This window comes from Trichosurus vulpecula, chromosome 3 (assembly GCF_011100635.1).
Source record: "Trichosurus vulpecula isolate mTriVul1 chromosome 3, mTriVul1.pri, whole genome shotgun sequence".
NCBI lineage: Eukaryota > Metazoa > Chordata > Mammalia > Diprotodontia > Phalangeridae > Trichosurus > Trichosurus vulpecula.
Genome location: NC_050575.1, coordinates 131537904 through 131826261, shown reverse-complemented (window position 1 = coordinate 131826261; position 288358 = coordinate 131537904). Strand labels below are relative to the sequence as shown.

The following is a 288358-nucleotide window of genomic DNA, read 5'->3' as shown; positions in this document are numbered from 1 at the left end:
ATTTTTGAAAAGTAGGCAATAAAGGCAGTTTAAATGGAAAGTTACCTGGTGGCCCTCTTCCTGTGGTTGGGGAAGGAGGAGAGATAGAGCTGTGGGTATGCTAGAGCCTATTCATATTAGCTCAAGAAAGGGATACTTCTCAATGGAATCCTTCTCCCCAGGGACACTGATAGGCATTCTCCTTATACTTCTCTCATCTGATACAGGACCAGCAATCAAAGTCTGGAGGGCACTTGAGGTCACAGATTGGGGAGGTGTGTACGGCAAACCACCAGCACAGCTGTGAGGAGTGGGGTCAGTCGGACACTGAACAACTGTCAAGAAGTCATGGCACCCAAAACAGTCCAGTGCTCAGTCTACCTCTGACACATCAGTGATCTGTGCTGGGAATCTGTGTTGGAACTGGTCCCTACAGGATCATGAGAGCCCACTGTTAAATTTTCAGTGTGAGCATTTACATGTTGGAAATCAGCAAACACTACAAATTAAAGCTTGATTTACTACTTTGGTCATTGTCTACACTTAAGAAAGTGATGAAGAAAAATGCTAACAGTACGGATTTAAAATTGTGTTGTGTGTACAGTCTCTGCCTGCCCCTGCCCCGAGAGTCAGTTGTTAAACAGTTACAGTATACCATTGGATGCAACCTCCCCATTAGATTAATTCTGGTGTCTTTGTCCTCCTTAACTGGTGATGCCTTCCTGACCCTGCATACACACACACACACACACACAAACAGGGGTCTTTTGTGACAGTTGCCCTGGGTGTGGATTGTGGTTCTTGCCCCCAGTTCAAAAATTCTTAGTTATGGCTCTCGCACTCAATATGTTCAAGGCAGGCCCTGTGCTGGGCAATGGGGAAACAGGAATAAAATAAGACCCAAACTCAGACATCGCAAGGAACTTACATTATCGAAGGGGGCATGACATATAGATAAATAACTGTGAGATGAAACAGAATGTGGCAAGTGCAAAGGGGAGACCCGGACAAAAAACAAAAACAAAAAGAAATTTGAAGAGAGAAAGAGATCTTTCATGTTGGGGTAAGGATGAATGAGTTTGTGGGGTAGGCTGTGTGCCAAGAAAGACTACCTGAAGGAGGTTACATACAATCTGAGGCTTAAAGAAAGAGAGGGACTTGGAAAAAGGGTAATGATGGAAGACAGGTCTGGAGATCAGAGAAGGCTTCCTGGGGGAGGAAGCACCTGAAGTAGGCTTTGAAGGAAGAGGAAGAGTTCCATTTTGAAAAAGTGATTGATTTGTGCCTGGTTCTCAGTACTGGAGTTTCAAAGAGGGGTCACACTGATAGTGTGGGGAAATCATTGGTCTGGATCAAAAAACTCTGTTCAAGGTCTGCTTTTGTGACCATAGGCAAGTCACTTCCTCTTTCTGCGTCTGCCTCCTCTGCCAAAGGAAGCTTATTGGATAAGATCTCCCCTTCCAGCCTTTACAAGCTATAATAAAAATGACCCCAAGGCCCTGCCCAATACAATCATATTTACAATAAAAATGTCATTTTACTATAAACGTTTTAAACAAATGTTTCATATTTCCTTGTCATCTCTCTATTTGTCCTTTTCCATCTACATCCATATAAAGTTGTGTTGTCATGTTTTCTATCATATTGGCCAGTGCATGTGCTCTTCTAGTTTTGTCTTTCTTCCTTTTGCATTATTTTGTTTAAAAAAACAGTCATTGAATTTAGCAATTAAGACATCATTGGTAACCTTGGTGAGAGAAATTTCATTCAGCTTATTGGGTGGGAAACAAGACTGCAAAGGGTTGAGAAATAAGATGAGCAGGTGGAGGCAATGAGTTTTTAAATGCCTGGTAGCTGGAATTTCTCAGTAAGTATAAAAGTACTTATTTAGTTGATATTAATATTAAGATTCGCAAAACATTTCACAGATCTGACTTCATTCGATGCCCATGACTTCTGAGTATGGTACTATATTGCCCCCATTTTAGAGATAAGGGTGTGCAATGAAATGGGAAATAGAATAGAACAAGCATTTATTAAGTGCCTGCTATGTGCCAGGTACCATACTAAACTTTTTTACAAATATTATTTCATTTGAGCCTCATAACAATCCTATGAGGTAGGTGCCATTATGGTAACTGAGGCTCAGAGAGAATAAATGACTTGGCCATGGTCACATGGCCAGTTAAGCTAAGGTAGATTCAAATCTAGTCATTTCTTGACTTCAAGTTGAGCTCTCTTTCCAAAACACTGTCTCTTCTAAGAGACAGAGTGATGATGTTGATGGTGAAGACAATGATGATGGTGATGGTGATGGTGATGGTAGTCATGGTAAAGACAATGATGATGATGATGGTGGTAATGGGGATGGTGATGATAGCGATGATGTGGTTATGATGGTGGTGGCGGTGGAGGTAGTGATGACAGTGATGATGATTATTCTGATGTCTTACTGTGGCGTGGAAGGGGACTCTGCATTCCCAAAGGTTATGTCACCAGAGCCCAAACTTTAGTAAGGACTACTAAGCTGGAAACTGGCAAAGGAAATGGCAAACCACTCCAATGTCTTTGCTAAGAAAACCCCATGGATAATATTGGCATGCTATGGTCCACAGGTCATGGACACGACTGAACAGCTGGAAGGGTTTGGAGCAGAGACCCTTTCAGGAGGTCCACAAGGTCAAAATCCACTAGTAAGCAGCACAGCACAAAGGTAATGGGGGTGATTATTAAGATATTTGCCTATTAAAATATTCCTCCTGGGGCAGCTGGGTGGGGCAGTGAGTAGAGCACTGGCCTTGGAGTCAGGAGGACCTGAGTTCAAATGCGGCCTCAGACACTTGACACATGTGCTAGCTGTGTGGGCTTGGGCAAGTCACTTAACCCCAATTGCCCTGCCAAAAAGCAAAAAAAAAAAAAAACCCACATTCCTCCCATTTCTAACTACATATCTGTGTAAAGAGACATTTTCTTCATGTATTTCAACCAAAACAACATATCTCAACAGACCGAATGCAGAAGCAGGTATGAAAATCTAGTTGTCTTCTACTAAGCCAGACTTTAAAGAGATTCACAATTAAACACTGTCATTCTTTTCACTAATTTTTTTTTATTTTGGAAATATAGTTATTTTTCATTAAAATATATTATTTATGCCAACACATAATCAGTTTGTTGTTGGTTTTAATTAATTAGTAAATATATTTTAAGCTATTTTAATTTATAATATGGTGAATATCAATAGATAGAACTAATATAAAAAACTCTTTGGAATCCTCAAAAACTTTTGAGTGTAAAGGAAACCTGAGACCAAAACGTTTGAGTACTGCTGGCTTAAGATAAGACCTCTGCACCTATTATCTGAGGAGCAGCCTAGGTAAAGTCAGAGAGGCTCATCTTCTGACCTCCAGGGACTCTTTGGCTGTAGCAACTTTTGGGGAAGCATCTATAAGGCCCCAAAGCTCAGGAGAAGTCATGAAGAGTTGGACTGACTAACCGCAACAAAACAAGTAGAGTTGTTCCAACGTGGCATGGGCTGCTTTGGGAGGGATTGATGCCCCTCCTTTGGAGATCTTCAAGAAAAGGCAAGTTGACCACTTGTCAGGGATGTTGTGGAAAGGATTCCCACTCAGGTAGAGACTGCCCTACGTTCTGTGATTCTATGATTCTGGGAGACACGTCTCCCAGGGAGAAAATAGCTCTGACTTCCCAGTCCTGGGTCCCCACCATGTCAGAGTTCGAGTCACTCAGAACCATGAGGACAGGGCCAAGGAAAAAAAAACTTTTTGTCCTAGTTGCAGGCTAAGACCCAGAAATCTTGCCCTCTCCCCTAGCCTCTTTCTCCTATACTCGTCCCCCTCCACCCTAGCAACTGTGTGTTCCAGGCAGAGGGAGAGGATGAGTGTGTGGGATGAGGATTTAAGGTCCTGAAAATTATTCAAAGACGTAGAATAAAAATTCAAGAACATTTGACTTAGCTCCTTCCTGTGACCTGAGGTTTGATCTGTTGTCATGGAAACCAGCTTGCTTGAAATAGTGACAGCACAAAGAAGACAGGATTATTTATTTATTTATTTATTTTTGCACTTACAGATTTCTCTATATTTGGATTAGAATCTGTTCGCAGGTTTTTTCATAAAACCCATTTACATTTTGGGGAAGCGTGATGTTAATGTAGCACATAGAGACCCTGTAGCTTCCCCTGATTCTCCCTTCCCTCTCCACGGCCACTTATATCTTCCTCTTTGGGACCACTCTGTCCCCATATTATAGGAAACACTGAAGAACAATTGAAAGAATACTGACTTGGAGTCTGAAGACCTATGATGGAACATTTTGCAAGCTATGAGATCTTGACCTATTCTAGAGGCTTCCTATTGTCTCTAGTGTAAAATATAAGCTCTTCAGTTCAGCTTTTTAAAATTTTTTAAAATTTTCTTTTTTTCTCAGTTACATATAAATAAAATTTTTTTACATTTTTTAAAACTTTGAGTTCCATGTTCTCTCCCTCCTTACCTCCCCTCTCCCCTCCTTGAGAAGGCAAAGCAATTTGATGTAGATCAGACATGTGCAATCATGAAAAACATTTCCATATTAGCCATGTTGCAAAAGAAAACTCAGATTTAAAAAAAAACAAACCTAGAATAATAAAGAAAGATTTAAAAAGTATGCTTCAATCAGCATTCAAATTTCCTCAATTCTTTCTCAGGAGGTGACTAGCCTCAGTTTAGCTTTCAAAGCCCTATACAACCCTGGCCCAACCTCTCTTTTCTGCCACTCTATACATTCCTCCTCCTCTTCCTCTGCCATCCAGCCAAACTGGCCTCCTCTCTTCCTCACTCCAGCTCCCATCTCTGGGCCTTTGTACTGTTTCATTCCTCATGCCTGGAATGTACTTCCTCCTTTCCTCAACCACACAGAATCCCTCACTTCCTTTAAGGTTTCGTACAAGCGCAGTCTTCTACGTGAAGCCTTTCCCAATCCCCCAAATGCTAGGGCCATCCCTTCCAAACTATCTTGTATTTTGACTGCTTTCTATTTATTAACTTTCTATTTATACTAAATATGTGCATATGATATGTATGTAATATAAATATTATATGCACTTGTTGTCTCCCTAACATATGCTTACTTAACATAAGCCTACTTACCTCAGTTGTCTCCCTAGAATATAAGCTTACTTAAAGTAGGGATTGTCCCATTATTTGTACTTCTGTCTCCAGTGCCTCGAACAGCGTCTGGCACATAGTAGACATTAAATAAATACTTATTGATTGAATGATTAGATTACATATTTAGAGCTGGAAGGGTGCCTTAGAAATTACTTAGTCTAGCCTCACTGTTAAAGACATAAGATCATAGATTTAGGACTGGAAGGATTCTTTTTTTTTGTGAGGCAATGGGGTTAAGTGACTTGCCTAGGGTCACACAACTAGTAAATGCCAAGTGTCTGAGACCGGATTTTAACTCAGGGCCTCCTGACTCCAGGGCCAGTGCTCTATCTACTGCTGCACCTAGCTGCCCCTTGAGAGGATTCTTGTCATCTAGTCCAATGTCTGACTTTATAGATGAAGAAACTGAGTCTCAGAGGTAAAAAATAAAAACAAATCAAAAAAGCTGTTGCCATTTTAAAGGGAAGGACATTGGGTCCCAGGCAGTCTGAGTGATTTGGCCAAGGTCAGATAGGTAGTGAGTATCTAAGCCTGGATTCAGACCTTGGCCTGGACTCCAAACCCTGTTCTCTTTCTTTACAGTGTGAGGGACTTTTCCAAGGTGACATGACTGGTAAGGGTGAGGGAATCTGAGGCCTCTAGCTCAAGTTCTGAGCTCTTCCTCCTACATCAAACTGCCTCTCTGAGCCTCCATTTCTTCATCTGTAAAACAGGCATAATGATTGATAATTCCACCCTGTACCTCACATGGTTGTTGTAAGGGACGTGTTTCATAGACACTAAAGCACAAGGGTAATGGGGGTGAGCGATTACTGCTACCGTTGCTTTGGTCATACAAGCACAAGCCAAAACTCTTGCCAGCCCTGGTTTTTGGCTCCATGTCCCCCAGAGGTCAAGGCTATTGTTTGGGTTAAGTTGAGGCAAACTCCATCAAGTCCTTCTACCTTGGGGACCAGCAACCGTATCTCAGCCCTTGGCTCCCTCTTCACAGAGCATGGACAGTTTAACAAAATCCTGCCGAGTAATCTTGCTTATCCAGAAAGATTCCTTGGAGCCCCAACTTGGAACAGTTGTCCTTTTTCTGGGGAACCTAGTATGTTTATCATATTAGCAGATGGGGCAAAGCTGTCAGGGATAATTAACACATCGGATAATGAAACTGGGATGCAAAAAGATCTGGTCAGGATAGGATGATAAACCAAATTTAATAAGCTGAAATTTAATTAGGATAAATATAAAGTCCTACCCTTGGGTTCAAAATATCACTGTACCATTATAGGATGGCTGTGGTGTGGTTGGACAAAAGAAATCTGTGTGATTCGAGAGTGGTAGTAGTTAAGGGACTCAAGTTAATATGATTCAACAGTGCAACATGGCTGTCAAAAAAAGCTAATTATATCTTATACTTAATTATTAGGGGAATAGTGTGCAGCATGATGTGGGCAGCTATGGGGTATAGTGGATAGAGTGCAGGGACTGGAGTCAGGAAGAACTGAATTCAAATATGACCTCAGACACTTAGTAGCTGTGTGACCCTGGGCAAGTCACTTAACCTTAACCTTGGGTAAGTCACTTAACCCTGTTTGCCTCAGTTTCATCATCTATAAAATGAGTTAGAGAAGGAAATGGCAAACCACTCCAGTGCTTCTGCCGAACGGGTTCAGGAAGAGTTCTGAACAGCTAAACAATAGCAAAAGTACAAAATGAGGGAAATTAACCATTGTGTGGTTCTCTGCTTTGATCAGACCGTATCTGGATCATTGTTTTTATTTCCAGGCACCAAGTTTTAATAAAGACATTGGCAAGCTGGGATCCAAAGGAGGAAAAGTAGATGATGAGGAGACTGACGCCGTAAAAGGATTGGTTGAAGGCATTGCTCTTCATCTTCACTATGGTCCAGTCAAACTGCCTTCTGTTTCTTATGCACAGCTCTCTATCCCCTGTCTCTGTAGCTCTGCAGCATTTCTCACATCTGTTATTAAGCTCTCCTCATCTCCACCAACTAGTATCTGTAGGTTTTTTTAAAGACTCAGCTCAAATGCTACCTTCAACATGAATCTTTTCCGGATCAAACTATTAGTGCCACCCTCTCCAAATTACCTTGCTATCTATTTTGTATATTCCTGTATTTGTATGCATTGTCTGTCCTAGATTGTTAGCAACTAAAGGGCACGTACTGTTTCGCTTTTTGTCTTTGTATCTGAAGCACCTAGCGCAGGGCTTGGCACACGGGGGTACTTAATAAACTTGCTTGTTGATTGCCAGCTTGGTGTTTATCTTGAAGAAAAGACTTGAGAGGGGCCACGATTGTTTCAAGTTTAGAGCTATTCCATTCTTCCTTTCCTGGCTGCCCTAATCTTGTCTCTCTCTATTCCATGTTATCAAAGGCTCATGAGGCAGAGCCCCCAATAGCTGCATCTCTTTCAGTTACAGCAGAACCAGATCTGAAGAAGCTCTGTCTCACTAGTCCCACACTCCCCATACAGTCCCCCCAGGCACACACAGCTCTGTCACTTACAAAAATGGTGAAAAAGATGAAAGAGAGATAAAGGAAAGCTTTGACTCCAACTTGAAAAAGGCCAGAGGAAAATGAACAGTCAGTAATGTATTTTTCAGCCACATGGTGTAGACCAGGGCGGTCCAAAATACAGCCTGCTGGCCGCATGTGGCCCACAGTGCGATTTTATGCAGCCGGCAGTGAGATTTTATGCAGCCTGCCTATGGGTTTTAATTTTCACGAGTGAAAAAATAAAATAACAATTTGCATGGAATGGGTATTAGATTTTTAAATTCCATCACTAATAAATAATCTCATTGATGTTAATTTTCTTCGGTGTTTTTAAGCAGTATTGTGGACGGAACACATTGCATGGAACTTTCAGTCCATCTGTGGGATGCGTTCCGCCTGTACGATGCAGACTAGTCAGTATGCACCTATCTGTATACTGTTGTGTTGTCGCTTTGTTGTTTTGTGTTTGCTTTCATGCTTCGCGCCTTCACCTGTTGTATTGATGACGCGTGTTCCCCAACTTTCTATTAGTGTACTGTATTTTTTATTCTGGGTGCGGCCCTCAAATAATTATTTTATTTTAATGTGGCCCTAAGATAACCTAAGGTTGGACAGCCCTGGTGTAGACTATGCAAAATGGTGAACCTTTCCTTCTTTCACTTGGTGAAAGAGACCCAGATATGATCTTCATAGTGGATATAGATGGCTGCCAGGATGCTGCCTCACAGTGTGGAGTGAGATGCATGACAAAATTTCAGTTCTATAAAAATGGAAAAAAGGTGGGTGAATTTTCTAGAGCCAATAAGGAAAAGCATGAATCCACCATTAATGACTTGCAGTTATTCTGGGTCCTCTGAACAGTGTGAACAACTGTCGGCTGTCAAAAGGAGAGCTTCTGGGTTTTTCTATTTCCCCCCAAAGATCAAGTGAAATAAGAGTATGTATCCAAATAACATTTGACTGTAAATGGCAATAAAATGTAAATTCTATCCTTTTGGGGGAAAAAATAGTTTAGAGCTCTCCAAAAGTTGAATGGATTGCCTCATGAGATGGTGTATGCCTGCCTCTCTGAGGCTGGAGCGCCACTTGTCAAGGGTGCTGTCAAAGGGAATTCCCATTTGGTTAATTTGCTGGGCTCAATCCCTAAAGACCTTTCTAGTGTTAAGATTTTCTGGCCTACCGATTTGGGGTACAGGGTTGTAGTGGGGGAAACTGGAGAGATTAGTTCATATTATATGATGTGGGATCCTATTTTTTTCTTGCTTTGAGGTCTAGAATATAGAAAACATTAACATCATCCCTCTAACCAACTCTCACCCCTAGGAGAGGGGCTAAAGCCACGTCACAGTGATCTGGGTTTAAAGGTCAATGGAGGAAAAAGTGTGGACCAAGAAAGTGTTCCCATTATCTACTGGGACAATGTTATAGTTGTCCCACCAATGACCTTGAGTAAGAGAGGCCCAGGAAAAAGAATCTGCTGGAAGCTCCTTCACTGTCCCCCTACTGAGCAAGAATGGCAGGTAAATCAATTTGAACAGGAACAGAAAGATCCATTCTTAATGTAGCACTGGAGATGGGGCTTAAAGTTATAATAGGGAGGGAGTCATGGTGAACTAAAGCCACCCACCCTTGATAAAGGAATTGTAATGACTGTGCCAAGAACTAGCTGTAGGTCCATGGCCAAGTTGTCCCATCTCTCCGGGCCTCAGTTTCCTCATAAGAATATTGGATTTAGATGATCCCTAAGGTTCTTCTATCCAGCTCTAAAATCCTATGATACTAAGAGAGTTTCCAACTGTGAGCTGGGGAGGGGGAGGAAGGAGGAGAAAGATGACTTGGTGGATAAAGGCAGGATCAGCCATCATAAGCATTCTGTAGCATTCTACCAAGCCAGGCTGGAGATGAGCAAGAGGTGAGAGAGACCCCAAGGCCAGAGCTCCAGATCACTGAAAAAAAGGCCAGAGAAGAAGACTGCAAACCAATGCTGCTTAAAGCCTGGGGTGAGTGAGGGGGTAGGCATCTTCAGAAGGTCAGAGAAGAAAGGTTCTTTCTCCTCCAAGAAGCCATGGCATAGGCACAAGGGCGATTCTAGGTTCCATGGTGAGAAAATGAAGGATAAGTCTGGAGGAGGGGTGAGGAAAAGGGCATAAAAAGGAGGGTTCCTGCCAAGTCCTGGGGTTCTCACACCCAGGGCTAAGGTTTGGGGGTAATGGATTCTAGGGGGCTGAGAAAGCTGCAGATTTCTGCCGACCAAATCCATGGACTTGAAACTAAGGATGAATCTATCCTCTGGGGCCAGGTATGATTCACTCACTCTATGGACAAGACCTTATAGAAGTAGGGCCTCAGACATGTTAGAGGAAGAGGAACTTGAAAACTGAGATGAATAAGTAAGAAGGTAGTAAAGGAATACCTGAGAAATAGCAAAGTGTAGTGGACAGAGGGTCAGTCCTAGAGTCAGGAGGACCAGGGTTCAAATCCTGACTCTCACACATATATTACTTGTGTGATTCTACAAGTTACTTAAGCTGTTAACTTTTTTTTTAACATTTAGATAACTATATTTTAATGTAATTAATTTTGTCCTCATATGTGTTTTATTTTATGCAATTAAAACCAATATTCTGAGAATGAGTCCATAGGTTTCACCAGACTGCTAAACGGGTCCCTGACCCCTAAAAGATTAAGAAATTCTGGTCTGTACTATAAATTACAAAATAGTTGCAGATCTTCTTTCCTGGGGAGGAGGTTTTACTTTCTGGGAGCTCCTTACACGGAGGAGCAGCACAGAAATAGACAGTCAGAGAAATAAGGAGACAGAGCGACAGAGGCACAGAGAGAAAGACACAGAGAAAGAAAGAGACAGACACAGAGACAGAGAAGAAGAACGACTGAGTCGCAGAGGGAGATAGAGAAAGAGAGACAAGCACAAACACAGATACAGTGACAGAGACAGAGAACACCCAAATGTCATCACAGAGTCTGAGTCATCAGTCCCAGGTAAACAGTGTACTAAACTGATTTGATGTAATTTCTGATTCACCAATAGCAATTTTTTTCAATCTTAGAGAATTATAGAAGTAACATGGAATTATATTTATATATAATTAAATATTTTATTTATTATTTGTATATAATTACATACATGATTATAAAGGTAACATATTGGGAGAAGGACAAATAACCCAGTTTTCAAAAAAGATGAAACCTTCAAAACATGGGCCAGAAATACTGACTTTACTGGCAAAAATTCTAAGGCCTATTATTAAGAGGATTATTTGTAAGCACTTGGAATTCAGTATGGTTTCAGCAAGAGCTGGTCATTTCAAATAAATCTCTTTACCTATTTTTACAATATTACTAGACTGGGACATCAGGGGTATGCCAGAAACATAATTAACTTAGATTTTTTTTAAAAAATCTCTCCCGCTTTCCTTGTAGAGGAGATAGAGACATGTGAGCTAGACAATAATGCAGTTAGGCAGATGGGAGACTGGTTGAATGGCCAAACCCAAAGAACAGTCACTAATGAGTCCATGTCAGCTTCCAGGGAGCTCTCTAGTAGAAGGCCCCTTGAAGCTCTCCTGGGCCCTATGCTTTCAACATTTTAATCAATGACTCCGATGAGGACAGAGATGGTTTGTTCATAAAATTTGCAGATGACCTGAAGCTGGGAAGGATTGGGTATTATTCAACACACTGGATGACATGGTCAGGATTAAAAAGGATTTCAAGAGGCTGGATCAATGGGTTGAATCTGATCAGGTTAAACTTAATAGAAATAAATATAAAGCCTACACCCAGGTTAAAAAAGCTGCGCAAATACAAGTTGGGGTAAATTGCTTGCTTTTTGCCTTGCCTTACTGGAAAGGGCATGATAATTGACTAGTCCTGTAGCTCCACTCACAATCCCCATGCCTCTCCAGAACAATACTCACTTCCCTGGCTGCCATTTCCCTCTAAGTATTGTTTCCTCCAATCAGAATATAATCACCTTGAGTGAAACAAACTAACTAACTAAAAACCTATCTTTATTTGGTATGTGTATCCCTAGCACCCAGTACAATGTCTGATGTATAGTATGACTTAAATGCTTTTTTCATTTATTCATTCATGCATTCTTTCATTCATTGGCGATTTTTTGACTACTGGTAAGGCCTAGTTCCCTATATGATTTATCAATACTGGCTAGAGCACCACAAGCCTGCCACCTAGATGTATGGATACCTACTCTCTCTGGGCTGGCTTGCTCACTTAAACCTGTCATCATACTGTGTACAATTTAGATTTGAAGATCTTTCCCACCCATTAATAGGCCATGTGACCTGTTTATGTCACAGGAAGCCTAAGTCACATGTGGTGGGAGGAGCTTGCTGAAAGGAAAAGGAAAGTGTGTCATGGGAAATGCTCAGAGAGAGCAGTCAGAGCTGAGGTAGAGAGCAGATGTGCTACCTGTGCTGTGAGTGATTATTGGTGGCAAGGCCCCAGCAGGGGGTAGGAAGGTTGTGGGATGATGAGGCTCCATGCTGCGATATTATGTTTTAAGTTCTTTGCTGTTATGATAAAGTAGGCTTACTGGTTTGGGGAGTTGCTTGCTGCTTAGATGGGTTGGACTTATTGGTTGTGGGATTTGGTCCTCTGGTGTCTGAATAAATGTCTTACTTATTCCTTCTATCTGAAGAGTCTCTCATATTTTGCAATACAGAATTGCATAGGCATATTCCCAATTATCGTTGATATTGTGTTTATTGCCTTGCTAATACATACTGTCAGGTCTAGGGTCTCAGAGAGAACTAATATCACACAATTAAACTGAAACTTTCCTAGGGGCAACTTTGTTGTGGGGAAATGTACTCCCATACTCACCACTTCAAGGCGAGAGCCCAGCTACTCACAATAATGATACTCTCAGACCCTAAACATAACCATTTACTTAGCAACAAGGCAAAAGAAATGATAATAGCATCACAAGTCCTTATATATTAATGCAAATGCAGAAATAATAAATATGTCACAACCTATACATAAAGCTTAGTCATTCTCCCACCAGTACACTCAGTATCTGTGGGAGAGAATGGACACACTGAGACACCTGACAAGGCAGCTTATGAGTGAGGAAAAACTCACATGCCTGGAGTAACTTAAAACTCAGGAACTATAAACCTCAGCAACCTCTTTCTGTTTCAGGCACTGTCCATAAAAGTAACTTTATTAACATGGCTTCCATGTTGAACAGATGCTTCCCTTTTGAGAGGAGCTGATCATCCCCATTGGTCACAATGTCTCAGCTCAATTGGTTGATGTGCTGAGTGACTTATCTGATTCTCTGCTTCAAAGTGGTTCCTCCATTCCACTGGACTTCAACAACAGCTACTGTATTAATCATTGTCTATTCAAACTTAAATGATGAAGTTCTGAAATCTTTCCTTTCATTTCTCTCTCTTCTTTTATCTTTCTGGGTTCAGATTCTTGGTCCTCTCTTCAAATTATCTGAGCTTAATTTAAGTTTAGTAACCAAATCCTCATTTTCTGTTTATAATCAGGGTAAATTACATTCATCATATACCATACAACAGTTGTTTTGGTATCTGTATTGCTTCAGTCCACTACAGTTATTCATAATTGAAAAGAGCAACTCAAAAATTTGAATCAGAGTACTCACTTCAATATTTCTCTTAGAACTCTGAGAAATTCTGTCACTCAGACAAGTGATCTGTGAAAGCAGATTTAATTCGGTGATAACTTTTTCCTCATGAAAGAACAGTACTTTAAAACTACATGAATTTACACTTATCAGTGCATGCATGAGTGAAGTAATTGTCTATTAAACCCTTATGGCTTTGAAAGAGAGTCACCTCATCATCCATACAAAAAAACCAAAGTGGATGAAAAACACATATTGCATAGATTCCACCATGTATTTGGAGTAACAACCTCTTGCGTTGCAGAGGGTCAATGAGCCAAGTAAAAATGAATAGGAGGATAGGAGTAGGCTGGATTGAATTGGGGAGACTCTATAGTGTTTCCAATGATTACAAACTGTTTGATTCCATAACAGCCAATTCCCTCTTCCCCCTTCCCCCCACCCTGCCCCACCCTGGCCAAGATGCTCCCAATGATATTATTTGGTTACAAATCCTATTTAGGAGTGTGCCTTATATTCCCTATGAGGCTTTAGATTGGTGGTATCTACAAATGAAAGGTCCTGGAATATGGCTAAACCAGGAGAAGAGAGAATGACATTGACCTAGAAATTTAACTTATCCCTGTGCCTTTGCTTTGCCTAATCATCTACGTGGGAGATTGGAAGAACGTTAGAGGTTTAGAATCCTAAACTCCATAGGTATTTGGTAGTTATTGGGTAAATAATCATTCCTAATAGAAGACCATGGTTTCACATACATCTTGTTTGTCTTTATATATTGGAAAGTTTGTGTGTGTTGGTGATTAAATTGATTAAATTTATATAAATGGTGATTAAAATTAAAAAAATATTCTTTAAAATGAAAAAGAAGGCACTAAACTGTGAATAAGAAGACTCTGCTTTACATTTGGATTAATGGTTCCAAGGGCAGTGTGATCTTTTCTAAGTTTCAATGCACTCATCTGTAAAATGGGGCTGACTATTTCATTGATAAGGTGTGGTTGCCCTAAACCCCTAAACCAGAAAGTTTAGTCAAAAGAAAATCCTTGAGGGCTTTAGCAAGCATGGAGGACCTCAAACTGAGGCCCACCTTAGTTCAGACCCTTGTTACCCCTTGCCTAAATTATTACAATGGCCTCTTAATTGGCGCACCTGCCTGAAATCTCTTCTCCTTTCTGATTCATCCTCCATATAGCTGCCACACCCATTTTCCCTGATTGCAGATCTAACCATGTCACTCCTCTACTCAGTAAACTCTAATGGCTCCTTATTGCCTTTATGATGCAACAAAAACTGTTTAGCTTTTAATGCCCTTCCCAACCTGGACCAAATTTATCTTACCATTTATTATCTATTACTCTTCTCACTTCACCCCATGAGCCATCCAAACTGACTTTCTCTCTGTTCCTCAGACTTGACTCATTATCACTCATTTCTGTGGCTTTGCATAGAATGCCCCATACCTAGATTATTCTCCTTCTCACCGTCAACTCATAGAATGTCTCTTTCTTCAAAATGCAGTTCAATAAGGGCAGCTAGGTGGCACAATGACTAGAGCACCTGGCCTGGAGTCAGGAGGACCTGAGTTCAAATCCAGCCTCAGCCACATATTAGCTGTGTAACCATGGGCAAGTCACTTAACCTCAATTGCCTGACAACAAACAAAATGCAGTTCAAGCAACATCTTCTACGCAAGCCTCTCCTGATGCCTTCAAATGCTAGTGTCCTTCCTCCCAAACCACCTTGTTTTTATTTTGCATGTGCTTATGGGTCTACATGTCACCTCCCCCAAAAGAATATAAACTCCTTGTGAATAATCATTATTTCTTTCTTTGTACATTTGTACTTTTATCCCCAAGGTGTATGGGGTGTTCAGGGAGGACTAGCACTTTTAGATGATGATGATGGTGATGATGATGATGGCGGTGGTGATGATGATGATGATAGCTAGCATTCCAATAGCACCTTAAGGCTTGCAAAGCCTTTTCAGAGCTGCTCAACTACCTTTGATATCCATCTTTTACCCAACTCTCACCTGTGGCTCCAAGAAGCTGTAATATGTGGCCACACCCGGATAAACCATCTTAGAAGATGGGCTAAAGAGAGTTGAGGGTAACCAATAGGCCTCAAACCCTTCAGTGAGATGGGAAGATGTCTACCCCAAGCGTGTGAAAATTTCCCCCAGCAAAATGGACAAATGAAAATAGTTTGTTCCAATGGCCATGAAGGCAGATGAAGCAGACTCTGTGGAGCACTTAGAGCTTGGTCGAGCATTGAAGATGCCACGGTTATCCACTGCACCCTGGGCCACTGCCAGTCTTCTTGACTTTTGTCTTGCCATTGGATTTTGATGACTCTAGAAGAGAGAGCAAGGGTGATGACTCTGCCTCCCTCACCTAAATCCAATTCATGAGGAAGTCAAGACATTACCTGTGATGTCATTGGTCCTTTTCAGAAATGAAGGATGGGGATAGCAGGGTGGTGCAGTGAATAGAGCACTGGCCCTGGAGTCAGGAGGTCCTGAGTTCAAATCTGGCTTCAGACACTTCACACTAGCTCTGTGACCTTGGGCAAATCACTTAACCCCAATTGCCTTACCTTCTCCCCTCCAAAAAAAAAAAGGAAGGATGAACAACAACTTTTATCTCCAAAGCTTAGCACAGTGATTGGCACATTATAGTGCTGAATAAATGCTTGTCAACTGATTGTTAATTTAAAATAATAAAAAAAAATTCCTGGACATACAGCAGTATATTGCGATCCTCTTTACCTCCCTTCCCATGTTTTAAAAAATACCTAGAAAGGTTTATTTTTACCATATCAAGGTAATACTCATTGACTGGATGGGTACTCCCGGAAGGCAGGAGTATTCTAGATGAGAAAATCAGGGCAAGCAAAGATGTGCCGGTGAGCAATTGGCTGAGGTCGAATTTATGGAAAACTGACAGCAGTCACATCCCACCTCTGATGCTTACTACTTGTGTAACCTTGGACAAGTCATTTAATTTCTCAGGGTATCCATTTACTTATCTGTAAATCAAAGAAGCTGGGCTAAATGGCACCTGAGGACCTCTAAAACTATAAACCTAAAAATGCATAAGGTGATTTCCCTCCTCTGGGGCAGATACGGAAAGGATCCATGTTTCAGATGATTGAAATATGCTCAAGCAAGAATCCTAGAATATCAGAGTTGGAAGGAACCTTAGAGGCCTATCCCAGCCCATACCCAAGGTAGACTATCCTCTACTACATTCTTTGAAAGACACCATCCATCCAACCGTCCATCCATCCATCCATCCATCCAACCATCCATCCATCCATCTATCCATCTTCCCATCTATCCATCTTCCCACTCAAATATACCTCTTATGCCAAGGAACCTTCTAAGAGGGAACATTCTATTGGTAATCAGCTCTCATGGTTAGGAAGATAGGGTTTGAAATGGGTGATCTCTGAGGTCTCTTCTAGCCCTTGGATGCTATGATATTGTGATTTATCATCTGATGAATGATGTGCTTAATAGTGAGAAGTATCAAGACACAGTGGAATGGGCATTGGAAAGACATGATAATGATGATGGTGGTGGTGGTGGTGATGACAATGGTGATGATGATGATAGCTAGCATTTAAATAGCACTTTAAGGTTTGCAAAGCATTTTACAAATGATACCTGGGAGCCCTGGGAGATAGGTGTCATCACCATTTTATAGATGAGAAAACTGAGAGAGATTAAGTGACTTACCCAGGGTCACACAGCTACTAAGTGTCTGAAGCTAGATTTGAACTCAGGTCTTTCAACTCAGATGATGAAACATGTGTCCACCTTTTGGCAGACAGATGACAGACTAGATGTACAGAATAAGACATTCATATTGATCTGTTTTGCTTGATACTTTTTTGTTATGGGGGAAAGAAAGCTTCTTGTTGGCATGAGGGGGAATGGAGGTAGGGAATGTTACTGGGAAATAACAAAGGTGACAAAAAAAGAAACAAAAGGACATCAATAAAATATTTTAAAATAATACATGGAAGGAAAAAAGATCAGAAAAGCACAAACTTAGGGCAATCTTATTACTACCATGTCAAATTTAACATGGGGTGAGAGAGACTTTACCGTAACTTCATGGGCAAAAGGACTTCCTGGTGAAAAACTTTCTCTCCTGATGTAGACTGGTACCTTTCTCTACAAACTGGAGTCTTGGAGAGTTTCCTGGGAGGAGTGAGAAGGTAAGTGACCTTCCTAGGGTCACAAAGTCAATATGTCTCAGAGACAAGTCTTGAAACCCCATCTTTCTGGGTTAGAAAGGCTGCTTTCTATCCTCCATGCCATACTGCCTCTCTAATTATTTAATATACATTAAAAAACAAATTGTACATCATAAATATCCAAGGTTTCATATACAACTTGTTCATCTTTATATATTGGAAGATTTATGTTTGTTGGTGATTAAATATATAATAAAATTTTTCTTAAAAATTAAAAAGAAATGGCATTGAACTGGGAATAAGAAGACTCCATTTCACATTTGGATTAATGGCTCCAACATTTACTGGCTGTGGGATAATTTTCTGAAGTTCATTGTACTCATTTGAAAAATGGGGAGAACTGTTTCAGAAGGCTGTTGTGAGCAAATCACTTTATAAACTGTGAAGCACTATAAAAGCGTGAGCTGTGAATGGCCAGATGAGATTAGGGTCATAGATCTAGAGCTCAAAGTGACATCAGAGTTCATCTAACCTACCCCTTCATTGCACAGATGATGAAACTGCATCTAAAGAAGCTAAAAAGACTTGGCCAAAACCATGTAATTAGTAAATGGCAGAGCAGGGGTCCAAACCTGAATGCTTTGATTCACGTGCTTGCATTCTACCCTCTGTATTCGAATATTCCCTAACAGAAAGTCTTGGAAGATGGGGTCACTGGCCTCCTTTTTTAAGAAAGTCAGGACCTGGGTCTAGGAAGAGGTCAAGTAGGGGTTCTCAGAGCACCAAAGATCCATGACCAGGAAAGAAAGACCAGCTTTCTTATATTTAGACTCAGACATAGAGCTGGAAGGGACCCTAGGAGACCAACAAGTTTAACACTCTCCATTGGCATATTAAGAAGCTGAGACTCAGAGATGTCAAGGGGCTTGCCTGAAGTCACATACCTAGTGAGTGTCAATCTGCACTGGCCTCTGGTTTTCAGACTCCCCAGTGTACCTCAAATGATAAAGGTCTGTGTTTTAAGATACGTATATTTGAGGAGACCAACACTCCTTAGGATTAAATGCTTCAGATGATCCATTCCCCGCAAACATTTACATTTTATTTCTCCATTTTGTTGTTGTTTTCCATTCCTAACCCAAGCCATATTCCCAAGTCATGGGTTCTTAATCTTGGGTGCATGAACTTGTTTTTAATGTATTTAGATAAACTATGTCAATATACTTGGCTTCCTTTATAATCTTACCTACTTTGATTTATTTATGTACTTAAAACATTTTTCTGAGAAAGAGTGCTACATACATGCTAAAAGTTAAGAACAACTGTTCTAAATAATCTATCTGGACTAAGTCAGCAATCTGACTTATTGGTACATATTTGCCATCTGGTGGTCACAATAGGGAGCTGCAGGTTTATACTGCACCAAAATTGTATTGACACAAACTCCTAGAGGTTACATTTGAAAGAAAGCATAGAGATGATCTAGTCCAGGCCCCTCATTGTACAGAGATGGAAACTGACGTTAGCAGAAGTGGCATGCCCGAGGTGACGTGCACTAGTTAGTGGCAAATTCAGGCCATGCCAGCAGGTTTAGGACCTTTTCCCCAACCCAACAAGGCCTTCCTGCTTTGCCCTGAGGTTAATTTGATTCCATTCTGCTATATTCAACAAACGCTGACCAAACACCTAAAGTGTGCAGGGCCATGTGGGGGCGATCGAAATACAAAGAGAGCCACAACACAGAGTCTGGCTTCAGGGAGCTTACAGTCTGATGAAGATGAGAGAATAGCTTAGATGCAAAGAATAACTAAGATACAAGCCAGAATCTAATGTGTCCAACAAATCAAATAGAAAAGTCTAACAAATTTGGGAAGGGAGACATAACTTCTGGACAAAGGGATCAGGTAAGGCTGGGTTTTTGAAGAAGGTGGTACGTGAGTTAGGCCCTAAAGGGAGTCAAGATTTCAGTAGGAGGTGAGGGAGAGGGAATGTCTTCTAAACACAGAAGATAGAACTAGCCAGTGAGAAACAGTGAAGGAATAGCCCAGTTTGGCTAGAAAGCAGAGTGTAGAAAGGGAGGTAGAATGAAATAAAGCTGCCAAGGTTGGTTGGATTCATATTATGGATGGACTGGATAGGGGAGAGAATGAAATCTGGAAGACCAATTAGGAAGACTATTACAAAAGTCCAGATAAGAGGTCTAGGGCCTCAACTGTAAGGCGGTTGCTGCGGGAGGTGATGTAAGAGATATCGTGGAAATAACTTTAACAGGACTTAGCAACAATCTTGGCTATTGGGGATAAGGGAAAGAGAAAAGAGTCAAAAATAACTGAGGTTTTAAGCCTGGGCCACTGGGAGGGAAGATGATAATGTCTTCCACATACAGGGATGTTTTAACAAAAGGAAAACTATTAACATAATTGATTACATCAATAAAAAAAGTTTAAAAAATAATATAGTTATATCAATAGATGCAGAAAAGCTTTTGATAAAGTTCAATACTCATTTCTATTAACAACACTTGAAAGTATTGGTATAAATGGATTTTTCCTTAAATTTATAAAAAGAATTTATCTAAAACCATCAGCAAGCATTACTTATGATGGGGATAAACTAGAAGCATTCCCAGCAAGATCAGGTGTGAAACAAAGATGCTCCCTGTCACCAATATTATTCAATATTATATTGGAAATCCTAGCAATAAAAGAAGAAAAATGAATTGAAGGAATAAGAATAGGGAATGAGGTGACTAAGTTATCTATTTTTGCAGATGATATGATAATATTCTTAGAAAATCCCAAAGATTCAACTAAAAAGTTAGTTAAACCAATCAATGATTTTAGCAAGGTAGTAGGATATAAAATAAATCTGCACAAAGCATCAGATCACAGCTCTTGGGCAAGAAAACCTCAGAGGCCATCTAGTTCTACCCCTCATTTTAAAGATTAAGAAGCCAAAGGAGGTTGGTGAGACTTGCTGAAGGTTATACATGTAGTGTCAGACGTAGAGAAGGTTAGAAGAAGAGCCGTATTTGGGGCAGGAAGGGTATGACTTCAGCTTTGGACTTTTGACTTTGAGGTGAGGTGTCAGGAAGACATCCAAGTGAGGAGGTTCTGCTGGCAGCTAAAGATGTAAGACTGAATCTCTGGAGAGGGATTGAGCTTGGAGGTATAAAATCATACCAGCACAACCTGGCCCATGTAGACACAGTCTCTTCCAGTGGCTAAAGTTATTTCTGATGACTAAGATACAAGGAGCAGCATGGCCCTTGGAATCAGGAAGACCTGGATTCAAGACAGACACATCTGCTGACGATATGACCCTGGTAAGTCACTTAACCTCCCAGAGCCTTTGAGAGTCAGCTCTCTAAAACTGTGAGTTTCAGACACTTACAGATATGCATGTGTTAGAGGGAGTTCTCTGATGAGCAGTTCCCTATGCTCATGAATTCCCAAGTGTGGCTCAGAAAAGAGGCAAGGGCTGCAGTTGTACTGGGAAGAACAGTAATTGACTCTGCTGCTTACATCCTCTGTGGTCCTGGGCAAAATAACTTGACCCCTCAGGGCATCTGTTTCATCAATTGTAAGGTAAAGGACTGAACTGAATGATCTCTCAGTTCTTTTCCAGCTGTAAATTCTACCATCAGAGGTGTGAAGAGATTCTACAGGATTGGGGAGTCACCTCCAAGACTGGCTGAGTTCTAATAACAGGAAAAAAAGAAGCAGTGGGGAGAAGAGCAAACCTAAGAGCTCAGAAACAGGAGAGAGGGAGGAGAATCCTTGAAGTGGGTAGTTGTCATGATCACCATTTGTCAGGGCTGAGGATTGGTTGGCGGAGGTAGGGTAGTGGGGAATAGTAGAGGTAGAGGGGGAAGATGGGGATCCCTAGGTGGTGAGAATTGTAGTTCTGGGGTTTAACTGTTGGAGCTTCAGCCTCAGCCCTACCCCTGGGACCAAAGCCCCAGAGCTTTTGGTCTCAATTGGTCTAGACCTACAAGTTATCGAGAGGGGGCGCCCAGATCCTGGGAATGACAAGCAGCCCCAAGGGTAGGCAGGAGAGCTGCTTATCTCTTATTCTGGGAACACTGTCTTTCAGTCGTAGAGCTCAGAGTCTTAAAATGTCAGAGCTAGGAGGGTCAAAATATGTCCACAGATAGGTGCATGCCACACATACTGTAGGCATGTATCAATATACACACAAAAAGACATAAGCACACATGTTCATGCATCCACACAGAGACAGGAAAATATATCTGTACCTGTACATTAAATTACTCATGGACATATTTGCACAAAGACACATATCCCATGGTGTAGTAGAAAATTGCACTGGTTTTGAAGTCAGAGGATTTGGTTTCCAATCCCCCATTTAGTTACCTCCTGCATATGTGACCTTTGGTAAGTCACTTTCCCTCTTGGGATCTCAGTCTCCTCACCTGCAAAATGTGGAGGTTGGTATAGACTATCTCTAAGGTCCCTTATAGCTCTAAATCCTGTTCCCCAAACAATTTACCCCCTGGGAAAACTAGAGGCAGATGTACTGGTTGCTGAGTATGGTTATAAGACAGCCTCATAAATTTGCAGGATAATGTCTCCTTCAGGGAAAAGAAGGGGGATAGAGAGGGGAGAGGAGAGAAAGTGATGGCCACTCGTAACAGCCTCTGGATCCCCTTAGCCTCTTATGGCTCTTCCAAAGTCTGATCAGTGTCACAAACCTCCCATAATTTCACCAAACTAGTAGGTCTCAGAAAGAATGAGTAGTCAACTTCCTGGCAAATGTTCAAGGCAACCAACCAATCAATCGATTAACAAGCATTCGTAAGTTCCAACTATATACCGCAGACTCTTTGCTAGGTGCCAGGGATACAAAGAAAAAGGGAGACAGTCATAAACCTCAAGGAAGATATATTCTACTAGGGAGATATGTATTCACAAACAAATACAAGAGATATGCATATACATATATGTGTGTGTAAAGGCGATCTGAGTCAAGGGATGAGAGGTGAAGAGCTGGAGAATCATGAAAGGACCCTTGAAGAACAGAGACTCGAGGGAAGCTAGGACTTCCAAGAGGCAGAGGTGAGGAGAGAGGTATGAAGGACTCATTGCAGGTATGAAGGATTCAAAGGCACCAAGGACTTTTTTCCAGTGATGGAGGTGGGGAGGTAGGAAGATTTGTATTTCTGTTCTTGATATATCTTTGAAGTAAATGTTCCTTTGTAATAACGTTTGTTGCTGTTGTTGTTGGTTTTAGGCATAGAGGCAAGAGATGGAATATCACATATAGGAAACAGCAAATAGGGCGTGTGAATGGAATGTAGAGTATATGAGGGGCAATGATGTGGAATAGACCTGCAAAGTTTACTGCATGGCCAAGAGTTTTAAATGCTAAACAGTGATGTTTGTATTTTAATCCTAGAGGCAATGGGGAGCCAATGCAGGTTTTTGAGCAGGGGACTGACATGGTCATACTTATGTTTTAGGAATACCAATCAGACAGCTATGTGAAGGATGAATGGGTGGTGAGGCTTGAAGCAAGCAGGACAATTAGGAGGCTATTGAAACAATCTAGTTGAGGAATGATGAGGGCTTGAACTAGGGTTCTGAATGGAGAAAAGAGAATGGATTTAAGAATACAAGAAATGTCCTCGAGAAAAGGGTGCAGTTGACAAGGTTTGGCACTTGATTTCATGTGGTATGATGGTGAATGAGGTTGAATGTATGAAGATGCTTCTGAGATTGAAAATCTTAGTGACTTCGAAGAATGGTCCCCCTCAAAAGATAAAAAGAGTTAGGAGGGTGTGGCTTTAGAGGGAAAGATAGTGAGTTCCAATTAGGACATATTGAGTTTGAGGCAGCTACAGGACATCTAGTTTGAAATGTCCAGCAGGTAGCTGGAGTCCAAAAGGTACTAGAGCTCAGGAAAAAGATAAAGGATAGATGTATAGATCTGAGCATCATCTACATGGACAAAGTGCTGACGAGACCAGCAACAGACAGTGTAGATCAAAGAGGAGCCAGGACATAGCCCACTCTACCCCGACCCTGTGTACAGAGGGTAGACTTTAGATGATGATCTTGCTTTAAAGAATCAGTCCAATAGCTAGGAAGAAACCCCAGGAAAGAGAGTGCATGGAAACTCAAAAAGACAGAATATCCAGAAAGGGCAGGAGAATGGTCATCAGTGTCAAATGCTGCAGAGAGGTCACAGAGGATGAGGACTGACAAAAGGCCATTAGATTAAGCAATAAAAAAAGACTGTGACCTTGGAAGAGAGCAGTTTCAGTAGAGATGTGGGAACAGAATCCAGATTGCAGGTGAGAGGGAGGTAAGAAAGAAGGTTACCAGCATAGGTAGGTTTTGCAAGGATTTGAGGAAAGACATAGGATGATAGCTTGAGGGAATTATTTTAGGGTCAAGTGAACGTTTTTTTTTTTAAGAATGGAGAGATTTGGGCATTTTTTTCTAGGCCCAAGGGAAGAAGAAAAGATTAAGGAGAGGTTGAAAATTAGGTAGATAAAGGGGGAAACTGAAAGGGCAAACTCCTGGAGGAAACAAGAGGGATTGAGATCCAGGGCACAAGTAGTATAGTTGGCATTCTCAAGAGAAGGATTAACTGATTCTCCAAGACTGGAAGGAAAGGATGAGAGAATGGAGGGTGGTGGTGGTGGATGATATCGAGGTGATTTGAAGTGTGGAATTGGAGAAGAGAGCGAGCTCTTGACTGATAGCCCCAATTTATTAAGAAAAGTATGAAGTAAGGTCCTTTGTTGAAAGGCTGGGTGGTGTGATATAGAGCAAATGTGACGTGGTAGAGAGGAGTGTCACGGAACCCAGCTGACCAGAATACTAATCCTATCTCTGGTCTCAACTTTGATTCGGCATTCTAAACTTATATCTCCAACTCTCCTACAGCAGAGGTATCAAACACATGAGCTACAGGCTACATGGCAATCCTGCCCAGGAAAATTAGGAAATATTTCACAAAATAAATAAAAATACAATCAGGCATAGATAATATTACATTTTAAAAAGAAGTCGATATTGTAGTCCACAGGGATCCTTATGTACAGATTAGTGGCCCCTATTTTTATTTGAGTTTGACACCACTAGTCTATAGAACCTCTCTAGCTTCAGACTCAGCTATGTGGACTTTAGAAAGTAATTATTTGTGTGAATTATGGCAAGTGACTTACTCTTCCCTGAGTCATACCTTTCTAATCTGAAAAATTAGGGTATTGGACTAGATGATTTCGGTCTTCCAAGGTTTCTGCTAGCTCTAACATTCTGCAAGCTGAATTCTTTTGCAGCTTGGATATTTTATTTACTAAGGTCTCAGAAAGTTCTATGACTCTGCTAAGACACCAGCCAAACTTTCTACTGCATCTCTGGCTTAAGGACTTGTCTCCAGAAGATCTGGGTAAAAAGGCAAGCAAATATTTCATAGGGGAGGAGGAACTTAATTAGGTTTCTAAGTCCATCAGGCCAGATTTAAGCAAGCACTATTTGACATTAGTTCAAAATGTCTCTCAGCTGCTTCAGCATCATAGATCATAGATTTAGACGTGGAAGACACCTTAAAGATCACCTAGGCTAATCTTATTTTACAGAGGAGGAAACTAAGGACCAGACAAAGGTAGTGACTTGCCCGTTTTTACTTAAGTAGCCAGTATTCAAATCCAGGTCCTAAAATGGATTACAAATACAGCACTCTTTCTACTCCACCATATTATTTTTCTCTATCTCTCCTCCCCGCCCCAGCCCTCTTTCTTTCTGCCTCTCCCTGGTTCTCTGTCACTCTTTTTCTCGCCTGTCTCCGTGTCTGTCTGTCTGTCTCTCCCTCTCCCTCTCCCTCCCTCCCTCCCTCCTTCTCTCTCTCTCTCTCTCTCTCTCTCTCTCTCTCTCTCTCTCTCTCTCTCTCTCTCTCTCTCTCTCTCGTTCTCCATCTCTCTCACTCCCTCTGGTTCTCTTGTCTCTGTCTCTCTGGATTCTCTACTCCCCACTCCTCCACCCTCACCCCTCCGCCCAATTTTGTTCCCTCTCCCTCTTCCCAATCCCCTCTCCTCCCCTTCCCATTCCTCTAGAGCTGGCTGTGGGGGTAGGTGCTCCTTCGGGCCAGGCTAAGGAGAATCTCAAGGTAAGAGAGAGACAAGAAGGGCAGGCTCCCGCCCCCGCCCAGGGCAGCCCTTTGTCCCCAGGGGTGCCGGGACTTGTTTCGTTTTTTTTTCCCTCGATTTTCTACTAACAGTTTCCCGGGTAAGGCGAGGTCAGGGTAGGTCTCGCTTCCTGACCCTGCGGGGAAGCGAAGGAGCCACTGCCGCCTGTTTGATGGGCCGCGGGGTCAGGAGTCGCCGCCGCTGCCGCCACTGCGCTCTGGTACGCCGTGCCCAGGGCCCGGCTCACCGCGGGGTCTGGACGCCTACAACCCAGCCCAGGCTGCTGCCCGAGAGCCAGGAGCCGGCGGGGCTCAGAGTATGAGCAGCCGCCCAAAGCTGCCTAGGTCAAGTCAAGAAAGGGCTAGGAGAGTGTCTGAATCGGAGCTGCAGAGGGCCCGGGAAGGCTCCTATTTACGAGAATAAAGCTGAGCTCGGACAGTGGTCTAGGCTTTGGTTAGACAGGGAGGATAGGGAGATCGTGGGGTGAGACATGCTTGTTCAGTCATTGAGTAGCGTCCAACCCTTCGTGGGCCCGTGCACCATACTGTCCTTGGAGTTTTCTCGGCAAAGATTTTGGAGTGGTTTGCCATTTCTTTCTCTAGTGAGGAATGATTCGGGAGCAATTGGAGCAAGGGTTTAAAAGTTGGAGGGGGATGGAGTGGCCAATCGAAAAGACATACTGGTTAGGACGACAGTCGTTACAGTTCTGTAAGTGATGGGCAGCTGTCTCCCCTGTATAGGCTGCCCTCACCAGCCTAGCTCCCCACAGAGACCCAGCTCCCTCCCCGGACCCAGATCCCCAAGGGCAGGATCCCTTGTGGCTGCACCTTAGAAAGCCCTGCACTCCAGTACCTCGTGCAGGCAGCCGAATACAATACAAACAAGACAGCTCAGGACAAACACCCACCATGTAGACCTCCACTGGGGCTGTTGATCTGGGCCCCTCTTCTTTCTCTGCACTCCCTCTCTTGCCAATCTCTTTTCTTCCAAATGTGTCAACTACCATCTCCATGGAAACAATTGCCAAATTTATATCTCCAATCCTCACCTCACTTTTAAGCTCTAGCCCTGCATCTCCGATTGTCTTTGGGAAGCCTCCAGCCTCAAACTCAGCTATGGGGAATTCAGAAAGTAGTTGTTTTCAGGTTCAGGTGTGCAGAAGGTGAGGGGCAGAGCAAAGGTCACATTCAGCTCATCATTATTATCTTTCCCCCAGAACTAGTCATTTTCCCTACCCTTAGGCACCAGGCGGAATAGGTGTTTCTGAAGAGATAAGAACCCTTCTGAGACAGGCCTTGCAACTGACCCAGAGAAACAGTAAGAAGGGGAAACATGCTACCTAGAGAGACTCTGCTACAGGGAGAGCATCTCATAAAAGCTGAACTGATCTGATATCTTCACTGTCTCCTCAACCAGCAGCATATTATTACTAGTTATTATTAATAATAACTGATGTTTATTGCTTTAAAATATACAAAGCACTTTACATGATCTCATTTCATCCTTACAAGAGACAATGAGTTAAAGCTGAAGAGATGTAAATTTCAATTTGATAGAAGGGACACCTTTCTAAAAATTCGAGCTGTCCAAAAGTGTTCAGTAGGCAGTTCTCCATTACTAAACCCAGGCTGTATGACCACATTTAATTGATGTTAGAGAGATCTTTGTTCACATTGAGATTGGAATAGAGACCTCATCAGAGTTGAAGTTTCTTTCAGCTCTGAAATAGGTGGTACAAATATCATCCCTATTTTTCACATGAGAAAACTGAGGCTCAGAAAGATTAAATGGTTGGCTCCCAAATTACACAGCTTTAAAACTACCAATTAGAAAATAACATGTTTCCTGATTCTTAAACTAGATCTCTTTCCATTACCAGGCTGCGTTCCTAAGAACCCTGTACCTAGCCAAGGGTGACCTCAGAACTACTTTCTTGCTCTAGAAACAGTCAAGGAGTCAGCTGTCAAATCCAAACCTCCCTTCTGCCTAGAATCCCTTCCTGCCCTTTAGTTCTCTCAGCTAAAATACCCAATCTTTACCAGTTATAGGGACCTTGACATGGAGAGGCAGCTAGCTGAAGATGGAATGAACTCAGAGTCAGCAGGACTAGGTAAAAGTCCTTGATTCTTCTGTTTCTTTGCTTTGTGAACATCTCCATGCCTCAGTTTCCTCATCTGTAAAATAGGAATATTGATAACAATCCTTTTTGCAACCCACCTCTCAGGAAAGATCAGGAAGGAAAGATCTTTGTAAAGTTGTTAGAGCCTAGGTTCTGAGCTAGCTAAAAGGCAGAATCCAGGTCAAAGCTCTCACAGATGAGGAAACTGAGACCCATAAAGTCACTTTCCCAAGGTCACTCAGGTAGTATATGTCAGAGGTAGGATGTGAACCCAAGTTTCCTGACTCCAGCGCCAGCGTTAGTCCCACTACCTCTCTTTGCAATTGCTGTAGAAATGAGAACTATTAGTACTGCTGCAAATGAAAGCTAACAGTTCCCCTACTCCCCTGGGCAAGGCTGGGCTGTTCCAGGAAGTTAACTGAGCCTTAGTCAGCAGGAACCAACACCCCCTGCAACTTGGCCTGACACCCAGCTGGGGAAAGGGCTCTAATTCCAATTCAGTTTTCCTTTTCCTTCGACCAGGTGAGGTAGGAGCCTGCTGACCCCTTGGCAGGATTTCCCCCTCAAATGTTTGTCTTTTAACTTAGCCCACTCTGCAGCTGGGGCAGCATGACTGGGCAGAGCCCAGGCCCGGGAGGTCAGGCAATGGTCTTCTGTGGGTCTGGTTGGAGGTGCAGCCTTGGTGGTCTGGCAGAGGTCATTGGTTGGCCAGCTGGAGGAGCCGGTGCTCAGAGCTGAGCTGTTCCCTGAAATGGCTGCTGTAATGAAGCAGGATAAGCAACAAAGTCTTAATGAATCTCCAGGAGTCAATTGCTGGAGGCCTGGGAGGAACAATTACTAGGAAGGAGTCCGGAGCGATAACCATTTAGAAGTTTGAAGACATTTTTGAACCTAATCTTTATGAAAGAATTAGTCAGGGATGAAAAGAGACAGGGGAAATGATTTTGGCAGAAGCTTTGCTCTGCCAAGAGTGTCCCTAGGGTTACCCTCTTGGGGGAAGATGGGCACTTCCACAGCTATGAGATAGAAATGAATGGGGGGATGTCTTTGTGAGTTTTCTTGGTGTCTTGAAGTAAAGGGAAGCATGTTTGTAATATTCTTGATATAATGTTCTTTTTTTCTGCCCTGGGGAAAGGGGTAAGTGTAAGCTTCTTGAGGACAGGGACTATTTACATTTTTTTTCTCCTTGTTTTCCTAGCAGGGTACCCAGAACATAGAAGGGGCTTGTTATTGTTCAGTCATTTCAGTAGTGTCTGACTCTTTGCGAACTCATTTCTTGGCAAAGAAAACTGGAGTGGTTTGCCAATTCCTTCTCCAGCTCATTTTACAGATGAGGAAACTGAGGCAAACAGGGTTAAGTGACTTGCCCAGGGTCACCCAGCCAGTAGGTGTCTAAGCCTGGATTCGAACTCAGGAAGATGAGTCTTCCTGATTCCAGGCCTGGTACTCTATCCACAATGCCACCTAGCTGCCCAAGAAGTTGCTTAATACATGCTTATTGAATGAATGAATAAGTGATGATTCTACTTACTAGTGCTCAAGTGGGATTGTGAGGGCGGAAACCAAAAGTCTGATTGGCAGAGTGGAAGGGCTACTGTATTTGGGATCATAAGACCCTAGTTTGAGTGTAAGATGCTTCATGAATATTAATAATAACAATAAAAATTTCTAATACGTATGTAGTGCTATAAGGTTTGCAAAGCACTGTACATATGTTAATTCATTTGATCCTCACAAACGATTCAGAGAAGTAGATGCTACTATTATCCCCATTTTACAGTTAAGGAGACTGATGCAGACAGGGGTTATGAAATTTGCCCACAGTCAAATAGCCAGAAAGTGTCTGAGGCTAGAATTTAATAATGATAATATCTGATATTTTCTAACAATTTAAGGTTTACAAAGCGCATTACATGAAATATGTTGAGATAGCAGTTACAAATATTCTTGCCATTTTACAAATGAGGAACTAAATCTCAGGTGGATTAAGTGACTTGCTTATGGTCTCAAAGCTATATGACAAGCAAAGGATTTGAATTCAGGTGTTCCTGCCTCCATGGACAGCTAGGTGGCACAGTTGATGGAGTACTGGGTCTGGAGTCAGGAAGACCTGAGTTCAAATTTGATCTGGGACACTTTCTATCCATGTGACTCTGAGCAAGTAATTTAACCCTGTTTGCCTCTGTTTCCTTATCTGTAAAATGAACTGGAGAAGGAAATGGCAAACCACTCCAGTAGCTTTGCTGAGAAAACCCCAAATGGGGTCATAGGGACTCAGACCCAACTCAGAAATGACTGAACTCAGGTCTTCCTGACTCCAACTCCAGCACTCTATCCTTAATTTTGTCACAACTCAAACTCAGCACATTTTAAACTAAACTCCTCATCTTTTCTCCTAAATCTCTTGTCTCAGTTACTCACCCTCCCATTGCTGGGACCATATTTGCTTCTTCCCCGTCACTCACTTCTCATATTCTTTTTTTTCTTTTTAATATTTTATTTCTTCCCACTTATGTGTGAAAACAATTTTAACATTCTTTTATCAAATTTTGAGTTCCAAATTCGCTCCCTCCATCTCCATCCCCCCCTCATTGAAAAGGCAAGAATTTGACATCTCACTTCTCATATTCAGTCAGTTACCAAGTCCTATCCATTCTATCTCAGCAATGTCTTTCACATTCATCCCTCTTTCTTTTTCCCCTGCTATGACCCTAGTACAAGCCCTCCTTACAACTTTCCTATACTGTTGCAAAGCCTCCTTAGAGGTTTTCTTGCACCCTCTACTTTCCTCCCTAGAGTCTAGTCTTCATACTGCTTCCAGAATGATCTGTATTGGCTCAAGGTAAGAACACTTGGGTTCAAATATGACCCTATCTGTGTGACCTTGGATAAATCACAACTTCCCTTGGCATCAGGTTCTTATCTGTAAAATTTGGGGAGTTGGATACGATGGTTTCTGAGTCCCCTTCCATCTTTGATCCTATGATCTCTCTCATGCATGGATCTGGTCGTCATCCTTCTGCTTAAACATTTTAGCGGCTCCCTATTGTTTATTGAATCAAGTTCAAACTCTTCTGCTTGGCATTTAAGGCCTTCCACAATCTGGTAGCACCCTACTTTTCCAACCTTATATAATATTACCCTCCTCTGAGCACGCAACGTTCAAACCAAACTGGACATCTCTTTGTCTTCTGGCATTCACTGCCAGATGCCAGCTCCAGGCTTTTGTGAATCTAGTTTTCTCCTCCCAGAATGTCCTCCCTACCACAACAGAACTGAACTAAATGACTTATAAGTTTCTTGCCAATTCATATTATGAAACTCCTATGAAATGGTGCCTCCTCCAGAAAGCATTCTCTGATTTCTTCAGTCTGCAGTGCCCTGCCTCCTCTGGATTTCAATAACATTTTATTTGCATTTCTCCAGTGCACTTATCATGAAAACAGTTGCATCAGGTATCTATGCAAGACATAGTATAGTGGATAGGAAGCTGGTCTCAGAGTCAGGAAGACCCGGGTTCAAATCTTCTCTCTGACACATACTGATTCTGGGACACTGAGCAACTCTTGTAAGGTAAGCTCATTGCTGTGTGATGGGGAGGCAAGTCTCCTAACCTCTGTCTGCCCAGCTCTTCATCTGTAAAATGGAGATTAACAACAGCGCTTGCTTTCCAGAGATTTTGTGAGGATAAAATGGCATAATATTCATAAAATGCTTTGCAAACCTTTTCAGTGACCCTGATGACTCTCTGAGACTTGAAGGTATTGATCTGCTTTGGGAGAGGAAGTTCAGCATTTGGAGCTCTCTACAGTTGCAAAAATCACAAGTCTGGCATAAACAAGCAAATAAATAAATAAATCGTTTCTGGTGTTTACAAGAAGGAAACTCCTTAAATGCATGATCATTTCAACACTACTTTGTATGTCCCCTGGCATCAAGTGCAGGATTCTATACAGAATAGGTGTTTAATAAGTGTTATAGGAGAATAGGGGGGTTGATTGTGTTCAGTCTCCTTAATTCTGTGACTGATGCTTCTCAGTCATTGGCCATCTGGTAGGGGCTATGATCCTTTGGCTCAGGCCTGAAGGAAAGGGAAGAGTCATCCTTTAAGCATGAAGTCCAATCGATGCTGGCCCCCAGGGAGGCCTGGAGCTGCTGCCTGGAAGAGCCAACTTTGTCCCAGGCACCAACACTCACTGACACATCTCATATCCCATGGCCTGTTGGAAGCCAGGTTGTGGGGATCTCTGTAAGCTGGCAGACTGGATAGGTCCCTGTACCTGGGAGATGATAGAATACAATACTGTACCTGATAACGGTGGAGGGGAACTCAGAACATCAGTGTTGGAGCTGAAAGAAATTCCAAGGAAACTGGAACCCAAAGGCATCGAGGGGGTGTGGGAGTTTCTGGACTGTGGGTTGGGTTTCTGTCCAAAGCAACTTTGACTAGTGGGCATAAACTAGGCATCCCAGAGGATATACCACGGAGTTGGTCTCAACCTTTGTAATAGCTATATCGTTTCACCTTTGAAGCCCCATTTTCTTCAGTGGGAGTGGAGCATCTACCAAATCAGAAAACCCGGAAGAGACTGGGAGGAGAGAGAGTAGGAAAGGACAGGAGGCTGAGGGGATTAAAGAAGGGGGAATGACGTGGGCACTATGGGAGAGGCAGAGACTTGGGAGAAACCGAAGCGTGGGTGGGGTCGGGGCTGTGCCCCAGAAGGGGGTGGGGGTGGGGCGGGACAAGGACCCAAAGGAGGTGGAGGTGGGTGGGAATGGGTATCCCAGCCTCCCTCCTTGCGGCAGTACTGCGCTGTTTGTTAGCAAACACACCCTAATCCAGCCGATTTCCTTGCTGCGGATGGAGGAAAGGCTGGAGCAGCCTACAGAGCCTGGGGAAGGGGTGTGGGCTGAAGCTGAGAAAAAAACCTGGGGTATACGCGAGGTTATGCGTTAGGACTGAAGCTGGAACGAGGGTGAGGGGTGGAGCCGGGGGGCCGACCCGGACCCGTGCCGGTTGATACTAATTCCTCGAGCTGAGATCCAACGGGATTGGCCCTTCCTTCCCCACATTTAGGCCGGTGGCGGGGGGGGACACGGGACGGACGGACGTGGAGGAGCCAGGAGCCCCAGGGAGAGGATCTAACCAAAGCTTGCTGGAAGAGAGGAGATGGGCGCGAAGTGGGCTGGTGCCTTTCCCCTTTTAGCTACCAGCAGCTAACAAAACCGAGCAGGTGGCTGCCGCAACCCGGGCCCTGCCCCACCGCCTAACCGGTCCCTCTATGATGTGTGTACCCTCTCCCCACCTCTGCCCCTACCGGCGTATCTGGAGGGAAAATGTGGGGCTCCGGGGCAGGAGAGTCCAGCCCCCTGCCTCTGAGGCTGAGGGTCGGGAGGCGGTGGCAGAGGAAGGGAGATTGGCTGAAAAGGCCTCTATGCCCTCCATCTCAAGTGAAGATCCTGAGCCACAGAAGATCTGGGCAGACGAAGATGTTTCCGGGCAGTCCCTTGGGAACTGCAGGCAGGTGCCATGCCTTCCCCTTTCCCTACCCGGGGACGGGAGGCTCATGGCCCGGAGGACCTCCATCACACACACGCATGCACACAGGCACACAAACACACGCGCACGCACGAGAGTGGAATCCCTCGGGAGTGTGGCAAGGCTTCCCTTCCCTAGCAGAGCGGCCAGCCTAGTCTGCAGGATACAAGCAAGTCCGAACCGAAGGCAGCCTAGGTCGTCATGGCAATGGTACAGTCAATTGGCTGCTCTCTTCGCTCCCAGGTGGCTTCCCACTAATCCTCACTTAGGGGGTCTGCTTTAAAAAATAAAAACAAAAATTTTTCCTGGAATCTATTAAGCCTGATCTAAAGAAAAGGGCGAAGAACTTGGAGTCAGGAGACCTAGGTGAACGTTCAGATTCCAGTTCTGCTCCTTACTAGCTGTGTAATCACGTATAAATCATTTAATCTCCGAGGTGCAACTGCGTTATCGCTAAAATGGGAATAATCTTTGAATGACCTGTCTCACAGGTTCTTGAGGGAAGGCTTACAGTGATAAGATCTCTTACGGTGATAAGTGATAAACCAGAGCACTGGAGAAATGAACGGGAGAAAAAGAGATTTACCAGGGCCAAGACTTCAACTGGAGTCTGAGCATAGGTCAGGCTTCCTCGTGTCTGGGCCATTACCTGCCCCCTCGCTGGACGCGGAAGCCTGGCCTCCAGCTGGTGAGCAGGCGAGCACACCTGTCTGAAAGGCTTCCTCAAAGATGGTAAAGCTTTCGCACGCCACTGGGATTGGCCGCTGCCATCACTTCCCTCGATCCCCTTCCCAAGTCTGGAGAGGAGCTGGGGAAGAGCAGTGGAACCCTGGACTAGGTCCCCAGCCTCAGAGCTGCCCCTGCAATCTCCATTCACACACTCATGGAGTTCAGTGTAGGACAAGGGCAGCAGGGAGTGACTAAAGACCAGGCACGTGTACTGGTGAGAGGGGCGAGTCTCACTTAATCTGAGGTTTGGCAAAGGACTCCGAGAAGAGTGAGAAAAGGATTAACATTCTCCCTCTCACACAGCTCCAAGGAATCGGGTACCCGCTCCCCTCCCCCACCTCGGGATAGGCACGAGAGAACTTGTCCCTTCAAAGGATTGGGGGATAGAGGGAGGGGGGAGGAGTGTTTAAGCCTCCTCAACTGGGAGTCCAAGCTTGAGCTTCCTGGGCAGGGACGGGGAGCTCTGCTCTGGACACGGAGGAGTGGCCCCCCTCCTTGGTCCACCGGGCTTCATAATAATCCTTAAGAAGCAGCATACTGCTTAAGGTGCTGGAAGATCTTGCTTCAGAAAAAGCTTAGGATCTAAATCTGGAAGAACCCTCAGAGAAGATCTAGTCCTCCACTTTAATTTTACAGATGGGGAAACTGAAACCTAAGGCAGTTAGGTGACTTGCTCAAGGTCACACAGGTAGTAAGCATTGATATTGGACAAGTCGTTTGATCTCAGAGCCTCAATTTCCCCATCTGTAAAATGGAGGAAATAATTCTTACACTCTCTAGCTGACAGGTTTGTGAGGAAAGCGTGTTGTTGCTGACCTTAAATGGCTATAAAAATTAAAGTTATTATCATGCCGGGCATACAAACATTTATCTCATTTCACCCTTCAAGAAACTCCTACTCCTGTGAGTGAGTTAGAGTTAATTTTCCTCAGGAAACTGAGGCCCACAGAGGATGAACTACTTGCCCAAGATCAAACATTGGAGATAGCTTCAGGCCCAGCCAGATATGGCAGAACAACAGCCATTAGAAGGGCTGAGGCCCAACAAGCTTACTCCATGCAGCTCCCAGCTTGAGCCAGGACCGACCTCCAGAGTCAGTAGACGGGGGAAGCTAAGCAATGGCTACTTCCAACCCACTCCTGCCCAGCTCAGTCTCCCTTCTTTGAAGTCTCTAAAGAAGCAGTGCGAGGACTTGCCCAAGAACACCTTCAGGGCCCCTGGACTGGTTCTCCAGGATGTTGTGGAAGCCTTTCCCGCAGGGCTTTCTCGAAGCTTATGTGACTCCTTCAGAAAGAGGCACAGCCGTTCTGAAAAACAGTCACAGACTCATGGTCTTCTGGCTAGAAGAGGATTCAGAAGGAACCAAGAACCACCCCTTACAGTCGACCAGAGGGTCAGCCAGACTTTACTGACACTCCTTTCCCTTTCATCTCGGGCGGCCCCCCCCCCCCCCACCCCCCCCCCAAATCCTGATTTCGATCCCTTCTCTGGTCCCACACATTCCCTCCTCTCCGGAAAGACCCTTCCCTGGTCAGTGACACTCCTCCCCTTTTCTTTTTGTGTCCTCCTCCTTACTCACCCCCCTGCCTCCGCCGCCACATTTTTCAGTGACGGGATCTCAAACTCTTTTCCTGTCAGGAGCGGCGCCCCCGGCCCCTCAGCTGCTCCAGCCCCTCTGGCCCAGGCGAGGCAAGCCGGGAACATGGCTCAGGAATTCGGGGAGTGCTTTGAAGCAGGGCAGGGGGATGGGGGTGGGTAGGGAACTAGGTCCGCAGTCTAAAGCTGACAACAAGACCTCCGGGCCAGAATCCGGGAAAAGAGGCCTTGTCTCCCAAGGTGACGAGTCCCAATTTTCTTCAGTAGTTCCCGTGTCACATCCAGTGGGAGTTAGAAACTCAGATCTATCTAGCCAGGTACTTAGATATTTATACTAGATTCTTGGATCTGTCTACATTGGGCACCTAAATGACTACACTGGGTGACCAGGGTATCTAAACTGGTTCCCAGATCTGTCTACCATGCCCACCCAAACTTGTCCATACTGAACACTAGGCAGCCAGATCTGTCTACATGGAACACTGCGATCTGTTTAGATCAGTAACTTCAAGAGGACCTACCCAGTCCCTGTGACTAGAGTCCAAAACTAGAGGTCCTATTGTGACCTTTCTGGCTCTCAAGAACCATAGAAGGAGCTTTCATCCTTTCCAAAGTCATAGAAGCAGCCTCCACTCCTATCTCACCCCTGGCAGGACCACCAGATGAACATCTATCCCCCAAGGCCACAGAAAGATTCCATAATCTCCTCATGACCACAGGGGTATGAAGAACCAAACGAAGCCAAAGAAGCAGCTTCCAGTCTCCCAAGGGCCACAGAAGGTAGGTAGCCCAGAGCTCTCTAGTCCTACCTCCTAAAGTTTTCTGTCTATCTCTGGCTCCCTTGGAGAGAGCAGTGTGTGGGGACTGGGAGGAGGACAGGGTGCTGCTCCAGCACTTGACTGTGGCTTTGCAGGTTCACATCTGACTTTTCTTTGTGATCCTGGGCCAGTGACAATCTCTTTGAGGCACAGATCCCCATGCTAGATAGGAGTCATTTTGTCCCCTTGCTTCATAGCTGCTCCCACATCTGCATGAGATTGGTTGGAAGGGATTGGGGATACCTTACAGATCCAAAGGCTATATGGACTATAACCCAATTTGCTTTCTCCACTGACACAGATCTCCAGTTCTGTCAGCCTTAATAAACAGCTTCATGTAGTCAAAAAGAAAAAAAATACTCACCTCACGGTATACTTGATCGGACGAGAGTTAGCACCAGTTTGTACAATGGACCAAGGGGCTCCAGACCCAGCTTGCTGTGTTTCAGAAACCAGGAAAGAAGTTCCAGGAATCATAGGAGTTTACACCATAGAATATATGCGAAGATGCTATGTTAAAGTAATTGAACACTATTGTCCCATAAGAAAGGATGAAAATGACAAATTCAGAGAAATCTGGGAAGATTTATGTGAACTGATGAGGGATGAAATTAGCAGATCCAGGAAAGAAAGGCAAAGGAACAAACATTTTTAAACAGTATCTGCCATGTACCAGACACTATGCTAAGTGCTTTTTACATGTTATCTTATTTGTTCATCACAACAATGCCGCAAAGTAGGTACTATCATTATCCCTGTTTTACAGTTGAGAAAATGGAGTCAAACGGAGATTAAGTGACTAACCCAGGGTCACTAGCTAGTAAGTGTTTAAGTCAGAATTTGAACTTGGGTCTTCCTGACTCCAGGTATAGCCTGCACTCTACCCACTGTGCCACTAGTTGCCTCTTGAGAAAACTGTATTAGATAGCCACAATATACAAAGGAAAATAATATTTGCAAAACTACAAATCTCTGATTATTATAGTGACCTATCATGACTTCAGAAGAGTGATGGTGAAGTATGACTCCCACTTCTTGACAAAAATGGCCAGAAGATGCAAGATAAGACATTTATTTTCAATGATGACCAATAGGTTAGACAGGAGAGCTTCCATCTGGGGGTAGTGTGTTAGTGAGTAATGACAGAGATACACACAAAGAAAGAAGAGAAAATCAACAAACCCTTTAAAAGTACACCGAAGAAAACAAGAAGTTCAGAAGGGAGCATATATGGTATTTTGTTACTGCCTCATTACATATAATACACTTTCAAAACAAAAATGTAAGAGTTCATGTTTTCACATAGAAGCCTTTTTTCCATTCTTTGTATACTGAAATTTTCATTTTTTGATTGTCTAGTTCATAATAAAAGTTTTTTTAAAAGTGGATTATTAAAGCTGGTCAGAACCTTAGACTATAGAGTGTTAGACCAGTCCAACCCCCTTAGTTTCCAGATGAGGAAACTGAGGCCCATAAATGTAGAATAATTTGCTCAAGGTCACACAGTTGGGATTCGAATCCGTGTCTTCAAACTCCTAATTCCATGCTTTAAAAAACGCTACATTGAACTGTTTCTGGAATTAACCCGTGGGTGTCTGCAGCCCCAAAATATGGTGCAGTCATTGGAAATGGGACTAGACTTGGGCCCCAGAGCACAGAACTATGACCAATTGATTGTTGTTGGTGGTTGTCAGACAGTATAGGAAGGCTGATTTCAGTTCTATTACAGGGAAGACATTCTAACAATTAGAGGATGATTCCAGAGAAAGAGGGACTTAGACTCCTTTTTATTTGCTTTCCAGAGTTACTGTTCCCCAGTTTGAAATCTCATTGTTTGTCTTCTCCATCCTACCTCCATATCAATAACCCACTTTCTTAGGCAGTCACATCTACCACTTGTGCCTTTGTCCATTTTTACATGTGCATCTCTTACTCTGGATTGTCCAGATGTGGGAGAAGTAGATTTGCAGTATACATAAAGATAAAGGGTAGTCCCTGACCCACATCCCTGTCCCAATACAAGGCTTTAGGTGACCTTCACCCAAGATTTCCTTGATCCTCCTAAGGCAATAGCAGTGACCCAAGGTCCAGGAGAGAGGAGAAAAGCAGCAATGGTGGTGGATGCCAGGAACAGGGATGGAAGTATTGGGAATGGGAGTGTTGCATTGACTGAGGGAAGAGCAGATTTGAAATGGGAGCAGACAGCAAAGGGGAGAAAAAAGTGCTATTCATGGACTTTAGAAATGACAAAATATTGTCATGTCTATGGAAGGGCAGAAATGTTGTTCAGTCTTTTTCAGTCGTGTCTAACTCTTCATGACACTATTTGGCATTTTCTTGGCAAAGATGCTGGAATGGTCTGCCATTTCCTTCTCTAGTTTATTTTACAGGAAACAGAGGCAAACAGGGTTAAGTGACTTGCCCAGGGTCACATAGCTACTAAGTGTCTGAGGTCATATTTGATCTCAGGAAGATGACTCTTCTCGACTGCAGGCCCAACACTCTATGTACTGCACCACTGAGCTGCCCTAAGGGTGTAAATACTCAAATAGTAAAATTGCTCTGTGATCTCATTGATGCATTCCTTTCAGTTATCCCAACCCATCCTCATCCAAAAGTAGCAGAATAGGTAAAAGGGACTTTGCAGAATCTTTGGGTATTAAGAAGCTGTAACTGAACAAATCCAGGAGCAGTTTGAGTGGAAAGCATGGTGAAGAGTGCTTAAGTCTGGACCAACAGAGGGAAAATCATTAGTGATATTATTATGATAGTAGATATAGTCAGAGGCGTCAGAGCTGCATGTTGCTGGCAACATTCTCCAGTACAGCAGAACTCCAAACCAGATTAAAATGTAATTGAGAAACATTTAACAAAATAAATTAGAAATACAACAGAACATAGATAATATCTTTTTTTGAGGGGAGAAGGCAGGGCAATTGGGGTTAAGTGACTTGCCCAAGGTCACACAGCTAGTAAGTGTGTCAAGTGTCTGAGGCCAGATTTGAACTCAGGTCCTCCTGACTCTAGGGCTGGTGCTTTACTCACTGCGCCACCTAGCTGCCCTGATAATGTCAGTATGTGGTTTTATATGTACACCTTCTCTTTATATGTACACCCTCAATGCTTCAATTCTCTCCTAGGTCATCACCCCTGCACTGACCATTCTTGCTCCTTTTCCCTATCTTCACACCTTGGTGAACCAGTTCAGTTCTAAACTGTCCTCCTCTCTGGAGTCCCTGGACTCCTTATCATATTGCTGATTATAGTCTGCCAAGCTTCAGCTTTAGATTAAGGAATCATCATTTAGGAATCGTGGTTGGTCATGTCATTGATCAGAATTCTTAAGGCTCTCAAACTTATTTGTTTTTCACAATGCTGCTATTTTATAAATTATTTTCCTTGTTTTATTCACTTCACTCTGCATCAGTTCATACCAGTCCCTATTTGTTCCTATCTATGTGCTCCTGAACAAAGGTGGAGAAAATAACACAACCATTCTGACTGGGTTCACTACAAATTGATAATACCCCGCCTCAACTGGGCCCTCACTGCTGTTAGGCAATCCTACCATATTTCTCTTATCAATTCACTTTCCCATTCTCCACAGTAACTCTTCCAAACTTTTCATCCCTCTTCCAACATCTCAAGGCGCCCCTCCTCCCACTCCCTCAGCTGAGACCCTTGCCTTATATTTTACAGAAAAAAAATTGAGGCCATTTGTCATGGGCTCCCTCTTCTCTCTTCCTTATCTCCTATCACTCAGATGCTTTCTGCCACTACCCCTGTCTCACATGATGAGGTAGCCTCATTCCTTACCAAAGCTAACCCCTCTACTTGTTCAAGTGATCCCATCCCATTCTACTTCCTCTAACAGATTACCCCACTCTGGCACCCCCACTCTTTTCCTTCTTTTTTTTCTCCCCATCTACTGGCTCATTTCCTACTGTTTACAAACATGCCCATCTCTCCCCCATCCTGAAAAAAAATCACTTGATCCTTGTATACCCTCTAAATATCCTTCTATATCTCTTCTGCCCTTTGTAGCTAAACTCCTTTAAAAAGGCCATCTACAATAGGTGCCTCCACTGTTTCTCCTCTCACTTTCCTCTTAACCCCTTATAATCCAGCTTCTGACATTATTGTTCCATCAAAACTTCTCTCCAAAGCTACTGTTAATCTCTTAGTTGCCAAATCCAATGGCCTTTTCTCAGTCCTCATTTTCATTGACTTCTCTGCATCCTTTGACATGGTTGACCACTTTCCTGATACTCACTTCTCTCTAGGTTTTTGGGACATCACTATTTCTTGGATCTCCTCCTAGCTGACTGCTCCTTCCCTGTCTGCTTTGCTGGATCCTCTTCCAGGTTATATCCTTTATACTACTTCACTTGGTGATCACATCAATTCCCATGGATTTAATTACCACCTCTATGCTGATGATTCTCAAAATTACGTATCCTTTCCTAACCTCTCGCTGATCTCCAAACCTTGTTTCCAACTGCCTTTCAGACATCACAAACTGAATGTCCAGTGGATATTTTGAACGCAACATGCCCCAGACTTAACTCATTATCTTTCCCCTAAACCCTCCCTACCCCCTACCTTCCCTATTACTATAGAAGGCAACACAATCCTTCCCATCCCTCAGGGTTATAGTCTAGGTGCCATCTTTGACCTCTTACTGTCTCTCACCACCACTGCCACTGCCACCATCCCTATATCTGATCTATTGCCAAGACCTGTCAATTTTACCTTTTCAACATCTTTTAAATATGTCTCCTTCTGTTCTCTGAGACTGCTACAACTCTGGTGTAGGCCCTTATCACTTAATGCTTGGACTATTGATGGTGGGCCTGCCTGCCTCAAGTCTCTTCTCCCTCTAATCCATCCTCCATTCAACCACCAAAGTGATTTTCCTGAAGTGTAGGTCCAATCATGTCATTGTTCTACTCAATAAACTCCAGAGGCTCCTTCTTGTCTCCAGGATCAAATACAAAATCCACTATTGGGTGTTCAAAGCCTTTCAAAACCCAGGCCCCTCCTACCGCTCCAACTTCCTTATACCTTACTTCTTACTTATACCTATTCTTCCCCTTGACACTGGCCTCTTTACTATATTCTGTGAACAAAACACTGTCTCTTGCTCTGGGCATTTTCACCAGCTGTTGCCCATGTCTTAAATGATCTCCCTCCTCATCTCCACTTACTGGTTTCCCTGACTTCCTTTAAGTTCCAACTAAGATCTAATCTTCTAGAGGAAGCCTTTTCCAACCTCTTAATTCTGGAGACTTCCCTCTTAACTGGTTCCTATTTGTCTTGTATATAACTTTTATTGACTGGCTGGCACAAAGATTATCTATACGCATGCCTCATTACTAGTTTGCTTTAAGTTTGAGCCCAGTCACCTCAGGGACTTTCTGTGTGTATATTTTGGGAGTGGGATTGTTTCTGCGAAAATGGTCCTTGTTATGCCTGCTTAGAAACTACCCTTCCTAGATGGTTTCAGTGAAACTGAAACCTGGAAAGACTGGTGTGAACTGATGCAGAGTGAAGTGAATAAAACAAGGAAAATAATTTATAAAATAGCAGCATTGTAAAAAACAAATAAGTTTGAAAACCTTAAGAACTCTGACCAATGAAATGAGCTACCATGATTCCTGAGAACCAACAATGAAGCATATTACCCATCTCCTCATAGATATTATGGACCCAGAGTAGAGAATGACTTTTTTTTAAATGGACAACACAGGAATTTCTTTTGCTTGATTACATGTCTTTGTTACAAGATCTTTTTAAAAACATTTTTTTCAGTGTGTGGTGGGGCGGGGTGGGGGAAGGAAAGGAAGGGAGAAAAAAAAATCTATTTTTGTTAATAAAAACAAAATTTAATTTTAAAAAATAAAATACTCTTTCTATGAGCTAATTAAATTTGGTTGATTATTATCAGGAAGCACATTGGTGGGAGTCATGAGTTACAGTATTAGAAAACCCCATAACCCCTCAGTTACCCCTAAAATCTTTTTAAAAAATTTTTATTTTTATTTTTTATTAGCTAATTTATTTATTTTCAGTTTTCAGCATTCACTTCCATAAGTTTTAAATTTTCCCCCCTTCTTCCCCCCTCCTTCCCCAAGTACCCCTAAAATCTTGAAGGAGAATAGTAGGCAATACCCTATGGCCTCCCCAAGCTGTCAGTGAGAGTTTGAGAAGGGAGAAGGAATCCAGATTCGTTGCTACATACGTGTAAATGATAATTTTATCCTTCAAAGGGTGAAGAATTAGACAAGGGAATTTTTATTCTGAATCTGATTCTCCCCAACAAAGACAAACTTGGTAGCATGGAAATGATAGAAACCTGGAGGGGAAGTGACCATTATGTTACGGAATTTGTGAGAGTGAACAGAAATGGGCGTAGACTGATGTGTCCCTAGATTTTAGAAGAGAAAATTTCAAAAGGCTCAGAGAGAAAACTGATAGAATTCATTAGCCTAATATTCTATAGAAGAAGTTGACTGAGGTGAGATGGGAAACACTCCAAGATGGAATTCTGAAGGCACAAGCAAAAATTAGACTGAGGAGGAGGAAGAGGGTAGAGTTGCCTAAAGAAATGGGTATTACTGCACTATGTTTCATGTTGATGAACTTATATTTCAAAAACACAAGTATAAAAGAGGGAAGAAAGGACCATTAACTGAAGATGAATATTGAAGACTATACTGATAATCAGTTCTATGATAATAGTGTCAGGAGCCATAAAGCTCAGGAAGAGTGGAAGCAACCAAAGCAAGAGGACGCTCAGAAGGCTATTGCCTGGGGTAGATGGTGATATACAACTAATGACAAGGAGAAGGCTGCACTAGCCATCTCTCATTTTGTTCCAGTTTTTTCAGCTAATAAAATGGTCTTTGGACTGGGAAAGAGAGCAAGAGCGTAGATATAAATCTGGAAGGGAATTTAGAGGTGAATCTAGGCCACTAGTCATTTTATAGATGAGGAAACTGAGGCCTAGGGCGGTTAACTGATTTATCCAACAGAGGTAGGAAGTACCAGAGGTGGGATTTGAATTCAGGTCCTCTGACTCCAAAGCCAGAAATTTTTCCATTGTACAACTAGGCCTCAAAGATGAACAGAGTTGATATTGAAGATAAATGAGGTAATTCGAAAATGTCCAACTGCTCCCAATGATTCGGGTCACCAGACCCAGAGGACCTACATTCCAGGGTACTGAAAGAATTGGAGGATGTGATTTGCCGGGGTATTGTTAGTGAATTTGGAAAGATCTTGGATGTTGACAGAGATGTTTCAGAACTAGAGCAAACCTCCTGATTTTAAACAAAAAAAGGAAGAAGGTGGAGGTCTATGAACTATAGACCGGTGAGTTTGCTTTTAAAATTCTGGGATATATTATTAAAGGGTTGGTTTAAGAGTTTTTAGAAACAGAAGTAATGTTCTCTAAAAGCTACCATAGCTTTACAAGAGTTGGTCATTGCCTTTTTAACAGAGTAACTAGATTGGTAGATGAGGGGAATGCTGTAGACATAGTACACTGAAATTTCTGAAAAGCATTTGATGGTCTCTCACACCTTCCTTGAGGACAAGTTGACTTAATATTGATGTCTAGATATTACAGTAAGATGGATTTGGAACTGATTAAATGATGACTGGTCCTAGAAATTACTGGTTGTCTAATCACTTCTCAGTTTCCTTTGCTGGTTTATCATCCATCTTCTCTTCTCTAAGGCTATACCCACTTTCCTGTTTTCTTTCTATGATCTTTCTCTTAGTTATCTCATCTCCAGTCCTTTGGGTTCAATTATCATCTGCCTCCCAATCGATTTTTCCAGTCCTTTCCTCTCAAATGTCTGTCTTGAATTTCCAGTTGTTTGATGGACATTTCCATCTGGATAATAGGATCATAATTCTAGAACTGAAAGAGACCTTAGAAGTTATCTACGTTCAGTTCCTTCATCTTAGATGTTGAGAAACTGAGGCCAAGAGAGGTTAAGGGACTTTTCCAAGGTAGCAGAGGTAGTTATCATTAGAGGTGAGAAGTGAACCCAGGTCTTCTTCCTCTAGAGCCAATTCTCATCCCCTTGTTTCATGCTGCTTCCAATGTCCTGCTGCTACCTCAAACTCAGCATGTCTAAACCCAAAATCATCATCTTCCTCCTCAAACTACCCCTCTTCTAAACATCCTTGTTCTGGTGATGGCTGTGTGCACCTTCCAGTACCCCCAGACTCACAAACCTGAGTGATCTTTGATACTTCCTTCTCCTCACTCCCCAAATTTAATCAGTTGACAAGTCCTATCAATTCTGCCTTCCCAATATCTCTCATTTTCTTTCTCCTCAAACCACCAATACCTCAAGCTAGATCCTTTTTCACCTGGACTGTCATAGTGTCCTTCTAACCAATCTCCATGCTTCTACTCTCTCCCCATCTACAACCCACTCTTCAAGAAGCTGCCCAAATAATCTTCCCAACGACACCAGTCACTCCTCTGCTCAAAACCCAGCAGCACCTCCTTATTGCTTCTAGTATAAAATACAATCTCCTTTGGCTTGGCATCCAAGGCCCACCACAATCTAGATGCAGGGATGAGAAATCTGCGGCCCGCAGGCCACATGTGGCCTTCTAGGTCCTTGGGTATGGCCTTTGGACTAAGTCCAAGTTTTACAGAACAAATCCTTTTATTAAGGGGATTTATTCTGTGAAGTTTGGATCCAGCCAAACGGCTGCACTTAAGGGCCTAGAGGGCCACATGTGGCCTGGAGGCCTCAAGTTCCCCACCCTTGATAGTCATCTTGCCTTCTATTACATTAGTCCCTTTCATATACTATGTGTTCTTACCAAACTGGATACCACTGGCTATTACCTTGATCTTGACATACTACCTCCTGCTGCTGTCTTAGTACATCTCTATTCCCCACATGTCTGCAATACATTCCCTTTTCATCTCTGGTGCCACCTCTACCATGAAGACCTCCCTAATCCCCCAGTTAAAATGTTCTCTCTTCCTCTTCAAATTTCCCTTCAGATGCTTTATCTGCATCTTCCATTTGCCCTCTTCATTTCCCTGCCTTTTGCATGTACAGACCACATCCCTTCCAATCAAGCATAAGCTCCTTGACAGCAAGAATTGTACTATTTTTCTCTTATTCTCAAAGTGAAGCAAAAAAAGATCATACATAATAACCACTTAATGTGTGTCTTTCGATTGATTTGAAGTAGCAGTGATGGAAGACTGAAGTGTAGGGAGGAGTTAAGGGATCTACTCGGCAGGATCACCAAGTGTCTGGTGTCTTATTTTAGGAATTCTTTCGTGCATGGGTTGCGCTAGATGGCTAATAAGATCCCTTCCAGCTCTTAAATTCTGTAATTCTATGATCACTGTTTTTCCCCTCCCCATGATGGAAAGTTATTTTCTCTCTTCCAATATTTAAGAGTTATGGCATTTCCACCTCTAATGACAGAGTTTTTCTATCCTGATCCAAATCCTCATAGTGGAGAAGTTGTTGGTCCCTCATGATGGAGAGTTGTTTTGCTTTCTTTCCTCCACCTCCATGATGGAGATTTTTCTTTCTATTCTCTCTCCCCATTCCATAATGGACAGTTGTCCCATCCTTTCTCCCTCCCCCATGGTAACGAGCTGTTTTTTCTTGTTTGTTCTCTCACCACGTCCCCATGATGAAACGTACAGTCCCCCCACCATGGAAGTTGTTGTGACAGTTTCCTACCCCTATGATGGAAGGTTGTTCTGTCTTACCCCATTCCATAGTAGAGTCGTTCTATCCACACCCACCTCCCCCCATCCCCAGTGACAAAGAGTTGTTCCAGTCTCCCATAATGGAATTTTGTTCTGGCCTTCTCCCCCCTCACCACCCCCTCCCAGCATTATGGAAAATTATTCCACCTTTTTCCTCCATAATGGAGACCTGTTATGCCCTCTTCTCAAGATGGAGAGTTCTTCTGTCTTCCACAGCCTCCATGATAGAAAGTTGTTCTGTTCACTTCTCTCATCTGTGATGAGAATTTTGCTGACCTTTCCACATTCCCACTCCCATCACCATTTTGGAGATTTCTTTTGGTTCTTCATGATGGAGGGTTGTAATGTCCTCTCCCCCACCCCCACCCACCACAACAAGATGATAGAGAATTGTTCTCATCCCTTATGAATGAGAGTTGTTCTGGTCCTCCATGATGAAGAGTTGGTCTCTCTTTCCTGACTCAGACCCTCTTCTTTGGTCCCCACCCGAGCTTCTCAAGCAGAAGTACAAGATGCGTGTACAGGTTGGTTTATTTACAAATATACTGAAGTGTTGTCTTTTTTCCATTTTCTTTTTTTTTCTTTTTGTAGGGAGAAGCGAGAGGTTATGAGCTTGAGGGCCAGGAGGCCCGGACACTGTTACCCGGCTGGACTGGGAGGGCCGGGGGTTGGAGTGGGAGAAGGAGGGGGAGATGGAGGGAGAGAGTGGCAAAAGGACGTTGTAAACTCTAATAAATAACTTAACAATGACGAGTTATTAAATAAAAATGTCAGCCTATGCACACCAGAGAGGGGGTTGGGGAGCAAGGCTTAAGGGTAGGGGGTTTGGGCAGTGAGATTCTGTACAAGTTAAACAACAGCGTCACCTCAGCTACAGGGTACACAGGAACACCTGAGACACAGAGACAGAAGGACAGATGGATGTGAAGGAAAGAGAGAGAGTGACAGAGATGGAGACAGACAGAAAAAAGAGAGATAGAAAAAAATAATGAGAGCCAAAGACAAAGGAAGAGATGGGCACAGCCACAGGACAGAGGCCCGAGCAAGGATGATCTCTTGAGAATCAAAGTTTCCAAAGTCCTAAATAACTTTGAGTCCCTTTGCAGTCACCATTTAACCCCATAAAGTATGTGTGCACATGTGTATATGTGTGGTGTCTGTAGATGGGAATGTATGAGAGTTCACGGTGGTGTTTAAGTATGCACATGTGCGTGCCCATGAATATGCCCGAGTATGTGTGAGGGTTCGTGTCCCTCTAGCCTTGGGTGTTTCTGCCCTCTCATCCAGTTATTTTGGTGGCTACTCCTGTCTGGGAGGAATCTCAGGCCCCCACCCCTAGTCAGCTCAGGAAGAAACTAGGTTGCTACCCTTTCTCTGGGCTGGCAGGAGTGGAAGGGGAAGTGGACAGGCTGAGTCTGGGCTGGAGAAGAAGAGGCAGAATTTTGTTGGTGGGAGTGATCAGGGAGGTCTTGAGAAGTACCTTGGTTTGAGGATCAGAGACAGGTAAGGGGATGGGGTGAGCAAGGTTAGAAGCAAGGCAAGAGGGCTCAATCTCTCATTAACTCCTGTTCCACTTCCTCCCTAGGGGATGGTTCTTCTGGGAATGGACACTGACCTCCCTGATCCCCACAGGGCAGGGCTCAGATGACCAGCTACACGGAGGCAGTGAGTCCCCCAAGAATATCCAGTTCAAAAGTGGCATTGAGCTAAAATACAAAGTAGATGCTCTAGGCACCATCAGCCTTCTGGAGTTGTAGGTGACAGATTGTAGTGACACCATCCAAGGCACAGGGCTTCTATACTGTCCTTGCTAAGGCTCTCTCATCTAGTTTCTGGGCTCCTCCTACTGATGGTGAGAGAGGAAGGAGGAAGAAACAAGAAGTAGCTTTTCCCACATATGCTCATGTCTATACTAAGGTTCTTGAGATAGACTGAGACTAGGTCAGTAGACTCCACTCCCCCAGCCTCCCTGCTGTAGCTCAGGATCCACTCCTCAGAAGGCTCAGTGGCTCCCACCACTCCTCAGTGCAAATTCTTGGCTCCAGCCAGGCTGATTTCCCCATTGTCACACACACTGGCCATGTTTACCTCTCTCAGTGCTTCTCAGTCCCCTCTGCACCCCACCTGTCCTGATTCTTCTCTTACTTTCAAGGTCTAACTTAATTCCCACCTCCCCACCCTGTCTTTCCTGAACACTTGTATCCTCCTCTCTACAGTACTTAGTTTTTGCATTGCACAGTTCATCAAAACATCTGTCTTGAAACATTTGCGAATCGTTTCGTAGAGGATGGTCTTGCTTTTCCAACAGGGTCATAGACCTGTACGAGAAAAAACCCTGATGTTCCATCCCCTGAAATGCCTATGGAAATGCTGGGCCTATAGTAGATGATCATTGGGTGCCATAATTATTAGTGGAAAGGGCAATGGAGTTTGAGTCAGGAGACATGGGTCAACTTACTACCAGCTAGGTACTTAACCTTGGGCAAATCCATCCTCTTGTTGTACTCAATCTCTTCCTCTATAAAAGGAGAACTGGAGGACCTGAAGGATCTCTTAGCCTGACAACATTTTGATTCTCTCTTCCATAGGTCTGTCCTCGGGGAGCAGGGCTGAGGCCCAGGCCTGGAGAAAAACAAGACTCTTAGAAGAGTGAAAGATGTACCCCAACCCTGTACTATACGGGTTATGTCTGGTTGAGGTCATTCTTTGGTTGTATGTCTGGGCAGAGGCTGAGGAAAGAGTAGGTCCTTGTTCTAACTGGGACTAGAACTAAGAATATGGTATAGTAGAAACAGCATTAGATTTAGAGAAAAAGGATCTAGGCTTGACTACTTACTACCATGTGACCTTACCCAAGTCACTCCCTCTAAGCCTTGTTTGCTCATTGATAACAGAAGGGAATTGGACTAATTAACCTCTAAGGTCCCTTCCAGTTCTAAATGTTCTGATCCTAGGGAGATGCCTACAACAAGTGGCATTCTGATGTCCCTGCTGAGTTTCTACACACCTAGCTCATATTCAAAATATACATGTCGTTCATTCCATTGGTTGTGGTTCTTCTTTACAGCTTGACTGTTGTCAAATGGGTTTGGTGTGGGGGTATATGTGTCAGATTGCATGCCGTCTTGGGGGAGGAGAGAAAGTTTAGAGCTCAAGGGCTTGTGGAACTGAGTGTTGTGGACTGGTCACAAAATAAATTTAAAAAAGATATGTGAAAGTGACTCCAGGCACCAGGACAGACCTGATCTGGCAAAGCCTTGAGGTGGGGCAAGTAGCTAATGAAGTTGTATTGCTAAATTTGGAGCCAGACTCTCAAGGCTGTGTTGGATTCCTCACTGCTCAGGGTATGCCAAGGCAGCTCTGTCCATGCCAAGGAAAGCATTGTGTCCCAGGTCTTTTGTCCCACGCTCTTGGTATCTTCCTTATCCAAATCACCAACTTCCTTCCTAAGTCTCTCCCTCCTTTTTCTCTCTCTCCTAGATCTGCCAGCCCATCCCTTCTGCCACCATGTTCCAGGCCAGGGAAGTCATTCCTAGAGAAATGGGAAGCTCGTAAGAATGATATTTTGAAGACAAAACCAAAAACAATTCCAGTGAAGGAGAAAAGAAGAAATTGTCTAGAGACCAACGTGGATGCATAGGGAACTCATAAACTACCTTACATTTTTTAAAACCCTGTATAGAAGATAGAAATGTGATACTCTTATGAGTTTTGGAGTTAAGGGACCTGCCATTTACCACCTGGGTGACCTTGGGAAAGTCCCTTTTCCTATCTGGATCTCCGTTTTCTAATTTGTAGAATGGGTGGCTTGGCCTCTAAGGTACCTTTCAGCTATAGGATAGACAGGATCTAGGATCCTGTAACTCTCAGGAACAAGGACAGCTACCAAGTATGAATACAAAAGAGTAACACAGTTGGATAAGAACAGGGTCACAAGCCTTAAAACCCCAAATGAGCTGAAGCTGGTGATGAAAGCAAAGAATAACACAAAAGAGGGGTGAGGGCTTTTTAAAAAGCTTTGTTGGGAACATGAAGAAGATTCAGGATGGGACAGGATCCAAGTATGCTCAGGAAAGAATGGATGATGATAATAGAAGACAAAGAGGGAGCAGAGATTACTGCTGTTTTTTCCCCCACCAATAACAATGACCTAGAAAGAATGTGACAAAAATGGTTAGCAGGGAGTCGGAACTGAAGATAAGCAAGATGGTCGGAGAGTACCTAGCTAAAGGATAAAACTGCAAAAAGAAACACTGTGTAATTATAATGACCAGGCTTAGCAGCTCTAGAAAAAGAAGAGACAAATGTACTTCCTTCCTGTCCTTAGCTGAATTGGGAGACTCTGGAAGGAAAGAAACAAGCATTTATTAAGCACCTACTATGTGCCATGTTTTACAAATATTATTTCATTTGATCCTTACAACAGCCCTGAGGTAGGTGCTGTTATTATACATTATGTATATACATAATATACATTATATATGTATATATATATATTATTTTACAGTAGAGGAACTGGAAGCAGACAGAGGTGAAGTGACTTGGCCAGGGTCACACGACTAGCTAATAAGTTTTTGAGGCTAGATTTGAACTCAGGTTTTCCGAACTCCAGGTTCAGCACTTGTATATACTGTCAGAATAGATCAATAAATTGGTTAGTTCTACAGAACTGCTCCCTGCCCTTCTTTTTTATTCCTCTTGTCAAAGCCTGGCTTATCAAGTAAGGGAGTAGGGAGAGATATATTCAGAAATGAGAGTGATATGAAAACAAAGATACCACTAATTTTTTTTAAAGAGAATATCTAGCTGCTCTCCTTGGGTTCAAGTTACAAGGCCCAGAAGACCTACAGTTGGGGTACTGAAAGAGCTAGAGGAGAGAATTACTGAGTCATTGTGGGTGATTTTTAAAAAATCTTAGAGAATGAGAAAGCGACACAGGCCTGGAGGTGGGCAAATATTCCATTTTTTAAAGGGAAAAGGTTAGGATCTGTTAACTCTAGGGCAGTTACCTTAAATTTAATTGCTAGCAAAATTTTAGAACATATTTCTAAAAGGTGGGTTTATGAGAAAGTAAGCACCACGAGGGCAAGAACTCTGTCATTTTTTCCCGTGGTGTCCTCAAAGTTTAGCACATTATACTGTAGCTGCTTAATAAATGTTTGCTGAATTGAGCTTTCAGAAAAGGAGTCAGCAAGGATTCATCAAGAGCAGGTCATATGTGACATCTCATTTTCTTTTCTTTTTTATAGCTTTAGTAGATGGGTGGATCAGGGGATTGCCATAGATATAGAGTTCCTGGATTTTCCCCAAAACATTTGACAAAAGATTGGATGCTAGTACAGCTTGGATTTTAAACTGGTTGAATGACAAAACCCAAAGAATCCTCACTAATGGATGTCAGCTTGGAGAGGGGTCCCTGGTGGAATGCTCTGGAGCTCTTTCTTTGGCCTGGTATGCTATTTATCATTTCTATTAATGATTTGAATGAATCAATAGATGATCAGACTCGAAGGTGGCAGAGCTGGGAGGGAGAGGTAATGTTGCATCACAGAGTCAGTATCCAAAAAAGACCTCGAAAACCTAGAACACTGAGCCAAATCTAATACAATGAAATTTAATAGAAACGTAAAGTTCCTTTTAGGGGTTAAAAAGAAATCAGCTTTCCAAGTGCAGCACAAGGAGGGGTGGTTGGCTCTGTGTGTGTGTGTGTGTGTGTATGTGTGTGTGTGTGTGTGTGTGTGTGTGTGTGTAAAAAGACTGGTGGGTTTTATTGGACTGCAAGCTCGATATAAGTCAGAGTGACATCGTACACAATGTGGCTAATTCCTCCTGATGCTGCATAAAGAGAAGCCCAGGGTTGGAAAAAGAGGGAGGTCATAACCCTCTCCTGTGGTCAAACTGCACGTGGGTATTGTGTCTGGTTCAGAATGCCACATCTTAGGAGAGTCATTGACAAGCACATTCAGCGGATGGTAAACAGGATGCTGAGGGGACTGGAGACCATGCCATGGAAGGATCCACTGAAGGAACAGGGGATTTTTAGTCTGAAGAAGATTTGGGAAAGGGAAGGGGGAGGAGGAGGGGGACACAATAGCTGTCTTCAAGTACTTGGAGTGCTCTCATTGGAAGAGGAATTAGATTCTCCTGTTTGGCAACAGGACTAGGAGCAAGGGGTGGAAATTACAAAGAGGAAAATTTAAAGAAAAATTTCCTAATAAGGAGGAGGTAGTGAAGTGAGGATTCCCATTCAGAAAGGAGTTGGACTAGATGTCCTTTGAAGTTCCTTCCAGTTCTGAGGTTCTGTGTCCCAGGTTGCTCCCTGTCCCCCAGGTTTCTTCCTGAAGAATGTGTCTCTTTCTTTGTCCTCCAAGCTGGCTCATTCTTCTCTGTCACTGTCTGGTAGTTTGAGGCCTGGAATACTCAAGCCACAAGATTTGCCTCTCCCTTTTCTAGCACTCTCTCCATGCCAGGCTAGAAGAATTCAGTGAAAAAATATGAATACTAGGTCACTGCACCTTCCCTTCACCTCCTCCTCAGCCCCCTGACTCTCTCCCATCCATCTCTAACTCCTCTTCTTAGAGATTGGGCAGACAGGTAGAGGCTGATGGGAAGGAGTCCTGTGTCTATCTCCTCGTAGGCCCTTCTCCTTGGCAAAGATTTTGGATTCCCCTCCCTGCTGTTTCTAAATTGAGTTTCTCGCTGATGGGGAAAGGTGGGCTGTGAGTGTGAGGTCATCACTCATCTCTTTGCAGCTCCCAGGGTCCTTCTCAGCTAGGGGTCAGGAACTTTGTTTCACGTTTGTAAACTGGGGAAGTGGGAGCTGGGCTGAGAAAAAAGAGGAGAAGGGGAAGCAAAGGGAAAAGCTGTGTTCCTTTGGAGTGAGCCCCTCCATCCCCTATCCCCAATGGCCTCAGGTAGCCTAGGTCCACCTCTTCTCCCATGAAACTCCCTCCTGCTTCCTGTCCTTTCACTCTGCGCATACACTGACGAGCTCCTGGGACACCACCACCCTTCCCTTCTCCCTCCTTGCTGTGGATTGAGGAAGGGGATACAATGTGGTACAGCGAGGCTCTAAGCCCCACTGGACCACTCACTCTCTATATGGTCAAGTTGCTTCTCATCTCTGTATCTCAGTTTCCTCCTCTGTAAAATGAAGCAGGCTGGGCTATGACTCTTAGGTCCTTCTCAGCTCTAACATTCTAGACCTAGTGCAGGGTTCTGCCAGTGCCTGAGGGAACCAGTCCTGACACATAATGTCCCAGTAGCCTTCTGGAAACGAGGCAGGCTTTTTCAAAGGTGAGGCTTTGTTGGGGCCCGGGGGGGGGGGCGGTGTGGAGAGGAGAGGGAAGGAGAGGAAAAGCACCTCTGAAATGCCCCTGCCGGGAACCTGCCCCACCTCCCATCTCTGTTTCGACCCTGAAGGGGCAGCTTTACAGGATACAAAGCTAGTGATGTCTCCAAATGGAAAACCTAGAGAGAGAAGCCTGGAGGCCCAGACTCCTCTAGCCCAGTATGCCAGCCTCTGCCCTGGCCAGGCCTGACCCTGGCAGGGGGAGGGAGAGGAGGAAGGAGAGATAAGAAACCAAGCCACTCGACACAGATACGTTCACTTCTCACAGGCTAACTGGCAACTTGTCCACGATTAAGAGTTTTGGGGCATGCAGTGAGGGGTGGGGCCTCTGCCAGGGAAGGGGGTTCTCTTGGGGGCAGGGCCACAGCAGGTGTCGTTCATGAGGGGAGGGGTTTTAAAAAAATATATCGAATTTAAGCTTCCAAAAAAAGACCGGGAAGAGGAGGACGAGGACGACCGGGAGGAGGAAGAGGAAGCCCTCTGGGAGGGGTCTGAGGGCAGAGGAGAGTGTTGGGGGAGAGGCAGAGGGGCAGGCGGCCAGTCTGTCCATGTGCCCTGCCTGGGGGCTCCTTTAGGGTGATAGGTCTCTATCAGCAAGAAAAACCCCTGGACCCAGGCTCCTCTGTGCCCCTGTTCAGGGCAGCCCAGGTGGGAGCCACAGAAGATGGGCTGGAAACCCTGGGAGCCACCTGGGCTGGGCCAGGAGCTGCAGGAGCCACAACGGCTGGGAGGGGCCCGGCAAAGACGGGCCAGGCCATTTGGGAGGGCTGGGCACCATATGGCTGTTGAGTCTGTCTGGGCAGCACGGCTGGCCTGCCCACCTCCTCTACCCTCTGGCCAGCCCTGGGGCTCCATTCTCTCTCAGGATGCGAAGTAGGAACTCTGCATGGAGTAGAGCCTGTCGATGGGGTTCCCTACTCGTGCCTGGAGGGAGCCCACGTCGGAGGAGCCCAGGAAACAGTCGCTCAGACTCGTTAAGGAGGTATCACTGTCAATGTCGTGGAAAATGGAGTCGTTTCCTGAGGAGCAGACACTGGGTCAGAGCCTTGTCCCTTGTCCCTAGGGACCCCTCCCCAGCAAGTATAGAACCACATGGGCCCCTGGCCACTGTATAGGGGTAGAAAAGATAGGATGACCAGGGCCTGCCATCCCATAGGTTCCTGAACATGTAATATCTCTTCTATTGGTCTAGGGACATCAGGAGACCTAGGAGAGGTCTCCATGTGCCTGTACATTCTCCAAGAGAAGTTCTGAGCCCTCCCCCACACCCAGATGATTCTCTTTTCTCTCTCTTGTTTCTCTGTGGCCTCTGGCACACCTGTGGTACTAAGAAATGACCCCCTACTGCCTCCAAATAAGGGTCCCTCCCAAGACTCCTCCAAAGTGCCAGGTTCAAGCCTCCAGCCCCAAGGAAGCCCCCAGAGCCTGATCCAGGGAAAGTCTGTGCCAGGGCACAGAATGGGTGAGGGGGAGGGCCAGTCCTGATTTCTTTTACTGCTATCAGGAGAAGATGAACTAGGTCTGACTTATTTACTGCTGAGTTGGAGTGGCCTGGTTTGGGGTAGGGGTAAAGGTAGGGTGGGCTGGTCACCTGGCACTTCCTAATTTTTGCTCCCAGGTAACATATGAGATATGGTGCTGGCAGTGGGGGAAGGAGCAGGGTGGATTAGGGATTCTTTTCCTGAGAACCCTAGTGGTAGGGCCAGAATCATGGGGAATGAAGGGATGTGGGGCTGGGAGGCGCTAAGGGAGCTCAGAAACATGGGCCCTGGAGCCCTAGTGGTGGGACCAGGAGCCCAGGATATGGAGGACAGGGGACATAGGGCCTGGGACCTTATTAGGAGGGGCTGGGGTACCCTGGGGCCACAGGGCAGTGGGGCTGGTGGCTTACCATAGGGGTTCATGTGGTCACCTGGCATTTGAGGAGGCGTGAGGCCCTGCTGGAAAGGGTCGCTGCTACCGTAGGTACTCTGTTCCATGGCGACAATGGGCTGTTGGGGTGGGGCCAGTGGTGTGTATGATGCCATCATTCCTTCCATTCGATTAGACAGGACCTCTGTAGGGACATGAGAAAGTCCTTCACTGCTCCCCCCTCCCCCAAACATATGCCCAGGGCTGTGCAAGAACCATAGTGACCAGACAGAGACACTGAAACTCATTGTCAGCAAAAAAGCAGGGAAGAATACTTAGGCATTTAAATAGATTGTAAGCTCATTGGAGGCAGGGGTATTTCCCTTTTGTCTTCGTATTCCCACCATCCAGTATAATGCCTGACACGTGTTAAACACTTATTTTTTTTGATTGATTGATGAGATTCTGATCCCAGGACCCCATCTCAAGGGTGCAATCCAGGGAAAGCAGAGACACCACCATTCGTGGTCATTCTCATGAAAGCAGTCCTCTCACTTCTGGAGATACATAACTCCACTTCAGACAAGAGCTTCAGCTCCTTTCCCAGAACTGTTTAACAAGGAAAAGGTTCCCTGTGCCTCAACCCTGGGGACACAGAATCTCAGAGGTGAAAGGCATCTAAGAGGGCATCTATTAGTCAAATCTGTACCTAAACAAAAATGCCCTTTACATCACCTCTGACGAGGATCTATCCAGCCTTCACTTGAAGATTTTTCCAGAGATGGAGAACTCATTGGCTCCCAAGGATTCTTTGGATAATTATAGCTGGTAATTTTTCCTTATTTGGAGCCCAAGTCCATCTGCCCACTGGCCCTAGTCCTTCTCTCTGGGACCAAGCAAGAGTCTAATCTCTTTTATATGAAAGCCCTTCAGCTAACTGAAGATACTTATAATGTTCCTTATAAGTCTTCTCTTCTCTAGGCAAAACATCTCCCACTAACTGATTCTTATGTGGTAGTCTCCAGTCCTGTCAACCTCTTCCGGACATGCTCTAGAGCAGGATTTGTTCTGTAAAACTTGGACTCAGTCAAAAGATCACACCCAAGGACCTAGAAGGCCACATATGGCCTTGAGGATACAGGTTCCCCCACCCCTGCTCTAGATGGTCAATGTCCTCTCTAAAATGCGACACCCAGTGTGGAACACAATACTCCATATATGACCTAGCCGGGGCAGAAGACTTTCCTTTCCCTCCTTCTGGACATTACCAATCCCCCACCCCCATCTCTGTTAAGGCAGCCTGTTAAAGAAGTTTTGTTAGCAGCTGAGTTATACTATTGACTTATTAGTAAGCTTGCAATTCATTAAAATTCCCAGATCTTTTTCAAGAAAAACATTGCCCCGCTATGCCTCCCACCCACCTCATCCCATACTTAGGTAGTTGATTACTTGAACCTAAGTGTAGGATTTTACATTTATCCTGATTAAATTCACCTTATCAGATTTAGCCCATCCTTCAAGCCTTCATAGTGTGGACTACTTTATAGACCTCTGCCCTCCTTCCACCAGAGAACACCAAAACATCCATCCTAGCCTCAAGTCTGGATACCACAGGAAAGGAAAGGACAAAGAGCAGTGGGTTTGAACCCTAAGGGTCTGGGATCAAATTCTAGCTTTGCTACTTACTAGCTTTGGGACCATGGTTAAGTTCTTTCCCTTCTCTGGGCTCCACTTCCTTCAAATATAAAATGGGGGAGTGGTGTTGAATGAGATCATGGATTCTCAATCTTTTTTGTATGATTCCTGTGGATTCTCGATCTTTTTTCTCGCTTCTTTGAGAGTCTGATATGGGCCCTTTTCTCCTAATAATGTTTTTAAATGCATAAGATAAAATGCATAGGATTATTTTAAAACCAGTGATATCCAGAGAAAGAACTACAGTCTGAATGTAGATTGAGGCAAACTATTTGCTCTCTCTTTTTTTTTCTTTTTTGGTTTTGTTTCTTCTTTCTCATGGCTCATTCCATTGGTTATAATTCTTCTTTACAACTTGACTATTGTGAAAATAAGTTTAATGTGAAGGTATATGTAGAACCTATATCGGATTACATGCTGTCTTGGGCGGGGGAGGAGATGGAGGGGGAGAAAATTTGGACCTCAAAAACTTGTGGAATTGAGTGTTGTAAACTAAAAATTAAAAATAAATTTTAAAAATATTTTTGAAAACAAGTTCAGAGACCCTGGGTTAAAAGCCCCTAGATTATATGATTTCTAGAATTCCTTCCCCGACTAAGTCCTTAAATCTTATGTTCACTTCTGAAGTCAGGGCTGGGTCCCAAACACCCTTAACACTCTTTAATAGGCAGCTATTGTGTACCCTATTCAGGAGCCTTACTTATCTTTTTAAGCTTCCTAATATTCTCAGTGCATACCACCTTTCAGGAGAGGTGCTGCTGAGCCTGCTCTAAGCTGGACAGAACTGACCTGTAATTTGTCTTCTTGTTTCTAGGGACTGTGGTTCAGGGAAACAGGGCCCTTGATAAATGTATACATTCTGATCATGTCACCCCTCGGCCTTCATTTTTTCCCAACAGAAGAGGCCTTTGCCTCTTCTGTTTGCCTGGTCCCCTTACCCCTGTAGCACTGAGAGACCACACACACACACACACACCTTGCCCCAGCCGCTGTGAGTTCTGCTGCTCCTGCTGCTGCTGGTGCCTTCTCGCCAGTTTCTTCATCTGCACAAAAGGAAGACAGGCTATATCAATGGAAATGCAGCCCCCACCCACCTCCCCACTGGCCCTGACTGCTGGAGGGGGAGGTAGGGAGAACCAGAGGGGAGAAGTGGGAGGGGAGCTGGGAAGTAAAAATGAAGTAGTCGCTTACTCACCTTGGCTCTCTGGTTCTGGAACCAGACCTGGACCACGCGGACACTGAGCCCTGTTTCAGCGGCGAGTGTCTCTCTGACCTGCTCAGATTGAGAGGAAGCCCCAGTCAGCTCCCTGTATCCCCCACCTCCAAGCTATCTTTTACCTCCCAGAATGGCCCCAAGCTGACTCAGCCTCTCTCATGAGAAATAAACCTTGATATGGAAAGAGCCAGGCAGAGATCTAGAAATATGGCCTTACGAAGGCTTCCAGGACTTTAATCCTCCTATCAAGTGGGATATTCCTAGTTGGAGGGGTGCATTTTCTGCCCTCTTGGGACAAACAAAACAAATCTTATGCATCTTCCCCATAATGATCCTTCAAATATTTGAAGACAATGATCTTGTCTCCTCTTCTTTAGACCTCCAGATCCTTGCTCAGGGGGCATCTAGTCCATACATCAGCATGAATCTTCTCTACAATATTCCTCACAGCCTCAATCTGAAAACCTCCAGGCAGGGAGAAGCCATTCCTATCTCAGGCAGCCTATTCCATTTTTGACTTGCCAAATTAAAGTCACACAACTGTTCTGTCTGAGTCAGGATTCAAACCCAGGTCTTCCGACCTCATGTTCAGGACTGCCCCACCTTGATTAATCAGAAAGAGAGAGCCAACTTCCAGGCCTCTCTGCCCCAGGGACACAGGGACTCTTGGAGGGTCAGCTGAAGAGGGAGGGACAGGGTAAGAGCCTGCATTCTCCCAAGTCAGGATAGGAGGGAGTATGACCAGAAAAGAAGAGGCAGTCTCTGTTACTGGCATAGCAGAGGTACCTGAGAGGACTTACCTTTCGACAGGGCTTGGAGGAAACTTCAAAGGAGGCCTTGAATGCTCTCCTCTGCTGTGTGGTGAGGATGGTCCGGGGCCGCTTCGGCCTCCTAGGATCCTTGCCATCATCACTGCCTTTGCCCTGGCCACCCTGGCCTTTGGCTGGCTTCACGTCACCGTCTTCCTCATCACTTTTTACTGCAGGCAACACATTGGGGACATAGTTAGGGGCCTGTGAAGCCATCTAGGAGTAGGAAAAGATGGATCCAGGAAGAGGCACATTCTAATAAACCACCGTAGTCCTAGATAAAGCTTCAGAGTCAACTCCCTGGTCCCCTCAGACAGTGGCTCCAACTGGTCAATCTGCTTCTCCTATTTGAGTTTATTTCTCCATCTGAGATGGGCAGTGGGGGAAAGTATTAACAATAACTCTAATTCCCATTTCTCCAGTGCCTTACAAAACACTCGCCTCACCACTATAAGAAAGAGAATAGCACATACGTCATTATCTACATTTTACAGATGGGAAACTGAGGCTCTGAGAGAGGAAGGGGGTGTCCATGGTCACACGGCTATGAAGCTTCAGGGGCAGAGCTTGAACTCAGGACCAAGGCTCTTCCCCCTATGCTAGTCTGTTGTGGCCTCCCTTTTCCCCCTAAAGGCCTCCCTACCCCCAATACCAGGGTCAGAGACCAAGATACCCAAGGGGAAGTCACAAGGGCTTCCGTGAAGACTCTGGAGGAATAGATGATTGACAGGGAAGAGGCACACTCATATAGACATAAATACATAAATTCATTTGCACAAATAATGTCATTACATCAAGGACCTGTGATTATGTCAGAAACTCTCCCCTCACAAGATCACCTTTTTATCTATCATCTATAACTTACTGTCCATAACACAATGCATATTCCTATGCCCACGTACATCCATCCATCCATGTACATACGTATAATGTACATGTCTATGCTGTCATCCATTTCTCACCTGGCTGCACTACTCTGAGAGCATGCCCCAGGAAGCTTCGTTATCGGGAAAACCTCATCATCCTGTAACATCTCATCTCCTTGCTACTCCACCTCATCATTATCTTCTGCCTCTGATTGGAGGGCGAAGGTGAAAGCCCAGTTCAGACATCTCCCCATGTCTCACCCAGCTGTACTCTCTGGAGACTTCTCTGATTGACTTCTCCATCATGATCTACCATTGGCTACCATCTCTTCTTGCACTCTGCCACTTTGAGCATTTTTGTGGGTTTTTCCCCTGTTAGACAGTAAGCCCCTTGGGGGCAGGGACTATCTTTGTTTTTCATATTTGTATCACACTGCCTGGCACACATTGTTATTACTCAGCTATTTCAGTCATATCCAACTCTTTGTGACACCATTTGGGTTTTTCTTGGCAAAGATACTGGAGTGGTTTGCCATTTCCTTCTCCAGCTCATTTTACAGATGAAGAAACTGAGGCAAACAGGGTTAAGTGACTTGCCCAGGGTCACTCAGCTAGTACATGTCTGAGACCAGATTTGAACTCAGGTCTTCCTAACTCCAGGCCCTGTGCGCTATCTACCCAGCTGCCCCACCTGGCATATAATGGATGCTTAATAAATGTTTATTGACTGACTATCCCTCACTCACATATACACATGCAGATTTGACTACACATCAACACAGAAACCCTATGTGGGTTATACTCAAACACATAAATTTACAGCTGAGGACATCAGAGCAGGTTTCAACCAATCAATAAACATTTATTAAGCACCTACTATGTGCCAGGCACTGTGCTAAGCATTGTGTTTCATGGAGGAAGTGATGTTTGAGCTGAGCATTGAGGGGAAGATAGGACAGAGAGAGATTTGGCACAGAGTAAGAAATGTGGGCAAAATTAAGGATGCCAGAAAATGAGGGGGACAGCCAACAGTTCAAAGTGGCTACAGCAGAGGGTGTGTGGAGGCAAACAGTAGGAGGGAAGACTAATAAAGTGGGTTAGGGGCAAATTAGGAAGGACCCTGAATGTCAAATTAAGGAGTTGGCATTTTATTCTCTAATGGGAAGAGCACTGAACCAGGACCTGAGTTCTGAGTTCTGTCATCTACTACCTGTGTATCCTTGGGCACATTTCTCCGGACCACAGGTTCCCCATCTGTAAAATGAGGGGGTTGGATGAGATGACCTCTAAGGTTTCACCTAGCTCTAGTTATGTGTGATCCTAATAGGGAATCACCGAATACTTGTGAGCAGAAGAGAACTGGGTTCAGGCCGATACAACAGGAGATGCATCTGTAGGTGCTTTGGAGGGAAGAGACTAGAGGTTGGGCTACCAGTTAGGAATGGATTAAAATAGTTCAGATGAGAAGTGATGAGAGCCTGAACTAGGGTGGTAGCAGTGTGAAGTGAGAGAAGGGTACCCATACTGTGGTGGTAGAATTGTTAAGACTTGACAAGGGCGGGTAATGGAGAAGGGATTATGATGGAAGATCCCAGGCTTTTGGGCTTGTGTTAGTGATGCCCTCAACTGGAATAGGGAAGCTGACATGTTTGTTTTAGTACATGGTGAAAGTAGAGAGCATCTCTGGGGCCATTTCCAGCAGACAGAAATGTGGAAGTGGTTTTGAAGGAAGAAAATGAAGAATATAGCTTGGTATTGAAGGTAGGGTGGGAGTTGAGGGGCAGAGAAATTGAAGTGAATTGAGAAATGTGGGATGTCCTAGGCAAAAACCCACTTTAAAATATATGTCCTTCATCCAGGCCCTCCCACCACGTGCAATGAAGTTAATATTTATTAAACTTGATGGGTACTGGGATACAAAAACAAAACAATCCAATAATTCTTGCCTCAAGGATTAATGCATTTTCTTGGGGTTTGGGGTGAGAGAGAGGACCCTCAGCTACACTATCAATCGCATTCTAGGCACAGCTTGTGCAAAGGCACTGAGATGGGAAATGGAATACTGAGTTAGGAAATATTGAGGCCAGTTTAAATGCAACATAGAATGTGTGAAGGAGAGAAATATGAAATGATCTGGAAAGGGAAGCAGGAGCCAGATTGTGGAAGGCCTTCGATATCAGGTTGAAGAGTTTATATTTTATACTTACAAGTAATAGGGAGCCACTAAAGACTTTTGAGTACATCAGTGACGTGTTCTGACCCATATCTTAGGAAGTTATTTTGTCAGCTGTGTCTCAGTGCATTTGGAGAAGGGAGTGAGGAGGCGGAGAGACCAATTAGGAGGTTGTTATAATATTTCAGTTAAGAGGTAACAAGGGCCTGGGCTAGGGTAGCGTCTGTATAAGTGAGAGGAGATGCTGCCAGAGGCGGGATGAGCAGGACTTGACAAGTGATCGGCAGCTACAGAAACCTGTGCTCATTTGTGGGTGAACACAGAGAGATGAGAGACTCCTCTTACCCACGTGGAGTTCACAGTTCAGAGGAAGGATGTTCACACATAAGCACACATGACATGGACACGGATAGAGTATGTTCTTTCCAAATCATGGTTTAGTTAATAGAACACTAGGCTCAGTGTCAGAAAACATGGGTTTGAGTCTTGGTTCCAACTTCCTGGCTGAATGACTACTGACAAGTCATAAGCCCTCTCTGAAGCTCCACGGCCTCTCCTGTAAAGAGAAGGCCTGTCTACCTCACAGGGCTGTTGTGCTCTGAAAATCTTAGGGAAAGAGAGCCTATTATTGCTCATCTATGCTAATCTATGTATATATATATATATATATATATATATATATATATATAAAACATATATATATACATACATACATATATATTTAAAAGCCTTAAGGAGCATAGAACCTAGACTTTGGAGGGTGGGAAAGGGAAAGAGGGGCTGGATATTAGAATCAGCACATCTATTTCCTGAGTTCCTTCTGGGAGCTAGCAGTAGTAATGGCCCATCCTGACCAGGTTTGGAGCCAGGAATTCATAGGATCGATATAACAACGATCATTTACATTTATGTAGCGCCTTACAATCTATAAAGCGCTTCACAAACATGACTTCACTCCTTCTTCACAACAACGCCGGGAGGTTGGCAGGGCAAATTTATTGTCTCAATTTTACAGAGGAAACCAAAGCTCAAGAACCTTAAGCTCCTTAACTGAAGTAATACAGAGAGGAAAGAGTAGATCTGAGACTTGACCTAGGTCTTCAGCTTCACTGGAGAGGTTGTATGGGCAGCTAGATGGTACAGTGGATAGAAAACCAGGTCTGGAGTTCAAATCTGACCTGTACTACATGTACTAGCTGAGTGACCCTGGACAAGTCACTTAACCCTGCTTGCCTAAGTTTCCTCATCTGTAAAATAAACTGGAGAAGGAAATGGCAAACTACTCCAGTATCTTTGCCAAGAAAACCCCAAATGAGGTCACGAAGAGTCAGATGCTACTGAACAACAATTACAAAAAAAGTCAAATAGTCTGACTCATTTTACAGATGAGAAAACTCAAGTCCAGAGAAATAACCTGCTCAAGTAAGTCACCAGGCTGGGTCTTGAGCCAATATTCTTGCTCTTTTGAGTAGATATGTTAGAGAGAAACATATGCCGAGGCAGCTTCTGCTCCTCTCCTCCCTTTTACGTATAGAATTGACCTCTCTGAGAGTTGGCTCAGGATGTCTCCTATTCCCCACCCTCAATCTGTCCATATATGAAGGTTTGATGTCAGTAGAGAGCAGCCTTCTTTCTGCAACCTGGCACATTCTATCCCTCAACTGATTTAAATCAAAGCTGCAGGTTCAACTGTATCAGGAAGTCTTAAATTAGCCCTCCCTTTGGTCACTCCTTTACATGCTCTGAGCTCCTGGAGAACTAAGACAGCCAGTGTGTCTCACATTGCCCTGTACTTCCCTTGGTTCAGTTCCATCATTTTCCCCCTGTGGTGCTGTGTGTCCCCTCCACAAGCCTCAGACTCTCAAGGTAGAAGGGTTCCACAGGGCCTATTACCCAATGCCCCTTCAGCTCCCCCTCCCCCCAACTAACGCAGGTGCCCTCTATTGTGCCAGTGAAACAAAACTTAAAGATCTTTGTTGATAGGGAACTCACTACCACACAATAAAGTCACTTTTAATGTCAGGCAGCTTTCATTATTAGAATGTTCTTAATGTGAAGTGAAATCTTTCTCTTTATAAAGGAGCTAATTTCATTGACTGTCTCAAAAATACTTAAAATCATGTTTCTCCTACATTCCTCCTTACCTAGGCAAAACATTCTCCATTCTTTCAACCAGTTGAGAGGCTGGAGCAACCACATCCTGACTGCTGCATCATTATGTCAGTGCTCTTCCAAAAATGTGTTGCCCCTCATATGGACACAGCATTCCAATCTGATCTGACCAAGGCAGAAGTCAGTGGAACTAGCCTTAGAGTCAGTTGCCCTGAGAGGCAGTCAACTTTCTGCTGTTCCATGGCCAGTGACAGGTCCCTGAATGGTTGGGCCTCTAACCAAAAGAGAGGGAAGTCCTTTTTCTCCCAAGCCCATCATTAGCTTACCAGTAGGGATGGAATTGGAGAAGGAAATGGCAAACCACTACAGTATCTTTGCCAAGAAAACCTCACACACAGTACTGGTGTGCTATGGTCCATGGGGTCATGAAGAGACAGACTGATCAACTGAATACTGGACCATAGAGCCTGGAGCGCTATATTGAGGGGCATGTTACCCTCCTATGGCACTATGAGGTCATGAGAGTGAGGAATCTGACAACGGGTTTTTGAGGGAGAAGAAGCCTCTGTTATAACATGGAAGGCAGGTCCTAGTGATTTAAAGGGGCCAGCTAGGCCTGTGGTTCCAACCTCAGAGTAGCGCTCCTAGGGATGTGGCCTGTGAACAGACTGATTCATTGGGTTTGAGAGTCACGGAGGACCAGGCTGGGGGACAGGAAGGTCTGAAGACCCCAGGCAGTGGGCTCTGAGGTGTTCAAAGCCACCTCCTCCTGGTAGGCCTGTCCTCCCTCCTACCAACACTGATCCTCTCCCTGCCCCTTGATCCTCCCCACCCCCATCAGCCCATGACTCCTCCCAGAGGTAGGAGGCTGGGGACTCACCAGAGTCTGACTCATCTGGGCTCACAGAGCTGAGTAAGTCCTTCTCTTTCTCGTAGTCACTCTTGCAGAGCAGCTGGCCCTCCTTGAGCACGAATTCGTCACCTTTCCGAAGCTGCCTCTCGCACACGCAGCAGCAGAAGCAGCTGAGATGGTACACGCATTCGAGGGCCCGCATCACAAACTCCGTGGGTGCAATCTTCTCCATGCAGCCGCTGCATTTGGCTGCAAAAAGTCTGTTGGGGGGTAGGGGGGACAGGAAGACTTCAGACACAGGGTGGATCTCTCCACCCTGTTAAGTGGGACAGAGCCCTTGGCTGTAGTGGTTGGGGGTGGTTGCTAAGGGACCAGGGTGAGTATGCTCATATGGCCCCCTCCTTCAAATCCTTCCCTTACAGAGGCCACCCCTCAATATACACTGGAGCCTTGATCTATGCTTCCTATAATAGGAGCCTCATCCTCTCAAATGAGAAAATATTTTAAAAGTACTTAATACAGTGCCTAGCACATAGTAGATATGTAATAAATACTCATTCCCTTCCCCTTCCCTCTGTTCTGCGAAAAAAGGGATTTATATATGCGTAGATAGATAGATAGATAGATAGATAGATAGATAGATGGAAAGATGGTTGGATGGATGGATAGATATACATATAGATAGCTATATATCTGTATATGTGTATATAATACATATGAGGATATGAGGAGTCTCTCCCAAGGGCCTCCCCTGACCTCTGGCCTTCTCACGTATTATTGGAGTTGGAAGGGATCCTAGGGAATATCTAATCCAAACCCCTCATTTAACAGGTGACATAACTGAGGCCCAAAAATGGGAATGGCCTGTTCAAGATTACATCTCTAGGAAGCAGGATGCAGCCAGGATTGGAACTTGAATCTCCTGGCTCTCATTCCATTGTTCCATTCACTAGGTGGTGGGACTCCGGGTGGCCCCCAGGGACTTGCCTCAGGGTCACTGTGAGCTGAGAGACAAGTGAGAAGAATTCCCTGACCCCTAAAACCTCAGAAGTATCAGGAGTGGATAGATTGCCCTACCTTCACTTCATGCAGGAGCTAAGAGGATGGAGGGAAGGGAGGATGGATGGAAGGAATGATATGGAAGAAAACAGCAAGAATATGAGTGGCCCATAACGAAGATGCTTGTGCCTCCTCCTTCCTGGAAAAGAGGCAGGAAGCTACTGGGGCAGGATGGTGCATACACTGGCAGGGGCAGTTATTGCGGAAAGTTTTTTTCTTTGATACAAGGGGGAAGACAGGTGTCAAATTTTAAAGACAAGAAAGAGGAAAGATTTCTGGAAATGACTGCTATAGAAACAAAAGGCATCAACAAAGCTTATTTTTAATAGTTCTTTTCTGCTGTTCCAAGTTTGTTTCATTACAAGAGTGGGACAGGAATTCATGGACCTGGCCAGGAGCCCCTCAACCCAGGGTGTGAAAAATCCACCCCCTCACTCACACATGTCATAACCAGTGGATAGAGCACTGAGCCTGGAAGACTTGAGTTCAAATCTGGCCTCAGGCACTTACAAGCTGTGTGACCTTGGGCAAGTCACTTAACTTCTGTCTGACTCAATTTCTTCTACTATAAAATAGGGATAATGATAGCACCTACCTCCCAGGGTTTTTGTGAAGGCTAAGATAATACTTGTAACGCATTTAGCACAGTACCTGATACATAGTGGGAACTTGAGTCAATCAATAAACATTTATTAAACACCTTCTGTAGGCCAAGCACTGTACTAAATGCTGGGGATATAGAAAGGCAAAAAGCCCTAAAGGAGTTCACTAGCTAATGGAGGAGCCAATATACAAACAAATACATACAAAACAGCTCTATACAGGATAAATAAGAAATAATTAAAAGAGAGAAAGCATTGGCATTAGGCAGGGTTAGGGAAGGCTTCCTGTAGGAGGTGGTCTTTTAGTTGGGACTTAAAGGAAGTCAGGTAGTCCAGTAGACTGAGTGGAGAAGGGACAGTATTTCAGACACGGGGGACAGCCAGAGAAACTTCAGGGAGCTGAGAGATGGACAGTGTTGTTTGTGGAACAGCCAGGAAGCCAGTGTCACCGGATGGAAGAGTACGTGTTGGGGAGTAAGGTATAAGAAGACAGGAAAGATAGGAGGCGGGTAGGATATGAAGGATTTTTAATTCCAAAACAGCATTTTGCATTTGTTCCTGGAGGCAATAGGGAGCCACTGAAGTTATATTGAGTGGGAGGGAGGGGGTGTGACATGATCAAACGTGTTTTTAGGAAAATCACTTTAGTGACTGAATGGAGGAGGGATTGGAGTGAGGAGAGGCTTGAGGCAGACAGACCTACTAATAGGCCATGGCAATAATCCAGGCATGAGGTAATGAGGGCCTTCGCTAGAGTGGGGGGTAACGTCAGAGTAGAGAAGGGGGAATAATTAAGAGATGTTGCAAAGGTGAAATCAGCAACAGCTTGGAGGGGGTGGGAAGGGTAGGTGAAAGATAGGTTGTGAGCCTGAGGGACTGGGAGGATAATGTTGCCCTCTATAGAAAAAGGGAAGGTAGGAAGGGGAGGGGAAGGGTTTAGAGGGAGAGATAAGGAGTTCAATTTTGCACATTTTGAGATCAAAATGTCCACTGGACATCCAGTTCAAGATGTCTGAAAGGATGTTGGAGATGTGAGACTGGAGATCAGCAGAGAGGTTAGGAAAGATTTGAAAACCATCAGCCTATAAATGGTAATTAAATCCATGGTCGCTGATGAGATGACCAAGTGAAGAAATATAAAGGGAGAGAAAAGAGATAGCCCAAAAGAGAATCCTCTGGGACACCTACCATTTGAGGGCATGACCTATAGGAGGATCCTTCAAAGGAGCCTGAGAAGGGGTAGTCAGTTAGGTAAGCAGAGCATCAGGAGAGAGTGATGTTCTGAAAATCTAGAGGAAAGAGATTATCCAGGAGAAGAGGGGGATCAATAGTGTCAGAGGTTGCAGAGAGGTCAAGAAGAAAGAAGATTGAGAAAAGGCCATTAGGCTTGTCAATTAGGAGATAATTGGTAACTTTGGAGAGAGTAATTTCAGTGGAATGATGAGGTCAGAAGCCAGATCAAGAAGTGAGTGAAAGGAGAGAAAGTGGAGGCACCTATTGTGTGTAAATGTGGCCTTTTCAAAGTTTGGCCACAAATGGAAGAGATATAAACCACGGAAGGATCAAGTGAAGGTTTTTTTCAGAATGGGGGAGACATAGGCATGGTTATAGGCAGTAGGGAAGAAGCCAACAGATAGGAAGATAAGAGATAGAAAGAATGAGGATGACAGAGGGGGGCATCTGTTAGAAGAGACAGGATGGAATGGGATCACTTGTGCAGGTAGAGGTATTAGTCTTGGTAAGGAGTAAGGCCATCTCATCATGTGAGATATGGTTGACAGAAGAGATCGTGGCAAAAGAGAGAGAGCTGAGTGATGAGATAAGGAAGAGGGGAGCAGGGGGAGCTCACAACGAATGACCTCGATCTTTTCTGTAAAATATGAGACAAGGTTTTCAGCTAAGAAAGTAGGAGGAGGGGGAATTATGAGAGGCTTGAGGAGGGATGAAAGTGAATTGATAAATGTGATATAGAAGCAGCAGGGAGGACTCAGGTGAGGTTGTGTAACACAAATTTGTGGTGGGCTCGGCTGGAATGGTTGTGTGGGATTTTCTCCTTCTTCATTGAGCAGAATGTGTGTGGGAGCAAAGGCGGCTGATGGTAGGAGTGATCCAAGGCTGAAGCTTGGCAGGGTGTAATCAGAGGTGTGAGAAGGGAGCCAGGAACTCAAGAGAGGAGGACAGTGCAGTGTTGAACTGGTTTACCAAAGGGTCAAGATAGGGAAAACAGGAGAAAGTGGCTAATGGAGAAGAGATGGCCTAGGAGAGAAATGAAGTGTCAAGAGACTGAAGAGTAGGGTGTCAACGAAGAATAGGGTTTGGTGATGGAAGGCAGAGGAAGAGGTGGAAAACCAAATAGGTTGTGGCCAAATAAAGAGATTTCAGAATTCTTGAACCAGGAGGTGGTGTATTTGTGGGTGATGACAAGATCGAGGGTATGATCTTTGTGTGTGGCTGAGTTGGGGTGGAAGAGTAGCTTATGGGAAGTGAATGGGTTGAGAAACTGGATATTGAGGGTGTTTGAGGGAGAGTCGATAAGTAGGTTGAAGTCTGCTAGGAAAGGCAAGAGTTGGGGAGGACTGAAAAATGGCGAGCCAAGTATGGACTTGTTGAGGAGGGAAGTGAAGTGATCAGGATTTTTACTGGGTGATAGAGATGAATAGCATGAACCTCAAAGAAAGAAGGGTCAGTGAGTGATGGCAGTAAGAGCAGAACCTGGAAGAGGCAATGGGGAGCAAAAGGTATTCTACTATCCTGCTTCAACCAATGAGCAGAAGGAAATCAATGAAGGTGCAACCAGTACTGGAGAGGGTGGCCAGGGAGGCTGTATATTCAGAGGGGAGGCAGGTTTCAGTGATTGCTAGAAAATGGTCCAACGAGTGTCTCTGAGCTCCCTGCAGTGGAAGCCATCCTGCCCTAAGGGGTGACATCTGGCATTGACTTTGAAGCTCAGTGATTAACTGCTGCCCCAGAAGACTCATCTCCATCTCCCTTGCCCTGACCCCAGCCCATGCTTCTGGAGAGTGCCCACCTCTCTCCACTGGCTGGCTTAATATCTGTTTGTTTGGACCTCTGCTTCTTCTCATCCTGTGCCTGCCTCCTGCTTCCAAAGGGCCCTCCACTTCCGCTTCTTTGTGGGCAAACAGTTTGTAATTGTTTTATTACAACTAATTTATTACGAGCTGGAAGCACCCAAGCTGTCTCAGAGAAATTTGCTGTTTGAGTTAAGTTCGGTTCAAGGGATTTGCTCAACAGGCTGGCTCTAAGGAGAGCAGACCTGGTCCCAGTGGGTTTGTTTGCTGAAGGTTTGTCTCGGGGCAGGCAGCAAGAGGGCGGGTGCCCTGCTTCAAGCTTGCTGGGTGACAGATACTGCTTGTTTGCCAACTGGCCCTTGGGAGATCCTCAGCCCTCCCCTATCCTGGCCAGCTTTCAGTCATGGGGCAGGTGCCTTAACCACCCCCTTTCCCCAAGGTGGCCTGTTCCCCAGTTACTGTGGGGCTATTTCTAGGGGCTATCAGCACCTCCACGGCACAGGGAGGGAGGAGCAGATGGAGGGACTCAGAGACAAAGCTGGGCCAATGGAGGGAAGGCAGGCAGGCAGCACTCAGTTACTCCAAAGGAGAAGAAGGCTTTACTACCTCTTGGAGCTTGGGAGGGAAAGCCCCTTCACACACACACACACACACACACACACACACACACACACACACACCCCTCCCTGCCCAGGAAACTTGAGTTACTAGTCTCCAGCAAAGCTAGCCTCTCTCTACCAACTGGGGCTTCCAGCTGCCATGGCCAGGTAGAATTTGGGCCAGAAAGCTTGTGTGGAGTCAGTGATGAGACTTAGGGTTGTATATGGTAGCCTATGTTGCTATCTTACTTCGTGAGGATATTTCAATCTATATGTGTGTGTGTGTTTATGCCTGCATACACCTGTGTCCACATATGCTTGTGTACTTATGGCAACGTATATGTGTGTGCACACATTATGTTTCAGGGTGTCACGTGCCATGCACTCATGTGCATGTGTGCCTGCATGTATCTATGTGTATTTATTTATGCATGTGTACATGCATGTCTCTGCGTGTGTATTTGCAAGTGCAAGACACATACAGAGGTGTATCTATATCTGTTCTTATATCTCTGTGTAAATGTGCTTGTGTGATTGTGTGACTGTGGGGGAGTAGGGCTGGGGCCTGCTCACCTGAACTAAGGGTAGCTGAACCTGGGCGCTTGGGACTCAAAGGGGCCTAGGACACCGCAGGGAAGAAAGAGACAGGGTGGTTTCAGAGAGAGCCAATTATGTATATAGGCACCTACCATATCCTCTAGGCTCCTCAGAGGCCTCCCCCTAAGTCTGTTAACCTCAAGGACAGATGCAGGAAAAAGAAAGATTCATAAAATTCAAAGGAGGTGCAATGCTGGAGAAACTCAGCTCAGTGTGTATTGAATTAAGCTCAGAGGCTGGGGAGGATTAAAACATTTAAAGAGGAAAGGGACCGTGGAGATTACCTGGCCCAGCTCCCACATTTTACAGATGAGGAAACGGAGGCCCAGAGAAGGTGAAGTGACTTGTGCCCGTGGTTGCACTGCTAAAAATGTCAGGGTCAGGATTAGAACCCTGGTTTCCTAATTGCACATCCAGGGCTCTCACTTAACTTGTCCTGCTGTGGGCACTTAGCCAGGGATTGAATTCAGAGTATCTAGCCTAGCAGGGAGGTGGGTCCCCACCCTGAAGAGTCTTGAAGCCCCAGGACCAGGGAGGCAGCTCCTGACCCCTGCTGGGCGCTGGCCTTGGCTTTTGAGGGTGAGAAACCAGCCCCGGACTTTAAATCCCCATCTCTGTTCTTGGAGATAACACCATTTCTAAGAATAAAGGCCTGAGAATACAGACAGTATGGGATTTGAAATCAGAAGATCTTGGAATGAATCCTGGTTCTGACGCTACCTCTGTGGCCTTGGGTAAGTCGCTTCTTTTCCTTTGGGTCTCAGTTTCTTCTTCTGTTAAACAAAGGGGACTGAACAGATGATCTCTGAGGTCTCTTCCCACTCTAACAATCTATCCCAAGCTCCCTTCCGGCCCTAAGACTTATGCAACCATAACACAGTGAAAGCTGGCTGATGCTGGAATCTCCCAAGCTGCGGCCAGGCTGTGGGATCCCACCCCTCCACCCCTCCCCCACCTTTCCTGCCCCCCTTCAGCTGACCACTCTGCTCCCCTATCTTTTATCACTGTCACATGCCTGCGTTTTTACAGCCGCTCTTCCTCACCACAGTTTGATGGAAAAATTTATGAAGAATCAAATTATTGCTGCTAGGAGAGAATTAAAACAATTTTTCATTTACCAAGTCCCTGGCACTGCTCGGCGGTGCGCCACCTTTGGGAACGCCATCGCTCTTCCCTCCCCGCTCCCATCCCTCTTTATGGCCCCGCAATTGTGCGGCACAGATTACGGCTGTAATTTTCCCCTAATCTGTTCTGGAGCCCAGAAACTGTCATCAGAGTGAAGCGCTCCAATGGCATTTAGAATGGCAAGGTCGTAATTTGAGCCAGAGCTGTGTGGCTGGGCCCAAGGTGGTAATGGGGCCAGGGGGTGAGGCACTGGTAGCCATGGACCCGGGCACCCTCCCCCAGTAGTCAGGAATGCAAAGGATATGTCTTCCAAGGATACAGTGTACATGTATGCCCACGGAGGTGACAAAGCTGGGCATGAAGGCATCCTAAACCTGGGGAAGCTGTCACCTGGGATGTCTGAAGGGAAGGGGGTCAAGGAATAGGGTCATGAAAGAAATGGAAGGAGATCTAACTGCACTAGACATCGGATACGCACATTTTGAGAGGGTTCCTGCTGCCTAAATCCTAGGATTTAGAGCTGGTAGGGATTTTAGAGATTAGTCTAATACAGGGGTGGGGGAACCTGCGGCCCTCTAGGTCCTCAAGTGCAGTCCTTTGACTGAATTCAAACTTCACAGAACAGATCCCCTTAATAAAAGGATTCTAATCCAATCCCTTCACTTTACAACTGAGGAAACTGAAGCCAAAAAGAAACAGGAAATTGCTTAAGATCACAGAGGTAGCAAAGGGTAGAGCTGGGATTTGAACCCAGGTCTCTTGATTTCCAAATCCAAGGCTCTTTCCACTATAGAAAATAGGAAGTGGGAAGGGAGAGGCCTCTTTAGGGGCTCAGTTCATGCCTCCTTTTCTCCAGCCGAGTCAGTCACAAACCCCGCCAGGAATGAATCTGCCCCCTCCTTATTTTTCCTTTTCCCTATTGCTTCCTTCCCTGGACTTCTTCCTATGCCTTCAGATCAGGGGTTAGCCCAGGGTCCATGGACTCCTAGTAGATGGATTTCAGGCCATCTATAAACTTGGATGGGGAAAAAATTACATCTTTATTTTCACACTGAAATTCAGCATTTCCTTCAATTATTTAAAAACATTATTCTGAGAAGGGGTCCATAGGTTTCATCAAACTGCCAGAGGGGTCCAGACACAATAAAGGTTGAAAACCCCTACTTTAGATAGTTTTCTTTTTTTTCCTATTTCTTCCTGTCCTCTTTCCAGAATCTGCTCAGATCCAAGGAGAGGTCACAGGGACATCTTTTTCTCATTTCCCTTTGGAATCAAACTTACTTCTGTTGCCGTGGCCAGGGGCCTTGGGAGCCCTGGGATCTCGGGGCAGGGGGAGCCTAGAATATGTTGTTGCATCCCCTTTACTCAGTTTCCTCTTCTGTAAAAAGCAAAGGACTTCACTAGATATTTGTTAGGCACTTTCCAGCTCTAATAGCTATATTCTCTATGTGAAAATTCTATATTCTAAAGTCCCTCCCTAACACTCTAGGTTTTAAAGACACTTTATTCTATGCCTATACGCCATCAGATGGGAAAGAAAATAAATCAATTTCTCCCTTTCTCCCCCTCCTAGTTCACTCTTATGGTAATTCCTATGTATCTCTGGGATTCAGGCTTAATTAATTCTCCTTAGACAAGAGTTCATTGGCTAGGTTCATCTGTCCTTGGTCACCAAGAACATCCTAGTGGGGGGAGGTGGAGGTAGGGGGGTAGGGAGGGGCTTATTTGGGACTAGTGTAAAGCACTCTACAACGTTTGCCCATTCAGTGGTGGGGGCTGAGACAATTGTGGCCAACCCATCAGTGCAGCCAATTTAACAACTGATTTGCAAAGGAAGCTCTGTTAGGCGTGTGGTGCTAATGTCCTTGCAGTGGGGGGTCTATTGCTACTTTCTCCAAACTCATCAACACAATCTATTATTAATACTTCTCGAAAGGCTCTGCTGGGTTATTGCTGCGCAGTGGCAGATACTCGGGGTGTCATCTGTTATCTATATTGCAAAAACATGGGGAATAAAACAAAATGGGGAGACTTTATAAACAAAATGTGTCATTGGTTTGGTCTCGGAGCATCTCCCATGTATAACACAGCAGGGGGGAGGGGGAGGGTTCTGGGAAGGGGAGCTAAGAGGAAGGCAATGTCTGAAGTTAGGGGGCTGCCTTTTGTCTGCTGGTACCACTGTGTAGTGGAAAGAACTGGAGATCTGGAATTGAGGACCTGGGCTCGAGTCCTAGCCTTGGTACTTAGTATCTCAGTGACCTTCCCCTCCCTGGGTGTCAATTTTCTCCCTTATAAAAGGAGATAATAATTTTTGTATCACTTGCCTTAGAGGATGGTTGTGAGGAGAATATTTTCTTTACCTTAAAGCAATTCAGAAGTGTGGGCCATGCTCCCCCTCCTAGACTGTAAGCCCTATGAAGGCAGGGGCCTTATCTAATCTAAACTTTGTATATCATTTCTAAGCCCTCAGATCTGCAAGGTAGTCACTTAATAAATGCTTGTTGATTTGACTCAGTGTTTGTTGAACTGAACTGAATTGAGCCAGTAGTCACCTAAAGACAATGCTATCCTCCTCCCAGACTCCGGCCTTCCTTCCCAACCCCCTCATGGTCTTTTGTTAATTGAAAATAAACCATCTCTTCAGCACCTCCTTCTCATTCTCTCTCTGTTTCCTCTCTTGGTCACTGGGCATTATTTGGGAGCCTGTAACTCCTATTTGTTCCTGGGTGCATCTTCCTGTCTCCCATTGTGGGCTGGATTAATCCCCGATTTTCCTTTTCAAGGGGCCTATTCTCCACGGGGTGGGACGGAATGTGCAGGCCTGACTCCCTGCTATAGCAACGGGCCCTCCCCAGGGTGGCCCCACAATCTCCTCCGGCCAGCCGGACGCCGCTCCCAAGTGGAGTCGCCCCCAGTAAATCCTCCTTCAAGAAACAAGGCGGATTATCGGGGTCGCTTGCAGCAGACTGAGCCCTGGCCCTCCTCTCTACAGAGTCTCACTCACTCAGAACCCTGCTGCTGCAAACAATGAAACCCCACTCACCACCGTCCAGGAGCACACAAGAGCCGGATTGTGCAGAGGGCTAATTCCACTTTAATACCTTTCCAAGTGCGGGGGCACTCTGAGATGGCAATTTAACCCCCGAGACCCCGCCAGAGCCCTGCCATGGAATCAGAGAATATTGGCGCTGGGAGGGTCTTTAAAACATGGACCGTTAGAACAGGAGGATGGCTTAAAGATTGTCTAGTCCGATACTCCCATACCCCACGTATTGCAGGTGAAGAAAAAGATTAGGAGAAGGGAGTGATTTACTCATGATCACTCAGCTAGGAAGGGTTGGAGCCAGGATCTGACTCCATGCCTGTTCTCTGTACCACCCAGATTTTTCACGGCTCAGCCCCAAGCAGGAGTCGGGAGTTATATGACCCCAGACTTCCAACCTGGTCTCTCTCCAGAAAGGTACACTGCCTTCTCCCTCATCTTTGCTTGTCTTAAGCAACGTCCCTGCCTGCAGGTTACTCTGGTAAGCCCTTGCTGTGTAAACCACTACGGCTAGAGGGTATAGGACCAGGTCTGTTAGTTAAGAAGCTTAGATACATAGACTCCTGGAATGTTAGAGCTGGAAGGGCTTAGAACATAAAATATTAGCATTGGAAGGGACCCAAAGATCATCTAGTTTAACTTCCTTGTTTTACACATGAGAACATCGAGGCCCCCAAAGAGGAAGTGACTTGTCCAAGGTCACACAAGTAGGTAGTGATGGAGTTGTGGGCTAGAACTCTGGTCTCCTGACTTCCAAGTCTATGTTCTTTCTTCTGTGTCATGCTGCTTTCCTCAGGTACTCAGGCCCTTGTCATTAAGGCCAGATCCCAGTAGATACCTGGGGGGAGGGAAGCCTTGTCCTCATTAAATGAACTTCTGAAACCACGGAGAAAGCAGTTATAAGTTAATCCCCAGGAAGCCAGAGCTTTGGATCTAGGTAATGGATGGGTATCCCCATGTCTTGTCTTGAGTACAGCGGGGGAGGCCTGTGCCTGAGAGCAAAACTGTCCCTTTCTGAGTCCTCAGGACTTGGGCTGGGGCATCAGTAGGCAGGGTTCTACTCCCTGACAATCCTATACACACACAAACACACACACACACACACACACACACCCCTTAATTAAAAACCCCAGCAATCCCTTTACTGGCCAATCAAGACTATCACTGAATACCATGAAATCCTCTCACAGATCTTCCAAGATCCTCTAATTGACTTTGAAATCCCCTTATTGATATTGCCCAGGCCCCTAGATTTCTCACTACCTTCTCAAGATCTCTCCAGAGATTCTTCATTGACCCACCAGGAGAATTTTCCTCACTAACCCTTCAAGGGCCCCTACCTGACCTGCCAAAGGCTCCTGTCACTCATCCCCCAGAGATTCCTTCTCAGGTCCCCTAATGATCTTCCCTGATTCTCCAAGCTCCAAACAATGATACTCATCCCTTGTTGCCCTTGGGACAAAAGTCTCTTTACTTGGTTCTTGTTAAATATTTCATATATGCCAGAGGGAATACACCTACACTAGAGAGACTGCTTGTTTAACCCAGAGACCTTAATTTGTTCATCCCAATGCTTACTGGTTGCCACTCTTGGAAATACACACTGCAGTCATAGTTAAAATATTGCTGCTGCTCAAAACATCTGTGGTTTTGTCTTTGGGGAGAAGACTCCCCTATTCAGCTAAAATAACTCCGTTTCTATTGCAGTGTAAGGTTCACCTCACAGCAACCCTACAAGGTAGATAATACAGACATTTTCATTCCCTTTTTACAGATAAGGAAACTAAGACTCAGAGAGTTGAAGTTACTTTCCCCTGGTTACACAGTTTAGGTTCACAGGATTTAGTAGTGGAAGGGATCTTATTGATCATCCCAATCCAAATGCATTATTTTATAGATGGAGGGAACTAGGGGGTGACTTGCCCAAGGTCCAATAGGCACCAAATAGCAGAGCCAGGATTCACGGCCAGCTCCACCGACTCAAAATCCAGTGCTTTCACCACCAATGAGTTATTCATCAGGACTCAACCCTAAAAGACTTTTGGTTGGCTCCTAACACCAATCCATCCCGGGAGATCAGGGTCATTCCCACAGATAATAAGGGCTTCCGGTTCAGAAGGCCATTCCCTAGAAGAATGTCAAGGAATGCTGCTGAATCATTAAAAGCTTCCCAAGGTGACCATGTTGAAGACTGTGGTGCTCATTGGGATGGTTCTGGTCTATTGTCTGGGAAAAAATAACTTACATTATAACTTAGCAGAAGGGATGGGTGGGGTATGGAGGGGAATCCCTCTACTTGAGAGGCTCAGAGAGGGGAAAGAGAGTCCGCTTCAGGCAGGTAGAAAAGAAGTTTTGCTTGAGGGAAAGAGTTGTATCAAGCTACTTTAGAAAGAGGACGCAGTTCTGAAACTCAAACGTAACACAGAGCCAAAGCACGCAAGCTCTCATGTTCTTTTCAGACCCTGGCAGCAAGGTAGCGCAGGGGAGAGAGTACTCAATCCAAAGTCAGGAAGACTGGAGTTCATATATACCCTTGTTATCATCACCTACCTCCCAGGGCTGTGGTTAGGATCAAGTGAGATATCTGTAAAGTGTTTAGCACAGTAGGTACTTAATAAATGTTTGTTTCTTTTCCTTCCTTAAGCAGAGCAATAAGGCACTATTGACATGGAATGATCATAGAACTAAAGATTCTCCATCTCAAAAGTCAACTGGTTCAACCTGTACCTGAGACAGAATTTTCTTTTGTAATATCCTTGCAAGGTGACTTCACCTAGACAATCTCCAGCGAACTGGAACTCAAGCTATCTTACCAATCAGCTCCTTCCATGACTGAACAGATATAATTGCTAGTGCCTTCTTCTATTGAACTTCAGCCTATCTTCTGGGATCTCTTCCTCATTGCTCCAAACATGTCTCTGGGGCAAGGCCTAATAACCCTTCTTCTACATGATGGCACTTTAGATATTTGAAGACAGCCACCACAACTCTTCCCTCCCAGCCCAAGTGTGCTCTTCTCAGGGTTAAATATTCCCATTTCCTTTAAGTGACTCTTGCATGGCATGGTCTTCAGGCCTCTCCTTTATCTTGTCTGCCCTCTTTGGGACATACTCCAAATTTCAATGTCCTTCCTAAGGTGTGGTGCCCGGAACATGATTTGAAATCAGCCGAGTGAGAGACAATAATCAAAGTAAAGCTGGTATATGCAAAACCAAAGCAAAAAACACATTTCTGGTACTTAATTTTTCTCTACCTTTAGCCTATAATTGCCCTCCTCATTTCTTTTTAGTCATTGGTCACTACGCCTAAAGGATTATAAAACTGTATATACCCTTTGACCTAGCAATACTACTACGAGGTCTTAACAAAGAGATTTGTTAAAAAAAAAAAAAAAGGAAAAGGACCTATGTGTACAAAAATATTTGTAGCAGCTCTTTTTGTGGTGGCAAAGAATTGGAAATTGACATACCCGTCAATTGGGGAATGGCTGAACAAGCCGTCATATATGATTGTGATGGAATACTATTGTGCTATAAAAAACAATGACCAGGATGCTTTCGGAAAAACCTGGGAAGACTTACATGAACTGTTGCAATGTGAAATGAGCAGAACCAGGAGAACCTTGCACACAGTAATAGCAATATTGTACAATGATCAATGGTGAATGATTTAGCTATTCTCAGCAACACAATGATCCAAGACAATTCTGGAGGACTTAAGATGAACAATGCTATCTACATTCTGAGAAATAACTGGAGTTTGAATGCAGATTGAAGCATTTTTTTAACTTTATTATTCTTGTATTTTTTGGTCTGCATTTTCTTTTGCAATATGGTTAATCTGGAAATGTTTTGCATGACTGTACATGTATAATCTATATCTGATTGCTTGCCATCTCAGAGAGGGGGAGAGAAGGAGAGAAGGAAGGAGAGAATATGGAACTCAGCATTTAAAAAAAAGAATGTAAAAATTTTTTGTTTACATGAAATTGAGGGAAAAATAAAATAAAAATTAAATAGTCATTGGTCACTAGCTATGCCTGCAGAAGACAAGTTCTAGCAGGTCCTACCAAGCTATGAAAACCTTTCAAAGATGTTTGGAAAGAAAATGTGAGTCTCCCATTCATTGTAGCTAAGCTCAGGGAGACCCATCGTCAGAGAACTGGCACACAGGGCATTGTCTTTTTTTGGCAACAACGACTCAATCGATCAATGCGTTTATGAAATGCTCACTATATGCTAGATACTATGTTAGGTGCTGGGGACAAAGAGACTAAAGTAAAATAATCCCTGCCCTCAAGGAACTTACATGCCATTGGAGGAAGTCATTAAATCATTTAGTAAGGCATGGAAGGGTTGTCGCTGGGTTGGTAAGGGGAACAGCCATGCCAATGAGCATGCAGGTGTAATCATAGATCTCTAGACCTATAAAAAAGAATACTTAGTTTTTTGTTCAGTATTAAGTCTTTAATTGGCTATGTAACCTCACAAGCAAATACCAAATGCCGCATAACAATAGATAGTAAATATAGGGGAAAAGTAGCATCTGGTGATCACTGGGTTCAAATATCCCAAATGGTGACCAGAGCAGATCAGATACTATACGTTAGATGAAATACTATAAGAGCCCTCTGGGGATCTTCCCCATTCCCATTCCATCCTGCTCACAACAGCTGCCAGTGATCCCAAAGGTCTAGGAGAAAACAGGCTGTGGGGAGCCTCTTGCCCTCCTGCTCCCCATCTTCCATTTCCCAGTTCCCACAAGCTCATTGCTGACCCCACACAGCCTCACCATACCCGTCCCTATCTGAAGTCATCCAGAGCTCTGTTCTACTCTGACCCTCAAGAACATTATTCCCTTACCAACGAACAGTCGCTGGTCTGGGACAAGGATGATCAAGGAGCCAACAACTACAATCTTTCTGAGGAAAAGGTAGGTGGTTGAGCATGCCATGATACTACTACCTAAGGTCCACTGGGCTTTACCATCTGTCTCACCACCATGTCTAGACTCCATCTGGACGTTGCCATCTGATCTGTCCTTATAGTCTAAAGATCCCTGATCTCTGCCATCTGCTGCTGAATTTGTAAAGACCATTGGGTCTTTTCATCTGCCCTACAAGTGAACGCTCCTATGTGTTGTCTTTTTCAATTAAAATCAATCAACAAGCATTTATCAAGGGCCTAGTCTGTGCCAGGCATTGTGTTGGGGGCTGGGTATGCAAATAGAATAAATGAAACCACTGCTGTTCTCAAAGAGCTTACATTCTAATGGGACAGACAAGTATATATATATATATATATATATATATATACACACACACATGTATATATATATATGTGTGTGTGTATATGTATATATATTGTGTATATGTGTATATATATTTACATAGATACATATAGATATATAATATATTAATATAAATATAAGAATATACATATATGAGAATAAACACAAACAAATACATGGCAGTTAAATATGAGGTAGTAAGGGAAAGTACTTATCCTTGGGATAATCAGGAAAGGTTAAGTCTTGAACAAGACAAAGGATTTTAAGAGCCAGAGATGAGGAGGGAATGAATTCCAGGCATGGAAATAGCCAGTACAAAGGCAAGAGATGGGAGAGGAGATGTCACGTGGGAGGAAGGTTAATGTACAACAAAGCCGGAAAGATAGGCCAGGGCCAGGTTGTGCAGGACTTTAAAAGCAAAACAGAATTTTATGTTTTATGTTAGGGGAAACAGGGAATCACTAGAGTTTGTGGAGCAGGAGAGTGGCATGGTCGGATCAGTGTTTAAAGAAAATCATTATGGAAGCTGTGTAGAGGATGTAGCGAAGTAGGGAGAGGCTTGGGGCAGGAAGACTAAAATTCTGTGGCAATAATACACGTGAGTGGTGGTAAGAGCCTGACATTGGGTGGTGGCTGTGTGAGTAGAGAGAAGAGGTGGATGTCAGAGATATTGTAGAAGTAGAAATGGCAAGATTTGGCACCTGATTAAAACGTGGGGTGAGGGACAACTAGGAGCCAAGGATAACGCCAAGGTTATGAACCCGCAGTACTGGAAGGGTGGTGGTGCTATTGCCAGAATGTGAGTTCTTCCAAAGCAGAAATTGTTTTGCTTTTCTATCTGTATTCCCAGAATTTAGCACACTGTTTGGGGCATGTTAAGTGCTTAATAAGGGATTTTTCATGCCATTGAGGACCTAGCAGTCACCTTCAGAACTTTCCCAAACCCTACAACAACGAGGGACCACACAGTCCAGGGGACTCTGCCTTCACATAGCCATGGATTCTCCCCAGGTACAGATTCAGCTCCTCCCTGTGCCTTCTTGGCTCCGTTCCTGTACCTTTCCTTGCTTCCCTTTTCAGGCCTCAAGACTTTCCTGTGCTTCTATCATTCAGAGGGCTGAGCCAGGACTACCTGGATGGCATTGGTCCTAGGTATATTATTTTCCAGGCTCCCGACTAGAGAGCCAACTCTGGGCCCAGCCCTGACCTTCAGCCTACCCTTAACTCATCAAACTGCTTCATATGTTGAGATTGGGAGAGGCCAGGTTAGAAATGAGGTGAGCTGGTCTGGGATTTGGGGAAAGCTGGGGCAGAATGGGGAAACCAGACTGGGAAGAGAAGGAGCTAGACCAGAATGGAGAAAATCGGCTTAGATTTAGGGGATCTGGATTAAAATTGCTAGAGCTGGACTGAAATTAGAGGAATTGGGCTGAACTGATAAGAGTGGGTTATGATGGGGGCAGCTGAGCTAGGGTTGGCAGATCAAAGTTGGGAGTGATAGATCCAGGTGTCAATCGGCAAGGCACAGCCAGGATTGGGGAAGGTTGGACTGAGATGAATAGATTTGGGCTGCAATAGGAGGTGAGGTGGCTAGAGTTGGGGTAGAAATGGGGTAATATTGGGAGAGGCTGGAAGAAAAGAAAGGAAGCAGACTGGGCTGTGACTAGCTGGGATAGATTGGGGGAAGCTAGTTTAAGATTGGAGGAGCTGGGCACAACTGATGCTTCCTTAGCTACTAAGGAAACTCCATTCCAGGGGTGGGGAACCTGCAGCCTGGAGGCCACATGTGGCCCTCTAGGTCCTCAGGTTTGGCCCTTTGAATCTGCTCTATTCCCTGAGGTTGAACTTCAGGGCTTGGATTAACAGGTCCTTCCTTCTAGCCCTGATGTACTAAGTTCTATAGCCTCTACTCCAATTCTGAAATTGTATGTTCTAGAGTGTTCAAATAGCACTGATTCTCCCATAGTAACCCTGTCTCTCTGAATCTCAGTTTGCCCATCAGTGAGGAAGTTGGACTAAACGACCTCCAAAGTCCCTCCCTGCTCTAGAGCTATGTTCCTATGGTCTCCTCTCCTCATCTATAAAATGAGGGCATGGTGTCATCTCAGCCACCACTCCCTAGCTGGCTTCCAAGATTCATCCACATAAGGATATTCTATGTTTTGAGACTTCTAGCAGCTCTGATATTCTAGGAATTTACAAGGCTGAGTGCTTGGTACACCATCAGGTGCTGTGTCACATGAGTTAGGATCCTCTCTGCCTCACCGATGTCCTGTCCTCAAGGTAACAAACATCTTAAACACGACCTCCCAAGGTTCTGATCACCATTCCCACGACTGCTCACAGCTCCCCTAGATCACTCACTCACAATTCTAAAATATTAGAGGAAACATCAGTGTTCACCCCAATTCTAGGCTCTTCATTGAAAAAGAAAAAATAAATACATAAATGATTACTAAATGTGTGATACTGGGCGAGTCATGTCAGCCAGCTCAGCCCCATTTTTCTCCTCTGAAACATGAGGAATTAGACTATGTGGCCTCTGAGGTCCATTCCAGCTCTAGATTTATGATCAGGTAGGAAGAGAGAGGAGGCAGGCAGGGAGGTGGTACAGTGGATAGAAAACTGGACCTGGAGTCAAGAAAACCTGAGTTCAAAACCATCCTCAGACACTAGCTTTGTGACCCTGGGCAAGTCACTTAGCCCTCTTTGTCTCAGTTTCCTCATATGTAAAATGAACTGGAGAAGGAAATGGCAAACCACTCCAATATCTTGGCCAAGAAAACCCCCCAAATGGGGTCAATGAAGAGTCAGACACCACTGAACAGGGAGGGAGGGAGGGAGAGACATAAAAAGTATAAAAGAAAGAGTATAAAAGGGAGGGGGGAAAGAAAAGGGAGACAGAGAGGGAGAGAGAGAGAGGGGGAGAGAGAGAGAGAGAGAGAGAGAGAGAGAGAGAGAGAGAGAGAGAGAGAGAGAGAGAGAGAGAGAGAGAGAGGATTATCATCACCATTTGGCAAAAAAAGGAAAACTGAGTTTCAGGGAAGGGATTTGCCGAAGGTCACACCAATAATTTAGGGGGCCTGAGCTGGGATATGGACCCAGGTTTCCTGACAAAGGTCCAGCACATTTTCTTTTACACTATGTCCCCTTTTTGAAAGAACCAGCCTCTGGCTAGTGAAAATCAGGGGGAAGAAGAAGGGGGTCCATATGCATAGGCCTGGAGAATTAGGATATTTTTTTTCTTACCACTTAACTTTTAGCACTTGGGGGGAAAATTGTACAGTGTAACCCATGGAGGTATAAAAATTCCTATGGTGGTAATCAGAAGGCTTGGTTTTGAATTCCAATTGATCTTTCTCTCCTTAAATATTTCTAGAGCACCGTGCTGGATTTGCTCCCAGAATTCCCTATGTTGCATCATACTTGTCCACGTACCACTCACATTCTACCACTACCACTATCACCAGCCCTGCCCCCCCCCCTAGATCTGTAACCATAAGGTACCAGAGGAATGTGAGCTATAATTATCATTTACTTGAGCTGGGGCCTTATCACTTCTCTATAATAAGCCTCAGTTTCCATATTTGTAAAATAGAAATGGTAACATTTGAGCTTTCTACTTCACAGACTCACGGTGAGGAAAGCACTTTGCAAACCTTTAGTTGTTATGGGAATGGCAGCTGGTGGTGCAGTGATGCAGATCCTTGGGCCTGGAGTCAGGAAGACCTGAGTTCAAATCCAGCCTCGAGACACTCACTAGCTAAGTGACCTTGGTCAAGTCACTTAATCTTCGTCTGCCTCAGACTCCTTATCTATAAAATGGAGGTGAAACTAACACCTACCTCCCAGGGTTGTTATGAAGATACAGAGAGATGGTATTTGTAAAACACCTAGTATAATAAAATGCCATAGGAGATGCCTTTCTACGGTTAATGATCATTATTAGAGTAATCTGAAGGCCAGGCAAAGGACTGTGGGCAATGAAAGAAAAAGAGGACACCTCATCTCCTTAGACAGCCCCAAAATATCCCCAGGCCTATTTGGGAGAGAGCAAGGAAGCCTCCATTAGGGCCGGTGTGGGGTTGTCCTTCTTTTGGGGGTCAGCTCCGCAAACCTCATCAGCTTTCCCAGATCCAGAATGTGGGCCCAGGGCCCCATTGAGTGACAGGACCTGTTGCTCTACACTCATAGACAGGCATGTAGTAAAACGGAAAGTGGACTAGACCTGGTGTCAGAATGCCTAGGTTCAATCCACATCCTGGCTTGAGCTCAAATGGATGTATAACCAGGCACTCCCTCAGGGAGGCGCTCCATAAACTTCAAAGCACTAGAGAAAAAGGAACTATTACTTATATCATTATTATCTGCTGTGTGACCATAGACAATGCACTCCCCCTTCCCTAGGTCTCAGTTTTCCCAACTATAAAGTGAGAATGACGATAATGATCCAAAGGAGGAAAGTGCTTTGTAAACTAAACTGTATCAATATTGCACACTGTCCGGGGTGAGAGGTGGCCAGGCTTAATGGATAGAGAGCCTCATAATCTCAAGTAGGAAATCCTGGGTTCTAGTCCTACCTCGGAAACAAGCTTGTTCTGTGGCCCTGGGCAAGTCACAACCTCTCAGCGTCTTAGGCAACTCTCTAAGACCATAGAAGTAACAGGGCTTCGGTAGAGGGAGTTTCCTTACCTGAGAACTCTCTATACCTATGACATCATAAATCCAACCCCAAATTTCAAAATGGCTGGGCTGGAATTCCAGGGGGAAGCACAGGCTCTTAGGACAGCCTACCTACTGGCATCCATGGGTGCTAGAGGAGCCACAAGTGCTTTGCTTGACAGGCTGGCACCTGAAATACGTTACCTGTCACAGACTAAAACTAAGGTGTGGGGGGGAAACTGAGGGATGCTCCCCCCACTTGCAATTCCTAAGACTCTCTCACACATGGGAGGTGCAAGGCAGTGTGGTATGGTAGAGAACGTATTAGCTTAGAGTTCCAAAGGACTGGGTTCAAATCTACCATCACTGCTAACACTGTGGCTGTAGAGAAGTCACTTAATTTCTCTGGGCTTCAATTCCCCCTTTGTAAAAGGAAAGAGTACAACTAGACGAGTTTTGAGACCCCTTCCTGCTAGAGATCCTGTACTTTCCTCTGACCTTTTGGGGGCTGCATTCTCCTCTGTAAAAGGAGGGGGTTGGAGAAGATGAGTTTTTCTATGAATTCTCTGAGGATGCGCTGACAGGCACTAAGTTTCTCCCTGAGGGGTCCAGGCTGCCTGCCAGGCTGAGAGCCTTCGCTGACATCTTCCTTCCACGAGGCTAGGAATCCTTATCATTCTGGGCTTAAGCTGTTTTTTATTTTGAGACAAAAAGAAGACTGTTTATTGGGACCCAACTCAAACCAGCTGTAAACAGCTGCTTTGAAGGGGCTCCGGCGGGTGCCTGCAGGCATGGCCCTCCCTGGGCTCGGCTGTCAATCAGGTTGGCAGGAATGTAAGGTGTGCACGGGGTCAAGGCCTGCAGCCCGGCCAGGGGACACTTAAAAAGCTCCTGGATTCTTGGATGGGCTGTGGGACTGATAGAAGCCCACTGCAGGGGAAGGGGGGGGCAGCTGGCTGACGGTGGGGAGGCCCGGGCTTGGCCTTGTTTGGCCGGAGCCTCGCTGGGCAGGGGCTCCGGTCACCAGCCGCCTCCGGGCGGGCTCCAGGAGGGCTTGGGCTACCCAGCAGGGGCTGACCCTGCCACTTCCTTCGGACGCCAGGAGCACAGATGTACAGGAGGCTCATGCCGGCCCGGTATCTACAGCCAGCCCCAGCCATTGACTTCTGCTCCCTTTGATCCCGGGCTGGGGCAGAGAAGGGGGTGGGGGTGGGGTGGGAGGACTTGCAAGCCCAGGTCTGAGGGTGATGATGAGAGAGCATGTGGAGAGAGATGCCTGATTGCAAGAGGGTCTTGAATGCCAGAACGATGAGTTAAGACTTTATCCTGTAGTCAATCAGGAGCTACAGAAGAATCCGCCTTTACTCTCCAGGTCTCCTTCTTGGACTGGCTCATTCTCTGCAGACTCCCCCACCCCCACTCTTTGTTTTCCCTTTTCAATTCAATTCAACCAGCAAGTATTAAGTGCCTATAATGGGATGCCATTCTGTTGTGCTGAGAAGTAGGGATACAAAAACAAAGAACCAACAGTCCCTGCCATCAAGGAGTCTATATGTCTATCTGCTACCCCTGTTATGTGTGTGTGCATCCTGTATTTGTTTGTGAACAGGTGGTCAATATATTCTCCTGGAGGGATTGTCTTACTTCTGTATTCGTGACCCCAGTGCCTAGTCCAGCCCCTGGCACATAGTAGGAGCATAATAAATGCTTGTTGATTGATACCTTAGCAGTATCTCTCATGTCTATCTCCTCACCACCACACTGGCTCAGGTCCTAGTTACCTTTCACCTACTGCAGTACTTTAAAATCCACCCTGTACACGCCCTGCCACATTCACCTTCTTAATGTCTAGTCGTGACCACGGCACTCCTCTGACCAAGAAGTTTCAATGGCTCCCCTTATTTACAGGATTAAATCCAATCACTTTGGGCTGGCACTCAAAGCTCTTTCCAATGGGCCCCCAACCTCCATTTGCCACCTCATTTTACACTACTCTTCTACACAAAAATGCCATGCTCAAATCTATTTATGTGCCTTTGCTGATACTTACTGTCAGTCCAGGTTGCCCTACTTCTTTTTGTTTACACCATCACCAACTTATATTTCTAGAATACTTTAAGATTTATAAAACACTCTTCTGAAGCATCTGAGGCTCACTGAGGGAAGGACCACACAGTCAGGATGTGACAGAAGCAGGACTTGAACCCTTAACTTCTGATTCCAAGGACCATATTCTTGCCACCCCACACTACAATTCTCCAAACGCTATCCAGCTGTTAAAGCTCAGCATCTGGGCTGACCTCAGAATCATGGGATCTCCACATTGGAATATACTTCAGAGCCTAACCTGCATCTAAACAAGATTTGTCCCTATGACATTCTCAACAAGTGGTCACCCAGCCTTTGCTTTAAAACTTCCAATGACCTGTGAAACCCATTACCTCCCAGGGTGACCCATTCCACTTTGGGATGATAGTTTTTGTTATTAGGAAGCATGTCTTGACATCAAGCAAGATGGCTCTTGCAACACCTGCCAACTGTGCCTGCTCTCTGCAGCTAAAAAGAATAAATCAAATCCCTCCACACGACAGTCTTTCAAATACTTGAAGACAGGTAGCATGTACTCTCCACGCCACCCCCCTTCCCCAGTCTTCCCCTTTTTCACAGTAAATATTTCTGGTTCCTTCAACCAGTCTTTATAGGGCATCATCTTGAAGTCTGGTCTAAAGGCAACATGGCTGTATGGGAAAGAGGACTGCATATGGAGTTAGGACCTGGGTTGGAATTTTGCCTGGGTGATGTTAGGCAACCTATCTGGAACCCATTTTCCTCATATGTAAAAAAGAGAGAGTTGGACCCTTCCCACTCAAGATCCATGATCTCTCCTCTGGACACTCTCCAATTTATGAATGCTGTTCCTAAGATGTGGTACCCAAAATTCCAATTCTCTTGATGTGGTCTGAGTGGAAGGCAAAGAGTAGAAGGACTACCACCTCCCTGGTCCTCAAGACTATGCCTTCCTTAATGCTATCTAAGATTGAATTGGCTTTGGGGGTTGGATGGGGTCATTACTCTATTGACCCATTCTCAGCTTGAAATCCATTAAAACACAAATATCTTTTTTCAGATAAACTGCTGATTAGCCAAGCCTCTCCATGTTGTACTTGTGAAATTGATTTTTTGAACCCAAATTTAAAACTTTACATTTAAGACTACTAAATTTCATCTTCGATTGAGGCCAACTTTTTAACCTGTCACGATCTTTTAAAATTCTCACCCAAACATATAAAATGTTAACTATCCCACTTGACTCTGTGTCATCTGCAAATTCAACAAACATGCCATTATCCAAATCATGATAAAAATATTAAACAGCACAGAACTAAACATAACTCTCTGGGGCGCTCTAGTAGACACTTCTTTACAATGGAGATCCAGCTATTTATGACTACTCTTTGGATCCCACTTTTTGCCGCTTCCCAATCCACCTTATTGTTGTGTCATCTAGGATAGTACCTACTGTACTATCTTGCAACCTTCCAAAAGAACAGCATGAGAAACTTTGTCAAATGTGTGCTAATGGTGCAGAGCCAAGATGGCAGCTGGAAAGCAGGGACTTGCGTGAGCTCTCTCCCCTGCCCCCCCCCACCCCAGGTCACTCCAAACACCTATAAAAATGGCTCTGAACAAATTCTAGAACTGCAGAACCCATGAAATAGCATAGGGAAGCAGGGCTCCAGCCCAGGACAGCCTGGATGGTCACGGGGTAAGGTCTATCACACGAAACTGGGAGCAGAGCAGAACAGAGCCCAGCGTGAGCCACGCCTGGACTAACCAGACCCAGAGCCGGGCGGTACAGGCCCTAGCACCCTGAATCAGTGAGCTGTGGCAGTTACCAGACTTCTCAACCCACAAACACCAAAGACAACAGATAAGGTTAGTGGGAAAAGCTGCTGCAACAGAGTGAAAGGAGTTTGGGGCTCCGCTACCACCTTGGGAGCAGCAGAGGTGATGCAGCTCTGAGGCTGCTTACAGAGCTACAGCTGCAGTTGCTTCCAGCCCCAGGCCCACATGGCGGGGGGAATTAAGTGGCAAATCTGAGCCGGTGTGCAGAGCCAGCTTAGATCTGAGTCCAGTCCGGGTTGGCGGTTCTTGGGGAAGGAGGAGTGTGCTGGTGTGGCAGAGCTTGCTGGGTAGAAATAGCTCTGAAAACAACAGCACAGCCCCTCAAGCTTGGGACAAAGCACTCTTTACTCTACAAGCAGTCATACCCTGACGAAAAACTCAAGGGTCAAGTAAGTTGGCTGGGAATATGGCCAGGCAGCGAAAACGGACTCAGATTCAAACTCAGATTTTGGAATCTTTCTTTGGTGACAAAGAAGACCAAAACATACAGCCAGAAGAAGTCAACAAAGTCAAAGAGCCTACATCAAAAGCCTCCAAGAAAAACATGAACTGGTCTCAGACCATGGAAGAGCTTGAAAAGGATTTGGAAAAGCAAATTAGAGAAGTAGAGGAAAAATTGGGAAGAGAAATGAGAGTGATGTGAGAAAACCATGAAAAACAAGTCAATGACTGGCTAAAGGAGACCCAAAACACTGAAGAAAATAACACCTTAAAAATAGACTAACTCAAATGGCAAAAGAGCTCCAAAAAGCCAATGAGCAGAAGAATGCTTTGAAAGGCAGAATTAGCCAAAAGGAAAAGGAGGTCCAAAAGACCACTGAAGAAAATACTACCTTAAAAATTAGATTGGAGCAAGTGGAAGCTAGTGACTTTATGAGAAATCAAGATATTATAAAACAGAACCAAAGAAATGAAAAAATGGAAGACAATGTGAAATATCTCATTGGAAAAACCACTGACCTGGAAAATAGATCCAGGAGAGATAATTTAAAAATTATTGGACTACCTGAAAGCCATGATCAGAAAAAGAGCCTAGATACCATCTTTCAAGAAATTATCAAGGAGAACTGCCCTAATATTCTAGAGCCAGAGGGTAAAATAGAATTGAAAGAATCCACTGGTCACCTCCTGAAAAAGATCCCAAAAAGAAAACTCCTAGGAATATTGTTGCCAAATTCCAGAGCTCCCAGATCAAGGAGAAAATATTGCAAGCAGCCAGAAAGAAACAATTTGAGTATTGTGGAAACACAATCAGAATAATCCAAGATCTAGCAGCTTCTACATTAAGGGATCAAAGGGCTTGGAATATGATATTCCAGAGGTCAATGGAGCTAGGATTAAAACGAAGAATCACCTACCCAGCACAACTGAGTATCACGTTCCAAGGCAAAATATGGATTTTCAATAAAATAGAGGACTTTCGAGCTTTCTCAGTGAAAAAACCAGAGCTGAATAGAAAATTTGACTTTTAAACACAAGAATCAAGAGAAGCATGAAAAGGTAAACAAGAAAGAGAAATCATAAGGGACTTACTAAAGTTGAACTGTTTTGTTTACATTCCTACATGGAAAGATGATGTGTATAATTCATGAGACCTCAGTATTAGGGTAGCTGAAGGGAATATACAAATATATATGTATATATATACACACATATATATATACACACACACATATATATATACACACACATATATATACACACAGAGGGCACAGGGTGAGTTGAATATGAAGGGATGATATCTAAAAAAATAAAATCAAATTAAGGGATGACAGAGGAATATATTGAGAGAGGGAGAAAGGGAGAGATAGAGTAGGGTAAATTATCTCGCATAAAAGTGGCAAGAAAAAGCAGTTCTGTAGGAAGGGAAGAAGGGGCAAGTGAGGGGGAATGCGTGAAGCTTGCTCTCATTGGATTTGACCTGAAGAGGGAATAACATACACACTCAATTGGGTATCTTACCCCACAGGAAAGGAGGAAGAAGGAGATAAAAAAGGGGGGATGATAGAAGGGAGGTCAGATAGGGAGAGGAGGTAATCAAAAACAAACACTTTGAAAAGGGACAGAGTCAAGGGAGAAAATTGAACAAAGGGGGATAGGATAGGAAGTAGCAAAATATAGTTAGTCTTTTACAACATGAGTATTGTGGAAGGGTTTTACATAATGATACACATGTGGCCTATGCTGAATTGCTTGCCTTCTTAAGGAGGGTGGGTGGGGAGGGAAGAGGGGAGAGAATTTTGAACTCAAAGTTTTAAAAGCAGATGTTCAAAAAAAAGTTTTTGCATGCAACTAGGAAATAAGATATACAGGCAATGGGGCACAGAAATTTATCTTGCCCTACAAGAAAGTAAGGGAAAAGGGGATGGGGGGTGCAGTGGGGTGACAGAAGGGAGGGCTGACTGGGGAATGGAGCAACCAGAATATATGCCATCTTGGAGTGGGGGGGAGGGTAGAAATGGGGAGAAAATTTGTAATTCAAACTCTTGTGAAAATCAATCCTGAAAACTAAAAATATTAAATAAATTAAATTTTAAAAATAGAAAAAAAATGTGTGCTAAAACCCAGGTAAACTACGGCTACAGTATTATTATGTTGTACCAGTCTAGTAACTGTCATCAAAACTGAACAGGTCTGGTATGACCTGTTCTTAATGATGCCATGCTGGCTCTTGGTGATTACCACTTATTTTTCTAGAGCCTCACTACCTATCCCTTTAAGAATATATTCTAGAATTTGGCCAGGAACCAAACTTAAAGTCACTGACCTATAGCTTTCAGACTCTTTTCTTGCCCCTTCTCCCTGTCCTCCCTTTTTTAAAACAAGAAAACTGGGGCACTCCTCCTTTCGTAAGCCTTCAGTGGTTCTCCTGTTCTTGGTGATCTCATGATCTTTCAAAGACCATTTACGGGTGGCTCAGCAATGATACTTTCCTGTTCTCTCAGTACCCTAGAATGTAGTTCTTCTGAATCTGGTGATTGGGACTTAACAAGGGAAGAAAGGGGCTTCCTTATTGAGTCCTGACTTGTCTACCTGACTTCATATCTGACTTCAGACACTTACTAGCTTTGCGACCCTGGGAACAACTTTTAACCTGTTTGGCCCAGTTTCTTAATCTATAAAATGGGGATAAGTTGTGAGGATCAAACAAGATAATAATTGTTAATGTGCTTAGCATGGTGCCTGGCACATAGTAAGCTCTATAGAAGTGTTAGCTACTGTTATTTTCTTGGATATCAATTGCCTATTATCCATTTTTTCGCTGTCTACTCCAGTTCAAAGATTCTTCTTGCCAAAGGAACCTCCGTCGAGAAGCTTTCCTTGACCAGTCAGTCCAAAGGGATCTCCTTCCAACTGACCATCTCCATTCATTTGCCAATAATTGTGCACTGCATTGAGACAACTCATTTAACTCTTATATTGCACTGGTTTCATTTTTCCTCTATTTTTTAAATTAAATTTTTGTTTTATTTTTTCCAATTACATGTAAAATTTTTTTAACTTTTTTTTTTTTTTTAGAAATTTTGAGTTCTGCATTATGCTTTAAATAATAATAGCTCCTGTTTCTTTAACATTCTTCTGTTTACAAAGCCCTTTCTTCAAAATAAGCTTCTGAAGTAGGTGAGTCACAGATTATGGTCCCATTTTACAGATGAAGAAACTGAAACACAGAAAGGAGATATGATGTGCCTGTGATTCACACAGTAAGTGGTAAAGCTGGAGGAACTCCAGACTCCTAACTCTAAATTCGACATTTCTTCCACTTCCACATCCAGCTTGTGGTTAAGGAGGAGTTGGTGCATCCCAGGGAAAGGGAAACCAACAGAATAAATCCCATGTCTGTGTGAGGAAGAAGACACACCCAACCAGTAGTTCTTCCTTACCAAGGAATTCTGGGATCTCCAATGAAGGAGGGATAACAGGGCAAGACTCTTGGTCCTCAATGTGTGTGTATATGAGTATACGTGTGTGCTCAACATACTCACTTTGCTTGTTGTAAAAAGGCAGATACCACAAGAAGTGGTTATATTGTGTATGTCCAAATAGACACTTATCTGTGTGAATGAATATGTGTGTATATATATATGTATATATATATATGTCTGAATGTTCATACGTGCTTGTGACTGTATTTGTCTCTGAGTGGACATGAGTGTCTTGTGAATGTGTACATGTTTCTGTATTAATGGATACAGGTAGTGTCTGTGAGCAGTGCTGGCTTGTGGTTATCCAAACCGAAAAAGACATGTCCAAGCTGGACTCTCTCTCTCTCTCTCTCTCTCTCTCTCTCTCTCTCTCTCTCCTCTCCTCCTCCTCCTCCCTCTCTCTCTCTCTCTCCCTCTCTTCTCTCCCTCTCTCTTCTCCTCCCTCTCCTCTCCCTCTCTCTCTCTCTCCCTCTCTCTCTGTCTCCTAAATCTACTAAGATTTCTCTCCTCCCCCACCCTCCTTCCACCCCCACCTCATCACCCCAGGCCAGGCAGCTGGTCCTACACCTCAGAAAGGGGGTAGGGGCAGATAATCAGATAATATAATCTGTGCTGATCCAGTAATGAGAGGGTCAGGACTAGTTGAGAGCCCCATGGCCAATCCAGGGAACCCCTTGGGGCCTTAGGGATCATAGAATTATAGGGAAGACAAGATCATTGGATCAAAGGGCTGTGCATGCTTCAAAAAGCCTGAATTTAGAATGAGACCCATCCTTTCACATCTTCTAGCACAGCAATTTAGCAAGTACCTCCACCTAAGACCTTCTTTTCTCATCTGTGAGATGGGATTCTGCCTTGAGAGGAGTGGAGAAGAGAGCTGGCCTTAAGGTAGGAAGACCTAGGTTCTACTGCTTCTGACACTCTCTGGCTGTGTGACACAGGACAAATACCTTAAACTCTCAATGCTCTAAGCCACTTTCCAAAACACTATATTGGAGGGAAGGTGTTAACCTGCATTGAATGCAAAGGAAATGTCCTCACTAAGGAGCTTCCTATACCACTGAAATCTCAGCTCTAGTCTCTATCGCATTATCTAGCTCACAGGGACACTACGAGTTCTGTAAACTATAAATTTTCGATCGAAATGACAGTTATGGTCAAATGATAAAAACGTCTTTGAAAACACTTTTTAAATAATAAAAATAAGTGGTAATAATTATCAAATTCTCAGTCTTCGTCAAAGAGACTAGTATGGTCCAACAGCGAGTTCCGGATTTGACATAAGATCTAGGGTTCTAGTCCTAGTTCTTGCGGTCTGTGTAAACTCTCCCCCACCCCTTTTCCTCATCTTTAAAACAAGGGGGTTGGACTAGATGGCCTCGGTCCTGCCTTCCAACTCTAGAAGGAGGATCTATGACTGTTAGGAATCACCACATCACTCTGGGTCCCGATTTTCCCTTCTGTGTAACTAGGAGATTGGATGAACTGATCTCCAAGGTCCCTTCCTGCCCTACCATTCTACCACGTTCTCTGTTCTAATATTCTAACTCTCGGACTCCCAGCCCTTCAGTCCTAAAGTTCTATGACCCTTTCCTGCTCTACCAGTCAAAGTTCTGGGTTCCAGGTGTAAGATAGGATACTCAGAGCCATTCACACCTCAGGTCGGGCCGGGAGCTGACGTCTTTATAAGAGGGCGGATGTATGTTATGAGTGGCGCAGTCCTCTCGCCCCCTGCCCCGCCCCTTTTCCTCCTCCTTTTCCCGCTCCCCGCCCTCAGCCCCCTCATTCTGGGGGTACAGAAGACCCCTTTCTATTTAACAGCTTCTTGGGCCAAGGCGGGCAGGGCGCTCACGGCAATAAAGACTCCGCACATTTCAAATCTAAATTAAAAAAAAAAAAAGTTCTGCTTCTCAATAATGCCCGGCCCCGTTTTTTCATTACGCTTTAATAGCCGCATCCCCATTTAGTTTGTAAATAATTGGAGCCACCTAATGAAGCCTCGCCCCTCCCCAGAGCCAGCCGCGCACTCGGAGCCACGGCTGCCGCCCGCCCGGCCGCGCCGAATTAGCATAGTAATGGGCTTTAAATTGAGCCTCTTTGTTTTTTAATTAAGCTCCCAGCAGGTAAAAATAAAACAGATTATTGAGGAAGCTGCCAACGCTAATCGCCCGCAGTCATTTGACAATTAAAAAGAGCCCGGCTTTAACCCTTTAAAGCCCCCACTTAACAATTAGCTGCTTGGCTGGGCTGGGTTTCTCCCCAGCCCACTGAGAGCTTCCGCCCCAGGCCCAGGGTGGGCTCCCGGCAGTAGCCTGGAGAAGGGAAAGTGATGGAAGGGAAAGAAGAGGGAGAAGTAGGAGAGGGGGAAGGGGGAAGTATGGAAGAGAGAGGAGAGGGAGGGAGAAAGAGAGGCAGGAGAGAAAGGAGGGAGAGGAGAGGAAGGAGGAAAAGAAAAGAAGTAAGGGAAGAGAGTGGAGGGGTAAGGGAGAGAAAGGGGACAGAGGGAGAAAAAAGAAGGATATAGAGGGGGGGAGAGAGAAGGGAGACAGAAGGAGGATAAATGATTGAGAGCGGGAGGACAGAGGAGGGAGGGGAGAGAGTGAGAGAGAGACAGAGAGAGAGAGAGAGAGAGAGAGAGAGAGAGAGAGAGAGAGAGACAGAGACAGAGAGACAGAGAGAGAGAGAGAGAATAGGGAGTTGGAAGAATAGAGAAGGATAGAGAACAGAGGGGAGGAAAAGGAGGAGGAGATACATAGGAAAGAGAGGGAAGAAATACTGGGAAAGGGGCGGAAGATAGAGAAGAAGGGGAGGGAGAGGAAGAGAAAAGAGAGAAAAGGAATAAAAGGGAGGAAAAAAAGAGAAAAGGAGTAAAAGGGAAAAGCCAAAATAATTTTCCTAAGTCACAAATCTGACCACACCCCTACCTTGCTCAACAACCTTCAGTGGCTCCCAGTTGCCTAGAGAATAAAATACAAACTTCTCAGGTTCCTGCCATTCAATACCTCTCACCATCTGGTGCCGACCTACTATCCTGTCTTATTTCATACTACTGTCCTTCATGCACTCAAATTTCCAACCAAATTGGATTACTAGTTGTTTCCCACACTCTACATTTCAGCCCCTATCTCAGTGTATGTGCACAATTTGCCCCCTCTCCCCACTCCATGCCTAAAATGTTCTCCTGGTTTTTGTCTTTTAGGGGAATCCTTATCTTCCTTAAAGACTTGGCTCAGGTGACACTTTCTTGGTGAAACCTTCTCTGATCCCCTAGTTATTGATGTGCTCTCAAAATTATCCTGTGCTAACTCACGTAAATGTAAGCCTTTTGTGGGCAGGGATGGTTTCCAAAATAAAACAAATCCTTCTGACTCTTCAGTGACCAGCACTGTGCTTTGCACCTAGGAGGTATTTAATATATGTTCATACCACTGAACTGTGGAGAGAGAGAGGAAGAAAGAACGGATAGAAGGAGGGAGAGAAAAGGGGGAAGGAAAGGAGGAAGGGAGCTAAGAAAAGAGTGGGAGGCTAGGGGAAAAGAAAAGGAGGCGGAATTGGAGAATGGACTGGAAATTGTCATCTAGTGCAGCAGGTCACACACACACACACACACACACACACACGCACGAACACACGCACACGCACACGCACACACACACACTTGGAGGCACACATATTCCATTAGTTTGTGAGATCCTCAAGGGCAGGGACTGTCTTTTGCCTGTCTTTGTATCCCCAGTGCTAAGCACAGGGCCTGACATTTAGTAAGTGCTTAATAAACGTTTGCTGACTGACTTACACATTTTACAGGGCAGACGCTAAAGTCCTCCCCCAGATAAGTGTTCTGCACAGTACCACACATGGGCATGCAACTGACTTGGTTTGCAGGTCTCAAATATGCTCCAAGTAAAAAAGAAGCAGCCCAAGAAGCCTCTTTCCCTGGGCTCAGAAGTCATCAGAAGACATCCTTATGGTGGGATGGTCTGGGATGGGGTGGGGTGTGAGGAAGAGATCATTCATAAGACTCAGAGCCTGTTCTGTTCTCTTTTCTGTGTGTGAGCTGAGACCTGGAGGCCTCCCTCAGATAGGAACTGGGCACTTGGTGGGTGGGACAAAGAAAGTCAGGTGGGGATATGCTATAGGAAGGGGGAAGCAGAGGAGTCTCACAGTCTGGGACCACCCCCAGAGAAAAGAACATGGAACAGGTTCCAGAAGGAGCTGAGGCTCCCTTCAAGCCTGGAATGGGGTGGGGGTGGGTGAGGAAGAGAGGACCTCAGCCTGGTGGCTCTGCAGTCGATCTCATACCCTGTGTAGAGCCAGAGGATTCCTGTGCTACATCACTCCCCACTTTTGTTCTACTGACCTCAGGTCTCAGTGAAACTTCCCCCTGGAAGCTTTAGGCTGCAGACTTGTCGAGGGAGAGACATGCGGCTTCTTATGGGGACTAGAGTATACAGAAGGAACCCCTAATGGCAAGGGGGTGCTAAGTGGCACTGTTGTGAGCTAAGGAGCCTTTGGGCCTGGGACTATACCAGAAGGTATAGTCCAGAGGCTGTGGAAGCAGGACACCCCTTGGGGGATTAAGATACCTCCCAGGGACTCCTCACCAATGCCCATCCCCACTGTGCCCTTCCCCAACCCCCCATTAGTCTCCTCAAAGGAGGAAGGGTGTTCCTTTTCACTGGAGATCCTTCAAGCAAGGGCTGTAGAACCGTTTGCCATAGAAGGCATACCTGTATAGGTAAAGATTGGGGTATATGACCTCTGAGGCTTCTGCCAACTCTGACATTTCATGTTATGTGAGACCCCATGCCCTTCCCAACCTAGGCCAGTCTGATGCCTCCCTCCCCCACCATACCAACCTCCTCAGCCCCAGAAACCCAACTAGTAAGAATGAATATCTCTATAACACTTTGGGGTTTACAGAGAGTCTTCCTCAACATCCCTATGAGGTAAGTGGTGCAAGTACTAAGGCCTCCGTTTCACAGAAGAGAAAGCTTAGGCTCGGAGATTTGAAATGACTTGTCCAAGTTCTTACAAGTTGTAAGGAACCAAATTGGAATCAAGCTGGAAGTCTTTTCACCATCACATAGCTGTCTCTGAGAAGCCAGAATGATGCTGCCGACTCCCAAATACTTCAGGGTATTTCCTATAGTGGGAAAACCTTGGGAGGAGAGGGTATGGGGGGAGAGACAGTTGGGGCCAAAAGCTTCTCCTCATTAGGAGGATGACTGAACTGTTTACTCCTCTCTCCAGCCCTGAGCCTGGGTATTCCATGTCTACAGCCCACCCAGTGCCACCCCCTACACACACACTCACACACACACACACACACACACACACACACACCATCACCACCACCACCACGTGGAGTCCTGTTTACAGACAAGGGAGGAAGCTGAGCAAGTTAAATTTTTTAATAAAACTATTAGGAACAGCCTCAGGGTAAGGGATTGCTCATTCCAAGCTACTTCCTGCCTGGCTCACCACCTCACACACCTCACAGCCCAAGGAAATCCTCAGACAGATAGCATCATATAGAAAAGAGAGCTAGATTTAGCATCAGAAAAAAACTGGGTTCAAATCTCAGCTTTGCTACTACACTTACAGGCTAGGTGAACTTGGGTGAGTTCCTGGGCCTCAGTTTCTCTTTCTGTAAAGCCCTACTGGAAACTTCTCTGGCTAAGGTCCCTAGAAATCCTAGAACAAGAGAGGAGATAATCTCCGAGGTCTCTTCTAAGCTAAAGGGGCCGAGAATCTGATCTCTACCTTGACGTCCCATAATCGGTTCCGTCCTAAAGTCCGTCTCAGAAGCCTGTGCAGTTGGGACAACACAAAGGTGTGGGGGTATTGTTGGATTTCTTCCGCTTATCACATTTTTCAAATTGTCCCTCAGGCAGAAGCATCCTCGAAGGAGGATGATCCAGGATCATAGATTCAGAGTCAGAAAGGACCTAGCTCTCCTTTTCTATTGTGACGCGGATTTTTTTGGTTGTTGGCTATGTTCTATTTTACAAATGTGCTCATTCTCATCAGCCCACGAGCGGAGCTAGAGAGCTGCCTCCACAGTCCCCAGAAGTTTGGGTGGTGGGGAAGGAGGGGAATTCAGAGTCTCCAGGGACTAAAGCCTTTATTCCTCTCTCCCCATCCCCACCTCAGTCACCAGCAGGGCAGGCTCCTCTTTACCCTTCCTCTTTCCCCACCAAGATCACCACCATTCCTGGTATAGATCATGAGATCATAAGATCATAGATTTAGAGTTGAAAGGGGGCCTTGGAGGCCGACTAGTCCAACCCCTTCATTTTACAATGGAGGAAACCGAGACTCGAGGTCACATAAGTCAGTCACCCCCTGCTCATGTGTGTGAACCTCTGGCTATGGCCTCCAACTGCCTGCAGATGTGGGCATAGATCCCTGAAGCCTAGGCCTCCAAGAGATGAGGGAAGGGAAGAATCATCTGGGGGTGGGGAGAGGAGTTAAGAGAGGAAAAGGGGTCACCTGGTCCTCCAATTAATCCCTCAGAAATTCTGCCCAGCAGTTTGCTTGGACTCCAAAGACAGGGTCTGCATAAGCCTAATAATGATTATAATCATAACAACAGTTATCACTTTCATACAACCCTCCAAACTGGTTGATGGAAGGATTACTCTTCCCACTTAACAGCTGGAGAAACAAAGACCTATGGAGGTCACACAGCTATTAAGTGTCAAAGATAATAATAACAACTCCCATGTTATAGGGTTGAAAGTTTACAAGGTATTTTCCTTACAAGAGGCTAAGGAAGTAGGTAGTGCAGGTATCCCTGGTTTTTTTTTAAACTGGAAAACGAGGCCCAGAGACGTTAAGTAATTTGCCCAATGTCACACAGCTGGAAAGCACTGGAGTCAGGCTAGAAACCCAAGCTCTCCCTACCTCTTTCTACCACACCTCTAACCCCTGCCCTTCCCCCTTGCACTCCCTAAGTAGCCTTTATGCCAGCCTAACCCTGCTGATCCCTTTTGGTGATAAGCCATATTTTTATTAATAATAATAGCAATGGTTATTCATTAAGATAACATAAATATTATATACCTAATGTATTAACGAGAGACAGCACAGAATAGTGGATGAAGAGCTGGCCTTGGAGTCAGAAAGGCCTGGGCAGTAGTCTGGAAAATCTGGGTTCAGGTTCTGCTTGTGATTCATAAGCCAGTCGCTTGACCCCCCAGTGCCCAGACCGCTTCTCTAAGACTGTAACTGGTAAGGAAGGTGCTGCTTGGCACAGGTGCAGGGAGCTGCTCACCAGGAACTCTGAACACCCATAAAGTCCTGACTTCCTTCCTGTCTCAGATGAAATCTCACCTTCTGCAAGAGGCCTTCTGAAGTCCCCCTCAATGCTAGTGACTCCTACCTCTCTGTAATTATCTTGAATGTATCTGTATATGTCTTGTTTGCATGTTGTGTCCCTTATTAGACTGTGAGCTCCTTGGGGGCGAGGGGGGGGGGCTATCTTTTTGCCTTTCTTTGAAGCCCCATCACTCAGTTTTTTCTGGAAGATACGAGGGGCTTAATAAATGCTCATTGACTTAAAACAATTAAATATATGTATGATTATATATATGTGTGTGATTAACTACATAAGATTAAATATATGTGTGTACATGATATATGATTAAATATATGTATGTATATTAAATATATACGTGTATGTATTCATGTTTCTGTAACACCTTGAAGTTTACAAAGTCTTTTCCCCACAACAACCCTACAGAGGAGACACTACAATTATTATTAGCTACCTTTTGAGATGAGAAAGCTAGCGTCAAAGAGGTTCTGTGACTCGTCCCCATCACAGCTAATAACCAGCCCAATTTGAGCCCAGGGTACGGTGATCTTCTCTACCATCCACTCTGCCTCCCCACCCAGGCTCAGAGAAAGGAGCTGAGGCTTAACACCCAGGGCCAGAGGAGAAAGAATAAGGTAGGCAACAGGTTCTGAGCCAGAGGCCTTGAAGAGACCTAATCCCCCAAACCATCTGATGGGGTGAACTGGGGTCCTGAAAGCGATGAAGAGACCCCCAGAAAGACTGAGGGGCATGGAATCCTAGGGTTTGAAGCTAGAAGGGACCTTTTAGAGGTCACCTAGTCCAATCCTCTCATTTTTACAGATGGAAAGAAAAGAATCCCAAAGGAAGGAAGTTATTTACCCAAAGACATATAATGTCAGAACTGGGACTTGAATCCAGAATTCCACCATGGGATGCCCACACCAGCCCTGGACCCTGATGTACCCATTGCCGGACAACGTAGAGAGGGGGCCAAAGATGGGAGTCTAGTCCAGGCTCCATGTGACCTAAAGGAAAAGCCAAACACTGGAGAGGCCTTAGGCCTTGTACCCACAAACAGACCCCATTCCCTCCTCCCACCTCCATTAGGTCTCTGGACAGGCATCAAGGGGTTAACAGCCCCACTCTCCAGGCCCAGGAGCAGGTCAGGCTCAGGCACAGTTCACCAACCCTCTTCCCTTCCCCCATCTATCAGCTGGCATCTCCCAAACAGACAGACAGAGCAGGCAGCTGTCCAAACAGGGTTGTGTACCTGGGCTGGAGAGATGGGGGAGGGAGAGGAGGGCAGCTGTTTACTCTGCCCCCTTATCCCCACCTCACCCAACACACACACACACACACACACACACACACACACACACACACACACCAGTGGGATCTCAGTACAACCTCACAACCTTTCTTCCTAGACTGTATAGTCCACGCTCCTCAACTCTCCCCATCCCCCTTCCCAAACTCCTCAAGCCCGGGAAAACTCAGACCTGGGATGGTTTCCAAACACCAACCGCAGTAGTCCTACAAACTGCTTCTTTCATGGGGTGGGATCGGCCTGGGGAAAGGGAATATGGTTTGGGGGAGGGGTGCCATTGGTCCTGGGGGACTTGGGGGTGTTAGAAAATGCTGGGGTGTTTTTTCTCCATAGAATCTTCCCCTTTGATATTCAAGGCACATGGGTAGTGGGGAGGGCAGTAGATTGTGGGGGAAGGGTGAGGATGTGTACAGGGAAGTAAGTATGTGAGGGCAGGTATGTAAAGGACAGGGGAATGGGTTGTGGTGAGGGAAGAAGGCATCTGGAGGAGAGGTGTTGGGGATAGGTGTGTATGTGCAGACAGGTCTATATGTTTGTGGGGAATAGGAGTGTGGGGAAGACAGGTATGAGGGGAACAGGATAGCTGTGTGGGGAGGCAAGTGTATGGGAAGGAGTCAGGTGTTTATATATAATAGGTGTGTGTGTATGTGGATAGGTCCATGTAATGGGTATAGTGGCATAGGGGTGTGTGTGTGTGTGTGTGTGTGTGTGTGTTAGGGCTGGTTTGTGTATGTGGATAGTTTTCTACAATGGTTATAGGTTATAGGTTAAGCCTATATATATGGGGGCCACAAGTTTGTGTGGCTGTGTGTGGGGATAGGCCCATGTAATGGCTACAGGGGCAAAGGAGTGTGTGTGTGTGTGTGTGTGTGTGTGTGTGTGTGTTAGGGCTGGTTTGTGTATGTGGATAGTTTTCTACAATGGTTATAGGTTATAGGTTAAGCCTATATATATGGGGGCCACAAGTTTGTGTGGCTGTGTGTGGGGATAGGCCCATGTAATGGCTACAGGGGCAAAGGAGTGTGTGTGTGTGTGTGTGTGTGTGTAGGAGATCTTGCCTGATCTCATACTTTGCTTAAGGGGTAGGGGTTCATACCAGGGTTGGTGTTTGCAGGTTGTATCATCACAGGTACGATCCTGAGGGTTAGAACCCAGATGGGCAGAGCTAAAGGGAGTCTAAAAGGTCATCTATTCCAATCTCTTTATCTCACAGATGAGAACACTGAGAGCTGAGGAGGCTTACTCAGGGGTCACAAAGCTAGTAGGTGAAAGGCTTATGGGATCAGAACCCCATCTCTCTCTCTCCAGATACCATATTTTTCCCCTCTACACCCACCCCTCTGATCCCCTCATCACTAGCCTGCTTTCCTAGAAACACTTTATCCCACCAATAAGAAAGTGACTTGGAGAGTCCATCTACCATGCCAGTGGAGTTTGGAGCTGGGTACTGGACAGCAGGTGCCCCTCAGCCCAGACAGACAGGGCTATCAGTAAGGGGACAAGGTGACGGTCCCTGGGGTACCCCCAGTAGTAAGGTGAGCTGTACGATTGAGGCTTCCATGACCAAGGAGATCCCCACCAGTGTTCAGCCAACTGGGGAAGAGATGCTACATACACTGAGCTTGGCTGGCCCTTAGATTGTAAACACCTGTCACTGTCAAAGTCCTTCCAGTTTGGGAGAACCTGACTGAGCCTGTGATCCACTGGCATGGGCTTTGAGCACCGAAGTTCACCCTTATTTCATAAGGAGGGTTTGGAGTCAGAGCTGTACGGAACATAAAGGATCATCTAGTACATTACAGATGGAGAAACTGAGGCTCAGGTTGATGATATGCCTTCCTTCCCCACATCACCCCATGGCTATTCTGGATATGCTTCAATACATACTTCCCCTCCAGCTAGACACATTTACTTTTGTCACCATATCCTTAGCACCTAACACGGTGCCTGGCATGCAGAAGGTACTTAATAAATGCTTGTTGATTGATTGGTTGGTCACATAGCTAGCTAGTAAATGGCAAAGCTGGGATTCAAACCCAGGCCCTCCAGTTTTAGATCTAGTGTTCTTTCCACTTCACAACCTCTGACTAGGGATTGAAGGGGGAGGATGACCTGGCTGCTCTGGCTTGCTCACTCACCTTCCTTCCTGACTCCCAGTGTCCTGTAAGGAAAGGCACATGTATCCAAGAGGGATGAGAATGGTGCTGCGTTTTACAGCTCTGTGGGCAAACTAGGAACAATGATGCCTGTGTCCTATGCTCTGAGTTCCTTACCCACCTTTCAATAGGGAGGGTATGTACGATTGTAGAGAGCCATTTCCAATGCCTCCTGTCCAAAAGATAAGGTAAGATCTCCTTAGCCTGATATTCAAAGCCCTGCATTTTATGATACTTATTTCTCTCTCCAGTTCCATCTCTCAATTGCTTTCTCTCATCCTCTTCTCCGCTCTTACTACCACACCCTTCTCTCAAGTCCTTATTACCTTCTGATGATATGAATGATAATTGAGTCATGTGTAAACCATAAAACGACAACAGTGAAAAACAATACATGTGACCAAATGGATAGAAAGCTTGCTTCAGGATCAGTAGGACCTGAATTCAAGACTCACTTCTGACAAATGTGACCCTGGGTAAGTGAGTTCTCACCACCCGCTGAGGACCCTCTAAAACTCTGGCAGAGAAGGTGCCAATCGGCATTTTAAGCTGGGGTTTCACACCAAGAGCCCTGCACACCAATGAAATCACATGTTGAGTGAAAAGACAACTCATTTCTATATTACTTTGTGATTTACAAAGCACCTTCCTCCCAGCTCGTTAAGTACATCATTTAAGAATTACATCCATTTCACACGTGAGGAAACAGAAGATGTTGGGTGTTCCATTTGCCCAAGATCACACAGATAGTACGCATCAGAATTGGGACTTACACCCAGACTACTGCGATATCTTTCCTGCTTCCAGAGTTTCCACTCTTGTCATGATCTTTCACACGCTGCTAGAGTAATCTTCCTAATATATGATTTTGATGGAGTCACCCTCCTGGCTCAGAAACTTTCAATGGCTTCCTCACTGTCTAAAGGATAAGGCGAAATCTCCTTAGTCTGGCATTCAAAGCCCAGATATGACGCTTACTTCCTTTCAAGTCTTATCTTGCACTACTCCCCCAAATCCTCCTCTTGGACAGGTGGACATCCTCACTTTCCCCCATACCATCCTCCACAACAAATGTTCCTGGCGCATTCTTACCTCCTTACCTTGACACTTAGTGATCATCTCCACACTTTCCCCCAATGTTCTCATTGCCAACATCTCTTCATCTAAGTCCTCTCTGGCATCCAGCTAGGAGGTGTATTCCTTGGTAAACCCTTTCCTGATAACTCTAGACTTGACCTCTCTCTCCTCTAAACTCATATCCCTGCCTACTCATTGGACACTACTTAGCTGAATTTCAGATGAGTTTGAATTAAGATCTAGACAATTAGAAATATGCAGTGGGCCATTCTTCAATTCAATAATTCTGCTCGATAAAGTGACTACTGTGTGCAGAGCTCCCCCCCCCCCCGCCCACCCCAGCTACATCCTTAAGGAAATACCAGGTTTACAAAAGACATAGTTTTCACATAGCTCACATTTTGGGGTGGGGGGGGAGGAAAGGAAAAGAAAAAGTACAGATAACTATAATATGTAGCAAAAAGCAAATTGCATATTGAGGTCTAAAGGGCAAGGTAGGACCAGAGAAGGCTTCCTGAAGGAGACATTTAATTTAGGCTTTAAAGAACAGTCAGGAATTCAATAGGTGGAAAGGAAGCTTCCAGGCAAAGACAGGAAAGTAAAGGATATACATAGGGCTTGGCTAGTAGTCCAGTATGACTGAAATATAGACCACATGAAAAGGGGTAGAGGGAAATAAATCTGGAAGGGTAGAGAGGCAACAGACCCAGAGAGGAGGAGAAGTGACTTACCCAAGGTCAATCAGTCACCCAGTATTTGTTAAGCGCTTACTATGTGCTGAGGATACAAAGACAAAAATGAAACAGTCCCTGCCCTAAGGGAGTTTGCAATCTATGTGCACATATAAGTATATACAAAATATATAAAAAATAATAAAATATAACTTTTTTTCTTTAGGGGGGAAGGTTTCACACAGGAAGTAAGTCAAAGAACTGAAACTAGAACCCAGAACTCCTGTTGTTTTGGATTGACAATAATTTCTTTGCCAAGTGTTTTTTTAACTTCACTTTCTGGGCCTGGTACCAGAGGGAGGTCTTCCCACTGGGTAGGAAAGGACAGAAGTGGGTAACCTGTGCTTACTATATGAGTGTGGAATCAGTAGCTACAGAGAGTCCTGGGGAGAGAGGGATATTGGGGATGTAAGAGCAGAGCCTTGAAAGTGGGTGGCACTGATTGGTCCCATGTGCTGTGGTTCTAACTGGTACCACACCCTTTGGTCTGTCTCTATACTCCTTCTCACATGCGTTGATCCCCCTCTTCATCCTTGCCACTTTGCCACACATGGTGGTCATCTCCCAGGGTTCCCTCACAGGTGGAAATAGCAGTGGGAACCAAACCACTTGAAATATGCTTGTGTCCCCAAGGGAACAGCAGAAGCAGCCAAAGGGGGCAGATAGTATGGACTGTTTGTTCACTGAAGAATTGAAGACAGGCTGAGTAAACATGGTTAGTGGAAATGTCTGAAAGAGAAAAGGGGGGAGGGAGGGAGAGAGACAGAGAGAAGGGAGAAAGGAAGAAGGGAGAAGAGAGGGAGAGACAGATACACAGAGACAGAAGGGAGAAAGGAAGAAGAGAGGTGAGAGGGAAAGAGAGGAAAAAACAGAGAGAGAGACAGAGAGAAACAGAAATGTTCAGTTACTGAGACCCATTGGGTCAGAGTTGATCAGAACCATGGGAACATGGTCAAGATGCTAACTGGTGAAGTACCCAGGGTCCCCTGGATCAGAAGAGGAGGACTTAGGAGGATACAAGATTAAAGAAGCTACTGGCTTCCAGGAAGTGAGAAGTGTGGGGGGGGAAAGGGGGGATAATGAATTTTTCCTCCTTCACACACACACACACACACACACACACACACACACACACACACACACCATCAGCTTAAGATACTGAAGCTAACAGTGAAAAGGGACCAGGACCTTGGAACCAGATCTTCCCCCAGTGCCTAACAGTTAAGCACTGAATAACTATTTGAAGGATGGAAGGAAGGAAGGGAGAAAGGGAGGAAGAAAAGGAGGAAGAAAAGGAGGAAGGAAGGAAGGAAAGAGGGAAGGAAGGAAGGAAAGATAGAAGAAGAATTCTAAAAGGAGGAGAGGCTGGCAAAAATTCCTCATCCACAAGAGTTGAGGCAGAAACCTCACTAAGGAATCTGTCTGCTCATGTGGCAGGAGAAGACACGTGGAACTTGCCAATCACCTCTGAGAAACCAGCAGAACAAAAGGGCTTGAATAAGAAAAGTCCATTTTTCTACAGCTGCCTATCTTGTGGTTAGTTGGCACCACCTCAAAGGAAAGGGAATAACCTCAAAAATTAAGATCACAGAATGTCAAAACTGGAAAGGAGTTTAGAGATAATCTACTCTAATCTCTTCATTTTAGAGATGGGAAAATAGAGGCTCAAAGAGTTGACAAAACTTTGAATTATTACATCTTAGAGCTGGCAGGGACCTCTGGGGTCATCTAGTTCAGATCCTCCCTAAATTCAAATCCCCCCGACAACATTCAAGATGGTCATCCAGCATTTTCTTGAGCACCTTCTATTGTTGGGGAACTTCTCACCTTTACAAGGCAGCTCATTCCATTGTTGGTGCTTATCGTTACCAAGTTTTTCCTCATACTGAGTTGAAATTTGCATCTCTGCAATTTCTAAGTTGTTTTTTGACCAAGGTCATGCAGCTAGTACTATAGGAGCTGTTTATTGGAGGTTTAATTAGAGCTCAGAATTTTTTGGAAGGAAGATCCTGGCAATAAATAGCCCACCCTCTGAAGATTTCTATTGTCCAAAGTCTTCTGTATTCGAAGGTTGTGTCAACTGGCTGCAGGAAAAAGGGAATCGATGCTTCAGAAGTTAAAGGCCCTATCTATTCTCTCCTTGCCAACTTTTCCCTGGTGTTCCAAGGCAGATCTATCAGCTAATATGGTCCCCAAATGTATCTGCCGCAGCCACCCTGGAAGATCTATTTCTTACAGGGTAGGATTGGTGGGTGGAGATTAAATGTTCAGATATTAGAACAGAAGGAAATCTTAAAAACCAAGAAGCAAGGAAGTCTCAAGCCTCATGTTAAGAAGAGGGGAAAAAAGGGCTACAGCCCTGGAAGTCATAACCTATGGGGTTGCAAGCATGGGTATTCCTAATGTATCCAGAAAGAGAATGAATGATGTTTATTATTCTTTGTCTGGAGGGACAGGGACTCAATTCCAGTGTTCAGAAAATAGATGGCATTTAGGAAATGCTGAAGTTCCTTGTGTCTCCTTTGTACACAGCTTGGACATACCAATATATGTGCATATTTTCTCCCCCATTAGAATATAAATTCCTTGAGGGCAGGGGCTGTTTCCCTTCTTTACATCCCCAGAACCCAGTACTTTGTCACTGTCTCTGTCTGACTGTCTGTCTCTGTCTCTTGTTCTCTACTCTGTACCTTTTGGGGTTGAATCTCCTTGGGCTCAGCATTAAGGGAAGGGAGAAAAGAAAAGAGGAGAGGAAGGAGAAAGGATAGGAAAAAAAGATAAATGAGAGAAAGGATGGAAGGAGAGGGCAAAAAGGAGAAAAAAAGATGGGGAGGGAGAGGGAGGAAGAAACTGGGGGAAGGAAAAGAGAGGGTAGAGAAGACAGAAAAGAAGAAAAAGAAGGTAGAAAAATGTTCTTCTCTTGTATCAACTGCCAAAGAACTAAGACACTAGAAATAAATCGGTTACACCCAGCTATTTGTCAGTCAGACCAGTGGCTAGACACTTAATTCTCAGGAGAGAGAGAAAGAGTCTCTGTAGGAGCCAGTTTTGTTGAAGGTCTCCTGTGGTCTGTGCCAAAAACATTTTGACAGACTGGAACAATAGGTCAAAACTAATAAGATGAAAATCTAAGAGGGATAAATGTAAACTCATGCTCTTAGGGTTTAAAAAAAATTAACTGCATAAATCCACAACAAAAACCATACCCAGCCATAACCTTTGACCTGGTAATCCTGCTACTGGAAATTTATGCCAAGGAAATAACTTCTTCAATACTTTAAGGATCCTGGGTGGGTGTCCTCTCTGCAGATGCAGATCACAGTCCTGCTTTGCCTCAACAGAAAGTCTTCACAAGTGACCCCAAATCCCCTCATGGCTAAACCTTGGGCTCTCAGCACTCAGCTAGGCTGGTCCTCATAAGGTCCTCATCTCAGGCGATCACCAGCCATCCTTGAAACCTTTCCAATCTGCTCAAGCTTGTGCTTCACCAGCAAACCCTTTAAGGGCTCAGGGTCACCTCCATGTTCTGAGGTGGTATAAGACGCAGAGAAGTGGTGCCATGATTAGAGTATTGGGTTTGGAGTCAGGAAGACCCAAATTCAAATCCTGTTTCACACCCTTACTAGCTGTGTGACTCTGGGCAAGTCACTTTATCTCAGTCTGCCTCAGTTTTTCCATCTCTTAAATGAAGGGTGTTGGACTTAATGATTTCCAACCTCCTTTCCAGCTTGAAGTCCATGATACTTGGAGGATCATGCCAGTGATGGAAGGAAATAATATAAAAGGGAAAAGAACCTCTTTTTACAGAAATGTTCAGAATAGCTTTACAGCATAACAAAACACAATAAATTTGGAGACCAATCCGAGTGCCCAATGGCTGAGGGAAGGTTGGGCAGACTAGGGCCCAGGAATGCTATGGAATACTACATTGCCACAGAGAATGATGAATACGAGGTCAATTCTACAACATGAGAAGACCATATGAAAAAATATAGAGTATATCAAGTGTCTACACAGAGTATAGATGCTGATTACAGCTGCCAGATGGGAAAAGTATGTGCAGAGCCTAAAGGACCAACAAAAGCATGTTAGAGTTATGGATGATTCCATGTCTAAGTTGATTTTTTTTCCCAGTTAAAGTTGATTAAATATAAGACCTTAACTACCCAGGTACCAGATGGGCATGTGTCGGTAGACAATGGCTCATGTGTAAAGGACTTGGGACGGCGGGGGTTGGGGGGGAGTCTTTAATGGAAAGCAAGTTCAGTAGGCATCACTAACTCGATGTTAGGCTGCATTGGCAGAATCAGTGTCCCATAGAAGGAAGGTAATGGTTGCACTAGTTAGATCTTATTTTGTTCAGGTCTAGGTACTGCATTTTAGGATGACAGGTCAAAGTGCGCAGAGAAGAGGGCCCTCAATGGCTTTGGTCAATCTACTTAACCTCTTGCTTTCAGTTTCCTCATTTATAAAACAAGGGGGCTGAACTAAATAACTGCTCAAATCCTTTCCCACTAAAAACAAATTTGCCACTCTATGATCCTTAGGAAGTTGAGGGGACAGTGTACTTGTATGGGAACAAAAAATGGGTTTGGAGCCAGAAGGCCTGGGTTTGAATCACTACTCTGTTACTTACTACCTGTAGGACTTTGACCAAAGAATGAATAAATAAGTTAATGAATAAAAAAACAAACCCACACTTATTAAGTGCTTAATATTTGTGAAGCCTTTATTCTCTGTGGCCTTAGCATCCTCCCCTTAAAAAGAGGGTAATTGGTCTAGATCAGTGGTTCTCAAAGAGTGGTCCAGGGACTCCTGGGGATCCCCAAGACCCTTTCAGGGCATATATGAAGGCAAAACTAATTTCATAATACTACTAATACATTTTAATTTCTAATGCAGTAAATAGCAATGTCTATGACCCATATAAACCAAACCTCTTTTGGGATCCTCAATAATTTTCAAGAGTGTAAAAGGGAGCTTTACCAAAAGGTTTAGGAGCCACTGTCCTATGCAATCTCCAAGGATCCTTCCAGGTCTAAATCACATGATTCTGTGGCTGAAAAGCATACCACATACAAGGTTTGGTTGAAAGACCTGGGAACATTTAACCTAGAGAATAGGGACTTATAGGGGACATGATAAGTATCTGAAGGGCTGTCATGTAGAAAATGGACCAAACTTATTCTGCCTTGCTCCAGAGGGAAGACTTGAGACCGATGGTTAGAAGTTAGAGAGAGGAAGACTTCATAATGCTTGGAATTATCCTAGGATGGAGAGAGCTTCCTTGGGAGGAAGTGAGCACCCTAATACCAGAAGTATTAAAGCACAGATTAGATGGCTATCTTCAGTGATGTCTCATTGGGTAAGGGGTGGAAGGTCCTGTCTAATACTGAAGTTCTAGGAGTCTCTTTCCCACTAACCCCTCTCACATACAAAGGGGTAACAGGAGAAAACTCTGCTTTTAGATCTCTCTTATAGTTGTCCAGTCCTATCCCCAATTGCCAGGCCTTTCCACTTGGGCAAAGATTCAGTTGGAAAATTACTACAGAGGGGTGGCAGAATGAACTCTAGGCATGCTAGGTGGTGTAGCAGAAAGAGCGCCGGATTCAGAATTGAGGAGACCTGAGATCAAATCCTAGTTCATTTACTACCTGTGTGACACTAAGTTGCTTAGCCTCGCTCAGCCTCAGTTTCTTTAGCTGTAAAATGGGGATAATAATAGTGTCTCCTTCACAGGGCTACTGTGAGGATCAAATGATAGAATACATATATGAAGTGCTTTGCAAACCTTAAAGTACTATGTAAATGTTAGCTGTCTTTGTGAACGGGAAGGCTACAGGGGCTCAGCTGCACAGAAACAGCAGCCAGGAAGAAGAAGCCCAAGCAGGCACTGCAGGCCAACACTTGTAGGTTCCCAAAGTGGGAAAGAGGGGAGGGCAATCATGGCAAGGTGCCCAGGCAGTCGGGCCCAGTGCCCCTTATGGATGACAAAGGTTTTAATTCTGTACATCTTGCTAAATTGGCTGTCTATAGTGACCTAGCTCCCTTCTCCTTTCCCTTCTTTTCTGACCTTCCTTTTACTTATCATTCTCTCTCCCCCTATCCTTCATCTTGACTTTCACTTATCTCTTTTCCCTTTTCCCTTCTTCGTTTCCTTTCCCCCCTTCTTCTTTTTTCATATTTATCTTTCTTCTTCCATTATCTTCTTCCCTCCCTTCTCTTAGTTCTCCCTTCTTTTGTCCTATTTTTCCTTTCTTCTTCCCTCCTTCTTTCCCTTCTCCCAGGTTTTCTCCTTCCCTTCTTCCTATTTATCTCTCCCTTCCCCTTCCCTTTCCTTATTCTCTCTTCTCTCCTCCTGCCCCACTCTCCAGGACACAAAGCTGTTGCTTTTTGCTACAGTGCTGGCCAGACCTGGGGAAACTCTGGGCCTGGGCTGTATTCACCATAACCTAAGGCAAAGACTCTTAGCATCAAGAGGGGGTTGGGCATGGAAAGGCCAAAAGTCCAGAGCTCAAACAGCTTATGTTTGCCCCGATGTCACTTTACATCAAACCTCCCATGCTTCCTATCTGCTTTCAGAATCCACTCTCAATTATCCCTGTTAGCTCGGGACTGAGTGGGCAGGAATGCCCAAGAGCCCTCAGGCACTAATGATGCCGGAACCCATTGGGTGAGCCGTGGTTCTTGGTTTTTGTTTTTTTTCCCACAGCCCTGTAACTTAACACCGTTTGTAAGAAACATCCTAAACTTGTCCCCTGCTGTCAGTGCGACATCTTTACAACACGTGCTTAGTGAAGGGGTGCACTGGGGGGAGAAGGGGAGGCAGGATACCTCTCATATAACGGATTGTAAATTCCTGGGTACCAGTTTTATATTCTTAATAACCTACTAGTGAAGGCTTAGCGTTGTCTGCCCCATCAAAGTCAATATACATGAAGGGGACCAGACCCAGGGCATAAAGTGTTTCATACTCAGGGAGATAGGGTTAACCATTGTTTCTTTAGGAAAAATCTAATCACAGTTCAGTGTAATCACTCTCACATGTGGAAACTTCCTTGATGGAAACTTTGGGAAGGAGTAGAGTACAGTGAAAAGAACTCTAAGCTGGGGAAGGAAGACCCGGATTCCAATCCTGATTCTGTCCTTATGTCCCATGCATGTGGCCTTGTGCAAGTGGGGTGACCTCTAATGGCCTCAGTGTCCTCTGTAAAATGAGGGGGGGTGGAGGTGGGGGTGGGGCTGGATGAATTCTAAAATTCCTTCAATCTTTATATTCTGGGCTCTAAGGTCTCTTCTTGGTCTAACATTCTAGAGTCTATCTTCTAACATTCAAGGATCCTAGGATTTATATCCACAGGATGGTAAGATTTAGGGATAGCCCCACATACTCCCCTCAATCCTACCACACACACCCCCAAGAAAATAAGTCTTTGAGAGTAGCTTTTGTGGATACTGTTTGGTGCTCCTCTTACCTTAAAGACCATCTAATGACTAGATTTTAGTCCAATGTGCTCATTTTACAGACGCAGAAACTGAGGCTCAAGAGAGGCAACGTTTCAAAGTAAATAGCAGAACTAGATTCTAACGTCCCTCTGGTCTTTGTTCTGTATTCTAGGATCTGACATTCTATGTTCTATGCTCTAAGCTTCTATGTTCCAGACTCCCATCAATCTTGAAATTCTTCAGATACAACCAATAGAGATGATTGGGAGGGATTACCTCCTGTGCAGCCAGGCCCAGGAGTTCCCAGATGCACCACCCCAAGTTTGCCATGACTATAGCCATAAGGCAGAGAGAGCTGTCCTGCCTGCCCCTGGAGGAGCACAACTGTGGCCTTGCACGAAGCCAGCCGACAACCCCAGTAGTGAATTTTGTTTGTAATGCACAAGATGAATTTATGCATAAATCAAGAAAACCCAATGGGCTTTGTGTTGAAAAAAAAAATCAGAGACAGAGACACAGACAGAAGAAGACAGACAGAGAGAGAGAGAGAGAGAGAGAGAGAGAGAGAGAGAAAGAGAGAGAGAGAGAGAGACACCATAGCTCCCTGTCCTATAAACTTCAAAGTCCTTTCCCCTGTGTGATAAGGAATACGGTTATCATGCTCCTCATTTTATATAAAAGGAAGCAAGGTTCAGAAAGGTGAACACGGCTTATTCTGAGTCACACAGCTCATAAGCATTTAGGGCTGGGAGGGATCTTAGAAATCACTGAATCAAATTCCTTTGTTTTATAGATGAGGAAACTGAGGTAAGAGTTGGGATTTGAACCCAGGGGTCTTTGACTCCGGGACCACCGCTCTTTCTATTATAGCACGTTTCCTCTTTATTGTGTTATCCTCTCTCTCTCTTTTAATCAACTGGAAATGGAGTCCTGGTCCTCTATGGGAGAAATCAATACGTGTGTGTGTTTGGGGGGGTGCCTGGTGGCTCCACAGATAGGAGGTGGCAGTGGCGCCTGGGGAGAGGGCTGATCCTGTCTGAGGGCTGGTCCCCTTCTGTGCAGAAGGGCTGCCCCGGGGGCTCCCTGGGCCCTGTAAGCTACAGGATATTGCAGCAGCTTTTGTGTGGCGGGCGACCCAGATGCTCATTAATGAAAAATTCCACTACTTGATGCTAAGGGCAAGAACAGTGACCCCCTCATCCTCAGGACGTTACTATCTTTCAAAAGATACAGGATTAAAGGGCCGGACGGAATCTGGAGCAAAGCTCTGTCTGGGGCTTGGTGTTTTCCTTGCCCCTCCGTATATTGGCCTGGAGCGAGATGTTGGCGCAGGATTTAATTAGCTGGAATCAGGCTGAGATTATTGCAGACTATTTACTCAGCAAATCTCCGTCTGGGCCTGTGCTCAGAATGAGGCTGAATACAAAGATGTGTGAGGGACCAGCCTTATTTCTCAGATGGAATAATGGGCCCAAAATGAGCAGAAGCGGTAAAAATAGAAACCAAAGAAAAGCCAGCCAAACCCATTCACAGCCCAGCAAACAGCATTAATTATTAGTGGGCTTGGGTCATTATCCCAGCTCGTTGCGGCAATATTTGTGGGTTTTAGGAAGCGAAAACATCTACTTGGGGCTTTTAAAAAATTAAAATATCTCAAGAAATTTATAGCCAATTTCCGAACCTCTATCCCCTCCTCTCCTCTCCACCCCCCCCTTCCCCTTCACACCCGATGGAAAATGATATTTGCTCGGGTGGGACTGGATTCCCGTTGGCACAGTGAGGCAACAGTGGCTTCCACGGGGTAGCAAGATAACAAAGAATGACAGGCTGAGAATTTGGACCATCCGACAGGCCTCTACTTCCTCTTTGGGGGAGTCTGTGTGACATCCCCTTTCAGGGCATCTCTCCAGATAGCTTTTTACAGAATTTAGAGCTAGAAAGGAGTTTAGAGATTACCTGATCAACCCCTCCATTTACAAATGAAGAAACACTTCCAGCGATAGGAAACAACTAAAATCACACAGCTTTAAGGAGAAGAGTAGGGTGTATAGAACCGTGGACTTCTATTTCCATCTTTAGGGCTATTTTCTACTCCTTTTCCTCCTTCTCCTTGGAAAATCTGAAGATCATGTATTCTGACCTAGAAAGGAGCCCACCAAGATGATCTAGTTCAACCTGTTCATTTTACAGATGAGAAAACGGAGGTACAGGGGAGAAGTGATCTATCCAGGGTCACCCAGGTGTCTGTTTGGCATTCCTTCCCCCCAGGTTCTGCTCTAGGCAGCCCCTGTCCATGGCTCTGTGTTTCACAAAGAGAGATTGTGTTACCCGAGGTCAAAAGCAATTAGCTATAGCTGCCGCAAATTCAGCAAGTCAGTGACCGGCTGAAACCTCTCTTCTCCATCTTTAAAGTAAGGGTCTTACGCTGGACAGGCTCAGAGGCTTCATCCAGCTCTGATAATCTGTGATTATGTGACTGGGTTAAGGAGGCAATGACATATTCTCACCCTCCATCTCTTCTGCTCCTAGATTCCTCAAAGACCAGTTTGCTTTGGTTTGCTCATAACATTGACAAGTCACAATTTAGACTCGTCCAAATTGAGTCTAAAGACCCGAGTTCAAATTGCATGTACTAGCTGTGTGATTCTGAGCCAATCGCTTCCCTCTCTGAACTTCAGCTTTTCCATTTGGAAAATGGTGGGGGGTGGGGGATGGTAATACTTGCCCTCCCTAAATTATCATCTAAAGGTCTACTATTACTATATTAATAAATGCTTGTTGAATGAATGAGTCTGGAAAAAATGAGTGTAATGAGACCTAAGTTAGCCACCTTAAACAGTCGCCGGTGTTGTGTAAACTTTAAAGCCCAGAATTTCAGTGGAAAGAACCTTGAATCAAGCAGACAGGCACTTATGAAATACTTACTATGCACCAGGCACTATGGGAACACAAACATAAAGAATAAAGCAATCCCTACAATGTCTAGTCTAGTCCCCATCTGAGTAGGAATTCTATTTTTTTTAACATCCTTGGATCCACTAGTCTCCGCGGGAAGACAGCCTCTCCTGGGGAGCTCACTACCTTGTACTGTGGAGAAGAGTGACAGGCCCTGATCTCTCCCTGCTCCATTACTTACTGCCCTCCTCAGGGAAACTTTGAGTTTCCAAGCCCCATCCCCCATCACCAGGCATGAAAACAACCCCTTCTTAACAATGACAACAACACGGATAGGAGGACCCCTTCTTTCCTTCAGCTCACACTGGATAAAAGTGGGACTTTTCAGATGGAAAGGCAAAAGCAAGTGATTTACAGCAGACAGAGTTGATGAGTCACGGAGTGGAAATCTAACCCTAAATACTCCTTATCTGGACACTGGCAATATATCTCCAAGTCACTGCTTCGAGGGAGATGCCTGCTCCTGGAATCCCACTCACCCATGCTATGGATGCTTGTCCTTTGGGACAAGTCAGTTGGGAGAATGGCTTTTTCAACTCTGGAAAAGGATTTGAGTGTACCATTAGTAAGTCTTCTAGGCCATCAGAGAGGCTGCCTGCCTTGGGGGGCGGGAGGGGGTGGGGGAGAACCTGGCTCACAAGGTCTAAGTTGAGAAGAGACAAGGGAATAGAGGAGCAGGCCCTGGGCTGGAAGTCGGGAGGCTTGGATCGGAGTCTCCCCTCAGCCACTGACTGACCAGCTATGTAACCTCAGACAAGACCCTTCTTCTGTCTAGGCCTCTGTAACGTGAGGGAGTTGAATGCTCTCTAAGCTTTAAAAGGTATGTTCTGGCTCTGACCCTTGCTCCAGCCAGGATCTCTAGTAGAGCAGCGATAGCGCTGTATCCAGACTTGGGAAGACCTGGGCTAACAGCCTGTCTTAGACACTTACTAGCTCTTTATATAATCCTGGCAAAGTGAGTCCTTCAGCTTTCTCCAAGCCTCAGTTTTTGTTAAACGAAACTAAAAACAGCATCCACTTCACAGAGTGTTTGTTAACATCAGATCAAATAACGTATGTGACGAAGTATATACACACGTACGCATACATATACATAGACACATATACGTTCATACACATACATATACCCATATGTATTGCTGCTGGCTGTGTAGCAGCTAGGTGGGGCAGTGGATAGAGCGCCAGGCCTAGAGTCAGGAAGACTCCTCTTGCTGAGTTCAAATCTTGCCTCATATAGTTACTACCTGTGACCCTGGGCAAGTCAATTAACCCTGTTTGCTTCCGTTTCATCATATGTAAAATGAGCTGGAGAAAGAAATGGCAAACCACCCTGGTGTCTTTGCTAAGAAAACCCCAAACGGGGTCACAAAGAGTCGAACATGACTGAAACGACTCAATAACAGCCTTGCCTTTACGGTCCCAAGCAAGGCATTTAAATGCTCAGAACCTCAGTCTTGCCGTCTGTAAAATGGGGATTATCATGGACGCTCTGTTTACCTCACAGAGCTGTTATAAAGAAAGTATTTTGTAGCTGACTTTTAGTGACATATCTAGTTATTAAGAACAAAATCTACTCAAGGCTTTTCAGAAATCATAAGAAATTTATAATCAAGTCCTAAATTCTTATCCCTAGACTGGATCAGAAATCAGAGGACCACTTCTGATACTTTTTTACTTTGTGACCATGAACAAGTCACTTAATGTCCCTGAGCCTCAGTTTCCTTGCCTGTAAAAAGGCAGACAGCTAGGTAGTACAGTTGATAGATCTAGAAACCGGAAACCTCAGAGGTCATCTAGTCCAACCATTTTGTTCCTCATGATAGGCAGCATTTATGTAGTGCCTTAAGGCGTGCAAAGAACTTCAAATGCATTATCATACTAGATCCTCGCAGAAATGCTGAAAGGTAGGTGCTATTATCATCCCCATTTTGCAAATGAGGAAACTGAGGCAAACTGGGTGGAGTGACTTGCCCAGGGTCACACAGCTAGTAAGTGTCTGAGACTGGATTTGAATTCAGGTCTTCCTGTCTCTAGGCTTGGAACTCCATCCACCGTGTCACCCAGCTGCCCTTCTTTCTAAGTGAACAGCCACAGTCTATCCTTACATTCAGAAAGTTAGTGCAGTGTGGTGGAAAGCACACTGATCCTTTGATTCAGAAAAACTGGACTCAAATCTCAGCTCCCCCACAAGGCACTTCTCTCTGTGCCTCAGTTTCCTCTTGAGTAACATGCAATTACCAATACTTGTGCTACTGACCTGGATGTGAGACCCATGTTTTAGGAAATGCTCTGTTAAAGTTGCAATGAATCTGATCATGGGGCTAGGCTCTCCTTCCAAGGCTATATCACAAACCCACCCCATGCCTTCTCATCCTTGGTGACTCTTGTTTAAGTTTTCCCATAATCCTCTCCCCACGGCAGGGGTGGGGGTCCACTCAATACACTGAGACCCTTCCCCAATATCTCTTAACAGTAGGAGGATGCCAGTGTAGTGGGTGGCCTATTCTTTGGTCATCTCTCAATCTCCTTCCATGAGCAGCCCACGTCCTTTTCCAGTCCTACATCTTTTTAATGATATCTCTCATTCTGCTTCTGGGATAAAATGAATTTTTGGTCACATGCCACACGGTCACGTCCAACCCATGCATCTCCATATGTGTTGGATAGCTGTTGTAGCTCAACAATGAAGTGGACTCTGAGCTGGATAGGAGGAAAAAAGGATGATGAATTGCGTTTGGGAAATGGTGCGGGCGCTTTGCGCTGCCCTATGCTTCTCCCTGAAACAGAAAAATCCATCTTTGAAACACTCAGATTTTTCCACTGATGCTAAGATGGCTGTGAATCACGAAATGCGGCAATCTCTAAAGAATCAACACTTCTGGTCCCCTGGAAGGCAATGAAGAGATATACTGTATGGTGGGGACAAAGTGCTGTATTCCCTTGGAAACACACAGCATGTTCTTAGAAGAGAAAATCTTTTAGCCAAAAACACCACTACCAAAACCTGCAGACAAGTCCTTTCTTCTGTCTGGGCCTCTGTAACATGAGGGATTTGAATGCTCTAAGGTCCTGTTCAGCTTTAAAAGTGTTATGCTTTCCTCTAAGTTCTGGCTCCAGGCAGGCTCTCTAGCACAGTGGATAGACTTAGGAAAACCTGGGTTCAAATCCTGCCTTAGACACTTACTAGCTCTGTATGTAATCCTGGCAAGATTACATTGCCAGGAGAAAGAAGAATTGGTGGGAGGGGGTCCTTTCTACTGATGTTGACCATGAAAGGAAAAGTACAGTAGGGCCTCAGTTTCCTTGTCTGTGAAATAAAGTCAACAGCATTTTAGGAAGGAGGCTAGTGGAGATGTCCGGAGGATATGATAGAGGCTACTTATTTATCCTTCTCAACATAATGAGCCCCTGACTTGCCCCCTGAAGTACTAAGGATGTTTCTTTAATCTGTCATCCTATGACTTTTTAGCAGTCAGTAATTCTTATAAAAGTAACTTAAAATAATCTCCCAAAGACAATCCAGGTCCCTGAATCAAGGACATAGAGACTGAGATATAGAAGGGACTTAGAGACCATCAGATAAGGAGACTGAGGACCAGGATTCCAAAAGGTCAGAAGTAGGTCAAATGCCAGTTGGCCATTAAAAACCTACGGTCTTGGCCAAAATGTCTCGAGGTCCCAGGAGCCCACTGAGGCATCTCCTTTCTAGACTACATCCCCCTGCTCTCAAGTCTTCTCTAAAGTAAAAGTAGAATGAGCCTTTTTGCCTAGTAGACATATACTCCCATATACAGTCCAAATGTTACCCTCTCCCCAGGGCTGTCTGAGGCTGCTGCCTCTGTCATTTTCGGGTCTATGCCCTTTCCTGGGACTCCACCATGAAGGTTTAATATATACTTCCTTTCCTCCTGATAGTTTGGGATGGGAAGACTGCATCAGCAGCAAGAACTGGACATTCTTCCCTCCCCCTGGGACTTCTCACCCCATTCCCCAAGCAGGTTGGTGTAGTAGATAAAACACTAGGCTGGGAGTCAAGAAAAGGTGGGAATTCATAAGGTCATGGGGTCATGGTTTTAGAGCTGGAAGGGACCCTCAGAGGTCACCTAATCTAATTCTCTCATTTTAACAGATGAGGAAACTGAGGCAAGGAAAGTTTGTTACGACCTGCCCAAGGTCAACCAAGTCCTCTGATTCCAAACCAACGCTCTTTGCACCACAAAGAGATCCCCACTGGCCTCTTTCTCGGTGACTGTGGGCAAGTCGTTTTATTTTCTCCGAAAGTGAGTGTACTCGTCTAGCAAACAGCTATAATAACCCTTGCACAGGTTGTGAAGAAAGGGCTTTGTAAACCTTAAAATGCTTTGGAAATGTGTCTTTAATTGGAAGTCTTATCACCTCCTCGAACTCAGCATGTCTAGGACCAAACCCCTGTTTCCTCATCCTTTTCAATAACAGCTACATTCTTCCAGTCACTCAGACTGAGAACTCGGGTGTTTTATTTAAATTTTCCCTCACTATCCTCCACCCAATCAACAGTCAACGAGGCATTCAACGTGCATTTATGTTCAGTCATTTCAGTTGTGTCAGACTCTTTGTGACACCTTTTGGGGTTTTCTTGGCAAAGATACTGGAGTGGTTCGCCATTTCCTTCTCCATCTCATTTTACAGATGAGGAGACTGAGGCAGACAGGGTTAAGTGACTTGCCCAGGATCACAGAGCTTGTAAAGAGTCTGAGGTTGAATTTGAACTAAGATCTTCAGTAGTACAGGGCAGTGCTCTATCCACAGTACCACCTACCTGCCCCTGCATAAAGAACTTACTATGTGCCAGACACTGCTACTTGCAGGAAATACAAAGACAAAAACAGTTCTGCCTTCAAGGAGCTAAGATTCTAATGTGGGAGACATCATGCCAATGACGACCTATGCACAAACAAGATAGTTATGGGTGAATTGGTGGCGATTAGTTGCTACGTCCTCTTTGTTCTCTCTCTCTAATATCTTTTTCATCCATCGTCTCTTCCTCTGTACTCATATTCCCACCAACCTTCCTCACCATTTCTGCATTAGCACCTAATGATCTCCTAACCAATCCCTACTTCTGCACTCATCTTATGCTCCACACCTCCGCCAGATTAAACTCCCAAGGGATTTTATCATCAACTCCTTGCATGATAACTTTCCACGACTCCCTGACTGCTGAATAAAGACCAGGCTCCTTCATCTGATCCCTACAGCCGTTCTGGCACCAATCTACAGTTGCAGCTTTATCCTCTGATGTTCCCCTACTTGGAATCCTGGGGTGGGGGTTTGAAGCTGAAATTCTTCACAAAGGAGATGGCACCAATCTGAACTCTGAAAAAAAAATGCATTCCAATGTCATTACTCCTTTTTCCTCCCTGTCCACCTGCATCACATACTGCCTTGACTACAATTCTTTGCATACTCTTTTTAACTTCTCTACTGAACAGTAAGCCCCTTGAAGGCAGAGGTCCCCTCTTGTTGGTACAGTAGAAAGAGTGGTGCTGGAATTTGGAATGAAATGACTTTGATTTGAATTCCACCTCTTCTGTGTCCTGCTGGGTGACCTTGGGGCAGTCATTGAACTTTGAACTTCAGCTTTCTCTTCTGTAAAGTAAGGTGGTTAGATCAGAGGGTCTTAAAGATAATTTACAGCTCAAAACGTATGAACCTATCCCCCAGTGGGGCTTCCACATAGGCACCCATCAAACACCATACACTCATAGGATAGCGGAGCCTGAAACAATCTTAGAACTTAAAATGTTAGTGTTGGAAGGAATCAAAGACCAGCTAGCTCAGTCCTTTCATTTACAAATGGGAAACTGAGGTTGAAAAGAGGGAAATGATTTGTTCAAGTTTTGGATAGAAAGATGGATGGATGGATGGATACATGGACAGATGAATGAATGAACAAATGAATGAATGAATGAAATACAATGAATGGGTTCTGGAAGAGCCCATCATAGGCTTAGCAGTTACTGGGTGGGGGGTGTTGGAGGAAGGTTGTCGGCAAGGGGAAAATCATCTTCTATTGGGAAGGAGAGAGGAAAGAGGAGGCAGGGGACAAGGGTAGAGTTTCCAGGTCCCTCTTGGCCTCCTTGCCCTTGGTGTCCTGGGAGGGGAGGGCCCTTGTGTGGAATAGCACAGCTGAGGAACAGGGGGACCCCTGGGCCAGCCCCTGCAGGTGCTGTTGTGTACCCAGAGGGCTGGAAAGGGTGTTGCCCAGCTGGGGTCCTTTATGTTCCAAATCACAGTAATTCTCCATGGGCTGGAGAGGGAGGTGGGGTGGGGGGAAGTAGAGAAGACCAGCTTCCCCTCTCAACTGCCCTCCTCCCTCCCCCACCTTCCCCCGCTTTTCAGACTGTCAGGAGACACATTCTCTCTCCTGAAAATCAGACCACACAGAAATCAGGGGAGGCTGATGTTTTATATCGGAGACACGTGGGTCTCTCCCCTGCAATATTGTATGGCTTCTTTGTTTCTCTGGAAATTAAATAAGCATCTTAAGGAGAATGGAGAGGGAGGGAGTCCCCAGACCTGGGCTCTGGTGTTCAGGCCCCCTCCCCCAGCTTTCTGTCAGAGAAGCCTGGGGGAGGGGAGGGAGGAGGCTCTTTGGGGGCCCTGCTTGGGGTGCCTCTGGACCTTTGGAACCCTTCAAACCCACCGCCCGCCTGGCAGGAAACCCAGCCAGACGGGGGAGGCTGCGAGAGTCACTATGGAGCAGCCTGCGCCACGAGCTAAGAGAGTTCCCATTTTCGCCCACACTCAGTAAATACTAAATACTGCATTAAAGCAATAAATAGTCATTTTAAGGAAAACCAAGACTCAATTTAGCTGCCTGAGTCATAAATGGCAGTTAGCTGCTGTGTAATGTCACAGGCCCCGGCCCGCCAAGCCGTAACCAGCACCGTCACTGAGGTAAAGTCAAAACAAACCAGGGCATTGATTTCTCCCCTCTCACCAAAGCTGGTCACAGATCCATCCTAGGGGTCCCCTTCCCCATTCCCCCACCCCTGAGGTGCTCCCCTGGGGCAGAGGAGGGGAAGAAAGAGGGCAAAGGAGGAAAGGGGCTGAGAGGAAATGGGAAGAGGGAAAAGGAGAGAGGCTGGAGATGGGAAAGGGGAGGGCATTGTAGGATCTTAGGTTTAGAGCTTGGAGGAACCTTAGAGACAGAACTTCAGAACTCGGAAGGACCTTAGAACAGACTGCTGGAACACACAAGGTCAGACCTGGGCAGGAGCTTAGAGCATACAATGTTCAAACAGAAGAAAACTCTGGAGGTAGCAGGGACCTTAGAGGTCCCCTAACTCAAGCCTCTCATTTTACAGACGATGTGGAGGGGGTCAGGAATGAAAGGGAAGAAACGAGGAGATGGAAGAAGACAAGAAAAGGAAAAGCTCACATTTCTACGGACTTTGTTAAGCACATTATAAAACGTGAACCTCACAGAAGCCCTGCTAAGTGAGGAGGGAGGGCAAGTTTCTGGAAGCTGAGACTGAGAGGATATTTAATCCAAACAGCATTTAGCAAGCACCTATTATTTTTTCTGTGCAAGGCACCAGGAATACAAATACAAGATAGAAGAGTTCCTGTCCTCAAGAAGTTTCCATTCTGTTAGATGATATGACTGATCCAATAAATGAGGTTTGACCATGGTAAGACTCTAGATCTTGGCCTGTTTCCATTGTATCCCAGCTAAGAATGAATTCTCATAGCTAGTGATTTTCCCTACCAGGAGTTCCCCACATAAATGAAATCACAATTTCAGCCTCCTCCCTACCCCAAAATGGAGGAGTTGCATTTAGGGTCTCCCACCTCCCCACCATTACCCCATATTTACTTTATTTTGTACTTTTATACAAATATACCTTGTCTCACCCGATGAACTCAAGGGCAGGGGCTGTTTCATTTTTGTCTTTGTGCTTCCTAGAACTATGCACATAGTAGGCACTTAATCTGCTGATTTGGCCAAGTGATTAATCGGTAGTCACCATTAATAAGGTACCAACTCTAAATCTAGCATCCTGTGAAAGGAAAAGAAAGGTGGGGATGAGAAAGTTGGGGAAGAAAGGGAAGAAAAGCAGGTAGAAAGAAGGTGATTCCTGTGGTAATTGGGAACTCAGTTCTGGAGGATCCAGGGAGGGGGAAAGAAACTCGTTCCCCAGCCTCAGACTTTGGGGGGTTCCAGAGCAGCTAGGCTTGCTGAATCTAGACCCCAACCCTACCCTTCAAGTCTTGCTTCCCTCCCACCCCCAATGTACAGAGCCATTACAAGGGGGGTGGGGGAAGACTTCATAGCAATAGGGCACTGTTCTTACCAAGAGGTCACAAATGCCAGTTCCCTCCTCCAGGAACAAGGAGAAGAGAGTAAGGTTTTTGTCAGGCTTGCTGGCTGGGGCAGCCTTATTTTTACAGACCTGCAGACTGATTTCTCTTGGCTCCTAGTTCAATCTAGTTACACACACACACACACACACACACACACACACACACACACCATCCAGGGCAGAGTTCAGAAGCAGGATCCGTTAATAACAATACTAATGACACATTTATGACATGCTTTCCTTACAATGATCCTGGGAGGAACAGAGTACAAGCCATATTATTTCTCCATTCACATATGAGGAAACTGAGGCTCCAAGAGGTTAAAAAAAATGGTTTGCCCACAGCTAACAAATGTCCTCTCTGTGTGTAAGCCAGGAGGGATCAGGGCTGGGCAGGTTTGGCTAGTGTCTGTATCCTGGGAGCCCAGCCTCCGTGAGATTCCTCGGCTGGGGAGGCCTGTTCAGGTTCCTGCATCAGGGGCCGGTGACAGCCCAGCCCGGTCGGGGGCTGTCTGAGTGTGGCTGAGATTAACATGCAGCTATGTCGCCTGAGGAGGGGGGAGGGAAAGAAGGGGGCTTCAAAGGCCCCTAAGGACATGTTACTTTGTGCTACAAAGTTATGCTGGCAAAACAAATATGCCTTTCTCTTTGAAGAGCAGGAGGAATTCGTGGTCATCGCCATGGAAACCCCACAGGCCCTTCAGCGGTGGACAGCGGCTGGCTTGGGGAAGGAGAGGTGGGTCTGGCTGAAGCTGAAGATGGGAGACAGAGAGGCTTGCCGTCAAGGCTGATGCACCCTCCTTCCTTCTCCCCCTCCCCCAATATCTCACACGAATAAAGCAAAACATACTGGCTGCCATTTGTAAAGTGCTTTTTAAGGCTTAAAAGACATTTTACATGTTATTTCATTTGTACCCCGGGTAGACACTGTTGTTATCCCCATTCTACAGATGGGGAAATTTAGGCTGAGAGAAATTAAATGCCTTGACCAGGGTCACACGGCTAGTAAGTGTCTGAGTCAGGATTCAAACTCAGGTCCTTCAAACTCTGGGTTCAAAGCTCTAGTGCCATCTAGCTGCCTTAAGGACTAGGGAATCCAGATCTAGTCCTTTATTATATTTGTTCTGCATGTACTTAGATGTGCCCTTTTGGTCTCCCCCAGGAGTGTAAGCCCCTTGAAAGCAGAGGTTGTTTTGTTCTTTGTAGTTGCATAACCTAGAGTTTTAATATGGTGCCTGGAACTTGGTAGGGGCTTAATAAGTGCTTGTTGGTTAGTGAATTGATGGCCGGATTGGGTCCCTGGAGGCCTTGGCTGCTTAAGCGAGGGGGCTGTGGTCTACAAGGAAGTGAGAGCTGAGGACCCAGAACTAGGAAAGATCGCCACCCACAAGTAGTCAGGTAAGTGTGATAGAGTGGAAAAAATAGGAGACCTGAGACCTACCTTTGCCATTTACTAGTCGTGTGATCTTAAATAAGTCACTTCCTTAAGGCTTCCGTTTCCTCCTTTGTAAAATAAGAGGGCTAGAATATCCATCAAAGGCAGCTTCCATCTATGACTCTTGTGTTAGATAGGACCCTGGGATTCAAGGTGTTCTATTGGTGACTTTCACCTTGCCAATGCTTCAGGGTCTGCTCTGCTTCATCCTCCTCTTGGGCATCCAATCACAGGATAGGGCTCTGAGGAAGCACATTTGGTGCGTGCCAAAGTCTGAGCAGCGGAAGGAGCCCTGGGGACCTTTGGAGGGACCAAAAGGAGGAGCAGCAGCTCTTGGTGAAGTCCCTAGGGGAAGTCACCTGGAATTTACCTGGAAGAGCAAATGGGGCTAGCAGGAATATTAACTCATTAATTCAAACTGACCCATTTGCAATTCCAGGGACTCAGCCTTTGTACAGGGCCTTTCCATAAACTCTCAGCCCTCCATGTATGTAATGCATTCTCTCACCTTTTAGTGGCCAGAGCACTGGGCCTAGGGTGAAGAAGACCTGAGTTCAAATTCAACCTCACATACATTTATCAGCTATGCGACTCCAGGTAACTTCAGTTTCTTCCACTGTAAAACAGTGATAATAACAGCGCGTACCCCAAAAGGTTGTTGTAAAGATTGAATAAGGTAATATCTGTACAGGGCTTAGCACATAGTAGGTACTACATAAATGATTTATGTAAGTTCCTCAAAGACAGAGACCACCTTGCTTTTGTATGCCTATCTTTTCTTCCCCAGAGCCTAGAATAGTATCTGGCAGTAGGTGATCATTAAATTGAATGGAACGTTCTATTGCTTACCCATCACCACTATTGGGACAGCTAGGTGGCAAAGTGGATAGAGCTCCTGGCTTGGAGTCAGGACCTGATTTCAAATCTGGCCTCAGACACTTATTACCTATGTGACCCTGGGCAAATCACCTAACCCTGTTTGCCTCAGTTTCCCCATCTGTAAAATGAGCTGGAGAAGAAAAGTGGCAAACTATTCTAGTATATTTGCCAAGAAAACCCCAAATGCCCGACAGGACCGAAAAGACAACTAAACAACATGACTGTTGTAAAGTAGTGAAAGTTGTGTTTTCTCCATGTTACAGAGGAGGCTCAGAACAGTTAAGCAGTACACCCATAGTCACACAGCTAGGAGCTAGTATTTAGAAGATTCAGGACTTTTTCCACTACACCATACCTGGGCTACTTGCCCGACCCTGCCTGGCTTCCCATTGAAGGGACCTGAGGTCCTGCCCTGCCCTTTCCACTGCTGTCGGTTTGTATCTGCAAGGTCTGCTAGGAGCTCCAATTAGCTGCTGGCACCTGGAGAATTGACCTAAGACCTACTGGGCGTGCTATCAGTCAGCTCTATAAATATTCGGAGATAAGAGGAGATAGCGCCTATTCCTGCCCTAAGTCAATATGGATTGAGAAGACAGGAAAGAACTATAAATAGCCCAGAAGTGGATGTGTTTGGGAAGCCTGGAAAGGGAGGGGGTTTCCCCATTCAGACTCCCCGGGCTGCAGCTGGCTGGCTGGCCCCACCCACTAATTCATTGACTGACTGATATTCTGGCTAGAGTGAAAGCTATACTCAGACCCTGCTTCTCTCCTTTCCCCGCAAACACACCGCTATGGTGTGTAATTCCCATTTTGAGACAGAGAAACTGAGGTTCCATGAGGCTACGGATCTTTGCCAAGGCCAGGAATTAAAGATGGCCACTGGGAGAGTGCACCCATGGCCATCTGGAACCTGGGGTGGCCCCCATTTGGGGAGCACTTGGAAAGGGGGGAGCTCCCTGGCTCCTGGAAGGAAATCTACCTGGGAGAGCCTCAGGCTAGCATAGGCATGAGTCACCGCCTCAAAGTCAGTTCTGATCCCAACTCTTCGTGGGTTTCTGGATTTTTTTTCCACCTCTGTTTGCTTTTCAAGCAACCTGAAGGGACTGCCTTTCTCTACCCCTCTTATCTGACGTTGGCTATCTGTCCTAAACCTCAGCCTGGCTCAGCCTGCAATTCTTAGCAAGCAGCTTCTCTGGTGAAACTTGTCCCAAGGTTCAGTCTGTCTCCTTTTCCTCTCACTTCTCCCCAACCCCAAAGTACTTTCTATTTCTACCAGTCTATGTTTTAAGGTCTCTTTCCACAGTAACGTTCCACATTCTAAAGTCCCTCCGTGTTCTAGCAATCTATTTAGAGACTTCTAGCTCTGACATCCTATGTTTCAACATTTTGTTCTAATGTCCATTCCATTCTACAAATCATTCGGTGTTCTATGGTAAAACGTCCTTACGGCTTTGCCATTCTATCTTTCTGTGCCCACAGGCATAGGACTGCCCCATTTGGGGGAAGGTCACAAAGGTTTGCTCTCTCCTGGATTTGACCGAGAAGATCCACAGTGCTGTCTGCCTTTATAGTCCCCAAGGAAACCCCTGGGTGTCCCCAGGCCAGCCCCGATTTTGGTGTGGGTGTGGGTGTGGGTGGGGTCCTGGGAGGGGCTGGGCAAAGGCTGAATCTCCGTTGGCTTTGGTGCAGAGAGAGGGCACCCTGTCTAGACGCTTATATAATGGAGTGCCCGCACCCCGGCAAGGCTTGTACCAACAATGGGGGCTCTGTCTTCTGACTCTGGGAGACCTGCTTAAACATGCTGCCTCCCCCCTCCAACCCCCATCCCCGAGGCTCTGCCTTGCAGCCACACAAGCTTCCATCCGGGCCAGGCCCCCCAGCCCAGACTGTCCCAGTCCAGCCTGATGCCCAGCCCTATTCTGCCAGGAGGCAATGTGCCCTCTGGGCATCTGGCAACAGCAGGGCCTGCTGTCCTCCCAGTTGGATGACTATGAAAAGAGTCACAGTATTAAACCCAGGAACTGGTTCTACTGAATTCCCTGGGGAGCCAGGCTATGACAAGAAGGGATAGGGAGAGAGAAAGAGAGAGAGAGGGGGGAGGGGGGAGGTAAGATCTAAAGGGAAGGGGGTAGGAGGAAAGAGGAAGAGAAAAGGAGGCGAAGAGAGAGGGAATGGGAGGAGGAAAAGAAAGGAATGGGAGGAAATGAGCATTTAGAGTTGGGATCATCTAGCCCACCTGTACCCCAACCCCCCACTGTTCTAGAGAGGGGAAACAGCTCCCCCTCGAAGTCCCATAGTGAAGTCAGAGACAGGACTGGAAACCCGGTCTTCTGATGACTTTTCTACTGCTCAGGTGAGGGAGAGATGGGAGAAGAACAATGAGCCTGAGCGGGAATGCCCTGAGAGAGCAGGCTTCTTCCTCTAGCTTGCTGTCTTCACCTTACAAACTACAGTATCCAGGGACACTGGCCTCCTGACTGTTCCTCACACAACACACTCCTTCTCCAAATGCTGGGCCTTTCCCTTGGCTGTCCCTTGGCTGTCCCTCACACCTGGAGCTCTCTCCCTCCTAATCTCTGCCTCCTGGCTTCCCTGGTTTCCTTCAGGTCCTGGTGAAAATCTCACCTTCTACAGGAAGCCTTTCTAGAGTGCTCTCAATGATAGTGCCACTCCTCTACTGACTTGTCCCCTAATTTATCCTGAATATAGCTTATTTATATATTGTTGTTGGAAGCAGCTAGGTGGTTCAGTGGATAGAGCACTGGACCTGGAGTCAGGAAGTTCAAGTCCAGGCTCAGACACTAACTATCTGTGTGACCCTGGACAAGTCACTTAAGCTCTGTTTGCCTTAATCCACTAGAGAAGGAAATGGCAAACCACTCCAATATCATGGCCAAGAAATTCTCCACAGGGTCACAAAGAGTAGGACATGACTAACATAGTCATTAGCATGTTGTCCCCTTACCCCATTAGACTATGGACCTCTTGAGAGCAGGACTTTCTTCTGCCTTTATATTCCCCAATGCTTAACACAGGATCTGGAACATAGTAGGTGCTTAATAAATGTTTATGGACTGCCAGACTTTCTAAGCCCTCACTCTAAATCTATGATCTTAGGGTCCCTCGCTTCTTTGCCCAGGCACTCTCATGTAGACTTAATTACTGGAGGGCTACATAGCTGTTTCCTCAGGGCCCTGGCTCTAGCAGCCGGCTTTCATGCCAAACTCGGAGAACCCCTCCTCTTCACAGTCCCCAAGAGCTGTTGTTGGCTGTGGGGAATGAGCAATAGCCCGGGGTTCCTCGCCCCCTCCCCCAGTTTTCGATGGAGGGGGAGTGGTGCTCCCATGCCCAGGCCCTGACCTTTCAGGGAAGGCCTGAGAGAGGTGGTAGAGGAGGAGGAGGAAGGCCAGGGATGGGCCAAGGGAGGAGGGGCAGGGTGTTTCCAGCCCGGAGGGTGTCCCCCTAGCTCTCAGACGGGGGTCAAGCTTCTGAAAGCATTAATTTATCAGCCGTTCTGGCTCTACAATGGGCTTATTGTTGATTCATTAGGTAATTTCCCTGGAAGACCAGCTGTTTGGAGGGTGGCGGGATGAATGATGATGCTGCGAGTGTGCTTTGGGGGCACAGACCAGAGGCAGCAGGGACGACTGCCTGCCCCGGGCCCTGCCTGAAGCTGGAGGGTAAAGGTCGCCCAATGCTCCCACTCCTCCCTCCCTCCTCTCCTCTCGTCTCCCAGGAGAGCTGGCCAGGTGTCAGAGGACCAGCCGCTGCCTGTCACACCTCCCAGAGCCCCGCTTGGCCTGTCACCTTCTATTGGGCTGAACCACAGGGGCCGCCCTCCTGCCTCCCTCCCACCAGCCTGGTCCCCAGGTGTCTGCTGAATGCTAGGCCACAGGCGCCCAGCCCCAGGCCAGCCAACAGAGCCTGTGGAACAAGGCAGGGAGGAGCTGGCTTGCAGAAGTGCCTGTGGGGGTAGGGCTTCGGCTTTCAGCAGGAGGAGGGGCGATCTGCTCCTACTCCACTACCTCTTACATCCCCCTCTTTTTCTTCCTCCTCCTCCTCCTCTTCCTCCTCCGTGGATGGCTCCTGGGAGGGCCATTATAATTAAACAGAGCTTCACCAACCAATAAAGAAACAAGGACCTTGGACAGTCATCACCCATAACCCCCAAGTCCCTCTCCTCCCGGGACTCTCCACCCCCTCGGCTGCCCCTGCTTTATCCTGGAGAGGGGACCATCAAACACTGAGCCACACCACAACACACTGGCAAACCCTTCCTGTCATGGCCTCCAACCCCCTTCTCAAAAAAGAGACTGTGGTCTAACAGATAAAAGAGCTGGCCACAGAGTCAGAAAGGCCTGGGTTCAAGGAAGTGATCTGGCCACATACTGGTGATGTGACTCCCTCACTCTTCCTCTTCTGAATCACTTGCAAGTTGCTTAAGTCAGCAAAACCAAGAGGCAGTTATTAAGTGCTTACTATATGCCAGGCCCTGTGCTAAGTGTTCTTTGCAACCCTTCATCAGATAAGGAAGTGTCACAGATCCGCCCTGGTGGAAGGAGTTTCCCGTACAGGGAATTCCTTGTGCCAAAAAAATCTCACTAAAGATCTAGAACACTCATCCTCAAACTGAAAATTGCCCAAGAGAGGAAAGGGCAGACTTAGACGTGTGAAGGCTTAAAGCCTCTCAGAGAGGCCACATTGTCACAGGGCTATCTATAGTAGCTGCAGGAAGAGCACTCTGTCCTGTGGGTGACTTGCATGGTACTCAGCACGCCATTTCCCACCTCTATATGTCCCCACAAACCTTCCCCGATGCCTGGAATGCAGTCCCTCTTCATTCATCTCTGCCTTCCATAATGCTCCTCCTCTTTCTTCACGGCTCTTCTCAGGTACTACTTCCTTTAAGAATAGCTAGCATTTCTATGGCACTTTTAAGGTTTGATCTTCACAACAACCCTGGGAGGTAAGGGCTGGTATTATTCCTACTTTACAGGTGAGGACACTGAGGCAGACACTTGCCTTGGATAGCTAAGGTGTATCTGAGGCAGCATTTGAACTCAGGTCATCCAGATTCCACTCCACTGCCTTGTCTCCGCAGAGCGGCTTGTGTAACTCAATGGAACCTGAGCTATTCCACACAAGGTTACCCAAGATGGACAGGTCATAGCAGAACGTTCTGACACAAGATGATCTACTGGAGAAGGAAATGGCAAACCACTCCAGTATGTTTGCCGACAAAATTCCGTGGATGGCAGGGAGGACAGCAGGGCCTGGTGTGATATGATACATGAAGTCACAAAGAGTCAGACAGGACTGGACAACAACTTCCAGATTCCAATTCCTGCAAGCTATCCACTTCATCACCTAGGATGCTGAAGAGCATCCCCTGATCCCCCCGGATCTCAGATGCTAGGAGAACACTTTGATCTCCCCTTTGCCAGTCCTTACAAAACATAATCTCCTTGCGGTCAGGGACTTTGATTTTTTTTTGGCTTTGTAACCTGATAGCCTAGCACAGTGACTGGCACACTTAGTAATTAATAAATTTGGTAGAGATTGGTCATAATAAATGTTTGTCGAAGTGAATTAAATGAGATAGTGAGAGATGCTATGTGTGCTGTGGTAGAGTGGGAAGAACGTTGAATTCAGAGTCTTGAGCATCTGGGATTTTTAAGAACTAGAGAAAGGTTTCTCATATCATTTTCAAACTCAAATTTTCAAATTCTCTTATCATTTCAAATCGTTATCAAAGGTTTCTCATCATTGTTCTTACACTGACCACAGGGAGGTTACATGGTCCCTTGAGTGTCTAGACTAACAAAGCAAATTCAAATCCCTGGTCTCGCCTTTTGCTACCTATGTGACCTTGGACAAGTCATTCAACCCTCAGTTCTTAGTTTTCCTATCTGTAAAATAAAGGGGTTGGATGAGATGACCTCTAATGTCCCTGTTAGCTCCTCATCTATGATCCTGAGAAAGAGCCTTTAACTACATGACCTTAGATCTCTGAGCCTCAGTTTACTCATGAGTGAAAAAGGGCCAATAACAAATTACCTCTCTCACAGGCATGTTATAAGGAATCCATTTCAAAACTTTAAAGTGCATTAGTAATACACATGCCATAGAGAGTTCACACTGACACCATGATATCCACATTGGGCCAAGGCATTGTGCTGTAGTAGAAAGTGCATCAGTCTCAGAGTCAGGAGTCCCAGTTCTGACTCTGGGCTTTAATCCTATCTGTATAACCTTGGACCAATCTCTGAGTTGCAATTTCATCATCTGCAAAATGGGACTAATACTTCTATATCCTCTTTAGTGAGGAAAGTTGGGTTTTTTGTTGGTAAAGAAATTAAAGTTCTAGAAAACGTATACTATCATTATTATTACTATCACTGTTATTCCTACTACACAATCCCAGGAGTGTCCTGACTGTCAAAGTCAGCACATTTTTGGCTAAGATCCCAGAGAATGTGTTGCTAACTTACTAGCTGAGTTCAGGGGAAAGGGATTTGAATTGGAAAAGGTGGAGATGTTCTTCACTAGGCCCTGGGAACTGTGGGAGTTAGAGACACCGTGGCTATTAGGTGACCTCCCTGGAATGAGGCCAAGCCCACAGGGCAGTGTGGCCAGGCCAGGCAGGCTTTTCAGTGGTCAGTCCAATCTGCCCAGCTGGGGAGCTGGGCCTCCCTGACCTGCCCTCTCTGATAGAAGGCATGAAATTCTCATTTCATCTTTGTTGAAAAGAACAAGAAGAAAGGCAGGTCCCCAATTCCCTCAGGCAGAGCAATAGAAGGCTGGGGAGTCAGGCAGCTCCCCTCCCTTCCCCCTTCCTTTCCTGGGCCACCTCCAGGAAGGGGGTGGGGGTGGGGAGAGAACTAGGAAGCGGGGAAGGACTCTTGCTTTGGGGATAGTGAGGAGGTCAGAAAGAGATTTTTTTTCTGGATAGACTCAGAGATTCAAGTACAGACCTGGACAATCTCCCTAACTGCCTGAGACCTTCTGGGTTTCATAGTTTCATGAGATTTAGAGCTGGATGAGCTTAACCTCATTGTAAGTGATTCATCCAAAGTCAAAGAGGTTAGAGGTATCTTAGCTGAGATTTGAACTTGGGACCTCCGGTGCTGGATCTTCTGCATCAGGACTGGTGGCTTCACACAGGGGATGCCTACTGTCTCTTCTTCATTTCTCTTCTAGACAAGTCATATCTCTTACTACCATGAGCCTCCCCTTCATCTATGCCTCTCCTGGATCTCTCTCTACCACCTGTCCCCAGGCATGGCCCTAGCCGAGGGACCTGGGGCCTTTCCCATAAGGCCTGTCTTGATTCCTTTTCTGGAAATCTTGACCAGACCCTTTGAGGAAAAGATAATAATTACAATAGCCAGCATTTATATAGCCTTTAAGATTTACAAAGCACTTTCCAAATATTATCTTGCTTGGGAGGGAGATGCTATCATTATCCCCTTTTTATACGTGAGGAAAATGAAAGCAGACAGAAGTGACTTGCCCTGCAGGAAGTGTCTGAGGCAGGATTTGCACTCAGGTCTTCCCTAGTCCAACTGTGCCATTTAGTTGCCCAGAGGAAGTAACATAGAGGGAACACACCTCATCTGAGCCCCAGCCCCAAATATACTGTCATAGACACTCATCCCATTCCCTTGGAGGAAGGGGAAACCTTAGCCCATTGTTAGACCTGCTCTTGGCATCATCTGGTGCAACTCCACCATTACTGAACCCAGCCATGGACCCCGAGTGGCATGAAAAGAGGAAGGGATGTGGAGTTTGAGAACCTGGATTCAAATTCTACCTCTCCTACTTCATCAATACACAAGAATTTGTTGCTACTTCTTATGGCTCCTGAATCCTTAACTCACTTCCCTTCTCTGAGATTAGTTTCTTTATCTTTAAAAGATTGGGACTAGGTGCTGTCTATGCTTGCTTCCAGATCTAAATCCTAGAATCTGAGGGTTCTGGGTGGGCAGGGTGGATAATAACAAAAACAAGCCTTATTTCTGTTGTGTTTTACATCTATTACTTAATTGGATCCTCCTGATAAAAACTGTGAGATAGAGGCGTTGCTATCAGTCCCATTTCACTGAGGAGTTTGAAACTTAAGGTTCAGAAAGACGGAACTTTCCTAGGTTCCCACAGGTAAATGCCCAACATGGGGAATCAAACTCAGTCTATAGCTAATACAGTAGAGTAGAGAAAGAACATGAGTCTCAGAGTCAATCATGCCTCTGGCATTTACTGACTGTGTGACCTTGTACAGGTCACTTCTCCTTGGACCTCAGTTTTTTCATCTATGAAATGGGGGTAATAATAATAATAATAATAATACTTTCACTACCTACATGGTGGTTGTGAGGAAAAAAAGCACTTTGCAATCCTTACAATTCCATTAAAATGTCCCCTTTTATTAGCTCTCAGCCTTGGTTTCCTCACCTCTACAATAAAGATAGTAATTCTTGAATTACCTGCCTCACAGAGTGATCCTAAAAGAGAACATGCTTTATGTATAGACCTTCTATAAAGATGATTTTTAAATTATTATACTCTTCACTATTTAATTCAATTCAGATAAACCACTGCCCTTGCCCTTCTGAAGCTTATAGCCTGAAGTTATAGCCTCTGCACAATCAAGCCCAACCCACCTTCTGGCTCTCTCTCCCTCTCTCTCTCTCTCTCTCTCTCTCTCTCCTCTTTCTATCTTTCTCTCTCTCTTTTTCTTTCTTCCTCTCTTTCTCTCTCTCTTCCTCTTTCTCTCTCTCTCTCTCTCTTCCTCTTTCTATCTCTCTCTCTCTTTTTCTCTCTTTATTTCTCTCTCTCTTCCTCTTTCTCTCTCTCTCTCTCTTCCTCTTTCTATCTTTCCTCTCTTCTAAATCTTCCCCTTCTCTCTCTCTCTTTTTTCTTCTCATCTTTCTCTCGGCTCTTCCTCTCTCTCTTCCTCTTTCTCTCTCTTTTTCTCTCTCTCTTCCTCTCTCTTTCTCTCTCTTTCTTCTCCTCCTCCTCCTCCTCCTCTTCCTCCTCCTCCTCCTCCTATTCCTTCTTCTTCTTCTTCTTCTTCTTCTTCTTCTTCTTCTTCTTCTTCTTCTTCTTCTCTCTCTCTCTCTCTCTCTCTCTCTCTCTCTCTCTCTCTCTCTCTCTCTCTCTCTTTCTCCCTCTCCCCACCTTTCTCTTCTCCTCTGTCATCTCCTGGAGAAAGCCCTCAGTGAGTATGGACTCCTGTCCCATCCATGGGTTCATATGGGAGCTGGAAGTAACTTCATGCCTTCTCCATTCTAGCCAAACCAAACTACTGACTGTCTTTGCCCATGACATTCAACATTCCATCTCTGGCCGACCTGCCAGGCAGCTTAGGCTGCCATCATTAAGTGGAATCTCTCTGCATCCTCACCTTTTGCAATCCTCCAAGGCTCAGTTCAAGTGCTATCTTTGATTTACCCAATTAGTATGCCCTCTCTCCCTCAAGACTTTGTTTTCATTTATATAGATCTTTGTATTTAGTTCTCCGTGTACATGTTTCCCTCTAATCGAAGGTATGCTCGTTGAGAGAAGGGACTGTAGCATTTTCTGGTGCTTGGTGTAGTCCCTGGCACACAGTAATCACTTAATAAATGCTTGCTGGGTTCATCCTTATACAGGTGAAATAACTGAGGCCCAGAAAGGTGCCTTTAGCACAGTACCTGGCACATGGTAAGCATTTAATAAATGCTTATTGCCCCGCCTTGCCAGGTTCACACAGCTAGTAAACGGCAGAAGGGGAATTATTATTCAAACCCAGGTTCTCTAACTCTAGTGGTTTTTTCTATTACAACACAACCAAGAACCCAGGGCTCAGGGGGCCTCTTTTCTCTCAGCCAAACCATCCTCTAACACTGGGTGCTGTTTCCTCAAGCTAATAATAGGTTTATAGTTCCCTCAGGAAAATGAAGTGAAGAGTTCCCAATCTCATCTGGGTCCTCCCCATTCTTCCCCAATTCTGGTGTGGTTCACAATTAATGCAAATGATTTCCAAGGTGTTGGCTTCCTAATTGGGTTATTTGTTGAGCATTTATCTTAAGCAAAGTGGCTGACAAATGACTACAAACTAATGTGATAAAAACCATTTATAATGCAGCTCATTCCAGGGCCTTCTCCCCTAACTAGTTATGACAAGGCAATAATGCTGTTGTATGCATCCGCCTGACTTTAAATTGGTTATTTAAAGCCATGATGGATGAGGGGAGAGATCACCTTATTCTGAAGAGCAGCTCTTGATTTCTGATCTCATTTTTACAGATAATGAATTATATCTAATTAGTAGATCCCAAATCGAATCAGGAGATTGGAATTTTGACCAGGGAGAGCTGGCAGCCTAGCAGGGTGTGAGCCAAGGAAAGGAGGGAGAGAAGAAGGGAGGGGTTGTGGGTCAGGAGGGGAGGCCTGGCTGACTGCCCTGGGACCCCTAGGGAAGGAGACTGACTTTGTGGACATCTGGTCCTGGCTGATGTGCCTGTTTTGAGAATTGGATTTTCATTGGTAGATTTCAGGGGTGCTCCCCAAGTTTATTCTTAATGGAGTCACTTGTGGTTCCCCTCCTCTTCCCTAACTGGCCTCATCTTCTGACTTTGCTGGAGTTGAGGGAAGGGAGAAAGACATAAGCAATTTCTGTGCTCCTTACAAAATAAGAGCATGTATCCCAGTGAAGGGCACCTTAGCTATTTTCAGCTCTGGAGTGTGGCTCTGAACATCTCTGGGCTAGGTGAGATTTCTTTTGGGGAGGAGGTAAAGTGAGAAGAAGAACCTGAGGAATCTAAGGCAGTGACAGGTAGCCTGGGATCATAAGATTACAGAACTAGAGCTGGGAGAGAACTGAGAGGTCATTATATCCAACACCTTCATTTTGCAGGTGAGGAAACTGAGCCACAAAGTAGTGGTTAAGTGATTTGCCTGGAGACACAGAGCTAGAAAAGTGTCTACTTCTTCCTGACCCTTAGTCCACTGCCCTATCCAGTGTTTAGCACATAGTAGTAGGTGCTTAATAAATGTTTATTGACTAGCTGACTATCCACGACTATAAAAGCACTGGATTGGGGGCAGATGACTTGGGTTCAGATCCTAGTTGTAGATACTTAGTAACTGGTAACTTTGAGTAAGTCACTTCTCTCTAGAACCTTGTTTCTTTTTCTGTCAAATGAGGGGCTGAGACAGGTGATCTCTGAAGAAGCCAGAGATGAGAAGTCCTTAAATGACATTCTGGGAACTCAAAGGGACTTCAGGGGATCCCTTTGGGATGAAATACAAACTCCTTACCCTGGCATTCAAGAGCCTCCTTAACCCCTCTCCCACATACTTCCCAGCATTGTCTAACACTTCCTCCCTCCAAGGAATCTAATTCTAGCTGAACAGGTTCACTCACTCTTCCATATCTTGTCCTGCCTTCTGCCACCTCCCTACATGCTCCAGGCCTAGAGCTTATTCCAAGAGATAGATAGATCTATCTCTTGGCATAGACTACACACACACACATATACACACACACATAGACATATACATCTATTTCTATATATTAATCTACGTATATATCTATCTATATCTTGGCACAGGATATAGTCTTTGTGCATGTGGGGAGGTGGAGAGGGAAAGATCTATACACACATGTATGTCTATATATAGCCATAGGGTACATGCATATATACATATGTGTATGTGTGCATATATGTGTACATACATACATATATGTTTCAATCAAGACCTAAATCTCAGTATTCAAAGGTTGTATGTGCATGGGCAGGGGTCGATAATAATAAAAAACAAATCATGTTTCTTTTGTGTTTCATATCTATTACCTAATTTGATACTCATGATGAAAATCTGTGATATATATGTATACATACATACATACATACATGCATACACACATATAATCCCACTTTTGCCTGCTGAAATCCTTCTGTTGCTTCAAGGACCCAGTTCAGATGCCACCTCTTCCATGAAGTCTTCTCTGACACCTACAACTGAGACTGCTTTTCTGTGGGAATTATTTTCCCAGAGCGTCTTGACTGGATTTTTTGGACCCTTATCACATTCTACCTCCTATAATATTTATTTGCGCATATGCAAGTAGCATATCCTGTCATAGACCACAGACACCTTCAGGGTGGGGATTCTTTTTTTCAGTGTCTTTGTAACTCTAGCGCCAGATACAATGTCTGGCACATACTAAGTATTAAATACATATTTAAATACATACTAAGTATGTTGAATTGAATTGAGTTGTACCGTGGAATGGCATGTGAAGGTACACAAGAGAAAGGTTGGTTCACTTCTCTCTTTCCCACTCTCCCTTTGTTTTGCCCTGGCCCTGCCTCACTCTGGGAAGCTACAGAACACCACCACCCCCACTCCCATCCCCCAGCCCAGAGCTCCCACCCATTACTGCTGAGCCAAACCTAGATAATAATAACATTGCTACTAATGGGACCAATAGCCCACGTTTCTCTATAGCACCTTCAAGTTTCAAAGCACGTTCCTCACAATAGTTCAGAGAAAGCCAGTGACTTGACCAGGGTCACTCCACTAGAAAGTAGCAGAACTGGGAATTCAATCCACATCCCTGATTCCAGGTCCAGTGTTCTTTCCCCTACGGCTGGTTAATCGCAGTCAATACTTTCCTTTTCTTTTAGTCTCCCCTTGAGGGCCATTACTTCCTCCTCCCCATCCTCCAAACTACAAGATGACAGCAATGAAAAGCCACCTTGTGAATTATTAATAATAATAGGTCTCATTTCCATAAACTTTAAAGTTTACAAAGCACATTTTCTCATCATCTCAACCCTTAGAGGTAGAGTATGCAAGGATTTATCATCCACATTTTACAGATGAGGAAACTGAGGCTCAAAACACTGAAAGGGTTTCCTGAAGCTCACACAGCCAGCACAATGGTAGAGTTCAGCCTTGTATACAGTAGGTGCTTAAGTATGTCCACGGAATGTTTGCTGGCATTTAAAACCCTTGGCACCAACTAACCTTTCCAGCCTTGTTTCACTCTGCTTCCCTTCCTGTACTCTCAGTTCTAGCTAAATTGGACCATTAGCTATTCTTCCAAACTCAACATGGTTTCTGCAACCACCATCCATTTCCATATACTATCCTTCTCTCTCTTTAAGTCCCAGTTCAAATGTTATGCTGTGGATCCCCAGTCCAGGACTCTCTCCTCTACACCACAGAGAGTCCAGCATGAGAGACTTTCATCTCCAATGTGTGCTTCTGCTACGGCAGTGGCCTCCAGCTATCCTTTGGGAGCTGTCATGGGGTGGCACTTGCTTGCCCAGCAGGATATCTGATGCTTGATCGCAGACAAGGGAACTCTCTGATGTGTTCCCAATCCTCCACTACCTCTTCTCAAACCTTGGCCAGGCTTAGGGGCCTTAGAATGTAAAATGTTAGAACAAATGTCATTCGGGCTGGAAGAGACCTCAGATCACAGAACATTAGAGCTAGAAGGGAACCCAGAAGTCATTTAGTCTGGCCTCTCATTTTGCAGAGATCTAGAGAGGGGATGGGACTTGTTTGAGGTTACAGAAGTTAGTGGAAGAGCCAGGATTAGAATCCAAGTTTTCTGACTCAGGCCATGTCTATCCAAGCCCATGATGGTTCTTTGTAACATAAGCAGGCAACTTGCCATTCTCAAGGGAAGTATTCATCTCCCATCCTTGCTGAGGACCATCCAGGGAGGCCAGGACTCCAAGAATGTATGACTATTACTTTCTTTCTGCATGGGCTAGGGGCCGTGTCCATTTTCCCTAGGAGCTGGGCTCAGGCTGAGCTGAAGTTAACTGGCTGCAGCCACAGACTAGGAGCCTTCAGGCTTCTCAGAGGGACCTGCTGGCTCCTGGAACAAGGGTTCAGGTTGACTTCCTTGGACTGACTTCTCTGTGCTGTCTGGATCTTAGTGGCAGCAGATTGAGCCTCTGTCTTTGGCACTAGGGAAATCAGACCTTCTCCCCACCTCCTAGAATACCCAGCGTCTGGGGGCTATGACCAGTCCTGAAGGATCCAGGCTCTTCTTCCTCCTCTTCCTCTCTTCTCCACTTCTTTTTTTTCCCTATTTTTCTCTTCTCTATGTCTCCTTCTAACCTCCTCTTTCTCTCTTCTCCCCCTCTTTTTCTCTTCTCCACATCTCCTTCTAACCTCCTTTTTCTCTCTTCTCTACTTCCTCTTCTTTTTTTCCTAATTTTCTCTTCTCTGCATCTCCTTCTAGTCTCCTCTTTCTCTCATCTCCTCTCCCTCTTTTTTTTTCCTAGTTTTCTCTTCTCCACAGTTCCTTCTAGCCTCCTCTTCTCTTTCTCTCCTCTTTCCTTTCCTCCTCCCCTCATTCTCTTCTTGTTTCCTCCTTTTCTGTTTCTCTTTCTCTTTTTTCCCCTTCTTTTGTTCTGTCCCCTCTTTCTTCCTCTACTTCTCCCCACCTCCTTCCCTTTCCTCTTCCCTCTTCATTTCTCCTTTCCTTTAGGCTCAGATTTTCTCTGGACTGGACCTCTAATCTACTATCAGGGTTGGCTGGCATTTAAATCCCTCTTCCAGGTGGAAGAGCTACATGTCCTACTGGACATGGGGCAGGAAACCGAAATCTGCTCTTTGAGAGAGAATGTGGCATCTCTGAACTCACCTATCACCCTACACACATTCCCCCAGAGCAGCAATCTAGTCCCCTCACAATGCTTTTGTTGCCTCACAGGAAGACAAGAACTAAGGAGGAGACACCCTGTGTTAAGCCACAGCCAAAGCAGAATAGGCCACACACCTACTGATTTACCTACCTAATCCACTGGCTTATCCATCCACCCAGCCATCCACCCATTCCCCACCCATTTTCCTATCTGTCCATCAATCTATACAACCATCTATCCATCCATCTATCTACCCAACCACCTACTCACTCATATACCTATCCACCCATTCACCCACCTACCTATTTATTCATTCATGGAACAAACTAGAACTTATTATGTCGGTAGTAGTCAGATAGAGTACTAGACTTAAAGTCAGCACAGCCTGGGTTCAGTCTATCTTGGATATTAACTAAGACAGATCATTTAATCTCATTTGTCCTCAGTTTTCCCACCATTAAAATGGGGAAAGTAATACCCATAGTGCCTACTCTAAAGAGCTGTTCTAGGGTTAAAGTGAAATGATGTATTTAAGACATTTTCTATAATCTCAGTTTTTATTACTAGGTTCACTGCTATTGTTGAGAGAGATACAAAGATGAATGAGATGGGAATTTTTATTTCACAGAACTTATATGCTAGTAGATCCAGTCATCCTTCCCACCCCATCCCACTCACCTACCCTTGATGACTCTTTGTGAGATTGGGAGTAATAGCATTTTAAGCATTTTTAATAATACTTTAAAGTATGCGAAGCACAACAATCCTGAAAAGTAGATGTTATTATTATTCCCGTTTTATAGATGGGAAGATGGAGGTAGACAGAAGTTAAGTGACTTGCTCAAGGTCACACAGCTGCAATTCTCTGAGGCTAGAGTTGAACTTGTGTCTTCTTGACTCCAGGTTCAGTGCTCTCTCTATAAATGAGTGAATGAATGAAAGAATGAGTGAGGAAAAGAAAATCACTTGTTAAACAAGTACTGCTATGTTCCCAGTGTACCTAGCAAACATTAGAGTACAGCTATGAAGTTCTGGAAAGTGCTTTATAAACCTAGAAGTGTTATATCAAACTGAGTTATTTGATGGGCAGGGCTGTGGAGTGCTTCCTATACTGGACTTAGGAGTTGGGATGCCTATATTAACAATCTCTTCTCAGATACATACTAGCTGTGTGACCTTGGGCAAGTCATTTGACCTCTATGAATCTCCATGTCTTTATCTGCAAAACGGGCAGAATAATCCTTGAACTACCTGTCTCACAAGGTTGTCATGAGAAAAGCTCTTTTTAAACCTTAAAGAACTATAGAAATGGCAGCTTTTATTATCATTGACTCAGGACAGAGGAACACTATCTTCCCTATGCCCTCTCTCCTTCCAGTTCACAGGCCTCTGAATCCCCAGGACATTTGGCTAGGGTGAGAAGAAAGGCTGGGGGGCACTTTGCAGGGTAGGTTGAGTTGCAGGTGTGTGTGTGTGTGTGTGTGTATGTGTGTGTGTGTGTGTCTAGGGGAGGGGCAGGTATGTGCATATGGAGGGAGGGGCAGGTGTAGGGTAGGGGATAGGGGTACCTTGGTGCTGAATTTCTCCATCCCCAGTGATGATCACAGGTACATGGATTTAGGGACTTTATGAATGTTTGCTGAGTTGAAATAGAGGCAAATGAAATCCAGAACCAACACTGTAACTTGTGACCCTCAGTTCAGTCCTAGAAACATGTACTAAGTACTTACTGCATACTAGGTCCAATATGATAATATACACTATATAGACAAGGCAAACAAGAGAGTGAAAAAGAACTCTAGGATGGAGGACAGAAAATTTGAGGATGGACAGATCACTTTCAGCTGGAGAATCATGGTATCAGAAGGGCCCTTAAAACATCTAGGTGACTCTAAAGAGCATCTAGTCTAAAGTTTTCATTCCAAAGATGGGGAAACTGAGCCCTGGAAAGAAGTGACTTAGAATAATCAAACATTCAAGCTAGGAGGGACTTATGAGATAGTATAGGTTAATGCCTCCATTTTGCAAGTAAGTAAACTTCTGTGGAGAGAGGGGGTAAAAAAACTTGCTCAAGGTCATACAAGTGTCAGAACCAGAATTTGAACCAAGGTCTTTTGAGTTGTTTTATCTCTGTACTCCATTGTGTCAAGGAAGGCTTCACGGAGGAGGAAGCACCTGCTCTAGACTTTGATGGAAGAGGAAGATTTCAATAGGTGGAGACTGGGAGGGAATACATTCCCGGGCTTGGGGGATGGCCTCAGATCAAGGATTCCACAGATTTTTGCTTCAAACTCTGTATCTCCACCCCCCTTCCTCCCACCCCCTTTATTTGGCCCAGGATGTTACAACAGACAGCAACGGGTACAACCTGGGTGGCACCAACCCTGGGGCAGGCGCAGAGGAGGGATGGGAAAGGTGCTTGGAGAAAGCCCAGTTTCCTGTTGGGTCCCCACTGCAGGGGAGACCAAGGCCCACCCAGAGGCCGGCTGAGTTGAGGCTTGTATGGGGAGCCCCTAGCCTTCCCATCTTATCCAGAAGGGACTACAGAAGGAATAAGGGCAGCCTCTAGAAAGGTGCAGGGCTTTGATTGAAGGCCTTTGCAATCTGCTCTGATCTGGATCCTGTCTCCCCCATGTCTTAACAAGCAAAAGAAAAAGGAGGGGGGCAATGGGAAATCCTTGCACCAGGTGTTGGGTTATCAAACCCCAAACCAATGGGGGGGGTGGGAAGAGAAAGAGAGAGAGAGAGAGAGAGAGAGAGAGAGAGAGAGAGAAATCCTGCAACTGATAAGCAGCCTTTGAAATGCCTGATTCCCACCCGGATTCTGCCTAACCCTTCCCTACTGAGCAGATAAGCCAGATAAGGAAGGGGGAGGGGCTGGAGAAAATACCCACTAGAAAGAAGAATTTTTTTTCCTTGCTCCTTGAGGCAGCCAAAGGCCAGCCCCTCAGTAGGGGAGTTCAGATGGATTCAGAGGAACACCACAGGACTCTCCCTTTCCCTCCCTCCCCCAAAATCTCTTCCTTCTCTCTCATCAGCTTCCCCCTTCCTTCCCTGAACTCTCCCCTTCCTGAGCTCACCATCCATCCATCTTTCTCAGAATTCTCACTTCTCTCTCCCCTTCTCCTTCTCCCTCTCCCTCCTTCCCAGAGTCCTCCCTACCCAAAGATTCCTCCTCTTTCTCCTCTTCTGAGTTCTAACCTTATACCTTTGTTTCTCTGAGCTCTTTCCTTCATTTGTAGTAGACAGAAGACCAGGGTTGACTAGTTCTGCTATTTAACCTTGGGTAAGTCATAATAGGGTCAGCTGGAAAGGACCTCAGAGGCTTTCTGGTTTAACTCCCTATTTATAGATGAAACTGAAGCCCAGAAAAGTTACATGATTTGCCCAAAGTCACAAAAGTAGTCATCTTCAGAGATAGAATTTAAGCTCAAGTCTTCTGATTCCAGAGCCAATGCTTTTTTCTAGGTAGGTCAGTCATTTGCCCTGAGTCTCAGTTTCCTCAGCTGTAAAAAAAAAACCAAGGCTAAATTGGCTTTCAGCTCTGTATCTTATGATTTCACCTTCTAACGGATTTCCCATTTATACTCTCCAGCCCCCTAATCCATCCTTTATTTGGTGTCAGAATAATCTTTCTTTTATATAGATCTTTTCATGTCAATCTCCTGTTCAAAACCCTGCAGGAGCTTCCAATTGCCTACCCTGTTAAATTCAACCTATCCTGCCTAGCATTCAAAGATCTCCAAAACCCAGTGCCCTATTTATTACCTTTCCAGACTTATCTCATATTACGTCCCTCTAGGTACTAGCCAATCTGGAGCCAACCTCTCCATCCCGAGTGAAGCACAGCCTCTGTTCCCCCATATGCTGTTGCTTATTGTTCCTGATGACTGGAACGCCCTCCTTTCCTATTTTTGCCCATTGGATTTCCTATCTATACTCTAAAGACTAACTTAAATGCCGTGTCCTCCAGGAAACCGCCTTTGATCCCTTGCTCCACCTTCCTGCACCCAAATAATAACCCCTTGCTTCAAACCTCCCTTCATATCTTTCAAATGCATTTATTGCAGAATATTGTGTGTTATCTGTGTTGGTGTCTTATGCCCTTACTAGATTATAAACTCCACACGAGCAGAGATTATGTCTCCTCTAAGCTTTGCTGTTTCCCATAGCAAACATAACACTCTGTACTCAGTAGGTATATAATAAGTGTTAGTTGAATGAATGTATGAATGAATGATCCTATAAGAGATTATTCTATTAGGGGGCCTGTTGGATTGGAGGGGAGGAAAGGGGGGGAGAGGTAGAGAGGAAGGAGGGAGGGAGAGGTAGAGAGGAAGGAGGGGGGGGGGGAAAGAGAGAGAGAGAGAGAGAGAGGGAGATGAAGAAAGTGTTCTAATAATAGCATTTCTTAGTATGGAAGCTTCTGGTCCCAGTTATTATAAAACAAAATGACTCCCTTTTATTTAAACTTCACAAAAGACAAAATAGCTTTAGAGAGGTCTCCTCCCCTTCAGAGATTAGGGAGAAGAGAAGGAAGGGGAGGAGAAGGGAAAGTAGTAGAGGAAATGGGGAGAGGAGGACTCAGGAGAGAAGAAATGGGAAAGGAAGGGGACATTGTTTTTTTAAATTCATTTTATTGATGTTTTATTTTTACAATCCTGTCATCTCTGGATACACAACCACTCCTCATTCCACGCCCCACACACATACATAGCCGAATTCTGCTGAACTGTCCCTTGTAACAAAGGAAACACAAAAGCAAAAAGAACAGATATGACTTTATCTGACAGCATAACAATGTATGGGACATTCTACCCTGGTTGGGGGAAGTGCTTCATTGCAAACAGAGGAATTAGCCTGAGATTACATGTATACAACATCTGTTGTAGCTACTAGTATAACTCAAGGAACCTAAACCCCAAATCCTACCTTGTGTTTACCCGAGTGGCCCCTCGCAGCTTCCTAGCTTTCCCTTTGCCCTGTGTCAGGAAAGCTTCCATGGACAGTCAGATAGAATCTCTCAACTTGCCCACATTGGACTGGGCTAGGCTGGGCATCTCCTCTCATGTAGCAGAAGCTTTGGGAGGCTGAATTGCCCACAGAGACCCCTTAGGAGGTCTACTCCAGCTGAAGGTGGCAATTCAATGATAATTAGGGCTTCATTTCATTTCATGATGGATTGAGGCTTTCTCGGCCTAACGCTCGCCCTGTCACATACTAATAAGCCAGATAAGACACTATGTGAAAGGGTGGTGGAGTGAGCTTCGGTACAAGTCCTGGCTAGCCTGGGCAGACATGGACCCTTTCCTTGCTGCCTAGGCTATGTTGGGGTGGGGGGCGTTTGGAGGCAGGGAAGAGGGTAGTTCTGAGGCTTCACTGGCTGACATCCTTCAAAAATGGTGGTCTGGGGCTTGTCTCCACCATCTTCTCCCTGTAGTCTTCTCCCCCCTTCCTGGGTTCCAGCGGCTCAGCTGACTAAACAGGAAACCCCATTATTTATTTATGGCCCCAGCTATCCTGATGCTAGGCCTCATGACCCATCAGCCCAACTTCCACCACTCTTCAGAGATACCTGCCCAGGTACACCATCTAAGTCTCATAAAGAGAGAAGGAAGGCTTCCTTCCACAGAGCAGCCCCACCCCTGGCCTGGCACCCAGAGACCCCTGCTCTGCCTGTTTGCCAGGTGTCCCAACTACTGCCCTCATCTATGTCATTTGGGCCTTTCCAGCCCCAATTACTTATAATAAACAATTCCGTTTATCTTTATCAGAATCATTATCTAAATTGGCTACATGACACATACTGTTTCCCTAACTGCGCCCCGGGGAAGCTGTGCTGTAGAATCTCTAAGTCTGTACTTTGTAATTATCCCTCTATGGGCTATAAAGCATTACACTGGTGTTTAAAATAGGTATAGCTAGCACTTTCCCCAGCACGGGAGAGTGCTCTGAAATGCCGCAGAATTGGGGTTGCAATAAGCGCTTCCATGGTACCCAGGCCACACGGCGGCTGATGATGTGACTAGGATACACTGAGCCCCCGGCTGAGTCCTGTCTATAATGGGGGACACCAAGTTTCTGAAGAAGGGCAATGAATGGGGAGACTCTGTCTCCAACAGAGGGGCAGGCGGTGAGAAATGATGATGCGTCAACAGCCCCAGCAAAAGGCCTTCTTCTCCTCCTCTGCCTGGCATAATTAATTTTCTCTGTCCAGAGTCCTCCCCCATTTCTGCCCCTTTTCCCCTTGGCTGCTGACTTGGGTCTTCCTTGCTGTTTGGAAAGGGCCTCCCCCTCCACACCAGTCCCCTAGGGAGGCCAACACCAGTGGCTCAGTAATGATTAAAACAAAACACTCTGGGCTCTCCCCGATTATGCACCTCTCCTCCTGGCTTACGCAGCCCACGGGGTCATCCACCCCAAGTTTTAGCTGACTCTGCTGGCTAGGTGCCCTAGCCAGAGTTCAGGCAAGGGCCATGGTGGAGTCCAGTCTTCCCAGGGTGGCACTTGACAGTGTCCAAGAGTAGGGTCCTGAGAGTTCGGAGGGTTAAGGAATGTTAGAATCCCTGCTCAAACATGAGAGAGAGAGAGACAGAGAGAGAGAGAGAGAGAGAGAGAGAGAGAGAGAGAGAGAGAGAGAATGCTAATGAGGATGCCTAGGGATGGAGCTGCATTTGGTCCTATACTTCCTCTTCCTATGACCCACCTGAGCTAGACTGAATGGTCCTGTTTGCTCTTTAGCTTTTCCCTGCCTTCTGACATAAACAGTAAGTAGACCTAGTTAGAAACTGGCAGATATCCCTGAGATATAGACAGGCTGATTGTCAGATCTCCAACAGGGCTCCGACACAGGCTAGTGATTAAGGCAATCTCTGAGCCCAAGGAAATGCTCCAGCCCTGGGGGATGAAAACATAAATTGGGATGCCAGAGAGAGGGCAAATGAGAGGCCAAGTCTCAGCAACTGGAGTTTCTTGGAAACTCTAAGAACAAGAGGCTAAGATATGAGAATGGGGAGCTGGGGCTGATTCTGAGGGTTTTAAGACCGAGAGATCTGTGCAGAGATCAGGAAGGAGTCTGGCTACAAGGAGTATTAGAGAAATGTTTGTTTGTCTGACGCAATCTGACTCTTAAAGTTCCACCCTTTTTAACCATCTCCCACCCCTTGTGCAGCTCCAACATGTGGATCTGTGGCCACACTGTGATGTCCTGGGACTTATGTGATATGCTGAGAAGAGCCCTGGAATGGAGTCACAGATAAGTGAGTTAGAATACTGCCAATTACTTACTACTTGTGAATTGTTGGTCAGTCATTTTTCAGTTGTGTCTGATTCTTCATGACCCCATTTGGGGTTTTCTTGGTAAAGATACTGGAGTGGTTTGCCATTTCCTTCTCCAGGTTTGCCATTTCCTTCTCCAGCTCATTTTACAGATGAAGAAACTGAGGCGAACGGTTAAATGACTTGCCCAGGGTCACACAGCTAGTAAGTGTCTGAGGCTGGATTTGAACTCAGGAAGATAAGTCTTCCTGACTCCAGAGTTGGTACTCTATCCACTGCGCTACCTAGTTGCCCATACTACTTGTTAGACCTTGAGCTTAACCTCTCTAGGCTTCAGTTTCTTTACCTACAAAGTATGATAACCAGACTAATACTAGATGATCCTTAAGGTTCTTTTTCCACTCTAAATCCTATGCTCCTATGATCACTCCTTTCCCCACAGTGTTAATAAAGCTATAGGAAGAGACACTGGTCAGGCAGAACAGGCTTGAACAACAAGGCTCATCACAAAAGACAGCTGAAACCCTTAGGCAACTACTGGAGCTATGGTTCCCAAGGATCTCTCTCCTTGGTGCTGTGGCCACCTGCTTCAGGGAACCCTGCTGCTGGACACCCTGCAGGCTCAGTGTCTGACTGTCTAGAGGATTCCCTGGCCATACCCTTGGACTACTCAAATCTCAGGCCAAATGTCCCTACCATTGACTTGTTACCTGGTTTTGTCGTGACCTTTATTGGCCTATTTTGCTGATTCCCCTTGTGTCTGCCCCTGTTAACCTGGGTCACGGATGCTGGGCCTTCCTGATTGCTGGCTGTCATTTTCAGACAAGGGGAGAATAAGAGAAAATATAGTTTGATGGAGAGGCAGGGCTGGAGGCCTGTGTTACATCAGAGGCCAAAGAACTCTAGTTTTCCAGGGAGCCAATGTAAGAGGCAGGGGCATGGAGTAGGCAGGGGCTAATGGGCTAGCATTTGTATGGCTGCTGTGTTCTAAAACTGCCTGTTGTGTCCATTCTCAGCTCCTTGCCTCTCCTCTACCCTCTTCCCCTATACCTAATCCACTGTCAAAATAAGCTTTTTGATAGCACAAATAGGACATGTCACTTTTTCCTTCAAAATCTTTTAGCTGCTCTCTATTCTAGGTGGTATAATGGAGTATTTGTATTTGGAGTCTGGAAGACTTGAGTTCAAATCCTGCCTCAGACACTTACTAGCTGTGTGACCCTGGGCAAGTCACTCTCTCAGATTTAGTTTCCTCATTTGTAAAACAAGACTTCCTTCACCAGTACACATACTCTCTCTCTCTCTCTCTCTCTCTCTCTCTCTCTCTCTCTCTGTCTCTCTCTCTTTCTCTCCCCTCTCTCTCTGTCCTCTCTCTCCCTCTTCTCTCTCCCCTCTCTCTCCTCTGTCCTCTCTCTCTCTCTCTCTCTCTCTCTCTCTCTGTCTCTCTCCTCCCTCTCTGTATGTCTCTGTCTCCCTCTGTCTTTCTGTCTCTCTGTCTCTCTGTCTCTCTCTCCTCTCTCTCTCTCTCTCCTCTGTCTCTGTCCTCTCTCTTCTCTCCCTCTCTGTCTCTCTCTGTCTCTCTCTCTCTGTCTGTCTGTCTCTGTCTCCCCACCCCACCCCCAACATACACACAGTAAAATTCAATCTCTTACCTGGTGTTCAAGGCTCTCCACAACTTGTAACCCTACTTCTCCCAAATTATATCCTATTCCTTCCCTCCACCCATTCTATGCTCCAGGTAAGCTGGGCTTTCTGTTCCCCCAAACACACAGACTAGACTTTCCCACTCCTTGCCTTTTTTTTCTGCATGCTTCCTGTCCTTGGAATGTTCTTCCTCCCTCTCTTATCCAATCGAATTCCTACCCATCTTTTAAAGTCCAATGGAAATACCAACTCCTGCAGGCAATCTTTCCTTATTTCCCAAGTAGACAATGACCTTCACATAGCCCTTTGTTTTCTACCCGTCTAAAGCATTTATTGTTGAGTATTATAATCATCTTGTACATGCCCTTATTCTCCTGTTAGACTGTAAGCTCCTTGGAAAGCAGGAACTCAGAAATTTCCAAACTTCCTGTCCCTTCTGACGTTGAGTACAGGGCTCTACACACAAAGGTTGTACTGAATCAAAAGCTCAAGCCAGCTCAGGGCACAAAACCTTATAAAAGGGTGCCCACCAAGGTGGGTATGATGTGTAAGGCACTGCCTTCATTATGGAGCCTCTTGGAAAATGAAAAAAAAAATCTGCTCCCTAAAGACACTCTGTCGTTTTGTTCTGTTCTGTTTTAAACCAGCTACTCAGTTCTCTACTGAAGCCCTCCCCAAGTGTTCACTGAGGCACAGAGGGGACCCTGGGCTCTCAGGAGCAGTAGAGTACAAGCTCTGGCAAGCCTTACCAATGATTACTCTCATTTTTACAGTACTGGAAGTACAAAGTGTTCCCCTTGCAATAACCCTGGGAGGTATGATCACTCCCGTTTTAAAGGTGAAGAAAGGGAGGTTCTGAGAAATTCAGTGTCTTGTCCATGATTACACAGCTAATAAACATCTGGGACAGGATTTGTACCTGGGTTTCCTGACTCCAAGCCCAATACTCTCTCTCCTATACCTGTCTGCATCTCTACCAAACTCTAAAGGCTGTGAGGATGGGCCCAGTGATAGACTGACTCCTTCAGACAAGGACTGGTTTAGCTAAGTGGGACTGTTAACAGAAGGGTGATCATGGAGGTGGAGGGAGGGGTGGGGAATTTTTCTGGCCAAAATTACACAGAAAGGTGATCTCCTAACTAAGGAATCTCTATGGTTAGAATATGCATTGGTGGGAGGTGTGAATGAGAGACCCATACCAATGAAAGCAGGAATTTTTGGAGTATTGGAATACCCTCATCACCACCACCACCATCATCATCATCATCATCATCATCATCATCACCATCCTTTTCATCCTCCTCTTCCTCTTCCTTCTCCTCATCATCATCTTTACAAAGGCCTCATTGTATACAGAGGTGTCCATGGGCTCTCCAAGTGTCTCCCATAGGAGTCCCAGGTCTAAGTGGTTGTACCAAGCTGGAAAGGTCTGCAAGGTGGACCTCCATGGTCCTCTGAATTCTTAGTGTCAACTTAAGTGCAGATGGGTTCATTATTAATATGAAAGTAACAGATTTAGAGGCTGAACATTTGAGTCCAAGTCACTTCCCCTTGCTAAGTTTCATTAGTTTCTACTATATTATTCTAAGAGGCAATGTACCATGGTAGAAAGAACATTGGATTTGGAAGAAAAGGTTCAATCTTATCCCTGTCACTTACCACCTGTGTGGCCCTGGGCAAATCACCTAACCTCCTTAAGCTTTGGTTTTTTTCTTTCTCTGTAAAATGAGGTGGTTAGCTAGGCACGGAGGCAGGCACCTATAATCCTTGCTACTGGAAATGCTGAGGCTGGGGGATGGGTGGAGCTCAGGATTCTGAGCTTCAGTAGGACTGAGGCTGATCTTGTGTCTGGACTGTGTGGCATCAATATGCTGAGCCCTGAGAAATAGGAAAGAGGGGTGCACCAGGTTGCAATGGGAGGGGCAGTGAACCCATGTAGGTCAGAAACAGAGCAGATCAAAGCTTCCATGACTACCAATAGTGGGATTGGGTCCAGGATTGCTGCACTTCCAGTTCAGACAAGATAAGGAGACCTACCTTCATAGATAGATAGATAGAGAGAGAGAGAGAGAGATACAGAAAAGATAGATGATAGATAGATGAATACAATATAATATAAAATACAATAAGTATCATGGGAGGTTGAACTCTTAAGGTTCCTTCAAGCTCTAATTCCATGATCCAATGAGGGGACTCTTTCAGGTCTAAATCTTATATTTACCAAGTGACAGATTTTTTCTTTTAAACCACAGAAACTCATGAAGACCAAGACCTTTTTCACTAGAGCATGGAGAGTTTTCAACATACGGGCTGGGGGAAGGCAGATCCATATGATAAAATCACATATCTTTGAAGAATTAAAATAGAAGGCCTGTCACTCCCATGCCCAGGAGCCCCCTGGTGGATAACCAATAAGGGCCCCCAATATTCTTAGGTGTGGGGTGGGGGTGAGAAGGACCAGTCTTCCATGACAGGGCAGAGAAGGGTGGGGGAGCTGAGCCTCAGGCCTTCTTAATGTGCCTGTAATTCATCCTCTTGATTTGCTAATGCTCACAGCCATTAGCCTCCAATAGGGCAGAGCTGGGCCACGCAAGGCTACAAAATATTCCTCTGAATCAACAATCTGTTTCCGTATTGTTACAGACGCAGCCTGCAGGCCACGAAGCCTCATTTTTCTTCTTTCACAGGATTTTTTTTTTTTTTACATCCAGTACAGTAAGGAAGTCATTACTGTGTAATATGAATTTCGCAACGTGCTGAAAAATGAAAATGAATACCTCATGAAGCCAATACCACATGCGAGAAGGCTGACTTCCCTATTCTCTGAGTTGCTTTGACTGTGTTACAGAAAAGAAGGGGGATGCTCACATCCAGCGTGTCATATAGTAGGGAAGACCCGGAGTCGGGAGACATAAGCTCAAAGCATGCTGCTGATATTTTCTCGTTTCTTCTCAGGCGCATGACTTTACCTCACTGACCCTCAGTTTCTCCAGTTGCAAAATAGGCCTTATTAGGCCTATTGTACTCACTTGGCTGTGTTGTTGTGACGTAGATAATGTAGAAAAATGATAGAGATGGGGAATGGCGTTTCACTGATACAGGGAATTTCCTGGATGAGGAGATTCCTTCTATCCATGCCAGCTGGCACCTAACCTGCAATTTATAATCTTAGAGAGTCACCTAAGTGACTTGTTCAAGGTCATAGCCCACACGTATCAAAGGCAGGGCTTGAGAACCCAGATCTTCCTGGCTCCAAGGCCAGCTCTCGATCCCTTACAACACATTGCCCCTCACAGAGAGTACTTGATAATAATGCCTTTCTGCTTCATTACACCCATGTTCACACCATGGGCACCAAAGAGACTGTCTGGGGCAGGATGGGTAAGCAGAGTCCTGGACCTACAGACAGGGAAGACTCAGGTTCAAATCCCACTTCTGACACCTACTACCTGTGTCTCATCACCTTCTGAGTCTCAATTTTCTAATCTGTTAAATATCCTACAGGGTTGTCATGAAGGTCAATTTGACTTTAAATCATAGCTGTATATAGAGGTGGGAGGGGTCTCAGAAGCCGTCTAATTCAACCCCATTATTCAGTAGGAGAAGAAGAGTATGGGCTTGCATAAGGTCACAAAGGTAGTATCTGAAGGATTTGAACCTCAGGCCTCAAACTTCAGAGCCAGTGCTATTTACACTCTGCTGGGTTGCCTCTTGGGCTAATTAATACCTTAAAGGACTACTCTGAGGAGTAAATGAGTTAATAGGTACAAAAGCTGAGATCAGCAGACACAGTGGCCAGCTCCTAGCTCTGTTATGAGCCTCCATGGCCATCTGCTGATCTGCCAGCCACACTCCTAGACCTCTACAGAATCCCAGAACTGGAAACTGAGGATCCCTAATGAGGAGAAAAGGGAGGCTCCAGCTTCCTCAGTTTCCTGAGGACTATACTTCCCAAGCGTGGCCTCTGCCCTGAGCTCATGCCAATGGTGCTTGGGTTAGGGGGAGAAGTGCGGTATTGGGGAACCATGAATGGCAGGAGCTGGCCCTTTCTGAGTGGGAGACACCTCCAGAGAGAAGTATAAAGTAGGTCTAGTCTTAAGCTGGGTGGAAAAGAGGTCATGTTACTGACTTTGATTCCATTCTACAAACATTTATCGAGCCGCTAGCTCAGGTCAGAGGTCATCAGATTTGGAACTGAGATGATAATAATGATCAGAGATGACCTAGTTTAGCACCCTGAACTGAGGTACAGAGAAGAAAACGGATTTATTTGGTAAATATCAGAGCTGGTATTTGAACTACTGTCCTCTTACCCCAAATCCACTTGTCCTTGCTCTAGATCTGGTATACACTTAATAGCATTAGTATTAATCCTTGAAGGATCTGTGATTTTACCAGTATAGACACCAGCATGATCTAGAGCCAGAAAGGATTTTAGAGTTCATCTTGTTCATCTCCTTCACTTACGCCTCTTAGAATCCCAATATCCACTCAAGGCTCAGCTCAAGAGCCATCTCCCAAAGAGTCCTTCCCTGATATCCCTAGGTTCTAGTGCTTCCCACCAAATTTCTTTGTATATTATCTGTGCATGTGTTGTTTTCTCTCCTGGAATGCAAGAGTCCTGAAGGCAGAAATTATTTTTGTTTGTCTCTTGCTATCCCTTAGTGCCTGGCCCATAATGAATCCTTAAATAATTGCTTATTCAATTGAACTGAATGAAGAAACTGAGGCTCAAAGAAGTGAAGGAATGAGAAGAGTCTAACTCTTCTGACTCTAGTCTTGAGCTTTTCCAACCACTCTGTGATGCCCCTCATTCAGCCATGCAATGGAAGACTCAGTTGCTTTCCAATTTTATTTTTTTTTATGCCCAGCTTCCTGATTTGGCTTTATTTCCTACTCAGAAACCTGTCCTTCCATTTATCGATAATTGTGTATGTACAATGTTTATTTGCTCCAGATCAACCCCACCCCCAAATACTTTTGGAAAAGAAGGTATATGATCATCTCCATTCATCATTTTAAAATAAAGTTTTAAAAGCAAAGGTGACTTTTAAAAACAAAATAAAGTTTTATTATATAAAAATACCTTTGCCAGGCTGATGTTGAGAAGCCCAACACAGATAATGGAGACCAGTTTCACGTAACTGGGTTAGTCAGGTCCCTAACTTCTTGTGGGAAACAACCACTTTTAAAATTTCCTTGGTAGTGAAATGAATAGGGTATGATTTCTAAGTGAAATCCTTGGTAGGCAACAATCTCCTTCCATGCAAAAACCCTCTGCAATTTAGATGATCAATAAAAGTTGTTGTGGCTTAAGAATTTATGACTCTGCAGCTTCTCTAGACTTAGTAAGATTGGTCCTCAGATATCTGGCACATTCTCATCTGCCACTGGGCCATGTTCAAAGTCTCTCGAGTTTGACAGAGCCTGTCAGAATTTTAGATGGTTCAGTATAGACTCGGAGAGCACAGGGTGACTTCCATGCCACAGCAAGACATCTGATGACTTTAATTATGAATAAATTATGTTGATGATGATGATGATGATGATGACAGGTAACATGGCCCAGTGGATATAACACCAACCTTGGAGTCAAGAAAGATCAGGCTCAAGTCCAATCAACTGGCCATGTGACCCTGGACTAGTCAGTTAACTTCTCAGTGCCCCTTTCATTCATCTCTAAAATGAGAGTGAGACTAATAGGCTTCAAAGCTATTATTTAGTAAGTTGGGACCTTTGATCATATAACTGTTGGACTTTCCTGGTTTGTCTCTTGATGGAGGGAGGGTAAGGAAATTGGTTAAGGATGAGTGGAATACTGCACATCATTTGTTTGGTTGAGAACGAACCTGAGATTATTCAATGGACCAATGAGCTAAGCGCAGAAAGACTAGGTGGGTGAATCTCAAATGAGAGAAGCACAACTTCTCAGCACCGACCTGTTTCTTAACTTGAGTTAAATTATGTCTATGTCACATGACTCTACCCTTCTGAATTATTATTTTTATTTGTAAATGAGCTCTAGAAAAAAAAGAGTTTATATTCTCAAGTATATAGAAATAGGTGGGAAGTAGGGGCAGAGGGACAGGTATGTTAGGAAATGTCACCTGGAAGGAGCAGAAAGGGTGGGCAAAGTATAATAATTAGCATTTCTATAGCACTTTTTAGATTTGCAAATGTTATCTAATTTGATCCTCACAATAACCCTGGGAGGTAGGAGTTATCGAGTCAAACTGAGGCTAAGTGACTTGGCCAAGGCCACACAGCTAGTAAATATCTAAGGCTGGATCTGAACTCAGATTTTCTTGACTCTAGGCCTAGAACTCTATCCACTGTGCCATCAGAGATTTAGAGCCAGAAGGGACCACAGAATCCATCTAATTCCACCCCGCCCCTCCCGCCCCCCGGCCCATCCCCTCATCTTCTAGTCAAGGAAAAATGTATGAGGTTGTGAGCTTTGAACTTGACCATCTCTAGAGGATCTCTGGCATGATTCATGTGGTTTGGGATTGAGAGACTGGCTGTTCTATGGGGTCTGAATTCACTCTGCCAGGAATGAGGAAGAGAGGCTAAGTCCCAAGCAGCAGTATGGCCTGCACAACCAAGCAACCAAGGGGTAGAGGGTACATTAGCTCATGCACAGTGTGGGAAAAGTTATTCAGTGTTCATCTACCTCTGGCCACAGCCAAACAATAGGGAAAAGACCAGCAACAGTAGCTGTCTCCTTCCTGATAGGAAAGCCTATCAGACCATTTGTTTCCTGTCCTTTGGAGAAGCTCAAACCTGGCCACTTCATTCCATCCCGGGCCAGGCTCACCATGATTCTCCCCAGAATCAAAGAATCTCAGATTAGAAGAGAACCCATATGCCACCCAGTCTGATCTATAGCTGAATAGGAATTCCTTGTACCACATCCCTGAAAAGTAGCTTTCACCTAAATACCTCTGATGATGAAGAACTCACTACATTCAGAGGCAGCACATCACAAAACTAAGGTTACAAGGATATTCCAAGAATAGGAAACATGAGGAACAAGAGAATGGAAAAGTCTAGGCTGAGTGTTTGAGAGACAAATAGTAGTCCAGCTTGTCTGGAGCATAGAATAATCAGGAGATATGTCATAGAAGATAATGCTGGAGAAATAGGATGCCAAGTTGTGGAGGACCCTGAATGCCAGGCAAAGGACGATATTGGGTAGGCACGAGGGAGCCATTGAAAAGTTTTGAAGAGAGACATGACATGATCAGATTTGTGCATAAGGAATATTATTTTGACAGGATGTGAAGGATGAGGGGGGAAGGAGGGAATTGGGGAATCGAGAGTGGAGGCAACAAGCTGTTCCAGAACAGACGGGGTCCTCCAAATTATACCCTGAGAGCCACCCCTCCACCCCATTCCTCCTAGTTTTTTCTCCTGGGGCCAATCAGAATCATTTCCCATGTGACAACCTCCTGAATACTTGAATATGGATGTAATTTTCCCACTAAGTCTTCTGCTTTCCAGGCTGACTATCCCCAATGCCTTCTACTAATCTCTGTATGAACTGGTTTCCAGAGCTCTCACCATCCTGGTCACCTCTGACTGGATGTATTCAGATTTGTCAATGTCCTTCCTAAAAGGTGATGCCCAGAGCTGGTATAGATACTCTAGGTGTGGTCTAACCAGAGCCTTAGCCTAAAAGGGCCAGGGTCTCCCAATGCATCCTGGGTCATCTCCAGTCATACTAGTGAATATCAGGCCACTGGATCCAGATGGCTCTGGAGGAGAAAGTGAGGCTGGTGACCTTGCACAGCCCTCCCTCACTCAAAGTCAACTGCAAGTCATGTCATCATTTCCCTGATGTCATGGCCCTCTTTGAAAACGAAGGACAAACACACCCTGTGAGGAGACTGAGCTGCCTGAAAGGTACCCAGCTAGTTGGGTAACTCAGCTTGTCCTCTCCCTCTCCCTCTTCCTTTCCATCTTCTCTCCAAAGGAAGGTCAATTTTGATGGTCAGAATCTGCACAATTAACTTGAGGTTTACAGGCTAGATTTCTTTCTCTTTCTTTCTTTCTCTCCTTCCTTCCTTTCTTCCTTCCTTCCTTCCTTCCTTCTTTCCTTCCTTCCTTCCTTCCTTCCTTCCTTCCTTCCTTCCTTCCTTCCTTCCTTCCTTCCTTCCTTCCTTCCTTCCTTTCCTCCTTCTTCCTTCCTTCCTTCCTTTCTTCCTTCCTTCCTCCCTTTCTTTCACAAAACAAAAACAACAACCACCAGGGCAGAGAACAAAACTTTCACTTCCTCCATCCCACTGCCATGGAGGGGCAAATGGATGGGGGTGGGAAGAGGAAGGGAATTTGTCCAGGATCCTACAGCATTAGAACCTTGGCCCCGAGGTGGTCAATAACCCTACTGCATAACATTGGTTCTCTAGGCAGCATCTAGAAGATGAGCTGTGTGGATACAGTCTTAGGACTGGAAGGTATTTTCGAGGTCATCTCAACCCTTCTCCTTCATTGAGAAATAAGAAACAATGAGAAATAAGAAAACTGAAGCCCAGAGGTAATATGATGCAGTAGCCAATCCTGGCCAATGCAACCGGGAGCATTTTAACCTCCCTGACCCTCAGTGATCTCCTCTGTTAAACGGGTATAATAATACTTGCATTAACCAGCATGATCAGTCGTGTCTAACTCTTCGTGGCTCCATTTGGGATTTTCTTGGCAAAAATACAAGAGCAGTTTGCCATTTCCTTCTCCGGCTCATTTTACAGATGAAGAAACTGAGGCAAACAGGGTTAAGCGATCTGCCCAGGATCACACAGCTAGTAAGTGTCTGAGGCCAGATTTGAACTCGGGAAGATGAGTCTTTCTAAGTTCAGACCCAGCACTCCATCCACTGTACCATTATGTACCTCCAGTTATATTCCCTCAAGAGATAACCTGGTGTAATGGATAGAAGGCCAGTCTAAGCATCAGGAAGAGCTGGCTTCAAGCCTGTCCCTGGCACATACTAGCTCTGTGACCACGTACAAGTCATTAACCATCCCATCCATGCCTTTGGGCCACTCTCTTAGATGTTAAGCTGCATGGAGTTGTTATTAGTCTGTGTTGGCAGGTGACTGTGGAGAAAGCTCCTTTCAGGCCTTAAAGACCTACAGAGATAGGAGGTGCTGCTGTTATGTGACTCACCCCAAACCATAGAGCTAATGGGAAGCAAAGTCAAGATTTGGAACCCAGTTCCTCAGACTCCAAGTCCAATGAGCTTCCCCTGTTGTGCTGGGGGGCTCTTAAGCTTATTGACTTTTTCCTAGTCATTTCAGCAGGCTTAGCACAGCGCCTGGCACATAGTAGGTGCTTAATAAATGTTTATTGATTGAAAAAAGTGTAGGACTTATCTATATTTTTTTAATTGTTACAATCTGAGAGATATTAAGAAAGGACTTGAAGAGAAGGGTTTAGAAACATGAGAAGATAAAACAAAATCAGACAACTTGGAAAAAATGAAAATTAAGTCTTTGGGAAAAAAATAATATAAACCAGATTTGAGTGTAAGCATAGGAGACATCCAGAGACAGGGCAACTGTACTGCAGCGGAAAATTCCCAGACCTTAGAGTCAGGAGCCCCGGGTTCAAGATCCTATATACGGTCATATGACTAATAAGTCATGTGATCCTAGGCAAATCCTTTTCTCTTTCTAGGCCTCAGTTTCCTCCCCTGTCCAAGGAGAGTGACAAGGCTTTCACCCTCATATTCCCAGGGCTGGTGAATGTTTAGAAAGTGCCATGTCAGTGTGAGCTGTCATCATTACTGTTGTTGTCAGATGGAGAAGGACGGAGAAAAGTGAACCCATCACACAGGTCTGTCCGGATGATGAATGACAGGAGGAGGGAAATCAGCCTAAGGTCACCTCTGACTGCTGCTTACTTGCTGCCTGCTCCACCCTGCCATCCCCAGGTCCTCAGGGATGCTGGCTTCCTACTAGGGACCAAGATGTCGGCACTACAGAAACTTGGGGCTTAGGCTGAGGCTAGGCAGGCCCAATTTGCTCTGCACATAGGATTAATGGAGCTGGAGGTTATTTATTCTCGTGTCATCTCCCTGCCCATTTTTCAGATGGAGAAACTGAGGCCCAAGGTTGCCACACAGGTGAGAGAGGAGAATTGGGATTTGCTCCGGATTTTCTGATTCTAAAACCAGTGTTCCTCCTGGTGAACCCTCACACAGTCATACTTAAATGGCTGCAGAATTGCAATGAATAAAAGCCGAATGAAACAGACCACTCTCCGACAAGGAACTGTCTGGGGAAAGGAGGATCCATATTGACCAACTTTTCCCAGAGGAAGTTCACAGAACAGATGGGGCACCGCAGGGGGGCTGGTGAGGAAGACACAAAGACCCTCATCAAAACAGGGCCACATACTGGGGCAGGCATCCTGATGGAGGGGTGGCTGAAGGGGCAGCCCCTGAGAATGCAGCCAAAGGACCTTAGGAAATACCAAGGAAGGAGCCCAATTGGCCCCAGGGCCGGGGGGGGTGGGGGGGGTGGGGGGTGGGGCTGGACAGGGGGAGGCTCTGGGTCAGCTTTCTCGGTCTCCAATTTCCATGATTGATCCTGTGATCCACCCTCAGCTGTTTAGTGTAAACTGTAAACGATGACTTTGCAAGGAGACATTCCAGTCGATCAATAGCTTACCAAACAAACAGGTTTTTCTAAACCACAGTTTATGGATTTCTCTCTTCATCTCATCTCTTTCATCTTGACAGCTACTGAACTAACCCAAGAGAGACATTTCATCCTTGGAAGCAAACAAACAAACAAACAAAAAAATCAAGATAGCCCTTACGATGGGAAAAGAGACCCTTGTTAGAAAGGGAACAATGGGGACATGAAGCTTTGTCATTTTTAGGCATCAAAGTTCAGTAGAAAGAGTACTAGACTTTGGAGTCAAAGGACTTGGGTTCAAGTCCCATCTCTTCCATTGTGTGACCATGGGAAATTCTCTTTTCCTCTCTGAACCTCAGTTTCCTCATCTGTAAAATGCACATAATAACCCTTGCCCTCCTACCTCACAGGATTGTTGTAAGGAAAAGGCTTTGTAAACTTTAAGGGGTAATAGAAACGTTAACTACTGTTACTACTGTCACCTTGTGACCTTGGACAAATTGCTTCTTCTCTCAGGGCCTTCTCTCTTGCTTATCTGTAAAATTCTAGGGTTGGACTAGATGATATCAAGGGTTCCTTCCAGTTCTGAATATATGAATGATACTCATGAGTTCTTCCCAATCATCTCATTGTGTTTCTAGGCAGAGTTAGCATCTTTTCATGGTTATCAGCGCTGACTCTTGCTTCAGTGGACCAGGTGGTCCTTGGTCTCTGGTTGATAGACCTTCCTGCAAAATCTTGAGGAAGAAGCCCCTTTTGGATTGGCACCCCCAGTGATCCACCTTATCTCTTGCGACAGCAAGAGTATTAACCAGATCCCTGCCCAAGGAAGACCTTCCCATAATAACACCCCTTCTCCGTACTGCCTCTCCTGTGTTCTTTTTGATTAAAGGCAGCCAACCCAGGATCCCCATTCAGACACTGGGCCCATCTTGCCTTTCCTCTTTTCATTTACACAAGAGGCCTCTCTGGTAGCTAGCAACACTGGGGAGGGGCCTGAGCCCGCTGGAAGTTCTGGGCTCTTGTTTCTACCTTCCCCCTCTCCTGACAGTGTAACGATCTGCCCCTTGGCAGGTAGCAGCAATCTGCTAAGGTCTATCAGGGAAGGGGATTAGAAGACCTGGAATTATAGATTCATAACTGGTCTCACTGGCTCCACTCTCTCCCGTTTCTCCAGCAGTCCAACGCTCCCAAGCTGCCAGTTTCATTTTCCTAATGCGCAGCTAACCGCATCACTCTCCAACTCAAAATCAGTGAGTGGTTCCCTATTACCTATAGGATAAAATGCAAATCCCTTAGTCAAGCATTTAAGCCACCTCCCCTCACTTCCAAAGTGGCATTAAACCATCTTATCTCACACTCTTCCTCTTCATAAACTCTAGCTTCCAGCCAAACTGGAATACAGTGTGTTACTCACACTTGACTTGCCGTCTTCTGCCTCAGGGCACTTGTGTAGGCCGTCCCTCATACCTGGAATGCACTCCCTCCCCCCTCCACCTACTGAAATCTTTTTTCTTTCAATGCTTTGCTCAGTCAGTCAACAAGCATTTATTAAATGCTTACTATTGGCCAGTCATTGTGCTAATTGCTGGGGATACAGAGGCAAAAAAAACTAGTCCTTGACTTCAAGGAGCTCACATTTTGATGGAGACAACATGCAACAAACTGTGTACATACAAGATATACTCAAGGCAATTGGAGAGAGGAAGCCAACAGATGTCATTTTCTCCAGGGAACCTTCTATGATTTCCCCAGATGGGGAAATTTTCTTTTTGCCTCTGTCTCTCCTTTGCCTCTTGTATCATCTGTATTTGTGTACAAGTCACATTCCCCCATTAGATCGTAAGCCCTCGGAAGGTAAGGATTATGTCATTTTTTATCTCTATACCATCATTCTAAGTAGGTGCTTCATAAACGTTTAATTAACACCCAAGGGTCAGAGAGTGCTAGCCCTTGAAGGGACTGTAGAGATTATCCAGTCTAATTCTCATTTTGCAGGTGAGGAAACTGAGTCTCAGGGGGCAGGAATCAAGTTGCCTGACATCACACAGTGGAGCTAGGAACGTTTGAGACAGCCTGGCATAGCGAAAAGGGCAGCCATGTGGGCTGGAGATGTGATTCCAGTACTTAACAGTTTTGAGGAGTTAGGCGGATGAACTAGGCTTTGGACTGTGGACAAGATACCTAACATCCCTGGGTCTTATTTTCCTCATCTGTAAAATAAATCTGAGGTTCCGTTAAGTTCTAGGTCTATGATCCCACCATCCCCTTCTTCACACAATAGCTTTATTCAGAGCTCTAGCACAGTCATCCTGCCCACAGGATATTCCTCCACCCCCAAACCTCACAACACATATCTTCACGGAAAGAACACTGATCTTGGAGTCAGAAGACCTGGGTAAGCATACCAATGTTGGTGCCAAATTATCATCTATCCTTAGCCAAGTCACTTTTCTCTGGGCCTCAGCTTCCTCATCTGTGAAAGGGGGATTATAATCCTTGCACTCCCTTCATCACAGTGATGTTGTGTGCGAAGTGCTTTGTATTCCTGGTAGCATGATAGAAGGAAAAGCAATTATTATTATCTCAAGGCTTGTGGCTTCTTGCTCTGCTCTCTGGCTTTTGTAGGGGGGGAGTATGAGGCAGTTCAAATCCTGCTTCTTAGGAGTCCTAGCTGGGTGATGCTGGGAAAATCACTAAACCTCTCTGGGCCTCAGTTTCTTCAGCTCTAAAATGAGGGGTGGGACATAGACCAGAAGGTTTCTGAGTTCCCTTGGGACTCTAGAGCTATGATTTCAGGTAGACCCCTGCTAGTAGAAAGCTGAGTGAAATAAGAAGAGAGGGATAGGGAAAGAAGTAAAACTCTATGAGGAAAAAAAATGTTGCGTTCTGTTTGTGGTTACACAGCTGCACACACAACTGGGCATTAGGGATGATAATGAGCTGTGAAGATTTTTATCAGGCTCCCAGAGAGAGCTCCTTGGGTCACCGCCCCCCCCCCCAAGTCTCATCTGAGGTGGTAACAATTGTGTTTTCTTTCCTAAGTGGAACATCAGATTACCCAGGTCTGATTTCGCTGCTGATTGGGGCGTCCACTTAACATCTTGACACACAGCAAGCCTGGTGGCAGCAAGGGCCTGCTTGCCCATCGATCATACATTAACAGATCACCAGCAGGGCCAGACCTTGATGTCATTAGTGGGCCCCTTCCAGAACTTGGTGGCTTCCCTAACTCCGGCTAACTAGGTTTCTGTCCAATTTCCCCTTTCTCTCTGGACAGACCGCAAAGCATAGGAAGCCTCCCTTTGTGACTACAGAGGAGGCTTGGGAATGTCAACCCTCCCCCACTCCTAGCTCCTAGATTGTTAAAGCTGGAAGAGGCCTTAGATATTAGGGCATCCTTTCCATTTTTACAGGAGAGGATACTGAGTCTTGGAGAGAGGACTCGCCAAATGTCATGTAAGTGATTAGTGATAGGGTCTGGGAGCCCAACTCAGGTCTCCTGGCTCTTAGGCCAGTGCTGAGAGCACCCACAGATCTAGTCCATCCCCTTCCTTTAATGGAGAAGGAATGTGAGAGGCTTAGGGGTTAAGTGAGTTGCCCAGAGTCACACAGAGTAAGCCGAAGAACTGGAATTCCTGATCCAAGTTCAGGTCACTTTCTATCACCCCAAGCTACCTCTCTGTGGGGGCAGGGATGTGTGGGGAGTGCTCGGCTAAGACTTGGAAAGTTTGCGTAAAGCGTCACCCTTCTCTGCTCCTTTAAGAACTCCCCACAGCTGATAAGGAGGCCTCCACTAGCCATTCCTTGACTAGTCATGCATGGAGGCAAAAGAACGGGGATGGTGATTGACTCAGTGACAGAAACTAGGAGGAGGTATCAAGGCCTCTCTGCTGGCCTTGGTCCCGCTGTATGACATGAGCCAAGATCTTTGTAAGCGTGAGCTGTTAGAACCAGACCCAGAGAACACATCTGGATTCTTGAGCTGAGCCCCTGGCCAGCACCTACAGACAGGGGCCAGCAAGGCACTCAGAGGAGGAGGCCCTCAGCTTGCAGGGAGGATTTTCCATGAACACATGCTCGAGCTGAGTACAACAGCCAGAATACGGTTACTTTGGGCTGACCCATCTTGGGTACATATCTATAAGTAACTCCTTCTGAGCCCCAGTAGCAGTTGGATCATAGGATAAAGGGACCTTAGATTGCCTAATCTGACATTTTATTTTATATAGGAGAAAACTGAGGCTAGGAGAAGGAAAGTGGCTTGTAAAGGCAGCTAAGTGTCACAGTGGTTAGAACACTTAAGCTAGAGTCAGGAAGCTGTTGTGTCCTATCCGACTCCTTCTGACCCCATTTGGGGTTTTCTTGGCAAAGATACTGGAGTAGTTTGCCATTTCCTTCTCTAGTTCATTTTACAGATGAGGAACCTGAGGCAAACCCAGGGTCACACAACTAGGAAGTGTCTGAGGCAGACCTGAGTTCAAATAGGGCCTCAGACATTTCCCAGCTGTGTGATCCTGGGCAAGTCATTTCACCTCTCCTGGCCTTAGTTTCCTCACCTGTCTCCCACGGTTGTTGTGAGGATAAAATGAGATGATAGTTGTACAATCTTAAAGCATTATAGAAATGCTAGCTCTCGTTGCTGTTGTCAGCATCATCATTAGTAGCAAAGCAGAGCTGGGATTCACACCTAGTTCTTCTGACTCCAAGTCGAATGCTCTTTGTACCAGCCTCCAGACCTGTCAAGGCTGGACTCTGCTATTTCTATGACTACTGAATTTGGGGTTGTACCTTAAGGGGTCGGTTCCTAGAGTTCGAATCTGAGGTCATTTAATTTAACCTCCACCTTCTTCTCTATAACATCCTTGTCGTTACTGGGTCATCCAGCTTCTTCCCAGACTTCCAGGTATAGGAAGCTCACTACCTCCCACGGCAGTCTAATTCACTCTGGGATGGTTCTAATTGTTAACAGTCTTTCCTTACATTGGGTTGATATTTGCCTTTCTGTGACTATCACCTACTGCCCCTCGTTCTGCCCTCTGGGACCAAGCACAATGAAGCCAAAGTCTCTGTCATATGGAAGCCCTTAAAATACTTGAAAACATCCATCATATCCTCTCCAAGTCTTCTCTTCTTCACCCTAAGTTCCTTCAATTGATCCTTGTTGACATGGTTTCTAGTCCCTTCATAATCCTCATGACTATCTTTTGGATATGCTCAAATTTGTCAATGTTTTTCTAAATATGGAAACTGGGTTTCTATATATATCTTTCAGGAACCTGAAATCAAGACACCATCAGGTGCTAACACTTAGGATACCAGGAAAGATGCTGCTCCTCTGGTCTTCCTAAACTACCTGAACAGAGGAGGCTTTAAGGTTATTAGAGAAGCTTCCTACAGAGATCTTGCAGGTGCTACATCTTGTAGGAGCTCATCTTGTCAGCTCCACAGACTTCGTGGGGTGATCAATGTTCAGGACACCTTCTTAGGGGCCTCGGGGTGATGGAATTTCATTTAGAAGTAATGAAGTTCCACTCCTTACCAACTTGGATGAGCTCCCTCAGAGGACCAGTTTATTCAGAGGCCTGCTCTATGGAAGTTCTAGTTCCATAGAATAGTGAAGTTCCAGAATATTAATGGTGTAATGGTAGGGGTTGAAGGGGGACAGGATGAAGTGGAAATCTGATTTTTCCCCAGGAAGGACGAGGAAGAGGAAGTAGAGGAAGAGAAAGAGGAAGAGAAAAAGAGGAGGAGGAGGAGAAGAAGAAGGAGGAGGAGAAGAAGAAGGAAGAGGAGGAGGAGGAGAACGAGAAGGGGAAAGAGGAGAAGGAGAAGAAGGAGAAGGAAAGAAAAAAGAAGGAAGGAAAGAAGGAAGGCAGGAAGGATGGAAGATCCTCATTGTCCTATTTATTGCTAGACTTGTCCCAAAGATCAATCATTTTATCCACCAATAAACATAAAAGAATAGTAACAGCGCTTGTCCCAGGACCATTTTTATCATCTTTATCTGAACTCCATTGAACATAAAGATGAGAATAAAATAAAACATCGTCAACAGCCACCTACACTGGCGGCCTCCTCTGATACCTCCTGATGGCAGTGGTGGTGGTAACTCTGGGCTCTAGAAGACTTCCAACCGGCTGAAAATCAGCAGGTCCTACCAATGTGCAGAAGCCTGGACTAGTTGACACACAAAATCAGCCCAAGTTCAGAGACTAATGGCACTGACCACCAAGCGGTGAATTTTGGGGGGGCACCGCCACTCACGAATACAATCTACTAAGACATGGAGGGGCTGAGATCTGTGCAGGCAGAGGAAACACATGCATAGAAGAAGCCGATGCCGCTTGAGATATCAAAGCACAAAATAACAGCTCCATTTTTGTGTCTCCTGAAGCTATGTTGAGCGCTTCACCTTCCCTATTGACTAGGTAGTGCAAATGTTATCACCCTGGCCCCTTCCCCTTTCCTGACACCTTTTGTGTGTTGTCTCCCTCCAATAGATTGTAAGCTCCTTGAAGTCAGAGACCACCTCTTCATTTATTAATTGTGTTCCTAATGCTTAGAATAGTGTCTGGCACATAGGCACTTAATAAATGTTTATTGGATTGGATTGGACCCTGATTTTACAGATGAAGAAACTGAGGCTCCAAATAACTTGCTCCGAGTCACCCAGGTAGTAAGTGGAAGAGCTAGAGCTGGAAACCCCCCAAAAACCTGGCTTGTTACTCACAGGCCACACAAGCTTGGCTGGGCCCCTACTGCTCTCCAGCCTCAGGCTCTGAGTTTGGCTGGGTTACCTTCTTCCTCTTACCTAAATAAATAGCCCTTGACCTTCAGCTCAATAATCGAGATTCACCTTTACACTGCATACACAGAGACCCATGTGTGTATACATACACACGTGTGTAATATACACATGTGCAATACACATGCATTTCTCCTTTAAATAACCCAGCATTCGATTTGGAGAATCTTTAGATTATCTTAATCTAAAAACAAATTTCAAAAAAGTCAGGTTGAATGCTGACAGGCTAGATTGAGCCATCCGGCCCTGAGCGATGGGCTGTTTCTCCTGCTCCTTCCCTCCCTCCCTCCTTCCTCCCTCCCTCCCTCTCTCTCTCTCTGTCTGCCAGGCTCTGCTGTAGCCAGAGGACAGGGAGGGAAGGAAAGGGAGAGAAGAGGGAGGGGGAAAGGGGAGGTATGGAGGAGAGGAAAGAGGAGAAGGAAAGAAAGAAGGGGAAGAAGAGGAAGAGGGAGGAAAGGAGGGAAGAAGGAAGAGGGAAAGAGGAGAGGGAGGGATCTGGCTGGGCTGCCTCGGGAAGTCTCCTTTTTGTCAGCTTGCCTACTTTACTAGAGGAAACAAGGGAGTTCCCCTCAGCTCCGATGAAGGTGGCTGAACTCGGCAACCGCAAGGAATGCGCCGTTGCTGGTGTTGGGAAAGATTTATCACCGCCCGGGCCTGGGAGCTCTGCCCAGCCTGGCTGGCCCCTCTGCTCAGTCTCTCCTCTGCTGAAAGATGGGAGGAAATTCTTTGCCCTCCAAGGATGGGGAATCTCTTCTTGCTCACAGGATGCCCCCTCCCATTCATTCCATGGCAGTTCCCTGGTCCCCTGGGCAGCCTTAGGAGGAGGCTTCTTCCCACCACTGTCTGCCCAACTCAAAAACTGCCCTGCCCCAGGCTCAGGGGAGTTGGAGCCCAGGAGACCCCAGCCTCCTCCTCTCCTGGCCATGCACTGCTCTCGGAACACACCCAGTCCCAGGCAGGAGGCTGCAGACAGAGGGGAGGAAGGGAAAGAGGGTGGGCTGGAAGAAGAAGAAAGGGAGAATGAAGAGGGAGAGGAAAGAGAACGGGGAAGGCAGTGGCAGAGGTAAAGGAGGAAGAGGAAAAGAAAGGAGGAGGAGGAGCCTGCTGGCTCTCACCCAAACAAACCCAATTAAAACATTAAATACAAGAGATGTAAGTCTATAAAACCATTGGAGCTTCCCAGCTTTCTTGTGTGGAAGGAAGGAAGGAAGGAGAGGGAAGAGAAGGAGGAAGGATGGAAGGAAGGAAGAAAAAGAGGAAGGGAAAGAAGGAAGGGAGGAAGGGAGAGAGAAGGAGGAATGAAAGATGGAAGGAAGGGAGGAAAGGAGGGGAGGGAAGAAGGCCTATCCTCTTAGATGCAAATAGATCACACTTACCCCACACTCTGCAACATATAGCCAGACCCGATGGAGTTTATGAGAGAGACTAAGGAGGTTAAATTGTTTCTGACTAGGTGGCTAATTAAAGGATTTATTTTGCAATGGCAGAGGCCCCATAACTCCTGAGTTACTGCACAATAAATGGCTGGAGGTGTGTAAAATAGCCCCCAACCTCACGGGCCCAAAGGCTCCAGCACCTGCCTAGCACCCAGTGGACCCTTGCCCCGGTCCAGCCTCCAAGAGATCAGGAATGGGACAAAAATGAGGAGTCTGCTTTCCAACAGCAATAAGGTTAACAATACTAGTAATAAAATACATTATGCAGCTTACGTGGAGCTCTTTATCACAAACCAAGGTGTATGGTAAGTATTATTACTCTTACCTTGAGAATGGGGGTAATTAACAATATGATTCCTCCAGATCTCAAAGGGACTTCAGCATCATCTTGTCCAACTTCCTCATTTTAAGGATGAGGAAATCTGAGGCACGGGGAGGTAAAATAACTGCCCAGGGTCATACATTACCCCCCCCAAAATGAATGTTGAAAACTATCCTTGCAGGTAATCGGAAAAAAATAAAATACTATTTACTGAAAATACGGCTGAATGATGTAAAAAAAACTCTAAATAAAGCATAGAAAGAAAAAAAGCATTAAAGGAGGAATTTGAATCCAGCTCCTTTGACTCCAGAGCAAGTGCAATAGGAAGATTTTATACCTAGAAGGGCCCTTGGAGATCATCTAGTCCAACTCCCTCATTTTTCAGATTGAGGAAACAGAGGTTCTGAAAGGGTGGGCAATTTTTTAAAAAGCCACACAGGTGCAAAGCAGCATAAAAGGGATCGGAACTCGGTTCTCCTGACTTCCCAAACCAGTCATCTTTCCACTTTATCTAAAAATAAGAGCTCACCATTCCATAGAGGTTTAGGGTAACTCTACGAGATGAGATAAGTAAGGACAAATACTATGATTACCCAGGGTTTATAGATTAGGAAACTAGGTTCAGGGAAGGCCACACAGCTTATCAAGTGGGGCTGCATTTGAACCCAGGTCCTTGGTCTTCTGACTCTAAACATGGTCCTCTTGTCATTTATAGGGTAGGGACAGGGGCTGGACCTATGCCTTTATTTGTCTAGGGAACATCTGGATGAGGAAACTCTCTCTACCAACTACAGGTTGTCACCTCCTGTGCAACTTACAGTCTGAGAGAGTTTCACTTATAGAATGTTGCAAAAGCTGTCTCTCTTTGGTGAAGGTGCTAGGACCATGGGCAGTGTCCAGGTGATGCCTCAGAGCTACAGCAAGAGAACCACTGCCTCTCTGGCTCGGGTGGAAGAGCAGGTCTCTGCAAATTCAATTTTCCCTTTCATCTGAATCCCTGAAGGCTTTGGACCCACTCGAGACCTAAGAGTTGGGGATCATTGTACACTCATTATTAACTCTGAGCTCTCCAACGCTTCCTGGAATGTGGCCTAGGGGGAATGAAGAAGCTCCTACACAGGGTTGTCTGTACCCACACACAGGATCACAGGATTTAGAACAGGAAGGGATCTTAGAAGGCAGTGTTAGAACATTTAGAAGGCACTTCAGAATAGAGAAGATTAGCATTTAAAGGCACTTTAGGACAGAGAATGTCAGAGCTGGAAGAGATATTAGTACATAGTTTATGAGAGATGAGAGGGACCTTGGAGATTATTTAGTCCACTTTCTTCATTTGATAGATAAGGAAATGGGAGCCCAGGGTGGAAAAATGACAGGCCCACGATCACATAGCTGTAAAAATCAAAGCTAATATTTGAACTCAGGTCCTCTGGCTGCATTCAATGTTCTTCCCATTTCACTCTCCCAAAGTATATGTATGTATATATATTTAAAAATAAATAAGAGGATTTTTTTTCTTTCTATACATTTGGTTCTAAAATCCCAGCCACCCGCATTAACAATGTTAGGAAGAATTATAAAAAGAAATCAAATTTTCCATAGCATTTGAACGCCATTAAAATGCCAAACAATAAACTACCAGACTGCAAATTAGATCAGTGGAAATATCAAACACGTTGAGGTATAAAATCCATAATTGCATTTAACGCAGGGCCTCCCCGGGGAAAGGCTGCTAAAGATCATCACCACCCCACATATGAGAAGCTATTGACAGAACGATAAAAATCGACAGGCTAACCAAATAAACACGGCAGGCTTCATTAAATATTCAGCAACGGAAATTTGACTATCCCAGGCCTCTCCCCACCCCTCCCCTCTCCGGGGCCTCCCCCACTCCCCTCCCCTCTTCTCCCTTCCAGCTGCAGCCTCAGCATTGTGAGGGTGACAGCAATAAAGCCACCTCATCGTGGGCCCCCCCTTCTCCCCAACACACACACACACACACAGGCCTCTGCCAGCCACCACACCAGCCCTACAAGAGGGAGACAGGGCTGCTGGGAGGGGCAGGGTGAAAGAAGGAGGGAAGCAGGCAGGGAGGGAGGGAGGAGAAAAGGCTGAAAAAGGCAGGCGGGGAGGGAGGAAATAAAGGAAGGCGAGGAGAGAGGAAAGGGTGGAGAAAAGGAGCAGGAGGAGGAGGGAGAGAGGGAGGGAAGGGCTAGAAAGGCAGAGAGGAAGACAGGAGAGAGAGAGGAAAGGAGGAAGGAAAGGAGAAGGGGAAGGGAAGAAAGGAGGGCTTGAGGGAAGGAAGGAAGGAAGGAAGGAGGAAAGAAGAGAAGAGAGAAAGGGGAGGAGGGACAAGGGAAGGAGAAAAGGATGGTGAGAAAGGAGGCAGGAAAAGAATAAAGAAGAGTGAAAAGGAGTGTGAAAAGAAGGAAAAACGAAGAGAGGGAAAGAAGGGGAGACAGAAAGGAAGAAGGGGGGGAAGGAGGCATAGCCAGGTTCTGTCAAGCATAGAAAGCATCAATATATATCCAGGGCCTCAAACAGGATTATTATTGTTCTGCATATATTATTAGCATTTGCCCCAGGAATATTTGACTTTGAAGTCTTTAATTAGGTCATTAAAGGGTAATTTCCACTGTAGTTTTAACTCCTCTGAAGCTGAAATGTTTGAGTTTTGTGTCTTTGCAGCCTCAATGAAGGGGTAGAGGGTGCCATTACCTCAAACATTTGAGAACTGGAGGGGCTCTTAGAAATCACCTAGTCTAGTTTCCCTCCTTTTAGAGAAGGCAAATTCAAGAGAGTAAGTGACTTGCCCAAGGCCACACAGAGTGAAACTAGCACTGGAGGATTTAAACCCAGGTAGTCCATCTGTAAAACAAAACGAAACAAAACAAAAAGGTAGAGAGCCTTATATTCCTTCCCTCCAAGATGGATAGATGTATGAGAATGCTGCTTCCCTCTCCAGCCCCACTCCACAGACAGGAGACATGGGCAGCCATCCTGGCCTTGGCTTCATTGATGCAAGAAGTCTCCCCGGCCCTGCTCCCCCAAATCATCAGTTTTCCACTTGCTTATCATGCCCTGTCCCCTACCTCCACCCACTCCAGGTACAGGTTCCCCAACCCAGGCTCTAGGGCTTAGTGGGAAATGTTAAAGAGATGTGGGCCTGAGCAGACTGGATTGTGGGGGTGGCTCAGTGGGGTTACCCAATCCTGGTAGAAGGAGGTTTAACTAACACCAGAAAATGTCTGCTGTCTTGGAAGTGCCCATACAAGAGGAGAGGGCATCCTCTTCTCTACCTCCCTCTGCCCCTCAACCTGGGGCTCATCCACTTCTGCCACATCTTTGTTTCTTTATCTGGTCCCTTGTCAAATGCACAAATCGACATGTGCTCCTGTTACCAAACTCACAGAACCAGAGAGGCAGTGAATGCAGTAGAAAGAACCCGGGATTTGGAGCCCAGACCTTGGTTTGAATCCTAACTCTGCAACTGGGTGACTTTGGACAAGAAAGTGACTTCATATCTCTGGATCTCAGTTTCCTCCCCTATAAAACGGGGTGTTTGTGGGGAGACCAGATTTGGATACAGTGGTCCTTCAGATCTTATTCTAGCCTATCCTAAGACTCTCACGGATTTAGGGTTGAAGCAATGGTGGAACCAGCTCACACAGGAAAGCCGGTTGTTAAATTTTCATCTTGAGCATTTACACCTCAGAAATCGGCAAATGCTACAAATCAGGGCTTGATTTATTGTTTTGTTGATTATCTAGACTTAAGAAAGTGATAGTGAGAATGTAAATACTGAAGAATAAAAAGTATATCTTGCAAACATTTTTTCGGAGAGCTGGTTGTTAAATATTTACCAGCACATCTCTGAAAGGAGTTTAGCGATCACCTAGTCTAATCCCTCTCCTTTTGGAGAGGAGGAAATGTCCGAGGCTGGATTTGAACTCGGGTGTTCCTGATTCTATCCACTACGCCACCTGGCTGCCTCTTCCCATTTCACAGATATGCAAACTGAGGCTACGAAAGGGAAAGTAACTTGTCCAAGCTTAACACAGCTACGCAGTGACAGGGTCAGGATTTGAACCCTGGTCTTCTTGACTTCCAGACCAACGCTCTTGTTTCTACGCGATTCTACGCACAGATCTCTTTCCTAATACATCAGACCTGTATGCACAAATACACACATGCGCACCCTTCTCATTCATGTCCCCATATGCGAACACGCCCCGCGCCACCCCAAATCTTTACGTTTAGAATCGCCGAATCCTAGAACGTGGATTGTTCGAACTTGTACAATCTGGGTCCGGGAGCCTAGAGATCACCTAATCCATCGCCCTCCTCCTAAGGAGGAGGCCCACAGACTCCAGACCTCTGATGTTCTTCCAGCCTCCAGGAGGCTGTGCGTTGGAAGGTCTGGGGCCCCTTCCACCTCTGCCAACGTCCCCAGGCGCTCCTCGGGCTTGCCTGACGCGACGCCCGCCCCAAAGGCTGCTCAGGCCCAGGTGTCCCGGTTGCCGCCAGCAGCGGCGGCGGCGGCGGCGGCGGGTGACGGGGCGGTGTTGGCGCTGCCAAGCCGGCCAAGGACCAAGCCCTGTTCCCCACTCCCTCTCTGTACCTACAGGCTGCAGTGGGAAATTAAGAAGGAAGACAATGTATAATGCATGCCGCGGAAGCACCCAATAGGATTAGCCACCTCATCGGCTCTTCGTGGAGAGAAAGTTTATGTAAATGACTGATGACAGGATTATTGTGTGAGGGATATCCATGGAGTAATTACAGTTACCGAGCCGCTGCTTCTCCGCGGCTCTCCGCCGGTGTTAATTTTTCACAGCGCTCCCCTGGGACACATCTCAGTGTTCTCCGAAGAGCAGAGCTAATAATCGGAGCTCAGAGCCACTGCTGTTGAAACTCGCCCTGAGGTCTTTCTGAGCAGACTGCTAAACACTGGCTGTCTCCCCGGAGAGGAGAGAACAGAGATAAAATGATTAAAAACTGCCAAATTGGCCTGGCAATCACTTGGCTCTACTGTCAGCAAAGACAAGACAAATATCGGTGATTTTTCTCCTCGATGCCTCCCCCCAGCCCCCCACCTCGCCATCCCCTTTCCTTTTGTGAGCTGGAGAGCGGGGATGTGCAGGAGGCCAGAGGCGCCGCGGGGAGGAGGCGAGAGGGAGGAGGGAGGCCTTAGAAGCCAGGGCCCCGGGGCCAGGGAGCAGAGCTGGCCCAGGCTTAAGCAGGGATTCCCGAGGACCCTAACCCTGCTGGAAGTCTCCTCCTCCTACAAACAAACTCGACCTCTGGAGCTGGGGAGAGCTGCCTGTATGCTCAAGCACTCCGACTCCTCCAGATCTGTGGGGGCCTGGCTGCACTGAACTGATAGGCTCAAACCTATCGGTTTCCTGCAGGCGGAGGGGAAAGCCTGGCTCTGAACGGCGCCCTCTGAACATTTCTTTTAGTGCACCCCAGCATCCCTGACATACCGTTAATGCGGTACTCTGGGAATCCCTTACAGGGAGGCATCCTCTCCAGCACCGTGGAAGCACACAATGTTAGAACATGGAAGGTTTGAGCAGGAAGAGATCTTAGAACATAGGCCAAAGCACGTTAGAACACAGTATGTAAAATGACAAGGTGAGAAAGCATAGGATGTCCGACGGAAAGGACCTTTGAGATCATCCAATTTACCCTCAGCCTCAATTTTCCTAAGGGGGAAACTGAGTTCCAGAGAGTAAGTCACCAGCCTAAAGTCCTGCATGTCTAGCCTCTCTTTTCCCCACCCCCACCTGAATATCACCATGGCACTCCAAGGAGGAGGTTTATGTTTTGTTGAAATATGGAGAGAGAAAGGAACATGCCCTTTCTTCTTTTTCTTTGAGGTTCATCAGGGTGGAAGGAAGGAGCATTTCAGGCCAGAGCCCTTGTTATATATGTCTCATCTCTCTGCAGCCATGTCTATAGTCCCATGGCAAGGAGGTTGGTGCTATTAAGTCCAGAGCTGCCTCTCAGGCCAGGTCCCCTCCCTCCGTCTACCCCGAAGCTTCTCCCATCACGCTTGGACCCCAGAGGGCTTTGGCCACCGGGCAGCAGAATTTCCCAGAGGAAGGTCAGTCAGCATAGAGCTGATGGCTTTTTCCAATGAGCGCCCCGTATGAGTCTAGTCCATGGGGGCTTATGGCATAGAAAAAAAAGGCACTGGATGTGGAAATGGAAGACCAAGGTTTTGGATCTTATCTCTACTACTGATTATGAAACCTTGTTTCTGGGTTTCAATTTCCCCATATGTAAAATAAAGGAGATTTGATCATATGATCTGTAAGATCTCTTCCACCTCTATGTGATAATGTAACCAGGGAGTCCTTCCAGTCTTGCCCTGGGAGAAGCTGTGGCACTGAGCTATCTGGAAATAGGAGGGAAGGGATGGGGGGTGGGGGGGGGGGGAAGAGGGCTCTGATTTCATTCAGAGAAGACACTCCTTCCTCCATTTCAGTGTGAAAAGTGGGGCTAGCCTGTTCTGTGTTGGGGTCCTAGGTCAAATTGGAGGAGACAACATAGTCTCCCCCACTTCTCACACACCCCGCCCCCACCCCTATGGAATACTGGACTGACTGAGTCCAATTCTGCCTGTGCCCTAAGTGTCTCTGAAAGCTACAGGAGAGATTTCCACCTGTCCCTCCTCCTCTCCACCCCCCTCCCCCTCTACTACTCCAGGCCATCCCTCAACCCCCTCCCTATTCCCCAGCCCCGCTCCAGGGGGAGGACCAGAAAGCAGTCAATTGCTATCCACCTCAGGGGATGACACCAGATCATGTCATCCATCAGCAGGCCCTGCCTGCCCGTAATGGAAATACAAAGAGGAAACCCCGACTGAAACCCAGGGGATGGTTTCCAAAGCGGGTGCTGGCTTCAGGGAATGTGTGTCAAGCAGACAGTTTGTGTAACACCAGCCTCTCTATCCCGCCCTGCCCCCTACACATGCACTCACACCCGCACACACCTGGTGCAGCTCGCCCTGGATTTGTTGTCTGACGGCCTCGGCCCGCTTAACTGTGGAGAGACCTCTGACAAGGCTCTTCACCTCAGGCGCTCTCCTCCAACTCCTTCCCTCACACACAGGATGGTAGCTAGCAGTAGTGAGAAACATGGTAGGGAAATGTTCACTCCTATTAGTAACCTTTGCTTGGCTCCACTGCCATGAAATCTCCTGGACCCGTTTAACAACCATTGGTGACCAGGTTTGGGGAGCTAGGCTATCACTGACTAGCTGTGTGACTCCGGGCAAACCATCTCCTCCATGTGGGTTGTGTTCCTTCTTCTGTTACATGAAGGAGCTGGACTAGAATTCTGAAGTTACTTCTGGCTCTAAATTTTATGAACAGAGACGTGGGGTCGGCCGAAGCCAAACTGAATTCCAATTTGGACACTTCTTAGTAACTGACCTTTGGTAAGTTATAGTTTCTGAACCTCTGTTTTCTTATATGTAAAACGGGTGAATAAGATTTGCAAACCTTAAAGAGCTATAGAAACAGGAATTGTTTATTATTGCTGTAGAGGACTGGGCAGCCCTGGGATCTGAGACCTGAACATGTCCTTCCTCACTGCCCACACAACTCATCGTGGGCTGGAGAATAGGGAATGGAGTCGGGGTGGGGGGCACAGCCTGTTGCCACTGGAGAATGGATGTTTAAGTCACTTTACTGAGGAGGTAGCCCTGCTGTTCTGCCCTGGGCTCCCTCGGTCTTCTGTCCCCAGCATGGAGTGTCCCTAGAAGACAGAGGAGAGGATTGCAGCCCCAGGGGGAAGGAGTCAACTTGTCCATTCATCAACTCCCTCACACCTGGCAGCAAGGGTGCTTTGTAGACACTTTGTAACTGTCAAAGCCCTTTACCCATCCATTATTAGGGAGGCAACAAAGTGTGTGTGTGGGAGGAAGGGGGGCCGGGTTTGGAGTCACAGGATTCTGGCTCAAGCCCCGGCTCTGACAACTGTTAGCTGTGTGACCTCCTTTGTGCTCTTAGACTCTCCTTTCTTCCACTGTAAAATGAGGGGTTTGCCTAATATGGAAGACCCTTTCCAGTCCTAAATCCTATGGTCTCAAGTGGAGAGGCCAAGGGAGGTGATCCTAAATTGTCCACATCTAGAGATAAGGAAACTAAGAGAGATAAAGCAAGGAGAAGTAACTAAACCTAGGGCTGGTTCCACAGCTGGTTGGTACTAGAGGAAGAATGAGCATTCAGGGTTCCCGGGTCCTAGTTTCTGATCCAGGGCTCTTAGGTTGGTGAAAATCTGGGGTCGACCCTCAGTGTATGCATACACTGATACCCATGCAAGTTTGTACGCACGTCCTGACACACGGACATGTGCATACACGGACGTATTCATACATAAACATGCCCAAATGTGTCATCCCTTCCAGCCACACACCAGGAAACCAGGGCCTACCAGGCATCTTCTCATCTGCTCCGCCCTTGTCTCTTTCTTTCCACTTGGAACAGTGACCCCCAGGATGGACCTCCAGAGACTGCAACCATCCCCCTCCCCCCGGGGAAGCCACCCCTCAGCTTTGGAACTTTGCCTTGGGGCTGGGTTTCTTGATCACTCGGTGAGTGAGGGAAAATTCATATAGTCCACTGTATCTTGCCAGCCCTGGCCCATGCTGCCCATCCCATAGAGCCATCTGCCATCTCACTGTGTGCCCTGCTGTTGCTTGAATACCAGCCCCGACTTTCCTTCTCCCGCTTGCTTCTGCCCTCAGTGTTCACATCAATACGACCATTCCTTGGCTGCACTCAAAATCCCCGTGTCTATCGGCACCAAAATTCCCTTCCATGGCCACTATTCCCCGCTGTGTGTTGTATCATCCTATTCAAACACAAGCCCCACATAAGCAGGAACCATCTAACTTTTGTCTTTCTATCACCAGTAGCTAGTAAGATGCCTGCCACATAGTGGGGGATTAATAAACGCTTTTCCATTCATTCATTCCTACATGCACACGCATATAGAGACACATGAACATACAACTTGATACACACATGCCCAGACATATTTGTGCGGACACATCCAAACACAGAGATACATATGTCCAGTCGTGGAATTCAAATGAATTAACAATTCTCCATGGAACTGAGGTGAGGCACCACCCCCACTAACAACCAATTTGGCGAACCCGACCTAAAATTAGGTACTGGTTCTACCGAACCCGTGCAAACCAGCTGAATCCCACCACTGCGTATGTCCACATATGTACATATGGATTCATAATATATTCTGATAAGCACTGATATAGATGCCTGGACACATATGTACTGATATACATGTGTAAATACATGTACAAACAAAATGGATGGAACACTGAGCCTGGAGTCAGGAATTCAAATCCCACCTCAGATTCTCACTAGCAATGTGACCCTGGGCAAGTCTTTGTTTTTGTTGTTTAGTTTCAGTTATATCTGCTTTTTCATGACCCCTTTTGGAGGTTTTCTTGGCAGAATTACTAGAGTAGTTTGCCATTTTCTTCTCCAGTTCATTTTACAGATGAGGAAACTGAGGCAAACAAGGTTATGTGACTTGCCCAGGGTCACACAGCTAGTAAATGTCTGAGGTTACATTTGAACTCAGGTCTTCAGGCTCAGTGCTCTATCCATTTGCCACCTAGCTGCCCCTGGGCAAGTCACTTAACCTCTATTTGCCTCAGTTCCAACTGTAAAATGGGGATGCTAATAGAACTTATATCCCAGGGTTGTTGCTAAGATCAAATGAGATGTTTGTAAAAAGTGTATAGCATAGTGCCTAGCACTCAATAGGTGCCATATAAATGCGTATTCTGTTCCCTTGTACTAACAGGCAGAGACATTCTGAATACCAAATATAGACAGAATCTGACTCACATTGGAGCTTCCTCTCTCCTAGACTGGCCTGGGTTGGCCTCCCCTCCCTTACCAGATGCTCTTTCTCTCCAACACCACAGACCTTCATGATTAAAAAGAGCAGAACAGGTATTACACCGATTAAAACTCGGGAGGTACAATTTACGACAGCAATAACCCCCCTGACATCTCCATCGGCTAAAGTTAAGCAGAGGCCGGGCAGAGTCCCCTGGGGGAAGGGGGGGAGCCCTTGGCCAGTGGCAGGTAGGCAGGTAAGCCAGGGAACAGGCCTGCAGGCAGATGGACAGCCTCCCATGAGGGTCCAGGCTCCAGCAGTTCAGGTAGGTTCACTTTCCTCCTCTGGGTGGGATGGACTGTGCTGAGAATTTGCCATCTTATTTCTTTTTATTCTACCTTCTTTACCAGCCTTGTGTTTATGCAGCCCCTGACCTTGGATATGTCACAGGGTCTATATCTTCCTCTGTAAAATGAATGGGCTGAACTAAATGGTTTTAAAGGTCCTTTTCACCTCTAAATCCTCTGTTTCTAGGAATGGTCTTTAGGTTCACCATTCAGCTGTGGTGCTGAGGCCATTATACTCATCGAATAATCATGATTCCTGTTTCTATTTTATTCTCCTGGATAAAGTTCAAGCACCATCTTCTCCATGAAAGCTTTCTTGATTCTCCCTCCCCCTTCTCTTCTTCTCCCCTTTCCCCACTTCCCCCAATTGCTAGTACCCTCCCTCCAGGGGCATACAGTGCCCAAGTACCAATCAACCATGAAACTGGCCCTTTCGGAGTCACTGCCCTTGCTTTATCTCTCTGGACCTCAGTTTCTTTATCTTCCAAATTTTCCCTTATCTGTTAAATTTTCAGTTTGAGTATGTATACTTTGGAAACTGGCAAATGCTATGAATCAGGGCTTGATTTACGGTTTAGCTGATTGTCTAGATTTAAGAAATCAATAGAGAAAATGTTAATGGTGCAGATTAAACTTAAAAATGCATTGTGGGTACACTTTTTCCCCCAGTGAGCTAATTGTTAATTTTCCACCACACCTTTGCCTCCCTCCCAAACTACTATGTATATATTTGTATTTATTAACTTTATGTATGTGGTTGTATATTTTCACATGTGTTTGTAGTATCCCTCCATTAAGCAAATAAGGATAGCTTCATTCTTTGTCATTGTATCCTTAGTAAGCACATAGTATGTGCTTAATAAATATTTGTTGAATGATTAACTTTCATGGGGCTAAAAATATTGTCCTCACAACACCCCTGTGAGGTATGGTGTGTTAGGACTACTATCACCCTCATTTAACAGAAGAGGAAATGGATGTTCGGACCAAGGAAGTGACTTGTTCAAGGTCACACACTGAATCAGTGTCAGAGATTAGATTTGAACCAAGACTTTTACTCCAAGCCCAGTTTTGCACATCAGGCTGCTAATCTTCGACCCTCTGATAACTGCCTCAGTCAGCGTTAAAGCAGGGCAGGCAGCAAGACATTACCATTACCACTATCACCTTGATTTTTTTCTTTTCCTTTTTTTTCTGGAGGCAGTTGGGGTTAAGTGGCTTGCTCAGGCTCACAACAGCTACTAAATGTCTGAGGTTGGATCTGAACTCAGGTCTACCTGACTCCAGGGCTGGTGCTCTATCCACTGCACCACCTAGTTGCCCCCACTATCACCCTTATTTAATAGTTTGCTATTATTAATAATTCAAGGTTAATAACACTCGTTCCTGATTATTATTAATATTTTTCATTGGAGACAAGTGACTTATCCAAGGTTACACAGCTATTACCTGCCATAGTAGAGACTTGAACCAAGGGTTTAGCATCCAGCATTTTCCCCCCTGAATTAGATAGGGACTCAAGACAAACGTCACTCTTTGCGACAAGGTTTGGAGAAGGAGCTGAGATCCTTGGAGGGATCCTTGGAGAAGGGAGCTACGCTGCTTGGCAAACCTAGACCCCAGGGCCCATTTAGAGCCAGGTGCCAGTTGGTTTCTTTTCCCCTGAGTCCCAGTCTTGAATGCCATGAGCAGCTCCTGATAGAAAACAGCAATGTGGATTGTTGGACATGGAGTGTAAGATTTAGAGAGTTAGGAAGACCTGGACTCATATCCCACCTCAATTAGTAGCCATGTGACCCTGGGCAAGTCACTTAACTACTCTGTGCCTCAGTTTCCCAACCATAAAATGAGAGATTTAGATGGTCTATGAGGTAACTTCTAGCTCTAAATCTACAATCTTATGGAAGCATCAACCTGGGTACTAAAGGTACCTGGGGGCTCAAAGCCTGAGCAGACCCTCCTTTCAGAGTTCTACCTGGAGCTGAGGCCCTGCAATGTGGGGAGTAAAGAAGAAGGAGCTGAGTGCTTAGTTCCCACCCCAGGGCTTGGGGGTAGACATGGGGGGAACTGGTGGGTGGAGATGGGCCCCTAATCCTGCCTGACCCACTGTATTAAAGAGGATGCCTCAGCTGTGACAAAGCAGGGCTAATCCCAGGGAACGCCTCCCCTGGTCACTGGTCAGAAAAAGAAGCTTTTCCTAGTGCCCACAGGCCAGAGGCAGCTGACTCAGGGCTCTGAAACCCAGCTTGATGCCCTTCCTGCCCTCTCTTTGGCTGGTCCCTCCTAAGCTTTGCGTCCTATTCTCTTCTTCCCGCCAACAAAGACTTATCAGGGGCAGTGCTGGAGAGAGATTCGCTACTGAAATAAGATCTAGTTCTCGGCCTCATGAAGGATACTTGGTCTAACAATACTTAGTCTTACACTAGATTCAATTAAATTCAACCAATATTTACTAAGTGACTACTGTGTACAGAGTCCTATGCTAGGTACGCGGTTAGAGAGATAGAAAGTTTTGGATAAGACAATGGCCCTGCCCTCACCAAGGACTACATAAATGATGACTAACATATTATGTATTATGAGCATTAGTATTCTCAAGATTACATGATAAGTACCCTAGAGAGGGGCAGAAAAATGGCTCTATGAAGTGCAAGGGGAAAGTTCGCTAGGGAGGGAAAGAAATCAGGGTAGGCTTCCTGGAAGAGACAGCATTTGGGGCTAGAAAGAATAGGCAGGATCTTGGCAAGGGCACAGGAGGAAGGTAGATATTTGAAGTAAAAGACAAGAGATGGAAACACATAGCACATGCCACAAACATGGAACTTTGCCCACTTTGCATGGAGCACATGGCAGTAATTTGAGATAAACCTGGAAAGTGGTACCTCTTTATGAGTGGTGCCAGATTATGGAGGGCCTTGAATACCAAGCAAGAGAGCTGAATTTCACTAGTATTCAAAATTAAGATTTTTGAGCAGGGGAGAAACAACTTGACCTACGCATGAGCATAAGGAACATAGGAAGTAAAACTTCCAGCGTTTGTAGAATGGCCTCATCTTGCCAGGCAAGCCCAGCTTCTGCTTCTTCTTTGAAAAAACCTTCCGTTTCTTCCTTTCTGGAGCCTCAGATGTGATACATACTAATTTGGAGTCGGCAGCTTTGTGCTTTAAAGCAAACTAGTAACCTTTACTGGCCCATAGACTTTCAGAAGTCTTTGGGCCTTGAGCACAATTCTGCATACTGGCCCCAGCCCACTAGTGCATCCAGAGACTCTGGACAGTCTTCACTCTGCCTGGGGTGGGTAGCCCTGGGATTTGGAGGTAGAAGGGACACATAACTGCTTCCTACTAACTTTGACTATCTCCCAGCAGAGTTGTCCCATGTCTTCAGGTTGGGAGAATGGCCCATCTAAAGGAGCCCACAGCTGGAGATTCTGGGAGGAATAGCTCCTGCTCCACTCTGGGCTTCTTGCCTTCTGGGAAGAAATGGTCCTTCCTGAGAATATGAAAAACCGGAAGGGTAGTATAATAGAAATAACATAGGAGAGCCTGGGTTTAAGTCCTCATCTTGCCCCTTACTAGCTAGTTGATTTTGGTCAAGTCATCTCATCTCTCGGGGCCGGCCTCATCTGTCAAATAAGGGACTTGTACTATGTGATCTTTAAGGGTCTCACCCTAATGGAATCCTTGAGTTATATTGAACTGAAGCTTTGAACGCTAATGGGACAGAGTTACGGGCACCTCCCCAGCTATGGGGCAGTGCCTGGTGATAGGGAAGCTCCTTGGCAAGAGGAAAAGAGGACCTGAGTCAAGTGACTGGTAGTAATAGTCAATGAATCTGTGATCTCACTGATGTGGAACTCACTGATCCAGGCCTATTCATCCTATGTGACTCTCATCCATGTCTTTCCATAAACTCTCACAGGGAATCTACCCAAATTGCTGGAAGCTTTGCTTTCTTTTAGCATTGAAATAATTCCAATAGAGCACCAGTTCATACATTTCTCTGATATCTTTTATACCCCAAATCATTAAATTGGTAGCGATATTTTCTTTAAAAAAAAAAGATGGAGGGAGAGAATTTGGAACTCAAAAGTTTTAAAAACAAATGTTAAAAATTGTTTTTACATGCAACTGGGAAATAAGATATACAAGCAATGGGGTTTAGAAATCTATCTTGCCCTACAAGAAAGTAAATGGGAAGGGAATGTGGGGGTGGGGGTGTGATAGAAGGGAGGGCAGACTGGGGGAAGGGCTAATCAGAATGCATTCTATCTTGGAGTGAGGGGGAGGGGAGAGATGGGAAGAAAATTTGGAACTCAAAATCTTGTGATAATGTTGAAAACTGAAAATAAATTATTTTTAAAAAGAAAGGAAAAAGGGAAAAAAAGATGGCTGACATCTCTAAGTTTTTAACCTATAATTCTCTATGTGGGTGGAGTTTTTCTGTCCACATAAGTTGGAAAATTATGGCCCCCTAATGTAAAATCAATCAATCAACCAACCGGTCAGCATCTATTAAGCATCTAGTATATGCCCAAAACTGTGATCAGCTCTATGGATACAAACAGAGGAAGGAAATAAGCATTTATAGAGCACCTGCTGTGTTCTAGGAGCTGTGTTAAGTGCTTTAGAAATATTAGCTCATTTGGTCCTCACAACAATGCTATCATTAATCACCCCCATTTTACAGATGAGGAAACTAAGGCAAACAGAAGTTAAATACCTTGCAAAAGGTCACACAGCTGGTAAATGTCTGAGGCTAGATTTGAATCCTCGACTCCAGGACAGTGCTCTATCGATTGCCTTATCTAGTTAGAGACAATATCTGCCACCAGGGAGCTTATATTCTAATAAAGGATAAGATAATAATAACTAGCATTTACATAGCGCCTACTATGTTCCAGGCACTGTGTTAAGTACTTTACAATTGTTTGCATTTCATCCTTACAGCAACTCTGGGAGGTGAATGCTATTATTATCCCCATTTTACAGACAAGGAAAGTGAGGCAGACAGGATAAATAACCTGCCCAGGGTTACACAGCTAGCAAAGTATCTTAGGCCAGATTTGAACCCAGGTCTTCCTGACTCCAGGCCCAGCACTCTATCTACCTAGCTGCCCCTAGGCAACAAGTACATATGTAAATATATGCAACATATAAATAAGGTAAATAAATACAAATATATCCAAAGTATTTAAATAGAAATAGTTTGGGAGGAAGGACACTAGCAGTTGGGTAGAATCTAGAAGTTTCCCATAGAAGGTGGTACTGGAGCTACATCTTAAAGAAAAAAAGGAATTCTACAAGGCTAAACTAAGAAAAGAGGACGTTCCAGATATGTGAGATGGTCAGTTCAAAGGCTTGGTGGTGTGGGAAAACGTGTCTTTGGGGGGAAAGACAGAGAAAGCCAGTTTGACCAGATGACTGAGTGTGGGAATTGGGGAATATCCAACCAAGATAGGTTGGAGCTAAGTTGTGAGACTATGAGTCTAGGCTGCTGACTGATGGGATAGCTATTCATTAGGGGAGGGGAGAAGGGAGAGAAAAGGAGAGGAGAAAAGAAGGAAGAACCTATGAGAATAATAAATGGTCTTGGGCTTCATAAACAGAAGAGGAGAAAAAAGAATCATAGATCTGTAGCTGGCAGGGACAGCCATCTAGTCCATCTAGACAATTCCTGTACAGAGAGATCTGAGCCACGAGGACTTGAGGCTCAGCTGGCCAAAGAGTGTTGTTGAGATTGAAGTGGTACCAAAGGTGGGAGCTGCTGGGGGCAAGATTCCAGTGGAGCCTGCGCCAGTTTTGGGATTGGAGCATATCAGCATGGGAAGGAGCCTCGGTTGTGATTCTCCTTCTATGTTCCGAACAAGTGGTTATCCGGTCTCTGCTTGAAGAGTTGGACTTAGAGTTCTTCATTGCAAATCTAAGCTTTGCTACTCACCATCTACATGACCTTGGGAAAGATATTGAACTTCCCTGTGTCTCAGTTTCCTCTACTATAAAATGAAGGAGTTGAACTGAAGAATCTCTTATGTCTCCCTTCCAACTCAGACTCCTATGAATCTGGCTCTAGTGATGGGGAAACTATTGAGGCAGTTAATGCCACTGTCCACATGGGTAGGTATTATTCCTATATCTTTACAACTCCTCTCTAGGATGTATATCCTGTAGGTCCATGAATTTTGAGCTGCAAGAGACATCAGAGGTTATTCAGTCCAAGTCATCTAGCAAAGGGCAGAGGGAAGATTCAAAGGTCTTCATCCTTTGGCTCACCAGTACTTGGCACGGACACGCTGTAGCTACCAGAACATGACAACACCAGCTTGGGTGGGAAGGAGATGAACTCTCCTGTTTTTCTTTTTCTTAATTTTTTTTGGAGGGGGGAAGTCAGAGCAATTGGGGTTAAGTGACTTGCCCAAGGTTACACAGCCAGTAAATGTGTCAAGTATCTGAGGTCACATTTGAACTTAGGTCCTCCTGACTCCAGGGCTGGTGCTCTACTGACTGTGCCACCTAGCTGCCCCTACCTCTCCTGTTTTTCTATCTTTGCCCTGGCTGTCGCTCATGATTAGAATGATATCTTTCCAGCCTCCATCTCTTAGAATCTCCATGTGTTGAGTCGTTTTTTCAGTCATGTCTGACTCTTCATGACCGCATTTGGGGTTTTCTTGGCAAAGATACTGGAGTGGTTTGCCATTTCCTTCTCTAGCTCATTTTACAGATGAAGAAACTGAGGCAAACAGGGATAAGTGACTTGCCCAGGGTCATGCAACTAGCAAGTGTCTGAGGCAGGATCTGAACTCAGGAAGATGAATCTTCCTGACTCCAGCACTCTATCCACTACACCACCTAGCTGCCCTGGGGTTCCCCATCCTCCAACCTCTTAGAACCTCTGGCTTCATTGAAGACTCAGCTCAAATCCCACCTCCTCCAGGAAGCCTTGCCAGGTGCCGATGCCTTGCCATCTGAGATAACCTTGTACCTCTTTCAAAGCACTCAGATTTAAATTCTGCCTCTGATGCATACTGCCTGTCCAACCTTGGGCAAATTAGTCACCTTCTCATTTGTAAAATGGGAGAGCTGGAGCAGATAGCATCCGAGTTCCCTTCTAGCTCTGCATACATGATTTTATCTTCTAGATATCCATTTGTGGACGTTATCTTCCCCACTATTATCCTTCAAGGTAGAGAGACTGGTTTTTTAAATTTGTTTTTCTTTATATCCCCAGCACTTAGCTCAGGGCCAGGCACATAGAAAGCACTTAATAAATGTTTGTTGACTGATTGAACTCACTGGTGGGACATTACTGAGTCAAAACTCCACAAACTCCCCATATTGAACATCACTAAACTGCTGGGTTGCTTCGGAATGATGGTGTTTAATAAAAAAAAAACACTTCCCTTCCTCTGGTGTTTCCTATTTTCACAAGACTCCACTGCCCAGCCAGATGACCAGGAGCAAGGAAAGGGGAAGGAAGATGAAGTCCATCACAGATGAAGGAAGGACTTCAGAATGTCTTTGGTAAGCCCATGAGAACCTCTCTCTCCTCATGAAACACAGAGATTGATCATGCCACCTGCAGATACCTCACCTACCCCACTCAGGAAAGAGTGGCTATGAGTCTGGGCTGGTGGCTGATGGGATATCTATTCATTAGAGAAGGGAAGAAGGGAGAGGAAAGAAGGCGAGATGAGGGAAGAGAAAGCAAGGGAAAAGAGGAGGAGGAGCCTGTGAGAATAATAAATAGTCTTGGGCTTCATAAATGGGTGAGGAGAGAAAAGAATTAGAGATTTGTAGGTGGAAGGTATGGCCATCTAGCCCATCTGGACAATCCCCTTGTTTTACAGATGGAGAAACTGAGAGGCTTCAAGAAATGAATTGGCCAGAGTCATATTTGCGACAGGGGTCGAATAAGGTCCTCTGGCTCTAGAGCCAGCTCCTTCCATAGTACCAAATTGGAGAGGAGCATACAGGACAGGATGAAGGAGGCCAGGAGAAGTGAAATGAGGAGAGGAGAACAAGGGAAGGGAGGGAAGAGAAAGAAATGTAGAAAATGAGGAGGCAAGAAGGAATGGGGAGGAGAAGAAATGAAGGGAGGTGAGGGCAGAAGAGAGGCAAGGGAAAAAGGAAGGGAAGACAGAAGGAGACAAGAGAATCTGATAAGGAGGGAGAGGGAATCAGGTATGCAAAGCAGAGCTGAGCTCAGCCTCCTCCATCCTTCCCTCTCACCATGGCAACGCTGGGCCTGCTGGTACTTCTCAGCCTCCAATCCCCATGCATCCCCATTCAGGGTTCTTGGGAGGGCTTCTTCCAAGCTGGGTCTAGAATGTTCCCTGGACAGGGTTTGGAGGTGACAAAGGGCTGGCTCTGTGTGCCAGGGATGCTCCCTCTTCCTTTTTCTCTGTACTGAGACAGGAAAGTTACCTGGGCCACTAGACTCCAGTGAGCAGAATTAGTCACATAATGAGGCTAAGCCAAGGTAGGCCCTAGTTACCCACTATGGAGAGCAGCAAAGAAGTGCCTAAAGACATGAGCTCCAACTACCCCCTTAGCCTGTGGAGTCCTGGGACTTGATGTTCCCAAATGCTCAACAAATCCAATAGGTCCAGTCTTTGTTATGTCAGTTCTGTCTTAGCTGTCTTAGTAGAGTGCCTCCCTCCCTCTCTCTTGGCTCTAACATTGGGCTTAGTTTGCTTCTTCCCAAGTTACCTTTCCTAGACCCTCCCCTCTCACTTCGGGTTTAGAGCTGGAAAGGACTGAAAAACCTTAAAGAGCATCTCGTTTAATCCCCTGTTATTTTATGGAGGGAAACTGAGGCCCAAAGATGGGAAATGACTTACTCAAGGTCACACAGGAAGCAAGGAGCATAGACAGGATTAGGACTCAGAACCTCCAACTTACATCAAGTTCCCTCCCCACTCTCCCCACTCCCCTAGGCATGAAGGAAAACTAGGCTACCTTCCTGGGAGGGATAGGTCTTACTGGGTCTACCTGTCACCTGACAAAGGCGAGACCTTAGGGGTCTCCAGAAGCTAGCTGCATATCTTACTGAATGATGGGAACAGCCAGGAGTGACATTCACCATAATTAATCAGATGGGGTGGATCAAACACTGGCCACTACTGGAAAGAAGTGCGACATCATGGCAGAATCCTCACTTTGAATCAAAAGGGTTCTAGTCCCAGTTTTGTTATTTACTTTGTGACCATGGGCAAGTCACTTGATTTTTCTGATCCTCTGGTTCCTCTTCTAGTAAATGAAGGGCTCTTAGAAGGGATCTAGGCCTTGGTCTTTTTTTACAAATTAGGAAACTGAAGTCCATCCAGTGAAAGTGACTTGTTCAAGTCACTTGTGCTAGTGAGCAGAGGCACTAGGATTTTCTATAAGGTCCCTCCCAACTCAACTGTTTGCTGATTTTGAAATATCTCACCTTTTCCTTCTGTCCCTTCTGAGCGTGGCACAGATCTCACTCAGAATATAGCCATGGGAATCCTGATGCCTGCCAGCATCCTGATGAAGCCTAAAGAGTTTGAGTTCTCAACTTTCTTTAAACAAGTAAATAAAAAAAAATCTAACTTACAAGTCAATGTTCTTAGAGCAATTGAGCAAAAACTTCATTTCCTCCTCAAATTAGATGACCCTGCCAGCTCCTGCTCCATTAAAACAACCACAAATGTTAATTATAGCTATTAAAAGCCACCCAGTATTTATATTTAATGCATCGATTTCTCCATGGCCTCAACGGGATCACTCACAGTTCAGCCTCTTTTATCAGCTCCTTTAGGAAGGGTGGTAGCAAATTTGTGATTATGCTAAGAAAGTGACTTAAATGACTATGTCCTTTGATGCTGAGATTTCACTGCTAGGCATGTACTCCAGATACATTAAAGACAGGAAAATAAAAAGGTCCCACATATCCGTGTGCACCAAAATGTTCATAGCACCTACCTCTCAGGGTTGTTGTTAGGATCAAGTGAGATAATAACTGCAAAGGGCTTAGCACAGTGCCTGTAGTATAGTAAGTGCTACGTAAATGTTAGCCATTATTATTATAGTAGCACTTTCCATGGCTACAGAGAACTAGGAGCCAAATCGATGTCCATCAGTTAGGGAATGGCCTGACCCATTGTGGCACATGGATGTAATGGTATGTTACTGTGCCGTAAGAAATGATGAATGTTAGGAATTCAGAGAAGCATTGGAAGATTTATATGAACTGATATAAAATGAAGTAAGCAGAACCAGGAAAACAATATGTACAATGATTGTAACAATGTAAATGGAAACAACAGCAGCAAAAAAAAAAAAAAACCCAAAACAATGGTGTGTAATTGTAGTGATCAAGCTTGTCCCTAAAGAAGAGTTGAGAATATACTTCTTTTCTGGGTGTGGGGGGGATCTATGGGTATGGAATATTGCATGTGCTGTCCGACTCATTTGAAGTGTTGTCTTGCTGAACTGCTTTTTCTTCCTCTTTCTTTTGTATTTCTTTTTTTGTTATAAAGGATGGCTCTATAGATGGGGGAGTTGGGAGAGAGATATTTGAAAATGAAGATGCTAGAAAGAAAGGAAAAAGAGAGGACGAAAGGAAGAAAGGAAGCAAGCAAGAAAGGAAGAAAGATAGGAAGGAAGGAAGGAAGAGAGAAAGAAAGAAAGAAAGAAAGAAAGAAAGAAAGAAAGAAAGAAAGAAAGAAAGAAAGAAAGAAAGAAAGAAGGAAAGAGTGAGGACATAGCAGTGAATACCATCAAACTTGAACCCTTGCCTTTAGCCAGGGTCCCAATCACTGAAAGAGGGCTCAAGGGTATATTGCCACCCTCCTCTCTGCCCTTTCTCAACCTAACAAACCTCATCCTAATAACTCTCAAATACAAATACATCCTATTCACCAGGAACTGAGGAAGGCCTAAGCTGGGCCAGAGTCACAGGCTCTTGGTTGGAATGTATTTGCATTTTACTAACCAAGCAATCTTATATATGCAATTATAAATTGAGAGCTAGAAGAGACTACAGAGATCCATTTTACAGATGAAGAAACTGAAGCCCAGAGAAGTAAACTGGACTTGTTCAAGGTCACACAGGTGGTAAGAAGTAGATATGGGATTCCAACCAAGACCCAAATCTCTGGTTCCAAATTCAGTGCTCCTCTGTGAAATAAAGGGGTTAGACTAGATGACCCTGAGGTCCCTGCCAGTTCTAAACCCTATGACCTTACACTCCTGTGAACTTCTCCGCTGTTCCTGTGATTTCTTGGCTAGAAAGGAAGAGAGAAAGCTGAGGTCAGGCATAGGGTCATGACAGTGGCTTTCATATTTGCCATGGGGAAATCTCTATCTCCATACTCCATTCCAACCTTCACATATTTCTAGAATTTTCCTCATACTAGATGCGTATCATTTTCCTGTTTGTCAATCTTTAGTGATGCTTTATTGCCTTCCAAGTAAAGCTCAAATTCTGCCTGGTACCCAAGGCTTTCCACAGTATGGCACCACTATAACTCTCCGGCCTTACCTCCTTGCTCTTTGTGTTCCAGCCAGAACAAAAACTCTGCCCTGAAGTTTCCTGTCTCCATCCCTTTGCTTAGACTCTTCTATATTCGAGCAATGCTTTTTCTTTGCCTACTGAATTCCCGTCCATGCTTTAAAGCCCAATCGATGCCACTTTCTCCAAGAAGGCTTTCTTTATCTCCCTTGATTATAATGATTTTCCTTCTTGGACTTCCTATAGAGGTTCCTTTTGTACTTGCACAGTGGAATGGAGTAGAGCGAACATTGAATTTGGAGTCAGAAGACCTGGATTCAAATACTGGCTCTGCTGTCTGCTACCTGTTATGGCATTAGGAAAGGCACTGAACCTCCCCAGGCCTCAGTTTCTGTATCCGTGTCATCAGATGATTTCTGAGATCCTTCCAAACTCTAAGTCCTGTGATTCCTATGTACTTCCCATGTTATAGTGTACATTATGGGTTTCCTTGTGTCTTACACTCCATGAGGGCAGGGCCATATCTCATTTAAACTTGATCTCCCCCAGTAAACAGTATGAGACACTGTGCACTGAAGATGTTTGGCAAAGGTTTGTTGAGTTTGTTGTGGAATTTTATTAGAGACAGTGGAACTAATCCAGGCTTCCTAGACACCCTGGACAGCTGCTCAGAGAACGTTATCTATAAAGAGAATTGATCTATCCTGGTAAGCTTTTAAATTGCTTTGGGGGTGCCCGACTACAATTGTGGACACAAAGGCAGGATGGTATACTGGGCAGAGCCTAGACCTGGAGTCAGGACAGGCTTGGGTTCAAATATTACCTCCTAACCTTAATCCTTTGTGATGCTGGGTAAGTTACTCTCCTTCTCTGGGCCTCAGATTCTGTACTTACAAAATGGATATAATATATGGACTATATGTCTCATTGTATTGTTTTGAGAAAAGTGCTTGTAAATCTTAAAACGCTGTAGAAATATGGGCTAATACTCATCAGGTATCATATAGAGGGGATACCTTTCACATATGAATTGGATTAGATGGCCACTGAGGTTCCCTTCCAACACTCAAATTCTGTGGTTCTGTGCTCTTGGTTACATAGCAGACCCCTAGGGGAAGAAGGTGACTATGCTACAGACAATGATATAGTGGCAGAGAATGGAGGGATGGTGTGGGCAGAGGAGCAAGGAAGATAGAGAACTGGACTTGGAATGAGGAAGACCTGTATTCGAATTCTGCCTCAGACACCACCACCACTACCACTACTACTAGCTAGTATTTATATAACACCTACTATGTGTTAGGCACTCTGCTGAGCACTTTTTATAAATATGATCTCTTTTGATCTTCACAACAGCACTGAGAGGAAGATGCTATCATTATCCATACTTTACAGGTGAGGAAACTGAGGCAAACAGATGCTAAGTGACTTGCTCAGGGTCACACAGTCACTAAGTATCAGAGGCAGGATTTGAACTCAAGTCTTCCTGACTCCAGGCCCAGTGCTCCAACCATTGTGCCACCTAACTTCCTTTACTAGCTGTGTGAACCTGGACAAGTCACTTAAACCTCTCTCAGCCTCAGTTTCCTTGGGTATAAAATGAGGGAGTTGGACTAGATGACTTCTGAGGTCCCTTTCCCGCTTGAAGTTTATAATTCCATACTTCAGTTGCCCAAAGGGATGTTTTAAAAATAAACTCATACCAATAAGCTTAAAAGCCAGTAACTCAGAAGCTAAGTACAGCCAACCCAACGCAGAGGCAGCTGGGAAGAAGACGCGCCACTCCTAGGATGGCCCTCTGGACAGGCCTGGGTCCCTGGGACACCTGAGGTTTTTTTAGCCTGCTTGAGCTGTCCTCAGAGCATCAGAAAGAAAGGTTCCAGACACCCAAGCCTCTTCAACCCTTTGTTCTTCCTGGACCTCATATCCAGTGATTCACAGGAAGTCCTTTGCTCCTTCCTCCCTAAAGTCTCTCCCATCTAATTATTCAATTCAATTTGATCCACATCTATTAAGCTCTTCTACTGGTGCCACCTTGGTTCAGGCCCTCCCCTCCCAGGGACTACCGTAATAGATTCCTAACTCATTTTCCCTTTGCCAACGTCAATCCTTCTGATCCCAATCCTGAAAACGTTGTATGATCTTGTTCCTCTCAAGATCCAAAAACTTCAAGTCTTGACTCCTCATTGCTCAGGGGAGACAATGTGAATCCTCTAGTTTGGCATTCTAGTTTGCCATAGCACAGCCTCAATGTACACTTCCAGCTTCCTCCTGTCTAGCTTCTCTACTGAAACTCTGCATGAGTAAAATCTGTCATCTCACTATTCCTCTGCCTCCATTTGCCTATTTCACTCCTTTGCATGGATTGTCTTTCCCCTCCTCTCTGCGTATCTGATTTCTTCCCATCCTTCGGTGCCTAGCTAAAGAGCTTTCTCCTCCTGGAAGCCTTCCTTAATCATCCCAGCCTACAGGAGAATCTCCCTACTCTGAATTCAGATAGCTAGCTACAGATAAATAGATATAGATAGATAAGTAGATATGGATAAATGCATTCATAGAGAGGGAGGAAGGAGAGGGAGGGAGGAAGGGAAGGAAAAGGAGAGAGGGGGAGAGAGAAGAAGAAGGAGGAGGAGGAGGAGGGGAGGAAGAAAGGAAAGGAGAAAGAGGAAGGGAGAGAGGGAGGAGGGAAAGAAAGGGAAGGAGGAGAAAGAAAGGAAGAGGAAGGAGGAGAGAGAGAGAAAGATTCTGGAGCATGGATGACAAACACAAATCTGCCATAAGGGATGTACAGCTAAATGAGACCAGCTGGGAATCAGACATCAGAGTACAGACTCTCAGATTCTCAGAGGTGGAAGGGACCTCTGAGGGTCATCTAGTTCAACTCATGCTTGAATTGTGAGCCCTCTGTCTGCCACAGCTACTCCCTCTCATTGCCAGTCAAAGGTCTCTCTTCTTCTCTGCTTGTTATAGGAACCACCCCTACTGCTTTTTACAGTCATCTCTTCTCCATCCTGTTATGGCTCCCTCTCTCACCTCTGTGTCTGTCACACTTCATCCACTCTCTGCTTGTCACAGTCACCTCCCTTCTCTCTCTCTGTTACAGTTACCTACCCTTTTCTCTCTGCCTGTCCCGGCTATCCCCCCTCTCTCTATCTGCCACTGTGACTTCTTGTCTCTGCCTGCTCCAACTACGTCCTCACTCTCCTTGCCCACCACACCTCCCTTTCTGTCCCAGCTACTTTCCTTGTGTCTGTAATAGTCACCTCCCCTCTCTGCCTGCCATAGCTGTATCTGTCACAGCCCCCACCCTCTCTTGGACTGTTAGAGCTATCTCATCCCTCCTTGAGCTGATCACAGGCACCTCCTCTCTATGTTAGACACGGGGACTTCTGCTGTGTGTCGTCACCCTGACAAGACTATGTGATCCTACTGATGAACCAGGGCCTCAAACCCAGCGGGGGGTCATCAGTGTTTGTCATTTCACAGAGGGGTTGGTTGACTGACCAAAGATCGTTCTGCCTAGATTTTGAGACCAAATAAGGAGAGACCTGTCTTATTAGTATTATTATGATTACTAATAATGATGATGATAATTCTCTCACAGGAAAGAGTTCCCATCTCTCGGATAAGTTTAGCATTTTTCTTCTACAAGAAATTTTTTTTTAAAGTTTTACATGCTTTTCTTTTTGTAAAATTAATTTATCTTTAATTTTCAACATTCACTTCCACAAGATTTTGAGTTCCAAATTTTCTCCCCATCTCTCCCCTTCCCCCACCCCAAGACGTTGTGCATTCTGATTACCCGCTCCCAAACCTGTTCTCCCTTCTAACACCCCGCCTTGTTCTCTTGTCCCCTCCTCTTCTATTTTCCTGTAAGGCAAGATAGATTTCCTACACCATTGCCTTTTACAGGAAATTTGTTGACGAAACATGCCAGACAAGGACCTGCCATTTTATCCTGCTATCAGAGCAGAGACAGTGTAGATTTTTCAACCTCCTCGGCATCATTAGAATCTCCCTCCATGATTTGCTGCTCTATGAGTCAGTGCCCCAAAGATCTCTCATCTCAGAAACCTCAATGAGATTTTCCTCTCCTCTCTCTCCTCTGCTCCCTTTCTTTTTTTTCTCTCAGAAGTCTCTGAACTTTGGTGAGAGGTGTTTCAGCCTCTGCTTGGCCTTTCCAAAGGCCTCCTCTGTGATCTATGCTGCAGCGGCATCTGTCTCTCTGGGAAGGAGAAGCCTCTTAGTGGTTGGCCTGAACTTTCTACCAGGAATGAAAAAGCAAGCTTTGGGCCAGGCCCCTGGTGCTTGATCCTCCCAGTGAGTCTGTACCCTCACTTATCAGCCTGACATCTCACCGGGGGCCTGTCGGGCAGGCAAGCTGCCCTGACTCACACTCTGGCTCAGGGGGCCTGCTGACTGGAACCAGATCTCAGAGGGGGAGGGCCGGGGCACAGTGGCCATCTCCACAGGCCGGCCTCCCCCTTGGTTGCAGTTCAAAGTGACGCATTTCAGACAGCCCTCTGCTCCCAGATCTCTTCAAAGAGCAGACAGCTTCATGCCCTCAGTAGCCCCGGGGGAGGCCAGGAGGTTGGGGAAGGGTCTGAATAAAGAAAATACTGTTACCCATTTCAGACTGTTTGGGCCCTTGGTGTGCTATGTACGGTCTGTAGCTAACTCTAGGGCACGGCTGGCTCTCAGCTTCCTGACGAATGATGTTTCTCCTCACATGGCTTTAGAGCCTCCTCTCCTATCCCTTCCAATGCACTCCCAAACAACGCAAAGATGATGATAATAATGATGATAAAAATAAAATAGCTCGCGTTCATATGGAGCCTACTATGTGCCAGACACTATGCTGAGTGCTTTACAGATATGATCTCATTTTATTCTTACAACAGCCTTGGTAGGTAGGTGCTATAATTATCCCTATTATATAGTTGAGGAAAGTGAGGCAGACAGAGGTTAAGTGACTTGCTCAAGGTCACGGAACTAGTAAGTGTCTGAGTCGGAATCTGAACTCAGGTCTTCCTGACTCCGGGCTCATCTAGCTAGTCTAACAAAGGTTCCAATAGAGGAGAAAAGTGGAGTGGGATGAACACAGAATCATAGGATTATAGAGCTGGAAATGACCTTGGAAAATAGAATGTTAGAGCTGGAAAGGACCTTAGGACATAGGATACCAGAATATGTTATGGATGGCAAGGAACTGAGAGGATTAATGAGATGTAAGGGACCAGGGAAGCTATCCAAATCCAATGCCCTCATTTTATAGAAGAAACAGAACCAAAGCAAGGAAAAGGGACAGGCAGCTAGGGTGGCACGGTGGAGAGAGCGCTGGGCCTGAAGTCAGGAAGACCTGAGTTCAAATCCGGCCTCAGATACCTACAAGCTGTGTGACTCTGGGCAAGTCACTTAACCCTGTCTGCCTCAGTTTCCTCATCTGTAAAATGAACTGGAGAAGGAAATGGCCAACCACTCCAGTATCATTGCCAAGAAAACCTAAAGAGTCAGACACAACTAGACAACAATGAGGACAAGGTTATAAATGGCTAGCTGGAACCTGAACCCAGCTTTTCTGACTTCAAATTCTCACAACTAGCCTAGTCACAGTGAAGGACCTTGAAGTCTTGCAGAAAAGATTGCCCCCCCAGTTCTAAGCCACAAAAGAAGCAGTTTTCTCTCTCTGGAGAAGGGAGTTGGGTCTCTTTGTTAGCATAGAATTTCAGTGTTGGAAAATACCAGAGTTGGGGTTCACTGAGTCTGTCCTCCCTACCGCCCCATTTTTTGCTGTTCAGTTATTTTTTCAGTCATTTCTGATTCTCCATGACCCTATTTGGGGTTTTCTTGGCCAAGACACTGGAGAGGTTTGCTCATTTTACAAAAGAGGAAAATGAGGCAGACAGGGTTAAGTGACTTGCCCAGGGTCACACAGCTAGGAAGTGTCGGAGGGTGGATTTGAACTCACCTAGACAGTCTTCCTGATTCCAGGTCCAGCACTTTATCCACTGTGCCATCCCTCTACCCTCATTTTGTACAGGGTGAAACGGACTTACTTTGTAGTAAAAGGACTTGCTCAGGGTAGAACAAAAAATTACTCATTAAGCTCGATTGCCTCACTTACACTTCAGTACCCTCCATCACTCATTCATTCGTTCATTCTTAAACCTTTATTATGCTGTACTGGGCTTGGAGGTCTCGGCTTGGCTCTGGAGGGAGGAAGAGAATTCAGCATAGTCCCTGCCCTCATGAAGCTCACAGTCCAGTAGGGGAATCAGACACCAACTCAGAGAGCTGTAATACGACAGTAATTAATATATGAGAAATGCATTTGCCTACAAACTACAGAGTCCATAAGACACTTCTGGGGGGTGAGAGAGCCAGAAGTTTCTTAGCTCTCTGTGGGTTAGTGCTTGGTTCAATTCTCCCATCCCATCCTGACCAGGTGCTGCTAAAGCCAAGATAAAGTATGGTTCCAACCTGACCTAATCCAACCTGATCCAATATTATAAAGGGTATTGGGGAGGGAAGAAAGGGGAAGGCCAATAAACTTCTTTCCCAGAAACCATTTCACCTTAGAAGGCATAGGGATTGGGGCGGGGCAGGGATGACTCCATAGGATCTGTAAAAACAAGGCTCAGCAGAAGCCCCTTCCAAATTCTTTGTCCTAGTGAAAATTTCTCAGTTTGCCTCCATTTTTCTTTCCAGCAGACATTGGAATAACACCCCTGAGAACCTCTCCCATTGGATTGTAAGCTCCTTGAGAGCCAGGACTGTATCTTTTGCCTCCTTTTCTATACTCAGCTCTTATCACAGTGTCTAGGACATAGTGGGCACGTAACAAATATTTATTGATTGATTGGTCTAGAGCTGGAATCTCAGAGGCCATCTAGTCTAACTCTGTCATTTTACAGGTGAGGAAACTGAGTCCCAAAGATTCTAATGTGGTGTTAGAGGTGGGATTCAAGCCCAAGTTCTCTCCCTCCAGAATCACTCTTAGACTCAAGCACTGATCTTCTTGTCTCCACTGATCACTAATTTGCTGAAGAAAGAGCCCTGTTCTTAGAGTCTGGAGATCAGAGCCCTGCTTTGTCACTATGGGTACAGTGCTGGGCAATCTTCATTAAGCTATAAAGGGCTCAGAGCACTGTGTTCACTTATATGAGCTTCTGTTTTCTCTACTGTTAAGTGGGAACAATGATCCTTGTACTACCTACCTCATGGGACTTTTGTGAGGAAAGCACTTTGTAAACCTTAAGGCACTAAATAGTCAGCCTCTATGATGGTTATCTTCATCCCCTGGTCTGTCATTTCTGAAGAATTCCTGGTAGAGCTCTCATTCCAGGAAGGGCTAGGTCTGGATATTATGCCGTTTAACATGTATGTTTTGAGCCATTTCTATTAGCATATTTGTCCCACTTAACCTCCCCTGGCCTCAGTTTCCTCATCAGTAATTACAATACAACATAACAAGCTTTTATTAATTTCCTCTTGTCTAATATGGAAATATGTTTCACATGATTTCACATGTATAATCGATATCCTATTGCTTGCCTGTTCCATGAGTGGGGGAGGGACCGAAGAAAGGGAAAGAATTTGGAACTCAAAACTTAAAATAATGTTCAGAAGAAATAAATAACAAATTGAAAAAATTTAAAATGAAAATATTAATTTCTTCTTGTGTACAAAACATTGTGGGTCGCTTGGGGGAAAGAGGAAGTTTGGGCAAGATGTGATTCCCTACCTCCATAGAGCGGACTGCTTAAAAGTGAGTTAAGACACAAACACAATATTACACAAGTGTTGAGAATCACAAAGCAAAATGAGGGGATTGGATTAGATGGTCTCTAAGACTTTTTCCATCTCTAAATCATATGATCCTCATTGCCAGGGAAGTTAACCAAAGGCAGCAGGGAACAGTCCCCACCATCATGACTAATCAATTTCTTATTCAGTTCTTCTGGGAGTGGGGGGTGATTTCTCATCTCTTAGGCTAATAACAATAAGAACCAACAGCCATATGATATTACGAGGTTTGTGAACTATTTTCTGTAGATGATCTTATTTTGAGCTAGAAAGGGCCTTAGAAGCGATCTAGTCCAACTCTCGTCATTTTACAGACGAGGAAACCGAGGCCCAGAGAAGAGTCACTTGCCCAAGGTGGCACAGCAAGTTGGCCAGACGTGTCAGCAGATTCAACTTGACCGGTTGGTTGTCTAGCTCGTGATTTCACATCCTATGAAACCATTGGTTATTATCTTAAACCTGAAGTGACAGGAAGTTGCAGCTCTGTACTGAGTGAAGGGAGTAGGAATGGGAGGGGGAGGATTTGCTACAAGTTGGGAAATTGGCCCAGACACCAAGGGTGGGGGGGAGGACGATTCGGGAGTGAAGACTTCAGGTCTGTTTATCTAGCAGTTGGAAAGCTTACTTGGAAAAGCACCCTTCGTGCTTCGGCGGTTACACCGAAGAAGGACTTTACTAGAACCAGGTTTTGCCCATAATTCTGCGGTCATAACAACTATTTTCTTTACATACCGCTAGAGAAAAGGGACCCTTCTCAAACTTAATTGAAGACACTTATCAAGGGTAAATATGCCGGGCCTTTTAATAAAAACATGATGGGGAAGCCATTCAAAGTGAAATCAGCGGGAGCAATTTGTGTCTGTGAACAGAGAAGTGTCATTTATGCTACCCCCTCCCTCCCACCCCCACCAACCACTCTCCCCATCTCGGACTGTAATGGAAGCAGCTTCAGCTTTTGAGGTAGTGGCAAACTTTAAACCCAGAGCAGAAGAATGAGGAGCAGCTCGGGTTGGAGGGAGGTTGTGAACGACACTGGAAAGAAGAACCATATGCTATAAAGTGTGGTGCAAAAGTCATATTTCATGCATGACTTTAGAGAATGTTAATAAGGATTAGAAGCGGACTCTGACAGAGGATCTATCAGTCAAACCACTGTAATTAATTTTGCTTTAGATCTCTGTAAGGGGGAGGGAGGGGGGAAGAGAGAGAGGAGGAGGAGGAGAGGAGAGGAGAGGAGAGGAAGAGAAAGAAAGGAAGAAAAAAAGGGAGAAAGGAAGAAGGGAGAGAGAAAAGGAAAGAGAGAAAGAGAGGGACTGAGAGAGAATAATACGAGAAGAGAGGAAGAGAAAGACAGAAAAGAAGGAGGAAGAAAGAAGAGAAGGAGAGAGAGAGACTGAAGGAGAAGAGTGTGAAAAGAAGAGAGAGGAAGAGAAAGACAGAAAAGAAAGGAGGAAGGAGGGAGGGAGAGAGAGAAAAAAGAGACAAAGACAGAAAAAGAGATGAGGAGAGAAACAGAAAGAAGAGCACACAGACCTCAAGCTTCCAGGTGCACATTCTGGAATCTGTGTGTTTGGCCTCGTTAAAGATTTGGGGATGTTTTCAGATTTGTTGCAATAGAAAATTATCCTTCAAAAGGGGCATATCATAGGGATCATAGATCAAAAAAATTGGAAGGGACCTCAGAGGTCGCCTAATTTGAGCAGATGCAGAAACTTAGGCAGAGGGAGGTTGCCGGTTGGTAGTAAGTAAGCATCAGTCCACCGACTCCAGAGGAAGTTTGGTAACAACGCCCACTCCTACCCCAACAAAATATATGGAGCTTGGTCACTAACATATAGAGGGCAGATGTGTTTCTCTTGCATATATGACCCAATCAACCAGCTGGTGCTCTTAAGGTAGGGATTTTAGAGAGAAGGCACCAGGCAGGACTTGAGAGCTCAAGTCCCTTGGGAAATGTGGGGTTCAAAGCAAGAGTTCTGTATTTTGAGGCAGCGGAGCTTGATTCAAATCTCTACTCTGCTGTGTGCTGACCTGTATGACGTTGGGTAAGCCATATCCTCTCCCAGGGCTCAGTTTCCTCATCTGTAAAATAAGGTTAGATTAGAAGATCCCTAAGGGTTCTTCTATTTCTAAGTCCTATGATCCTGTAAAGGAAGCAGCTGCCCCAACTCTGACCTGAAAGACCATCCCTCCATGCTCCCTGCCCTGCCCCCACCACTTGCCCCAACTAAGCTCAAGGCTAGGGAAGGAGCAAAACCTGTCCCTCTTGATATCCTAGAGCACAGGGAGGGGTAGATGGCTCATGGGGTACTCTGTTCAATTTTATTCTATTCTGTGAATATATGTATAAAACTCCTACTGCTCTAGAGTTTTGGAGCTCAGTGCAATGGAAAGATCAGCAGATTTAGAAGCCTTGGGTTTAAATCCTGGCCCTGCTATTTGCTAGCTTTATGGCCTCAGACAAGTCATTCAATCTCCCTAAGTTAAATTTCCTGCATCTCCAGGTTTCCTTCCAATTCTAAATCAATGATCCTCTAACACAAGCGCAGATATTTAGAATATACAATATTATATGATAAATGTAGTGGAAAGAACACATAATTTAAAATATGAACACATAGGTTCAAATCCTGACTATGCTACTTATCAGTTCTGTGACCTCAGGCAAGTCATCTGACATCTCTGAGCCTCAATTTTCTTATTTGTAAAATGAAGGGGATGGCTTAGATGACCTCTTAAGTCCCTTCTGTCTTTAAACCTTACAATGGAGAGGTGCCGACAAAATATCACATAAGATTTGAAAAGGAAGGTGCTGTGACCCTAATTGACAAAGCAACCAAGACTGTCTCATGTAATCAGGAAAATTTTCACAATTACAGAATGGGGCAAGGAGGGCCGGTGAAAAGTACACTGGACCTGGGGTCAGAAAGGATCTATTTGAAATCCTGGCTTTGACACTTACCAGCTTGTTGACTCCAACACATCATTTCCCCCTTTTGAGCCTCAGTTTCCTCATCTGTAAAATGGTCTGCCTATCTCAGAGAGTCCTTGTATAGAAAATCCTTTGCAAACCTTAAAGCACTGTAGAAATATGAGCTATTATTGTTTGTGGTACAGTATGGCTGAGGCAAGTCTAATCGACTTTTCACTGAACCCGGCTGCTGCTCTAAATCTATACCTCACCAGAGCACATGACCTCATATCCTTATTGAGGATCGACCCAGAAAAGCTTTGAGTGTATAGCCACAAAAGAGGCTTGGAAAGCAGCAAAGTATGGTAGAATGGGAGGAAGGAGACTCGAATTCCATTTGTGGATCTGCCACTGACTAGCTGGGTAACTTGATCTTTTCCTGGGCCTCAGTTTCCACATTTGTAAAATGAACCAGTTGGACTAGAAAATGTCTAGGCTTCAAGCTCCACCTTTTTATTTTTGGTTATATAATTTTATAATGATAACTGTTCCCTGGACTCAGCTTCCCAAAGAAAGCTCTTTGGCCTGGGGAATTTGGTCCAAAGATGTTGTTAACATCACGAACCCTCCCTCTGCACATGTATACTCACATATGTGTGTGCACAGAAACATGTTGAGCAATGTGGTACAGTGTTAAAAAGGATTAAGAGTCAAGAGACTTCAGCTTAAGGCTATGCTTTGCCATGAAATGGATGAATGATCTTGGACTAGTCACTTCATTTTTATGTCCTCCAATGTCCCTATCTGTAAAATGGAGATGAATTAGAAAATCTCTAAAAGTCCCTCTTTGTACCAACATTCTATAGTTCTAAATTCTGATAATTTATATTCTAAGAGACTTTCCAGCTTTGATGCTTGGTGTCCTATATAATAAGCACTGATCATTTCCAGCTTATATTCCAGCTTCTAAGAATCCTCCAAATCCTAGCATTCTATGTTCTCAGGTCCCTTCCAGCTTAAACATTTTGTGTTCTAAGGGCTCTTTTCATTTTAACATCCTGTATTCAAAGGTCTTCCAGCTCTATTGTTCTATGTTCTAAGGTACCTTCCAGCTTTGATGATCTATATTCTAACATCCTACCTTTGAAAGGTCCCTTCCTGCTCTGACAGTTTATAGTTTTATGACAAAGAAGCACAGAATCTCAGAGATGAAAGAGACTCTAGAGGCCTTCCAGTCCCATCTGGGAATAAGCAAGGCAGATAGTTACCAAAAGGCAGGAGAAAAATACACAGAGACATCCCAACCACTCACAGGAATCCTACTGGGAGCTCCTGAGGGAGGGGGTAAGAAAATGTTGCCTCATTGTTCCCAGGGTCCTCACTAAAGGGGAATGAATGGGAGGAGGCAAAAGCCTTTTCTCTTGGGTAGCAGATACAGGGGGAGAGGGAGGCAGGTGGCATGGGAGACTGTCCCCATTTAGCCTGAAGACCTGGCAGCTGGGGGGTGGAGTGGTGTGGAGGGAGGCCGGGGCTCCATCTGAGGAAAAGTGAACCTTCCCTCCTCTCAAGACAAGCAGAGTGACTAATCCCTGGTCATACAGAGTCATAGAGGGAAAGGCCTGGAAACTAGGAGTCTTGGTTTCTCCCTCAAAAGACTGATGGGGGCGTGGGAGTGGCAGAGGGTGGTAAGGAACCCAGGGGTCCTCATCTATTGCTTGCTTGTGGGGCAGTCAATACCATTCCTTCCCTATCATCCCGAGACCTAGGCCAAAGTCTAGGCCCCAAATGGGGAGGGGGCGGGTAGTTTTGGAATGGACAAGGGCAGCGAACCTGACTGCTGCTCTTGGAGGCTGGTTCAATTATGATCACTCTGTAGGGTGGGGTCCATTATCAGCAAATTTGGGGCAATGCCTCAGCATCTATGTTTCCTTCTTGTCTACTCCTTTCTCTCCTACCACCCACAACCTCTTGAGCCTGGTCTCTAGAGCTCGAGCTTTCTGAGGTTTCTTTTCCTTGCCTTGGAATTCACTTTCCAAAAGGCTATGAGAACTGGTTCTTGTCCATAAGGTTTCCCCTTTTCCTTTTGTAAGAGAAAGAGGGTCGTGGAGGGAGGGAAATGTGCTGGAAGTAAGAAGAGGAAGAGAAGGAAGGGAAGAGTAAGTGGAAGAAGAGGGAAAATGAAAGTAGGAAAAAGGCAAGGAAAGAGGGAAGAGAAAAAAGAGAGGAGGAAGAGGAGAAGGAGGAGGAGGAAGAGGAAGAGGAGGAGTAGGAGGAGGAAGATATTATTTCTTGTTTGCCTCGGGGACTGGGCGCTGAAGGAGAAACGTGCATCATCTCACTTTCCTAGCTGGCAGAAATAGTATAACTGTTTCGATTTCAGCTTCGAAATAATGGCGGTTCTAGCAAAACGCGGGAGGTCTTTTCGCTGCCTAAAGGGCCTGGCACCCTTGTGGGAGATCGGAGCTGCGCCCTCAACCCACTGTAGTTCAGAGCCTTGGAATACTATGTATGACCACCCCACCTCGAGCACCCGCTGCCGGTAGACCGAAAGTCAAAGCTCATTCCAAGGCACATAAGAACACAGGATCACACGGCCACACAGCCACACGCCCTCACTGGTATACACAAAGGCACACATGTTCCGCACGCAAATACAGTCACTAGAACACAAAGACGCATATCCATACGAATCCTCACACAAGGATAAGTAAACTGTTAGACACACCTTCACACACAGGTACATGGGCATTCACACGCGCGCGCGCGGCACGCATTCATTCAGAGAGCCACATCTGCATACAGATACATAGGTACTCACTGGTATATACAAGCGACACCCTCTCTGCCTCCCCGCCCTCCCCTTCCCCTGTGCACACACACAAACACAGACTCACACTCAGAAGCAAACCTGTGCACCCCTTGCCCCTGGCCGGTCAGCCCTGGGACCCAAGTCGGGGTGAGGGACTGTGGAGAGGGCGACTCCAGACTGAGTTTTTCTGGCTCCCCTCTTCTTCTCCCCCTCCCTCCCTCTTCCCCCACGTCTCTCCAGGAGGGCACAGCCTTCCTGGGCCTTAGTAACTGGAGGAGGGACCCGGCTCCAGCACTCGCCTTGCCGCACTCCACTCCAGGCTGCGCACTCAGTCCCCGCTTGGGGCGAGCAGCTCGTTCCCTTCCTTCTGCCTAGGGGCACCCGGACACTGAATGGGTGCCCCACTCTGCAACTTGACCACTTGCCCTCTCTGGACGCCTCCCGAACTAACATCTCGTCCTGGACCCTAATCGATTTTCTGCTCTGCACAGCTGAGTTTGTCTCCCACTTTCCTCCCACCCCCGCGGTTGCTACATACCGGGCAGGGCTTCCAAACCTGATGTGGTGGTGAGCACTAATCCGGGATGAGGACAACGTTTATCTGGCCTGATTCCTGAAGCGAACTACACTTCCACCCCCCCACCCCGCCCCCGCCAAAACCGCATAAAAATTCACCTCTCCTATATTTTCAGTCCACTGATCACAGCGTTCCGAGTTGGAAGGACTCTTCGAACATAGACTATCAGAACTGGAAAGGACCTTGGAGATCATATACTCCAATCCCCTTATTTTCGATAATAGGAAACCGGGGCCCACAGTGAAGAATTGACTTGCTTAAGGTCAAACAGGCAGTTAGAAAGTAACGGAACTGAAACGAAAACTTTTTGCCTTCTACTTTATGAATCCAAATCCTTCGCTATGTCCTTTACACCCCCACTGCTGATCCCCATGATCGTTACAGAGCTGATGATCCTTTAAGGCTCATCTACACAAGAGTGATCAGCCTCCCTAAATTCCGGGGACAGACTGAGTGGGAGGGAAAGGTGGGGGGGCATATTTCAGATTTAAACTTCTAAATCCCGGTATCTTCTGGCCCCAACTGGGATCCTAGAGCAAAGAAGGGAATTAAAATAGATGAGAGCCAAGTAGCTGTATCTCTGCCACAGCACTTTCTTGTCATCACCAGGGCCTTCCTGATCTGAAACATCTGCATTGTCTTCCGCAGGCCATCTCTGCCCACTGTCCCTCTGAACTCTAAATGTTTCCCTGCGATTCTTTTTGATGCCTTGCTGGGTCACAGACCCTTGCTCACAAATCATTTCAGTTTTGGTGGGGGGTTGGGATAGAGGCATTGAAATTTAATCCCAAAAGTTTTTTTTCCTTGCTCTCTCTCCCTCTCTGTCTCTCTTGCTCTCTTTTCCCCTTCTCCCCCCTCTCCAAACAAGGGTTATTTTCCTTGCCAAAAAATAAAGTTGGTATCAAGTGTTCCTAGGGGGGAAAATCTCTTTCCCTCTCTCTCCCTCCACCCATGTAATGTTCTATGTTTACTAAGTCTCCTGTTTGCAGAAGGGCAGATGGGAAGAGAGAATTTGGCTAGATGTGGCTACAGGGTAGGGGCCTTTGGTTCGTCCCCTGGGTCTAGGTTCTGGTTGCCTTTGATAGATGCAGAACACACTGCATCATCTAGTTTCTAATAAAACAGACCTGTTAGTTTTTATTATGTGACATCCTGCTCACAGTACCCTTTTCCCATGAATTACTGCCTCTCCATCAGAACGGGGGGACAGCAGAGAGCAGAGAAGTTTCAAATGTCAAACACTAGGAGTTTTAAGGAGGAGGAATAGCCAGGCTTGAGTGTCTCCCTAAAGGAACCCAGCCAGAAAGAGTCAAAGCCTCTTGTTCTTTTAAAACCATGAGCAAATAAACTGATGGGATGAAATATCCCCTGTATTGACTGCCGGGCCATTGGGTTGAATATTCCAGACATATAGAGCTGGCATTGCAGCAGAAAAAAAGTAAAATAAAAACAATTAAACCACCCTATACGTAGTAGGGCATCGGTTGTGATAAAATGAAGTTTGTGAGGTCCTCCTCAGTACTGGTCAAAGAACCTTCCTGGAAAGAGCAGCTCCAATACCTATTAGTTTAATGACCCATAGGACAGTCAACTTTATCTCTGGGAATCTCAATCCCCTCAACTGCAAAATAGGGATTGTGATACTTGCCGTGACCCTGAGCAAGCAAGTCACTTCCTTTCTCCTGGTTAGTTTCTTCATCTATAAAATGGGGATAGTTGTAAGGAGAATAAGTTGTAAACCTTTCAGTGCATCATTAGCATTGAGCAGCAGTGGCCAACTACCTGCAAATGGTGTGTTTAAAAATATAAAGTAGCATCCCTGGAACCAGTCATTTAAAAGTTAGCACTGGGTAGGAAACTAACGGAGCCATCTACAATCACTTTAAATGCAAGAAACTAAGAATACAAGTTATCATTATGGTGATTATTATTAGTGATGATAATAATAATGTGTAGGCAGAGGCAATAGCCTAAACAGGATATTGCATTCAGAGAAGTCTTCCAAATAACTTCCAACGTGCTATTGAATTCTTTTTTTTAATCACACTCAAACTCAGCACTAACTCTTCCTTTCAGGCTCATTGGCTTTGATTTTTATTGAGAAGTGCCCTCCTAAGTTGCAGACACTAACTGAAATCTGTTTGGATTTTAATAAAAATAACATTTTTTTGAAAGGGAGGGGGTGACTTACTTCTATCTTCTGCCTATATGCACTTTTAAAAACCGGACAGTATGTCGATGGGGAGAAGGAGCAGCTTTTCAAATACTTGTGGCTTGCCACATTATCTAAGAAAAAAACAAAAGGATTTAGACTTGCTCAAGGTCCATCGGAGGGGTGAAACTTCCCCTATGTCCCACCTGCTCCCCGTGCATTAGTTCTAGATGAAGAGTAGTCAATAAAGAGAGAAGAATTTGCAAGGGCTGGTTCAAGTAATAAGATTTGTTTCAGTGCATCTGATCTTTAGACTAACAGACTTCCAAACAGTTGAACAAGTAAATAAATCGCCCCAGGGAAGCACTAGTTGGAAAGGGTTACCACAGGGATGTGCACAAAGGAATTCAGGCTACTCAGAAAGGGACTGGAGCTAGGAAAGCAGAGGACCCACAACTGGGATGAATCGGTGACTTCTATGACGCTAGCCTCAAAGTCTATGCAGATCTGTTCTTTTAATTCCACATGTGAAAGTCCACTTTTTAATTCCTGGAATGAACAAACCGATTAATAATTACAACAAACTCTGGATTGGTAGGGTTTAGGGGGTGGGTTCTTCTCGAAAGCTTCCTCCTCAATCTCCCCATTTTCCCCACCCACCCAAATGTGTTTGTCAAACCCATTTAATGTGGAAACTTAAGGAGCTGTAAGCCATCCAGAGCTGGCTCTCTCAGAAAATGGCTTTCTCCTAATCAAAAGGAAGGATCAGATCTGGGGGTGGAGGGGAGGGGAGGAGAACAAGGAAGTGAGAAGGAATTGGGCTTTTGGGGGAACTCTCTGTCTTTGTTTACCCTACTTTCTCCCTTCTAAACAAATACAACTGAACTTTAAGGTGTCAGGGACAGCTTTCAGAGGATTTCTCAAGCTACTTCTCTAGATCTTCAGTGGGGGAGAAGAGTCCCTGCCTTGACTAGGTCTCATTCATATCCAGCAGCACATATATCAGAGGAACCTGGTGAGACTTGCAGGCATTACAGGGTGTCAGCTGACTTAGAAATGTTTGTTGTCTTAACAATAATAATAAATAACTCAGATTTCTATAGTTTTGAGGTTTGCAATGCTTTTCTTTCCAGCAAATTTATAGGGTAGGAAGTAGAAGTATTAGATCTATTTTCCATCAGAGGACATTGGCTTGGTTAAGTGAGCGCATGTGGTATAGTGGGCAGCTAGGCGTTGCAATGAATGAAGTGCTGGGCCTGGAGTCAGAAAGACTTGAGCTCAAATAGGACATCAGACACTTTCTATCAGTGTGACCCTGAGCAAGTCACCTGACTCTTTTTGTCTCAGTTTCCTCATCTGTAAAATGAGCTGGACAAGGAAATGGCAAGCCACTCCAGTATCTTTGCCAAGGAAACCCCACATAGGGTCACAATGAATCAGACACTACAGAAACAACTCCACAACAGCATAAATGTGGTATAGTGGCAAGATTTGAGGTTAGAGGACCTGGGTTCAAAATCTGACTACCTCTGCTATGTAATAAGTTATGTGAATAGATGGGATGGAGCCTGAAGTTCCTTCTGGTTTTAGGTCTATGATCCTACGACTCATGAGCAAGGTTCTTTTCTCTGAGCCTCTGTTTCTCCATCTATAAACTTAGAGGATTGGACCAGATGATCTTTAAGGTTCCTTTTCAGTTTTATACCCTGTAATTTGCCTAAGGATAAGCAGTGAGAATGACTACTCCTATTCCTATGATGCTTTAAGGTTCACACACAGTCATAAGAGTCTCATGAGGGGGTGTAATAGGCATATTGTTCAATCCCTGTTTTTCAGCTGAAACGCAGACTGCCCATATTTTATGCAACTAGTAATAATAAATATAATGATATAGATGCTTTTATCCAATTACAAAACAAAGTTAATTTACCCACCGATGTAACAATCCACATTATGTTAAATGTAAAAGAAGGCTAGTGACTTGTCCCAGGACTAGCTTCTATCTAAACTCCATCAGAGATGAGAGAGACAAGTTAATATCGTGATCAGCTTCCTTTTCTATTTGTTGTTTTTCTTGTTCAGTCATTTTTCAGTCATTTCTGATTCTTCATGGTCCCATTCAGGGTTTTTTTTGGCAAAGATCCTGGACTGGTTTGCCATTTTCTTCTCCAGCCCATTTTACAGATGAGGAAACTGAGGCAGGTGATGTTAAGTGACTTGCCCAGGGTCACACAGCTAGTGAGTGTCTGAGGCCTTCAGGCCCAGTGCTTCATCCATTGTGCCACTTAGCTTCCCAGTCCTTTTCTATAGCACTTTTTGCTCATGAGATAGGTAGTGAAAACTCGATTGCCATTTTATAGATGAGGAAACCAAAGCCCACAGAGAGGAAGCCACTTGTCCAGGGTCACCAGGCCACACTTGGGCCTGAAGCCCTAAGGCTCCAATTCCAAGACACTCAGTATCTTCCACCACACCCTGCTGTTCCCCATGGCTGGCTCTGGGGCCTGGGCCCAGGCCTGGCCATGCCCCAGATGCACAAGATATCCATTGTAGCTGAGCCTCTAAGGGGTGGAGGGGACACTGTTGTAAGGTACCATCTAAGCAGGACTTCTTTTCTATGCCTGACATGAATAAGGGGATTAGGATGGCAAGTTTCCGTCAGTTCACTCTATCGGACAAAAGACCCCAAGGTTTTAGTGTCACAGTGGCTGATGAAAGTACAGGAGCCTGTCAGTCAGCATGCTTCTAGGTACTTGTGTTCCTGACATAATCTTATTAGAAGATAAAACCAGCAAAAATCCTTTGGATAATGAAAAGTTACATTTAATTGCCCGACACTATTCTTCTCCTCCCCCTTTCTTCTGCCCATTTAACTCTGTTGCTGTTGGATAACGCTGAAGTTTAAGAGGCATTTAAGCACCAACTAGTGGATAGAAACAGGTTTTAGGGTTTTTTTAATCCCTCTAAACTGTCTTTGTTAGAATCTTCACACATACAAGTCTGTTAAGAATATTAGAGTGATGGAATACTACTGTGCTGAAAAAATGATGAGCAGGTTGGTTTTAGAAAAACATGGAAATACCTGCATGAAATAATGAGTGAAAGGAGCAGAACTGAAAGAATGTTAGATATAATAACAGCAATATTATTCGAAGAATAGCTGTGAACCACTAAGCTATCCCATTATAAACATTCAAATCAACTACAAAAGACCTATGAAGTAAGATGTTATCTACCTCCAGAGAAAAAACTGATACATAGAAATATGCATAGTATGGTTTTACATATGTATATGTCTATATATATTATACATAATGTGTGTAAATATGTATATATATATATATATATATATATATATATATATATGTTCAATCAGCAGCCTTCCCTAGTGCAGGGTGGGGAGGGAGGGAGACAGCTTGGAACTTAAAATGTAACAAAAATACATTTAATTTAATTAAAAAAAAGAATATCAGACTGAATTGATACACATTTTAAAAAATTAAAATGCAGTGTCTTCTTATCTTCCTCCTCCCCCAAAAGAAATGTAAATGTCTAATAATTCTAAAATTACAAATGACCAACCCTGCAAAAATTAGATGTGTCAAAATAGAGTAGGGCTCTGTGGGAAGAGAATAAGTGGTTTAACCATAAGCAGTAATGGAGAGAGTGAAGAAAGCCAGAGACAGTAGAAGCTCAAGGACCTTATAGTCAGAAGGCCTGGGTTTGAGCCCTAACTCTACCAATTACTATCTTTTTGAGCTTGGGCAATCTTTCCACCTCTATAAATGGAGGTAGTTGAGCTAAATCAAGAGTTCTTAACTCGAGTCCAAGATCTGCAAAACTATTGGATAGTGAAAAAAATAATTATGTATTTTCAATAAATTTTACCTGGAATCTAGCATTTCTTTCCATCGTGGTTAAGAAAACAGCACCATTATTCTGAGAAGGGGGTCATAGGTTTCACAACTCTGTCAAAGGGGTCCACAGCACAAAAAAGGATTAAGAAGCTGTGGGTAAGCTGGGCTGGTCAGCCCCTTTTAACTCAGAAAGTTCTACTTTCTAAAGCTCTGACTGGTTCTGACATCATCTTTTCTAAGGTCCCTTCCAGATCTAACACTTAGTTCTAAAGGACCTCTTGGCTCCTACTCTTTAGGTTCTAAGATCCTTTCTAGCTCTAGAATTTTGTTGTGACCTTGCATGTTCTGAGATTCCCTTCTTCTTCTAGTAGTCTATGTTATGCAATCCTTTCCAGCCTTAGCAATCTGTGAGATTCTCCACGCATCACAGATTCATTACCCACAGGATTCTGCAGAGGATTCCATGTGAAGTCCCTGTCTTCTGTTTGCCCAATAATCAGACCTCAGCTCACTTTCCACTTTGTGAAATGACCTGGAAATATGAACCATCTGAATGTTGACCAGGGTTTAGTGTTAGTTTGCTCAGATCCTGAATTAAAATGCTAATCTCACAGTGGGGACACAGTATCCCTTTCCATGCTGACCTAATAAATACATTAGGAAAAATTGGCTACATTTTTTTGGAGGGGGGAGCAGCTGAATAAAATGAACAATCAAGGGACACTGGAGTAAGAGCAGACCAGAATCAGAGGAAGGAATTGAAATAAATGGACATTTTGAACAATGTGAAAAATAGACTATAGGCTACAGAGAGAGAAGAGGATTTAGGCTTGGGAAGGAGGTCATTGACTCTACCCCCTCATTCTGCAAAGAAAGATACTAAGATCCAGAGAGGGAAGGTGATTGGCTAAGGTCTCAGCAGTGCCCAAAATGGAATTCCTAGGAGCACAGGCTTCAGAACTGGAAGACTCACTCTCTTTGTGTTTGTTTATATTTATTCTCTTCGTATTTATTCTGGACATACATACATCTTTGTTGTCTACCCTGTTAGAATATAAATTCTTCGTGAATAGGAATTGTTTCATTTATTGTATTTGTAACCTCAGTGCCTGAATCATAGTAGGCCCATGCTGACTGATAGATTGACTGGAGGTAATTTTGACTAGCCCCTTCAAGGAATGCAAATGTCTTGTCGTAACAGAGTCAAGATTTGAATCCAGGTCCTTTGATTCCAAGCCCAGCATTTATCCCCCAACATCCCCATGCCTGTGATGGCAATCAAATCCTTTCATAAAATTAAATTCTGAATGAAAAGTTCACACTGAAGAAAAAAATAGAGACCCCATGACTGCATTAGAATTTGAGGTCTCAAAACCCGGGACAAAGACCAACAAGGACAGCAAGAGCGGCGAAAATCCCTGAGGATACTAATGTTCCTTAAAGCCACAGGAGTTTGGAAGGTGAGCCAAGAGAACTCGGCCTTCAATATTCACCTGAATCACATCTGAGTTTATTGAAACTCTAAACCTGAGTTGGGAATCCAGACTGAAAGGAAAGAAAAGGAGGAAGAAAGGAGGGCATGTGTGTATGTGGAAAGGGGGGGGGGTGGCGTGTGGTAACGACAGAAGAGGCAGGAGCAGGCAGGGAGGGAGGAAGGGAAGAGGAGAAGGTCTCAGCAAAGGGAGAGGGGGGAGGATGGGAAGAAATGAGGCCTTGTGGTTGCCCCATTAGCAGTGGGATTCTGGCCCTCTGCTCTGATCCCTAGCACAGGAAGCACTAGTTCCCCAGGGGGGTAGAAGTTATTCTAACCTTTTCACATCTCCCCAAAGGTCCTATCCCCACTGAAGGGGCACTTTAAAGGACAGAGGTTGATTCCTACCAGTGGTTCTGGCTCCCTTTCTGTCTGCTACAGCTTTTCTAAAGCAGTTTCTCTCCAGGGAGCCCAGTGCTAACCTCCAGGCTTCCTTGACCACACCATCTCCCACCCCACCCCCGCCTCCCATTGCCAGGTGCCTCCTTCCTGAACCGGTGGGCAAACCCAGCAAGTGCTGGCCGTGCTTCCTCACTTACCGGCTGCCCTATAGCGAGGACTTCAAGGTGACCAGGATAGAACTTGCTACTTACTGGACACCATCTTCACTAAGGTCAGCAAAGCCAAAAGCGCTGCTTATCCCTGCAAGCCTTCATTGCTTAGATTCCCAGAATGGACAAATGTTCTCAGTAAGTTCCATAATATCAGAATATCAGAGTCTCTCTCTCTCTCTCTCTCTCTCTCTCTCTCTCTCTCTCTCTCTCCACCCCTCCCTCTCCCCACATATATATGTGTACACACACACACACACACACACACACACACACATATATATATGTAAGTAATACATTAAGCACTTAATAAATGATTGGTGAATGAATTAATGAGTGAGCTCACCCAGAATTATAGTATCTAGAACTGCTTGTCAATCCCTTTTCAAGGAAAAAAAAATAGTATTTTTAAAGTTTATTTAGACTTGAAATATTTTGGTTCTGGATTGGACAGGGTACATTGCCTAGCTTCCTTCTCTACAAAACAAGGGTGTTGGAACAGTTGATCTGTAAGGTCCCCTTCAGGCCTGACATTCTATGGTCTAGATTCCAAAATTCTGTGTTCCAGTCTGACATTCTACATTCTGTGTTTTAGCATTCTATGTTCTCCAGTCACTTCTAACTCTTTAACACTTTATGTGCTTAGGTCTCCCCCACTGCTATTAACCCATATTCTGACAATCCATGGTCTAAAGCCCTTTCCAGCTCTAAAATTCTGTGAATCAGTGTGTCCATGAACAATTGTTTTCCTTCTCTTAGAAAGGCTAGGCAATCTTTTCCCCCCAAAGCAGCTTATAAGGTTGGGACTGAGCTCCTTCCTACATCTACAAAGCCTCTCTCGGCTCCCAGAGCATTTATGCCCTGGCCAGAGTAACTATGGCAATCACTGAATCACGTGACAACCCTAGAGTCACAGTTGAAATACTGTGTAGGGAGAGAAAAACTGCAACACCCAGCAACATGTCCTGTGAGAGCCCCTGCTCCTCCTCCTGCCCCTCACCCACTCCCAATCATTGCAAGGGCTGCAGTCTTGTTGCACAAAATTCAGCCTATCGATTTTCAAGGCAAAGCCCCTTAAAGGCGGGAAAGGCTTGGCTCATGTTGGGGCCAAACTGCTGCAAACTGGAGCTTGAACACAAAGTCAGCAGAGCAGTGGACTGTGATTACCAGGGGGGCGGCACTGCTTAGCGGCTCATCACCTCTGCTCTCAGCATCTCCCGAGTACCTTCACAAACCCTCATTGTTGGAATGGTCAAATGTCACTGTTGTTTCAGGAGGCCAAATTCCAGACAACTGACTTTCTTTTCAGAAACACCTTTCTGAAAATTAATTGTTCGTCCTTCGTAGTCCTGGTGCAGACTAAGGGACTTCTCCTATGAACATTAGCGTGAAGCACATTAAAAATCCAGAGCAATGTCTGTTCAGGAGCAATTCCATCACAACTGGCCCTGAGCTGTTAGGCAAATCATTTTCTTTCTCCTTGATCTGTTGCCTCCCCTCTAAAATGAAAGGGTTAGGTTGGACTGGGCGACTGCTTCGTTTTGAAATTCCATGATCTAGGTTTTAAGGGACTATCCAGCTTTAACCTTTGATTTTCTATGATCTAAGATTCCATATTTTAAGTTCCCTTCTAATGCTAACAATTTATTTTTAAAGGTCCCTTCCCGCTCTAATATTCTACGTACGATGTAATGTTCCATGATCTAAGTTTTCTTTCAGTTTTCTGAAAGTCTCTAATCTATGTTCTAAGGTTCCTTCCAGCTTATGTTTTATGTTCTAAGGCTCTTTCCAGTTCTAATATTCTATGTTGCTATAGTATATTCTATGTTCTAAGGTGCCTTTATACTCTGGCATTCTGTGTTCTTCGTTCTGATATAATTTGTTCTAAAGTCCTGTCCTGCCCTAACATCCTCTGTGTCTATGATTCTGTGATTCTATGGTTTCAATTTATGGGCTATAATTTTAGGGAGAAAAACATCCAATCCAAACTCTCGATCACCATCAGGAATCACATATTTGGCCCAGTACCGCTGCCTTTCTTGGTTAATGACCTAGGGCTAATAAACAGAGAATTACTGTAAAATCAGGAAGCTCAATAGAAACTGATACAATATTTCGAAAGGAAGGACCAAAGGAAGAGCCAGCACAAAAATTTATTTTTACTGATCAGAACTAGCAAATGTAAAGAACCCTGAGGAAGTGCTGTCAACCAGGCTTGAAATCTAAGAAAGTCGCTATTCACAGCACAGTGGGCCCTTATAAACAGCTAATCCACGCAGCTGCAGTAGTTAAAGCAAACACAGGGCCCTTCACTGTCCCATCAATTACACCTTCTCCTAAAAAATTACACAAACTTTGAAAGATTTTTCTGGGGGAAGATGGATGCTTCAAGAGACTTGAGGTCAAGGCTGGGCTGTTTAAAGTATATTATTAACAAATAAACATTTACTGCAAAAAAAAAACCCATATAGGCCACTGGGGAACAAAATCATGTTGGTTTTGGCATCAAATGACACAAGACATTTATGACAGGAATGGAGATCACCAACTGGCTGATGAGATGGCAAATGTCTACCACTTAACTTCCTCTATTTCCTGAATAAACTTTTTAAAACACTTTTTTTCCTACTAAAATGGCCATAAAATATATGTAATTTAGGTTTTTCTCCTTGTCAATGTTATTTCCACATTTGTAACTGGAATGGCCTCTAACGCCACATGTATATTTGCCCCAACTTTGCTTTTTCCTGTGGTACCTTCCAGGCATAATATTTACTATTTAAGGTTCTAACATTTTCTGATCACTGTTCTAGCATACAAAATCCTTTATTCTAAGGTTTCTTCCAGCTCTAAGATTGCCCTGGAAGGCTTATGATTAACACTATCATCGTGCGGTGCTTTTATATGTTCTTGCCCGATCGACAACTTACCATTGGCTCTTAAATGGCTTGGTGACCCCTCTCCCTTGCACCCTCCAAAAGCTGAGGTCTCATTGTGGCATCCTACAAATTGAAAGTTATGGCTCCTGTCACTGAATGTATCTTTCTAACCCTCAGACTAACCAAGGTCGAATGAGGAGCTAAATTTTTCAAAGCCCCCAAACCCCAAGCCACAATCAGGGCTAAGTTGTATTTGCCCTTTCACTTACTGAACAGGATACTCAGAGCCACAGGGGGACTGGCCTAGCTTGACATAGTACTTGGGGCTGGGAGTAAGAGGCAGTGGTAGTTGGAAAGTTACTTCCTACCTCAGGCAACAGCTGACTCAAAGCTACTCGGCAGCTATCGATTCTTCTGGACTTCTCTATTGAAACCACAACTCACATCTCTATAGTGTTTATTAAAGTGCTCTCCTCCTCATGACCATCTGAGGAAGGTTTTGTATTATTATCTTATTTTACAGATGAAGAAGGTGAGGCTCACTCAGAAGAAATGAACTTGCTCGAAGTCATATAGCTAGTAAGTGGCAGAAACTAGAATGGAATCCAGCTGTCCTGACTCCCAAGTTCAATCTCCTTTCTATCATTTCTATCTGGGAGGTCTTTTAGAACCCCCCAGCAGACCTAAACTGCTCTTTGTCTGCACAACCCCTCCATACCACATGGCCAGAATACTTTTACATTGTAAATTAGTACCTGAATGCTTGTCTCTCGGGTCCTGTGGAGATGTCAGGCTGGATACTGGTACTTAAGGACATAGGAATCCATAGTTGGCTTTTTGGATGTTTTTTCCTGAGCATGGGTTGGCCATGGTTATCTGTCTGTCTATCCATCTATCTATCTTATATTTCTATAGTACTTGAATATTTATAACTTGCCTGCCTCACAACAACCTGTGAAGCATGATACAAGTCTCATTATCCCTATTCTACAGATGAGGAGGAAACAAGTTGAGGAAGGGGAAGGGGCAGGGATTTGTTCCAAATCATCCAGCTAGCAAGTGGGAAAATGAGGACAAAACTCCAAATCCAGTGTGAGGAGTGCCTCAGCTAGTTTGGGCATCCTGAACCATGGGAAGGTGGGATGAGACACAGTGGAGATTTTCAGAGGAAAATTCTGTGGATGGTCCCCCAGGAAAGACCAGAGGAACAATATAAATATAATATATATTCAGAGAAAATGCATATAAATTTATATATACACAAAAGACATACATGCACATATGTATATGTGGATAGATAAATAGATAGCCTTCTTCCTCAGAGGAATTCAATTTAATGTTTGAGGAGGCCATAATGCTGAATTACTGTATATCTAATAATAGGATTGAGAGGGTGTGTATTTGACTTTAGTGGAATGCCTTTAGTAACCAGCAGGCCCTCAAAGTGTTGGAGGTTAGAGGAATGTTGATCCTGGAAGGTTCTTGAAAGTCAATTAGCATCTAGGGATCCAGAAGGAGCTCGTTTTCTGGATCTCTTTCAGGTTAAGGAATCTGCCTGGCCCAAGACAGGAAGAGCTGAGCAATGTCCCTGGCCTCAGCCTTACATCCTTCTGGCACTCACTTTGCTACAAGCCCTGACTTCTCAATGTGATTTCTGCAAAACCAAACATAGCAGTCTCTCCTGAGAGAGGACTATGATATTGAACCACCAGGGACGTACATTCCTTCACTTCTACTAATTTCTGCCTAGTTTGGGGAGTCAGAGCTTTGAACCTAGGAGAGCCTGGGATTAGACTCTGGATCAAAGCCAAAAGGGGCAGCCACCAGGGCATGGGGATGGAGATCAGTGTTAGAGGCAGAGATAAATACCTGGTGAAATGTCCATGATCAGGCCACTCATGGCCATTGTTGATAACATACCCTGAAGCCTGTTGTCAATGAGGCCATCTTTACCTATGAGTACTTCCCTTAGAGTTAACAGAGCTAGAGTTAGAGTTGTGTTTGAGACCAGAATCTGCCAGTTCTTAGCTCTATGATCCTTAGTAAGTCATTAGGCAGTTACAGAAGGGACTAGAAACCATGCCATTTAGGAATTGCTTGAAGGAACTGGGAATATTTAGCCTTGGAAAGAGAAAAAAATTAGAGGAGCACGGTCACTCCCTTCCCAAAACTGAGACTGTCCTTCTTGGACTTGGGGAAAATAAGAACTGGACGGAGAGCTTTCCAGAGAGGCAGATGTCTGCTGTGTCTGTGAAAAGAAACTGACTAACAACCACAGCTTTTCAAAGTGGAAGGGACTGTCTCATTGGGTAGCCAGCCCCGCATCACTAGAGGTTTCCAAGTAGAGGTTGGGTGGACACTTGTCAGGACATTGCAGAGGAGTATTCCTCCATAGCTGTGGGGTGGAGGAGTTGCCCTTCCACCTCGGATTCTGTGATTGGATCCTACAGTGTGGTGTCCCAGAACAGACATTGCATTTGGGGTCCAAGAACCTGGGTTTGAATCCTGGCTCTGCCACTTAACTGTGTTACCCTGGGCAAAATCACTTGATCTCTCCGGTCTCCCGTTTCCTTGTCAGTAAAATAAGGGGTGGGGTGGGGGGATTGCAACATCTAATCTAAAGTCCTAGGAAATTTCCTGTCTAAATCTCCTCGGCTAAATTAGGGATGTAATCCTTACATTCCCTCTCTTCTGAGGTGGCAGTGAAGAAAACACGTTGTAAGCCTGAAAGGGCTTCGAAAGGGAGATGTTATTATGACCACCTTCATCATCACGAAGAAGGAAGACAAAAGTCACGCTCTATTTTTTTTTTTTAACGTGGGATTCAACCCTCCTAACGGCCCACATCGGGTCATGCTGGTTTCTCCTGCCGAGGGGAAACCGTCGGCTTCCCTCTCTTCCTCGCCCTCGGTGCCAGCCCACAAGGCTGCGTTTTAATTAGTATCTAAGGTGTTTTAACCTTACAAAAGAAACTGGCGGCCATGGAGCCCAGAGCAGGAGCTGCTGGGGGGAGGTGCGGTGGGGGACGCGGAGAGGAAAGCTTTCCATGTCCTAATCACTTCCATGGAAAGGAATGTGCCGCTAAACGCCCCCGAGAATGTGTGACTTCAAATCACCTTCATCATTCTAGAGCCACAATAAGGCGGCAGCCACAGAGGGGAGGCAGACCGGCCGCGAGGCCAGGCAATCTGGAAAAAATTCACCCTACAACTACAATCACTTTTTTTTTCACCTTAAAAAAAAATCAAAGCGCCCGACATTCCCTCCTCCCTTTCCCATCCACGGAGGTGGGTGCATCTTACCTGGGCAAAATGGCCGTGGGGCTGGGGGTGAGGGGGTGGAACTATGCACAGTAATATAGACTGGGCTCAATTAACCCTTTCCTAACAACTCCACTTTTAGCCCTTGACCAAAAGCGTAGAGGTGCTCCTTCCCGCCAACTAGGGCAGGAATGACCGCATTTTTTAGAATGCTGGATTTAGGAAAAAGGTAGCTAATTCATTGCATAAATATAATGATGATAATAATAAACAATTCTCAGAACATTAAATATAAAATTGCAAAAGAATAACAGTAGGATAGATTTGTCCCAGGACCGTTTCTATCTAAACTCCAGCGGGAAAATAATAGTAATGGTAAAAATAATAATAGCTGACATTTCTTTAGTACTCTAGAGTTTATAAAGTGCTTTCCTTATAACAACTCTGTAAGGTAGGCAAGCTATCATTATTTGCATTTTATGGAGGGGGAAACTGAGGCTCAGAGAGGCAAAAACGACTTTTTTCTATGGTACACGACAAATAAGGGCAAATGGAGCCAGAATTTGAACATAGGTCTTCTGACTTACAATCTCTTCTATTACACCCAGAGCTCACAAGCATTTCTGTACACATAGATACAAAGATACAATAGGCACACACATTAAAAGCGCACACCCTCCCACGTCTCAGGTCCCGAGACCTTGGGGCTGTAATACAAGCGATTATACTCTATTTTGTGACAGCTTGTTGGAACCCCCACCCACACTCCTTCCCCCAAGACTCCTCCAGGAATTCGCCACCTCCTCAGGATAAAAATCCTTTCCAGACGACAGACAAGGCTGCAATGGAAGGAGAATTACATAATTCTCCTTGCCATAAGCCCTGAAGAAAAGGGGGAATTTGTTTTCCCTCAATATGCCCCCTTGGTGTGGAGTGGGTATTAACGCACCCCTCATTTTGACTGACTGAGGTGGGGTCCTCCCTCCATTCTTTCTTTTTCTCTCTCTCTTTTTGATTTTCTTCCTCTCTTCTCAGATTTTCTTTCTCTTACTTTCTCTTTTTATTTCCCTCTCTTGATCTTTCTGTTTCTTACTTTTTCTGATTTTTTCCTATCCGATTTTCTTCTTTCTTTTTCTCTCTGGTTTTTTTCTGTTACTTTCTCGTTCTCTCACTTTCTATCTCTTTTCTTCTCTCTTACTCTTTGTTCCATTCTTTTCCTTCCTTTCTTTCTTCCATCCTTTTCCTTCCTTCCTCCCTCCCTTCCTTTCTTTCTTTCCTTTCTTTCTTCCTTCCTTCCTCTCTTTCTTTTCTTTTCTTTCTTTCCTTTCTTTCTTCCTTCCTTCCTTCCTCTCTTTCTTCCTTCCTTCCTCTCTTTCTTTTCTTTTCTTTCTTTCTTTCTTTCTTTCTTTCTTTCTTTCTTTCTTTCTTTCTTTCTTTCTTTCTTTCTTTCTTTCTTTCTTTCTTTCTTTCTTTCTTTCTCTTTCCCGGTGTCTCTGATGGAAAAGCGGCTTGTGTTTGATGAATGACTAGCCCCTCCGGACACAAGAGAAAGAACCTCTCCTTGCTTTACTTAGAGGTGGAAAAACCTCTGAATGACAGAAGGAAGCCTGTCCTGTTAGTGTCAAGCGTGAAAATGTCCAAATAGTGCTAAGTCAGCCTCTCTACTTCTAGGCATTCCTGGGATGCACCAACAGATTTTTCTTCAACGGCATAAAAATGTTAGTGTGACTTCGGCAGCTCACACTAGTCGTGCAAGAAAGAACTTATTCTTAGATGTGGAGGGAATGGCTCGCTTCCTTCAAAAGGACATAATCTGACCCAGGGACAAATAAATGCTAACTCAGAATAACAATTCCTTTTAAGGACAGACTGGGACACCTCCCGGACACTTGGAAACACGTGGTTAATGTTTTTTAAAATGATCTCTCTCTCACCCAGGAATGTTGAGAGGAAAGTGCTCTCTGAGCTTAGGAGTGCTATAGAAATTAGAGCGACTATTACAAAAGATTCCCCGTCGCTCCTCAGAGATACCGGTCACAGCCTTCCCCCTTAGTTCTGGGGATTTAAACAACAGAAAGGCGGCAACTGAAGAGAAGCAATACATTTTCCTCCTGCCTTCTGGAAAATGACAATCGTACTAATAATGATAATTAGCGAAATAAAAATTTCTTCCATCGTGCGTGAGAACCTGCTGCGTTCTCGCCCTTCCTTCCTCCCCTGCGCGGTTGTAGAACATCTGGGGGCATCTGTCCCCAGGGATTGTCTTTGTTGGCGGCAAGGTAATCACACCAGCTCCCTAGCCCGGTCCCCCTGCCCTCGAACCCGCTAGCTAGGCATTTTGTTCATTCCTCCGGTGGTCTGTCCTTCTCTCCATCCCTCCCTTCCGTGTAGATACCCACCTAGCAGCATTAAAAAAAGGAAAAGGAAACCACCGTGAGCCGGGGCAAAACCAGTACCAGGAATTACCAAATCATTGCAAAACCAAATGCCTACAATACTCGTTGGAAGGAACTCTAGAGATCTCGGCTCCACCACACCCACACAAATATTAAACTTGCCCTGGAAAAGAGCGAAGAAGCGACTATTTATCAAATAAAGTAAAAGGTTTTCACTCCCTGGACAGCAAAGTCAAAAATATTTTTTTTTCAGCACTAGCAAATGAAGGTGCCGGGAGCCGTCTTTTTCTTTCATTCCATGATGTCGTGACAAAAAAAAAAAATGCTATTTGGGTTCCCTATTTAAATCAACCTTTATAGGCTGAAAATCCACAACCTAACTTCATTAGGAAAACCAAAAGAAGTTTAGAAATCTGTCTCTGCATTTTTAAAAATTTCATATATGCCTGCGCACACTCATTCATCAAATGAAAAATAGATTTTTTCCCATCCTATTGCGTCTTTATCCAAGGTGGAGCTCCCTGGAAGCACCAATTTGGGGGCTTGTTTATTTTCCCCAAGAATGAACCAGCCAACTCCTTAGGATAGAGATAGTAGGTTGAGGTCTCAGTATATGTCCTGAAAATTTCATGCTAAGAACCCCAATGGCGGCGGTGGCTGCATCGTTCGGCGCCCTCCTTCTCCGGCTGTAGCTCAGGTACACGCACTCTGGCTGGCTAAGCAGCAGGGCTCTCTCTCCTACCCGCACTCAGCCTCTTTGCTTTAGTGTTGGGGTTTTCGAGCAAAGCTTTTCTTTGCAATAAAATTTATTCATTTCTTCCAGAGAAACTTGTCTCGTGGCATCACCCTCTCACCTCCACCCCTATACACCCCTTCAACTTATTGCAAAGCCCTTTTTCACGAGTTGGTCCATTGGTAATGCTTGGTGGAGGGATGGAGGGATGAATTTAGGTCAACACCGGACAAGTTTGCCGAGGTACGAAAGCTAAAAGCGATTTCTAACTCAGGCACACACTCAGCAGCAGTGTGTCATCTGGCTAAGCTGATATTTTTCTAAAGGAAACCCAGAAACCGAGACAAATTCGAGTCCTCCTTTATTGTGGCTTTTCTTGTCTTTTAAATACTTCTCCCCGCTAAATAATATGCCAAATCCCCTCCAGGGACCCCCAGCAGCCACACTGCTAACATCCACTCTCCACCCCCACCCCTCATCATTGTTAGGATCCTGGGATTTTTCGAGTTGGAAGAGATTTGGGAGATTATCTAGTCCAACGCCCGCTTTTTACAGATGTGTATACGTTTCCATTGTAACGGCTGGAAGTTCGAGAAAGAGCTTGGTACTGTAACATCACATGCATACAGATTCCCATCTTCTTCGTGCTCAAGCCAATAATAAGGTTCGTCTGTGCAAGGGCTCAGACACTCGGCCAATATTACAAAGTTAATTACTGCCTTCTAGCTCCCGATGGCTTGGAATGCTGAGATCTGACCGGGATCTATTCCATCTTAATCCACCGCACCAAGAGGGCCCTCCTGACAGAGAGCTCACGGAATAAATAAATCACTGGGCCTCACAATTCAGATCTGAGTCAGGGCTGGGCTTTCTCTGTTGCATTACTACTCAGGCAGCCTCCTCATTTAACCCCCTGATCCATTTTAAATTTGCCTCAAAGGCTGCCCTTCCCACCCAAGTGAGACAGAAAAGAGCCGAATTTTTGTCTTGTTATTCTCCCTCCCCGCCCCGCCCCCCCCTCCCCCCATGCTGGCCATTGTTGGTCAGCCGGTACACCTAGGTCTAGCATCCGGCTTTCCAATTGCTTCTACAAGTAGGGAGAGACTTGGATACTCTAATTTTTTTTTAAGGCAAACACGCTCTGTGCTATTTTAAATAAGGGTTACAAGCAATATCTGATGTAGCGATTTAATGAATAAGATCTTTAAGAAAGGCACGAAGTTTACAGGCACCACTAAAACAGCATAGTACTCGGAAAGAGGGGGGAGGACACAATTATGACCAAAGTCAGGTACACAAACCTATAATGTGCTAAAAAGAGAACTGGGAACAAGTTTTGAAATGGGAATTCAATTAATGCAAAAAAAAGGACTAAAAACAAATTTAGCAAGGAATCAGAAATTTCAAGTACAGTCAACACTAGCCAGCTGTTTGTCTCACATTTAATGTATGATTATTTATTTTACACCCCCCCCCCAAGCCCATTTACCCAAATTGTCCCTCTGCTAAAGGGTCCAATGGTAACAAAGGAGTTTGTGTCCTTTCTGATCAGTCAATGAGCTCTCTTGAAATCGTAGGCACACTGTTCCTGAGCAGGCCTTAGGAGGAAGGAGGAAGCTATAGTCACAGTCTCTCAACATTTATTCTCTGGTGATCAGTCAAGCCAATACCAGCCCCTTCAAGCCCAAAGACTCTATTCTTCTCTCATTTTGCTTTTGGAGATATGATTCTCCCCCAAATGACCACTGAATTATAAGGACTCCAAAACCACAGGCCAATGAAGAAGCACACAGAATACATGCATGTTGTGATTGTCAGCAACTCTAGCAGCACCATCCCTAGCCTTGCCTGGTTTATAAGGTCCATGGCCACACAACACAACTCTAGCACATAGAGACTAACTAAGGCATGGAAGCCCCAATGGACTTTCTTATTCTGAGGACTAACTGGATTGTCTCAATCTAGATGGGAATGATTTCTCCTTACTGCTCATATGCCTGCCTGCCTCAAAGTAGCCCATAAATGATGAGAGTAGTCAGGAAAGGTAAGCAAAGATTATATTCCTTTGCAAAAGTCCCTTTGGTAAAAAGAGAATATGGAGGTGGGTGGCCTCCACCCCAATCTTTGTCCCAGTGGCTGAAGTAGTTTGACTCTGCTTTAGTAAATCAAAGGGAAGCTGCCCTGCCCTGCCCTGCCCTGCCCTACTCAGCTCAGAATCCACCTCTACACCCATGAGGACTGTGGATGCCCAGATCCCTGGGTAAACCGAGAGTCCATCAAACTCAGTATCATAATCCAAGGACCTGGGATTAACACACACACACACAGAAAGGCAGAGATATATACACTGTGCCCATCCACAGGCAGGTAGGAATTCACACATTTGCGTACACACACACACACACACACACTACCAAAGACAGAGGAGCAGGAATTCACCGTGTGTGAGTGTGGGTATGGGTGTGTGCGTGTGTATACCACAGCCAGAGGGCCAGGGCTTTATGTGTACATAGAAAGCACCACATTCAAAAGGGTAGCGATTCACACACACATATCCATACACTTTGTACCACAGACAAAGGAGCAGAGGGACTCATACACTTTGTACAAAGGACTATGCATATAAGAATTGACATACCCAGATGCATAATATGCACATATCCGTATGCCATACTGAGAGGCAGAGATTCATACAAATACAAATATGTACTTATATATGTACATACACATATACATACACAGGATGCAATATAGATGGGCAGGAGCTCACACACACAATACTACAGGGAGGTTTCAAGACAAAGCTATTTTTAAAATGGCTTTATTTCCTGGTGGAATACTATCATCACACAAGGTCTAAAATGCAAACTCCTTGCTGACTCTAGTTCTGTGAATTTAGTGAGAGGAGTAGACAAACAACATACATTTCTCACCAGAAAGCCCAATTCCAGTGACAGCAACCAGATTATATTTCAAAAATCTGCTCTACAACCTCTTTCTCTCTAGTAAATTACAGCGGCCCTCCATATTTTACATGCTTCTGTTCTCTCAACAAAATCCAATATGTGCATCTGGATGGAGCCAAGTGACAAAAACAGGCACACACAGCCCACCCAAGCCCTTCAGGCTCTTTCTCCACAGACAAATGAAGCGAATTAATAAAGAACAATTGTGAGCCAGCGCATGATCTTGGCTGACCAAAGAGGGCCTGGGAAGGTTTGTCACCTGTGCTTGGAGGACAATGGAAGGAGGTTCTGACCTGGTACAGTTTGGGAGTAAGGGGATGTTGCCTTATTCAGTCTTGCCTACATACAACTGGGTTGTCTCAAGGTTCACTAGACTTCGTAGTATTCTATTTGCTAATCACGCCTTTCTCCAATCTAAATGAATTTGCAATAAAAAAGTTTGAAATGTGCTCTTAGCATTTACTCTATTAAAAAAAATCACCATTTCCTTTATTTTGTATTTAAAAATAATCTGCTTTTGTATTTTTGTTTCCGGGGGCTTTCTCTCCCCCTTTTCCTTTCTCTTCTCTTTCCCATTCTTTTCTTCTTTCACCAATTTCCCCTAATTTCCCTCTTTCTCCTTTATCTCTCCTGCTCTTCCCCTCTCCTCTCCTTTCTCTTTTCCCTTTTCTTCTCTTCCTTTTCCCCTCTCCTCTTTTCCTCTTTCTCTCTTCCACTCTTTTCTCTTCTCCTCTCCCCTTCTCCTCCTCTACCTCCCCTTCTCCCTCCCTCCCCTTTAATAAAAGCAGCTCTCACTGAGTTGAACTGCCAAGAAACCAAATCATTAGTTGAACAAACAGTTCAAACCCGGATCCTAAAAAGTTCCCTGCCTGCCCCTTAGTTCTGCTGGGCCAGGTCCTCCTGCGTGTGCAGTTGGAAAGGAGCAAGTAAGTATTCGGCAGAGATTTCCGTCATTTTAAATTTGCTTCTGAAAAGGGCTGTTTTGAGTAAGCGAATTATCTAGCCCTAGAGTGATGCCTCCCCAGTCTGCTCTCAAGGCGGTTTTTCTGCTCTGTCTGTGGCCTCGAGTTGATAAACAGACAGAAACTCCCTGCCCTCTCCCGGAAAAAGAAAAGGCCCCGCATGGCACAAACGGTTCCGAGTAGATGCCAAAACATGGATGCTCCCTCCTCGACACCCCTTTCCTCTTCGGCCCCAGTTTGATCAGGTCCTCGGGAAAGTTATTGAAAGAGAAATAATGAGAAAGCTTGGCCTGAATTTTGAGGGGACACTCCGGGACCGAAGCAGTTTAGGGCACCGAGGCAAAAATGTAGTAACCGGGAGATGGAGAGAAAAAATTCCACCCGTCAAAACTAACGCACAAAAACTGGGGGCCGGCTGGTGCCCCGTTTAAAGAGGTGCCTGGGACCCTGGGCGAAAAATTTTTCCATCCAAGTCTCTCCTCCCAGGGCTTCCTAAGCCAGGACCTGGGTCAAGAGCCAAGCTGGACAAGCATAAAGTGCGGTAAGAAGACATCACTCCACTAACTGGAGTAAGCACAGCCTCAGCGCCCACCCTCTTTGGCCCTGCTTCTGCCTGTCCTGGAGCTCTGACTCCTTCAGCCTCTGGGGCCTGAGAATCGGGTAAGATGTAGGTTTAGCGGGAGAGATCTCCTTGGAAGCAAGGGAGATGACCCACAGCATTCACTATCCTGGGACCTCGGGTCTGGGGACTCTCGGGTACTGAATCTTTGGGGACACAGGAGCCGTCCCTGCCTTAGAGCCAGCAACGTCCTTAATCCAAACCCCATGGATTAGGTTACGGCGGCCTGGATCCTGTTTAGTTATTTTTTTAAATTTCTTATGAAGAAAATTTTTAAAAGGAAGGGTTAAGGGTCCTTTCGTGGGCAGCCCCCGAAGGGCTAGCTGAAATGCTCAAGCCCCCCTCTTCAGGAACACAGGGCCAGGGTCCTATCCACTCGCAGGGTCCAGAGCAAGAAGAAGCCTCCCACGGCCAGCGCTTGGGCACTGCAGTCCTTGGTCCGGAGCCCCGGGCCCGTCCCCATGGAGACCGGCGTAACCACTGCAGCTATGAGCAAGCCCGGCTCGGAAAAGGGCGGGCGGGCGGCGGCGGCCCCTGAAGCCAAGGGACAAAAGGGGCCGAACCGCCCTTCCCTTTGTCTCGGGCCGGGCCGGGGGCAGCTCTGAGTTGGGGAAGGAGGAGGAGGGAAACAAGACCTCAGGTCGGTGCGGGGGCGGCCGGCGGCCTCCTTGCTTCGAAGGGCGCCAGGTCTCTAGTAAACCCAACCAAACTGAACCAGTCTCTCTAAGAGTCAGAGAATCAAGAAAATAGGGCAACTGGGCCTCTGGAAAGCGGGTGAGCCCAGTACCGGTATTCCTAGGCTCCGGGCCTGAGGAAATAGCCAAGAGGGGCTCCGAGTTGCCACCATGGAGCACGGAAATGGATAAAGAATGGCCCGAGCATTCTCTCCAGAGGCGCAGGGCTTGTTTTGGCCTGGGCCAGGACCTTAGCCTTGGAGACCTAGAGTAGCCAGAGCAGGTGAGCCCCTTGTAGAAGGAAGGCCCAGGGTAACTTTTCCTTACAACTCAGAGGTTGTGAGAGAGAGAGAAAGAGCTCTACCAGAGAGTCCAGAACTGTGGGACTAAGTTGGAGAAGCAATTGTGTTCCTGGCGGAGTTAGGGTGGGAGAGATCACAGCTCTCGAACCCCACCTAAGGCAAGCGACGAGGGACTACCCAACGCTCATGGATCTTTGCTGACCAGCAAACAGGGCCCATAAGGCACGTAGCGCCACTAGTATTCAGTCCTGAGCCCAGTCTGGGTGGGACAAGGAGGGTAAGACTCTAGGCTAGGATGCTAGAAGACAGTCGGTGTGCCTGCACTGCCCCCGTGGGGGCTCAGGGCAGTTCTCTCTGTGCCCTGCGCTGGGACTCCGGGGACACTGATCCTAGGGTGTTTTGTCCCTGCGTGCTCTCGGCCCTGGTGGTGGCAAATGGGAAAAGAGGAGGAGAAGAGGAGAAGAAGGAGGAAGATTAAAGAGAGAGTGGAGAGAGGAGGAGGAGGAGAGGCTCTTACTGTTGGTAGTCCTGTTTGCAGTAGAGTTTCCGATCCCGGAAGTAGCAGCTGGTGGTGAGAGCTTGCTGACACGCAGCGCACTGCAAACACTCCTCGTGCCAGGACGACTCGTTCACTCGCATCAGGAAACGATCCGAGATGGGCCGCTGGCAGCCCTCGCAGACGGCGGGATGCGGGCAGTCCGAGCCTGAGGAAGGGAGACAAGAATGGGGGGAGGGGGGAGGAGGTTCCATGAGCAAGGACTGAAGGAGGGGAGGCGCGGCCAGACACGGCCTTCCCGGTGCAGCCAGCGGGTTCCAGACTCGGGGCTCCGGGAGCTTCCCGGCTAGAACAGAGCCGGCCAGCACCGGCTTGAAGGACCAGGGCCACGGCGAACTCTTCAGGGATGCCCCCTACCCTGACCCTTGTTTTCTTGGCCCTGCAGGCTCAGTCCCTAATCATCATGAAATCTGCACATTAAAATCCCACAGTCCCAGTTATTCAGAAGAAATGCTTTTTTTAGGGGGTGGGAGTGGGAAAAATCTCACACTAAAGAAGAAATTAATCGGTAGCATAAAGCATTAGAAATATAATTAGGAGTTGGGAGATCTGGATTCTAATACCAGCTCTGCCACTAACTTGCTGAGTGACCCTGGGCAAGTCAGTTGCCCTCTCTGGGCCTCGGTTTCTCCAACTATAAAATCAGAAGATTGAACAAGATGAGCATTTAAGTTTCCTTCCATTTCTAACATTCTGTGGTCCTATAAACTCCAACAGTAGGACCAGTGTTATCAGTCGGGTCCCTCTCCGGCAGCGGTTCAGAGTAGGGATCATTCGGCTTCTGTCTCCAGTGAATGACACGAAACTTTGGGGGCCGCCCCTACCGCCCGCCCCCTTCCTTGCAGCTAGGGACAACTTTCAGTTCCAGAGCCCTAGTTTCAACCCATGCGGATGTTAGGAGGAAATAGGGCAAGAAACGGCCCAACTATCGATGCGGCTGTGGGATGTCCCTCTTCATCCTTTCCCTTCGTCTCATCCCCTCCCTCCGCACTCACCCAGAAGCACCCCCAAGGTGGCGGGCCCGGGGCGCAGGGCGTGTTCTTCCATCTTGATGCCGTCCAGCATCTTGGTGCAATCGGTTTGTCCACGGGGGAAGCACCTCTCCAGAGACTCGGGACCTGTTGCTATATCCATGGGGCGCCGACACGGGGCTAGCTGTGAACTCGGGGGTCCAGGAGGCTTGGTCTTCTGCTTCTCTATTCCTCGATATCAGGAGACAACACGCGAATCCCGGCGGGGTTCGGGCCAGACTCCCCTGGAGGATGGGGATCAATTTCTTTTCTTTCTTTTTTAAGCCTTTACAACGTTTTGCAGGACCCCGGAGAAGAGGCGAGAGGAGCGGCTTATTCCTCTGGGTTCTGGCCGTGGTTCCGGGACGCGGGATCTGTCCGGTGTATGTACACACACGCACACACCCACACGCACGCGCGCGCGCGCACAGAGATACACATGCACATACACACACACATGCACACACTCCCGTCTCTTCTGTCACCTGTTTGTCAGCAAAGGCTCTCTGGCTGCGGCGGTGGCAGCAGCAGCAAGAGGAGGCGGCGAGAAAGCAGAGGAGGAAAAGAGGAGGAGGAGAAGGAGGCGGGCGAGGGGGCCCCACAGAGTTGGCCCCCGAGGGTTGAAAGTGGGGGATGCCAGGCTGTGCTGGGCTGTGCCAGGCAGGACCCGCAGTCGGGTCCTGGGCGGAGCAGGGGTGCTGGGCTCCCGGGCGCGCTCTGCACACTATTAATGTGCCATGGTGCGCCCGAGGAGCCGCTCAGTTTAGAGCAGGAGCTGGAGGCGGAGGGATACTCCCGGCCCGGGAGCCGCCTCACCCCTCCCTCAAACTTCCTGACATTTGAACTCCATTGGTGCGTCTCGTATCCCTGCGCTAGGATGAGCCGTCTTCTCCACGTCAAATAGTGCAGTCGCTGGGCGCCCCCCCAAGGGCTTGCTCGGCCTCAAGCGCGTAGCCAGCCCCGTCTAGGCTCCCGGGCCCTGGTACTGTTGGGTCAAGCCAACGTGGACGGTCAGGGAAAAAGAGAGCAAACTCTTTAAAAAGTTTTTACTGTGTCTGTGTTTAAAAATTCCTCTTTCCTTCTCTGTCCTAGCCCCACCCTCTTGGAAAATTTGGATGGGGGGGAGGAGAAAATTAACAAAAGTTTTTTTTTTCCTTTTTTCTTTCTTTCTTTCTTCTCTCTCTCTCTTTTTAATAAGAAGGAGGAGGAAAGAGATATGTGAATTCAAGAAAGCTCAGCGCTGGAAGACTGCGGGGAACGGGGAGTGTGTCTCTGGTTCCCGGGAAGGGGACAGTGCCAGGCAGAAGCCGCGATGTCGGGGCCAATCTCTGGGAGGGGACCCAGGGCAGGGGAGGTAGGTGGAGGGTTTAAACCCTAGCTGAGGGTCCTAGCCTAGGGTCCTACGGGGGAGAGGGGAAGGGAGACGGACTAAAACGGCGTTGGTGTGGGGAGTGTAGAGGGAGTGAGGAAGATAAGGTCGGAATAGTCTTGACTGAAGCTCTTTGCGGGTTCCCGGACGCCCCAACTTGTCCTAGAGACCAGTGTCCTGAGCTTTCTCTAGTTGCGTCCGGAAAAGACGGGTCTTCCTCTCCTCTCCGGAGCAGCTCGGACTCCGAGGGCGCCGAGGTCCTGGTAGCTGGTGCTGGACGTAGGCTGCTGCCCTGGGATCTAGGGGTCGGAGAGAAGGAATTTCCTCACGGTCCCGCTCCACCACTAGAAAGAGTGGGGGAAAGCGGCGGGGGGAGGGAGGAGGGAGGTAATGGAGAGAGAGTATAGGGGAGTCAAAGAAAGGAGAGGGAAAGACAGACAGGGAGAGGGAGAAGGAAAGAGAGAAAGGGATACAGATTAGCCCTGAGCCGTGGCTGCGCAAGTAGAACCCACCGAAAACGTCACTGAGACTCAGCTAGGAACCTGGCCCAGGTTCATGGAAGACGGGCCTCGATCTCTTTCTCACTAGCTCAGTTGCCTATTGACGATGCCGACTTAGATCCCTTAGAGCACTGACTGAAGAGTGAAGTTCAGGTTCTGCTGACCCTCTCTCCTCTGAACAAGGAGTCCAATCCTAAATTCTAGGGGCTGAACCAGCTGGATTTCGCTGTCGATCCCAAAGTCTGGGCGGCCAAAAAACAACGCCTGCAAATAGGTCCTTGACCTATTTGCCCCATCCTGGGAGAAAACAAGAACTGATTGCTCCAGAGTCTGAGAGTTCTCGCTGGGCTTCCTAGCAGTCTGAACTTTGAGCCCTAAAATCTGGTTCGACCACGGGCACTGTTGGGGCGCGAGAGACGCTGCCTCTCCCTTACTGGTCACAGTGTATTAATATGTTCTAGGGACTTAGGGAAAAGCCGACAGCACTCCAGGGGCGCGGGAGTGGGAAGGGCTGGGAGGGTGGCATCCGAAGGTGCATCCCCTTGGTTGTGTGTCGAGCTCTGAGTCTGCTTCCTCGGCCTGGTTCCTGTGGGTGCTGGCCAAAGGTTGGCTGCAAGTAGACGCAGGGCCGAAGGGATTGCAGTTGGGGGAAAGGGAAGGCACATTTCCGACCCCAAAGAGGGCCAGAGGGACGGATCTAATTTGGCTCCTGACTCAGCCCTGGCCAGATTCGCTCCCTAAGTGCAGGGAGGAGGAGCGGGGTGGGGGTGGGGGAGGTGCGGAACCCCCACGCCAATCCTTGTAGAGACCAGGGAACTCCCTGGGAACGGATCTGGGGAGAATGTCTAGCCCTGGCTCTTCGAGGTCTACGGTGGCCCTACCAGGGAGCCGTCCTCGCCGGGCAGCGCTGAAAGAAAGGTAGGCTAGTAAAGGTGAAGGCTGTGGAACTGCTAGTCCTCTGCGGGACACCTAGCCTGCAGGGGGCAGAGGGATACAGGCCACCGCTGCTGGCTGCTTCGGCAGGTCACGGAGCATGGGTCCTGCTGGGTCGTGTTGGCGCTGCCCTCTGCTGGCCCAGGGGCTTTCCTACACCTGCCCTCCTGGGCAGCAGTCCCGGGAGCCCAAGGACAGGTGCTGCGTACCCTGCCCCTTTCTCTGGCCTGGAGCAGCAGTGGAAGAAGGTCCCAAAGTATGACTGTCCGAAGGAGTGCCATTTCCCAGAGTTATTTCCCTGGTGAACGACTCAGGAGCAGTATTCGGGAAAGCAGACGGAAAGGAGGGGGGAGGATCTGCTCTCCTCCAAGCGGGGGTCGGGGTGGAGAAAGTCAGGTTATGCTGGAGCCTCAGACCCGGGCCCCAGCGGTTGTCCAGGCCGACCCCGTCCTCCCTACGGTTCTGGCTGCAGTTCCCTGACTTCTTCGGGTCGGATCAACCTGGTAGCAGATGTCCATGGCCCAGCCCGCATTCCGGCTTGGATAGAGGTATTGGCGAAGGGAGTTCCTTAGGAGATGGTGTCGCTTTTCTCTTTGATGGCATCTCCAAAGGTTAGATCCGGCTCCAAACACCCTCGAATCCCTTAATAACCCGTTGTAGAGCTGCCATTCAGGAATTTCTCGATACTCCACTGGAACCTATTTATGTTTCCAGCCCTCCCCCCAACCCACCCCCGCTGGGATAAGGCCTTTCCCTGGGCCCTTGCTGTGCCCCTTTCGGCTTTTAAGGAGGGGAGGGGTGGGAGGGAAGGAAGACTATTTCTAATGGTTCGGGATTTGAGCAACTCTCTCCTGGCCTTTTTAAATTTTATATCAACTTCCTTCTTGTCTTTTCTGCCTTCAACTTTCTAGGATGAAGAGGCCTTACTTTTCAGTCTGTCCTTCACTCCGCTCTTGGTTATTTACTCTGCCTTAGGGTATGGACCCCTAGACCTACCTGCCTACAGGATTTCTGGTGCGTATTGATTCGTTCAACGGATATTGACAGTGGAGGGGGCCCTTCAGCCTTTTCACGATCAGGTCAGCCACTACAACTATCGTGTACACTCTAGCACACTTCCTTCGCACGGCACTGCCCCAACATGTCTGCACACCGTGCGTAGAGCAGGCGTTTCCTGTAGCTTTCCCCGAAAAGAAGAACTATCTGCCTCTGGGTCTTATTCAAATTGATTTTTTTTTTTTAAATCTTTTCCGAGGTGGTTGGGGCCAGTACGTGTCAAGGTGAGCGCTCAGCTTGGGCTAGAACCTCAGTGCTGGAGACCCACGGGGAGTTTAGCCCTCAACCCTACATCTCCTCCTAGAGTCGGAAAGGCGAGGCCGCAGTCAGCTCTCGGGTTTTCGTTTGTGAGTCTCAGAGAAAGCAGCCTGGAGTCCCTCGGGAGTACTGAGGCCGCAGGGCAAGGCGGGGCCCGGTGGCTAGCAGCTCTTCGGCCAGACCGCAGCTCTTGGGCGGGGTGGGGCGGGTGGCTGGGAGAGCACCTCTGCCCAGGGAAGCGCCGCATCCCTAAGGGAGAAGTCCAGAAAGCCCGCTCTGGGCGCAAACAGTCCAGTGCAGGAGTCCTCTTTGTCCTCCGAAGCGCTTACTCTCCAGGGTGGAGACTGCCTTTCTGGGTTGTCCTGGGGCTGCACCTCTATTTCGAGAACGCAGGACTTCCATCCTTAGGTGGCTGCCCAATCGTTTTTCTCCCCCTTTATCCCACTGGCTGGTGAACATCCTTTGGAAAAAGACCCCTCTGGACAGCAAAATGATCCCCCCAATCCCCCTTCCTGCCTCCACTGCCAACAAAATTCTGGGCAGTTGTTACACATCGGGCTGCGGACGCAGGCTGGAGTGGCTGCAGGCTCCTTAGAGCTCTGCCACGGAGAAGGCGTGGAGGGGGTAGGTGTCGGGGTATATAGCGCACCAACTTTCCGTCCCCAATACTTCCATATCAAGTCCCCAGTACCTCCGTATTCCGTCCCCAGTAACCACCTCCTGGGAGTGGCTTGGGCTCACCCTGGAGTCCTGGGCTAGAGGGGTGAGGGAGTTCGGGCATATTCTTCGAAGGTTCAGTTTAACTACATACTCCGGTTGGGGGGGGGAAGGGTGGAGTTCTGGCTGGTGCTTCTCGCTTGAAGCGGGAGCATCTGACTTCTTGGTCCAGGGTTTCTGGACATCGTTTAGCCAAGCCCTCACAAACAGAACAACCTGGTTTTCTCCTATTTAAAAAAAAGGCTGAATTTGTGTCTTCTTGGAGGGGGAAGGATTGAGACGAGTATGTATGTGTGTGTGGGGGGGGTACCCTCTAGGCAGAGCTAGAAATAGGAGTAAGACCGCTGCATTGGCCAGCACCTCTCGAGAGGCCACATTTGTCTAGGCAACACAGGTTCTTCCCACCCGGTCAATTCCAGACCAAAGAGTCTGTAAAGCTTTAGACTTAAGAGCCCAGATCCCTGGCGGAGTGAGTCTGCTCGAATTCTTAGATGGTCCACTGAAGAATGCGGTATTGGGGAAGAAATGTAGGCCACTTTATCACTTTTTCTTGAGCCTTCAATGGCTGACTGTCAAGTCGACCCCCGCTCCTAGGGGACCCCCTCGTTATTTTTCTCCTTTTCAGGAAAGTAACGAGACTAAACGGTTTTGTGGGAGCCTCTGGTTCCAGAAAAGAATGCCAGAGGAGTTAAACTGGCAAGCCCTGGAGACGGCGCAGCGTCTGTGGCCGAGCCACTAACCTCCCGGATCCCTCCTCACGTAGTTCAGTCAGGGGCTCCTAACCAAGCCCGGGCGTCCCAGCCCCGAGAGCCGCTGAACAGCGGTTTCCGGAAGCCTAAGAGTCGGAGGGAGCTGGTGGACAGGGGTAGCAGCCGCGCTGGCTGGGCAACGGAGGGCCCAGGAGAGAGACAGCTAGGCAGAAGCAAAGCGAGGAAGCAAAAGGAGAGAACGAGAAACCGGAGGAAATTGATAGGAAAGTAATGATCGGAGAAAGAAAAGTGGCAGAGTGCTGAAAAGGGAAAAAGGAAAAATGACCAGGGGAAAAAAGAACAAACCAGGAGAGAGGAAAATAAATGAGTATAGAAGGCGAAGAAAAAAAGAAGTGAAACGCAGAAAAGATGAACTGAGTAACCAAGATCAGAATAAGGCCAGAGCCTATTAGGGCAGAGAAAAGAGGCAGAGGCCCCTTCCTCTCACAGGCCCCTGGCCACGATGAGCTTGGGTATCTTCCTTTGATTGAGCCCACCAGCACACTCCGAAGTGGCCTTTGACCCTCCCTGTGTTCAAGCAACCCAGGTGACCTTCTAATCTAGCCCCATTTCCTTGGGGAATTCTGCCTTTTTTGATCCCCAGGACCCTGGAGGGTCAGTTCCCTCTGGTTGCTCGCATCCTCTCACATTGAAGCTGGAGAAGGTCTGGTTCGGTCAGCCCTCTCTTATTCTTCCCATTTCCGTTGGAAAGCCTATCCTGTTCCCCGCCGATCTCTATCCAAAGACAGGCCATAGAGACTCTGAGGTTCCTGGCCAAGGACCCGCGGCCTTCGGCTTTCAGGGAATCTGGGACAGGGAATTGAGGCGTGCATTTAGCGCCATGTCTCTCGAGGGTATCGAGTTGCTTGTTCCTGAGGAGCAAGCCTGTCCATCAGCTTCGTCCTGAGATTCTTCCTTAGCCCTCAGGATCTTGGATCTTGGATCCACAGGGCACTAGGTGCGGCAACCTAGCCCTGCCCAAAGCTTTGCGTCCCAGTCACGGGAGCCCCATGGCCAGAGTTCGCTGTCTGTCTGTCTGTCTGTCTGTCTGTCTGTCCTGTCAGTCCAAGAGCGTCCGGGGGCTGCAAAAGAGGCGAGAATCCAGGAATCTCGAGGTGGGGGTACTGGGTCCTGCTCACCCTTCATATTCAGGGGTGAGCTTGGCTCACCGTAAGTACATAAGAAAACAACCTGGATCAGCTCAACCCGGAAGGCAGTGTTCCGACGGTAGGTAGCACTTTAGTAGCCAGAGAAAACGGAGATTTCTCAGTTAAGCCGCTCATGTTGGCTAACTTAAAGGAGAAGACGAAAAGCCAGAACTAGCTTTCTGGAGAGTTTAGTGTTGGGGGCCTGGGCAAGGAAGATACATACTTTTTCGCCTGTCGTATAGGAAAGAACACTTGACTGAAAGTCAGGAGTCAAGAAAAAAGGTTCGACTCCTAGCTTTGACCCTTAGTAGCGGGGTGACGCTGGGCAAGTCTCTTTCAGCCTCTGAGTGTGTGTTCTCAACTGTAAAATAGGGATAATATCATTTGCCAGACTTTCTTTACTGAGTTTGTGACGAAAGCGCTTCGGAAACCTTGAAGCGCAATAAAAATGGGAATTATCGTTCCCTACCTATAGAACTGCTTTGATGGGCCAGCAACCGCCACAGAACTGCTTTTGTAACACCGGTAGGGAGGTAGCGCTGCAACCGGAGGCCCAAAGGTTGGGCCTGAGCCGGGTCGGAGCTTGCCCAGCCAACTCTCAGTTGCACTCTCCTGGAGGAGCATCTGGACACTGACTCCCGTCCCTCCCTCTGCCCGCCGCCGCGGACACTCTAAGGAAACACAGGTCCAGAGATCATGCTGCTCTCTCAATAACCTTGGTGTGTTCTCTCAATCGTGTGCTGAGACACCGTGAGGGTGTGTGCGCGCCACGAGAGTCTGCGTGGGGGTGAAAGGCTGTGGGGGAGTGTGTGTGGGTGAGATGGTGAGAGACGCGGTAAGAAATAACGTGGGTGAGAGACCGTCTGAATGTGGCCCCGGAGACTGAGAAGTTGATGTGAAAGTGTGGGCGTGAAGTTTCAGGAGTGCCCTTGGGAGAGATTGTGAACGCCTAGGTGAAGGAGAGATTGTGAGGAGAGATCACTAATGAGCCACTCCATGCCCGGGGGACTGTGTGATAAAGAGTGGGCGAGAACTATGTCTGAGTGGAGGAGAAGGGGGTTGGGAAAGAGACTGTGAAATTGGATGTGACAGTGTGCATGAGGCTCCGAAGATGTGGCCAAGAGATTCCATGGGTGAGAGAGCTTGTGGGATAAGAAACCCAGATGGGAGCCAGTTAAACAATGTGAAAAGAGTGGTTGTGAAGCCCCTTGAGTGTGTGTGTGCGCTCGTGAGTGTGTGCAGGAGACTGTGAAACTGAGACTATAGGTGAGAGACCCTAGGTTAGAGACTGTGGACCTGAGTGTGAGAGGCTGTAACAGAGTGGATGTGTGAGGGTCTGCTTAAAAGATTGACCAAGTGATGCTATGGGTGTGCATGGAATTATTAGTGATTGGGATACTGCAAGATATTCCATGAGACTGAGGAAGTGGTGAAGAAAGATGATGTGTGAGTATATAAAAGAAAAGGGTGAGTAAGGGAGATCTTGTGCATCTGTGTGGGGAAGAGACTTTAAAAGAGCCCCCATCTGTGATTGGTAGGTGGGTGAGTGGACCTGAGAAACTATTTGAGTTAGGTGGGAAAGGGTGTGTGTGTGTGTGTGTGTGTGTGTGTGTGTGTGTGTGTGTGTTGATGATGATGATGATGATATGTGAGACAGATTACATTGTAGAAAGACTATGTGGATTGGAATCTTTATGAGGACCCTTGTGGGTACTGTAGGGGACTGAGACTGTGTGTGTGCAAAAGAGGGGTAAGACTATCCAGTTACTGCTAGAACCCCTACCTTCTAGAGCCCCTTCTCCCTTGGCAGCCACCCCTGACCAGCAGGTGGAGACAAGAGCCACAAAATGGGTGTTCAAGGACCATAAGGTGTGGTCACTGGGTCCCACCTCCAGGAAGGAAGGCATCCTCAGAGCTTAGTCTAAAGTCTCTGCCTCAGCCTCCTACTCTGTCTCCTGTAGGGCAAAGAGCAGCAGGGGTAGGTCAGTCTAGGCTTTTTAGAGAGGCACTGTAGTGTAGTGGATAAAATGCTGGACTTCGAGTCAGGAAGACCTAACTTTGAACCTTGCTTCTGACACTAACTCTGTGTCTAGGAACAGGTCAAATAACTTCTCTGAGCCTTGTTATGAAAATACCTGTAGTACTGACCTCACAAGGTTGTGAAGCTCAAATGAGATAATGTATATTAAAGTGCTTTGTAAATCTTAAAGCATTATGTAAACATTTGCTACTATTTTAATGAAATCTTAAAGTTGGTGGGTGAGAGAGCTAATTGGTCCTTAGAGTCCAACTCTTTCATTTTACAGATAGGGAAACTGAGGTACAGAGGGGGAATGACTTGCCCGCAGTTACACAGCTAGTTAGTGGTGTATCTGGGACTAGAACACATCCCCCCTGACTCACAGTCCAATGCTTTCTCTACTAAGCCACGATGTCTCAGACATATGTATTTTGTGACAGAGATCATGATGGGAATAAGGAACGGGTGGTGGGATAGGATCCAGGCTATAAGATACCATCTGGTATGAGAGTTTAGCATGGAGAATTTTTTTTCCACACAGGGAGGCATCTGGACACAATTGTTCTAGTTCTGTGGTTTGTCCTCCACCTCCACCCATTCATAAGCCACTTCCACCTCACTCCTCCTAGAGATGCTGATGACCAGCATTGTCCAGTATCCCTGCCTGAGAGGACTCTTAGCTACCATGGTATTGAGGTATATTGATTCCACTCCTACAGTCATAGAGCCCTAGAATAATCAATCTGGAATGGACATTTGGGATTCTCTAGTTCAATCCTTTGAAGCACAGAGAAAAAAAGAGACGTGCCCAAGGTCATAGATCCAGTAAGTGATGGAGCCAGAATTCTTGTGTTAGGGAATCAGATGCAGAGCTGGAAAGGACCTTAGAGGTCACTGAGAAGGAAGCTGAGACCCAGAGAAAGGAACTTATTCATCCTAATAATAATGATAATTATGAGAATTATTATTATAGCCAGCAGTTATATGGTGATTTAAGATTTGTAAGGCAATTTACACATGTTATCTCACTTGATCCTCACAGAGACAGGTGCTAGATTATCCCCATTTCATAGGTGAGGAAAGCAAGGCTGAGAGAAGCCAGGGTCACAGCGTCTAAGACAGCATTTGAACTTAACTCTTCCTGATCCCAAGTCCAACGATCTACCTGCTTCTCCACCTGTCTGCACGAGGTATTCTCCTTTGTCCTGGATATTCTCCCTCCTCATCTCTTGGAATCTCTTGTTTTCTCCAGGACTTAGCTGGAATGCCACCTTCTGCAAGAGGCCTTTTCTGATTTCCCCTAGTTGTTCATCCTGCCCCCAAATTGCTTTACATTTGCTTTGCATAAACTTTGCGTTTACATGTACATGTTGTATCCCCACCCCCAATAGAATGTAAACTCCTTGAGGGCAGGGCTGTATTGTTTTTGTCATTAAGTCTCCACTACCTAGCATAGTTTCAAGATTATACTAGGTCCTTAATAAATGCTTGCTGAATTGAGTTAGGACTCATCCCTAGGGAGGACACAGATACACCAGGATCCTGAGGGAAGCTATAGACTTCTCCTCCTGTCTGCCATCCTTGGGAGAAAGTGGCTGAAAGAACACACCTATAAGCTCTCAGATTCAGCTTTCCTGTGTCCTCTAGACAGAGACAGCCTCTAGAAGCATGCTCTGGCTGCTTCATTTAGAAAGCTGAAGGAACAGTTCTTGGAGGATCTCCTGACTCTTGACAAACCTCCCTCCATGTGGCTGTAACACCAAGTACCCCACCCCCTACCCCCCACCCTGCCCTGCCTCTGGTTCCCCGAACTTTTCAAGTCCATAGAAACAGGTCTTTCCAAGCCAGGGCTAGCAGCTTGAAGGCAAAGATAATTGCAGGCTCTGGTGAAAATCACCTTATCCTTCGGGCTGCTGGACTGAAGTGGACAGCTCAGGGCTTTCAAGTCGTCCTTTTATATGATTTTTAAAAGCAAGGGCTGGTGAGAAGAGGCAGTCTTCCTGTCAAAGCAATGGGGCTCGAGCTTTAGAAACCAAAGGCTGAAATCAGGGGCTTCTCTATGGAAGATGTGTGCAAAAAGAACAAAGAGACAGCCAACGACCATATTTAGAGTCATAAAAACCCTATTAGGACGTTTAGAATAAGTTGCAGAAAGACATTTTAGAAGAATTGAATACACAGTCAGAGAAGTAAGCCTGTTTATTGGACCCAACACCATGGACCCATTGCCCAGGAGGGGACCAGGTGAGATGATGGTCCCAGTGCCCATCGTATTTGATCTCTAGCTTAAATATACTTCAAAACACTGGGGCTCCACAGGGCTGGCCGTTAGCCCCTTCCTGTAATTATCTGGTGTCTCGTTAAGTTTTTATGAGTGTCTGTGCAAATAAATGCATTTGATGTGCACTTGTTTTGGCTAGGGCCTGCTTTATATAGGATGCACGTGTGTCTTCTGTTTGGCTTCAAAAACGACAAGAACGAGGAAGAAAATAAAACTTCAATATGGGAGCTGGGTTGGGCTAGGCTGGGTTGTCATGCAGAGATGAGCAATCGAGCTCAAACTATGGGGCTGCCAATTAATATTCCACCGAACAAGATTGTTTATGAGTGTTCAGCATTTAGAATGTTTAATCGAGGAACGTTTGGATAATTACAACAGCAAAGTGTCGTTTTGTTTGCCAGTCAAGCTTATTGAATGATACATCTCCAGGCTGTGAGGCTGTGCTAATGTTCAGTTGTGAATTCCGGGGAAAGGTATTCAGAACATAGAAATGGGTCTGACCTTTGATAACTGCTCTCTTGCTGTTTTGAGGCAATTGAAATGAATAAAGGATTTTTTGCATATTTTAGCACTTGCATCTTCATTGTCTTCTTTTTCATTCATTCTCTCATTCATTCATTCTTCTCTGCAGTATGGGTTCCAAAAATTATCTATTATTTATCAGGGAGGAAATTGAGAGGATCGGATCAGAAAGGAACTGTTACCTATTATCCATCCATAGGATTCTCTAGGCTTTGGGGCAGATGGGAAAATATTAATAATGTCTCACATTTCACTAACTGTTACACCAATAAAAGAGCCTCAGAACATAGAATGTTAAGCTCTTAGATCATCTAGTCCAATCCCTTCCTCCTCCCTGGATATTTTATAGATGAGAAACTGAGGCTTAGAGAGGGGAAGCAATTTGCCCAAGGTCGTAGGGTTAGTGAGTAGCGGAATCTGGACTTGAACCTAGTTCTGCTTACTCTGAATTTTTTGCCCTTGCCACCAAACCATCTCTCTTTATTGTGTCTATATTGTGCTTTCCTAACAACAGCCCTTGAAGGCAGGTGGGGTAAAATGTACCATTCCCGTTTTACAGATGAGCAAACTAAAAGGAAAAGTGACCTTACCCAACACCACAGAGATGGTAAGCCTCAGAGCCAGGTTTCAAATGAAGTATCCTCACTCTTTTGTTTTCAGCATCTTGTTCTAGCTCTTGGATTTACCAAATTTATAAGGGACCCTACCATGCTATCCTAACCACAGAGGCAATTTTCAAATAGATGGTTAAGTTGCGTCGGACAAGAAAGGAGCAGTCTTCAGACCTTGTAGGGGCAGGAAGACAGGTATGTCCTCCCTACTCAAAAGCAGATTCAATGTCAATGCCAGCTAAGATTTCGAGAGATCCCGGAGCATATTCTCCTCCTTCCTTGGACAAGGTTTTATCCAATCTGGTCTAACCTAGTATCACTCTAATGGCTTCATGATCTCACTGGTATATCACCCCCTCTCTCCTTTTCAGCATAGCTCTCAGGCCACACATGCCCTCTTGTCCAAGATGATTATTGTCTGTATCTTTTTAAAGTAATTTTGAAGTACCCATTACACTGTGCTAAGCACTTTACAAATAATATCTCATCTTTCTGTGAGTCTGTCATAGATGGTCCATCCACCGCAGTGGAGGCCTTCCTCCTGACTCTTCAAACAGTTCATGGATATCAGTGCAAGCCGTGGTCTGTCCATTCATCATCCCTCATTCTTGTTACACGACAGGCCCTCCTCCCATTCTGGTCATCTGTAGAGTTTTTTTTTAAACACCATACTTCAGGTGCAAGTCATTGTTAGTAACAGGCCACAGCCTGTTTAGACCCACCAGGTGTCTCCCTCTTGCCCTTGGATCACCTGCAATTACGGATCTTCGGAGATTGGGTTCTGTGATTTGGAGTAACATCACCAAGAAGACATCAGTGTTAAGGAGACAGGTTTTTGCTGCAGGGAGTGGTTTGGAATCACTGAAAGATGGAAAGATCTGAAAGAATTCCTCCTATACAGTCCAGCCTGCTCTCCTCTCCCCTTTCAATCACAGATCTAGGTCATTGTCCACTTTCATTGTGTGAGTGTGTGTGTGTGTGTGTGTGTGAGACACAGAGAGAGAGACACACATATGTATCAGTAAGGCAATAATAACAATATAGATGACAATTGTCAAAATGCCCACGTGGCTCTGTATCACAAAGTATACGAGACTCTCCACACAGAAGGTAGAAGAAGTAAACCATTTATTCAGACACCAGAGAACCAGATCCCACAGGCCATTTATCCAATCTATCAGAGCAGTAAAACATTCCATACATAATACCACAACATGGAGCCTCACCATCCCAAAACCTCTCTGACCCCCTGCTGGGGTCTTCCCAAAGACAAACTCACAGTACAGCTAAGTCAGCCTGTTCAGTTCTACCTTTCAGGATGGCGGCCATTAGCAGCCATAACTGCTTTCGCTTGCTCTCTCTCTCTCTGCTCTCTCTCTCTCTCAGTACTTCCTGTGATATAACTTCCTTTTCCTGTCAGGAGCGTCCTCCCACCACACATGTCTTAGGCTTCCTATGATGTAAGCAGGTCACATGGCCTATAAATGGGCGGGGAAGATCTTCAAATCTAAATTGCTACTATAACATACAGAGAGAGAAAGAGAGACAAAGAGAGAGAGAGAGAGAGAGAGAGAGAAGAGAGAGAGCAATGATGTCAGAGGTGTAGGACTGTCTTGGTGAGAAACTCTCCCACCATTACAATTTGTCATCTTAGAGAGTGGTCTGGAAGTTAAAGTGATTTGCCTGGGTCACGCAGTCAATATGAATTAGAACTGGAACTTGAACCCAGGTCTTCCTGATTCCAAGGTCAATCTTTTACTGCTGCATGACACATCCCAGATATGTATGTTTGTGTGAATGTGCACATATACACGCATATAAATATATGCATGCATGTAAATATATTTGGATCACATGCTTATCTGATAATATCCTTCACCACACATTCCTTATTTGTGTAGTTTTGTAGCTTATTCTCATCCATCGTGTGGTGCTCCATTGCCTTTTCAGTGATCTTCCCCTTTGTTTTTTGGGGACTGCAGAGCTCCAAGACACAAAACCATACAACAACACTAGGTGAACATTAGCATTTAAAACATAAGAGGAATCTTTCATGCTCCTACCTCAATAATTTCAGAGAGCCCAGGTTTCAGGATCGAATAAATCAAAGACATGAATTAGGTGTGAATATGACCTGGACATCTCAACTGAATCAAATAATCAATCAACCAAAGGCATTTTAACTAGGCTCAAAAAAGTCTCCAATCAAATTGGAAGTGAAGGCCATACAGGAAGTATGTTGAAATTCAGTGGAGAAAACTGCATACCCACATGTTTTGTTTGTTCATTTGTTCATTTTGTTTGTTTTTGCAGCAAAATAGCAGGCCCAATTTAGAACTCAACATATTCTAGTGGAGTGTAAGGAGATAGCAGTTTCAGTCAACCCTCTGAGAGAGAATCACTTGGGGAGAGGGGGAAATATATGAGCTTTGGTCTTACCCACCGGCACCACTACCACCCCTACCTTGATCAAAGAATGGCCTTATGGACTTTGAAAGGTTGGAGGATTTGCACTTATCACCAATATTTTATTATTATTATTATTATTTGTAGTAGTATTACTTATTATTATTAATATTACTGGATACCAGTGGTTGGTGACATTGTCTGCATTGGAAGCTGAAGATAAACTGGATGTACTGAGGAAAGGCAGCTTCAAAATTCTACAAAGAACCAAATAGAAAACTATAGCATGCCTAAGGAGAACTTCATGAATGCTCTTATGAAGGAGAAAAAAGGACTTTCAGAAATTAGGTGCTATAAGTTACCCCATCGGTACATGTGCTCTTTAAACTTTAGTCCACCATAATTTTGAATGTACTGGTGGGAGACTATGTCACAGACTATTTTTTTGGGGGGGGTGGAGTGGAGTTTTGTACCAACTCTTCTTACCTTAACACCTTAGTAAATATTCTCTTTCTAAAAGTTAATTAAGTCTGGCTGATTAGTTTATATAAATTAATAATCATGTGGAAGAGCATACAAGTGGGGGCTCATGAACTATATAATTAGAAAGCCAACCCACAAGCCCTCAGGGTCCCCTAGCTCCCTGAGGAGAGAAGTAGCCAGTTTTGTTCAGTGGACCCAATCTTCTGGTGCTAGTGAGAACTGGGATAACAGTCTCAGAACATGTGCAACAATAAGATACGGTTTTATTTAAGGGAAACTAATTTGAAGGGCTATTTACCCTTTCACCTGCTTATCAGAGTTTCAGCAATATGCATTTTCCCCATTCGTTGTGTTGGTAAAACGAATCACTTTGCATTACTGTGGGAAGTATTACAATGTTCTGTATAATCAATACTATTTTTTTTCTGGTCTGGACTTGTGATTTCAGAGAACTCATGGTGAGGAAACCCCCTTTACCAATGCAGAGTAGCAACTGTTTTGTCACTGACGGTCTTTGAGAGTTCCCGGGGACACTGAGATATTCAGCGACTTCTTCAGGGTCATGAAGCCTATATTATGTCAGATATAGGACTTGAATCCTGGTCTTGCTGACTCCAAGGCCATATCTCTAGCTTCCATGCCATGGTGCCTGGCTGTCTCTCATTGGTATAATGCCAGTCTGCAAACAGAAGCATTTGCAAAGCTTCACCATCCACAGAGGATCCCTTTTTCAGTTTGGACTTTCAGTAAAACATCATTGATGAGAGCAGTGACCCTATTTGATGTGAATATCCCCATGTTTTATCTCTCACCTGGCATCAATCTTGGTAGACCATTGAACAAAGTTATTTTGGAAGTCCCATCAGTCATGGATCTTGTATAATGTTAAACTCTTCACCCTTGGAACACAAAAGGCAACATAGAATAGTGTGGAAAGAGAGCTGGTAATCATGCATCTGAGTTTAATTCCTGTTTCTGACATGTGCTGGCTATATGTGTGACTTTGGGCAAGTCACTTAACATCTCAGTGCCTGGGCAACTTTCCAAATTGCAGAGTAAGGGTCAATATGCAATGACAGAGGGAGTTTCCTCACCAGGAATTCCCCTTCTCTGGTTCAGTCCCAAATAACAAATCCAATCACTTGAACACAACAGATACATTTAGGTTAACCAATACAATGAGTCAGAAGATCAGACTGTTCTCAACTTGGCTCTACATGGCAAGCCCCCTAAGTTCTGGCACCAGGAAAACTCAAGACTCCAGTGCCAGAGTGAGATCCAGAAGAGCTTCATCCCACAATTTCTGAAATGCTACCTCTGAAAGGGTTAACAGTAGGCACCAGCTCATGCTGCTGGCTGCCAACTCTAGGGAAGGAGGTGATTCAGTTGGCCAGGAATATGGCAAAGGAAGCAGGGGAAAGGGAGGGAAAGAGAGGAGGAGGCAGTGATTTAAGGAAAGTAACTTGGGAATAAATAAACAAGGGCACCTCCGCAGCTTCCCAGGCCCAGCCCCTCTTCTCTTCACCTCTTTTGGCTCTCTCTTTGCAGGAGGGAGGAAGAGAGCCAAGCAGTCAGGATGCCAGGCACAGAGGGGCATCGGGAGGTCAGAATGGTGCCTTCCTCTTCTGCTTCAGCCCCTGGAGAAGGCCAGAAAGAGCACTAGGTTTGCGCACTTGAGGGAGTCAGTTTAGTAAAATCATCAGGTTTTCCTCACTAATCTGTTTAATTTCCAGATCAAACATTCTATGTTCTACATTCAAGCATTCTATGTGCTAAGGTCCTTTCCAGCCCGGATATTTTATGGGTTTTTTTTAGCTTGAACATCAGATGTTCTAACACATTATGTTCTAAGAGCTCTTCTAAAGCTTTCACATTTCATGTTCTGAGGGCCCTTCCAGCTCAAACAGTCTAGAGTCTAACACTCTTATGTTGTAAGATCTCTCTTCCCAATCTTTATGCTCTTAAGGGAACAGCTGCTTGGCTTCGGGGTGGAGGGATAAAAGATGCAGGAGAGAGCCACAGCCAGGCTAAGGGGTCACAGCCAAAGGCAGCTGTGCCAGCTGGCCCAGTTTTCCTTCCTTCCTTCCTCCCTGGGCTCTCCCAGCAGGCTAACTAAACATGAAGCACCTTCTCCCTTTCATTGGCCGGGGCCTCTCTCCTCCGGGCCATCTCCTCCCTTCTCCTGGGGTTTAAAGCTGGAGTTCCCCCCTCTTTCCCACTTCCCCTTCAAGCTGAAAAGCCAGGCCCTCCTCCAAGCTGGGGCCAGGGGAGAGGGGAGCGTAGACTCTTCAGGCACTAGCCTCTTCCTTTTATGGAGGTCCAGCTGTTGAGTTTATGACAGAGGGAGGTCCCTGGGGTGCTGGTGTTGGGGTGGAGGGGGAGAAACCATGCTTGTCTCCTTTACTCTCTAGTCACTCTGCTCCACACCAAAAGATCTTCATTGATCTCCAGGCCACACTTCTGATCTTCAGGATATTATTGTCCATACCACAGAGACTTCTACACCCTGGAGGTTCACTTCAAAGCTGGACTTCTCACATTGGAAGTAGCCTCTAACCCTGAGGCCTCTCCTGATTGGATGGTTCCTTCCAGAACCATCATTCACACCCAGGCCACCCATGTCTTTATTCCTCTCTAGGCTGTGCTCCTGACTCTCAGGATTTTCTCTGCCATGGCCCCACACTGGATTCCTTCATTACTTCCCCATCATTTCATCTTCCACATGTGTTTTATCTTCCTTCATTAGAATGTAAGTTCCTTGGGGCCAGGGACAGTTTTTCTTTCCTCTTGTATTTGTATTACATCCCTTAGCACAGTACCTGGCATATAGTAGGCACTTAATAATTGCTTGCTGACTTAACATACTTATCCTGAAGCAGAGTGATGTGTAGTGATGGCGTGAGAACTTTAACCTGGGAGTCAGGGACCAGGTGCTAGTCCTAGCTCTTCTATTAGGTTTATTGTGTGACTTTAGGCTAATTACTCCTTTCCTCCTCCCTACCCGGCTCTTCCCCCGGGGGAAGTTGTCTCATGCTTAAAATAAAGGAGTTTGAAGTAAGTGGTTGCCAATGTTCCCTGAAGATCCAATATTCTAGCATTCTGGGACTCTCTTCTGGCTCCCTGGAAGAGATAGGGAACTTCATTCCAGAGTTGGGATTCAGCAGGGTAGACAGGTGTTCCATGTGAAACAGGTGCATGTTTGCATCCGATAAGGGGCACTTTTAAAATGATTGTTTTGAATGCCAGAAATTTATTGATTATTAGAGGATGATCAGGGGAACCCCTGATTTTCTAGACTGGACTGGAGTGCCTTCTAGACAGATGAACATGCATTGTAGTCCCTTATTGAAGGACATGAGCCTTTCTGAGATGACACAAGGAATTCTTGCTTGGTCCTCAGTAACTGGGGGTGGGGTGGAGAAACTGCGTGCAAAATGATTGGTGACTGGGTTCAAGAAGAAGGCTCCTTGCACATTACCAGTCATCTTCCATGAAACCCATCCTGTCAATGGAGACCAATCAGGAGTTTCATGTATCGTTTTAGCAAAAGTCCTTCATAGGAAGTGGTCCAGTCTGGCAACTGAGGAATTCTCCCAATCCCTCCTACTACATATATATTTTTAAAATGATTGATATCCTACATTTAGGTCCATCCCTACTCTATCCCCTACTCAGGGTGCCATCCCTTTCAACAAAGAATAAAAAAGAAAGAAAAAAAAGTAGTTCGGTCAAAACCAACTAACAGATCAAGCCAGTCTGACAGTATAAACATATATCCCATGCCCATAGACCTCTACCTCTGCAAAAAGGAGATAATTGTCATAATTTTAATACCAGAAAAATATCTCACTCTTTTCAGTTCATCAATATAGGTTTGTTTTTGTTTTGCTAAGTGAAACTTGAGTGTTTTCTGGCAGCGGCTCATAGACCCCGGTAACTTCTCTGTGTCTGGCATCCTGGCATAAGCTCACCAGCTTATTAAACAACCTGTTCCATTTTTGGACAATGATGACCCCATCCCATACTGGAGTATCAGAGGAAGACTGTAGTAGAGGCTGTACCTAAAATGAAAGGCATTTAATAGATAAGAATTAATCAATGGACCTGGAGGATGAACGAACGTTGAATGAATCGTAATTTTAACCTGAATCCACCCCCTCCCCCATGTGGCAAACCTTAAAAACTTACCTAAAAAGGAATGATTTCAAATTTTTTACCCCTAACAGTACCTCTATTGGTCATGAACAATGACCAATCCAGGTGCATAACCTGGATTTGTAATCATAGATTTTTGGAGCCGGAAGGGACCTTAAAGCATGGAACATGTTAAAATGTGGAACACAGAATGGAAAGACCATCTAGTTCAACCCCTTCATTTCACAGATAAGGTAACTGAGATGATTTATCAGAAAAGTAGAGTGATTTACCCAAGGTCACACAGCTAATTGGGAGTTCTGCTGGGGCCTATACTCAGGGCTAGAGATTCCTAATCCATGCTTAAAAAAAAGGAAATCTAAATCCAAGTAGATATTTATAGATTTGATTGATTTTTATCAGTCACTGTAATGTTTAACATAAAATAATTATAAACTCGAGATTAAAGCTAAAACCACAAACGGTTTAATAAAAATATTTAGTAGGCCATCAGGCTCCACACTGTGCCTTTACCCTTGATTGCATAATCTTTCAAGCCATTTCTGGCTTATACCCAGGGAAATAAAAAAATTACATCATGCAAAGGAATGGATTTTGCTTTGTCCTTTTCAATATGAGGAAGAGCAGCAAGAAAGGGAGAAAAAGAGGAGAGAAAATGAGAAGGAACAGATTAAAAAGAGGAAAGTAGGGGAAAGGAGAGAGAGCCCCTTCATCTTTCATGTTTGCCCAGGTGTCAGGTGTCACTCATCTTCTGGGGGTACATGCCCTGTGGCCTAGCTGAAAGTCCCCTGTTGTGGGACTTGAGAGATCGGAGTTTAAGTTCCCTGCATCTGCCAGCAGTTCACCTTATGACCTTGGGCAAGTCATCATCACTCTGAGGCTCATTTCCTCACCTGTCATATAATAGTGTTGGACTAGGTCACCTACAGCTTAGACCTAAGCTTTTATGTTCCGTATTCCAACATTTCACAGTCTCCATTCCCTTCTGGCTTTGGCTTTCTCTGTCCTGAGCTTGAAGGTCTCTTCTGGGGCCCACACTTGTATGTGTGAGGTCACCAGCCACACATTTCTGCATTATCAGATCTCCACCTGCTTTAGCAGACTGGGTTGTCTGTCTAAAGCAAGAAAAGAATACTGACCCAACCACGCCCTGCCCTAAACCTCTTTAGGACAAATGCAGCTTACAGAGATGTGCGATTTTAGTGACTGTTTAAAAAAGGTGCCAGGCATTTGTGCACCCAAGAATGCCATTGTGGAAGCCCATAGTCATTGGCAGAGTTCTTCTCCTAATCATGATGATTCACAGAGTACTTGACCTTTGCTGCGAGGGATGGCTTCCCTGAAACCAGCTGGGTTTGGACAATTAAAAATGTATGCCTGTGAATGAACATGTATAACCTATGTCAAATCGCTTACCATCTCAGGGAGGAGGGAGTGAGGGAGGGAGAGAAAAAATTTGGAACTCAAAATTTTAAAAAAATGATTAAAATTGTCTTTATATATAATGGGGGGGAAATTATTAAAATTTTTAAAAAATGTATGCCTGGTGACCTTATACATAAAGTTATGGAATATTAAAACTAGAAGAAAGCTTAAAATATTAAATGTTAGAGTTGCAAGGCATCTCAGACTACAGAATGTTAGAATGCAGAACATAGGATGTTAAGACACTGCCCTATAGGGTGGTCTGAGCCTATCTCAGATGGGTCCAGACTAACAGGTGGGTAATCTGGGACCAGTGTGAGAATGTGGCAAAAAAGGAGTGGGGGGATAGGGTGGTGGAAGGTTGGGAAGAACAAAGACTGTGCCTGAATGTCTTCCTATGTTTTGACATGCTATTGTGGTTCACAATGAACTTTTCCTGTACTTAGTACTTTCCTCTGACTAAGGTATATTCTGTGGCCTCCTGCTCTTAGCCTTAGCTAGTTTCTTCCAAAATGGTTCGATTATACAGGGATGAGTATGGGAAAGAATGATAGATCTAGGATCAGGAGACCTGGGTTCAAATCTTGGTACTGATTGTTGTATACTAGCTGTGAGATCCTGGGCAAGCCATGGGATCACAGGATTTGTCATCACAAAGGACTTTAGAGATCATCTCACCCTAAACTCCTTGTAAAGCAGCTGTGTTCATGTAAGTTATTGCGTATCCTCATGGATTGGCTAAATTTAGAGATGCAGCTAGTGGGTTAGGACAGCTATGTGGCACAGTGGATAACGTGCCTAGCCTCAAGTCAGGAAGACTCACCTTCTGAGTTCAAATCCAGCCTCAGACACTTACTAGCTGTGCGACCCTGGGCAAATCACTTAGCCCTGTTTGCCTCAGTTTCCTCATCTGTAAAACGAGCTGGAGAAGGAAATGACCACTTCAGCATTTTTGCCAAGAAAACCCCAAATGGGGTCACGAAGAATTGTACATGAGTCAAACAACTTAATAACAATAAGTGGAATTCATGGATCAATAATCTCTGTCCCATTGCTTTCTAAGGAAGACTGAAATTTCTACCTTGAGAGGGGCAGGAAATGGCCCATGGCTAGACACTTGTTCCTACCCTCTCCTATCTTCAAGAGCAGTATTGGGCTAGAATTATATCTATCTGCCCCGTCAAATATCTCTGGAATAGGGGATGAGTCTAGTTCAGAAGGAAAGCCATTTTCCTAGATACTGTCAAGGGACAGAGTAACCCTTAGTTTATACTAACCAGCTTCTCACCAAATGCTGGTTACACAAAAGACCATCATAAACCGTGAATAGGAAGTAAATCCATTTAGCCAAGAGGGCACCAAAAAGAAATTGGAGTTATAGAGATTAGAATATATGAAAGAATGTTAATATCAAAAAAGTAAATGAGTTGTTTAGCTGAGAGTAAAAGGGGATCTCTGCTGAATCTAAGAGAAGTCCAGCTCTCGCCTAACGAGGTCCACTCTAGCCGTGTCTAGGGAGGCAAGCTGGAAATCAGGCACATGTTGAGGCTTCCTGTACGTGTCGGCAGCTTCTCTCTCCGTGGGCTTCTTCTGAAGAATTTCTGGAACCATATATGTCTGTCCTTGAAGAAGTTCTGGCCCCAGCTCTGATCCTTATACAGAAACCAGATTGCCCTCAGTGTCTCTCCACCAACCAGGAGTCACATCTCCTTTAGAATATACAGTCATATGCAAAGTGCGCCAGGCTTGGGTCCAAGCCATATTATATACCCTAATTTTGCAGATGTGGAAACGGAGGATCAGAGAATAAAATGATTGGCTCAAGGACAAACAGGTAGTAAATAGCAGAGGCAGAATTTGAATTCAGGTCCTCTGACATGAAATCTAGTACCCTCTCCACTATACCTTGCTCCTCTCTGTTTCTTCCTTGCACGAGGAAAGTGTTATTCAAATGTAAAATGTCGCAAATATGGGAGTTATTACTATTACTGTTAAGGGTTATTTCCCAACATTGGTTCACTGGCTAGAGTGAAGAGGAGGTGGCTTTTATCAAAGGCCAGAAACACCACGAAGCCTTTTGGCCTCCCCTGAGGATGTTTTGAAGGCTTACCTTTCCCTTTTCCAAGAAGCTCTGGGACAGAGCGGGTGAAAGGTATGGATGGAGGACCTGCATCTTGGCCTCTTTCCCCTCTCTTGGGGGGAGAAGTGTGTGTACCAGCCTGACCCTGTCCAACCTCCTGCAAGATGAGAGGAAGATGAGCTCTGGCCATCAACAAGCCCATCGGGCAGCCTCCCCATCCTCCCCAACCCCTCCAGGCTCCGGAAGCAGGGGGTGGGGGGTGAATTCACAGGCAAACTTTTGTTCTGGCGTAGAACAGACACTGTGACTGGGAAAATGCTTCCCTTTGGTTTCCAGTGACTGTTCGCCACTTGAGTTCATGTTTATTTTCATAGTGTACATTCCACGGCAATTAGTCCGGGGGGGAGCTCCAAATACCACCCTCCAGGGTGAGGATAGACCCATGAAGATGGGTGAGGAAGGGTCAGAGCCAAGGGGGCATGAGGGAGGGGCTCTTGTGGATACCACACAAAGTCATTCCCTAGAGGAGCAGAAGCGGTATACTGTCTCTGCTTTCATTCCCATGGCCCTCACCAGCTGAGCCCTATTGGAACAGGAAGCCCAGTTGGCCCAATTCCCAAAGGTGGGATTAAATGGAATGAATGAAGGGAGATAGGGTAGAACTCAAAAACATAGGCAGTTACACTTGGACATAGACCATAGACTGCTAAAGCTAAGTGTAGGGGAAACTGAACAATAGAATACAAAGACATTGAAGCTCAGAGAACAACTAGTCCAATGCCATCATGTTAGAGAGGAAGAAAATGGGGCTAAAAGAGATATTACAGGGACTTCCCTAAGGTCTTACGGCAAAGTAAGGGGGGTGGAAAGGACTAGAACCTAGGCTTATCGAATCTTATTCAGGAAACTTTTCTCTGCACCACATAAAAGAACCCCTTTTCTAGAAGCTGAAGATCATGGAAGATAGACCCCAAACCTCTGCCCCTCATCTTGAAAGCAGTGCATGAGGAAGATGTAAGTCAACTTGTACTCTGGTCTGGAAGGTGGGGCTTTCTGTCCCTTCTCACTGACATCTATCTATCTATCTATCTATCTATCTATCTATCTATCTATCTATTAGTTCTTGCTACACTGAAAATGACTTTACCCAGCAGGTACCATTATGTTTAGATTATTTATTGTAGAATCTTAGAATGTAAAGCTGGAATGTTAGAGATAATCCAGTCCAGTTCTTTGCTAATATTTTATTCTTAAAAATTTATTTATAAATAACAATTTTATTTTTAGGTCTGCATTATCTCTCTCACCTCCTATTCCCACCCACCCTCCTACATTGAGAAAGCAAGAAAAACAAAGCTGGTTACAAATGTATAGTCAAACGAAACAAATTCCTAAACCGGTCTTGTGAGAATATGTGTGTATATGTATGCATACACACAATACATACATATACATATGTGTGTGCACAATACATATACATGCACATATGTATATATTGTGAGTATACACATATATATGTGTGTGTATATAGATAAAAGACATACATATATACACATATATACAAACATGCATATACACACACACGTGTGTGTGTGTGTGTGTGTGTGTGTGTGTGTGTGTACATGTATATATACACCCTGAGTCCATCAGTTCTCCATCTGGAGGTAGGCAGCATGTTTCATCCTAAGTCCTCTGGAATTGTGGTAGATCACTGCATTGATCAGAGTTCCTAAGTCTTTCACAGTTGTTTGTCTTTACAACGTTGTTGTTATTGCATACCTGTACTCCTGGTTCTCCTGGTTCTGTTCATTTCCCTTTGTATTGGTTCATACCAATCTTCCTAGGTTTTTCTGAAACCATCCCATTGATGGTTTCTTATGGCACAATAGTATTCCAACCCATTCATATACCATGACTTGTTCAGCCAATCCCCAATTGATGGGCATCCCCTCGGTTTCTAATTCTTTGCCACCACAAGAAGAGTATATATTCTGCCCCTTCCAGCGCTAACATTCTATGTTTCTAGAACTCCTTCTAGGGCTAACATTCTACATATCAGTGAACCTACCTGAATGTGTCAAGGCACAGCACTCTTAAGATTGTAGATTTGGAGCTGGGAAGATCTTTAGAGGTCGTCTGTATTTTACAAATAAGGAAACTGAGGCCCAGAGAAGGGAAGTGACTCGGCCAAAGTCAACACTAGGAGGAGTGGCAGAGCTGGAATTTGAACACAGACACTCTTAACTGTAAGGTCAACGAGGTGACGCAGTACATAGCATTCTGGGCCTGGAGTCAAGAAGACTCATCTCCTTGAGTTCAAATCTGGCCTCAGACACTTACTAGCTGTGTGAACCCAGGCAAGTCACTTAACCCTATTCTCCTTAGTTTCCTTGTTTGTAAAATGAGGTAGAAAAGGAAATAGCAACTTGCTCCATTATCTTTGCCAAGAAGACCCCAAGTGGGGTCTCAAAGAGTCAGACCCCACTCAACAACAACAAGAACAAACAATACCAGATAAAAGCACCTTCTCCTAATCTCCTTCTCTGTTCCTGCTCCCAGGAGCCTTAGAGACAGTGAGCACAACCACCAAATCACCAAGCCTCATTGTTGGGAGGCATCTCAGAAAGCATCTAGTTTCTAGACTGACCCAGCCAGTCATATAGCTCCCGGGCAAAGTTGGGATGGAGTGTGGGGGAGGGGACTGAAAGCTTTCTGAAGCATCCTCTTTTCTCACACATCCTGTCCCACCGTCCCTGCTCTTTGCCTCAGGATCCATGCCATAGCACGGCTGCTCGGCTTGGCCCCAGGCATCTGCAGGTGCACAAAGTCTCTAAGGTAGTCTTAAAGAGGCAGTATTGTGTTACAGAAAGAGCCCACTGATGGTGGGAGACCTGGGCTCACATGATTGCAGAGTTGGAAGGGACCTCAGAGCTCCTCACTTTACAGATGAGGAAACTGAGGAACAGTGATAGGGAATGATTTGCCCAAAGTCACACAGGGTTACAGGATTTGAATCCTATCTTCTGAGTATAAAGCTAGGGCTCTCTCCATTAAACCACATGCTGACGATTGAGTCCTGGTTCCACTACTCACTGTGTGTCCCCGAGAAAGTCACTTTGTGTCTCTGAGCCTCAGTTCCCTCACATGCCAAATGGGAGTAATGGACCTTATCTGGAGCATTGTGAGGAAGGCGCTGTAGAAATGCTAGCTATTGTTCAGCTATTGTTATTAGGTAGCCATGCTGGGCTTTCCTGTCATTTATAACAGTCATCCAGAGGCTGACAGATTCTTCCCTCTTCATCTCTTCCCCTCCCCCTCTCTACTAAATCTGTTTAAACTAGCCAGGCAGGGTGAGGTGGGGAGGCCACAGAGAAGCTACGTGCATGTTTGTTTTCCTTTGGGGTTTATATCAACATTGGTCTTGACATTTCGCCTGTTATTATGTGTGGTTCTTTGGAGGGCAAAATAATATTTTCTTTTGCTTGAGTGAAGGACAAAGTTCAGGCATAGCTCTTGGCCCCAGATGGATTCCCCTCCTCCCCTGTACTTGGTGCGCTACAGATCCACTTGGCTGCGTCCAGCTGTCGCCTGGTGGCCCCGCTTATATTAGCCAAGCTGGCTGAGTTGGCTGCAGCACCACGGGGCTGCCCCCTTCCCCATATCTCCTTCCCTCATGCCCCCCATCCCCACCTAGGTCAGGAATCTGTCCTTCTGAAATACCAGGTGCCGACCATGTAGGATTTAGAGATGGAAAGGAAATTGGAATCAAGTCCCTTTCTTTTTGCATATGAGGCCCAGAGAGAGGAAGTGACTTGGTCACTTGGGTAATAAGTAGAACAAGTGACAAATGATTCTCAGGACAAGACACAATCAGTCCTCTTCGATGCATCCTTCACTAAGGGAGGAAGAGCCACCCTTCTTGGCCCCAGCTTTTTTTTTTTACCAAAAGAAGACCATAGAATTTTTTTTTTTACACAGCAAAACATGAGAGGATTCAATTTAAAGCTTCAAATTTCCATTTCAAGAAAACCTATACAATAAATACTACACATTGTCCTCAAAGCTGTCCTTTCTTTGCTTCCTTGTGGGTTTTCTGCTGTTCTCTGCTTTGCACTTTTTACTTTATTTCCTGCCCCCCTCCCCAAGAAGGCTACAATTAAGCATGGATATATGTATGTACGTATGTATAAAACAGTGGTGGGATTCAAATGAATTAACAACCAGTTCTCCATGAAACCGAGCCGAGGCACCACCACCACCCCTGACATGGCTGGCACAGGCCCTGCCCTGCTAACAACTAGTTCACCAAACTCAACCTAAAATTAGGTACCAGTTTACGGAACCTGTGCGAACCAGCTGAATCCCACCACTGTATATATAGATATACACATACATGTATACATAGATATCTAGAAACATAAACATATACACTCATACCTGTCATCTGTTTCTCTGAGGGTGGATAGAATCTTCCTTCATAGGTCCAAGTCTTTCCATGTTTTTCTAAATCAGCCAGCCCATCATTTTCTACACCACAGCAACATTCCAACCCAATCACATTCTAAGAGATTGACTATGAAAGTTTTTTCCCCTAATTTTCTGCATTCCTTCTATTCTTGGCTCCATGGGTTTTATTTATACAAGAAAATTTTAATTTAAAATTATCAAAATTATCCACTTTACACTCTCACCTTATAATATGGTTTAAGGTCTGATACTACTGAATCTGGTTCCTCCACATATTTTCCCCCGGTTTCTTTGAAGTTCCTGACCCTCTACTCTTCCAAATGAACTCCTGGCCCCAGCTTTGACCAGCCCTGCCTTCTCTTTTCTTGCTTAGAATTATAGAAAGGCAGAGGCAGAAGAAGAGACAGATGTCCCCAGTGCCTGAATTTTCCGAGGTTATAACAGACTCCACCTATGGCCCAGACAGGCTTGGCTCTGGGATGCCATCTTTTCAGAGATGGATTCTCCATTCTGTGGGACTTGGCAGCCTCATTATGAGTGGTTCAGAAACACACACCTGAGTGAGTCAGTGATGCACAGCTAACTCCATTCCCCCCTCTCCCATGGTTGAATGTTTGATCAAGTAGTGAGCACATCTACCAGTACTTTCCAAAAGCATCCCACCCTACCCTACCCCAACCTATGCAATGGTATGCAAAAGAAGAGAATTTAGAGATTTTCAATTGCATTGAAATGAAGAAATAAAATACATAAGCATGGCATGGGGAAAGAGAAGGTAGCTACAGTCACAAAGCTGTGACGTGTTTCATATCCTCTACCCTCCCCTGTCACTGATTCCTATAAGAATCAGTGACAGGCAAACCCTGATCCTAGCGATCTAATTTTGCCTGCTTGATCTCCTTCAGCAGGGCAGGTTAGCATCAAATAAAACAACGTTGGGCTCCGCATCTGGAACATCCATGAAAGTGCCCTCCAGGGACGTCCTCGCCTGAATTGTTAGGCCTGACCTCCCTGTTGTCTAGTTGTGTGATTTCGCATCTCACCCTTGGCACTTGCCTATTTGGGTCTATGGAGCTATGCCTTGCTTGTGTTCCCATGTGAATGGGGACCCTCTCAGGAGGACCTATTGCTATGAGTCTATCTGAGGACAGTTGAGGGGAATCAGGAAGCCAGCCCAAGCCAGTCAAATTATGTGAGACAGCTGATTCCTCTTTCCTGCCACCTCACAGCACAAGAATGATTCGCCTGGGAGCCCGCATAACCTAGGGCTGCATGGCAGGAACACAAGTCAGTATTGTCTCTCTATATACATTATCTAGTGTGAGTCTCACAACAGGTCTTTGAGGTAGGAACTATGGCTATTATGATTTCCATTTTACAGCTAGGGAAACTGGGGCTCCGAAAAATTAAATGCCACCCCCCACTCTGTCCCCTCCCTGAGGAAACCCGTTTTGGATTTGTCCAGGCGAGCTCTCCACAAGAGATGGAATCTCTGGGGTGTTTGTCCCCATAGAGTAGTGAGAACAGAAGTAAGGGAATTCTCTCACACAGTGTCTTTGAGGGCAACAAAGGCTGAGGAGAGACCCCCTCGTCCCTTGCTGCTTCAGGGAGGCCAGAACCAGAACCACAAATCTGAAGTCAAAGCTCTCCCTCCATGTGACCACTTGCAAATACCACCCTTTTCTTCCTTTGTCCTTTCCATTTGTTAAGCACCTACTATGTGCCAGGCACTGATACAAATATAATGAAAGAAACAATCCTACTGACAAGAAGCTGACATTCTTTCTCTTTCAAAAAAAATTCTGAACTGAAAACACTTGAAAAAGAGCCCTTCCATGCAACAAAACTCAAAAGAGCATTCCCTAGGAAACCAGTGTATTTCCACTTCACATGCTTGTTTTTCCCAATTGTTTCTTAAACAAACTTACCTTTCTGATTTTCTTAAAGAAAAACTGCTGATTCTGTTTGTTATTTAAAAAAAATATCTAAACCAAGCCATATTTGTATCTGATAACTCAACTGGCTACTCATTTGGCTCTTTATTTCCTAGGCCAGCTTCCCTGTTGCTCACACTTGACAATTCAAAGTGTTAACAAAAACCAAACCAAAATACAGGCACTTACATGTTATTTTTAATGCCCCAAACCAGCTTTTTTTTCTTTTTTAACCAAGAGAAAAAATCTGTGTTTAATTCCCACTGAATAAAATAACACTAACCCTTTGCAGCTGAGAGAAGGTATAGGGTGGGACCCAACAAAGCATTCACAGAGCCTCCAAAGTTACTTCCCACCAGGATACTGAGACAAGGAATCCCACTGGCCTGTCACCTCTCCACACTATGCCTACTGCTCTGTGGTTTACATTGAGATGAAATTTTATCTGCCCGGGCTCTCTAATACCAGGCTGGGGCAGGAAGCTACTGAAGCAAACAACAGGGGAAAGGGGAAAACGAGCTCTTAGCATGTGGCCCCAGGAGCTCTACAGAGCCAGACCCCTGATTGGAACTGAAGAGACCTCCAGCCTTGAGGTTGGCTGTTGCTTTCAGCCGTTTGGAGAAAATCTGTCTAGTTATATGAGTTGGTTGGTTGTACTTGGAACCTTTCTGTTAAGGTCTGAGTCACAGGAACTGTGTCTTGTCTGTATGTTGATAACTTGGAAAATGATTCCTCCTTGGGAGTGTACCTATTACTCTCTGGAAGTTATTAGGAAGGGACTTAGAAGCTGATCTAACCAGGGGGCTCTATGCCCTACATCCACCCAGAACTCCAGGGCTTCCTTGATATTTCCAAATGTTTACCCGTGCATGCCATGGCACTGATGAAGATGTTGGGCCAAAGGGTCAGAGAGTAGGCTGACAACCATGAAGTTCAAGCTGCAAAGGAATGCTTCTTTCATTTACTCATTCATCCATCCATCTATCCGTCCATCTACTCATTCATTTTTCCATCCATACATCCATTAAGCACCTATAGAGGCAATGCAATAAGTAGAACCCAGAATTTGGAATCAGGAAATCTGGGTTCAAATCCACCTCTCTGACACTAACTGCATGACTCTGGGTAAGTCATTTTACTCCTTAGAACCTTGGTTTTCACATCTATAAAATGTAGGTAATAATACTTGTATTATCCACTTCAAAGAATTATATAAATGTCATTACTTATTATTTATTCAACAGGCAAATTTATTAAACACTCACAGAGTCAGTATGCCATGGCAGGAAAATTCCTGATTTTGGAATCTGAAAACCTAGGTTTGAGTCCAGGTTCTGACATTTACTGATTATGTGATTGACTATTATAACAAATGTCTGCATTCCGGATGAGTCAAACTGCAGCCACCTTGATCGCTGCCTGTCTTCAAACCCTGATGGAAACAATCCAGGATCCTAACCTGTAGAGCCTTTGGAACATCAGTGCTCCAAGCCCAGTGTCCTCAGACATCATCCTGGGAAGGAACCCTCCTGGAGATGCAACCTGGCAACTGCTCCTACAAGTCCTACTGAAAACCCAGAAAAGAAAGTTCTTGTCACCAAAAGCCTTGGCACTGTCAAATACTTCAACATCAGAAACTGATATGATTTTGTCAATGGGAATGTTATTTAAAAAAAAACAAGCATTGCCACCTGCTCTGATACTATACCCTAAGGATCGTGGAGCCTTTCCATCTCACTGGCAGCTGAAACCATAAGTATCGTCTGCCCTGATAGAATTCGAGCTCCTCAAGATCAGGGACTGTCTTACTTTTCCATGTGTATCTCTAGTGTTTAGCACGGTGCTTTGCACATAATGAGTGCTTCATTCATCCATCCACCCATCCATCCATTCATTCATTCATTCAAATAGTTCACAATTCTGTAGCACACTGAAATTTATAAAACTCCTCAAAACCACCTTAGGGGGCAGTGGATGGGGAGAGGTAGGTAGTGCAAAGATAATTATTTCCATTTTACGGATGAAGGAACTGAGAGGCTCAGAGAGAATAATTTGCCCATGGTCACACAGATGGTTAGCACTAGAGTTAAGATTCAAACCCAAGTCTTTGTATTCCAAGCACAGTACTCTTTCTTCTATGCCAAGGTGAAACAAGAAAGATTTTTATATTCTTTTTGGTACTGGAAAAGTTATGGCAAATTGGACTGCCTGGAAAGATCCCATCCATAAAGCCATCTTTCCATTTTGTTAATGTGCTCCTTATAAACACAGCATTCATTTAAAGTTCCATGTAAAGAATTCACTACAATCTGGGTGGGATCCATCCTGGGTTGTTGCTTTGCATTAAACAACTTGTGGTAAACATGATGTATTTGCTGGAGAGAGACGGACCATCTTTGTGCATTCTAGCAGTTATCGAATGTGTTTGATATTCCTCCAGCCTGACCCACATTCGGAATTCTGCCAGCAAAGGCGACTGATAATCATTTCAGTCCCAAGCATCTGCCGCTCATCACCAAGAGCTGCACGGCAGAAACAACTCCAACACGACGCCCCACACCCTCAGCTGTTCACTTTCATTCCCAACCTTTGACGGAAACTCGTCTTGCTCATCACCACACATCAGGATTAATTACTGTTAAGTGACACTCTGCCATCCCTGGGTCTTCTCCTAGGCTTGGGGCTGTATCTTTTTATGCAGTGCGTGGGAGTGCTCACTTGTTCTCATATACCCACATGCTTTGGAAACTCTCCCTCAAGTTCTAAAAAGTGAGGAGTCTCAGGGAGAAAAATGCATTTTGGGAGTGTGGCTGGTTAGCAATCTGACTGGTGAACAAATTCCAGACACTGAAGGAAGCTGGGTACTCATATTAGAGCCTCATATTAAAAGAAAAAGGAGTGGGCAGGAATCTTGGTGTTTTTTTTTTTAAGGGTATCTCTATAGAATGTGAAGCGTAGTGACAAATTTTGGACTGAAGACAGAAATGGATTTGAGTCTCTGGCACTAATTGTATGGCCTCAGGCATGGCACTTTGTCTCTATGTGACTCAGTTTCCTCATCATTCCATGTACTTTATGCCCTAGCTAAACTATAAAACTCTTCACCTCTGCAAAAAAATTCTCTCTCTCTCTCTCTCTCTCTCTCTCTCTCTCTCTCTCTCCCCTCTCTCTCTCTCTCTCTCTCTCTCTCTCTCTCTCTCTCTCTCACACACACACACACACACACACACACACACACACACACACACCTTAATCCTCTGCTTACTACAGTACCTGGCCCTTCCTTCCTTCCTTCCTTCCTTCCTTCCTTCCTTCCTTCCTTCCTTCCTTCCTTCCTTCCTTCCTTCCTCTTTCCCCCTCCTTCCCTTCCTCCCTCCCTCCTTCCCTTCCTATATCTTTTGTTTTTACATAACCTTCATTTTGGAATATATCCTGCCACTACCTGGTGAGCCAGCCCATGCATGGAAAAAAATATAGGGAAAAAAGCTAACAAAACTAATAGACACATCAGCCAAACCTGACAGCATATGCAACTTTCCATGCCCAGTCTCCCACTTCTACAAAGGAGAGAAGGAGGTGCATTTTCTTATCTCTTCTTTGGAGCCAAGCTTAGTCATTACAATTATAGAGCATATATTTCTTTTTGTTGTTGCTGTTTCCATCTTTATCATTGTAATCATTATATAGATTGTTTCCCAGGTTCTTATTACTTCACTCTGCATCAGTCTGTATGTCTTGCCATGCTTCTCAAATTTCCCATTGCTTTTCAGACACATCAAACTGGATGTCCTTAAACTTACTGTGTCCAAATCTTTACCCCTAACTCCACCTCCTCTTCTAACTTCCCTATTACTCTTGAGGGCAACACCATCCTCTCAGTGCTGTTCATTCTTATCCTCAGGCTCACAACCTAGGTGTCATACCAGACTCCTCACTATATCTCACCCTCCATATCCGGTTTGTTGCATTTGCCACATCTCTTGCACATGGCCCCTTCTCTTCTCTGATAATACTGACACCCTGGTACAGACCTTTATCGACTCATGCCTGAACTATAGCAGTAATCTACTGGTGGGTCTACCTTCCATGAGTCTCCCCACTTCAATCTGTCCTCCAGTCAGCTGCCAAAGTAAATTTCCTAAAGTAAAGGTCTGATCATATCACTCCAGTTTCCAATAAACTCCAGTGGCTCCCTATTGCCTCCAGAATCAAATTCAAATCCTCTGTTTGATGTTCAGAGACCTTTACAACTTACCCTTACCTCCCATTTCCAGTCTTCTTGCATCTTACTCCTTACTATGTACTCTTCAATCTAGTGACACTGGCCTCCTTGCTATTCTATGAACAAGACTGTCCATCTCTCAGCTCTGGGAATTTTCTCTGGCTGTTCCCCATGGCTGGAATGTTCTCCCTCCTCACCTCTGCCTCCTGGCTTCCTTTAAGTAGCAGCCAAAATCCTACTGTCTACAGAAAACCTTCTCCAACCTCTCTTCATTTTAGTATCTTCTCTCTGTTGATTATTTCCTGGTTTTGCTTTATAAAATTTGTTTATATATATGCATATACATATATATATATATATATATTTATTTGTTTGCTTGTTATCTCCCCCATTTGATTTCAAGCTCCTTGAGGGCAGGGTCTGTCATTTGTCTCTTTCTGTATTCTCAGCACTTAGTGCAGTGCCTGGCACACAGTAGGTATTTAATAAATGTTGATTGCTTCTCTGAATTCTTCGTATTCATTGATTCTTATTCTTTCACATTTGCTTACTGACATTTGTTTAGTCGTCCCTCTTTTCACACCTCCTTGTCTTTGTTCAGCCTGCCCTTTATGTCTGGAATGCCCCCTTCATTTTTGCTCATTGTACTCTGCCCTGTCTGTTAAAGACTGTATCAAATTCCCATTTCCTCTAAGAAGCCTTCACTGACCTCTTGGGTGGCAAAAATTTTCCCTGAGACCTCAAACATAGTTTTGATTTGTCCATTGAATGTACTCATCATTCATATATGATTGTGTAATATATATTGTTATTGTATATATATAATTTATATGTATATATTATTTATATATTACATAACTGTGTTGGTCCTTTACCTTCCTAGATAAGAGTATCCCCTAGATACTAGGCTGTTTGAGGGCAGGGACTATATCTCACCTAAATTTTGTGTCTCTAACAGAGCCCAGCACAATGCTCTATTCACATCTATCACACAATGTTTTGCTAATCAGTTGATCAAAGTGGATGTATTGGTGTAGCTGCTTATTGAGTTGAGAGGATGGCCTTGTACATCTCTCACTAGGGGAACCTCTGCTAGGTCTCCTTTCTTTTTTAAAGGTCTCCAGGTTTGGTTCTGAATCTCTGAAGTGGTGGAGGAGGAGTGAGATCCCTGCTACCCATGGTAGATTCTAGATTATTCTTTATTATACTGGTTGAGTAAGTGCAGAGATAACTGGGAAAGTGGGCCATCACCAAGAAGATGGATGGCCATTTTCTCTTAGGTAGGTTGGAGTGGAAATGCCTATTTAGATACAGGTTAGACTAAATAACTTATGAAACTCCTTCCAGCTCTAAAATCCTTTGATTCTCTGATCTGCAAAATGGGGGAAGGGAAGGGAAGAGGGAAGGGTGAACTAGGTAATTTCTAAGGTTCCTTGCAGCTCTAACATTCAATGGTCTATGTTCTAATGTTTGATGTTCTAAGTTTCCTTTCTAGCTCTAATATATAGTTTTCTATAGTCTAATATTCTATGTTAGAAGGGACCCTCCTGCCCTAAAATTTCACAGCTCTCAGACTTTACAACTTTCTCACCAGCTCTCAGGGTGATGTGGGAAATTGTACAAATGAAAGGGAACACCAGCCTCTCTCCTCTCTCTCTCTCTCTCTCTCTCTCTCTCTCTCTCTCTCTCTCTCTCTCTCTCTCTCTCTCTTCATTATACGCCTATGATGTCTCATGCCCCATGCTTAGCCCTGGGATGGGGTAGGACTGGACTGGGCGTGTGATTTCATTGATATAGGGATCTCTCAGGTGAGGAAACTACCTCAACCAATGAAGATTACACATTTCTCTGCAATTTACAGTCTTAGAGTATCTCCTAGAGCCCCGAGAGGTTACAAGGTTCTCCCAGGATCACATGGAAATAAGCAGAAGAAAACGATCCCTATTCTTCAAGGGCAGCCTCTGTGCGTGAGCTCCCAGAATGGAATGGAGAGTGTGATCTTCACTCAATGAAATTCAACAAATAATTATTGGTACCCTCCAGTATGCTTAGCCCTGTACTAAGTTCTGGGTCCTTGTTCCCCAAGAGCTTACAGTCTATTTGGTATACTAGTAACAGTAGTAGTAATAATTCCCATTTCTATATCATTGTAAAGCTTACAACTTAGGTTCCTCACAGCTACCTTGTGAGTACAAGGCTCATCTTCTCCATTTTATAGATGAGAAAACTGAGGCTCAGAGAAGTTAAGTGATTTGCCCAGGGAAGTCCCTGAGGCAGGATTTCACCTTGGGTCTTCATGATATCCAAGTCCAGCTTTCGACAGGGACAGTAATTGTGGTTCAGAAAGATGACAAGCAGCTTGTACAGAGGCCAGCTGCCGGAGGAGGAGGAGGAAAGGATGATTGTGCTTATTTGAACATTCCAAGGATCTGTGACTTCATCTAAATGGCTGTTCCCTCTATGGTGCAGATCACAGCCCCCATGCCACAGCTTCATGAGCTGAAATAATAACAACTTGCATTTATAGAGGGCTTTCCATCCATTATCTTATTTAATCCTCCTGACAACTCATAGGCGATACAAGCGTCATTATCCCCATTCTGCAGATGGGGAAATGAGACTCAGGAGGTTAAGTGACATATTCAAATTTCAGTAAATAGAAGAGCCAAGATTTAAACCTTTAAACCTTTTTCCCCTTCCTGATTTCAGGTTTAGAATTCTTTCCACCACATCAGGCGGCCCCCAGGGATTAGAAACACATCAGGAAACCATCAGCTTGAGGGGGTCCTGGGGAGGGGGAGGGGCACCTTTCTGCTTTGGGGAATAGTGGTGTGGGGGAAGGGCGGAATAATGGCCCAATTTTAGTTCTGTACCTCTAGATAGATGAACCTCAGGCTGTTTTAAACTAGTTTTTAGCACCAGCTGCTAAAGTTGTTGACTTCCTCCCAGAAGACCGTCTTTTCCCCCTTTCTCAAGGGCAGGTAGCGACATAGGACCTTTCTGCCTGATGTCATGGAGCTTATAGTCTAGTTGGGTAGTAAGACAAACACACAAAAAAATACATGGTGAGTGCATAGGACGGGTGTCTCTAGTGGAGTGATCCAAGGATCTATGTGTGACTCTGATTATTCAACTGTTTTTTAAAAATTACTTAGATAAAGGGGTAGATGACATGCTTGTCAAATTCACATATATTACAAAGTTGGTGGGGAGAGCTAATATTTTGACTGACAGAGTCTAGTCCCAAAGCTCCCACTAGTCTAGAATGTTCAGCTGAATTGAATGACATGAAACTCAATGGGGATAAATGTACAGTTTTACAGTTGGGGGTGTGTGTGTGTGAAAAATCAATTGCAAAGGTTCAAGAGAAAAGAAATATGACTAGGTAGTCCTTCATGTGAAAAAAAAAGCTGGGGGTCTAAGTGAACTGCAAACTTCATCTGAATCAGTAGCCAAAAGAGTTCATGCTTTCATGGATCACATTACAAGCACCAGGGTGTCCAGAACTAGGGCGTGATAGCTTACCTGTACTCTGCCCTGGTCAGATCACATCTGAAATATAGGCAAGAAGGGTGACCTCAGGGATTTATGAAAGGACTGGAAGACATACGTTATGAGAACAGATAGACTTAAATAAGGATTTTAAGCCTGGGGAAGAGAAGCTAGCATGTAGTACGATAGGGCACGTGGTTTGGAGCCAGAGAATCTGAGTTTGAGGTGGTCAAGTGGGAGTATGTCCTACTCATCCAAGATGTTAAGATGAGGATTCCTGGTTACAGGTATGGACTGGTCGAGTTGCCCTCAGTTCAGACCTGTAACTAGCATGGGGTGAGTGGGGTTTTACATCAGGGTGACAATATCTGGTCAGCTACACTTTGTCCTTCAAGCATCCTTGCCTCTGCCAGCCTCTGCTGACTGACTTCTCGGGCAACTGCTACCAGGGCACTATGTCATCCACCAACCCTCAGGAGAGTGAGGGTTTGGGGGGCACCTAGGTGGCGCAGTGAGTAGAGCACTGGCCCTGGAGTCAGGAGGAACTGAGTTCAAATCCAGCTTCAGACACTTGACACACTTACTAGCTGTGTGACCTTGGGCAAGTCACTTAACCCCAATTGCCCAGCCTTCCCCCTTCAAAAAAAAGAGAGTGAGGGTTGGGAAATGGGGATCCCTCTCTCCTTGTATAATTCTGTCACTGGTTTTACTGTACTCTGTAAAAATGCATTCTCCTACCTATCCACTATCAGATTGTCCTCTGTCCAGGATACTTTTGCCTCTAAGTGGTGGCTCAATAGCCAGGTCACATATTGACTTGGTTTTGCGGAATCTAGTCCTCTCTGAGCACCAGTTACAATCATTATTACTGCTGCCTGATAATAACAATACTAGCTTCCATTTACATAGTGCTTACAGAGTGAGGATCAAATGAGACAATGTATAGAAACAAATCTCTATAACATTATATAAATGTGAATTATTATTGGTCACATTTACCTGTTAATAATAACCTTATCATTCCCACTTTGCAGAAGAGGAAGTTTAGCTTCAGAGCTATAAAATGCCTTACTTAGTGTCACATGGCTAATAAATATTGGAGCCAGGCCTAGGACTCTGGTATCCTGATTTTAAATTCAGTATTCTTCCCATTAGCCCACGTTTCTCTGCCTTGGCTTTTATGCATGTTTACTACAACCCCTTTGCCAGAATTTCCTTCTGGATACAAAGGACCCGGGGCCTTCTCGTTTCTCTGACTTACTGAATCAACCCAGGTGAACCCTGAGAATGTCAGTATCTGGTACTCTCCCAAAGAAGCTCCCCTTGCAAGCATTCGAGCTCACAGAGCTCTTAACAAAAGGAAGGAAGAAAGGAAGAAAGGAAGAAAAGAAGAAAGGAAGAAAAAAAGAAAGAAAGGAAAGAAGAAAGAGAGAGGAAGGAAGGAAGAGAGAAGGAAGGAAGGAAAGAAAGAAATAAGTATGTTAAAAAAAGAAATTAATGAACTCAGAAAAGACTTGCATCTGAGCCTGTGGATAATCGAGAGATGCCCTTCAGTGGGCAAACCTCTCATAGGTGACCTATATTTTGTTGTTGTTTAGTTGCTTTTAGTAACGTCTAACTCTTTGTGGCCCCCTTTGGGGTTTTCTTGGCGAAGATTTTGAAGTGTTTTGCCATTTCCTTCTCCGGCTCATTTTATAGATGAGGAAACTGAGGTAAACAGGGTTAAGTGACTTGCTTAGGGTCACACAGCTAGTAAGTGTCTGAAGCCACGTTTTAACTCAGGTCTTCCTAACACTAGGCCTGGCACTGTATCCACTTCACCACCTAGCTGCCCGTAGGTGTCCTATATGGTCTGCCTGAATAAGCTGCTACCTTGGGTGGGATATCAGCCAGTGAGTTACCTCCTCTACACCACTGCTCTTCCTGGGATACTTATTCTACACTGGAGGAGTCACACACTGGACCAGGCTGCATTGCAACCAACAACACTCCAGACTTCAGCCAGAACCAAATTAAATTGTAATTGGGAGCCTTTCTAGCCTGGGCTAGGTCTAGAGCAGCACCCGCCACACCGCCGAGATGTTGATGCCCAAGAAGAACCGAATTGCCATCTATGAACTCCTTTTTAAGGAGGGAGTGATGGTAGCCAAGAAGGATGTCCACATGCCAAAGCACCCCGAGCTGGCAGACAAGAATGTGCCCAATCTCCATGTCATGAAGGCCATGCAGTCTCTAAAGTCTCGTGGCTATGTTAAGGAGCAGTTTGCATGGAGGCATTTCTACTGATACTTCACCAATGAGGGCATACAGTACCTCCGGGATTACCTTCACCTGCCCCCTGAGATTGTGCCTGCCACACTCCGAAGAAGTCGTCCTGAGACAGGAAGGCCAAGGCCCAAAGGTCTGGAGGGCGAGCGACCTGCCCGGCTTACTCGGGGTGAAGCTGACAGAGACACATACAGACGAAGTGCTGCTCCTCCTGGTGCTGACAAGAAGGCTGAGGCCGGGGCTGGGTCAGCAACAGAATTCCAATTTAGAGGTGGATTTGGTCGTGGACGTGGTCAACCTCCTCAATAGAAACTGTAGAGATATGTTTCATATTCAATAAAATTTGGGAAAAAACATTAAAAAAATTGTAATTGGGAAATATTAAATAAAAATGCAACAAAACATAACATTAATATGTGGTTTTTGCTATTTTTTGTTTTGTTTTTGTTTTTTTTTTTGGCAGGGCAATTGGGATTAAGTGACTTGCCCAAGGTCACACAGGTAGTAAGTGTGTCAAGTGTCTGAAGTCGGATTTGAACTCAAGTCCTCCTGACTCCAGGGCCGGTGCTCTACTCACTGCACCACCTAGCTGCCCCTAATATGTGGTTTTCTAAGTCATGCACAGCCCACAGGGTTGCTTGTGTATATTGGTCCCCTCTTCTGCTTGAGTTTGACACCACTGGTCTATGCCATGTTGTTCTTTGTCTCCACTATATTGCTTTTTTCGTAGGAGGTCTCGTCGGTAGCAACCATACAGTCTGTGCCATCAAGAGCCATGGGGCCCTTCCTTCTTTGCCTCTATCCCTCAGCTCCCAGTTCTGCCAGCAGATAGGGCTCATCATTTTCCCTAAAGGCATAACTTACTAATATCTCATCCCCACAGAGCAACTATCCTAACACCTTACCGGGCCGGGTAGAAAGCTTGAAAATAAACCTTTCAGGGCCAGAAGTTGCCGTAGCTCCTGCCTTGTCACATCGAAGTTCTTTCAGGTGCTTTGAAAATGTCCCTAATAGCAATGTTACATCTCTATGTGACAACCCCAATGGGGTCGATGGTGAAGCTTTCTTCCCTCTCTGACATCTCTCCTCTTCCCAGCCCGCTCTCTGTAGGGTAGAGCCATGCTCTCCCTTTATCCCCAAATGGGTCTTCCCATCTCCTTCTTCCTCTGGTGGCAGCTGGGCCCAGTTATTGAAATTATCCCAGGGATGCTTTAAGAGAGATCTCTGAGAGGAAGGAGGTGTGGCAGAGCCAGCTGGCTCCCGTGCAGGCATCTGTGCTAAGAAAGAAGGAGATTTTTGTAGCCTTTGTTACATTATTAATTAATAACACATTGATGCAGCAATTTAAAATATTCTTCCTCATCATAACCCTGCCAGGAAGAGAGCACGTGCTTTATTATTCCTGCTTTACAGATAAGGAAACTGAGGCTGAGAGTGCTGAAGTACTCAGTGATAAATAGAACTGGAACTCCGACCTGAATTCTGATTCCAGTTCCACCACTATTTGCATGACCTCATCCTACTTTCCTGGTTTTAAAAGAGATTAGTTAGCAGTTGCCCACTCCATAGTCATTGCAGGTGGCAGCTAGGTGGCATAGTGGATAGAATGCTGGGTCTGGACTTGGGAAGACCTGAGTTCAAATTCATCCTCAGATACTAGCTGTATGACTGGGTAAGTCTCTAAACCTTCATTTGCCTCAGTCTTCTCAACTGTGAAATGGGGATAACAATAGTAGCCCCCATCTCCAATGGGACAGACATATCAGGATCCCTCAGTCAAAAGCCTAGGCACTAGATCTTCACTCACAGTCAGGGAGTTGGCTAAGTCTCTTTTCCTGCCAGGAGGAAACTAGACAGGGCTCTTTCAAACAGTTTGCTTGCCTCTGAAACTGTGGACAATTCCTCTGCCCACCCCTCACTTGTTAGCACAGATTAGACCTGGGGATACAGGAGAAGGAGCAAGATGACCGCTAACTGCAGCAAGGGGGTAATACTAGACATACAACCTCTGAGCCTTCTCTCAGTCTAGCCACATCAGCTCTAATCTCTGTGTAGTGGAGGCCTGGGAATCAAGAGATATGGGTTCAAGTCCCAGCTCCACTGCTACCTTATAGTGAGACCTGAGCCAACCCCCTGGGACTCAGTTTTCCCTTTTGTAAAATGAGGGGGTTGGACTCAGGGGTTCTTAAACCAGAGTCAGTGAACTTCTTTTTAAAAAATATACATATATTTATGACTATATTTCAATATAATTGGCTTCCTTAGTGATCCTGGCAATAAAATTTTATTTTATGCATTTGAAAAGTTATTCCTAGATAGGGGCCCATAGGCTTCACCAGACTGCCAAATGGTAGACAGAAAAAAAGGTTAAGAACCCCTGGTTAGATGATGTAGTAACTTCCTTGTACCTCTAATGTTTCTGTGTGCCAACATTTTATCTTTTGAGGCTCTTTTGTCCCTAACATCCTGTCTTCTATGTTTGTTCTCACATCCAATGCTCTAAGGTCCATTACAGCATCGACATTCTATGAATCTCTAACATGCCAGTCCAGTACTGTCGCCAAGCTGTGGGACCAGCCCCATCTCTTCATAGCTGTCTGCCCTTGGCTCTAACCAATATGGTAATGGTGGTTCAACCCTCATAGGGACCATTGCTAATGCTTGTATTTCTGTTGCTGAAGATATTAACTTGGGCTGAGTATTCTCAGGGTCTCACTTTCAGGCTGGGATTGGACCATTGTGTCCTCATAAGGTCCAAATTAAAAAAAACAACAACAGCACATGTCCATTTGCAAAATTATCCCTCCTCCACCACCACCCCCATAATTGGACATTCTGGGGAAGAAGGACTATTGAACTGCTCATTCTGTACAAACTAACCTAATCCCACCACACCCTCTGGAGCACAGAATGTCAGTGTTCTCCCTGCTGGAGGCACTCAGGGTTTCTGCACAGCAGACAATAGAAATCAAAGTTCTTTGTCAATTTATGTTTGTGTGTGGTGGGAGAGGGGAAATGTTGAGGGGGTGTATATGAAATGGTAAAGGGTTAAATGAATATTTTAATGATCAGAAGCTGACATGGTGTTTTAGAAAGAGGGCCAACACTGTGATGTCAACAGTAGTGATGTGATGACCTTGGGCAAACCCCTTCCCATATCTGAGCCTCAGTTTCTTCATCAATAAAATCAGGGGGTTAGATTAAATGACCCCTATTAGTGATTTGGATTCTTTAGACTAGATACCTATAGGAATCATTTCGATGCTATCTTTTCATGCTTCTTTGGATTTGAGGATATTGTCATGTCAGTCTCTCTTCTGCCAATGAACTCACATGATAGAAATGAAAAAAAAAGGAGTGGGGCAGTGGGGGGTGGGGGGAGCATAATGTGGAAGCTAAATTGCCCAGAGGAGTTAAGAGACATGAGAAGAGGGAGATTTTACCTGGTTAGCTCTGTATGACGTAGCCAGGATCTAGAGAATGGTCGGTGGTGCCACCTGATTGACTGAGGGGGTGGCACAGATTCTTAAGTGTCCAACTGGGTTAAGCACAGAGTCCCAGAAGCAGAGTAGATACCAAAACTAGCTCCAGATACAGCATTCAGACTCAAAGATCTTAGTCTACAGAATGATCAGTTATGGAAGGTGGAGTTGAAAGGGATCTCAGAATCAGGAATGTTAGACTACAAATGAATTCAGGGCTCATCTAATGCAATCTCTACATTTTACAGAGGGGGAAAATGACTAATAACAAAATAATAATAAAAATATGGCCGTCTTCATAGGGCATGTATCCAAGATGTGACAGCAAATCTTTCAAGATTTATCAAATCACCCAGAATATTCTGGGTGATTCACATTTTATAGTGCCAAAAGGAACCTAGACAATATTTCTTAGGACTGTGAAGTCTTGAAGAAGAAACAGAAAATTTTAAATGGAGGAGAGTTTCATCACAAATGCTGATTAAAGGCAAAGCCTTTGAGAAGAGAAAGGCAGATTTTAGAAGTAAAAGACTGACTAAGAAGATGGTGTCTGAGAATGGTATTTCTGTTTCATGGCTTAAAATATACAGACAATGGGCAGAGACAGAATAAATCTAACAAGGTCTGGTAAAAAATTTTTGCCCTATAGTTTTGAAATCCCAGTTGAAAGGGCTTTAAATTGGAAAGGGAGGAGGAAAGAGAAAACTGCCCACCAAGCTAGTATACTATAGACAGTAGCTACAAAAGACAAAATCAAAGGAAGAAGCCAGCAATACTTTCACCTTTCTAGTTTTCTCTTTCCTCCTGTGTTCGTATTTCAAAGTTTCTACTCAGCTTTGGGTTTTTTCAATAGAAATTCTTCAAAATCTCCTATTCCATTAATGGTCTATTCTCTTCTTTATGATTAAATGCCTCCTTGAAGGGTAAGCTATTCTTGGTTGTTGGCTTGCATCTATGCATTTAAAAATATTCATATTCCAAGATGTCCTCTCCTTTATGGTAGAAACAGCCAAGTTGTCTGTGATGCTGACTGTGGTTCCTTAGTATTAGATCTCTGCCTATTTGCAGTATTTTTTTCTTTACTTTGACCTGGAAATTTTAGATTTTGATTTCTTTTGAATTTCCTTTTAGGAGGTAATCAGTAGTTTCTTTATATTTTTACTTTATCCCCTGGTTCTAATGGATAATTATTTTCATTATTTTCTTTTTTTCATTTTTCATAATGACAGTTTTTGTTTGTGATTTCCTGAAATACATTGTCTAGGCTTTGAAAAAAAATTATGTTTTTCAGGAAGTCTAGTGATTGCTTAAATTATCTCTCCTTCACCTGTTTTCCGGGTCAGTGTTTTAAATATCAGATAGCTTGCATTTCTTTCTATTTAATCTTTTGATTTTTTTAAATGTTTCTTGTCTCATTCAGTCATTGATTTCTGTTTGCTCTATTCAAATTTTCAGGAATTTCATTATTTGGATAAGATTGAACACTTTCTAAACTAAACTATTCTCTTTCCAATTCTTTCCTACATAGCTTTTTTCATTTTAAAAATCTCATGTTTTATTTCTTCCAGGTTTTTATGTAGCCTTTTGTGAAAAATCTATTTTTTCCTTTGGGTCTCTGCTTTCAGTGACTGTCAAACTATTTTCTACTAGGTTGGATTGGGGGGGGGATATTTCTAGGTCTATAATAATGCTTTATACTTATCAGTGCTTACTCATATCTCCAGCCTTAATTCTAACTTGGGCATTTATACCAGGACCAGGCTCTACCTCTTAATAATTTTTGGGTGGGATGATCATCCCAGTGGCCTTGACCTGGATAACTTTGGTTATGTCTATATTAACAGCATCTATAGGTTTTAGCCCTCCTTTGTTTGTATTGTATCTTTGTATCTTCAGGGCACTTTTGGCACATTAGGACAGAGTGCTATTGATCTCACATCTTCTAGACCCGAGAGTTCTAGCATGACTATTTTTGAGACTGAACTGATCACTCACTCCAAGATTGTGGGTTTCCAACCACCCTGAGAATTTTTCATCAGAACCCTCTGCTCTTACTGAATCTGGATACAGATTCAGCTACACATATCTCTAGCCCATTTCTGGCTGTATTAGGAGGTTTTTATGGCAAGTCCCCTTTCCTCTCATCCATGGACTTCTGGTTGACTTTTTGTGCAATTCTAGGGTGAATGAAGTCAGCTCCTCTAGTTTTTCATTGGATTTCTTGATCATTATTCAGTTTGCTACTATTTTCAGGTTTTTGCTGGACTAAGTGGGAGATAATGAGAGCCTAAATAAGATGGTGACTGTATGAGTGGAGTGAAGAGAATGAATATGAGAGATGTTGTGGAGGCAAAGACGACAAGATTTGGCAATCTATGGGATTTATGGTATGGGTATGAGGGAGCAATAAAGGATGACACTGACATTGTGAACCTGGGTGACTGGAAAGATGATGAGAGCTTTCAGAAATAATAGGGAAGTTCAGAAAATGCGAGGGTTTGGGGAAAAGATAAGGAGTTCTGTTTTATTGAATAGATGTCTAAAAGGTAGTCGATGATGTGGGACTGGAGTTCAGGAGAAAGAATGGGACTTGACATATAGATCTGGGAATCGTTTGCATAGAAGTAATAATTGAAGTCAGAGGAGCTGATAAGATCTCCAAGTGAGACAACATAGAGGGAAAAGAAGAGGGTGCAGGGCAAACCCTTGGGGGACGCTGGTGGTTATTGCATAGTTAGGGCATGATATGGATACAAATCCAGAGAAAGAGACTGAGAACAAGTGATCAAATGCGTAGGAGACAGCATACAGTATCATAAAAACCTAGATAGAGAATCCAGTAGTTAATTGATTCAAATGCTACTGAGAGCTCAAGAAGAATAAGGATGTGAAAAGGCCATTGGACTTGAAAGATCTTTGGGAACATATTGTAGTCTACCTTGGAAAAGAAAATAGATGAGTTCAGGAAACAGATCACAACTCAGCAAAGAGGTGTGATATATTATTGTTTTGGGTACATTTTCTCTTTTATTTTGAACTCGACAAACATCAGTAAATATGAACGTTTCCACAAGCAAAGAACAAGAAAAAGAGGATTGTGTAGGGAACTGTGAATCCCTCTCAACTGTGTACAACTTTTTCAAAAAGCATATATTAAATAAAACAGTTATCAATATCCTATGCAAAGCCCCAACTCTCTTCCCTCCAAATCAGAGTAACTAGTATGAATATAGTCAAATAAAACAGATCCATTTGGTTATATAGGAAAATGTAAGTCTCATTCCACATCTTTATTTAGTTAACAATCTCTGAACCAAGAGGTGGATATCATACTATATCATCAGTCTTGTGGAGTCATTATTGGTCTTTGCATTAATCAAAGTCTTTGAGTCTTTCAAAGCCATTTTCCTTTTCATTATCGTGGTTATTGCATAAATTATTCTCTTGGGTCTGCTCACCTAAGTCTGCACTAGTTCTTACAAGTCTTCTTAGATTTCTCTGAATCTGTCCTTTAAAAATTATTTTAGTATATTTTTCAGTATTTTTGGGGGGTCTCCTTTAGCAAGTCACTGACTTGTTTTTCATGGTTTTATTGCATCCTTCTCATTTCTCTTCCCAATTTTTCCTCTACTTCTCTAACTTGCTTTTCCAAATCCCTTTTGAACTCTTCCATGGTCTGAGACCAGTTCATGTTTTTCTTGGAGGCTTTTGTTGTAGGCTCTTTGACTTTGTTGACTTCTTCTGGCTGTATGTTTTGGTCTTCTTTGTCACCAAAGAAAGATTCCAAAGTCTGAGACTGAATCTGGGTGCGTTTTTGCTGCCTGGCCATGTTCTCAGCCAACTTACTTGACCCTTGAGTTTTTCAGTGGGGTATGACTGCTTGTAGAGTAAAGAGTGCTTTGTTCCAAGCTTGGGGGGATGTGCTGTTGATTTCAGAGCCATTACAGCCAGCTCTGCCACGCCAGCGCTCCTCCTTCCCCAAGAACCCCCAACTCGGACTGGACTTAGATCTTCAGCAGGCTCTGCACTCCTGCTCTGATCCACCACTTAATTCCTCCCACCAGGTGGGCCTGGGTCTGGAAGCAACTGCAGCTGTAGTTCTGTAGCTGCCTCACCTCCGCTGCCCCCAGGGCAGTAGCTGAACTGCGAACTCTATCCCCCTGTCCCCAGCAGCTTTTCCCACTAACCTTCTCTGTTGTCTTTAGTGTTTGTGGGTTGAGAAGTCTGGTAACTGCTGCAGCTCGGTGATTCAGGGAGCTAGGGCACGCTCCGCCTGGCTCCTGGTCTGGTTGGTCCCCATGGCCCATGCTGGGCTCTGTTCCACTCCCAGCTCCGTGCGGGATAGACCTTACCCAGAGACCATCCAGGCTGTCCTGGGATAGAGCTCTGCTTCCCTCTGCTATTTTGTGGGTTCTGCAGTTCTAGAATTGGTTCAGAGCCATTTTTTATAGGTTTTTGGAGGGACTTGGCGAGGAGTTCACGCTAGTCCCTGCTTTCCAGCTGCCATCTTTAAAAAATTATTTTATAAGACATATATATCCCCTTACATCATATACTATAATTTATTCAGCTATTCTCCAATTGATGGGTATTGTTTCCAGTTCTTTGCTATAAAAAAGTGCCGCTGTAACTATCTTTACACATATGGAATGTTTCCTTTTGTCTTTGATCTCTTTGGGTTTTGTATGGCTAACATCACTGGGTATATACATAGTGTAGTGACTTCCGGGGCATGGTTCCAAATGGCTTTTCCAAACGAATGGACCAATTCACAGTTCCACCAACGATGTATTAATATATCATTTGTATAACTTCCTGACGATTTCCAAAGCATGCCAGCTGCACATTGACCCTCATCTTTTCCCCACTACTGTAATTCAGACTCTGCCACTAGCACTCTGAGTTCTGCTAGGTGAACTTTCACTTTCTCTTGCCTAAAACATGGTTACTATGCCACTTCCTGATGATTTCCAAATCATGTTTCCATGAGCTCATTCGCCTTCTCTACTCCTTCCAACACTGCTTCTTTTTATGTGTTGTCTTCCCATTTGAATGTAAGTTCTTTGAGGGTAGAGACTACATTTCTTGAATTTTTTGTGTTCCCTGCATTTGACCACATTTCTGGGCACATAATAACCATTTAATAAATGCTCTTTTGACAGCTTAGTGGTACACTGGATAGAACACTGCACCTGGAGTCATGAGTTCAGTTCCAGTTGCAGACACTTACTAGTTGTGTGACCCTGGGCAAGTCACTTAACTCTGCCTCAGTTTCCTCATCTGTAAAATGAACTGAAGAACCATTCCAGTATCTGCCAAGAAAACCCCAAATGGAGTCACAAAGAGTCAAAAACGACTGAATAATGATTTAAAAACAACAAAATGCTCTCTCATTCTTTTGTTAGTGTGCCTGTCCTCGGGAAGTCCTTCCAAAAATTGTCATTTTTCTTTTTGTCACATGACATAGTACTGATGGGGAAATTCAATTATCCAGACAGCTGCTTGGAGTGCTCTTTCTACCAAATGTGAAGCAATTAATAATTTTTTATTTTGTCTCACTGATAATTTAATTATTTAAATGGTGAAGGAACCAATGGGGGGAACAGTTATTTGGGACTTTGTTCTCATCAATACAGAGGAATTGAATAGAAATCATGAGACTCTTGGGGGTGGGGCAGGGGAAGTGACTGTTCCATCTTAAAATCTGTGATTAAAAACAAAAAGGAAAATCTGGTATCCTTTGACATTCATCCTAGAAAGCAAATTTTGAAGGCTTGAAATGTGGGTGTCATCCTGGATTCCTCACTAACACCCCTTTCCACGTCCAAGCTGTCATCAAATATTGGCATTTCTATTCACACCATCCTTCATTTATGTTCCCTTCTCTCTATTCACACAGACACCACCCGAGTACAGCCCACGTGACCTCTTGTCTGGACTATTGCAATACCTTTCTAACTGACCTCTCTACCTCAAGTCTATTCTTACTCCAATCCATTCTCTATTAGCTGCCAAAGTGATTTTTGTCAATCACAGGTCTGGCCATATTATAACTCTACTCAATAAACTTTAGTGGTTCGCTGTTACCTCTAGGATCAAATATAAAGTCCTCCACTCAGCATTTAAGACCCTTCATAACCTATATCTTCATACCTTTCTAGTCTCTTTACATTTTAGACCCCTCCACACATTCCATAATCTAGGAACCCTGGACCACTTGATGCTCCTCATAGTCTACCTCCTGACGACACGCATTTGTACTAGTTAGACCCCATCCTTGGAATGCTTTCCTTCCTCACTTCTGCCTCATAGCTTCCCTGGAATCCTTCAAGACTCACCTCATATCTCTCCTTCTTCAGGGAACCTTTCCCTGGCCCCCTTGCCCAGTGCCCCCTCCCTGAGATTCCCTTCCACTTATGTTTTATATATCTTACATAGAGAGCAGCTGGTAGAGAAGAGATAGAACACTGGGCCTGAAGGCAGGAAGACTCATCTCCCTGAGTTCAAATCTGGCCTCAGACACTTACTATCTGTGTGACCCTGGGCAAGTCACTTAAACCTATTTGCCTCAGTTTCCTCATCTGGAAAATAAACTGGAGAAAGAAATGGCAAACTACTTCAGTATTTTGGCCAAGAAAATCCTAAATGCGGTCACAAAGAGTTGGACACGACTGAAATGACTTAAGGACAACAATAAAAACATCTTATATATACATAGTTCTTTGCAGGTCATCTCCCCCATCTAGAATGTGAGCTCCTTCAGCACGGGGGCTTTTCTTTGTATCCACAGCACCTGGCAAATCATAATCCCTTAATGAATTATTGTGACTGACTAGTAAGATGTAGAGGATGTCATGAGCTAAAAGTCTTCATTGGGTATGGGAAGATAAGTTGATGTCAGTGACCATTAATTCCTATATCTATAAAATGGGAGGACCAGACTACGTAACCCCTAAGGTCCCTTCTAGATATCGATCCTTACTGTTGAGGTTTGTCCTTCGTTGTCGAAGAGGACCAAGATATCAGGGAGGTGATGCCATGACATTCAAGTGAATTGGATTGAAGTGAGGCAGGCCTGCGCAAAGTCATCAGCCTCACTTTCTCCTCTGGAGCCATCTGGGTCCAGTGGCCAGATATGGATTAGGACAACTGGAGATGACCCACAATACAGTGGGGGACCTTGTCCTTTTCAAGCTAATGTCTTTAACAGGTCTCAGTTTGACTGAGGCGGTGCCCATTCAGTGAATAAGGCTTAATAAAAAAATGAGGCAAAGAACGGCCTCTTTAAAAAAAATAGATCTGGGAGGGAAAGAACCTTAGGGTTTGTGGCCAAAAAGAAACAAGAGTCATTTACTTTCATTCTGAGCCAATCAGGGCCCAAACAGTGATAAAGTGGGGCTTGGTCTGGAACCAAAGTGATCTGGGGTTAAGAATGGTCTTTAAGAGAAAAAAAAACAAAACAAAAAAGTTTCAGAGATTTAAATTTATATTCTCTTTGGGCAGAGCACTGGCAGGTAAGGGTGTGATACCCTATGTGGAAAGAGAAGAAAGAAAAGAAAAGTAGAAAAGTAGAAAGGTATAAAGAAAGGTAGAAAGGTAGAAAGAAAGAAAGGTAGAAAAGAAAGAGAAAGAAAGAAAAGAAGGAAGGAAGGAAGAAAAAAGAGACAGAAAGGAACAAAGAAAGAAAGAAAGAAAGAAAGAAAGGAAGGAAGAAAGAAAGGAAGGAAGGAAGAAAGGAAGAAAGAAAGGAAGAAAGAAAGCTGCATTGACCTCCTGGAAGTTTGGTCCCTAGTAGGCAGCTCCTTCTCTACTCACAGAGGTTGCTGTTCGTCCTTTGTTCTCGAAGAGGACCATGACATCACGGAGGTGATGCCATGCCATGAAAATGAATTGGATTTAAGTGAGGGAGGGCTGTGCAAAGTCACCAGCCTCACTTTCTCCTCCGGAGCCATCTGGGTAATCCTTAAGATTCCCATGCAAAGAAGCTTTTAAAAAGCCATAGTAATCCCTAATATCTCAAAGGGGACTTTCTCCAAGTTGTTCTGGGGCTCAGTATTCCACTCCCTACCCTTGATCTCAAATCCTACCTTGTCAGCCACCGGCTCAGCTTCAGCTTTTTTTTCTACCCCCCGAATGACCAATAACTTTTAGCACAATACTACTGAGCCTACTCTCTCCTCCACCCCCAAACTCTACTACTCCTCAGCCGGAGCAAAAGGAAATGACTTCATGGGCTGACCTCATGTTGATTCTTCAGAGCTGGCAATGTTCTAGAATTATTCAAAGGATGATGACATAATGGCCCAAAGGACAACTTGGGGTACAAGTTGTTTGTAACCATCGTGCAACAAAACCTATGAACAAAATATGGCATATAGGGTAGTATACAGAAGGGTGCAATATTAATAATTAATTATTAATAATTAATAATAGAGTACTTTCCAGTATGCAGGGTTACTTACATGCATTATCTCATTGGAGTCTCATAACAACCCCATGCAGTTGGTGCTATTTTAAGCCCATTTTGTGGATGATAAAATTAAGGTTACAGATATTATTACCATCTGATGGATGAAAAAATCGAGACTTGCCTAGGATGACGTAGCTAATAAGTGTCAGAGGCAGGATTTGAAGCTCCTTTTTCCTCACTGTTTCCTAACTCCTAACTCTTGCAATTTAAACTTTTCTATGCCTTGGAAGAGGAAGTAGGCTTGTCATTAAGAGAACTAAGACCACTTCAGTGGTGCTGGTGCAATGTTAAAAAAAAAACCAAACAACAAACTACAGCTTCAGCCCTCCTTATGGATTCTCTGGGGGAAACTTATGGAAGGTTATGTAGACAAGGGCGGAACAGCGTAAGATAGTATAGATGGGGTGTAATCTGCACCCATGGAAAGAGTATCCTTATAGGTGAGCTAGAAGACCAAATGAAGTATTGGAGAAATGCATTTTGTATACTCCCAGTAGAATGGAAGTTTCTTAATGCCAGAGACTAGTTTTTACCCTGTATCCCTGGTGACTATCAAAGTATCAGCACATAGAAATTATTCAATAAAGTCTTGTTGGACCAAGATGAGCCAAATCCTAGAAGGTATCTCCTCCTCGCAGTTCAGTAGAGTTGATACAGCTTTTGAGAGTTCAGGGTGCCCTGCCCCCCGCCAGCCCGCAGCATGCGCCATCCCCCCCTCCCCCCCAGACCAGTATGAGACCCTGGAGATAGAAGCCAGAGGAAACAGAGAAAATTATTGTGTAAAATACATTGGGAAGAAGTTTTTAAAAGTATTTCTTTTTCATCTGATGTATTGTTATTCCTTTTAATTCATATCTGACTGCGGAGTATACAGCATGTTTCTAAATTTTCCTCCTGGGGTGGTGGCCTGTCCTCCTAAAAAAATTCCAGTTGGAATAATGGGAGTCCCCACCTCCTGAAGCTTTCTTTGACTGCTTAATTAATGACATATTACAGTTTCAACATACTTCATCCCTCTATCCTCATTCTCTTTTTCCTGATAATCTCAATTTCATTCAATTTAATTCAAAAACACTTGTTAGATACCATGCTCAGCACTGGGGTAGAAGTAAAGTTGAAAGAAATTCAGCAAATATTCATTAGCAACAATGACCACTCCGGAGCTATAACTGTGGCGGAACAACTGGGGATTCACATCAGGGCACTCAGATTTAGAGAGTACAACGGCACCAGCCTGAGGGGATGCTTCCATTTCTCAGGTGGCTGTACCCCATATAGAGGGCAAAGAGAATAAGCATTTATTCAGTGTCTAGCAGGGGGCAGGCACCATGCTAAGTGCTTTACAAATATTATCCCATATGATCCTAACAACTAGTCCACGAGTTAGGTGCTATTATTATTAGCCATGGAGTGTATGGGATGTTCAGAGAGGACTAGCACCTGTGGTGTGAGGGCTCGCCAAGCCCTTTTCAGTGCTGTGTATCCACCTTTGGTGTCCATGTGGCACCCAGCTCTCACCTGTGGCTCTGAGAAGATGGAGCAGGTTCAGTGGTAAAACCATCTTGGCATATGGTTAAACGAGGTTGAAGGTAATCGACAGGCCTGAAACCTGTTGGTGAGTTAGGGGGACATTGACCCCAAGCATGGGAAGACTTCCCCCAGAGGCACGGGCAGATGAGAACAATTTGTTCCAAGGGCCATGAAGGCGCCTGAAGTAGCCATTGTGAAGCCCTTAGAGCTTGGTCAGACATTGAAGACATCAGGTTCATTCATTGCATCCTGGACCATTGCCAGTCATCCTGACTTTTGTCTTACTACTGAACTCTGGCAGAGAGAGAGAGAGGGGCGGATGACATTGTGCAACTCAGCCTCATTTAAATTCAATTCAGGAACAAGTCACGATATCACTGTCATATCATTTGTCCTCTTCAAAAACAAAGGATGAACAACACCATTATTATCCCTATTTTACAGTTGAGGAAACTGAGGCAAACAGGGTTAAGTGACTTGCCCAGGGTCACACAGCTAGTAAGTGTCTGAGGCTAGATTTGAACTCGATCTTCCTGTCTCTAGGCCCAGCTCTCTATCCACTGGGCCACCTAAGGCTGTCTCTATGAAGCTCTAAGAGGTTCCCCTCTTCCCCTCTCCTTGACTCAGTCATAAAAAATTCTGGTTATGGTTCTGGATAGCTCCCATTCATGTAGAGCCTTATAGTTTACCGAATGCTTTCTTCACAACAACCTCATGAGTTAGGCAATGCCAGGAGTGTTATTCTCACTTCACAGATACAGAAACTGTGACCCAGAGAGAAGAAGCGACATGCCCAAAGCTACATAGCTGCTAAGTGTCCAAGTGATGATTTAAGTCCAGCCCCCTGATGCTCAGTTCAATGTTCTTGCCACCAAGCTGTACCACCTACCCAGCTAACAATGTTTTAAAATTTTATTATTGAAAATATTTTATTTTTATATCATGTTCATTTCCAAATATATTCCTCTGCCCTCCCTCCACCCAGAAAGTGATCTCTTACAATAAAGAATTCTTAAAAGGAGAAGAAAAAGCAGTTTGACAAAACCAAGGAATGTACCAGTTGAGGCTGAAAGTGTATGCTGTCTCCCCGACTCATAGGCCCCCACCTCTGCAAAGAGGAGAATGAGGCACAGCCATCCTAACTTCATCTCAAACACTCAGTGTTGGGCATTTGATTTTCATCAGGGCAGTGGACATTTTTATAATATCAAAAAATACGTATCTCTTCTGTACTTGTTTCATTGTGAATAACTCATCTGGAAGCTAACACTGCCTATCTGTAAAAGAGGGTGGCCAATATGATCGTTTTATGGAACCCCCTGAGGCATAGTACAAGAAAACTTCACTCTGATACAAATGCTTCAATTGGGTCATACGATCCATCTGTTTAGGGCAGTGAGATAGAGTACTGGACCTGCAGTCAGGAAGACCTGAGTTAAAATCCGGCCTGAGACACTTACTAGTCACTACTGTGACCCTGGGCAAGTCACTTAACTCTGTTTGCCTCAGTTTCCTCATCTGTAAAATAAGCCAGAGAAAGAAATGGCAAATCACTCCAATATCTTGGTCTCAAAAGCCCCCAAATGAAGTCACAGAGAGTCAGACAGGACTGAACAACGCTGAATCTTAAGGTATATGAAGGGAGGGGTTGTGTCTTAGCTAGATCTTTGTACTGCCCCTAGCTTTGAGCACAGTAATGATGTCAAACTGAGTTAAATTGATTTGAATCGCAGCTTCTCTGCCTATGTTACTAGGAATATCACTAAGGCCACAAAAGTTGTGCTTTTGTCTTTTTACAAGTCAGGCTTTGGTGTAGGAATTCAATTTATATTTATATCAATATGATAGCTCTGTGCCAGCACCATTGGGTAATGGGAAGGGTATTGACCTCAGCCCCAGGAAGTTTGTGTTTAAATTTCTACCCTCGCATTTACTAGCTATGTAACCCAAACACGTTGCTCTCTGTTTTCTCATCTGCAGAAGGGGAATCATACCACTAGTACTATCTTCCTCCATGGCCATCGGAACATATTGTTCTCATCTGCCCATTCTGCTGAGGAAAGCCTTCACATACTTGGGGTAAACAATCCCCTAACGTACTGATAGGATTGAGACCTGTCAGTTACTCTCCACCTGGTTTAGCCCATCTGCCAAGATGGTTTACCAGGGGTGTGGCCTCTTCACATACTACAGCTTCTTGGACAGATACCAAAGGCGTCTTGGTAGAGTTGCCCTGGAAAGGGCTTGGCAAGCCTTCACACCAAGCAGGAGCTGTGGAACGCCTAGAACTTGGTCAGATATCAAAGATGCCCAGGTCATTCACTGTGTCCTGGAGCCATTGCCAGTCATCTTGACTTTTGATGCCACTGGACTTTGACGGGAAGAGAGATCAAGGCTGATGACTTTGTGCAGCTCTGCCTCACCTAAAACCAGTTCACAAGTCAGGCAAGTCAAGACATCAATGATCCTGTCATGTCATCGGTCCTCTTCGAAAACAAAGGACAAACAACAACTCTCAGCCACACAGGGTTAATGCAAGGAAACTGTCTTGTAAACTTTAAATCATGATTAAAATAGGAATTATTACCTTCAATAAAGTTTTCAAGCTAATTAGAGAACGATATTATACTATCATGGAGAGATAACCAGTCTGAGAGTCCAGAAGAACTCTGACATCCTGACGTTGTGATCATGGACAAGTCACTTACCATCTCTGGGTCCCAGGCAATTTTCTAAGACTTTAAGTTTCAGAGAAAGTGCCAATCTGTTTTGGTAGAGAGAACCTCCTCACTCTATACTAATGAAAATATAGGTCTGTTTTTTAAATGCTTTTAAAGCAGTCAATTGCTGTGACTAATTAGGTTAATTCAGGGCACTAAGATTCCCTATTCCCTTTGGCATTACTTCTGAATTTTTTCCTCCAATATAAGTGCCTGCTGGCTTTAGTTTGTGGAAGGAGGGGCAGGGACTGACAAGAGGATGATGGGCAGATGCTTGGAACTATAAACATTGGTCAGGGGCAGTGCCAATTTGGGGGAAAAGGCAAGTGATCTGGGTGTAAGCAGATCCTAAGTGAAGAGGCTGGTCAGGGCATCGAGCCAAGGTCTAAGACATGGAGGGAACTGAATCCAGCTTCTGGGTCTTTCTCCTTTGGGATGGCCCTACTCCTTGATCTCTTTACCCATAAGAAAGCTGAGATTTTGGGGGTAGGGTTTCAGTACCTTTTCCCTTTGGGGGGGTGGGGTCCCCTTGATCCTTCAGTATCTAATTTTCCTGATTTCTGTCCATTCTGAGGAGACTGCCATAGGGCCAAAGACTTCCCAAGTATCCTGAAGAGGCTCCCAGCACCAAAGGTATTGCTGCTGTTACCCAAGTTAGAGCTACAGTGAAAAGAGCCTTGAACTTGGAGTTCAGAGGCCTGGGTTTAAGTTCAGAGCCTGCCACTTACTAGCTGTACTTCAACTTCTTTGAGGTTATTCTTTTGTTTTTCAGTCATTTCAGACATGTCCGACTCACCTGACCCCATTTTCTTGGCAAAGATGCTGCATTGGTTTGCCATTTCCTTCTCCAGCTCATTTTATAGATGACAAAACTGAGGCAAAGAGGGTTAAATGACTTGCCCAGGGTCACACAGCTAGTAAGTGTCTGAGGTTGGATCTGAACTCAGATCTTCCTGTCTCTGGGCTGGGGCACTCTTTCTACTGTGCAACCTAGCTGCCCCCTCTTTGAGGTTAGGTTCACAAAATTTTAAGATTGGAAAGGACTTTAGAAATCATCAGGATGAGGATGATCATAACCATGCCTGACACTTATTTACAGAGTGCTTTGAGGTTTACAAAGCACTCCACATGCTTGATGGTTTTGGAATCCCACAGCAGAAGGGAGACCCTAAAGATATGATAAGGGGTTGGATTAGATACTCTCTAAGGCCCCAGCTAACTCTATGGCCCCAGCTAACTCTATGATCCCATTTTACAGATGAGGTTCCTGAGGCTCAGGGTATGGGGCTTTCTCTTTGTCACATAGCTGGTAAGTATTGGAAATGAGATTAGAACCAGGGCCCCCTACAGCTCACTGCCTTTCATGCATAGAAACTGAAGCCCAAAGAGAAGTGATTTTCTTCACAAGGGTGTTTGGGAGGAAAGTGTTAAAAAAAAACCTTAAGTCGTGGCAGGAGCAGGAGATGCTGTCAGCGTCCACAGCTGCCCCAAAGCCCCTGCTTGCAGGGATCTGAGAAAGCAGCAAAGGAGGTCTTATTGAGCCGGCCTGGCTTCTGCTTAGGGCTCGGGAGGGGGCTGTCTCAAGAAGATGGGAGATTTGGGGGCTTCCCTGGACCTGAGAAGAATCAAAAGAAAAATAAGATTTACATGACAGCCAGCCCTTAGCAGATGCCCTTGGGCGGCATATTCCTCTGACAGCATTCTTCCCTACCTCCCCCCAAATAGACTTGCCAACCCCCAATCCTAGGATCTGTGGGATGGAATTTCTTTCTTCCTTGCACGCTCTGACTTCTCCATTCTTCCAGCTTTTTAACAATTTTTTTTATTTATCTATTGAATATGAATGCTCATTGAAGTGATAATAATGAAAACTTAAATATACAGAGCATTTGAGAGTTTATGAAGCACTCAATTTGCAATAAGATAAGACTGATAAGGACAACATGAATCGATTTATAAGAAAGAACTAATAAATAGAAGTACACATAGGATGATTTTACATATGTATGCCTATTTGTGTCTAATGGTAGGCTTCTGGGTTGGAGTGTGGAGGGAAGAATAAAAGGGGAAAAAAAGAAATTTACAGGATAGCTTTGTTGTGTATTTGGCATTCTTCTAGCTTTTAGCAGTGATATCAGGACAGTTTAATTCTCTTGCTGGAGGGTAGTGAAAGGGGCCAGATGAGGGAGCACAGCTGGGTGGTGCTCCTGGGGTGGGGGAAGGGTCACCACAGGATGGGGGCACATCTGGGGAGTGGTTCTAGGGTGGGATGGGAGCACAGCTGAGTGGTGTGTCTAGAGTGGGATAGGAGCATAGCTAGGTGGTGCTTCTGGGGTGCGGGTGGGGAACAAAACTGGAATGAAGATCAAGTCCCTTCCCTCAAGGAGATCATTCGGACCCAAATAATCCCAACATACATTAGTGTGATGATGGTTCTATGAGATGGTCAAACCATATGCCTTGAGAGCATAAAAGAAGAATCAAGGATAGATATCAAGGAAGGCTTTCTGGGGGAGGTGACATTTGAGATGGGCCTTGAGGAGAGTGTGGATGAAGTCACAAAGGTAGGAAAGTATGGGATGTCTTGGGTAAGTGGTTCAATTTGCCTAGAAAATAGGGTACATGAAAGGGAGCCATATGAGATAAGACTGAGAAGAGGGTGAAGGGTCTTAAACGCCAGAACTGGAGCTTTGGCCTACGCAAAAGTCATGGAAGCCTTTGGAACAGGGGGAGTTACACGTTCAGACAAGTATATGAGGAAGATGAATCTGACAGCATGTAAAGGATGGATTGGAGGGAGAGAGACTAACACAGGGAGAGCCCTTAGGAAGCTATTATAATAGTTCAGATGGGATGAAGGCTCGTACTGTGATGATGGTTATGGGAGCAGAGGTGAGACACGGAGATCAGAAAGTTAGTCATGAAATTAGAGAAAGCTTGGCAACTGATCGGGTGTGGAGGGAGGTGAAGGTGAGGGAGAGTGAAGAGTTAGTGCGACGATGAAGTCTGTGGCCTGGGTGACTGGGAGAGGGCGATGCCTTTGTCACGGAAAGCTGGGAAACAGTGGAAGGTGAGGTGGGGCAGGAGGAGAGGATAAGCTTAGTTTGGGGTGTTCTGAGCCTGAAGTGTCAGTGGGACTTTAGTGGAGATGTTTAATAGGTAATTGGAGGGTCTGAAATCTGTGAGAGAGATCAGGACTGGATATGGAGATTTTTAAGTCACTCTCATAAAAGGGCTGTTAAAGTTACAGGAGCAAAAGCCATATGTCTGCCGTCAGAAAATTTGTAGAGAAGTGGGCCAAGGATTAAACTGTGAGGGCAGGGAAAAGAAGGGGAATTAGCTAAGGAGACCAAGAGG

General features: G+C 45.1%; 1 protein-coding gene and 1 pseudogene across 3 annotated transcripts; one reads left to right on the top strand and one right to left on the bottom strand.

The window, feature by feature from the left end:
• Positions 1–51476: 51476 nt before the first annotated feature.
• LMX1B (LIM homeobox transcription factor 1 beta) lies at positions 51477–230065 on the bottom strand. Of its 3 annotated transcripts, none has more exons than XM_036752671.1 (8): positions 229689–230065; positions 228655–228841; positions 65185–65417; positions 59145–59323; positions 58324–58401; positions 58105–58171; positions 55495–55638; positions 51477–54601 (listed from the first exon to the last, which is right to left on the bottom strand). In XM_036752671.1, the coding sequence occupies exons 1-8, from the start codon at positions 229825–229827 to the stop codon at positions 54444–54446; spliced, it is 1185 nt and encodes a 394-aa protein (XP_036608566.1). In that variant the 5' UTR covers positions 229828–230065; the 3' UTR covers positions 51477–54443. The 3 variants fall into 3 exon arrangements, with proteins under 3 accessions (XP_036608566.1, XP_036608563.1, XP_036608565.1); XM_036752668.1 differs by having other exon boundaries at positions 54444–54601; positions 55495–55674; positions 58099–58171; positions 229689–229827; XM_036752670.1 differs by having other exon boundaries at positions 54444–54601; positions 55474–55638; positions 229689–229827.
• A 38541-nt stretch (positions 230066–268606) lies between these two features.
• On the top strand, positions 268607–269153 carry LOC118843981 (annotated as a pseudogene).
• The last annotated feature ends 19205 nt before the right edge of the window (positions 269154–288358 follow it).

What these genes read in the sequence shown, in the direction of transcription:
- LMX1B (XM_036752668.1), bottom strand. Translation starts at nt 229,827, where the DNA reads ATGGATATAGCAACAGGTCCCGAGTCTCTGGAGAGGTGCTTCCCCCGT. An exon ending in TGCAAACAGGACTACCAACA is followed by an intron (nt 65,418 to 228,654) that starts GTAAGAGCCTCT and finishes ACCCCCCAACAG; the next exon opens with ACTTTTTGCAGCCAAATGCA. An exon ending in CCTCCAAGCCCTGTCGAAAG is followed by an intron (nt 58,402 to 59,144) that starts GTAAGTCCTCTC and finishes CAATCTGAGCAG; the next exon opens with GTCAGAGAGACACTCGCCGC.